This window comes from Salarias fasciatus, chromosome 23 (assembly GCF_902148845.1).
Source record: "Salarias fasciatus chromosome 23, fSalaFa1.1, whole genome shotgun sequence".
Lineage (NCBI taxonomy): Eukaryota > Metazoa > Chordata > Actinopteri > Blenniiformes > Blenniidae > Salarias > Salarias fasciatus.
This window is the reverse complement of record NC_043766.1, coordinates 20,758,041-21,039,553: the sequence shown is the minus strand read 5'-3', so window position 1 is coordinate 21,039,553 and position 281,513 is coordinate 20,758,041. Positions and strand designations below refer to the sequence as shown.

At 41.2% G+C, this 281,513-nt stretch overlaps 6 protein-coding genes across 9 annotated transcripts; 3 read left to right on the top strand and 3 right to left on the bottom strand.

The window, feature by feature from the left end:
- The first annotated feature begins 11,715 nt into the window (after positions 1 to 11,715).
- On the top strand, positions 11,716 to 35,404 carry colgalt2b (collagen beta(1-O)galactosyltransferase 2b). Its single transcript, XM_030083845.1, has 12 exons — positions 11,716 to 11,988; positions 24,527 to 24,637; positions 25,630 to 25,747; positions 26,315 to 26,449; positions 26,534 to 26,738; positions 28,845 to 28,964; positions 29,349 to 29,422; positions 29,630 to 29,736; positions 30,184 to 30,316; positions 31,075 to 31,202; positions 31,295 to 31,501; positions 34,185 to 35,404. The coding sequence occupies exons 1-12, from the start codon at positions 11,768 to 11,770 to the stop codon at positions 34,456 to 34,458; spliced, it is 1,833 nt and encodes a 610-aa protein (XP_029939705.1). The 5' UTR covers positions 11,716 to 11,767; the 3' UTR covers positions 34,459 to 35,404.
- An 11,422-nt stretch (positions 35,405 to 46,826) lies between these two features.
- rgl1 (ral guanine nucleotide dissociation stimulator-like 1) lies at positions 46,827 to 68,810 on the top strand. Of its 2 annotated transcripts, none has more exons than XM_030083148.1 (18): positions 46,827 to 47,243; positions 59,809 to 59,919; positions 61,497 to 61,705; positions 61,830 to 61,904; positions 62,052 to 62,242; positions 62,370 to 62,494; positions 62,619 to 62,834; positions 62,925 to 63,028; positions 63,196 to 63,280; positions 63,438 to 63,527; positions 63,848 to 63,934; positions 64,236 to 64,268; positions 64,411 to 64,532; positions 65,010 to 65,099; positions 65,281 to 65,467; positions 65,944 to 66,195; positions 66,298 to 66,412; positions 67,046 to 68,810. In XM_030083148.1, the coding sequence occupies exons 1-18, from the start codon at positions 47,073 to 47,075 to the stop codon at positions 67,231 to 67,233; spliced, it is 2,451 nt and encodes an 816-aa protein (XP_029939008.1). In that variant the 5' UTR covers positions 46,827 to 47,072; the 3' UTR covers positions 67,234 to 68,810. The 2 variants fall into 2 exon arrangements, with proteins under 2 accessions (XP_029939008.1, XP_029939009.1); XM_030083149.1 differs by lacking the exon at positions 46,827 to 47,243 and adding an exon at positions 57,204 to 57,458.
- A 3,421-nt stretch (positions 68,811 to 72,231) lies between these two features.
- Positions 72,232 to 84,367, bottom strand: abhd17ab (abhydrolase domain containing 17A, depalmitoylase b). The gene is made up of 5 exons (XM_030083518.1): positions 83,684 to 84,367; positions 82,646 to 83,010; positions 80,399 to 80,593; positions 78,601 to 78,780; positions 72,232 to 75,456 (listed from the first exon to the last, which is right to left on the bottom strand). The coding sequence occupies exons 2-5, from the start codon at positions 83,002 to 83,004 to the stop codon at positions 75,231 to 75,233; spliced, it is 960 nt and encodes a 319-aa protein (XP_029939378.1). The 5' UTR covers positions 83,005 to 83,010; positions 83,684 to 84,367; the 3' UTR covers positions 72,232 to 75,230.
- Positions 84,368 to 88,123: 3,756 nt separating this feature from the next.
- On the bottom strand, positions 88,124 to 98,941 carry LOC115381503 (AN1-type zinc finger protein 5). Of its 2 annotated transcripts, none has more exons than XM_030082950.1 (6): positions 98,797 to 98,941; positions 97,430 to 97,629; positions 96,718 to 96,829; positions 94,203 to 94,330; positions 92,101 to 92,208; positions 88,124 to 91,595 (listed from the first exon to the last, which is right to left on the bottom strand). In XM_030082950.1, exons 2-6 carry the CDS (start codon positions 97,587 to 97,589, stop codon positions 91,447 to 91,449), a joined length of 657 nt encoding a protein of 218 aa, XP_029938810.1. In that variant the 5' UTR covers positions 97,590 to 97,629; positions 98,797 to 98,941; the 3' UTR covers positions 88,124 to 91,446. The 2 variants fall into 2 exon arrangements, with proteins under 2 accessions (XP_029938810.1, XP_029938811.1); XM_030082951.1 differs by having other exon boundaries at positions 97,430 to 97,592; positions 98,797 to 98,918.
- A 3,563-nt stretch (positions 98,942 to 102,504) lies between these two features.
- On the bottom strand, positions 102,505 to 113,503 carry plin3 (perilipin 3). Of its 2 annotated transcripts, XR_003930425.1 has the most exons (9): positions 113,388 to 113,503; positions 109,592 to 109,681; positions 109,179 to 109,374; positions 108,758 to 108,840; positions 107,250 to 107,481; positions 105,228 to 105,562; positions 103,828 to 104,046; positions 103,214 to 103,452; positions 102,505 to 102,896 (listed from the first exon to the last, which is right to left on the bottom strand). XR_003930425.1 is itself a non-coding variant. In XM_030082949.1 (8 exons), the coding sequence occupies exons 2-8, from the start codon at positions 109,658 to 109,660 to the stop codon at positions 103,312 to 103,314; spliced, it is 1,275 nt and encodes a 424-aa protein (XP_029938809.1). In that variant the 5' UTR covers positions 109,661 to 109,681; positions 113,388 to 113,503; the 3' UTR covers positions 102,505 to 103,311. The 2 variants fall into 2 exon arrangements, 1 of the variants encoding a protein (XP_029938809.1); XM_030082949.1 differs by having other exon boundaries at positions 102,505 to 103,452.
- Positions 113,504 to 128,931: 15,428 nt separating this feature from the next.
- Positions 128,932 to 263,235, top strand: sema6bb (sema domain, transmembrane domain (TM), and cytoplasmic domain, (semaphorin) 6Bb). Its single transcript, XM_030083565.1, has 18 exons — positions 128,932 to 129,167; positions 129,322 to 129,386; positions 189,781 to 189,908; positions 191,198 to 191,312; positions 198,130 to 198,190; positions 198,385 to 198,447; positions 207,556 to 207,654; positions 209,902 to 209,992; positions 210,480 to 210,599; positions 211,171 to 211,259; positions 212,088 to 212,305; positions 220,122 to 220,253; positions 220,786 to 220,935; positions 223,450 to 223,629; positions 226,224 to 226,364; positions 231,871 to 231,948; positions 237,027 to 237,085; positions 260,513 to 263,235. Exons 3-18 carry the CDS (start codon positions 189,800 to 189,802, stop codon positions 261,418 to 261,420), a joined length of 2,613 nt encoding a protein of 870 aa, XP_029939425.1. The 5' UTR covers positions 128,932 to 129,167; positions 129,322 to 129,386; positions 189,781 to 189,799; the 3' UTR covers positions 261,421 to 263,235.
- The last annotated feature ends 18,278 nt before the right edge of the window (positions 263,236 to 281,513 follow it).

The window sequence follows — 281,513 nt, the reverse complement described above, 5'->3', positions numbered from 1 at the left end:
TCTACCACGGTCTTGTGAAAGTGACATATCAATCAGCATTAAATTACCAAATTAGGTTAGTAAATATATCCAAATCAGATTTCAAGATGCTACAGTTACAGATTTATTGACTTATCCACTTACTGCAATATTAGCACTTCTTTCATGTTTTGTTTTTAGCTACACTGGAAGATTTACAGAAGATTAAAAAAAAAAAAAGATCCCCGGCTGTTGTTTTAACATACAGCTGAAAAGAAACTTATGGTAATCAAAGCTACAAATGTCAAGATTTTCAACTGAGTCCATCCTATTTGTGAAATTACAAGCAATAATGGAGGTAAAGGGTTCATACAAAATTATTCATTTTCATTGTCCTCAGCTTCACAGAAGCTCATTGTTGTAAACTTCTCGCTAACTGCTCATCTGTTTTAAGGTTTCATGTGTTTCTGAAAACAATCAAAATCGACTTTATGCCACATAATCAGATTAAACATGTTTAAGGGTTACTTATACAATGTTAAATAGATTCCTTTGAGAGTTGAAGTCATGAAATGTACTACAATCTTATGCATTTTTTATTAGGTAATACTGAGGTGTACGAATTAGTTTTGGGAATGAACAGGAAGCTGCATAACAATAAATGGCATGACATCAAAGTGAAAATCCATTGTTTGCAGGTTTTAAATAACATTACAGACTTATTATACAGTCTGGTTTTAAAATGATTGATAAAGTAATAGCTTTATCCTCCACCTTTTATTTCATGAGTTCTTTTGAAAAAAAGGTTTGAAAGAAAATAAATCACTCTAGTGAATGCACTCATCTGTTCCCCCAATCTTTCCTGCTACTATCAGCTACCATCAAGCTCTCTAAATCAGACCCAACCCACACTTTGAAAACCAGAACACTATAGCGAACAGACACGAATGATTTATGATTGATAAGGCTGTGTTGTGCAAATGAAGAGAACACTGTGGTAACAAAAGTAGAAATATTCACAGAAGTGCAATAAATACTGCTGTAAATAGCTATAATCCATTGTATTAAATGAAGAGACCAGTCAGTATATGTGGATAATAATGGACAATCTGAGCCATGTCTTTTTCTCGTAAATAACCATATGATGTAATGCATGAAACACCAGAGTGCTGAATCAATATCTGCTCTGATGTTTGGCCTAATGTGCACTCTGTGGCTCTGAACACCATAATGCTTTGGGTGAGTAACAGTGGTGGAGCTGATCTCCGCATTATGAAGGCAACATTCAGGGGCCGGGCTGTGTCTTTCATACCCTAATGTCTTACTGTCTCTCTTTGACACACACACACACACACACACACACACACACACACACACACACACACACACACACACACACACACACACACACACACCAGCTCCTTTACCTTGCATGACTCTGGGGCGTATAGGGTTACAACCAGCAGCTCTGGAGCACAGCAGCGTGAATGGGTCCCTGTGGGCAAGAGCTGGCAGCGAGGTGGTCCTACATAGAGAAATAAAACTGTTGGAGGCAGACAGAGGGAGGGAGAGGAGGGGTTGGGCAAGGTAAGAGCGAGGAATTAGGAGGAGGGAGCAGTGAGCGAGAACGTGGGAGGGAGAGAGAGAGAGCGTGGAAGAGACAAATGTTGCCTGTTAACCTCAGACAGGAATATGGGCGAGAATATGTTCTTTCCACCCTGACGTCAGTACCAATAAAGAGCTCACTCCTCCCTGCTTTGTGTGTGTGTGTGTGTGTGTGTGTGTGTGTGTGTGTGTGTGTGTGTGTGTGTGTGTGTGTGTGGGAGAGAGGGAGTGCTTATTAAAGATTTAAATGATCTTTGCCACTTAAAGGTGCACACACACACATATATTGATCTATTGAATTGGTCTTGCATTGATTAATTATTGAAATGAATGACTAAATAAGTAAAATGATTGAAAACGACTTGAATTACATTAATATGGCTGCAATGTTTTCAAACATTTCTGATGCTCGCACCATTTCATAGTACCTAATATAGACTGCTGACTTCAGTGTTGTGATAGTTTGGTGGTTTGTTGATATCAAAACCTGCCACCTTAAAGTGGTGGGGGAGTTTGAGTGCCCATGTGATCCCAGGAGCTTTGTTGTCGGGGGCTTTATGCCCCTGGTAGGGTCTCCCATGGCAAACAGGTCCTGGGTGACGGGCCAGACTAAGGGCGGGTCAATAACCCCTATAAGATAGATTAAATGAAGGACCGTGACGTTGCCCAGTACGGTGCAGCCGGGGCCCCACCCTGGAGCCAGGCCTGGGGTTGGAGCTCCCAAGCGAGCACCTGGTGGCTGGGCCTTGGCTCATGGGGCCCAGCTGGGCTCAGCCCAAAGAGAAGATGTGGGCCCACCCTCTAGCAGACCCACCAACTGACGAGGGAACCGTAGGGGACGAGTGCATTGTGGATTGGGTGGCAGCCGACGGCAGGGTGCCCGGCGACCCGATCCCCAGACACAGAGACTAGCTCTAGGCACATGGAATGGGGCGTTGCGTGCGGTGAGAGGTGGCGGGCTGGTGTGGGTTTGCTTATAGCCAAACAACTCAGCCACTACGTGTTGGAGTTCACCCGAGTGAACGAGAGGGTTGCATCTCTGCGCCTTCGGGTCGGGGATAGGTGCCTCACTGTTGTCTCAGCTTATGGGCCGAACAGCAGTGCAGAGTACCCGGCCTTCTTGGAGTCCCTGAGAGGGGTGCTGAACAGTGCTCCAACTGGGGAATCTATTGTTCTACTTCAACGCCCATGTGGGTAGCAACAGTGAAACCTGGAGGGGGGGTGATTGAGATGCTCGGCCTCCCTGATCTGAACCCGAGTGGTGTTATGTTATTAGACTCTGTGCAAGCCACAGTTTGTCCATAATGAACACCATGTTTGAGCAAAGGGGTGTCCATAAGTGCACTTGGCACCAGGACACCCTGGGTCAAAGGTTGATGATTGACTTTGTTGTTGTGTCATCTGACCTCTGGCCTCATGTTATGGACACTTGGGTGAAGAGAGGAGCAGAGCTGTCGACCGATCACCACCTGGTGGTGAATTGGATTCGCTGGCGGAGGAGGAAACTGGACAGACTTGGCAGACCCAAATGTGTTGAGAGGGTCTGCTGGGAACGTTTGGTTGAACCCTCTGTCAGCAGGCTTTTCAACTCCCACCCTCTGGAGAGCTTCTCTTATGTCCCAAGGGAGACTGTGACATTGAGTCCGAGTGGACCATGCTCTCTACCTCCATTGTCGAAGCAGCTGCCTGGAGCTGTGGGCGTCAGGTCTCCGGTGCCTGTCATCGTGGCCACCCCTGACCCCAGTCGTGGACACTGTCAGTAAGGGCTGCCGTCAAGCTGAAGAAGCAGTCCTCTTGAGTCTTGTTGGTTCGTGGGACTCCAGAAGCAGCTGACAGGTACTGGCAGACCAAGCGAACTGCAGCCCAAGTGGTTGTGGAGACAAAAACGCGGGTCTGGGAGTAGTTCGGGGAGGCCATGGAGGAGGACTACCTGCCGGCCTCAAAGAAATTCTGGAAAACTGTCCGGCGCCTCAGGAAGGGAAAGCAGGTCTCCACTAACACTGTTTACAGTGGAGGTGGGGAGCTGCTGACCTCAAATGGGGATATTATAGGACGTTGGAAGGAATTCTTCGAGGACCTCATCACACGTCTTCTGTGAAGGAAGCAGAGACTGAGGTCTCAGAGGTGGACTCATCCATCACCCAAGCTGAAGTCACCGAGGTGGTTTGTAAGCTCCTCATGCTCCTCAGTGGCAAGGCACTGGGGGTGGATGAGATTTGCCCCGAGTACCTTATGTCTTTGGATGTGCAGGGACTGTCTTGGTTGACACGTCTCTGAAACATTGCGTGGCGGTCGGGGAGAGTGCCTCTGGATTGGCAGACCGGAGTGGTGGTTCCCCTTTTTTAAAAGGGGGACCAGAGGATGAGCTCCTACTCTATAGGGGGATCACACCCCTCAGCCTCCCCGGGTAAGTCGATTCGAGGGTACTGGAGAGGAAGATTCGACCGAAAGTCAAACCTCTGATCCAGGGGAAACAATGGGGTTTTCGTCCTGTCGCGGAACACTGGACCAACCTCCATAGGGTGCTCGAGGGTTCATGGGAGTTCGTCTGACCAATTCACATGTGTGGACCTGGAGAAAGCATTCAACCACGTCTCTCGTGGTGTCTTTTGGGTGCCGCTTCAGGAATAAGGAGTCCAGGGTGCCTTGTTAAGGGCTGTTCGGTCTCTGTATGACTGGAGTAGGAGTCTGGTCCACATTGCCAGCAGTAAGTCGGACCTGTTGCCGGTGCAGGGTTGCCCTTTGTCACTGATTCTGTTCATAATCTTTATGGACAGAATTTCTAGGTGCAGCCAGGGACCGGAGGGGATCCGGTTTGGGTACCACAGGATTTCATCTTTGCCTTTTGCAGATGATGTTGTTATGTTGGCCCAATCGAACCTGGATCTACAGCATGCACTGCAGTGGTTTGCAGCCGAGTGTGAAGCGACAGGGATGAGGATCAGCACCTCCAAATCCAAGGCCATGGTCCTCGACCGGAAGAAGGTGGCTTGCCTCTCCAGATCGGTGGAGAGACTCTGGCCCATGTGGAGGACTTTAAGTATCTTGGGGAATTGTTCACGAGTGGGGGGCGAATGGAGCGTGAGATTGACAGGTGGATCGGCTGCAGTGATGCGGTCATTGTATCGGTTCATCGTGGTGAAGAAGGAGCTGAGCCAAAAGGTGAAGCTCTCGATTTACCAGTCAATTTACATCACCACCCTCACTTTTGGTCATAAGCTTTGAGTCATTCAATTCATTTCAATTCAATTCAACTTTATTTATGAAGTGCCAATTACAACATGGTTGTTTCTAGACATTTTTACAGAGAAAACCCAACAGATCCACATGAGCGAGCATAAGCGACTGTGGAAAGGAAAAACTCCCTTTTAACAGGAAGAAACCTTTGCAGAACCAGGCTCAGAGGTGGCGACTTTCTGCTATTCCGGTTGGGGTGTCATGATTGAAAGAACATGATCCCGGATACAAGCGGCTGAAATGAGCTTCCTCCGCAGGGTGGTTGGATGTTTCCTTAGAGATAGGGTGAGGAGCTAAATCTACAGGGAGGAGTTCGGAGTAGAGCCGCTACTCCTCCACATCAAGAGTAGCCAGCTGAGGTGGCTCAGGCACCTCTTTAGGATGCATCCTGGATGCCTCCCTAGGGAGGTGTTCCGGGCATGTCCCACTGGGGCGAGACCCCGGAGAAGACCTAGGACATGCTGGAGAGACTATGTCTCTCCGCTGGCCTGGGAACGCCTTGGGATCCCCCTGGAAGAGCTGGAGGAAGTGTCTGGGGACAGGGAAGTCTGGGCATCTCGGCTTAGACTGCTGGCCCCGCTACCCGACCCCGGATAAGCATTAGAAAATGTATGGATGGGTGGTGTTTTAATATGAAACAGTTGAAAAGTGTGAAAATACAAGAAACCTTGCTCCTTTAATTTAAGTCACATCCAAGGTGCATAAAAATAGACAATCAGAAACAGGGTTAAAGTCTTGTGACACATGTTGATATGGCTTAATTAATCAGTAAACCAAACCCAACTCCAGATAAAGTTGGTTTATTAGAACACTTTCACTGTAGGAGAATTCAATACAATTCAGCTTTATTTATATAGTGCCAAATACACTATAGTCATTTCTAAGCCACTTTTTAGGATGAGACCACTGCACTGCTTTAAACACACTGCAACTCTCAGCGCTCAAACTCTAACACCACATGTTGTCTCACACTGCCAGACCTCTTAATATTTTTCCACATTATGTGACTATATTACTGTTGTTAACAGCTGCTGGGGTCCAATGTCTATAAGGAGCATGACTCTTCTGGCACTAGTTGGATGTGTTAACTTTGATAATTCACACCGAAGGTCATTCCATCATTTCAAATTGTCTCCATCACAGCTATGATAAAACCACATCTACCTATTTTCTTTATACAATTATGGGTTTTACCTTTCATTTATTTTTTTTAATGGGATTTCTTCTGAAGATGTCAAAAAAAAAATTAATGAAATGCAAAAAAAGAAATCATGCAAAATGTGTGTCCCGCCCCACCAAATGAAAGACTCCTGTCCAAAACATAGCTTTTCATTATAAAATGCATTAGTGAATAAACATTCATTCAAATCTGAATCTTTTCTGTCTTGAAAACCCACAAATCCACACCACAGCAGAAGTGGAGAAAGAGAGAGATTTTAATACAGAACACGTTGATTAGCTTAGGGATAAAAATTGCCTCCAAAATATGTTGTATGTGTTCAAATGTGAACCAAGACAGAACTGCACAAGAAAACGTAGCTGATGTGGAATCACAGTGTGTGTTTCTATAAGTGTGTACATGCAGACATTGCTCATGTTGACAGTATGAGTCAGCTGTGAGAGGCAAGGCGATGGCTTCCTGCCTGCATGCCCAGCAGGCCTTTGCTCAGTGTCTTAACTCTCTCCAGCAGTTCCTGGCAGCTTGATACCTACTTGGGAAAAAGAAAAAAAAAATCTTCTTTTGGTTTTGAGTACATTTATTTGCACAATGTGGCATTTCCAGCAGTGCTCCATGGTGGTCAGCACTCTCACCTCACAGCAAGGCAGTGCCTGGCTCAAGTCCAGCTGTGGGCCTTTCTGTGTTGAGTTTGCATGTTCTCCTGTTTTGTCTTTTTGGGTGTACTCCCATTTTCTCCCAGTTGTTCAGAAGCCTACATTTGAGGTTAAGTGGATAAAGATGGATGGATGGCACATCCAATCTTTAAACCTCTGATAAAGTATGAATTCTCCAACCATCTACCGTGTGTACTAACATTACTTCCACATCGTTATAGGTTTTGGCCATTTTCTCCCTTCCTCATTCATTTGTATGTAAAACCTCTCGATGCAGATCCATACCCTGGATTACCTTGGCGAAGAGACAGCTTGCGTACACAGCCTCCACAGTAAGGAGGAGGCCAAGGCTTTAGGGAAGGTGGAATTACATGCATTTGCATTCATGCTGCACACCCACAAGAAATGACCTACTTTAATTCTAGAAAGATAATTGTTTAGTGTAAACACACCCATGAACAGTATTGCAGCCATATTTTTTGCTTCTGTTTAGTGTCACCATCTCAAACTGAAAGCTCAGTAGCAATGAAAAAGGTACATTTTGGTGAATTTCAGTGTGCACCATTGTATTATGTGGCCAGCAGTCAGGAATCATTAGATACCGGATGTGATTGGCTTTTAGTTTGACTCCTGTATTTGCTGTCTGCCAAATTCATATTTGCTAAATCTCTCTCTCAGTCAGCATGACACCTGACTTAATCCAAATGGCACCGAGGAGCCTGTGTATCAGGAGAAACCAATTGGTTTTAAGCTCACAATTTTGGGAAAATGTTGAAAAATCTCAAATGTCTGATCAGGTTTAGTGGCTTGGTATCTCACCATGTGAACAGATTTCCCTCAAGACAAGAGGAAGTGTGTGCATGAATGTGAGTGAGTAACAGTTTGTGAGAGAAAGCTTCTAGAATTAAACAAGAGCACCATCTGCTGGTTTGAGCTTTCCCTGACGTGCCTACAGTCATCTGTGCACATATACTGCTATAAAGTTTGCTTGTATGATTGGGTTCTAACCAAGGACTGTACATCAACCTGACAGCCAGGCAAGGAGGCATGAAGTCGTAATACACACATAAATCAGCTCATTGGAATAACAACCAAGAGTGCAAGCCTCTCCTTCACTGATATTATTTGCCTCCACTGAGCTGTACTGAAGAAACATTGCCAGGCTGCTGTGTGAAACTATAATAACATCACTGTGTCAGTAGTATTCCACTCCAGAGTACTTCATAGAGTTTTCATTTTCTTTAATAGCAAAGTAGAACAAAAAGGATGATGTCTACTGTTTTACCCTGTAAATATAACTGCACGGCTATACAAAGTCCTCTCTTGAACTATATTATTATTTTTCCCTAAATTTTCCCTTATGACTTTTGTTGTTATCTTTTCCTATTGACTGGAAGGAGTTCTTAAGGATTCTCCCTGCAATTCAAAGGCTCGACAAAGAAAGGACTGTCATTTAAACTATGCCTTCTCTGCAATCACAGTTTAGAAAACCCATAGCTTGAGAGCCCTCGAAAACCACATTTATCCTAAACATGACAAAAAAAATGAGAGTGTTCTGTTCTTTGTGTCAGCCTTAGCGTCTTTACAGAAAGGAAAAATTACTGCTTTTCTGTGAAGGAACATGGACTACAAGCGACTGGCACAACGAAAAAGCTGCATGAGTGCCGGGGCCTGACTCGAGTCCAACAGGGTGAAGCTGCTTCCTGAGAACAGACTACGCTACATACAGTGACTAACACTAGCAGAGATATCTTATTTAGCTTATTTAATTTTTAAGGGTTGTTACTTAAAGAAGAAGGGTGTATATTTTTGAAAACAAATTGGATGATGTTTAGATATAAATGAAATATAATAAAATCTCACTTGTGTTAAATCAAACTGGAACATTCACAATATTGTCCAATATTTTTACAGTAGGCTATAACAGACTAATCTTTGTCCGACAAAAGTTTGTTTTTTTTCATCTGTGTGTCATGTCAGTTGTGTGTCATGTCAGTTGTGCCAGCATGTTTCTTTTTCCATGTATGGGAAGAGAGGCTGCGGGGTATTCAGATGTTTGCAACCTAAAGCCTGATCTCTAGATGCCACTTGACCCCACGCCCTGCACTTTTAGAGCTGTAGGTCTAAAAGGTCAGCAAACCCTCTCCTCTAAAGGGCTTTAAGTCAAGCTTCACTTTCAAGGTATATTTGGACACATGCACATAAAGAAAGGCTGCAATTTTGTGGCATGATTTTGTTCTTTATTACATATAATTGCAATATTGAAAGCACTAGAGGGAGCTATGGGACAATACAGGCTGCTGTCTTCTCTCTCTCTCTCTCTCTCTCTCTCTCTCTCTCTCTCTCTCTCTCCCTCTCTCTCTCTCTCTCTCTCTCTCTCTCTCTCTCGCTGTCCTTCCATTGTCTTTCTGGGAGCATCCAAACACATAGATCATGGCAGAATACTCTCATTACCTTAGAGGAGGTAAAATACTACCAGGTGGTGGAGATCCTACCTTAAATAAATACAACTGAGTGAAGACAGTGACAGAAGTAAGCTGGCTTTGCCTGTCTGTCTGTCTGTGTCTCCCTGTGGACTATAATTAAAAGAGGTTGGAGGGGTACTGTAATCACATAAAAGCATATGGTATAATGTTATAATAACATATAGTGCATGGATGCCAATCCAGGAGTATGAAATACATGCTTGTGGACTTTTTTATTTCTATTGTAACACCACAATAGAAATAGACATTGTACACCAGGATAAATGATGGTTTTCTTTGAAAAGCTTAGAGAGGGTTTGAATTTTGGTGCAGTTACATGTACAACTTGATATTTGCTGTAATAAACATTTGGTGCATTTAGGTATTATTTTATATCTTTGAGAACTTGAAGAAACTCATCAACTTGCTCATTTACTCTTACATTTTAACGATATCATTCAGTTCAAGGCGGCAGACTAATCTTATGTATCAAAAAATGAGCAACCAGATTTCAGAAAAACATTCTATGAGCTCGTGCCAAAAATGTTACATTCTGCAACATTTTTGTTTTAAACCCACCTGTCCAATTATTGCAACATACAATATCATTGTTTTAAATTATATGACAGGGCCTTGTCTCCTTAGAAGAGCTTATAATGAAGTAAAATTGTTGCCTTTCTGCAAAAGCAATCAACATTGTGGCAAATGAGTAATGTGTCCTGCAAATCCTGACTTTTCAGACACGGACAAAAACACATTTACAGCTTTGTGACAACAAATGTATACTTACTATTAATATAATAAGTATGCACAGTTTTTTGGACAATCAATAAAGACGCATCAGTCTTTTGGATATTTTCAAAAATAAATATGTGCGGCTTAACAAACAGTTGGAAAAATTATCTCTGTATGCTGCCTATGTCAAATTTGATACAATACATCTTTCCCACTTGAATCATAAAATATGATGTAGATTTCTTAATGCAAATTTTCTCGCAAGGATCACAATAGCAAGAAATAAAAATATTTATGTACAGTGCAGTGTCCTGGCTCACTAAAGTCTCATTTGATGAGTGTATGATCTCCAACTCTGCAACATCCAAGAGGCTGTCAATGGTTAAAACACAGAAAAGGAAAGAAAACATACAGGAAGTTGGGGGATGGATGTGGGGGAACTGAACATGCTGCAAACAGAGGTGTAAAGTCTCAGAACCGCACTGCTAATTTCCCACATTTGCTGTGAATCCAACAGCAGGCTTGGTGGAGACAGCATGGGTACTGGATGAGGACTCCCTCACGATGAAACCCCCACCTCCCTCAGCCCATATCTCCAGCTGAACATTTAGTAGACTGTTAATCGGTATTAACAGGAACCCAACTTGAGCAGCAGAAAGCTGCCACCTCTGAGTCTAGTTCTGCAGAGAAGAGTTCACTTCTGAGTCGACTTAAGTTAGTCGTGTTGGTTCTGTATTTCTGTCGTTATTTCATTATCGCCTGTTATTATTTAATCTTCCATCGTTGTTGCCCTGCTCAGTGTGGGTTGTGTAGTAACTGTGTGGCACTGTGAGTGGCAGAGATGTTGCAGCTGATCACACCCTCCTGTGTTACAAGATGCAAACATGTTCAAGTAAATAAATCTGAATTCTTTATTTTATACAAAGCTCAGTGGTTCATTCACAGCACATTCTTTCTGAATTAATGGCACTCCTGGAGGCCAAGGCACACTTAGCATCTACCAATATTCCAGAATCTCTATTTGATTCAATTTATAGCAACATATCTGCAGAAAAAGCATACATCCCAGACTGTCATGGATCCATAGCAAACCTAAAACAGGTTTGTGCAGTAAGTCAGAGTTAAAAGAGTTTTATTCAATAAAAATTCCAAAGTGAGGCAAAGGCATCCAGAGGCAAGTCCGAAAGAGTTTTCCAAAAGCATGAGCAGAAGGAAAAAGACAGGAGTAGATCATCCAAACACAAAGAAGACAGTGGAAGAGAATGAATGTTTCTTTTAAAATAAAGAGGATTAAGTACTCTGAGAAAGGGAAGACATAGGTGAAGCACAATATCAGAAGGATAGAGGATAGACAAATGTGCAACAAAGAAAGACAAGACAGGTAAGTATAAGAGTACAATAATTATTAAATGCATAAACAAACAGTTAAAATCATGTAAATGTGTAAACGCTTTGGCTCCAAATCTGTCGATCAAAAGGTTGAGTTTACTTAATTTTAGAGTACTGAGTAGCAACATGTTTTAAAGAATATATTATATGAGAAAATGTATATTTGAAACAAATACCTTTCCAAGTTACTGAAAATACTCTTTCACGGTATGTGAGTATGTTTCCTCTCCGGACATAAGAATTGTTTTTATATTAGTGGGACGTGTATTTGAAAGTTCAGGTGTTTTAATATTTAATTACAAGTATTGTCATCAGAGGGTGGGGATGGCATTGCTGCACACTCCCCTCAGCAGCAGCCGCAGGAAATCAGTGGGGATGTAGGAGGGGTAAAAGAGGTAAAAAGCCCTGTGCCCACCCACCCTCACCCCCTCTCTGGGCTCAGCCGCTCCTCTCTCTGCCCCTCACTCTCCCTCCCTCCCTCTCTGTCTCAGTCGCAGGACTCCGGGTCCAGGTCGGGAGACGCGCGGCGGAGTGTGGAAGCCAGGATGCGGGCTGTCGGTGTGCTGTGGGCGCTGCTGGCCGCCCTGCTGCCCCCCGGCCGCTCGGAGCTGGCGACGCTGGTGCAGGAGCAGCTCAAGCCCGAGTCGTCCATGCTGAAGCCAAAGGTGATGATCGCCATCGTGGCTCGGAACGCGGCGCACAGCCTGCCCTACTACCTGGGCTGCATCGAGAGGCTGGAGTACCCCAAGGAGCGCATCGCGATCTGGTGAGAGCTCTCGGAGGGATGCGAGGCGGAGCCGCACCTGAACTTCACTTTCAGCCTCATTGTCGCCGCAGTCTGTCGCTGGAAGTTTGTGTCGGTCCTGCTCCCAGAGCGCGTGCCCGGCACAGTAGGAACACAGAGCGTGCAGAGGAACGTGTTGCGGCCAAAAGCAGCGTGTGTCCGCCTAATTATTATTGCGGGTCGCCAAACGCTGACATGCAGACCTGTTGCTGCGTTTTACGACGTGCACCTACCACGCGTGTTCACCGGCGTCCAAATTGGCCATTTGGAAAGGAGATGAAAGAGCTGCTGTGCATGTTAAAGTTTGGCTCAACCCTTAATCGCGACTGCCTCCACCTGATTCAGCACAAACCTGCTGAAACGAGACTTTAAAACAGCAGGACAGGTAGCGCGCGCACCGGGTAGGGGCTTATAATGGTTTGGTGTAACAGGAGCAAACTGAGATAATAAAGGTATTTCAAAGAGGGACCCCGCAGGTGAAGGGATGAAAGGAGACATTGAGCTGGTCTGACAGCAGGACGAGAGGGCGTGTAAGTCCTGGCAAACCATGCGTAAAATGTGTGTGTGTGTGTGTGTGTGTGTGTGTGTGTGTGTGTGTGTGTGTGTGTGTGTGTGTGTGTGCGTGTGTGGTATCTGGACGGGTCTTTGCATCTGGGTCAGAGGAAAACAGATTCTCAGAGATTTCTGTCTACATGTGGGGAAAAAATATCAAACAGCTAATTAGATGTATGAAATCTTCAACACATGCAGACACTTTTTGCTCTGACTGCTGGTCTCTCAAAGCCTTGACAACAATCCCTTATTTTGCAACCCACCCTTCCTTTGTTGACTGTCTTGCTCTTCTTTGTTTATGTTTTTGATTCAGAGAGTATAGAATTTCCTTTGAATCCAGTAAAACATTAGACGATTAATGTAACTCAAGGCTATTGTTAACAAATTTTGTTCAGAAGTAACTTAACTGCTTATTTACAAAGGCGTGATTAGCATTTTCAAGTGTAGATTGTAGAGGACTAATTAATTATAATACAACAATTTGGGTTTAAAATCTTAATATCGGGGTGTCTGAAAAGAGATAATTGCATAACTGGAGCTGAGATGCTTCTTGGGTGGCTTTTCAATGATTGTTTGCTTCATTAAACAGCAATCCCAGCCATCCTCTGTGCAATGTTCAGTGAACAATTTTCTCTTAATCATGGACTTTGAGTTGATGCCAAACACTCCTGTTGTTCAACTGTTTTTATGACATTTTGTCTTTTGACAGTATGGAGTACCTTAAGGAAAAAGAGAGACTGGCTGACATGAGATTAAAGTTCTCTGACTGGAGGTGTGCCAGAGGCATTGTGGTTACATGATACATGTCTTTACCAGCAGGCGCTGGCACTTTTTTTAATCACTGCTCTCATCTTGTCTGTGTAGATGAGCGACTGTGAAGCCACAGTAGTTTTCAGGAACTTGTGGTTTGCGCACCACTAAAGACTTTTCCCTCTTATTCCTCCTCTTGTCCTCCGCCTACTTTAACCACTCCAATTGGGAAATTGTAGTAAGTGTCAACCTCAAGTGGAGGGGCTCTTGAATTCAAGCCCCACTTGCATCAATTTCATCCAAGTTGCAATATCTTGTTGTGGTGAGCCGTGTAGAAGTGAGCAGCTGAATTGACAATGCTCAGGGGCAATGGGGTGAATCGCTTGCTGATTTAAATATTGCTCATCCCGCCTGAGCAAGACTCTTGACTCCCACTCATTTAGGAGAAGCACCTATTGTAAAAGTTCAGCAAAATCAAAGTTGTGGATCACATAATATACTGTAGTGAGGATATAGTGCTTACAGCGGTGCCAAAAAAGATGTTCAACTAAGAGTAATACTTCGTTCTCCCATTTTGCAAGAACAGTATCATGATACATTAAAATGATGATAAAATGAAGAAGACAAAAAGAAACTGGATTCCCAATGACTCCTAGAAATAACAAGTTGGGAAGAATTTTTTTATTTGTCTTTAATTTGTTTTCACTAGTTTCCATCTTGCTTAATTGTTTTAAAAGAGGATTTTAATACAAAAGAATGATTCATGTTTTATATGTATTTAGATAGAGAGGCTGTAGCTGATCGTCAGATGACGGAAGCACCAGAGATCCCAGATTGCGCCCGTTCACATTCTAATCTGATCAGATCTTCTCCACCCTGTTTCTTCAGCTGACGGTTGGGATGGTCAGTGAACTCTGCTTCTCCTTAAAAGTTTTCCCTCCACATGTTGGCACGGTCTCCCCAAGAAGTGGCAGCGCAATGAGAAAAACTCTCACTCCGCTGTTAAAGGATGAAAGAATGCAGGGAATTAGAGGACGAGGGGGATGGTTGGGCAGAGACAGGGTGGTCAAAAATGTTGGGAAATCACCCAGAGGGCATAGCAGGTTGTTTAATCCACATTCCCACAGGAGCTTGACTAAATCCGTTCGCTTCTTCGCTCGTGTGCAGTTTTTTTTTTTTTCTTATCTATTCTTGTGCACCCATCAACAGACCCATTGTGAGAGGTAGCATGTGAGTGGACATTTCATAACAATAAAACACACCCAGATATGGAAACGCTGGATCTGAGACAAGTTACAGTGAAACTCCACATGATATCATGGACTCATTGTTTTGAGGAGTAGTGATATAATACATGTAAATGTTTTCTGATGAAGAAAAATACTCTTTTTTGTTAAAGGCAGCTCAAACTTAAATGAAGATATTAAATAGTTAAATGGACATTTGAGGACCAGTTTGCTTCTGTATAGAGAAAGATGATGCATTACAGTAGAGAGAGCAGCAGAGGTGATTGGGAAGGGGATAAAGACCGATTGCATACGATCACGTATTGATGTTACGGAAAAGTTAATTGATGCTTTTGTCAGTTTTTTTTTCTCCCCATCTGCTGGAGCTGCCGCTCTCCATGAGGAGCTTCAAAGAGAATCATAAAGTGTTTCATAAACAGTGAACTGTGTCTTTATGTTGACATTTGAGGCATATTACAGACTGCTAAGCTGGGACCACAGTCCTGTTATTTGCTTGTTGCGTTGCTTGTTTCTGGCTGCTGGCTGCTCAGTGCCTGCCGGCTGTGTGCATGTGGCAAAGTGCTTTCACAGGTGCAGAGTTTAGGGGTCAAGATGATTTGCGGACTTGTCAGAGACAAACTCACCGTGGATATGCGAGGGCTGACGTCACCGGTCTTGCGTTTTCACTGTCATAAACTTGCGCAACTTGTTTACTTCTTTTTATAAAATAACCACTCATTCCACTTTTATGACTCTCATTGTATTAAATTCTGAAGAAACAATCACATTTGGGGTTTTGTGGTTTGAGCGTTCAGTGTTTCTCATTATACTTGATTTACAATAATTATAGGTTACCACAAAGCAGCTGAAGAATTCAAACCATGGCTGGTATTTTATTTATTTCATTTATTTTCTTTCAGCAATAAAGGCATTTATTAATCTCAAGATGGACCCAAAGCCTTAAGCGTAGTATGACTGTGCAGTGAAGAATTTCTTTTACTGTGGCCTAAATGCATGCTGGAGAACTCACTGACAGATGAGCCAGCCACTGCAGCCGCAGTCAGGTAATGATGGGTTTTATTTACCTGCATCCTGCACCTACTATATCATGTTGTAAGGAGGGTTTTGACTTTTATGATTTGATGCAGCATAGCTCAAGCAAAATATGAATGATTTTGACAAATGCACTGTCTTATGTGGTAGTGAATGGTCCTTCATAAATTGGAGTCGAATGCTGAGTTTGAGTCTGTGAATTTCATTCTGACCTTGCAGTGGGGGCTTAAACCGCTATCCTTGAGATTGGAAAATCAACAGCAGCCATCCCAAGTTGTGAAAGACAACCGGATGGTTAAAATACATCTTCTATTCTAGTTAATTATATGCAGTCCATTTACATTTAACACAACATAGCATCAAAAGAAAAGTCGTCGTTTTTGCACTAACATGCTCAGTGCTGACTTTGTAAGAACAGCACTCACTTTATGAACAGCACTGTTTTTGGACGAGAAAATGGAAACTTTAAACAATGACACTTTGATTGCAGTTTCCATGAGTTGAAATAAATTAACACATAACTAAATGAATGAACACGTGAAAGTGAACTGACGTCATCTTTACCAAACCTCTAAAACAAAGCCAGTTATCTGACAGAATGTGATTTCGCCTGTTAGTGATGAGTCTTTTGTGCTGTTGGTTTGTTGTCCTTTGTGGTTCAGAACTGCGCCCATTTCAGTCGAAAGGCCCACCGATATTTTAGTGATGCACTAAAGTTGTTCATTACAAAAATGCATGCCCTTACTTTTTGCAGCAGATCTTTTGAACGTTTTGGTGATTCCCTCTAACAATATGGGAGATGATGGTTGAAAACAAACGGAGTAAGACAGCCATCAGTCGTGTGACGTTGCACAGTTCCCGTACCAGGTGTGTTACCTTAGGGATCATTCCTATACAGTGGGAAAGGAGCAATAGCTGTCGGTACTGTCACGCAAGGATTTTGTGTTTTCTCAACAGCACTTTAATCCAAGTGCACAAGACAAATCATCAACATATGATGTCCGCATGTGATGTTGTTTAAGGCAGACAGCACTGACTTTTTGTCAGTATTTTTGGCGTGTGTGTGTGTCACCATGTGTCAGTTCACAGTGTTGGTGCTCATTATGCCAGTTAGTCCATTTTATTATTTAGTGGTCAGATGCAAAGGTCATGCCTGTGCGTCTCTTTCTGTACGTGTGCTTTTGATAGATATGTGTTTTTTGTTACACACGTGTGTGTGTGTGTGTGTGTGTGTGTGTGTGCGCTCTGCTGTGCTCCTCTTGTTTATCCTGTTTCCATTCATTTTCCCATTATCCAATGAAGCACACAGAGGGCCAGAACTGTGCAGAGTAACAGACCCAAATCTGCTCCGACCTCCAAATCAGTGTCACCTGAGGAACCGCATTTGCAGTCATATCTAGTTTGTAAGAAATTTTAAAGGTCCTAGTTTTAGGATACATTTCAGATAGTCATCCTGGCATTTTCCAGACAAGCAGCTCATGAACTCACAACATCACAGATGCTGAAAAAGATGCTTCCATGCATTTCCACAGCTCGACACTTTGCTTTGAATGAGCTGATTCATCTGCAAGTTGCAACTGATATTGCAGACATGACCTATCTTCTCATAGCACGTTTTTTTTTTTTGAAGATCAGACAAAAGTCTGTGAGAGATTCAGTTGCATGTTACTAAGAAGGATCTAATTATGCTATGACACAATGCTGAAGGTCTAACAAGTCAGACAGTGTACAAATTATTATACTTTTTAAAAAGGCATGAAAATGCGTCAGAGCAGAAGCTACCTGAGCTTTCCAACACAAATGTAATAGTTGCTGGGCATCACAACTGGCATCACAATTTGTTTATTCATTTATTTTTTTAAATCAAATTTCACATATATTTGTAATTCTTGCTTTATTTTAATTAAGTTAAATTTATTTTATTTTATTTTATTTTATTTGATTTTATTAATAGCCACCTGTTGGAGCAGTGGCTATAGGACGCGCGCGTGTGTGTGTGTGTGTGTGTGTGTGTGTGTGTGTGTGTGTGTGTGTGTGTGTGTGTGTGTGTGTCTGTATGTGTCTGTGTGTGTCTGTGTGTTTATTAGGTTGTTCAAAAAAGGTGAAAGTGTGATGTAATGCCCTGTGTTCCACTTACAGTATGAGTTATCCCATGTCCCATTTGCATGTTATCCCTGAGCATGCATGGATTTTCTTCTGGTACTCTGGCTTCTTCCCACAGTTCAAAGCCATGTGTTTTCAGATAAACAATTCGGATAACTCTGAACCACACCTGTGAATGTGTTTGCATGTGGTGCACATATGATGGCCAGATAACATTACTCAACTCTCAGCAGGGAATTGCTGCTGCCATCAGGAATCCTAACCTGAAAAAAGTGAGTGCAGAAAATGAATAGAGGGATAGACAGAAGATGTCAGAGGAATAACTACCCACGAAAAACACAAATACCTGAAGTCTTTAGTTCAGTGAAGATATTTTGCAGCCCCAATACTTCCTCTCGATTTTACTTCTTCTGCTATTCTAACATGTGGAATATTGCTCATATGATTAATTGAACAGAAATTTACTCAAATATGATTGGTGTATGGTGCAGTTGGGAAAGCTGACTTGGGTAAGAAAAACCATTTAGTTATTAGGTGAATTTGGGGACGTCCATTGTTTTAGCAATGAAGGAAGGTTGTGCCATGCAGTGGAATATTTAATTGTTAAAATGTGCAAAAAATGGGGGAAACGTGGTGTGTCGGTGAGTCTTTTTTAATGGCTGACATTGTTCTATCACTAGTAATTACAATGCATCCCACTAGTTGCTTTCCTTTCCAAACACAGTGACCTCAGAGCTTAATGTTTTCCAGACTTGCTTTCAGCGTTTCGATCTATAGAGCTGCAGCAGAGATGCAGCTGGTTATGTTGCAGGAATCATGAAGGTATTCGTGGGAACTTTATCTCTGCAGACCAACACATACCTGTTTAATCAGGTCCAATAAACATCACGCTTTCACTCTGAAGTCTTTGTGCTTCTCAAGCTTTCTCTCTGTCTCTGTTTGAGCATTGAGGGTTGTTTCTCTGCTTGGCTTCAGATGGTGAATTTTTCCTGCGATGCCCCATCTGTTGTAGCACGCTTCCAGCAGTGTTGTCAGAGCCAGGCATCATGGCAGCGTGAGAGCTGGCAACCTTTGAAACCCAATGGCGTCCTAATGTGGGCTTTCTCATCTGGAGGGGAGGAACGTCTGGAGATGAAACAGGCTGAAGTGAAGCAGAGAAGAGAAAGACACCTCGGACGAAACTGGTCCACCGTTCATCATTCAGCTGAAGTGTTTGGAGGAACAGCTTCATTTCTAGAGGAGTATTAATCAGAACAAATATTGCTCATGTTCTCAAAGGAAGAAATTTAGCAACATCAATCAAACAACTTAATTTCACAGATTCAGCAGTTTTTTTTGTGTCTTTTAATTATTCTCACAACCTCCACTGTAGATTCTGTTAATGGTAATAAATGTTACTTATGCACGATACCTGTACTCACGTTTAAGAGTGTTTTGCACCTGATCTTGTACAGAACTAGAAACGTACACTAATTGAAAACTCAGATTCTTCCTTTGTCAGAGCTTCACTATTAGACCATGTGACTCTAGATATTAGAGATTTGAACATATATGAGCTTAACGGCAGGACAGTGATTTGTAAACATGAATAACTTTCTTTTCTGATATTTTATTTATTAATGAAAACATAATCCTTCTATAAAATAATTTCTCCAGGTTTGACAAAGCTAATGTAGTTACTAATGTATTTAACTTCACTTTAAAATGAAAATGCTATAAAAGATCACAAAATAAGGAACCTTTTTTTGCTAGTGAGAAAAAGCGAGTCTGTGTCTTTTTCTTGTAAAAGATAAGGACAGCCACAGGTGTATAAATACCAGTTCAGAATAGGCTTCTTTTTGAAATTTATGCACATCGAACAAATCAAGTACACATTATGTAGCAGCTGCTAATAAAAATACAGAGAAATCTAGCAAATACCACACAAAACACTCAACTTCACTGAGTTTAAACATAAACATTTAAAGTACACTTCTATCAGAAAATGACTTTCTTTGATGCGTTATAGTAACAATAAAAAAAAAACCACTTTCATTTAGTATTTACCTCCAATAAATATCTCTGAAACATCTTGAATATGAATGTCAAACATTGCACTTGAGCGCCAGCCTGCCAACCTGAGCTACTTCTGTTGACCCTGAGAGTCATGAGGAATTTCAGGCAAGAGGTCAAGTCTCACCGACCACACACTGTCCCCCCCTCCATCTCTCTATCTACCTATCCTCCTGTCTCTCTCTCGTTTGCCCTCCAGAGGTCTATACGGCCACGTCAGCCTGTAGACCATTCAGAACAGTCAGCACACACACATGCATGCAGGCACAGTTATTTTATTTTTAAAGGGATCCATGTTCAGGTCTGAAAGATGCTTTCATGCTTCTTACTTGCATGCGGCACCCTGTCATTATTGGCAGTGATACCGGATAGTTTATTGAACCAACAGTTAGGTGATATGCGCCTGCTGGTTCCATTCAGACTGGTGTTTACCTGAAAGAACCGCTCTCAGAGGCAAGCCTCTGTGTTTAAGGTCAGCTCAGGTTTCTGCAGTGGGCAACGGTTAAAGGTGTGAGCAAAAGAGCCAAAGAGAGGGATGTGAGTTGTGCTATTGTCTTACTTGAGCTTATGGAATCCCATGAAGCTATTGGTATTTACCACAATATGGCAATGAGCAGAAAGATGTGCGAACAATATTCAAGGATCTAAAAAAAACATTTAGTCAAATACAGTATGCAAGCAATCAAAAACAACATTGAGTGATAGAGAGAGGGAGTGGTGTTGTGTGTAGGTGAGGCTTCAGGAAGCATGTGTTGTCCAGATGCTGATCATAAAGATAGAGGGAGCGAGGAGGCCTGAGCCCAAAGCTGCAGGCAGCAGAATAATGAGGCTACAGCTGACTGTAAACTTCAAAAAAGTAACGAGGGGACACAGCATGAGGCAGAAGGGAGAGATATAGACTTTTGGAGGAATGAGAAGGGGAATGTGAGGCTCAGAGCTCATATTAATGCATCTTTGAGCTGTGCTGTATCCTATCGTAACCTCTGCTGTGCATGGATGTGTGCACACCCATCCTGATTCCACTTCCCATAACCAGATGGATAAAATACTCCAGTGATTCAACACAAAGCACGACCAAAAGTTTTTAAATGAGCTCCAAAGACTCTTGTGACTTTGGTCACAAGTATCTTATTTGTATTAAAGGTCATGGAAACTGGATAGCAGGTTTGTTGTCTCCTTCATCAGACTGAATGTGCTGAAAGTAAGGGAGACGCAGGAGAGCATAAGATAGGCGGCATTCACAGGCGGCCAGAATGTGTTTGCAGTGGCTGATGAAGCATATTAGAGAGACAAAGGCTCTTTGTTTCACTGTGCTTGCTTTACATGCCCACACTATGTATATGTGCTGCTTTGATGATCACATCACCGAGTTTCACATATCCAGAAGTCCTGAGGCACACAGAGATGCAATGTTGGTAATGGAAAATCACACAGTGTACTCAGAGTCCTGAGAGCTCCGCTGGGCTGGGCAGTACGAGAGGCGGGATTACAGGATGTGCTCGAAATGAAGAAAAAAAAAGAAAGAAGAGTCAAACATAACATTAAATCTAAAGAAGGGATGTCACTCATGCATTTTAGACTTTTATCAAGCATACAAGGAAGCATTTCTCATAGTACTGGAAACAAAAGAAATCTTTAGATGTCCTAGAGTTTCAGTAGTGACACTACTGTGACAAAAACCTACTATGATATAAATAAAAAAGAAAAAAAAAACAGATACAAAATGATCCTACAGTTATCATCACCTGCCCGGCTAAAGTTGAGCTCTGCAGTGCATGAATTTTCTGATAAACAGCCCAAAATTAAACGTCCACTCTGAGTGGTGGAGTTACCATCATGCTGAGGGACAAAGCAAAGCTTTGTACTAAGGATATCAAAAGAACATATCTATATATTTTCATGAAGTTTCAGGGGAAAAAAAAAACATGTCAGTGTTAGAAAAAAAGGACAACAAGCCAAATCACACATCCAGCAGCTCTTAGGGAAAAGGCAATAAAAGGAAAAGTTGGGCCTATTTTGGCTGGCCAGCAAAAGTCCTGGCCGAAGTCCAACTGAAAATGTCTGTTAAAGAGCTGAAATTTGCCTTTGCAGCGAGGACTCCTTGAAGAGGGTCAGAAACAAGCAGCAGAAAGACAAAAGAAACTTTCAGATGGATACAAGAGATATGGATCAGTTGTCCACGATGCCAAAAATATTATTGTCACAATGCATCGTAAATTGGATTTTCAAATTTTCCACACTGGAAATGTTTTTACTTGTTTTTTTTTAGTAACTTTTGGCATTTCAGTAGCTACTTTCATCTTCAAACTTGGTTCATTTGCATTTCTTTGTGTAAATACAAATAAAAATGTAACCAAAAGGTTTTGAGCGCCAGTAATACTGAGCAGCACTGCATGTATTATAGCCGGCTTCTCTTCTTTTCTTTTTTTCAGGTCTTTTTTTTAATGTTTTTGCTCCTAAAGCTTCTTAACAGATTTGAGGATTCAAAACAAATGTGTGTTGGTAAAATCAGCTTATTTCTTCAAGTGACTTGCCTTTTGAAAGCAAATTTGCTGTTTATTTGGAAATTTGAGTCTATAAGTAGCATGAATTCAGAAAAGTACTTACCCTGTAGAAAATCCAAAAAAAGATAAGTTTTGTTTTGTGTTGGGATTTTATTAGGTGAAGCAAAAGCATCATTAGCATTGTTGTGTGATGTTTCAAAGCAAAGCCTTATGTTTCAGACATGTGGGGGTGGCTTTAATGAGCTCTGAGGAATTGATTTTCTAATCAGAACCATCTCAGAACATTTTAATGTTTTTTTAATTTGTTTACCACAAAACTAAATAAAAGAAATCAGATTCTGTTTGCCTCTCTACCTCAAAGACTCTTCATGTGATATGTTGTCTCAGACATGCAGTATGTTCCCACTCTCTGCACAGTGGGCTGTGTTTCTTTTTCTTTTTTTTCCCCCTCACCTGCCAGTCATTACCTCATGGTAAATCTTGGCCTGCAGCAGCTTCTGTCATTGGCATGTTGGAACATATTTATTTCCTCCAGTGATTTGCAGTTTGGCTGCGGCACAAACATGTAAACGTATGTGCACATCTGCTCATTACCAGAGAGTCAGGTGTTTCACTGTGTTCCTCAGCTGCGATAAAATCAGCAACCTCCCATCACGGCCGGGCCTCTTCCTTAGCGGACACTCACAGGCAGTTATTTGTAAATGCACACATGTATGTGCCTGCATATGTGCAATGTCACTGTTTTGTCCCATACTCTGAACTGTTCACACCCACTCTGGCAGGTCGGTTCAAAAGCTAAACTAGCACTTGTGCAGTACATAAATGTCATGGCCGTACTGCTGTAAAACAAACATTTCCCAAGACGCAAAGATGAGCATCCTCCTGTTTGGCTGCACATCTGCCGGTACAGGCATGCTCATGCTCCTGTGCCATTAGACTCAGAGACTGTGTGGCCGGGGTCCCTCCCCACCTGTTATGCTTGATGAGGACTTTATCTGTCCGACTGAAGATGATTGAAATTCCAAACACGGGGAAGCTTTAAATCTGCCTCAGTCTGAAGCAAGACTGCACATGTACCAGCGTGATTTCTCCTCACGCGTGTGATCTGTCTCTGTGCATCGGAGCAAGGTGCTTTCTGACTATTTCTAAATGTGACCTTCTGTTCTGTATTGAGAGTATTTTGACTAAAAATGTGACAGGATGCACACAAGTTTGTGTTGTTATCTGAGTACATCCATCCTAAAACTGGGTGTGCTTTTGGAGAGAGTACAGCCAGGAATATTACAGCAGGCAGTGGAAAACTCCACCTCACTAAGTGTGCTTGTTTGTGTGCACACATTCATTTATAGGTTTCTGCTCCACACTCCAAAATGGCATTTTAAAATGAATAAGGATTGTGCAAAAGACGATGAGAGATTATGTTTGCTTTTGGATAAATTTACAAATGGGAAGTGATGTGAAGGGTCATGCATGATCTGTTTATGAAATCAATTTTTACTGCACAAATTCAGACACTGACTCTATTCTCCTCCTTTCACTCACACATTAGTCACTGTCTTTAGTGACTAATTTCTTGATGCAGAGGTGGAAATTTGTGCAGAGAAGCAGTCAAAACCAGCAGCTGCTGACTTTAACATGATGTACTTTCTGGATAGGTGCATTTGTACACTTAAACTTCTGTTCGTCACATTTTGATGTTAGGTTGTTTATGAGTTGTAGATCAGTCGTCACATTTAAATCAACCCCACTGTTGACTGGCTTTTGCATTTTGACCAATGTTTCCTCAGGAGGTGTCATTGTTGAGAAAAAGAAAAAAAAAGACAACAAGAAGGAGTGATCTTAACTTGTCAGATGATTTTATTTTAATCTAGATGGAATCATCCCTGTCTGCACTGTGGTTCGTCATATTTTGTGCAGGCGAGTTAAGCAGAGCGGAGTCTTGTCAGCTCTGGGCTTTCCTGCTTTAACATCAGACAGTAGCTAGACCTTCTTCCATGACATGTTTTCTGAATGTCATGACTCAGAATGTCACAGCCTCTCCTTTGTTGATTCAAGCTAACCACACTTTGCAGCTCTCTACAGGATGCTCGACTCTCCTTCACTTCCACTTCTTACAGATCCCACAAAACTCTCTTGAGCATGTTGTTTTTGTTTTTGTTGTTTTGGTTTTTTTTGTGTCCAAGTGTTTAGCAGATGTAAAAACTGTGTGGTCATTTCAGAGTCTTGAACTAAAGCTGTTCAGTTGAAAATGACTCAGTGTTGTTTGGTTTAATTTTGCAGGGCAGCAACAGACCATAATATGGACAACACCACCGCCATGTTGAGAGAGTGGCTGAAGGGAGCTCAGCGAGTCTATCACTATGTGGAGTGGAGGCCAATGGAGGAGCCAAGGTGAGTCCAACCATCTTTCAACTATCAACTATCTTTCTAGTCAGTCTATTATTATTTGTTATAGCAGAACAAGAGGCAAAAAGGGAAAAGAAAAATTGGGGGGAAAAATAGTGTGTTATTGGTTAACGTTATTTATTTATCCACAGTCACATTTCCATATTATCTTTCTTTTTTTTATTTACAAAACTCCATCATTATCTTGACACACTCACACCACAGGCACATTCATGTACACACACTCATTCAAACATCACGTACAAAATAAGTGAAACCAATAAAGACGTGACTACTTCCACAAAGACTTTGTGTTACTGCAGTTTTAGTATACAAAGCCTCAAAAACAAATTCCATTTTGTCCTCTGGCACTTTATTTTAAAGCAACACTAAGGAACTTTTCAACCTTAATAAAACATTTTAATATCTTTTGCGATGATACATCAACTTACAACTAGTTGAATGACCCCTCTGTCACGGCCTGAGGGCGTCAGCATTGCTTTCACTTGGACTAAGCAGCGGTGAGGAGGGTGGTAGGAACCCTGCACACTAAAAAACTCCAAATGTGCGGACTGCTTTACGGCATGCGTCACTTCATGATATAACATTGTTTAGCCACCATTAGATTCATTACCTCGTCGTTATCCGTCCTTCTCATAGCCCCTGGAAACAAATGAAGGTGAGTTCAGTCCGACAGCATGCCACCAGGAGCAGCATTTTACCACGCCACGCACTAGTCCTCATGAGAACTGTAGTATTCGTTCAGGCAAATCATCACCGCTTTTGTCCACTGGCGCCGCCAAAATCAACGAAAACTGAAAGTTCCTTAGTGTTGCTTTAATGTCAAATTAAAATAAAAGAACATTTTCATGACTTCAGCTTTTTAAAATTTGGTGTATCTTTCCTTTTGCAGTTTGGAAATGTTTTATCATTAAAAAAAACCAAAAAAAAAAACCCACACATTTTGTACACTGAGAACCACTTCGTTTTTTACTCAGGTCCTACACAGATGAGTGGGGTCCAAAGCACTGGCCTCCTTCCAGGTTCAATCATGTGATGAAGCTCAGGCAGGCAGCGCTGAAAGCCGCCCGGGAGCGGTGGGCCGACTACATCCTGGTAACCTCTCTCTTCAATATTAATGCCGAACAGCGTGTGTAGTTTAACACTTGGAGTTAATGAGTATGTGCACCAGTGATGAGTTGTGAAAGAAGTATCAGGAAAGCTGCGAGGCTTCCAGATAAAAACTCTTCTTTGGTTTCTGCAGGGAAACAACGCTTTCAAATTTAAGTCAATTGCAGCAGTATTGTTACTCATATTGATGTGTGAAAATAGACTGATGGGAAAAGTTAGATGCTGAGTAATATTGAGTGAGCTCACAGCTGCCGAAGAACAAAATGACTGTGAAACATTGAATGAAACAGCTGACTACAATCAGCTGATGCAAGAGTGACGTTCCGCTTCCCATTCGGCTGTACAGTTAGAGTACGAAATCTTTTATCATTTGTAGGCGATCGTCGATCATCAGACACCATTGTGATGCTTTCATTTAGATTTAATAATTTACTTAATGCATATTACATTATGCTAACCAAGCACAAGCTGTGCAGTTAAGAAAAGATTACAATGATAGTACTTTTTTGTTTTGAATCGAGATCTCCACATTCAGACTGTGTTCCCCTTTAGTTTGTAGACAGTGACAACCTGCTGACCAACCCTCGTGTCCTTAACCTGCTGATTGCTGAGAACTTGACCCTGGTGGCTCCGATGTTGGAGTCTCGAACTCTTTACTCCAACTTTTGGTGTGGTATCACTCCACAGGTAAACCTCAGACCCAAACACAGCGTCCATCCGCCACAGGGTCAACATATTAAACCACGCCGTCCTCTTCCCTCTCTCTGTCAGGGTTACTACAAGCGAACCCCGGACTATCAGCCAATCAGGGAGTGGAAGCGGCTCGGCTGCTTTCCTGTCCCCATGGTGCACAGCACATTCCTCTTAGACCTCCGTCGTGAATCCAGCAGGGACCTGGCCTTCTACCCCCCTCACTCGGACTACAGCTGGGCATTTGACGACATCATGGTGTTCGCCTTTTCTGCACGACAAGCAGGTCAGTTTCTCACCTCTTGCTGAGACACAAATGTGCCCGCACGACGTCACCTGAATCAGCCGAAGACTCATCTGTGCAGCTCAGCAATTTACTGCAAACAAGTATTTGATTATTGCTGCATTGTGGGGGTGCTTTTTGAGTGGCAGCAGATAAAAATATATCTGGTTACCTGAGCGAAGTAACTGTCGTGTCATTTAACACCGTCTTTCAGTTATCTTATTAATACCTTCTGCTCTACAAGCACAGTCTTATCAGTTATTAAAAAAAGGTTTCTGAACTACTGACCATGAAAAAAAACCAACAATTGAACTTCTTAAGTGTACATCTAATGTCAGCAGGACCAGTAACCAGGAGTTTAGTGATATAGTAACAGAGCTGATCTTCACTGGTTACAATAGCATAATGTTAAACAGTCAGCCTCAGAAATGTTAAAATGAGATGTAGCAGCACAGCTTCTCGATTTACAATTTCACAGTTTAATCTGTCATTTCAACTGCATTACAGATTCCATTATAATAATCAGGTACTAACTTATAAATGCTGAAAGTGAAGTCTTACACTGCTGTGTTATTTACATCAGTGGCTTAATTGTACTTTTGTAATGATTTTTATATCTATGCAGATGTGCAGAGCACAGGAAGGATTTATGGTTGGTTTTATGCACATGCATTTAATTAAGGCAGATGGGTTAGAGCTCGGATAAGTAGATCCATGTGTGTTCTTGACAGAGTCTGTGCCTTTTTACGAGTTTAAAAAAGTACAGGTTTTATAAGATTTGTGCGTTTAAAATCAGGAATCTTCAATAATAAGCAAAAAGGACTGTTTTCATTTTAGTGTATTGACAACAATACCGTCTTGAAATTTCATTAAAATGTAAACAAAGGGTTTTTCACACAGGTATACAGATAAGAACCATGCTACCAAAAAGACTTTTTAAAAATTAGCTCTATCTTCACAATGTTGCACAGCATATAGAGTAATCACATCTCTGTTGAAGTTAATCCTCATTTTATTGCTTTTATCTCACTTTGTTTGCTACTCATGCTGAACAGGGTTACCACACATTTCTTTGTAATTGAAGCCATTATCATGACTTTTTTGTCATTGTCATGTAGCATGCATGAATGGCTGATTCTGTTTTCGTATGTTGTAGCTTAAGTTATCAAGTACAAATGTTTAACAACTTGGGTTCACAAAAAATATGTGACATATTCAAGAAATTAATAAAAGGGATTTATTTCATGACAATGGAGATATTTCACACAAACTTGCCTATTTTAATATAATTTCTTCATTGCTTTATGACTTTGGCCCACACTTAAAAATACAGTTTCCTACACTGTGCCTGTGGATCACTTATAGAATCTGCATGCACAACAGCATAAAAGGTCATTTATTTTGAGGTTTGCTTTTCTTGTAGCATGTACTCTCCCCCGTTAGCATAAGCGATGTCTAAGTGTTGGTCTGAAAACTCAGGAACATTGGATATGTTCTGACAGTCAGTCACATTCCACCTGTTCTGTCATTTTCATGTTGGTTTTAGATGTCAGGGTTGAGGTGTGTGTGTGTGTGTGTGTGTGTGTGTGTGTGTGTGTGTGTGTGTGTGTGTGTGTGTGTGTGTGTGTGTGTGTGTGTGTGTGTGTGCTTGTCAATGTGTTTTTGTGAGGTTCAAAACCATGGGCCACACTACTGACATAATGTAATTCACTGTGTAGAAACAATAATGTTGGACCTCATGTACAAAAATGAGCCACAACATATCAGGCAGTGTGAAAACACTGGGAGCGTTAAAAGCAGAAGAACGGAAGACATTGAGGGATTTGAATGACTTTCACATGGACTAAAATCATCGTGGTCAGACAACATGGTTGGAGCATCTCTAAAACATCAGCTCTTTTGTTTTTGGATTGTTAAATTGTGTTTTAGGAGTAAAGCTACAATCAGACACAGGCAGAGTGCCGTCAAGGTTAGGGCTACAAATTTATTTCTGTTGTTTAAAATTGTGATAATGTGCCACAAAATGCATTTCATGAACAATCCAGCCCCACAGCTAATGCTATACAATAATTTTGGACATGTTTATTTATGTTGATGTGTGTGTCACAGGTGTGCAGATGTATGTGTGTAACAGAGAACACTACGGTTTCCTGCCTGTCCCTCTCAAGGCACAGCAAAATGTGGAAGATGAAAATGAGAGCTTCATACACACCATCACAGAAGCACTGAGTAAGCATGCGCGCCTGTACACACACACACACACACACACACACACACACACACACACACACACACACCTGTTGTCACTTTACAATCTGTTGCTCTGATTACGTCTCTTCTCTGGTTTGTTTCTTCTTCTCGAACTTCTTGACCCGAACTGATTGCATCTCTTCTTTCTCTTTTCTTCCATACTGTCTCTTTCCCCTCCTGAACTCCTCTCTCTCCACCTCTCGCCCGCCTCAGTCTTTGTTGCTCCCAGTTTGGTCTCTTTCACCACTGGAGCCTGGACTTTACAGAAACTAAATTAAAAGTAGAAACATAATCCAGAGGAGTTGTTTTCTAATCCTGCTTTTGTTGTGTTGCCCCTCCTCTCCTTCCTCCCTCTGTCCACAGTTGATCATGACATTGAGCCCTCTGAGCACGTGCACTTCCCGTTATCGCTGCAGAGCAAGATGGACTTTGATGAAGTGAGTTACGGGAGTGACAGCTCCGCATGCAGGAGCAATTCAACAACTTCCTGTATTGAAATTATTGCTCTGAAAGTGCTCTGTGTGCTCTTTTGAGCCTTCAAACCAACACTCAACCACAAAAACAAATTGAATCCTTTTTCAAGAACTGCAAATATATATTTTTTTTTTTTCCTACATCCAGTTTTGCATTGTCTCATTGTTTAGATTTTCCTGATTAATCTAAAGCGCCGCCTGGACAGGAGAACCAGGATGTTGAAAACAATGAGCTCGCTGGGCCTCCACGCCACGCTGACAGACGCAGTGGACGGCAAGTAGGTCAACAGCGCACGGAGCTGTCTGCACTTCATGAACCAGCCTACATTAATCCTGCCGACGCTTTGTGAAATCCAGTCCAGTTTGTGTAACAATTCAGACTAAAAACACAAGTGTTGGCATGATACTGACTTTTCTGTTTCTCAACTATTACCACATTTTCTGACATCTATACCCAAATATTTGGTGTGGGGAGGGATTTTGTATTTGTAGCAATATGCTAGACTTACATTTTATTCTCAGTGCTTACTTTAAGCCACTTTTGAGAAGGTCTCACTCCTTTTCCCAGCCTTTGTTTGTCTGGCAGTGTGAATTGCTTGTTGCAACCAGCTGGGTGGGACTCTGCTATGAAGTCATTATGAATGATCAACAGCCGGCAGCATGACTCGATGCATGACACAGCCTCCTTTCTTATTACCAAGCAGTCTCACTTTCCCGTCTTTCAGGGCTCTCAATACGTCACAGCTGCAGGCGCTGGGAATAGAGATGATGCCGGGCTATAAGGACCCGTACTCAGGTCGAGTCCTGACCAGAGGGGAGATCGGCTGCTTCCTCAGCCACCACTCTGTATGGACACAGGTGAGGGAGGATCAAGGGCTGGCTTATTTGTAATGTAATCTGCTGAAATGTCCCTCCGCAGGCTGTTGAACCTCAGTCATGCCAGGTTTAACCTTCCTAAGTTGTCCCTCATTTGAACACAGATATAGAAACAGGATTACTAGGATTGCTATAGCCACGAATAATACCAAAGACTATCAATGTGGAAAATAAATCAATAAAGATAAAGCTTAGGAAGCACTTCGACACAGGAAGATCTTCAAAATACAATTTGACCAAAACCAACACCAAAAAAATGAGCACCAAAGCTTTGCTGTGGTTCAAGCCATCTGGTATGGAAACAGTGTTTGGATTTATTGGAGAAGTAAAGTAAAACAACTGTGATACTTTAACTAACAGACATTGTGATATCGGGCTGCGGTGCTCCTGCAAAATGGGTGTTGTTGTGGAAAATGCAATATGCAAAAACAGATAAGATAACAGATCAATGCTTTTGAGATGTTTTGCTTTACTGCTGGTTTCCACATTATTAGTTCACAAAGCCTCATTAACATTATGACAAAACCTGAGAAATTTCAGTCCCTAATTTCTGTTACATCGCTTTATGTATCTGATACTGCTTCACCGAAACTTCAAGGCCAATTATTGTGAACTCTCTGCGGCCTTTAAGATTAATTTGAAGTCAAATAAATAACTGCAAAATGTAGTTAACAATGTAGATTAGACATGTTGCTAAACCACCGCTTCATTTTCGTGTGTTTGTGTTTTCTGAATATCAGGTGATAGAGCGCGGCCTTCAAAAAGTTCTTGTTTTGGAAGATGATGTGAGGTTTGAACCGAGGTTCAAACGAAGGCTTCAGGCCATAATGGACGACATAGATAAAGCCCAGCTGGATTGGGACCTCATGTGAGTTTAAATGTGTGCTCTAAAAGCTCCTTTAGTATGTGAGGCCTCATTATGTGCAGTAACACGGTCCGTCTGTCCCGTTCTGTCTTCAGCTATGTGGGGCGAAAGCGTATGCAGGTGCAGCAGCCGGAGCAGTCGGTGGATGGTGTCAACAACCTGGTTGAGGCCGACTATTCTTACTGGACACTCGGCTATGCACTTTCACAGAAAGGAGCCAGGAAGCTCCTGGCTGCACAGCCCTTCACGAAGATGCTGCCTGTCGACGAGTTTCTGCCCGTCATGTTCAACAAGCATCCAAAGTCAGTATTTCCTTCAGTTCCCTTTAATTTAAAATGACATTGCTCAAGTGAAATGCAATTACTCTGAATGTATTTTCAACAACATAACATACATAATACAAAATGAAGACAGTTTTGTGTGTAAAATTAACTGTACAAGATCGGACTGCTTATGAACAGACAGACAAATATTTACCGAGGACCACAAATGCAGGACTGCAGGTGCGCTGCTGGCTTACATGAGAATAAATCAGGTGATGCAAAACAAACACCAAGATACAAAAATAAAAGTTAAATTTGAAGTGCATGAAATGTTGGCACAGATGGATCCTGTGCATCCAATAAATAGACTCAAAGGCTAAAATAAATCAGTGCAGAAACTAAATGACCTACTGTACAGTAATTATCTATACATAGATACGAACATGCATGTTCCTGTCCGTTTTGTGACTTTTGTGACTGTGGCATGGAGTGGCATGGGAATTTGTGCTTTGGTGGTAAGCCACAGCCTCCGTCCCGCTGAGCTCTGTGCTGTGTTCCCTATATGTCTCTGGTTCTCTTCCAGTTCATCCTGTCCCTCTCGCTTTGCCTTTTCTTCCCAGCACCACCTCCTTTTTCTTCTGTGCGCCCCTCGCACACAGGGCGCTGATTGTTCCTGGGGTTCAGTGGGTACGGAGCCCGACGCGGGACACAATGCACACTTTTCTGTTTCATATTTACTTGGGGATTCCTGTCGTGCCTCTCCTTCACCCAGTTGGGTGCTCTCTCTTTCACATTTCCTACCTTTTCTCCCTCCCCTGAACACCTTTGAGCACTTTTAATGGCACTTACACCTTTCACCATGCTTGTACTTGCACTTAACTCTTTACATTGTCCTCTTTCTTACCTTCTGCACGTCTTCACACACCTACGCCGTCCTTGTGTCGTTGTCGTTCCCCCAAATTCCTCCTCCTCCTCCTCCTCCTCCTCCTCCTCCTCGCCCTCTTCCTCTCTCTTTGAGGAATGTAGACCAGCATGGCTCTTCCTGCTGGTCTGAGAAGGGGGACAGGATTCCCATTGATGGAGCTCTAAGTGTGGGGGTAGTTTCGAGATGAACACTGTGCGTGTGTGTGTGCGCACTACTATATAAATACATGGAGATGTGTGTCCAGTCTGCAGTGTATAGATTACTTGGCAAATATAGCGTGTGTATTCAACACTGAGAGAAGGTGAGTTTGTTCTTGGAATGAGAGAAATAGAAAAGTGAAAAGGTGGCAGAAAAATATGTGTAAGTGTTGTGTTTTGTGCTTCGGTCAAAAGCAGGGATTCCAGGCTGTTCGGATGGTGGATATCATGTCGGACGTGTTAATTTTGTCACTCTGTTGGCTTCATCATAGTTTTATGCACAATTTAGACTTTAGCACGCTAAGAAAAGATAAAATCTGGGCACGTGACTATAAACTCTGTGTGAAAGGCCTTTTTGTGAGGAAAAGGTGCGGGTACATTCATGCTGTGTATATTAGCTGAGGTCCTTTGAGCACTAATAAAGGTGTAGGGTTTCACCGTCCTGGCAGAGTGCTGACAGGCTTTAAACTGATGATTGGACGGCAGAGAGTGAGCCACTGTGGTGACCTCTGTCTGCGACGGGCCGACGTGTCCAACCCAAACAGCCCTCTGCTGTGGACCAATCACACACTGATAGGACGAGATCCAATGTGCCGCTTGTTCTGAACAACAAGTGAAGGTGTGAGTCCGACCTGATTAGATAAAATGTGCTTCATTGCTTCTCAGTGCTGCTGCTCCGTTATGGCGTGCTGCCGCAGGTGTCAGCGATGTGTCAGTGTGGAGTAACTGAATGTGTTTTTTGTCTTGTGCCTGATCGTAGCCTCTGTTCAAACAAACACACAAACAAATGAGAAAATAAACCACCATTTTGTAGCATTACAGATTTAACTTTAATTTCTGAGTCATTGTTGTGACCGCTTCTCAAATAACACATTATGCAATACGTAGACTAATAAAAATATGATGATTGTGACAGAAATGTCTCTGCTGTGGAGAAAAGCTTCCTGTTCCTCATTTGGACATCCTGTAAAATTGCTGTCTGTGGTGAAGTTAAGTTCCAGTAGAGAGGAGATGGACACTGCACTTCCAGCTTACAGGGCTTCCAGTCGATTAGTCAGAGGTTAAGAGGAAAAGTCAAGTGCAATAGCAACAGAGCGTGCTTTCGGGACCTCTGGCACACAGCTGTCACAAACAGGATGAGCTGGTAATCATCACCGTGCAGGTGGCAGAAAACTGTCATTACATGCAAAAGGTTCATGCTCAGGCTCTGTACTTACAGAGCCTGAGCACCTCTTGTTACTGCTTGGAGCCGCATTGACATTGCTTGCTCTTATTCCACTTGTATCCCTGTCATTTCGGATCACAAAAGGGGTGGTTTAAATAAATATTCACTTGTTGCATGTTCTTATTCCTGAGGATTATTTCTGTTTCTTATCGATGTAAACTAGATCTCTTCGGGTTTGCGGCATTGCAAACAAAAACAAATAATTGAGACTTTTGCAGGGAAGTAAACTAATCCTGTATTACAGCTCAGCTCAGACACAGTATCTCCACACTGTGTATTAGGAAAATTTGTAATTTAATCGATTGCCAACTAAACAAAATATTTCAGATTAGTATTTACTGATGTCTGACGGTTTGCCTTCTCTGTCCTCCGCAGCGTTCAGTACATGGCTCTTTTTGAGCCACGGGATCTGAAGGCTTTCTCTGTGGAGCCACTGCTCATCTATCCCACCCACTACACCGGAGAGCCCGGCTACATCAGCGACACCGAGACCTCCACCATCTGGGACGACGAAGCCGTGGCCACAGACTGGGACCGGCAGCACGCCCGCAAGACGGCGCAGCAGGGCCGCATCCGACCCGTGGCACAGAACAGCGTCACAGGAGACTCGCCCCCTCCTGCAGCTCGAGCGTCACGTGATGAACTCTGATACAGAGATGTGAAACTCAGAGACAGGGACTCGTGGTCATGGATACATGTGGTGAATCACACTTGAAAAAAAAAGAAAGAAACACTTGAACTGCAAGCGGACATTTATTTACAAACACATACATGGATAAAAGCAGAATTTGGCTGTCAGTCCTGCCTGCTCGCTGAAGAGGGGGGTAGAAGAAAAAGAAGAAGACACACAAGAAGAAGAAGAAGAAGCCTTCAACAAAGTCTTTATTTATTCCTTGTGTGCCTCCTCTGGGCATGTGGAGACTGTTAAAGCATTAAAAGGCTCAAGAAACACATGGAAGACAGAAGCAAGCGTAATATTACAGATGTGAAAGTTGGAAAAAAAAGTTTTCAGAATTTAATTTTATGTTGTTTTAAAAGGTTTTTGTTATTTAAAGGGAACATGTGTGCTCTTAGGGGACAGCTGAAGAATAAAGGAACTTGAAGCTGTCAGAAACCAAGCCTTCCATTTTGAGTGTCAAACTGCGTCAACACCTCACTCAGCATCCCAGGGTTCGTTCGTGCGTGTACGTGGAGATATGCATGCACTGAAAGAGCTGGACTTCCTCTGCCTTTGTGGAACATCACATTGACTCACAGTCATTTCTCTTGAGACTCTCTCTAACCTCAACTTGCCTAACCCTGCCAAACCTTTACCTCTTTCCCAAACCTTAAAAGATGCCTTTCCTCGCAGTGTGTTGGTTTGCTTTGCTGTCTTTACGGATAAGCAGGTACATTCCCATAATGTGAGCATGTAAATAGAATCAGGTCTCCACAACATGGCTAAAACAGACACACACAAACACACACACTGCAGTGAGGGAAATAATGTCTTTTACTGTAAAAAAAAATAAGCTCTTCTCTTGCACAGCAGGCTGGTCCTGCTGTCTAACCATTCAGACCCCCAGACACAAATTTTGGTTTTAACCATTCCAGGCTCATGCTTCAAGATTTTATCTGTAATGAATATTAAAAAAGAAAAAAAAAACTGCATTATTGATCTTCATTTTCATAAACTGACACAGATGTTGTCAAACTTGCTTCCATATTTTGTGTTGCTTTTTTTATACACCAGATTTGTGGCGTTATGAAGGCAGAAGCACATGAAAAGAAGCAATTTCTCGGCCAGATTGAACTCCATGACACACAGCACTGGAGGATTGTTTATTTGTTTATTTACTTCCAGTTTCTGAGGAGCAAAAATAGAGTTTGCATCAAAGGGTGTGTATTGTTGTTTAATAATTTGAACCACAAGCATAAACTTTCTGCAACTGTTCCCACGGCCTTCCTGTGCCTCCTCAAATCCAAGTCAGACCTTTCCTCCAGAAATTAAGTCTCGTGGTGTTACACAAATTGTGGTTAAACATGAAAGGAGCCGCAATGTCCCAGTAAATTTGGAGTTCTGAGCAGTGATCATGGTGACATGACGGCTTCTGCTTTTCACTGGCTGAGTGAAATCCTGTGCACAAATTTATAGTTCCTGTGTGCAGTGGGATCTGACGAAGGAGAGAGAACAGGCCCGCAGAGACCATGGGCTGCTTTAAATATGGGACCATTTATGTCTTGCATGAAAAAAAAAACATATAGATAGAAAGATAAGAAAGTATATACCCTGTTTTTGAATCATTAAACCTCAATTTGTCCTAAAGTTATTTTCTTATTAATCAGAAGTTCCTAATAGGAGTTATTCCTCATTTGCCCTTTAACATGCTGTCGTTATAAAGTGTTTTACTGCCCTCTGTTGGTTAAGTTTGTTCTCCTCCTCCTCCTCCTCCTCCTCCTCTCAAGAACAGTTATCGGTTCATGGAGGAATCTTTCACTGAGGTAAGAAAGATTTTGAAATATGAAACACAAAAGGAGCAGACATAGTTAAAACCTTGTTTGGCAACAGCAGTCATTTCACTAAACATCTCCCTGTGAAATACACATGCACAGAGCAGATTTAAAACATTACGTTTAACAATTTAATCTACCAGACGATTTTGTCCAAAGCGACATAACAATAACCATACGTGACAAAGCATCAAAAATCTGGAAAAACTTACTTTCCTATGAACACAACAGTACTGGAATATCAAGTCAATGGCTTCACACCATAATCACCAAAACTATCAACATCGTGCAAAACACGAGCCTCAAATGAGTTTGAAATAATATTGTTCAAAAATACTTTAAACATTGAAATGTAAAAACACACATTTAAATATCTGAAAACTTTTTGAAACTTTACATTTAACAAACCTCACATTGAGAAAAAAAAATCAAATTTGAGAACCTCTCACACTGAGAGGAAAGTGCATTTAGAGAACGTCACATCTGTAAAGGCCACATTTAGAGAAAAATCAACTTTTGAGAACATCAAATTTCAAGAACGTTGCATTCAGAGCATAAAAAACAAAACAAAAAAAAAAACAATGAGCCAAAATGTTGCAAGGGCAACTGTCATGTCATGTGCGTGCGCCCCTTTACATGTGAGTACTTCCTGGAGAATCTTTATCTTCAGTGTTTGGACCTTTGGGGGATGTTTGTTGCCATCCATGGTCATCCATCCTGTCTGGAAAAACATAAATGTGTACGAGCTCCTTTGGATAATTCAATTTCAGTGCGTAAATGAGCCAAAAAGCAAAACAGTATAGTGTATTGTTTCCCTGAAAATGAGACCCTGGATGTCATTGAGACTTACTTGTATAAATAAAGGTTGAAAAGTCAAAAGTTCTGTTATGGTTCATGTCCACATAGCAATATGTCAATGAAGTTTTGCAATCCTCCGTAAACATGATCAGTGTATATTAAATCAAAAGAAATCTATGCAGCACTAAGATTCCTATGGATATACATGTTATTTCGTATCAAACAGAATTGAGAAACAACTGATTGAAAATAAGCAGCAAATCAAACAAGAAAACACTGAATAAAGTGTTTCCTTTAACCTAATTTCTGTGTGACTGTAATGTGGGAATGCTTTCACACAATTTTCAATGGACCTAACGAAATGGAAGTAAACAGAGTAGGACACAAGCAGAGTAGATTGCCTGCCACCATCACCATCAACCATAGTACCCTCTGCTGGAAACAGGAAGTGGTGTTCAGGAAACAGGAAGTGGCTTGCACGTGCTCCAACATGGCCGAAATTTGACGTTCGATCGTGACTGCAGCTTGTTGGTGCTTCGTTTTGGGCGCTGCTCTACTGTCGGCGGCTGCAGGCAGGCACAAATCCAAATTTTTCCGAAATGTTCTAGTTCTGTTTACTACTGTGAGCACGATCTATAGCTATTGTTTACTGTGTGACTTTTCTAATTTATTATGTCTAACTCTTTATTCCCTATTTTATTCTTATTTATTTCAGCATCAACCAGACCTCAAGTATGTAATTTGGTACCGTTACATTTTGTGTATGACAGTAAGCATTTCTTGAATCGTAATGAACAGGGACAGATTAAGAGCATATGACTTAAAAAGTAGGAACACAAACAGACTCATATTAAATACAACATACAATAAATAATAATAATAATAATAATGAATTTTATTTGTCATGCACTTTACATTTGTAAAACAAATCTCAAAGTGCTACAATGGAATTTAAAACAACAGTGACGATTAAAAGTAACAAATACAGGCTAAATCATTAAAAACACTCATACTTACACTCATAAAATGCAACAGAAAACAGTAAAATCATTCAAAAGCTTTCAAAAACAAAAACGTTTTCAGGCAAGATTTAAATGAGTCCACCGACTGTGGTGCCCTCAGGTGGACAGGTAGGGCATTCCACAGTCGGGGTGCTGCAGCCTGAAAAGCCCTGTCCCCCATGGAACACAGTTTGGTTTTGGGGACCTTCAGCAAATTGATGTTGGCGGAGCGGAGGCGTCTGGTCGGGTCATGTGGAGAGAGAAGTTCTTTAAGGTACACTGGTGCACTACCATAGACACACTGATGGGTCAGGAGGCAGATTTTGTATTCCAGCCTGAACCTAACCGGGAGCCAGTGAAGGTTATGGAGAATGGGAGTGATATGGTGTCTTTTTGGCACCCTCATCAGGATCCTGGCAGCACAGTTCTGGATCGACTGAAGCCGTTGAAGGCTTCTTCCAGAGATCCCGATGAGGAGTGCATTGCAGTAGTCCAGCCTGGAGGAGACAAAAGCATGGACCAGCTTCTCAGCAACGGGGAGGGAGAGGAAGGGGCGTAGTTTGGAGATGTTCCGGAGGTGAAAAAATGAGGTCTTACAGATGTGTTGGATATGGAGGTCAAAGGAGAGGGTGGGGTCAAAACGGACACCCAGGTTGGTAACGGCAGTTGTTGGGTTGATTATGTGACCGGCAAATGATAGAACTGTGGAAGGGGAGGACTTGAGTTGATGTGGAGTTCCAATTAATAGAAATTCAGTTTTGGAGCTGTTGAGCTGGAGAAAATTGTCATTCATCCATGCTTTAGTCTCCTCCAGGCAGGCGGTGAGTGATTGAATAGAGAGGGAAGAGGTCCGGTCCAGCCTGACATAGAGCTGAGTATCATCAGCATAGCAATGGTAGGAGACTCCATGCCTGCTGATGATGTGGCCCAAAGGGAGCATGTAGATGGAGAACAGGCCGGGTCCCAGCACTGACCCCTGGGGAACCCCACAGGTGACAGCGTGGGACCTCGACCTGGCTTCCCCAAGGGCCACATACTCAGCCCTACCAGTCAGGTAGGACCGGAACCACTGGAGCACTGTATCTGAAAGACCAATGAAATGCTGGAGTCTGTGGAGGAGGATGGAGTGGTCAACAGTGTTGAAGGCGGCTGAGAGGTCCAGGAGTAACAGGAGTGAAGGAGAGCCCTGGTCAGAGGCCACCAGCAAGTCATTGGTGACCCTGACCAGAGCTGTCTCAGTGCTGTGAGCTGAACGGAAACCGGATTGGAATTTGTCATACAGATAAGAGGACTGGAGGTGTGTGTGAATTTGTGAGGAGACTACTTTTTCAATGATTTTTGACAGGAAGGGAAGATTGGAAATGGGCCGGTAATTTGATGTTTTTTCAGGGTCAAGGGAAGGTTTTTTGAGAAGTGGTTTAATTATTGCAGTTTTCAATGACTGTGGCAGGTGACCGTGTTGCAGGGAGTGATTGATGATAGTTGTGATTAGGGGGCTCAGTGTAGAAACATGGGATTTGATCAGGGATGTGGGAAGTGGATCCAGGTGACAGGTGGAGGGCCTCATCTTGCGAATGACGTTCTCTACCTGTCTGTCTGTAACAGGGGAAAACTGGGAAAATTTGGAAGCTGGAGTGGGAGGTGTGGAGTTAGGAGAACTGGAGGGCAGGAGAGCAGAACGAATGTTATCAATCTTGGATATGAATGTATCCAAGAATGCATCACATTGTTCGTTATTGTTTGTTTTTTGTGTAAGAGGTTGTGGTGCGAGGAGTTTGTTTACAGTTTTAAACAGTTGTTTAGAGTTTCCCGGGTTATTGTTAATGATGTTTGAGTAATATTCAGAGCGAGCAAGGCTGAGGGCTTTGGAATATGATTTTTGATGTTGTCTGTAAATTTGTTTATGGACTGTTAAACCTGAGGCCAAAAAGCGCCTCTCGAGGACCCTCCCAGCCGCCTTCTGTCTACGCAGTGCACCAGTGTACCACAGAGCAGATTTTGTGAAAGTCACGGTCCGAGTCTTCAGTGGGGCATGGGTGTCAAGGATCAGCTGTAGTCCAGTGTTGTAATGGTCCACTAGGGCATCTGGGGAGAAGTGGTGGGCAGTCTGGGTGAGGTTATGGAAGTCACGGGTCAGGTGGTCTTGGTCAATGTCTTTTATTTTGCGGAAATGGATTTGTCGTTTGTCCTTATGATTTGATGCTTGCAGGGGGAGGTCGAGTGAGATGGCACTGTGGTCCGAGATGCCGAGGTCACAAACATGGAGGTTTTTTATGGGGGTGTTTGTAATGATGAGGTCCAGGGTGTGTCCTTTGGCGTGGGTTGGAACATGTATATGCTGGGTGAGGTTAAGTGAATCAATGAGTTGGGTGAGTTCCATAGAGTACTGACTCTTGGGGACCTCAACATGAATATTGAAGTCCCCAAGAATCATGACATTGGAAGATTTTGCACAAACAGACAGAAGGAGATCAGTTATTTCTGTGATGAAATTTGAATGTGGTTTGGGTGGCCGGTAAATGAGGAGAACAGTCAATGGAGATGGATTTGAACAGGTAAAAGCCAAACATTCAAATGAGGACAGAGTGGGAAGTGAGAGTGGCGTCAAATGTAAGTCAGTCCGGTAAATAATCGCTAATAATTGCTAATAAATGGCAACAAAATAGCAAGAATCAACATACAGGAACACACACACACACACACACACACACACACACACACACACACACACACACACACACACACACACACACACACACAAATCTGGTAAAAACATAAAGATATGCTGAAACAGAAGTAATGTAAACTAAGAGAGTAAATTAAACAAGATAACAAAAATTTATAAAATGTTTTTTCAGCAGTGATCAAAAAGTTTTACTGACTCTTTGAGTCTGATCTTCTTATATGTCACCTCAAGGCTGCAAGATAATAATAGAAAAAAACTTTGCTTTCTTTTCTGAACAACCAGAGATTTCTGTAAAGGTCATATAGAGTCTCACAACAGGATTAGCATTTATGAAATGTATGGTTTGGCCAAAACTCAGTGAGCATTACAAGAGTAAAAATATAATGAATGCATCTTATTTTTATTTTTGGGGGAAAGCAGACCGGATTTACTCACTCATACACACAAAATGGTTAAAGTACGACTCATTTTTTTTTTTTTTTTAATGGTTTATGAAAAGCATAACAAAAGTCATTTGAGTCAATAACAACTACAAAGAGAAATTAAATTTGATATCAGGTAAATTAAATTAACATTACTTAATTAATTGTCTGATAGTGTCAGACAGCAAAACACTCCCATAGACACTGACTGTGGAGTCAGAGAAACAAAATATCAAATGCTTTTGTCTATTTGAGTGAGTGACTGAGTGAGTGAGTGAGTGACTGACAGCTATAGTCACTTTGTTCTTCCCAATAAGCTTCACTGCCTGTTGAATTCTGTGAAAAGACAAACAGCAAACACCCAAAGACAGCAGAACGTGCTGACTCACCACAGAATGGACTACGTTTTATTTAGACATGTCTAGCCATTTTTCTTAGTTATAGTACTTACAGAAGGTGCTAAGGAGTCAGGTCTTACCTGAGAGTTGAACTCCTGACCAACAGAGCCAAACAATCAGTAACTGCATATTAGGACCTCTTTGGGTTTTTCATACATATTTATTGGGTCTGAAGCCCTGCTATCCAGGCCTGGCCCTCCATTCCTGTTGTCACTTTAACCACTACTGTAAATGTAAACACAAAAGCCGTGTTTGTATCGTACTGTATCTTTTCTTCTTTTCCTGGTCAAAGTAAAGATACAGTCACACGAATGAAATGGAGCATGTGTTTTCACGATGCTTCGCTGGTATTTATGTTGGTCATACTTCAGAGCCAAATAAGAAAACAATCTTTATATAAAAAAAAAAGTGCACCAAAGAAACTCATTACATCTGAAGTAAAAACAAAATTTGTCAACATAAGATAATCATTCCAACAACAGCAGCAATGACAACATGAAATCCTAGAAGGATCTGAACAGTCAGGAATGGGACGACGACTACAGGCCTATGAACTCTTGGTAAGAAAAGTTTGGCTTTTATAAAAAAATAACTTTTTTTTTTTTTTTTAAACTGTGTCCGGTTTACTGAAATGAAACAGCCAGACTGAACTACACGCTGTGAAACACACCAAATTTTGTTTCTTGAGCTCATGACTCTTTATAGACTGGAATCATGGCACTTTATCTTTAATCCTTTTTCTTTATCTGCACATCTTTCTTTTTTTATGGGACATGTTTCTATGTTATTGCACGTCTGCAGGCGTCAAATCAGTCACTTTCCGAGGGAACAGTGAGTTGTCAGTGTTACTGGTATGGGTTGCAATACTTGGTGAATCTTTATTTATCATCTTTGTTGCGTAAGAGTGTGATTTGAGTCAGAGATGCTGTGCCAAGCAGTGACGAAGTGGCTCGCACTTACATATGTTTACATATGTGCATGATATCTGCACATGCTCATATACATGCACAAAAATAAATAAAAGAATAGACGCTCGCACACGCACCTGACCCAAGGAGTCCGTGCACATTCTTGTCAAAGTGGGAACAAAATGAAGGTTTTCAGCTTCACATTCACTTTGTGACGACAAGCTTTAATGTCGGGATGCAGAGACTGAATGACTTGTTCTCTGGCTTTGAACATGTAATGTGTGTGTGAGTGTGTGTGTGTGTGTGTGTGTGTGTGTGTGTGTGTGTGTGTGTGTGTGTGTGTGTGTGTGTGTGTGTGAGCGTGTGTGTGGTGTGCTCCACTGGTCACCAGCAGAGAGCAGTGTGGAAACAGATACTGACTGCATGTTTGAGTTGGTGGCTTTGAAGTAACAACACAAAAAAACAACAACACAAATAGAAAACTTGCTTCACCTGATGTGATTCTGCTTATTCTCAATATTTAGACACATTCTTCGTGTCTTCGTACTGAACTATTGCCGGATACTTAAAGTCAAAGTTATCAGGGGAGAAGTAGGCAGAAGCAATTTCTCATTATGCAAATCCAAAATCTAATCCTAACGAGGCTAAAACATGTAAGCATCTGTTCACATTATTTTAATCCCGTGTGGATTTGAGTCAAGGAGACAATGGTTTCATCTAACAAAGCAACACCCATTTGTGTATGTGGTATCAGCCAGTCTCCTGTCAACAGTGTTGGCAGGTCAGGGGACAACGGACGAAAGATCAAGCATTGTCCAGATGTTTGATCACATTGCTTTTGTTGTCTGCTATTTTTCTTCATGTTCTGCTCCAACACTGAAACCACGAGTGTAAGCATTTAGTCCCGTCTCATTTAAATAGACTTCTTTCTGTGCTGAACAAAACAACTTCCAAGCCACTCTCTGCAAGTGCATGACTCCTTTTTTTGAGGGGAGGAATGTAATGAATTACTTGGACAGGAGCATTGTCGTCTTCTCTAGTGGAGCGGTGGTTCACAGTACAGCCTGAAGGCAAGAAGAAGAAGGCTTTGCCTCAATCCAGGGGTCCAGGACTTTGCCTGTTCTCAGCTGGTGCTGATAAATTACCTATCTGTAATTGTACGTCCTTCCATGTTGGAACTGTGATAGACTGAAGACACTCACATACTGACCCCAGCAGTTCTTCTTGTATCGCTGGAACAGACTCGACTGTCCAGCGTTGACTTGGATACGGACGGATGGAAGTGTTTGTGCTTTATTGTTGTAGTTTATGCTTTCTTTCAAAAATCAGTCTCTTTAGGTGAAAGTGAGAGTTGGCAGAGAAACAAAACTAAAAATTCAAACTGTGATGGGTAAATTGAGGGGAAATATCTTCACATGTAATGTAGCTGGACTGGATTTGCCCAAAAAATACCACTGATAATGCACAACGCTGAGTGAAGTAAGAGAATGAAATTAGCACAACCTGATGTTTAATTTTGTTTCTTCAAATCTTTCTTTTAAAATAATCTGAATATTTTGCCACTCCTGACTTTGTTTTGTTTCTATTCCTGTTTATTTCCTTCTCAGTTACATAGCATTGACTACTGGATTCACCTGAAATGCTTTGTTTTTGTTTTGTTTTGTTTTTTTTTGTGCGTGTGTGAGTCAGTGTTTTGAAGTTTTGTCAGTGAGAAAATGTGAGAAAAGAAAATATTTTGTTTGTACTGACCCAAGCTGAGGAGAGATTGAGTGTATGAGAGAGTTTGTGTGGAAAAGCTTTGGCCGCCCAGCTGTGTAAACTGCTGCTCGCCACTTTGCGACTGTGTCAGCACACCCAGATGATTCCAGAGAAGAGACAGACAGGAAAAACCTTCTGGAACAACATGAACACATTTCACATAGATACTCACGGATACAATATGCTTGGGTGTGTGTTAATGAATTACACCAGAACAGAAAATGTCCGTGTTTGAGTGTTTTACTACTTTTTATTTGCCACAGTTAAACTTGCTTTTGCTGACATGTTGGGCTTCGGCCCAAACAGAGGAAAGAGAAGTGACGGTGAAGGAGTGCAAAGCTCAACAAAGAAGAGAGGAAACTGGGGGAGAAGGGTGAGAGGTGGGGAGAGAATGTGGACTACTTCACTGGAAGTCCATTCAGGCATTCGCATGAAGACAGGGCAGCTTGTTTTTTCTCTCTTTTCCTTCCCATCATACAATCAGTCACCCTGTAGTCACAGAGAGTCGTGGTCAAGTGAGCCTTCCCTCTTCAGACACTTGATTTATCTGGAATGATTAGAGAGGTATTTTAATGCTATTTTTTAGCCCTGAGCTCCAACCATGATTCAGTGCTAAATATAAACATAGTGTAGGTGGGGCCTCATTACATTTTTGTGAGTTTACAATCCAAAGGAATTTTGTCACGCTGAGTCAGAGCAAAGGTCTGAGTCATGACTGCAATAAGCTCAAATTTCTTAACATTAACATGTCCAGGATCCAGTACAGTCAGAAAAGGACTCTGCTGCTGTGGTTCCCAATTCAGGGTTTTACAAAACTGACTCAAAGATAGAAATGCAAATGATGTGCAGTCAATGTAAATCATCATTTTATTTATGAACATCTTGCATTTATAATCATAGAAGTTGCTCTGGCTGAATATGTTCAAATATTAAAAGTAAGCTTGACAACTCGGAGTTTTATCTGGTTTGAAACCGAAACAGAGTTTTGTTTTGTTTTGTTTCTTTTCTTTCTGTTCAGTTTCATTTGATTCAGTTCAGTTTAGTTGGTATAATTAAGTTTAGATGTTGGAATTGTTAGATTAAATGCAGAGAAGTAAGATGATCAGTAAAGTATGGATAGTTTATTTCCAAACAAAAACTGTTTAGCTTAGTTTAGTCTAGTTCAGTTGTTTAGTTTAGTTTCGTTTAGTTTCGTTTAGATGTATTCATGTGTGTTTAGGACACTGACGGTATGTTGAATGTATCTTCTAACAGCTCAGACACAATTCAATAAATAGTCACATTAAGAACAACAACAACAGCAACAAAACTATCATCTATACTGATCATTTTCATTGTATTTAAGTTTTCAAATTACAAAATGAATTGGATTCTGTAAAAATATTCTGTGGTAAAAAGTACAGCAGTTTCTCCTCAAGTTGCAGAGAAGATTGAACAGATCCAAACTCAGAGATAGAGAATTTCTGCTTGCACCGACTGGGGTTACTAAGAAGTAAAGGACAAACGTGTGCGTGTGTCGCAAGATGCATGTACAACTGGACAATTTTGTCATTCAGCAACTCACCGGATGCTCCGGTGGCATCAGTGTTGTTCTAGTGGCTGTATATTTACCAGAGAAAACAGGATGCAAAGTTTATCATACCAACTTTCATAGCAACTTTCATCATACCTTGTTTGATATTAACTGCTGTGTGTGTGTGTGTGTGTGTGTGTGTGTGTGTGTGTGTGTGTGTGTGTGTGTGTGTGGTGCAGCACCGCCTGGTCCCGGATAATCCTCTTTTCCGTGCTTTACACATGACTGCTTTTTGATTGTACCTCAAACCTGATCACACGCGCGCCTACGCACACACACACACACACACACACACACACACGCACACACTTCATATCCATGATTGTTACACATTTATTAAGGTTTCACCTTTGCCCCGCTGTTCGAATATCACCAAGCTTATATTGCTTGCCAGAGGGTTGAAATAGTAACTTTATGAAGCCATACACTCCTGTTCTGTTTCTGTGAAAGCATCTCTGTATTGCAGAATCACATCCTATCATCAGGAGACTGAAGACTTCCAGCAACAAACGGCAGAACAACTTGATGAAGACAAATTCAGTCACTTGTAAATTTAATTACAAATATTTTAAAAAATAAATCAATGGCAACAAGAACTTGAAAAGCCATGTTTCAAAAGCACCAAAAGGAAAAGGTCTAAGATCCTGGGACAAAAATAAACACACACACACACACACACAAAAAAAACTGCTGCTGGTCCTATTAAACACCGTCTTTTATATGTCAGCCTTCCTGTCTTTCAATACTTTTTCTTTACAATTATGTTGACCATGGATGTATTCTAGTTTTTAAGAGGATGCAGTGGGGGATGGGTGGGCAGGATCACTAACTTTTAACTCCTCCCCCTTTGAGTGTGATGAATGTAAGAATGAGGAGGGAATGAGAGAGAGAGAGAGAGAGAGAGAGAGAGAGAATAGACTTAAATCACTAATACGGCTGGGAGCTGTTCAAGCTGAGTGAAACGCGTGCTCAGAGGAGAAGGAAAACACAGAAAAGCCAGGCAGTAAATGTTTGTGATGGGAAGAGAATAAGGAAGAACAGGGAGGCCGAATACTGAGGTGGACAACTTGAGAAGACAGTTATCATTAGTTACACCTGAGAAGGACACACAACCCTCTGACCATCAAGGCTTCAGACCCACGTCTCTACATTTTCTGCTGAGGACGTCTCCATCTACTCTGCCATCCAGACTGGAGTATGTGCTGCCCTCCCTGTCACCCCTGCCGCTGATGCAGGCTGTCAGCATGATCTCTCAGTACCCTCTGGCCACCCTGCTGCCCTGGCCCGGGGGCCCCCAGCACTGCTCCGACCTGGACTGCTCGCTACTGCTGGAAGGAGAGGGAGGCGTCGCCCTGCAGAGGTACCAGCCTCGATCCCCAGAGAGCAGCCCGCACCACTGGGTCAGTACAACACTCTCCGTACAATCCACTGTAGTTGTGTCTATCAGCCCTGAGATTATTGTGTTGTGTTTTAATTCCTGGGAAGCGCAGGTACCTCCAGCCTCCTTAAACACTTTGGCAGATGTTGGCCTTGACATGACTGGCCTTCCTGTGTCTTATGTTGTTAGAGTGTGGGAAGTTTATTTTGGTGGTAAAGGTTAGACTGCTTCTTCAAGGATGGAAGACTGGATACAAAAACAAAACTAGACCTCAGATTTCAGAGAGAAATGTTGGGATGATAGACGCTGAAAGACACGCCACAGCGAGGCGAGATGATGGAGGTGTTTTTCAAGCCTTCAAGGTCTGTTTTCGTGGGATGCACTCTGGGGTGGATGGGGAAGGAGAAGGAATAATGTGAAAATAAAAACAATAGATGTGCTTATGACTGCAGTTGAAGAGTAAATAAAAGCTAATCTGTGTCCAGCTGGGACTTGGCAGCTGTGCCCTGGATGCACGGTTCACAGATGGGCTACACATCCTGTATCTCAGCAGCGCTCCGTAAACATAAACCACTGTTGTAATGTGAAGTTAGAGACGGGCTGTTCAATACACAAATCAAACCACCTCTGGCTTTTTCATGTCATTTCTTAAATGAATATCCGCTTTTTCACTTCCTGCGTTTGACTGATTGAATTGATGCAATATGCCAACTATACAAAAAAATGACTAACCTTTGATGACTCTGTCCAGAAAACAGCTGACCTCTTATGAAAGACTGTAATTCACAATCACTGTAACTACCGCTTAATGGTCAGTACGTGTGTGCGTGCGCGTGCGTGTGTCTTGCTGACTGGTCAGAGTTCACTGTAAAGCCATTACTCATTTTACTTCAGAAAGGGCATCGACTTTTTATACATGACAGAAAAAGGCAGAGCATAAGAGCACGCCGATTGCATTTCAGAGCGCATGCGTCGTTGTTTATCAGGATTTCATTCGCTCGTGAGGTCACGGATTTCTGGTAACAACGTGATTACCAGAAAACAACCTGCATCAACAGCTTATTGAAGCTTAGCTGTGGCTAATTGTTTGCATGTGCACACTTGTGGTATTGAGGCCAAAGAGAAAAGTCTGCTGGTGTTTTGAAACTGCACACAGATATTGAATGAAAGCAAAGGCTGGTTTGCTGAACTGTCCTTGAGCAGGGCAGGGTAGTCATGCTACAGTGCTGAAATTGCATGATATCTAGACAGACTAAAAACATACAAAACGTATTGTGATGTACTCTGGGCACTTCGAAGGAAGCAGATATGTCAAAGATAAATCTTTTATCTCTGTGCTTTTTGTACTTGACTATTAAAGATACCATTTTATTCATAGACTTTAGATTTATTCTTTCCTCTTTATATCTTGTATTCATTTATGTCAGCCTAATAAAATGTTTCAGTCAGTGCTCCAGAGAGCCACTTAAATTCAATCTCGTGTTGATCCACTTTGCATACCTGCTTTGAAAAGGGCTGGAGCCGATTCAAGACCCTCAGCAACATTGTAAATCCACCATGAGGCAGGGCTCAATTATCAGTTCCTTAATAATATCTACATTCCTTCATTACACTTGGTATCTCTATAGAGGAGCTACATTAGCTGTTAATAGCGTATTAAACTCAACTCCAAACTACAACTGGACTGGTAAATTGTATTTACTTGAAGTAAATATGTTTTGTTTACGTTTACTTTTGGGGAAGACTTGTCATTGTATTAAGTCCAAGTAGGTAATAGCATACATATTTTTTTTTACCTGGATTTTGTATGACCAGGTGCAGTCAGAGGCATTTTCATGGGTTCGATGGGCATGGCATTTGGCGAGGAGTAAATTAAGTCTGCCAAGTTATTCGTGGAGGTCACAACAAATACAATCGCTTGAAAAGTAATAACACAATTGCTTTTTCTTTTTTAAGGACACACTTTTAAATTATCAATCAAGTTATACGTTAACAAGTGGGTAGTTCATACGTTGGTGTCTTTAAGGCTTCACCTTAAAAAAAGATAAACCACAACACAACAGAAAAACAGGTGTATTAAGTGTAACTTTGGATGTGAAATTGACAGCGAACAGCAACAATTCCTTCACAAAATGGTCTTTGTATACATGTTTTTAGTCTAAGTGTTGGTAAAAGTCATCCTTCTTATCAGCTTATCTGACATCCTGGCCGATGTGTCGCCCCCATCTCACTGCACTGTTTCCGTCAATTGTTTCGTGTGTGCGTGTGTGTGTGTGTGTGTGTGTGTGTGTGTGTGTGTGTGTGTGTGTGTGTGTGTGTGTGTGTGTGTGTGTGTGTGTGTGTGTGTGTGTGTGTGTGTTTGTGAGGGGGGAGAGGGGGAAGGGGTACGGGGCAGGAGGTCAACTTACAGACACACTTGCACCCTGACTGAATGCTCATGTTGCATTAAATCAGCCTCTCAGACGCTCATCCTTAGGACTGTTTCTTAACACGGTTAAACTGTGATTGCCTTCACAGTTACAGTATAGCATTATAAAAGGGCTTTTACCGGCAGATAAACATGTTTTTATAAAGTTGTGGAATTAACAAAGAAACTTTTTATTAATTTGTTTTTTTAATGCAATGGATTTTATCAGCACACAAAATACTGATATCAGGGCTAATGTTAAAATGTGTCGCACATCCAAAGCTTCTCAGCAGGACCATCATCTCACTTTTTGCCTACTTACACAAAGTTATGAAACCACGTCCGTCATAAAACCAGAGAAGCGACTGACTCCGTCCCGGTAATCACCGCGCAGTGCATTTACACACAGCTGTCGGGTCCACAGTTCAGGCTTCGGATGAGGAATTACTGCTGAGGTGTAAGACTTTATCAGGAGTCCACAGACGATAATGAAACTCACACATGAAGTGGAGGTGCATTGAGCAACAACAAAAATTCCGAATTATAAATCTAAACCGCTCTTTGTAAACAAAATAATTCAGATGATGGAGGATCTGTGAGAGAAGGAGTTGAAAAGAATGACTGAGATTTTGAATCCTGTTGCTCAAAGCTGAGTATCAGTAATTGCACAAAGCTAAATTGACTGTCACGGTACATTTTACGGCTTTAAAGTCCGTAGCGTGGATTTACATTCTCCTCTTATGTCAGTGAGGGACAGGACACCGGACACAGGACAGTATAGTCCAGCTTTAGGCTCAATAAAAACCCCAGCAGAGGGACTGTCAGGGAGGGACTCACACCCATTGGGTCACAATAACAAGCTGGCAGTTCAATAACCTCAACTCGCCATTCACTGAAAAGGCAGAAGTGACTTTATACGGGGAAAACAAGGACAAAGAAGGAGGACAGGGGGGAGCAGAGATTCTTGATGAATGCGTGTTTTCCATTGAAAGAAAGTGAGAAAGCTGAGTTAGCACTCCTTCTTCCTCTTTCTTGTCTTTTTGAATAGAGAAGTTCACGTTTCAAGCTGGAGCTCTGTGACGTCTCAGTGTTTCCATGTTCAGAGATTTGACTTTGCTTGTCATGTGTTTTGATGACTTGACAACGATTTCAACAGTTAAGTGTCCCTTTCATCCGGATGAGACTAGTTTTCAAGGCCTTTCACCGGATTCTTTCTGAGTTTAAACAAAACTCTGTATCTGTTGTTAAACCACTAAACATTGATATTTTTCTAGTTCAAATATATAACAGCTGCCATGACATTAGGCAAATATTTTCTGTTTTTTTTATTGACATTGTTAGAAATAAAATAAAAAGTCAGAATTTATGCTTCAGCAGTGAACTTCAATCCACTCAGATCTGTTTTTTGTCTCCATTCACTCAATTCAAAAGGTACCAGACATTACTGTTCTCTGCATAAACAGGTCTGTGTCTTCCTTTTATTTGACCGACCACTTAACATGTTGCCGTGCGCTCGTGTGACCAGCTGTGTGTCAAGTTGTCTGTTCGCCTGCAGCTTTGTGAAGGTTCATATTGTGATCTTGGGTCTAATTAGGTCACATAATGGGACTGGTGCGAAAAGTCAATACTGCAGGCATTGTCCCTGTCACCCAAATGTCCATCCCAGGGCAACAACACAACAGGAGCAGCTCGCTCAACTGGGGCAGAAACTCATCATACCATATGGCAGTGGACGATGGCAGCCAGTGTGAGTTTTGATGCGGGTTGGTGGTCTTTATGCTTTGGCAGCTTAGTGGTGTGTCTGCTGATGTGCCTGTATGTGTTCTAAGACCATCTTGTGTGTGTGTGTGTGTGTGTGTGTGTGTGTGTGTGTGTGTGTGTGTGTGCGTTCTCGTATTTCTATCCTTGTTGGGGCCAAATGTCCCCACATGGATAGCAAAACGTGGAACGACGTGCCTTGTGGGGACCTTTCTCCGGTCCTAAGTAGGAGAAACAGTGTTTTCTTGACCATGTTGTTGTTACTGAAAAAAGTAAAAGTGCAAAAACATTTCTTTAGGGTTAGGCTTTGTTGTGGTGTGGGTTAGGGTTAGGGTAAGGGTCAGGGTTAGGGGCTAGACCTGAATGGGAGTCAATGGACGGTCCCCACGAGGATAGAAATACGAGACTGCGCGTGTACGTGTGTGTGTGTGTGTGTGTGTGTGTGTGTGTGTGTGTACCTAAATATATTTGTTAGGGGCAAAGAGCTAATTTTCTAGGTTCTAGGGTTAGAAACAACTTGAATTTGGGTTAATAGGTATCAGGTGCTCCAGGCATGGGCACAATATGAAACATTTAACATGTCCTTTATTGTGTCATGATAAAAGGAGCCTGGGTTGAAGTTAATTTTAGGTTAACATTGAGCATGTGTTGTAGAGTAATGATTGCGGTCGAGGTTAGAGTTAGTCTGCAGGAAATGAATGGAGCGCACATGTGTGGGGTTCACCATACCTCATGAAGAACAAAACCATGGACCCTTCAACCTTTTACAGATATCTAAAGGCTAAGTGGCACACATGAGTGTGTGTGTGGGTGGCGGGTGCATGCATGTCTCTTTGTGTGTGTCCATGTGCATGTGTGCCCTCCCACTCAGCACATGCATGCACCAAAATCCCTTCTGTGTTTCCCGCTCAGGCAGGGCACAAAGTGTGAGCCATGACACATGACTAGGATCAAGCTGGTGTGTGTGTGTGTGTGTGTGTGTGTGTGTGTGTGTGTGTGTGTGTGTGTGTGTGTCAGTAAAAGTTTGGGCTCAGTCATGAAAACAAGTGGTCAGCATTCAAACAATCTTTGTGTCAGCATTTTGCTGACAGTAAAAACTCTGCTGAGTCATAAACAAACAATTCAAGTAACATATACCGGTATGTCTTGCTCATATTGCTAAATATGTTTGTAGTTTTTTTTATCAGTGCTGTCGTACCAGTGGTGTTAGCACTGCATGTTTTTGTGCTACTGTTTTTTTCTTTTTTTTGTTACACATCTGTGACACACACATACTTCACACTTTGAATTAACATATTTAACACAAATATCAGCATATTGTAAAAATGCACATGCTGATAACGTGATACAGGCTGTTGTGGAGTTTTGATGGCTTCTAAGTGGTTTCGGGGAGGCAGTTGTCACCTCTGTTCCTGGTTTGATGGATACCTCATGTTGTTTTTCTTGCGTTTGTGACAACATCAGTAGTATATATTTGCTGGGCAACAGATGGTCTTGCTCTCATTACTGCGGGGTGGGGTACGAGTTAGCGGGCGGGCGGACGGGTCGGGGGGGGCAGACAGACAACCAAACCAGTCCAGACCGATTCATTCGAGGCTTAGCAGGGCTTAGATCTCTGGGGGGCATCAGGGTTGAGACCCTTTTGGGGGAGGGTGTGCTGGGACTTCTCTTATTTGTTTCAAGTTAAATACAGAGACACCTGAAATCATCTTAACAACTCACATCTGAGTCACCATAGCTCAAGAATGGATTATCCCCGCTTTAGTGCAACGGTCCGACTGACCCCATATGGAGGGTGACAAAAACATGGCCGTCCAGTAAATTTACTGCGTCTCTGCATGGTTTGGTTTGGTTGGTGATAATGAAACACCTGGAGCAAACTAAAGCTTTTCCTTGAAGCCAGCATTAGTCTGGCCTGGATGTGGAGTATGCTGGGGGAAGGGGGTTTCTGGACTTTACTGGAAACTAATGATGTCACCCTTCCAGAGAGAGAGAGAGAAAAGCGAGCGAGCGAGCGAGAGCCCCACAAGAGCCGGGACAATAGATCCAAGGGGAGCAGAGACATGACATAAGAAAAGAGGGAGAGTGGGAAGGCGCGAGGCAGCAGACAGAGCTTTAATGTGGCTGTTTGAACAAAGGCCTCAGTTGACCAAACAGAGAGAAAGGCAGTGAGAAAATGCAACTGTTTTTTTTAAACATATCTCTCAGTATTTTAACTTATCGCAAACAGATCTGCATACTCTCATCTGCTATCTGTCGCCTCGTTAAGTCAAAACAATGTGCTTTCACTGACAGCGTTGCCTCTGAATGACCTATTTAAGCTGCACTGATTGTCTCACTTGTGGATTATATTCAGCCGTAGCTGATGCCGCTGGTCTCTGTACTATTAATCAAACCATCATATCTATATGTTTTTCTTGCTCTGGACTGGTCCTCACTCAAACCTCTGCTGACTCTGGATAAACACAGTGGTTTATGAACTCTGCCCTCTACTGGGAAGCATGCTTTAGAAACACAAACCCACTAACCACAAATCATCAAAGAGTGAAATGCAAGTGTGACAAATACATGAAACTGACTGCACGTAGATAAGTGTGCATGAGACTAGAGGAATGCACAAACAAAAAGGGAATGAAGATCTTGAGACTTTTGACCCAGATCGGAAGTCCTCTCGTGTGTTGATTCTATAAAGTAGCTTTCCAGTGGTCGATGTGGCTTTACTCACAGTGAATGCTCCTCCGACTTTGAAGAAATTGTAACTCTTTTATCTGTTTACTTGAGAGGAAGAGCAAGATGTCGCTTTCCGATCTAAAATGATGAAATTGCTTTTATTTCTGTGGATGCAAGACGGCGGGGTTGCATCACGCTCGCCCGCCCACCTGTGTGAATCTCTCAGTTTGTGACTGTGCTGTGAACTTTCTCCTCCCCGTCTCAGTGTCTCCATGTCACTGCAGAGATAACGGGCTTTTAAGTAAGCCTCAGCAATGCGCTGCTCTCTCTTTGATACATGACCTTCTTATCTTGTCTGTAAACACAGAGAAATTACACATGCAACTCGGGAGCTCAATTGTTATTTTTCCCCAGTGAATCTGTGGTTTGCTCCTGGTTTCTCTGCGTTGTGCTCCTTTCATCTACGTTTTCTTGGTGTCACAGTTTCTCCTCTCCTCTCCTCTCCTCTCCTCTCCTCTCCTCTCCTCTCCTCCTCATTGGTCTGCTTTTATGTCTGTGCTCCAGGCCAGAGAGGCTCCCAAACCAGTCAGGTATGAGGACAGCAGCCTCACTGGAGTCAGGAGGCTGGAGGCAGGAAGTGGGAGATTTCCTGGAATGTGCGTTTTTCCCCACTGTGGTGCAATAACAGTATGAGCAGCGCTCCTCCTGTTTTTGTCCCCTTTTTGTCGGTAGCGTAGATCTGACCGTGGAACAGAGAAGAGAGCACTTGGAAAGCCTAATAATGGAAACAACGCTTTTTTTTTTAAATGTTGGGAAGGGCGTTTCTAAGTGTGTTACGTCAGTAAAACTTAAAAAAAAAAAAAAAAATCAGCAACAATTATTCATATCAACTGCCAGAATATACAATTATCAATAATATACATTATCATAGATCAGCATATTATTTATAACAACTTTAATTTATGGATGAATTTTATACAAATCTTTCAAATAACCCAGTTTGGGTTTGTAGTTTGTTATAAAACATCTGCCAATTTTAGCCTTGAATATTGTGCTCTATACAAAACTGGTACCGAACTCCTCACTCTCACCCTGTACCTTAAAGCAGATAAGCATATGTCCTGAAAATTTCTGTCAACTTGGATTTTCCCAGAAAGATTTAGACTGACTTATGTTCTGTTTCAAAACAGTTCCGATTTACTGAAATTCTACTTGAAATACTGACTCAGCTTTGATGATAGTAAAATTTGAATACAATTTGAAAAAAACAAAAAAAACAAAAAACATTCAGTTTAAGAGAAAGAAAATCAATATCTAATTTTGACCCACCCCCCCATTTTGGAAGATGTGCGTATTCAGCTCGTCATCTGTCAGACAGAGCAGAAGCTGTCACATTTGTCTGACGTCTTGTTCGTATGGAGAGGTGACACCAGTCCCACGATCAGACTGATGCTCCTGTTCCCCCGGGGCTGAGTTGGAGGTCGTCTGGGGTCACAACCTTCCCACTGCCCCTCTGGGCTTCCCAGAGATTTGAAGACCCAAGTGTACGCCAGGCCGGCTCAGTCTGGGAACTGGACCTGGGCCAGATGTGCTGCATGACTGAAGTGTCAGAAGGATGAAAAATTATACTCTTCGATTACGACATATTAAGGAACACTGACTGAGGTTCACTCTAGGCTTCCCTGGCCTTTCAGTGCACTCCAAGTAAAGTGGAGACCTTGTTGTGTGGGTACTCTTGTGTGTTTTGTGGCATGTTAAAGCCACTGACGCTGAGTGTGACGTTTGAGTTACATGTCAGTGTTATGAGAACCATGACTACACGTATAGACAAACGCACTATTGAAAAGGGGACCACAGCAAGTCTATATCGCCCAATGAACTAGATGACAATGAGCGTCATAAGGTTCCACTGTCTCCTCCTGACTGACCATATGACTCTGGATCAGTAGTTTGGTATTTCATTAGTGGAAGTAATGGACTTTTAAATCTATGAACCACAGCTTGCTCACATTTGCAAAGTGTTTCTACACAAAAAGACCCCTCACAAAGTCTCCACTTGATTCACATCTTCCCGTTTATTCACACGAGTGGGCGCATTGAGTACGTGTACAGACACATTCACAGTGGAACAGTGTTCGCCATTCTCACACACTCGGCCCATTCTCCTCTCCTCTCACTGACAATGCACAGTACTGCTGACGGCATCCGCAGCTTTCCTTGTATTGTCCCATACAGGGACCACAAGGCTGCAGCTGCGACACAACTCAGATACGGCGACAGGGTCTCTGTGCATAATATCTGCATTTTAACTTTACTACTACTACTACTACTACTACTACTACTACGGCTAATAATAATAATAATAATAATAATAATAAACATACTGACATTGTTTTCCATTGTGTGTATATTATATACAATCTATATAAACAATTTATATCTAAATATTAATTTGAAATGTTCAAGGAATTCAGAGAAATACTTTGTAAACTCCTAAAAATCACCAATTAAAGACATCATGATAAAACTGTCAAAGTGTGATCACCATTTTAAATTGTGAGTGTTGAAAGTGAAAAATCATCTTTTGGGTCGTGTCACAATTTGAAGGTTTCGAGATCGATTCCCTATCTTTCCCCGTCCTCTTGTTAGAGTGTCCTTTGAGCAAGACGCTGAACCCCAAATTGCTGCCAATGGATGAATTGAGCTGCCTTGCATGGTGGCAGCCTGCTTTGGGTGTGAGTGGATGTGTGAATGTGTGTGTGAACGGGTGAATGTGATTAACAGTGTGAAGAGCTTTGGAGGGCTGATCAAGCAGTGGAAAAATGCTATATAAAGTTAAATCCATTTACCATCTGTTGATATAAGATACAAATCAAACCTGAACAACCGCCCCCCATCACATTATAGAAGTCTGTATTTTGCAGCAGTTTCACTGGAAGCCGAACATCCTTTCCTGTGTATCTCTGTTGCGCAAACAGAAATCACAATCCTGCGTATGCGAGTGCGCACATTGTTGTCAGACTGTGAAAGTCGGACACAAAAAAGCGGAGATGGAGGAGGAGTTTAAATTGAACTGTTGTGAGTGAGAGGAGGAGGAGGAGGAGTTCGCTCATTCAGTAGAAGAGGGCAGAGCCTGCTGACAGACATTGGAGCTGGAATTGGAGTTCACAGAGGAGAGGGGTCTGCCGTTGTGTTGTGTTTGTAGAAAAAAGGAGACGAAGAACTTCAACAGGGAATTGGACTCTTTAATTTTTTTCTTTTTTTTTTAAAAAAAACGATCCGTTTTAAGGGTCCTTTTCTCTTCTTTCTTCCGTTGCTTGTTGGATTACTTTCGAGCTCTCATGCCGTCCTCGGATCATGAGAGAAACGCTCACCATGAAGTTCGCCTGGAAAACTAAAATGGTAATAAATATGTAATTGTTTTTGTCTGCGCGTCGCGCGACGCTCCATTGGCTCCACGCGCTCTGTTGTTTGTGGTATTGAAGAGGGGGGCTACATTAAAGAGGGAAAAGGGGGGAGAGACGAGTGGTGGGGGTGTTTGTAGGCTTGGGAAAGTAGCGGATAACGGGAGAAAGAAGAGGAGGAGGAGGAGGAGGAGGAGGAGGGGGTGGAGGGGCTTGAACACCCAGTTTCAGTTGTTTTAGTTTCCAAATCCAGCTGGTATCTGAAGATGCCGTGCAAAGTTTGGGATACATCAGGAGGAAGGATGCCATTTAAAAAAAAGAAATAACAATGATTTGGAGAAAGTAGCTTTTCGTCTCAGCTGAGGTGGATATTAAAACTTTAGTCTGGAGAGAGAATGGTTGAGGGCCCGGGGCCATCACGGCCCCCTGCTGCGGCTGGAAACACTACTGTTCTTCTTCCTATCTGATAATATTTCACACACAGCTGATACACATGTGGAGACATTAGCATTACTTTCAGCCACACGCAGCTTGTTGTCTTCCATTTGCTCTTGTTGAGCGTCTTCTTAGTTACTTCAAGGTGAATATCTCTCTAGCTGTCATTTAGAATGTTTTGGTTCTGGTAATGTCATCATTCTCTGCAGTGTATGCTATTTGATAGACCTGCATTTTACTGACTATGGTTTATACTGAATAGAAATGTATTGGATTCATATTGGTTCAATTAATTAATTAATTAAATTTCCTTGCAAACTCACATAGTATCCCTCAAATGTAATGCAGTCATAGTGTATGGTTTCAGAATCATCCAGCTCACAGAATTATATCTAGCCTTGCTGCTGACAAAAAACAGGCAGTGTGTACAGACTGTGAACTCAGCAGCCCAGCCGGCCTGCACAGAGACCTCCCGCTATTGTTTTGGGAGTGTGTGGACTGCATGACTCATGCACTGATGTATTTATCTGTCTCCACGCCAGGCAGCCGGACAGCCGGCCAACTTGCCAGCAGCAGCTTAGCTGTGCGAGAGATGTTGCTGAACTTAAATTGAGACGTAAAACAGCAGGACGGGGTGGGCATGTATACAGAATTTTGACAAATCCCCAATCTGACTGGCGGGCACACAAACATACTTGTTGGCTTCATCTGTCAGGGTCAGTTACACCCCTTCTCACTTTTCCTTTCTCTTTTATCTTCCTTGTTTTTTGTTTTCTATTTTCTTGAAGAGCTCGATTTTCATTTCTGCGCCACGGGCTTCTGTTCCATCCAAAGCACAGCCGAGGCATGGCTGAGTGCCACAGGCCTCACGGACCCGCGGTTGAGCCCGTTAACATCAGCTTTGACCCTTGACCTGTTTCTTGGCAGCCTGTCTATGTGGGGAATAGGGTGGACTTTGCAGTTGAGCTGTGTAAATGAAAGTGGGGACAAGTGAGAGTAATCTTGGCAGCCACTATCTTTGTGTGTGTGTCTGCAGACTTGGCCATAATACTGCATGCGTGGTGCTTGTATTTGGCCAGTCCTCTCCTTCCCTGTCTCAGTCTCTCTGTTTTAGTGTCTCTCTCCATATGTTGACGTCTCGGTAGACGTCAGCCTGTTTGCACACACTCTCTATGAGCAGTTTTGTATTTTGATTTCAGTCTGTTCTTTATTTATGTACTCTGCTGTTTGATAGCAATTTTACAACCAGCGATAGACACACAGCACACCTGAGTACATAGTTACTAACTGTGCACAAGTCTTGCGAGTTCATTTTAAACGTTGCTGGCTGCACATACTTTTGGAGTCAGCGTTCTTTGTTTTGTATAGTGTGATGTACAGATATCAACAGAAAGAGAAAGTGATGGAAATTTTGCAAAGTAGGTGTTTGTTTAAGAGACTTTATCCATTCGGCCTCTTATCTAAAGCTGGTCTGAGTTTCATGAAAACAGTCCAGCTCTGACTTCAGCTGCAGAGAGACAGGGACATGGTGAAAGAGATGGATAGGGAATAAAAGAGGGAGTAAAGACTGAAAGAGAAGGAGGGAGTGAGGCCTGGCAGCCTGCACTGGTGGGGGTTGGGAATTTGGTCATTCTTGATGTTTTACTGCACTTAAGTGTTTTTCTTTTTCTTTCTTTCTCTTTTTTTTTCTTTTGTGGGATGCTTGTATTCGTGTTTGTGTCCCTTTTTTTTCTTTTCTTAAATTCAATCAGCTTTTCTCAGATAGGCCTCCAAAAGTTAATTCTTATTTTGTGAAACTGCGCACATGACACTTGTGGAAGATAACTCCTGTTTACAGTGGACTGTTAGGTCTTCTGATTATCCTCGATCCTGTTGAGATTTCTATTCTGTAACTTGATGTCTTCTTTTTTCAGAGCTCGGTGCAGGACTGGGGGGAGGAAGTCGAGGAAGGAGCCATCTATAATGTGACACTGAAGAGGGTTCAGATTCAGCAGGCAGCCAACAAGGGAGCGAGATGGCTGGGGGTGAGTGAGCCGGTCTAGTGTTTCATATTGAGTGAAAACATTAAAAATGATAAAAGCAGTCCAGTTAGCTTCACACAGGTGTCTAAGCTTGAAGGCAGAGAGTTTCATCTTGAGTTTCGGATGAAGCCTGTCTTTGAATATGTTTCTGGGCATTGTGCTCTGCTGGATCTGTTATCGTTTTACCTTTCTTCCCCCTAAATTCTACAGATTAGAAAATACCTTTTACTTCACTGCTGAAAGCCAACAGTTCCACCAGAACTGGACTGTTTGGCCAAAGCATGTGATTTCCTGACTTTCCCAGCTGCCAGCAAAACTGCTCTCTCCCCATTATAGAGTACAGTTTTACAAAATGCTGCCCTGACAAAAAAAGTCGAGCTCAGGGCTTTTCTTTGACTTGTGCATTTTTTTGTTGAATAAAAGGCATTGCTGTTTCCTCTACTGGGATCTTTATAACATAATAAGATGTTGCAGAGTGTATTATTATCCTGTACAGAAGAGCCAAGTGGGGGCTTTATCCCTATTGTCTTTTCTGAGTTTTCCCAGTAAAAACAACATTAAAAAAATGTTTCCCTTTCTTGGCTGGAAAACCAGGCTCTTGTGTTGTAGACTTGTTTGTGTCTGTGTCGTTGACTTTGTGGATAAGGATTGGCACATAAAGAGGAAATGGATAAATACTCCGAGGCTTCAAGACAGTGCTGATGTATTGACACGGCGATAAACTGCTCATTGTATCACAGCTAATTAAAACAATGTGGCAGTTCTTTGCAGCACTGCCAGTTGAGTGGAGGAGAGTGGTGACAACTCCCCATTAAGACATGAGCGTAATTACTGTAAACATTCAATTGACAGTGAACAAAGCCATTATAACCAATGCCCACACTCGTGCTTTGTTTATAAGAGGAGCACTCAGTGGATTTTGTTGCAAAGCTCGTGCATTTTTGTTCACTGAGACATTCAAGCCTGTGTATGTGGCTGTACAGTGGATCACCTAACACAGATAAACAATTATGGTTATTGTGTGTACTGAGTTGTTATCAGATGGGAGTGGTGGGAGTACTTGGCCCTGCTGCTGTCCTCCTCTCTTGTCTGGAAGGACAGTGGAGGAGGGGCCTCGCTGTGATTAAAAACAGATTGGAGCTTTTCCTGTTATAGCGTGCTAACTACACTAAAGTCTCTCTCTCTTTCTCTCTCTCTCTCTTTGTATCTCTGCCATCTCTTCTTCTCTCTCCTTGCCTGTGTTAACCGCTCACTTTATGCCCATGTATTCACAATAGTCGGACACATCTGGAGAAATCATAACTAAATATAGGTCATGTTTGTCGTCCACATTTCCTTCACTTCCCAGCCTCTTATAGCTTCATTGTTGAGCTCTTGTTATTACAGAGCTTCTATCTTTACTGTGCTTTGTTTAAAGTGATTTCATATCTTTCAAGCTGTATATGGAAAAAGATAAATTAGATGGTCGGGTGTATTTTGGGTTTACTAAATATTACTGTATTTGAAGCTGAAGGAAAACAATTTCAAACTTCGGTTCATGCTGATTCAACAAAGTTAAACACATATTTGTGTGTGTTTAGGCGGAGGGCGACCGCTTACCTCCAGGACACACTGTGAGCCAGCTGGAGACGTGCAAAATCCGAAGTATCCGAGCTGGAACTCTGGAGCGTCTGGTGGAGACCTTATTGACAGCATTCGGAGACAACGACCTCACCTACACCTCCATCTTCCTCTCCACCTACAGAGCCTTCGCCAGCACACAGACTGTACTTCAACTGCTTCTAGACAAGTATGCTGTGACGGGCTGTCCTTCGTCTGACTGATAAAGCAGAAAAAATGTCAGTGTTATGTGGTCATTCTAAGGAAGATATATTTTCAATGTTTTGTTTTTTGGTTTTTTTTGCCTGTGGCAGATATGGAAGCATAGAAGAAAACCAGCAAGAGACGGTCAGATGCCAGGGCTCTGAATCCAATGGAGCCATCAGAAAGTGAGTTATGTGTGCACAGTTGTGTCAGTTAGATGAGGAGAACTTTTAAAGTTAAAACTTCAGGGTTACTTTCAGCAGTATTGCGGACTTACCATGCCTATAAGACATTCTTAACTCTCTCAAAAATATCCTGTCTGTCTTCTGTAGCGCCTTAGCTTCTATCCTGCGTGCCTGGCTTGACCAGTGTCCTGAAGACTTCCAGGAGCCTCCAGACTACCCCTGTCTTCACATGCTGATGGAGTATCTGCGCAAGGCTCTGCCAGGGTCAGAGGCCCTGAGACGGGCAGAGGGGCTGCTGGAGCAGCTGCAGGGTCAGGCCGGCATGGACGACACTGATGGTACTGTTTGTATTTATATCTTCATTATAGTAGCGGTTCTGGATGTTGTTTATTGAAAAAGGATAAAAAAAAAAAAAACTTGGATGCTAAAATTAGTTTAGTGACACGCTGTGTTGTTTTTTCGCAGCTGGTTTCCATGGCAACAGCTCTTTTTGCCTAGGAGAGGAAGAGGAAGTGGAAATTGAGGTCCAGGAAGACTTCATGTCGTTCCAGACTGATCTGGTGGCCGAACAACTGACCTACATGGATGCGGTGAGTGGAGGGAAGAGCGGCGGAAAACAGGAGGGGAAAGGTCACATAGTTTTCATTCTTTTCATGTGTCGTCAGTGTTGTCGTACTAACGTCAGTTATTTCCTTTCCCTGTGGGGTGCTTCAGGTGCTGTTCAAAAAGGTAGTACCCCACCATTGTCTGGGCTCGATTTGGTCTCAGAGAGATAAGAAGCACAACAAGCACAGTGCCCCCACCATCCGGGCCACCATAACTCAGTTCAATGCTGTTGCGGCCTGCGTGGTCAACACAGTGCTGAAACACCGACAGATCAGACCACACGTCAGAGCACGGATCATCCAGCGCTGGATAGACATCGCTCAGGTTGGCAAAAGTCACAGATTCACTCTAATATAAAACTGTTTAAGTTGTGGGTCATGTTGTGACTGCCATTGTGAACATATCTTCCAACAGGAGTGTCGAATACGGAAAAACTTCTCCTCTCTGCGGGCCATTGTCTCAGCTCTACAGTCAAATCCCCTGTACAGGCTGAAAAGAGTATGGGCCTGCGTGCACAAGTAAGCCTCCAAGCTCTTTGCTATGCAGATAATCTCAGTTGGTTTTTTTGATAGAAGAATCAGCTATTTGGAGGAATGCAATAAGATCTCATTACTGTTTATTTTTCACGTGCGTTTGAGCCGTCGTGCTCAATCCAATTAGCTGACTTAAGTCTGTTTTGATACAGAGACAGCATGCAGACGTTTGAGGAGCTCTCCGACATTTTCTCGGACCACAATAACTACCTGACCAGCAGAGAGCTACTCATGAGGGTGAGTTCTCACTGTGTTGTGTCTCTGAAACTAATATGTGGACATGAATCATTTATTCGCCATTCCGTTACAACTGTAACCCTAAACCCTAAAAGGCAGTCTTTCATTCACTGGCTCTGTTTTTTGAGGAAACAAACCTATTTTGTTTGCCCGACAGGAAGGTACTTCAAAGTTTGCTAGTCTGGAGAGTTGTGCCAAGGAGCACCAGAAACGCACCCACAAGAGGCTACAGCTGCAGAAGGAAATGGTGAGACAAACACGGGCCAACCGAGAGCTTTAGAAGCAAATGCCAACAAATGGATCTCTCCTAATGGAGCTAAAATTGAGCTTTATATTTCAAAACAACACATTCCTCCTAAGCAATGTACTGTAAAATGAATTCTAGCCTCTCCAGAATGATGGAGCCACACGCTTAGCTGTGTTTACTTAATAGGTTATGTGCTGTCTTTGTATTAAGCTGCCTGGCCATCTGTGAGGACCACAGTGTAAACAACTACATGATTGTACTGTTGCTTCACAGGGAATTTACTTCAGATTCTTTAAATACTATATGGTTCTCCTTCACAGGGAGCAATGCAGGGAACGATACCCTACTTGGGAACATTTCTGACTGATCTGACCATGATGGACACAGCCCTGCCAGATCTAGTAGAGGTAAAAGAAAAAACAAGCAAAAAGACAGAACACCTGCTGAGTGTGTGTGTGTGTGTGTGTATATGTGTGTATCTTTGTGTGCTTTCAATATTTGGGAGCAAGTGTCTGTGAGGTTACACAACGCTGCAGATCTGAGAGCCTATGTGTTAGCAGTGTCAGAAACTGGGGTGTAAGTTTCCATGAGTGTGTGAGGAATTTTGTCAGCCCATTTTCGCAGTGGTTCACCTAATGCTGTTTGTTTAAGCAGCCACTGGTATGTGACGTGCCGGGTCTGACAGCGTGCTCTTTGTGTCTTCCGCAGGGTGGTCTGATCAACTTTGAGAAGAGACGCAGGGTGAGTGTGGCCTCAGTCGGCCTCCATGACATGATTACACCCCGGCCAGCTATTCACTCGAGGAGCCCGGATGAACTGTGGCTGCCTACTTGTTTGAAGTGAAACTTAAATAACACTGGATACTTCTCTTTTCTCTCCGCAGGAGTTTGAGGTGATAGCGCAGATCAAGCTGCTCCAGTCGGCCTGTAACAGCTACTGCCTGACTGCACATCCTGCTTTCCTGCACTGGTTCAAGAGCCAGCCGCAGCTCAGCGAGGAGGAAAGGTACTGCTTCGCTCACAAGACCTTCTTTCTGGAAATCACCATTATCTTTTACATAAGAAGCAAATTATTGCATGAGTCATGGTCTGTTGGATCTATTGTTCACACACAAATACACAGAAGAAGCTTCTCTTTCTCTTTTGTCTTCGTCTCTAATTGCTGATCTTGTGCCGTTCCTTTAGTCCCCACTGCTCCTTTGTGCCGGTGACCTGGCCTGCTCTCTTTCTTGTCTCCCTTTCTGTCATATATGTATGTGTGTGTATATACAGTATATATATATATATATATATATATATATATATATATATATATATATATATATATATATATATATATATATATATATATATATATATATATATATATATATACATATATATATATACACACACACACACACACACACATATGCATTGTATACATACATACATATATAATTATTATCAGTCATGTTGACAATTAATTTGCTTTTTCCTGCAGTTATGCCTTGTCCTGTGAGATTGAGGGTCTCGGCGACAGCAGTCCGACTACACCCAAAGCTCGAAAAAGCATGGTGAAGAGACTCAGCCTGTGAGTACAACCTCAGAAGAGACACCAATAAGATGTAAAATAGGAGGGTCTGATATCAAATTCAGTATGCATCTCTTCGGGGTCGGAATGCCATATTGAAGATGTCATATTTAGGTCGTACACTCCACTGCTGGAACCTCTTTATTTTATTATCTAATAACTCGCTTCCTCTGTTATCCAGGCTGTTTCTTGGAACTGACAGCACTTCGTCCAGTTCCCCAGTCAGAGAGACGCCACGCTCGCCTCCTACTGGCAGCTCAGGGGAGAGTATGGACTCTGTCAGCGTGTCCTCCAGTGACTCCAGCACTCCATCGGATAGTGAAGGACTCGCCACTCCTACCCATGCATCTGACTCCCAGCAAAACAAGGTGTGTTGTGTTTCAAAGGATGTGTTGTCTGAACATAGACTTTCAAATTTGCCTTTCTCTGTATTCTAGAGTATCAACTTGTGATGATGGGATGTGTGCATTTTAGATAATTATGTAAACCCAGAATAAAATATGGATAAACAATGCTACAGTAATGCTATAAATTGACCACATTTCATAATATTAAAATTTAAAGGGCATTAACTTCTAGTTTTATGATCTTAAGCTGTAAAAATGGAGCCTCATCTCACAAAACTATTATTTTTCCAATCTTACAATAAATTTTAATTTGAACTATATAGTAGTTTCAATTATCATTCTTTGCCTTTTCTTTTTTAACCATGTAGGTATCAGTGTATTTGAGCAATTTTGAGTCCCATAACCCATGGAAAAACAAAATGATTAGATTACAGAACAATGTTTCAGTTGTGGCTATGTGCGTGATTTTGTGACGTTTATCTCCTGTCTCTCTCCAGCTATCAGAATCATCCTCTTGTACTTCACTCCACTCAATGGACACCAGCTCATCGACGACCAGTGTCACTATGACTTCCACATCCCCGGCCTTTCCCGGGCCCGCCTGCACCCACCGACGCTCCGTCTCCCTCACCCCTCTGTCTCCAAGCTCCTCCATTCAAACCCCGGCGTACAACACCCAGGCCGAGGACGCATGCATCATCCGGGTCAGCCTGGAGCACGGCAACGGAAATCTGTACAAAAGCATACTGGTGAGGAAATAAAGAGATTTCCCTTTTCCTAAGTCAGGGGCTGAATTTTTACATAGTTTAGTTCAAATGTGTTTGATTATAATTTTTGTTTTTCCTGAACAGTTGACCAATCAAGATAAGACGCCGGCTGTAATTTCCAGAGCGATGGCCAAGCACAACCTTGACGTCGAACCAGAGGAGGGATACGAGCTAGTGCAAGTCATTTCTGATGAAAGAGGTGAAGTTTGGTTTTACTGTACTTTAGTGTACTTTATTATTTTCTATTATCGGTGAATGTTTTTAATATGTGCATACCTTCATAGTTATTGAGCTCTGCATCTATTTCCTGCTCAGTGTAAGCTTACATTAAAGGTGCAATTTGAGATAAATGCCAAAGGATGTACTGTATGTTTTCAGATAAAGGGGTAAAATTGAAAGGTTATGTGACAAATACAGTCAAAACAATTTGATGTTTGTGTAAAAATCCAGAGGCAGTGTGCTGAGAGTGTGATTTTGGAGTTAATCATGTGAGATTCCGTATCTCTGTGGGAAGCGAGCGCTCTACGTCACTTATATTTAAAATTATTTGATGGTTTGGTCTCCTGGTGATGTAACTTCTTTCACGATCAGAGGTAGATGACGTCCCACCTGCAGTAATAGATAGTTAAATAGAAGTGGGGGTATATAGACTGTATGAGGCGCGGCCCTCCTGCCCCTACCACCAAATCCTATGTCCTAAAATCTATTTTTATTCATGTTTTATTCCACGGGCTACTTTTTGAGACTATATGAGTGACACCAACTCAGATTTGTAAAGCATGACAGACGGCATGTGTCAAAATGTCTGAAGTCTCTCCTTCTTTACTTTCAGAACTGGTGATTCCAGACAACGCGAACGTCTTTTACGCGATGAACACCTCAGCCAACTTTGACTTCCTGCTGCGCGTTCGGGGCTCGGCGGGTCGACCGGTGCAGCTGCGTAGCCGCTGCAGCTCCACACTCCCTCGCAGTCAGCACCGCTCAAGCCTCTCTCTGAGACTCAGCAAAGTCACACTGTGACCCCGGACTGCAGCGCCCTGGCAGTCTGCCCCTACACCACTAATTCAGGGCAATACTGAGAGTGATGCTGGACGGGGAGATAAATTCTAAAGAGACTGTACATCATAAGTGATGGAACAGCTGGACACCTGACACTTTGGCTCTTCTGTTAGCGATGGAGACTTGATCGTGGACTGTGCGATCTCCTGCCCCACCATGTGGATGTGTAGTGTGACTGCTGTGCCAGTAGGACTCATGATGCCTGTGACAGAGTCGAAACAGCGACCCCAAGTGGCCTCTACTCTTTATAACAACAGTTTTTTTTTTCATATTTTTATTTGCACATGTGGGAGCAGCCTTACTCCTGTCCTCCAACAGTATTGTGATGTTGAATGAACTCCTTGTTTTGTTTGATGCCTGTGTAGCTGAAGCTTTACATTTCTCGTAACAGAAGAATGATGACTGCAGAAAAACAAAGTCGGAACAAAGAAAGACTTGAGTATCTGCTCCTCTTGCCTTCGTTGATAAGTGAATGGACCTCTAACAGTATTCTGAATGACATTGATTAATTGACAGGAGCTGTGATGTTGTTGTTTTTTCCCCCTAGTCAGACGCCTTTATTAGCCTATGTCTGGCTTGTGCACAGTGTGCACAGAATTTGTGCGCTTAATCCCCCCCTCTCATATTGTGAGCTGTGTGACGAATGTCATGTTGTGTGCATTCTGATTGGTTCAAGCACTTGGTTTTATCAAGTCCTCAGCGATGATTAAACATGGCCTTACCTGCCCTGTCTTTAGGGCGTAGAGATGCAATTTTTTTGGTGCCTTTCAATGCAGAAAAGTTGTTCCCTCACAAAAAAAATGGAGGTGTGTGAGGTGTCTTCCTGAAGCGGAAAGAATTATGTCAAGTGTCTCAGATCGATGCATATTTGTACCTCTTTACCCTTCATTATATGAACTATGGAGTTGCACTTGTCATTCGTAGGAGATGCCAATGGGATGTGAATAATAGAAGATTGAGTGTATCGCTCTATCAGTGGTTCATTCCTTCTTTTAATGAGTTATTTTTTGTTTGTAATTGTTGCTTCTTCTTTTTTTTTTTTATATTTTTATAATTCAGGCCAAAAGCATATGCCAGATTGGAGAGTATGTGAGGGATTTAAACATACGTAATTGTTAATGAATTCACATTCCACAAAATAAAACCCAGTGCCAGATTTTACTGCAATGCACTTGCACGGACACTTCATTTCATTAAGCACATGAACATGAAACACCGCTTCACACCGGAAACTCCCGTGACACTCCTCCTTTCTAAAACAATCACAGTTTGACATTAACCATCAATGCTTTTAATGCAACATTCAGAGACTGGAGGTTTATTTTATTCTGTCTGTCCAGTGTCATGATTGTGCCATTGCTTCATATGAAGTTAGTTAATTCAGCATTCCCCACAGAAGGTTCATTGGATTTATCTTGAAGTCCCAGTTTGCTCAGATTAATTCCACTATGCAGCGCTTCTTTAAAAAAAAAAAAAAAAAATGCTCTCATCCTCCGTTTCTGTTCTCCACTGCCAAAGATTCCTGAACAAATAAATTATTACCATTATTAAGATCTGCGTTCGTGTGTCTTGATTCCCTTGAAACGAACCTAATTTCTAAACTGTCTTGAACCTCCAGCTCTCTCTCTCTCTCTCTCTCTCTCTCTCTCTCTCTCTCTCTCTCTCTCTCTCTCTCTCTCTCTCTCTCTCTCTCTCTCTCTCTCTCTCTCTCTCTCTCTCTATCGCGCGCTCCTTTTGATGATGGAAAACATGTCCAATCCTGTTAGGACTGATGTGGTCAATAAAATAGTCAGAGGCTGTTTTGGACGGAGCTCAAGCTATTTTGCTGAGTGGAGGACAGTTCTGCTGACTTGCAGCAGTCATGACCTTCCTTTACTGAAAATGGCTTTTGCTGTATCCGTCAAACACTTTTTTCTTCAGAAATTCAAAGGCAAACGGGCAGACGTAACAATCACAGGATTCACTGTAAATCTGAAAGCCACGACAATTGTCCCACAATTTAAAATGCTGAACAAGATGATATAAAGCACTTCACTACAACGTTAAACCAGTTGAATCATATGAAATATTAAGACAACTTGAACTGCAGCGATTTTAATAAAAGTGCTTCAGGCATTTTTAATACCATGAGACATTTTCAAGGTAAAAATCATTGTAGAGTCAGTCACGATAAATCATTCTGTGATTTTGGCCACACAAGCCTAAAAAAAATTAAAAAAAAAATCTAAGCTCAGATGATAAGCATCTTTCTCTATTGAGATAATCAATAATGAGGAGTTTAGCTCAAAACATTAAATGAAGATATATCAATGATTTAAACAATGAATACTTGGAAAGCCAGTTTAACTTTGAATAAAGTGGATATATTAAAGCCTCGAACATGAAGGTAATTCTTAATATAACCTTTTAAAGGCAGTGTACGTTTTATATCAAAATTGTAACCTGCACTAAATATATTTTGTATTTAATGAATAACAAGAAGAACTGTCGACTTCATTTTTGAGTGTTTTTGTGTAATATTTCATAATTGAACTTTTTAAGTTGTTTAGTACCTAATATCCCACACTCCTCATAATAAATTAGTCATATCTGGTGATTTTAATGTACAAATAGAAAACTTTCAGAGAATTTATCAACTGTGTTTCTTCACAAACTCATTAAAATAGCTTTAATTCAACATGTCATGCAGCCGACTCACAACAGGGGACACTATCTGTCCATCAGTGTTCATCAGTGTCCATCAATCCAAATTTAGTGAACACAGAAGTTATTTTAGGGAGTTTTTACATGTGGAATTTGTAGAACACTTTAGGAACAAAATCCAAAATATCTTGTTATCAAACATTTTGTGGATCAGAAATCTCTCTTAAAAAATAATAAAAGATTCACCTGAAAAAAATAGTGGAAAGTTGTAATGTGGTTGACTAAGAAATTCTGGATATAATTTTCATTTTAGATGAAGTCATGACAACACTTTTTTTTTTTTTTTTTTTTGCATTTTATGAAAAATAAACTTTTATGTATTGGAAATTGTTCTCTTCAGAGGGCAACTTTCATGCGGCTTCTAAAACAGCACCAACCGATTCTGAAGAACAACTTCGACTCTGACAATGTTGACAACTACAGACCAATTTCCAATCTGCCATTTCCAAACAAAATTTCCTATCAATTTCTTTTTAAATTCTTTTTTATTTAGTTGAAAGACTTCTTGAAGATGGTATTTCTGAGTAATATCAGTCTGGTTTTTAGGGAGAACCACAGTACAGTCTGGTGCAGAGTAGATCAAGAGGCTGAGAGACCTGGTGGGTCTCTCTGGCACTGGCCTCAGTTGGTTCATCTCAGATAGAATTTTTTTTTATAAATGAGTTCTTTGGAGTCCATGAAATGATATATGGCATCCTCAAAGCTTCAATCTTGAGTCCTGTGCTTTTTAACATAAATAAGCTGCCACTTGGCAATGTCACTGGGAGATATAGCATGAAGTTTCACCACTAAAAAGACGATACACAGCTTTACATCGCCATGTCTCATTAGGACGCAGGGCCGACTAGGACAAGGCTGAGGTTTTAGACACCAGTCCAGAGGCTTGAAGAGAAGAAAAACGTGTTAAAATCAACACATCTGAACAAGTCTGAAACCTGAGAGTTACTTTTGACTATGAGCTTCAACATGTATAACACATTGTAAAAACACTTTAATCATCCAACACTATAGACAGCCAGCCCATTTCTCCCTCCAGCTAACACACAGATGCTGATACATGCTCTTATTTCCAGTCATACAGATTCACCGCAATGCCTGCTTTCTGGTATCTCTAAAAATAGGATCTCACACATATATTTAATCCAGAATTAAGCTGCACGGGGGCTGACAAGGACCAGAAAGAAGGTTCAAAATGGTTTTGGAATAGCTACACTGGCTTCCTGTATTCCAGGCTTTAGCCTTCACTTCATATGATAGTTATTTCTCTGGTTCTCGATGCTCAGCCGTATCTTCTCATTTTTCCTTGTTTTATTCACATTGAGGGAGGTGGGGGTTAGTGAGGGGTGGTGGGACTGGACTGTGTGTGTTTGCGTGTGTGTCTGCATTACCAAGTATAAAAAAATGCTCCGTTAATGAACATCGACTGTTAGATGTTTGTGCTGATCTCTAAGGTCCGAGCAATCGGCGCATGCATCTTATCACAGTTGTCATGCTGACGGCGCCCGGCAGCAGCTGCCTGGTGCTCACGTCTGCATTCACTTCTTGTCCATCCACTGTCCTTTGATACATGTCTTCGTAAAAGGCCTTTTGTGCTCGGCCTGTGTGAGCGTGAGGAGAGCTGTTGCTTGTGTTTGATGCAGTAGGTCAGGCTGCACTAACTTTGCATTACACAGTGGGACGTACCGCTGCAGCTGCTTTTAATCCATAAGAGCATTTGAGTGAGACACCAGACTGTTTATGCAGTCTATTGGGAAAAAAAATGCTGGCACAGAAGAGTGTGTGTGTGTGTGTGTGTGTGTGTGTGTGTGTGTGTGTGTGTGTGTGTGTGTGAGAAGTGGGGGAGGAGGGTGCCTGCAGCTTACTGTCCATCTGTCTGTTCCACATGGTCTCAGTAATGGGAGGGTAGGATGGACCTGGGCCCTTGCACTGGTTTTATGAAACTTTTTGTGGGAAGAAATTCAAATCCCATCAAACGCCTACGGTGGAAAGAAAAACATAAAAAAAAAAAAAAACACCAGGCAATTAAAGACTCATTTAATCATCAGGCCAATCATTCATCAGGGCCAGTCTGAGGTTTTCCTCGTGAGGCTTTTCACCACAGACAGGTCTGTATTGAATGGCTGCCAGAGCCGCCACGAGTGGAAAAAACAAGCCTGAAAAGATACAGATTTACTCGTTTGCTGCACATTTCATTAAAGACACTCATGAGTTCAGAAACAGCTACTTAAAAAGAAAAAAAGACAACCCAAGTTATTATGAACTTCTGGTTATGTTTTATTGACTCTCTTTGAGATTTGGTAAAGAGACAAAAACTTCCAAAACTAAAATTTGTCAAGATAAATGAATAAGAATGTGCAACACTGAAAATGTTATCCACAGCTCGTTACAATAAACCCGTCTTGAAATCCACACATTCAGATAGTAAAGTTTTCTTTCTTTCTTAAATAAACCTCTGTGTTTCTTTCATCCTCACACAACTCATCTAAACATATTTAACACATCTTTGATGTACTGCTTCATTAAGCTCCGACACAACTGTTAAATATGTTAACAGCACTGAAAAAATACAGCTGAACTCTGGTATTCATTCTGTGTTTCTGCATATCTCAAAGCTGGCATTTCCTGGTCAAACACACATATTTCACCAGACTAGAAATTCATGGTGAATGTGAATTTTATGGTGCTGTGGAAAAACATCTGGGACCAATCAGAGCAGAGGTTGAAGATTGGAAGATTTCTGAATAATGCACATACAAAAAATAAACTGCGTCTACACTTTAAGTGTTAAAAAATACTTCACCATTGGTTGATGAATCAACAATGAAGCTCTAAAATGCTCACCTCTCTTCAAACACAACCAAACACTTGTAAATTAGCTTTAAACTAAGAAGTCTAACAGTGAAAGGCTCAGCGCCAAACATTAAAAAAACAACATCTCATCTCAGTAAAAGCATTTGATCCCTTCTCCTTTCACCCTAAATGTCCTAATTTTGGTTTGAAGGTTTGGTGATGTACTGCGACTGCATCCTGAACACAAACACCTTACATTGCACTGCATATTTATCTTTTTTACTTTCATAGGTTGTGTTTAGTCAGGCCAAGATTTTCTTTAATGATGAGGAACTGCAACAATGATCTATCTATCCTATTAACTCAAAATGACTGGACTGCTGCAGCCTGTCGATAAAAACTCATAAAGTTCATCTTTAATTGACTGAAACAGAAAAAAAAAGTCTGTAAAGATGATTAGGAGACTTGGTATGTAGCAATTAGTAAAATTTCCTCATATAATTTAGTGCAATAAGACCAAATAATAGTTCAAAACCACAAGTTTGAGCTTTAATAGTTAGACAATCTCAACATCAGCTAGAAAAACACTGTGCTGTAAAATCAAGTGTTACAAAGAGGTTATGCTTTACACAAGTAACTATCCCCAAATATTTAATGGTATTTGTGCGCAGAGGTACAAACATTATGCACAATCATTTTTAAAATGCCTCACCCGAGGAAGGAAGTACAAAACACCTATTGATGTCAAGTTTTTCACGAGACTCTTACACAGGGTGGCAGTAAAGTGTAATTTTAATGTCTTACGGAAAAACTTATGTCAACACTCTTCACATATCCAACTTTTAAATTTAAATGTTCTAGTTTCAGAGTTGCTCCTAAACAGACTCTTTATAAAAGCTGGTGAAGCTGTGAAACACCTCGAGCTCATGCGACTGTAATTTGTTAGAAACATCTGTGCTAATCTGATTTTGGTGAATCTAGTATATGTTACTGAGGTGCATCCATTATTAAAAATAAAATAAACCTAACAATATTTAGGCTGCTTTATTTCATTTTGCTGGTGATCATGAAACACATAACTGTGTTTTCATTCAAACAAACATGTCCCATCGAAAAGGAACACGTACGACGAAGAGGGGAGTCAAAACATAATTTGATACAATGAAGACATGAGCGGATAAAACACGCTGAAGATGCACCACCACGGTCTGTTTTAGTGTTGCTTCTCTGTTCCAGACTCTGAGGGAAACAGGAACTTCACTGGCAGCTGTGACCTACTGGTGTGAGACACAAACATAATTAAAACAAAACACATGGGCCGAGCAGACTCTCAGACATTCCACTGAATGAAGGAACAGGAGGTGGTTTCCTTCTGAGGCTCTGGAACTTTTAGCTTTTCCTCCACAGCGAAGCCACTATCAGGGTAGAGTGTTATCGAACTGGTGAGGCTTTCGGTTACGGTCTGTACCTCCGTTTCAGAAACACAATCAAAGAATCCAATAGCTCCAACACTCTGAATCAGAATGACGTTAGACATCGTTGTTTGAAGGATATGCCGAGCTCATCTGACTCCACCTAAAACAAGTGGAGACTACACCACCGCAAAGGCTAAAACAGGGTTTACCTGAGCAAAAGGTTTATTACAGTAACAACAAAAGACTCAAAATAAAGACTAACACCCACTGATGCCACCACAATATTAAAAACACTTTCCAAAATAATGCAGTCCAATGCAGCATCGATCGACCAATAACTACAACTAATCGGGTCAGATAATACCCCTGATACGCCAATCATTTTTATAATCTTACACTGGATTGCACTGATTGCACAAGTGTCGCTAATATGGAAGTGGTAACTCAAATTTGCTATTCCAAAAGGTGATTACAAAAAAAACCCAAAACATTTCCCAGCGGAACTGTGAAGCTGGAGAGCCCTCTAATGAAAAGTGCTTCCCAGGCTTCTCCTCAAACTTTGGTTAATAGCAGGAAATTAAAGTTATGCACAAATTGTATGAGGCTGCGAAAACGACAGGATCTTCCACCGTCGACCACGACGTAGATGACCTACATGGACATGCTGTACTTTGTTGTTCGCCCGACTCATTACCATCGAATATCAACAGAAGCCGTTCACCTGTGGACACTGTCCATGTTATTGCACCGAATATTAACACAACTTTCTGCCATGTGACACACAACAGCTGTGCTGGTAACGTTCCTGCTACAAGACAACAGTCTAAATGCTGTTTACCACTCACACATCCAAATACGAACACAAGCTTCCTCCTCGTCTTGATCCACCGTCGGCCAGCTGAGCGCTGAGACTGAGCTCTCCGGGAGGCTGGCTTCTGCTGAGTGACAGTCTCCATAACGCGGCATCATCTTCATCGCGGAGAGACAAGGCCGGAGGTGGACCAGGAGAAACGGTAGCTATGACGATGGCGGTGGCGGCGGTGGTGACTGTCAGGCGTGTTGCACCGCCAGCTCCTGTCCTATGAAACGGCGCAGGCGCTCCAGATACTGGCTATACAGTTCAATGTCGTTGTGTCCCGCTCCCTCCACCCACAGAGGCTCCACGGCCTTCGGGCAGCGCTCGAACAGGGCCAGGCCATGGGAGAAGTCGATCACCTCGTCCTCTGTCCCGTGGATGATGAGTACCGGAGAAGTGATCTTGGATACTTTCTCAATGCTGAAATGGAAAATGATGGTAAAGAAAAGTTAAAAATGCCTCTGAAAACATTATACAACACAGGCTGCCTCCAGATTCTGATTTGTCAGTAATAAATACTCTGATGTAAAAGTAAAAAAATGACAGAATCCATTGTGTTATTGAAGTGAAAGAAAGTAAAAGCAAAATAGTTTAAATATGTGTGAGAGTTTGAGAATGTTTATATGAATTCTGAAATGTTATCAAAGAAAGTAGAAAAGTAAAAAAAAAAAAAAAAAAAAAAAAAAAAAAAACCCTCCCTTTAGAACAATGATTTTCATGGAACTCGATGTGGGTGATGGAAGCATCACTCTTCTATTGAAATGAAACTGTGTTTCATAAAAACGGTCTTTAACGCTGGATTCACCACCTTCACGACTAACAGCTTGACTGAACACAGCATCATAGTTTTGAGTGATAAAATATTCATTTTTAATAAAACACAGTTTAGCACTGGGTAATAAAGTGAACATAATAAAAAGAAATATATTGAGGACAAACTAAATAACGATAATGTAAAATCATAAAAGTAAGAAAGCTTCAAACAACTTTTTTTTTATACCTCTTTCATAAAATTGCCTTGATGAAGATGAGATTTTCACGGCCCCCTTAAATCAGGTATTTCATTGGGAAACAGAATAAGTCTCACAGTAAGTTCACTCTGTACTCTGTTACATTAAGTTGTAGAGTTCAAAACAAGTAGCCAGTTTTGAGAATTTGAGTAGAAATTACACATTTTTAAATAGGTTTCTGTATTAGAACAGGAAAAGAACACTTTGTTACTTGAAACATCTGCAAGAGGCAAAACTAGAGTAACAGGTTTATCTGAGTAAAAATATCTTTACTTTGAATATCTTTACTTTTTTTTAGCAAATTTGTTCCATGTGTAGCAGTAAGTTACCCATAAATATATATTTTTATGGGTGCAAATTGGTGATGGGTCGTGCATTTTCAGGTTACATTCAAACATAAACTTGAAGTGTGTCTTAGGATTTGTTCATGAGTTAACACAATTATAATTCAACACATTTATTGCCAACAGAAACACCTAAATCAGACGGTTACTTATTCAAGAGAATGCTGGCACAGAAATATAGCAAACCAACATAAAATGTTGAAGTTAGGAACAAGCTATCTCATCAAACAGAGATATTTTACACAGAGGGGGGAAAAAAAAACCCAGGCAAGGAAGATACAGACAAGATAGACATGGAAGGAGGCCAGCTGCCCACTCTGACGCTGAGCAACGTGTGAAAGCTGGAGGCTTTCTCAGCCATCTATTGACGGTAAGGCTTTCCCTGCTTTCCTGCCACCTCTGCTCCTCACCCACTCATAACATCTGAGGCTGCACTCTGCACGGCGGCTTGTGTTGGCCGATATTGACCTTGATTGGACAGGGACACCAAAACTAAACTGGCAGGAATAGAAAACAGTGCGTCAGTGACGGTAGCAGCACCGCGCGTCCCTGTCGTCTGGTCGAGGGAAGCGTTGTGCAGTCAAGAGATAAAAACAACAACAAGAAAGCAAAAACAACGCTGTATCACACGCAAGTGAACACCCACAGTACAAACTTCCCACACTTTACGTGGGAGGTTAGAAATGAAGAAGAAACACGAAAAGAAACTTTGGCAAGTTTAAAAAAAGACAACTTTACAATAAATCATCAATTTACTGTAATAACTTCACCGCTTTCTTCTGGAAAAAGCTCACAAACTGTTTCAACTTGGGATTTAAAACAAAAACTTTGTCTCCACAAACAACATCACTACATTTATGAATTACTGGTAGCAACCAAAACTAAAAATGAATTTAAAATGTAGAGAAAACATATTCAGTACTTGTGAATGAAGTTGGCCACATTAGGTCCTGTACCATAGTTTAAGAAACACTGCATTGTAGTACAGCGAGAAGGTTTAGGCAGGCTACAGTAGGGATATATTGACACCATTAAATCCGTTTCACATTTTTGAAAACAGACTTCTACAGCTAATGCTAAACTCTGAGCAGTGTAGGAAAGCATTTCATAGTACAGAAAGCAATTTTAACATCTTAAATTGGCTTTACCTGGAATGACGGATTCTTACATGCTAGTTTCCTTGTACTAAACACTAGAATATTCTCATTGTCACGATGTTATTATTAATTTACTTTCATTATTTTCACCGCAAGTGACCGAAATTGACATGTAACGCATTCCAAAACAAAACTACTGTGCATCTACGTCAAAGCTTGTGCAACGTTAAGTTAAGAATGACTTTCTTCAAAGGCTTTTGACAAGGACCAAAAGAATTTGGATCTAACATCAATATTTAGTTTCCTGAGATAAGAAGCTTGCAAACATTCAGTTCTGATTTACCTCTTCTGGGCAATCGCAGAGGGACACGTAAGAGAAGGTCTGGGGAACACTGATAAAATGTGTTGACGAGTATTTAATCCGACATTACAATGTCTCTCTGAATGGAGAACTGCAGCAGAGCAGCAGAAAACTCATTTAAAAAAGGTGCCAGATGAGAATGATTGCTGCACTCCGCACAGTGAGATCAATCCATCAGCATAGCAGAGACCTTTGGCTGTCAGTTTTTCTTCTTTATAAATGAAAGCTCCTTTTACAACTCTATCTTCTTTGATATATTACAGCCTGTTGATGTTCTACTCGTATCAACAAGAAAATACACCCACATGCAAACCAACGAAAGACGCTGAAACAATAATCACACACACCCGTCCCACCCAAAAAAACAAGCAATTCTACCAAACGAGGTATTTTTAACGGACAGAGAAAAAAAAAAAAAAAAACACACACACACAAAAAAACTATGAAAAGGTAAGTGGTTATTTTGCTTTTCTGTTGGTAGATTTGTAATTATGCGAAATTGGGAACAGGCGATCATAGAGTCTGAACGCACACTGAGCGATCTGTGTGCAAAGTGACTAATGCAGCCAATTACGAGTTCACTGCAATATATCAAATGCATCAATTAGACAATGCACTGAAACACAAATCCAATTAGCTTCCTTTTAATCCGTATTTTAACAATTCATTTTGGCAAACCGTCAAGCATCATAATGCGAAGCTGCTCAAAAGAGCTGAAGACAAAAATAAAACAATACGATGCAAAGACTTACTTCGGAAAAGCGTCAAAGCAGTAGGTTTTCTTTGTTTCGGGAAAGGCCACTCTCATGCCAGAGGTTAAAGGTGAGTGAAGAACCACGGCTGCACACTCATAACGTGACGCCAGGTCGACAGTGGGAACGGTACCGATGCTCTGGCCATACAGGATGATGTTCTCTGGGCTGATGCCATAGCTGGAAAAACCAAACAGGAATCCTTCAGGACAAGACACCAAGAACAGCTGCTTTATCTGCTGTTACTTCTCCTTTTGTTTGCCTATTTCTCCCAAACTACTTGTTGGAACACCAACAAATAATATTGTAGCGTTACGACACTGAAGCAAATACTGGGAACTACTTTTTCTTTTGAAATCACTACGCCCAGACACCATGTTCAGTACGTAGTTCCGTCTTAGCAATCTTCACATAAACAACTCAATCTCATAATTTTGCATTAATCTTTCACAGCGTAGTGAATGTACGGATTATAACGTGTCCACCAAAGTGTTTTGGGGTTGTTGGATTGTGTATTTGATGAGTTTGACGAGGGGAAACAAAAATACCATTCACTTCTATTGTGTCCGTCCCGAAAATCCTTCCCCGTCCTTCCCCGACTCACCTCTGAATAAACCACAGCTCGCCCTCACAAAAAAAAGTAAGTATGCTGTTCAAAATGACTAAGGAATTGCGCTAAATGGGCCAATTTGCCAAAATGTTGAAGTACCCCTTTAATGCGGTCCTTTTTTCTGTCATTTTTAATAATCCCCCTCAGGGCACTTTTTTAATGTCCTGCATTAAGTTTTCACCACGTCCATTGTGTTATTGCTGTTACCAAGCTGAACAAAAACAAATTACAGGGGAAAAAAGTCAAATTATAAACATATACTTACAGTGTGATAGATAACAAGTAAAATCAAAACAAACAAACAAACAAAATCATTCAGATTAAACCTGACTGAACTTTCTGGATACTAGAGCTGAACGATATGGGCAAAATTTCATATCTCGATATCCATGCCAGATATCTCGATATCGATACGATATATTACAATGGATTCAGTGAAAGTTAAGCATTTTTCAGAAAAATAAAAACATCATGATACAAAAGGATGTTAAAAAAAATGCAGTTTTATTTATGAGAACTCACTGCCACTACCACCAAACTGGTTTGTGCAGATTCTGCAGCCGCCCTCTGCCATCAGCTGTCAACCAGTAAACGAGGTTTGTGGTTGGCTGACCTTACCTGTGCATGGGCAAGCTTACAAGCAGGGCAAGCAGGGGAAATCTTGATATCGTTGATCTTGAGAAACTAATGTCCTGAATGTTCATATCGCGATATCGATATGATAACGATATATCGTTCAGCCCTATTGGATACTCAAGTTTAGTTTAATGCAGTTTCTCTGCAGCAGGATTCAGCCGAGGAGAATTATCTTGCCACAGCTGTCATGCCCGAGCAGATCTTCGTGCATAGATTGAAACTAAGGAGCTGGGACTGACAGTTACACCCAAATGTAAATTTATCTTGGCCAGTCCAGTCAATAACTGTGTATGTAACTACGACTGCAACAGGACGGTGCTGCTTCCACTAATGAATCAACCCCACACACTGCCCTTCCCTCATCCACTGCACTCTTATTTTTTTTTTAACTCCCGCAGGATGTGACCACGCTCTGTTCTCATCCCTTCAGTTCACACTTAATTGAATCTTACTGTTTATTAAACTGTAGAATCCTCTGTCACATTGGCCTGTGATACTCTATAATAAATCATCTCTTTTGGACACGTATGGGAAGATTAGATCATAACATACCGTGTACGCAGGGCGTGCCAGGCAGCATCGATATCTGCATAGAGATTCTTCTCAGAGGGTTTACCAGTGCTGATGCCATAGCCTGAGTAGTCGTAAGAGAAGATGTTGCAATTGATCCGGGTTCCAAGACCAATGTAGAAACTGCTCATCTGGCCGAGGTCAACTGCATTGCCATGTGAGAAAAGTACTGTAAATCTAAAGGGAAGACAAAGTTAAACTGCAAGTTAGTAGATGGATCAAGAGATATTCCAGCAAAGTCATTGGCTCTCAACCCTGTTGAGAGCTTTACTTGTAGAAAGAAAAACAAAAGTGTGTAGAACTCTATTGACTTGTAATTCTTGTCAGCTCTTTTCATCCTTTCACACAAAACTTTGTCTCCACTATACTGCGTAGTACGTGGCACGGTGTAGTAGTTAGCAGTCTTGCCTCGCAGCAAACCCGTTAGGCGCCTGGTTTAAGTTGGGGGGGCCTTTATGTGTGGACTCTGCATGTTTCCGTGTATGCCTGGGTTTTCTACAGATATTCCAGTTCTCTCCTTCAAAACTTACAGAGTTTTCCAAACTTGTATTTGAGACTCATTGAATAAGCGTTCTGGGATGGAGAGATAATCGGTCCGAACTACCACCTGCTTTCTTCAATAGTCAGCTCATATTGGCACAGAAAGCTGATGACTGGGACTCAAACAACCTGGTGTTCCTTCATAAAGAGTGATCCGTTAAAAATGATACACAATGTCTTAGCTACATTTAGTGTGAATCTCCTCCTGTTAACATGGAACTAAGAGCTGGTTATGGTGTTGGAGGAGAATCCATCTGGAAAGGACTTCTGTTACTTTAGAAATGTATATGCTTAACTGGACACACTGCACTCCCCTTGTTTTTATGTTGAAGTTTTGTTTTACTGATGTCTTTGATCTATTCTGCTTTTATATTTTGTCAACAGCTATACTTTGTTTTTTTTTCCTTTATCAGAATCCAAGTTTTCATACATGCAACGAGCAGAATGAACAAATAGAAAGAGCAAAAACTACAGCTACTTAATGTATTCAATCTAAACTAATTTGAACTGCATCTTTGTTTGATGTTAAAACAAATGAGCTTCGTGTCAAGTATGGTCATAACACTGAAAACAGACACAAACACAATGCAGTTAAACACGTTTTACTGTCCAAGAAACAGAACTTATACTGAGTTAGCAAAACCATGAGGACCCTGTTTAGAAAACGTCACTTGGACTGTGTGCAAATTCTTCTGTCCAAAATTGCTGCACAACATAGAAGTGGTGCTGCATGACGAGCTCTTAACAAATGACCCTCGCTTCTTAACATTTTGTACAACCTGAGAAGCACCATGTCCTCTTTAAACGCAGGGTACTCTAAGCCCATGCCTGGTATTCATGAATGCAAGCAGTACTCCCCAGAGGAACCTGATACTTTTTCGACACAATGACTTTTTAGAAATTCTGTCTCGTTGGTTTTTTGTATGAGCTCTTTCAGCCTGTAATTTCCCTGTTGGCCTTTCCATTTGGAAACTGACAAAACAATGACTCCACCATATCACGTTGAGATTAAATTAATTCATTGTAATACTAGAAAGACATTAATACAAGATACATGTACTGTAACACAAGCCTGCCCATTTCTTTTTAATTGATATTGTAAATTAATCAGCAGAGGACTGTGCTGCAAGAGGAGCATCAAACGCAACTGTATCTTATCAACTGTTGAGTAATTCTTCATATCTATTTAACACAGCCAACATCAAATCACTGCAGATGCAGTCAAACACAGAGAACACTACACAACTGAAAAAGTTGAGTGTCTGAATGTATTTCAAACCCACTAGACTGTAACAGTGTTTACTAGCGTTTTCATCTTTACTATGAATATCATTCTGAACTGTCGACCACAGAAGAAATTCGCCCTTGGAGGGAGAAAAACAAAACAGAACAAAAAGAAACCTTCAAAGAACCAAGAGTTTTCTGGGTGACAGTGATCCATGAAAACAACAGGAAGAGAACATGTTTAAATCAGCTGAGTCGACGAGGAAGAAAGCAAAGGAAGTGTGCAAAAGAGGACTGCCAAGAATGACTTGTGTGTAATGACTTTAGAGGAATTGTGGCACACTTTCATAGAATTAATAAAAAAGATCAAGCAAGATGAAATCCACCACACACAACAATGGCTCATTTAAATCTCTCAAAACCCACTGACTGAAAAAGTGGAAAACCCCTTCAAAAACGACTCACCTGGCATTGGGTGAACAACGAATGTACATGCAGCCGACTCTGTTGCCTCGACTGGATCGAGCAAGAAACACCTCTGTCATGTCCAGCTCGCGTTGGGAGTACTGAAACTCCGCTCGCTCTGTCAGGTGAAGCTTCCATCTTCCCTCCACAGCCCCTCCGCTTCCGGACACTGATGCACCGCTCCGTGACCGCAGGCTTGACGATCCTGATGCTCCTTGTCCGACTGAGCCTGCCTCCGGGTCTGGCAGAAAAGTGTAGGTGGGCTCCGGGGGCAGGAAGGCGAGCTTGGCTGCAATACGGCTCGGGCACGGCGGGCAGCAGAACAGGCAGCAGAGCTCACTGAGAGAGAGGCCATTCATCCTTTGCTGTGAAGGAGGACAAGAGAATCACTGTGCTGATGAATTCACACCATCTCCATGTTTACACAATGAGACACTTATAGCAATGTAGTGTTGGCCTAAACCAGCGAAGCATGGTGATGACAACTCTGGAGCATATAGAGCATAAAGTGATCAGAGTAGTTATGAACACTGATCACATTAATTCTTCATCTAAGGAAGAGATAAACTTAAAGAAAAGCACATTTTTATAAAAAAAAAAAAAAAAGTTAAAACAAGTTATAAAAAAAGAAAAATACATATTTGAGTAAGAGAAAAGTTTTCAATCTTCTCGCTGAAATGTGAGCACTGTGTGCTGTACTACTTTTTCTACACCGCTTATATCTGACTTTTGGACAGATGTGAGATTAAAACAAATTCACTAATCAACAGATCAGTCCGTAAACCATTATTTAAATACTTCAAAAATATATCCAAAAGTCATTCATCATAACGACTATACACATAATGTGCGGTAACACTGTTTTCATACTCAAGCTGGGTTTTAAGTTTTTTTTTGTTTTTTTTTATAATTAAAGCGTCTTGACTGTTTCTTAAACGGAGTGAAGATCACGAATCGTAGTCATACGGAAATGAAGGAACAAACAGGCCAATCTTGGCATCTCTCCAAAGTGCAACACAACAACAGCAGCAGACCCACCTGTTGAACTTAGGCTCTTAAAGTACAACTATAGCTGAAAAAAACAACACAAAAACAAGAAATCCTCCAGTCTTCCTCAGCCAAATCCAGACACGGGATGCTACTTGCCGCGGGTTAAGTGTCCTGTCAGCAGAATAAAGACTGACAGTGAAATCTTATTTACAAAGGATCTGCTGAGTTTTCTTCGAGGCCAGTGAAGTCCAGATGACACCCATTTCGTCCTCTTATTGATAAGAGAGAAATCCAATAACTTTAAAAAGAAACGTGTCGAGGACGGTTTAAAGTAGTTTTTAGGTTTAAGGCTTCCAGTCAAACATGGAGGAAAAACGGAACAAAACTAAAACAGTGGGAGCAACAGAAATCCGCAGATATGTCAGACGGGTCAGACGATCGGCTCACTGAGAGGAGATATCTGTCTGCGTGGAGCGGCTAACGCTGTGCGGGCTTAAGCTAGCAGGATGACACAAACACGGAGGCTCCGTCAAAAACGAGGAGGCTCGACCCCAGAAACGGCTCCGACACACGGCCTCTGTCGTCTGTTCTCCTCTCCGCAACTCCACTGCGGCCGGTGCAGGCGTCTCCCGGGACGTTAAAGAGCGCGTGTTGTCATCTTAATTAATCCATATCGTGCAGTGTTTTCCTATTCCAGCATCCGGAAGAGACAGCTGACAGGAAGTGACGTCACAAGTTTCCACTGGAAACTGCCAGTTGTGTGAATAAAGGCTCTTCATGACAATTATTTTTTAAAAAATATATTTATGTACAGCTCTTGATAAAAGAGGTCAGCTTCACATTGTTCACTGTTGAAAAGTGCAGATGAATCACCACACTAACGCTGCTTCTGAATGACTTAAAGCAGTCTGATTACACTGATAAAAGGCATTGTATCACAAAACTCCTCCAGACATGTCACTCCAAATCCTTTAAATTAAACCTGAATGAACTTTTTTGGGTCCACAAGTTCAGCTTAATGCAATATCTCTAGTGTGAGATTTACATCAAGAAAAGTATCTTGCACACGGAAAACAATGAAGTGAGAATGTCTTTGTAGTAGGTTGATACAGACACCATGGAGAAGAAAAAAAATGGATGCAGACATGCTCATGGAATATTTTGACTTCAAGTTCGATGGGACACTGTGGGAAGGACACACTGCTTTGACTGGAGTTCACTGGAGTCATAAACTTTCATCCAAGAAACAACAGACGCTGTTCTCATCAGGATTGTCTGTATGACTTAAAGTTGACTGAAACTGAGGCAGAGTTGGGTTAGGTTCTGTTCAGAGTGGCAGTCTTGCTCTCACTCAGGTGATTTGTGTCTGTTTCATTTGAGATCTTCAATAAATCCTCCTTGTGCAGCGACAAAAACATTGACTCCTCATCTTTTGCTCTGTCTCACCAAAAACAACATATACATGCAAAAAAACAACAACAACAAACATTTCCTCTAACATTATGACAACAGACAGGTGAAGAGAATAACTCAAATCAACTCTTCACACGGCAGATTTTTGATAAAAACCCAGGCTTGAATAATTGGATGAGAACATTTTCAAAACAGCAGCTTTTAGAGGGTGTGCCCAGAGCTTAATTGCAACAAATGTGGCAATTAATTGCGTTTCTTCATATTTATAAGTTCACTTTGTATTTATTTAGGGACCAACATAGGGAATGTATAATTTAAATCAACATTTTGGTTCAGTCCAGTCAGTGTTTTCCTAAGGGTTACATAGTGAGTGATGGTACTGTAAGAACAATAAATGTACAATATATCGGAAAGCCTTCATAAAAAAAAGTCATCTATTTAAAAGAAAAGAGGTGAAGGATCATTAGCAGCCAAGACAAATCGGTACATATGAAACAAAGGTCTTCAAAGAGGCTTCTCACTCAATGCAGTACTCCACTGCTTTGATGAAGTGGAAGACACTGTCATTGTTGCAGAACTGTAAATTCTTCAATGATATTTGGTATGGTGTGCATGTAGTAAGCCAAAGCCTTGATGACCATGTCACAGGGTTGACATGTACTTGCAAACATTAGTGGAAAGTCTGACGGCATTAAGTTCCAGTGAAAGAATGCCTTCATCAAGTAGTATCTGATTCCTGAACAATAACGCAAAGATGACCATTTGATGTAGAACTTTCATGTGATGAAGTACTGTGAATCTAACTGAGCACATTTCACAAACCTCAGGCATTGTCACATGACCACAAGGTGGTTTTTCAGGTCTCAATCCAAATGAGCAAAAACGCCCAATCCACGGAGTTGTCATGCCATTTCAGCCTGATTTCACTGTAAATTAAAACAAAAAATATATTTAAAAAGCAATTGTTAGCTATGTTATACCCTGACTATCAAACATTTAATTTACTGACTGCATCATAGTGTAGTTATTCATGAAATCACACAAAACATATTCAACTAATTAACATGTTTCATATGTTTCACAATACTTCAAAGATCATGTGGTTGTACTAATAACCCCTCTGGAGAAGCTCTGACCAAACTATATCCATTCAGTTAAAAAAAAAAGTACTTTCTTTTTTTTATTTCCTACTAGTACTAGAACTCCTCCCACACTCTCCATTCTGCAAATACAAACTCCCTCCAAAGCCCGAGAACAAACCTCCAAACCATGGGTGATCGAGCCTTCTCCTCCGCTGCCCCAGGACTGTGGAATGCCCTCCCCAGTCCCCTGAGGGTCCCACAGACCTCTGACTCTTTAGAGGGAACCTAAATCCTCCCTTTAACCAAAAAAAGAAAAAGCATTTAAAATGGTTTTAAAATTTTGTCATCCACCCCCCACCCCTAATCAGCACATTTACATATTTTTAAATGTAACGTGCTCTACAAATAATGTATTCAGACTATCGTACCTTAGTCTGGATGAAGTGATAATAAGAGATCAATGTTTTAAGTTTTTGCTTCAACAACTGTTCTCCAGCCTTTCGAGGTTCGATCAAAACCACTCACATGTTAGGAGTTCAACTCCACCAGATAGCAAGTTGTCCTCTGAATTACCTTTACCATTTCATATTTGTAAACATTCAGAGCTGCAGTTATTTTTCTTTCATCTTCCATTATTCATAATTTCTCAACCACTCAGACTCCTCGTGCACCTCATTCAAAAGAATCAAATAGTTCAAACAAGTCTTTCCATTACAAGTGACTAAAATATCTTGTTAGTGCATTTCTTTTGGAGGACTTGCTTTGCATCTCCGAAAATGCAAGTGAAAGAGTGTCTTAACTGATGTTCTCGCTATAGAGGCGATACAAAGCACCCGCATTGCTAGCAATCTGCTGGTCCAATAGCCATGTTTGTTATTTATCTGTGAAATTCAAATACCATTTTTACCACGAGTTCTTCATGCAGACCATCCATGGCTACAAGGGAAAAGAATTTTGTTAGATATCCACAGTGTATACGTAATGAATCTCCCACAATGTATTTCAGGTCTGGTTATTAACTGTAATATAGAGTAGTTTAAAAGATTCCTATGAAACTTTGTACACATTCTTTGATGAACTCTTCATTTCTAAAATTCCAATAGCTTAATTAAGAAAATAAGTCGAAAGACCTTTGAAACATCAGTTTACATTGTTTGGTGTGAAACTGGTTGCGTTGCTTTAGATGCCAGCCCATTCTTTTTAAGAAATGAATGAAGAGAGACAATGGAAACGCTATTGACTTCATCGCTGCTTTTTGTCCATCACTGTTTGTACAAACCCACCAGGTCCTGAGAAGAAAGTGCTTATGTGGGTCTTTCTGGTGTTTACTGATGGATCTTGTGTAATGATTAATCACATTTAAAAGTTGACAATGGGTAAGTAAACTGACAGAAGGTTAAACAAATCACAAACATTTGGATTTAAAAAAAAACCCAAACTCAACTGCATAACATCTCCAAATTTACAAACATCCACAAACTCAGGTTTGTTTTCATCACATTCTGAGAGGATATCGTTACTTGGTACTTTGACAAATATTCATCATTAGTAGGGAAATTTATGATCCTCACTTTGTTGTATGGGCACACACAATTGAGCTTCTAAACTGTGGTTAAGAGACAAAATCTGCTCTTCCAAAAATAACACTAGCAACTGGTAATACTGCACAAAAACCATTTAAGTAAGTCAAAGTGATTTACTATTAGTATAACACCAAATACCCAAACAGAAACGAGTGAAGTGAAACGCCATACACTGAAGCATATTGTTCTTTTGTGTTGTACCATTTGTGCCTACACTGTTTTGCTGAGTTTGAGAACACTATCAAAGCACAAAAGCAGTGGGGCCACAGTACATTCTGCTCCAAAGCAACAAGAAACGTGCATTATTAACTCCACATGACTCTAGATGTGAATTATAATTGAACACTGACATACACCGTATTTATCTACTTCAAAACTGTATTGCAGAACAAATAAATACAAAAGACAAGTTTAATTTAAAATAAACTTTGTGATTTTATTGTTTTAAACTTATTCTTACACATCATACAATCCTAACTCTTGAAAGAAAAAAAAAAAAAAGATATCTGGTGGTGTTTCTGGGGGACTGGAGTGCCAAGGGACAGGAACTGCATCTCTGGACATTTTTAGCTTTTATTAAATGTCCCTGAAGCTTGTTTTATAAGACAGAAGTAAAACCATTAGTCTCTCAGCAGTGAAACTCAACTCAAACCAGATTTATTACAAGTTGCAGATTTAATATTACTAATAGAAACTGTTGCATGACACATTGATTATGAATGACTGTGCTAAAGACAGGATTAAAGACATTCAACAAAATGAAGAATAATGCATGTTTGCTGATGAAACTTTGATTATTATTGTACAGTAGCCCTAACTGCTGGTGCAAAGTCAAAACAAATTGAGTGATCAAACTGTCCTGAACTACATGTATAACAGGGCCTCACTCCACTGTCCAGTGACAGTCAGTCTGATAAACATCTCCTTGTATGAACTGTGGTTTACATTCAAACTGCTCAGTCATTGTGAAAAAAAAAAGAAGAAAAGAACAAGTCGAAAAGATTTGAGCATTGATATGAGCAGTCAAAAAAACGAGTGCAAACCAATGAAATCCCCATCATTCACCTGACTGAACAATCATCCTAAATTAAAGATTCCTGCGACAAAACGACCAAAACTCTGAGGAAAACTCGAGCGTTTTGTAAGCAATGATACTTTTTTAACGGCCATCGATTTAGGCGCTGTTTGTATAACGTAGGCCAATCTGCAGATCAGCACTGACCACAAGTCCCCCTAAATGTGAGAGTTGTTCTCAAGTCACCACTCAAGACAAACTCCTTTTTTCACAAAACACAAGAATCGAGGAAGGAATTATATCACAGTCGCTATGGAGGACAAACTTGGTATTGGCATGACCAGTCACCATCATTATAGGCTTATCTATCGCCAACAATTTTGACTGACTATTTGAAGAAGGCCAATTTTGCAACAGGAGCAAAAGCTAATCCAGCCCAAGTCCAATAAACTCCTCAGCAGATTTGAGGAAATGAGCCACGCACATCCAACATATTCTGCAGTGACTTATTTTGAAAAGGCATACTTTCAAATTACTTTGAAACTTTTCTACAGCTCGTTCATATATATATTTCAAGCAACATTTACAGGGAAAGCATTTAATAGTGAAGAGATAAAACCCCAATTGCCTATACTTTGCTTTTTAATTTTTAATAATATCGCTATGCCATAAATAGACTTTAGCAACAGGGTTGGGATACTGTAATTCAGCAGCATTAAAGCACAGAGGGGCCTGTTAATCAGACTAGTAGTGTGAAATAATTGCCATGGCCCTTGGAGATAGTCATGGTAGAGCCGGTTGTTTGAAATACTTTTAACAGTACATGTAAGAACTTGTAAATAAAAAAGGGAGGGTAGAGATGGGGAAAATATTGGTGCCAGCTATAGCACTTTTTTGGGATAATTATGAAAAGCAGTTTAATACACAGTACTATTCGTCTTAATCCCCGACCTTTAATACCTGGCAGAAATCTACATTAGGATTATACTACATGAATTGGAGCTGTATGGTATTTACATTTGGGGGGGGGGGAAATCCTGTAGAGTCCTGTTAACTTGAACCTTGAGGGTCCAGCCATGCATTGTGCTACTGCTGTTTATTTTTTCACATTCCAGCTTCATTTCAAACTGTGCAGTCACTTACAAAACAGTAACTTATATGTCTGCCTGCACACATGCACACAAGTTTGATCTTCCTAGAAGAAGCTAGCTAGAAGCGGACTTCACATTGACGACTCATCTGATTCTGAGCACAATGTTAAAGCACAGCGCGCGACAATCTTCACTTTAGCTGGGAGGAACATGTATCGTCACGTGAAGAGCAACTGCGCCCCGGGTCAGTTTTTCTTCAGCATGTGTCAGTGGTCTGCTGGTGGTTAGAGAAATACAGAGTTTCACTCTTGACTCCAAAAAACATACAAATGGCATTCAAGGAGACTAGGTTGTGTTGTAAGAACAGATTTTCTCATCAACGAAACAAGGCAATTTCCTCTGTGAGCCGACAGTACAGCTCAAATATAAAATGCAAATGACCCAGATGCTGAACAAAACTGAGTAGGTGTGGCACATTTGTTTGTGCTCTGCAGTTGACACACCGAGTTGTGCTTAGTTTTCAAAAACCCCTCGGAAAAAAAAACCTTGCCGTTAACAGCACAATCCTGACTTAACTGGACCATATTTCAGTATGACACCTTGTTCATTTTTTTCAATTTATTCAATGTCAAAGAGTCAAGATGAATTAAATTAATAGCTGAAGAGGTCGAGTGCAGGCCTCGATTTGCTGAGACAGGCTGCCAATCCTCCAGCACAGACCAACCATACAGAAGAAAATGGAATAAAAATAAATTAAATGTAATCACACAATTTGCGCTAACTACAATATATTAATATAGATCTTTTGATGTCATACGCGCAATAAAACTGAAAAAACAAAATAAAAACAAAACAAATAACAATCACTCAATCAATCCATAAGTCAAGGTTCTCAGACCCCCTACCCTGTCCCTCCCCTGCCATTCCCATCAAGTAACTTCATGCACCCAGTATCTGTATAATATGTGAAAGAAAGACATCTGGAAAATGCTGAGACTTGTGGTGGTCAATAAGTGGCAACCCACTAAGTAAAGGAGCTGGGAAGAAAAAGAAAAATGCCAATTTGACAACAGGTTGACATCATTTTTCAGTCCGGGAAGATTTTTTTTAATATTCCAGAGCCCTTAAAGGTGATGTTGATAGATGAAATCAGTTGTTTTTGTAACTCACGAGGCAAATCATATATCCTTCTGTGTCATTTTTCAGACTGTGACACATTTCTCAGGAGAATTTCCCTCTGTTTTCACCTATCTACAGGGACAGTATAACAATAAACCCACACGACACCCTCCAAGTTAAGAAACGAAAAGGGGTCAAAATGAAAAGCCTTCAATCCCCTCAGCAACACAAATGTCCACCAAGCCCCCACACCCTCTCCCCAACTCTCAAGCAAATGGGTACACACAAGCACACACACGCACACACACAGATTCAGCTGCAGTCACTCACGGAGAGAGGGGGAGATGCTAGTAAGGGAAGTGTCTGGACTGTGGCTGCGACTGCGCCACCCCACCCCACCCGCTTTCAGACTACCATGAACAAATGAAGCCATGATATCAGGTGTTTTCCTCCACGTCGCCACTGTTTAAATCCACAATGTAAGAAAGACTGTTTTTGCACTCAGCCCTCATAACTTCTGAATTTTCTCAGCCACCACAATGGGATTCTCCTTGCGTATGCGGGCGGCAGCTGCACTCCGGTAATCAAAGGGACAGTCGTGTTTGTCAGAGTAACGATGAATGGCACAGAACAGGTTGCCGCAGCGACAATCAAAACCTTCAGTGGAGAGAAGCAAATAGGTAAACAAACACAAAGGTTTTGTTGTGAACATAATTGTGTATTGACACACCAATCATTGATCTATATGGGACACTGACCTGAAAACTAAAGTCTGTTTCGTTCATGAAAAAAATGCAATCACATCTTTAATTATCTGAACTTGCGAAATCAAATTTGCTATCTGTCACAAAAGGCACAGATGAGACCATGCATACATGGAGTCAAAGCTTAGATCCAAGCGAAAGCCAGTACATAGTCAGAATAAAATTGACAACAGGTGGTGAAACCTTTTTAAGATGGAGCCACATCACTTGGCATCACCAACAGAGAACAGAAATGACCTAAGAATACTACATTCTTTGAGTCTTGGATATAACATTTTCAGATTATGCTCGTCAAGTGAGACAAGAAAAACACAAGCCAACCCAACTTATGGACAACAACTCTTGCATGTACCTGCAAGGAGGTCAGTGATTAACATCTATAATGTTTCCTCACTTACCAGTAAGGCCCACTTTCTTGCGACAGGAGAAGCAGCGATTTTTTTTCTTGTTTTTATCTGGAGTTTGGTCACCATCAGAAGAAGCCTGTGCTGCTTCCCCGACTGGCTCTGATGAGAGAAAAATTAACAAACAAAGACACAGCTTATGCTCGATTTGTTAAAATATATTTCCAGAAGGATGAAGAAGCCAATTTGGAAGAGTTTGTTACTTCAACAAGCAAGACAAAAATATCCTGGATTATACTATTAACGCAAAGCCACTTAAAACGATGTCCGCATAGCAGAGTAAACTTAATTATGCAGCATAAATTAATGTAGTGACAGCAATCCTGTAATCAAAGTGATATGGAGGAGGGTAATAAAGTTATTCAACAGTACAAACATGCTTGCCAAGTCTAACCAGAAAACCCAAAGTCAGACTGTCAAAGACTTCACATTGAATACAATCAAAATAAAAACAAATGTACTGTTATTTTTTTGGCTAAATACAGAAGAATTAAAAAACAACAGCATGTTGAAGTTTGACTTTTTTAATTATTCTAATAAGTCAACTTGAGGGAACAGTTGCATCCCACGATTTCCTGTTTGTTCACACTATATTTCATGGGGAAAAAAAACAAAAAAAAAAAAAAAACAAAAAACAAAAAAACACCAAGCTGTCCGACATACACACCATGACACATTTCATGTTAGAGCCATATGAAATCCGTCTTAACGGAATCGCGGAAATTACCAATAAAAACGGAATTGGAATGAAACGCGGAATATTGCGGAATTGGCCCTAATCTGGCCTGAAATTCAGTTTTCGGGAGAAAATGGAACCTTATAGTGCAAAGCAAACATGCCGGGGGGACCGCCCGAGCTGTTGCAACGTGTACGTCACTTAAAGGGATACTTCAACATTTTGGCAAATTGGCCCATTTAGCGCAATTCCTTAGTCATTTCGAACAGCATACTTACTTTTTTTGTGAGGGCGAGCTGTTGTTTATTCAGAGGTGAGTCGGGGAAGGTTTTCAGGACGGACACAGTATCCTCGTCAAACTCATCAAATACACAATACAACAACGCCAAAACACTTTGGTGGACACGTTATAATCCGCACATTCACTACGCTGTGAAATATTAAATTAAGAGATTGAGTTGTTTATGCGAAGATTGCTAAGACGGAACTACTTACTAAACATGGCGTCAGGGCGTAGTGATTTCAAAAGAAAAAGTAGTTCCCAGTATTTGCTTCAGTGCCGTTAACGCTACAATATTATTTGTTGGTGTTCCACAGCGTAGTGAATGTGCGGATTATAACGTGTCCACCAAAGTGTTTTGGCGTTGTTGGATTGTGTATATGAGGAGTTTGACGAGGGGAACCAAAAATACCATTCACTTCCTTTGTGTCCGTCCCGAAAACCTTCCCCAACTCACCTCTGAATAAACAACAGCTCGACCTCACAAAAAAGTAAGTATGCTGTTCCAAATGACTAAGGAATTGCGCTAAATGGGCCAATTTGCCAAAATGTTGAAATATCCCTTTAAACAATGCCCCTAACATGCTAATACTAATGCTATTGCTAACACAACAACAACACAATGTCCAAGCGAGCCACTCCCTCCCCTCTCACACATTCAAAAAAGTTGCGAAACTCCACGTTAAGCGCTAAATACAGAGCAGAACAGTACACGGACTTTTATGCCACAGGGGATACGCTTTTTTGTAAATGCTGTCAACGTACCGTGGACTGGACTCGCAAAGACACATGCGACGGTGGAGTGTTGATTATTATTTACATTATTATTTATTATTTCTCTTTAAATTTAATTGAAAAGGATTTCTTTGTGGCAGCACTTTAAACATTAAATGGACTGTTATATCCTATTAAATTGTGAACATTTATTCATTTCCACTTACCAGACACTTTTTTATGGTAAAAATGAGCATAAAAAGCAAAATAATAAATTCAGAAATATTAAAACGGAAAAAAACGGAATTTGGGAAAAAATAAAACGGAATTGGGGAAAAAAAAAACGGATTTCATATACCTCTACTTCATGTATACAGTGGGTAGAGACTGATTTGGGAACATATCACTGCTGTCTAAGATATTTACCTGTGCCATTAGAGGTACCCTCCTCTTCACCCTCCTCAGTCACTGCTCGGTCTGAATCTACAGCCACTGACTCCTGTGAGATGCTCATAGCTGTCATCTGTTGAGTCACTGGGCTGGGAGAGCTGGGACTAATGTCACAACAAACAAAAATCAATACAGTGTAGCTCATACACAGAGTCTTTAAAAAAGGACAAACCAAACAAAGAGGAGAGCTATCAATAGTTTCTTATCAAACGGATGACAAGAGTCAGAATCCATATTTGTTACACAGAAAACTTGGAGTTTCCAATATGAATAATACGTAATTTTGTCCAACCATAGAAACAGCATCTTTCTTGGTCAGTGATCAACATCATCGCCAAAGTGGGTCCTGGAGGCCCTGCAGGTCTTCCGCATCTCCCTGCTTCAACAAAGCTGAATCTCATGAAGACACCATTACCAAGTCCAGCAGAGAGTCTGATAACGAGTCACTCATTACAATCAGCTGTGTTGAGGCAGGGAGACATGGAAAACATGCTGGGCTATGGCCCTCCAGGATCTGAGTTTGAGAAGTGTTTTAGGCGCTAATTGCCAAACCAAGAAGTAAACAAAACAACTAGCAGTAACTAGCTGGGTTTGTCGAGTCCATTTTTTGGTCAATCTGACTGAATTCTGACAGATCAGATTGTATGGTGATCAATAAATGAATAAATTACACAATAAATGAGAATGCACTCAATACATTTTCCAGGCATGCTAAACTGCCATGTTAGCGCATGGGAAATGAAAAAGCACAATGTGTGCTTTCTTCGTCTCAATCAATCAAACTTTCTAAAGCACTTTTCATAATAAAACACCAACCCAAAGTGCTTTACAACATTTAAACATAGAGCATTAATTAAAAAAACAAAATGCCGCCTCCAATCAGGCTGCATGGCAGGATTATTTGTTATCATCACAGGCCTAATTGTACTGTTTACACGAAGACTAAAGTGATCAAATTGACATGCTCCCCATTCAGACATTGGACCAGTTCCACAAGGCACTGCACTGTGAAGTTGACAGTTTGTCAATGAACACATGAGCCTGCTTCCAGCCTTACATGGAAGCTTGAGAGGACTGAAGATGGATTTGTTAGCTCAAATAAGGAGGCATGCTTCTTTTTGAAACTGCAAAGTGAAAGAGACATTCTCCTTGTTCAGAGTGGCAGTTTTGTCTACCGCATCAACCAGTCATGCTTTGCCATTGTCACTGGAAAGTGCTAAACACAAAACAAAAAAACCAACAAAAAACATGAAGTGTTGCGTGGTGACCTTATGCAACAGACATGGACACAAAGCTCCAGCATTGAAAATCAACACTGTTTACATGGACTCTGACCAAATCATAGAAACAGTCAAACACCTTCTCTGATCTGGTTGTAATTTGAACCAGCTGGGGTCAATATAATCACCCAATATGAAATAAGTGTTCTCATAGCATTGCCTCAAGGTTACTGTTCTTGAAGGACGACTAACAAGTGTATTCTCGCAAAGTACACGGGTACACGCTCGCATACTAAGAATTGAGAAACGGCCACTGTTTTAGGTCACTTCCAGTGGCAACACACCTGATCACAATGAGAAGCTCGTTAATAGACTTTTTGACATGCTTGATGAAGACATCTTTAAATCCAGGAGTGCTGGGGCAGAGAGATATCTAAAACGTGCAGGACGGTGGCCCTCCAGGACCTGGACTGGACACTCTAATCCAGAGTATGTTAATGACAATTTTAAGAACAATTATTCCATATTTGCATTTTGACATTACAGGCAACTGGGCTAGCTTGAAACGCTAAATGAGCTCCACCTCTTCTACAAGACGCATTGTCAGCCCTCAATTTTTTTTCCCTATACAAATAATTAATTTGATTGGTTTCACTTTGACAGAAACATTTCATAGTTTTGGAATTTTGACAAAAGCACAATGGAGTACACTACAACCCAAATAGTTTGTCAAGCAAATATTAAAGGTGCTGTTGGCAGGATTCGACATCTCCGCCATCTAAGATGGTGATTTGAAACCCAGCACAGCCAATCCTGTCCTGTTTTCTCTGACATCACGCTCTTACGCAAGTTAAGCCCCTCCCACAACAACGTGCGACGAACGCCCCTCGACGAATCACGGTTAGAACCTCAGGGGCTCTTCTGATTGGTCAAAGATACCTGCAGCTGTCGAGACTCCTTTTCAGCTCAGAACAGAGACAGATGGAAACGCTGCGCCCTTGTGGTAGTGCAATTATGCTACACTCCTAAAGGATTATCAATGGATACTCTAACATTTAATCCAAAGAAAACAGAAAAATTAGCATTGACTAGCAAAATCCTGCCTACGGCACCTTTAAGACTGATACTCAACATTTCATCTGTGGAAACTGTGATTTTCTGTTGTTGCCACATTCACAACTGATTCAAAGACAACTTCAATGACCTTATCCTGTCAAAAACATTCAGATAGGCCAACAACAGTGAATGTCTTGTGCAGTTGGGACACATACCTTGTTGGTTGTTCTTCAGGTGGGGTTGTTGTCTCCTCTGCACTGGGCTCTGAGGTTGTGCTCTCCACAGTCACACCAGCTGAACCTGACGATCCCACAGGTGATGTAGCAGCTGTGTGGGTAAAGCAGTCTGATATGACTAACGACAGACTGTCCATAGTCGGGATTCTACCTGGCATTGAAAATGCATCTCAGGTGATCTGAGCACAAGTGATAAGTAGTAAAAACAAGTGGGAACAGGCACCAAGACATCTATGGCCCTGCGCGCCAGAGCAGTGAGCAAAGTGATGTTAAGGAATTACTGGGTTCCGATCTGAAGCGGATAGCTCAGTGCGCATGACAAATGGAAACACTATTGCGTCTGGCCTCACCTCATGTGCTGGGATCACCTGAGATGCATTTAAACGCCAGGTGGAGACAGGGCCAATTGGTTTCAAGATACATCAAATGTTACTCATTGCATTTCATGATGATATGCTTTGCGTCCAAGTGAAACAACAGATGGCAATGTCACTCTCTAGTTGTCTGATGCCATAATGTATTTGGCAACTGATTCCACGAGTCTCCAACACCTTTAGGTAAATTCAAATGCCCCAAGACCCATTTTGAGCCCATGTATAATGAGCTTTCCTTAAAAAGAGACAGTGGAGAATGGACGTCCATATCTGGCACATCCTTGTGTTCAATCAGTCATAGACCTCTATCCGCCTACCTTTCTCCCCTGGGGGGCTGGATCGCCCCCCTCCCTGTTGTCTCTGCAGGTGTTCCTTGTAGCAGACTGAGCACATGCCGTTGGTGCGGGGGTTACCATAGAAACCACATCCCATAGTGCAAAGCATTGGCACCTGCGTCTGATTGGTCTCCTGAGCCATGCTCTGACAGAGGGGGTAAGGGGGATGGGAGAGGATATTCCTGAAAATGAGGTTGCAGAAGTTAACCAAAATTATTAGCAGGCCTTCTATAAATATGTAATCATACATTGTTCAGTGAAAAGAGCTTGGGAAGTGACATTATAGAATAAGAGGAGACCTGAAATAATAAAAAAAATGTAAGTTCCTTCACAAAACAAGGATCAACACCCTTAATTAAACCCTATCTGAAGCTGTAATTAAAGATGCGTTGCACAGCTTCACGACTTCAAACAAAATTGAGTCTAAGACCAAGAACTACCTAATGACCAGGTACAGCAAGGCAGGATGTTGGCCCATTAAACCGAAATTACTCACACAAAATATGTTGACACTCGATGAAAAAGACAATAATACAAAAATTAGTGAAAATTAATACAACGTAAACCCAGACATTCAACAACGTATTGTACTTCCTGCTGCAGTCCGCAAAGTGTCTGAAGACCGAACAGAAATAAGCTGTGGATTTGAGCAAAACACTAGGCGGAGAGGTGTGCAACAGCATCTAAAACAAAAGACACAAAGAGTGCTACAGCGGCTCGTTGAAAGAGACAAGTTACGATATGTGAAAACATACGCAAGCTCAGCTTGTTTGTCCCTTCTTTAGCTGCATAACAAGATGTTTTAGTCGGGGCAAAGTTGACGAAAAATGGGACAAAAGCTTCACACATTCTTGAGCAAATCCATGCCGAAAGACGAAGCCTTAAACACCGACTGTTTGGCAAACGTTGACGCTGCTATGCTTTCTATGGGGCTGAACAACTTCCAGCTGACTGTCCTCAGTCTGAGTTTGTCCGCAGAAGAAAACAATTGGCGTCCTATGCTTGCACAGCTCAAAGCAAACACTGTAACACCAGCAAACAGCTTCGCTGAGCGTTCTGTCTGACTGACACCGCAGACACAGGCAAAACAGCACAAAACTCGCATGCTGGTCTGTGGTCATGATGAAAACGACAAATAAATTTAAAAACACGTCTTTTGAGACAATCTATAAACCAATCTTTGGGTTTTCAGTCGAACAAACGCTAGCGTTAGCAGGCTAACCGTAGCTGGGCTGCTAACATAATCAGCCAACCCAAAACTAGTGCAGCTCGCGACAGCGTCCTGGCAAGTTCAAAACAGGTAACACACAGCAAGAGTCACTCAAGACGGTCCACGGCGACTACGATACCTGAATGTCACGGTACCGGGGGCTGTCGACCTCCTTAAGCTTCAGATTTGAACAAGTTATGTCTCCGGCAGAGCGCGCGGCCTCCGACCGACCCACCGCAAGCTCGCTACATTCGAAACAACGAACATGACGTCACCACCAGTCCGAGTCAGCCGAAAGTGCGGCGGACGGGCCAGCGGAGCAGAGCAGAGCCCACCGAAACACGGTACAACAGACATCTGTGGACTCTTCAACTGCTCTTATCGTCAGTATATTTTGATTCAATCAGTCCGCCAACTACCTGAAGACCCTGAGCGTCATCAAAAATAGGACTGCATCGAGGCCAGGAGTGGAAGGACCGCTGAAATGTTTATAGGAGTATTCTGATACCAAAAGAAGAAAACATTTACCCAACAGGAAAACGTATTCCTCTAAAAACTAAGAAAAAAAAGACCATCGCAGCATTGCTAGCTTATGAAGCCACATTTTTTTTTTATGGCAGACATTAAATTCAATTTATCTGTGCTTAAAAAATATGGCAAATGCCCACTACCAATGGAAAGTATGCAGTAAAAATCACAGTTGGGTTGTGAACAAATGCAAATCTAAAACAAGATTTTCTCTGTTGAAATAATCAACTTGTGGCTGATAATATGGTGTTGCTTTGAGAGCAATACATGATTTTATGACTTTGAAGGTGATCACACAGTAGAAATTCCTTGTCCTGCATGAGCAAGCACTACCGTTGGCCAGGGGTGTCATTTGAGAAAATTAAACACTCACACCCACACCTCTAAACTGCTTCACAATATTGACTGTGGATCAGTGGAATTGTGAGAGAAAGAAAACAGGGATGAAACAAAGCTTTGGTGAGTTAAGCACTTTGTCAAACTACTTTGTTAAAGTTCATTTATATGTAGCGATGTGTCCTGAAAACACATAATCTGTGGCGAACGGGTACCATTTTAATAACTTTAATATCCTGTGTAATGACAGTTATACAAACAGCACTGCAACAAAAAGTAGCTTCACTCAAAGGAATTTTGTACCATTTTCAGTGTAGTTTAGATTATTGCGATTTACAAAGGTCAAAGGTCAAAGGTATTTATTTGCCATTTCTTAGTACTAGGTTAAAGAAATTAAATAGTGTACTCCTAGGTAAAAAAAAAAAAGTGTTAAACAAATCAATTACACTGTGGTCAGAAAATAGAATATTCAATTTTTATACCATTTTAAAAAATAAAGTTGACAGAAATATTTGTTTATTCTGCATGCATTATATGATTAGTTTCCAAGTATTTTTTATAGCTATAATTTAAATAATTACCATGGTTTGATTTTGCTTATAATTCTTTTAAATAATGGATATTTCATTTTTGTCACTGGTGGGTTTCATTGGTAAAATGTCTTTTGTTTTTCATGTATACTGACAACAAAACTTGTAAAGTGGCTTCTTTTGCATAATAAAATCAATTTACTTATCCATTAGCTTTAGCAGTGAAAGCTATTGCCTCTGTCCCTACAACACTGTGAAAAACAGCATTTTGTGTGTTTATTGAACATTTAGGTAAGGAAATATGGCAGAAAAATAGATATAACACCCAATCATCAAAATTCCTCTCATGTAATATGAAATGTAATCTAATTATCTAATTAATTCTGTTGAAAAGAAATCTTATAAGAATGGTTCATGACTGAGTCATTAAGGAAGCACAGGGAGGAAAGTCTGTCACAGGGAGTCAGACAAGTTCATAGAGTCTCATGTAGATTTCACAAACGTGCGTTTACTAATATTGGGGGGGGGGGGATCCCATTTGATTTACTGTTAGAATAAATTAGAGACCACAGTGTTGCTGTGTGTAGTCAGGGTAGGAAGTTATGAGCATAGGGACATTTATATAGAGGATTGATTGCTATGCTGAAAATATAATTTCTTCAGCATAATTATTATGTTAAACTGCATTGATAAATACATTTCCCCATTTCCACTTCATTTGCGTATGTTATTGTGTCCAAACCAAAAATCGCTCTTGAGAAATATTTGGTTATGGTTCCCTAAAACAATTGGTTTATATTTCCATTCCTCTGTAGGACTAAAATACTTTGAAATGAGAAGATAGCAAACATCTTTTCTGATAACTGACAGATTTATTGCTAAAATTTCCCTTAAACAGTGAAGCATTCAGATATTAAGATACAGTTTTGGTTGAGGTCATAAAACATGCAGTTGCTGAAATTATTGCAATATTTCATAAATCAAAACTTGTAAAGAATGATCAAAATCCATGCATCCAATACTTTGTTGTCGTCTTTTAGTAGGGATTCTTGTATCAGTGTTAACGTGGCATTCAAGCAGTTATCATGTGGTACTGCTAAAGTTTTATGAAAGGCCAGTTGTTTTGTTCGTAATCCCCAACTTACCTGTCTTATCAGTCCAGCTTGTCTCATCGTCTGTATGACAACAACCAACTGATCCTCAACTGACCGGCTGGAAAATTGTGCTTAACATAACGCAGTCAGCAAAGTGGTTGTGAGGGAATATTGGCTCTGTGGCCAGGTGAAAAGTGATGCTGGAAAAAGAAATGGGTGTTTTCATAGCATTGTGTTAGCAGCTGGTGCTCCAAAATATGACCCGACTGGATGAACCACAGTACACCAGCAGAAGATTACAGGGTATCTGAAACGATCACTGACAGTGGATCCTTAATAATGGCATCACTTCACTGTGTTGTCACTCTGAAAGTTTGTTTTCTAAATGAAATTCAAAATTTACTTAAAAAAAAAAAAAAAAAAAAAAAAAAAAAGCTTTTGGCCTTTTGAGACTCAGACCAAGAAAGACACTTTTGAGGTTGCCCCTGGTTCATAAAAGGCTGGTTATCCGGAAAACAACACTTGTAGCCTATTTCCTGGAACCATTTGTATGTGTCATACCGTCTTGTGATGCCCGATCCCATCAGATCCAAAAAGCTAAGTGAAGTAGGGCTTGGCCCGTTCCTGGATGGGAGACCACAAGGCAACACCAGGAAGCCTGGGTGAACGCCAAGTGAGAGTGTGCGAGAGTGAGTGGTCGGAGAGGTCGATGGCACAGTTTGCCAGCCTCACCTCCGTCAGTCTACTCCAGGGCAGCTGAGGCTACATATGTAGCGTACCATCATCAGTATGGCATGAATGAATAATGCAATTCTAAAGTGACTAAGAGTGTCCTGAAAAGTGCTATATAAAACAAAGGCATTATCATTATGTGGGAGCTTTTGTTTGCACCGACAGCCCACTCCTTTTGAAGCTGTCGTTAAAATGAATCGTTTCCCCAAAATAAGTGTAGGTCCTCAGTCTGTGATAATCCACATTGATTAATCCTTCAGTTAAACAGACAGGCCACAAAAGCAAAGTCCACCAATGAACCAAAAACTGAGTATGTAGGTAACTCAGTGTATCACATCAACACTGTGTCATCTAAAAAATATGACATATTTTTTAATTGATAGCTAACCTGCTTTTTCCTGAAACCAATTATGGCTCAGAAATAGTAAGTGTAAGTGAAACTGTATCTCCTATAAAAACAAATGTGAATAATTATGAACTCTCTTTAGTTTTAGTTGTAAAGTTCTAGTTCCTTGTTGAAAAAGTAAAATGTTTGTCTGGTGACAGATTCATTTTAATCTTCACAAATAACAAAATATGTTTCTGGACTCAGGATAAACAATAACTTCAGAAGATCACAGGTTTTCAGTTATAACTGAATTTAATTGAATCCATTAGTAAATGCAATGCCAGTAATATACATTTATATTTAGAAGATATAAGATTATATTCATGTATTGAAGTATTAATGAATATAAAAAAATAATAATAATGCAAGGAAGTGTGTTTGTTTTCTTTTTTAAAAAAACCAAGCAGAGTCAGAGGAACAGTGAGTCTTAAGATCTAGTTGTTTGGTCTACAGTTATTAAAACTTCTTCAGTGAGATGGACGGACCACACCAGTAACACCACAACAAATACTATGGTGATCCCTCACCACATAATGGCTCTGTCCAGTCTGATAACGTTACTGGCTCGATCCATACACCCATTATGTTTCAGAGAAAAAGATACAAAAAATTGACAACACAGAAACTAAAGCAAATGCATCATATGCACCAGAAACTCGCTACATCTCACCAAAGATCTCTGTTGGGGATGACATCTTTTATAGATCACATACAGTACACTTGTCTTAGTTCTTGGAATGACTCAAAGTTCTTGCATACAAAAGTCAAACTAGCATGGTTGCTGAAATAATTAATTCCCTCATAATACTGTTCCAAACTATTTTAGCATTGCAATTAAGGACAAAGTGTTTATAATATCTCAGGGCACAGGTTTCCAGATATAAACTTCAAAATAAACTGATATTAGAAAGTTTAATTTTAGAGCTTCATGAAAAGATGTATGCTCAGGCACTTTTCAAGAGAGAAAATAGTATTATTTTAATTTGGTTCCAGCTACAGTATACACCACAGTAAATTCTTTCAAAAGCAACAGCAAGTCCTCTGATTTATTTTTTTGTGTCAGCCTGCTCCATCTCCACACCATCCTCTGCTCTCTCTATCAGCTGGGGGGCAAAAGGTCCCACCAGCCAGTTGAGTGGTGTGTTGTGCAGAAGATAGTCCATCACACCATCCAGAGACTGCTGAACCTGGAAAAGGCACACAATAGTTTTTCTTTAAACACATTTATGTAACTATTGCAAAGATAAGTTACTTTATTTCAAAAGCATGATAACACTTCGCATGAGTGAGGAAATACTGCATGTGTGCACTTCTGGAGCGAAAGTCACACTTTCATTAAAGTGTGTGAAAGAGCAGATCCCTGCAGGGGATTTTCGTGAAATGCATCCTCAGCATGACTATATGTGTATTATGTAAACTCCGATAATAGGGTAAAGGAAGGACTAATTGTCTTATGTGATGGCACTAGAAAAAATATAATACAAATCCAAGCACTGAACTATTTTTAGCCAAGCTGATGCAGCACAAACATTGCAGTAAAAACAGTGTGATGCAATTAGTACTTGGTTCAGGCGGTGGCGGCTGTGCTCCAGAAGGAGGGGTGTGATGCTGCTCGTGTTCCCTAAAGAGGAGTGCAGTTCTTCAGCAGATTGTCGTGCATTGGTCAGCTGGTCCTGGACTGCGCTTGGCAGACCTTGAGCACTTGAAACCACACTGGAACATGCTGACCGCAGCTGGTCGCTCAAGCCACGCACCATGGAGAGGACACGCCACTCCAGTTGCTGTCAATATAAAGTGTGAGGTTAAAATGACAGAAAATTGCTGAAAGGTTACATAAGAACGACAGAGATGGTGACTGTTCCCTCAAAACAGGAAGACCTCAGTTCAAATTCTATGTGTAGAGCTCGTGTTTCTAAGTGTGTCTACATGGCTTCTTTATCGGCACCATGTCTTGTTGCCAGTTCAATTCAGCTAAATTATTATGGCATTATTTAAAAAGAAACTATTCACCCTATTGCACTTATTATTCCAATAAATCCCCCGTCTCATGAGTGATAACAAGGAACTGGGGAAAAAAAAAAAAAAAAAAAACTATTTTAATGGAAATAAGCTCCAAAAGAACTAAAGATGGATTGTTACTAGCTGACTGTGAATTGAGTGGATGTGAGTGTTTTTCTGCCAGTGTCTTTGTGTGAGCTCTACGATGGACTGGTGACCAAACAAGGATGTACTCTACCTTTCAATCACTTCGAGCTACTCTAGATGAAGTGGGTAGAGAGGATAGATAAATAGCTGAATAACAGACATTAATGTTAATCCATTCAGACTAAAAACGATTATAGAAAGACTGTGCCTATTTGAATTACACAAAGATGATAGACAGATGAAATCTCCTTTCAACATGTTCCTATTAGAGGATGCTACAGTGGATCATCTTCTTGAAATACTTTCTTTCTCCTGTATCCCACTTCATCTTATCAATCGCCTGCATGTACTACCTGACTGCATCCATGAAATCCTCACTGGCTTTCCTCTTATCCATCTTGCCCTGCAGCTCCATCCTTAACATCTTTTTCTGTTCACATTTACCATCTCTCCTACATTAGTGATCAATTAATGTCAGCTTTGTCTCCCTCACTTTCGCATTAGCAATTGTAATTCCAGCGGTCTAATTCATAATCCTGACCATTCTTACTCCAATTAAATCTTTATGATACTCAGCTCAATCAGCTCCACTTCTTCTGTCTTTGGTCAATGACACTGCCTCTAAATAATATACTTAAAATAGTATTGTAAAATAGCATAATTTAAGCCCAAACAAAATATTTTAGCTAAACAAAAACTATCATTTACATTTGACGCTGAAGGTCAAATTTGTATGTGTCCTGATCCAGAATCCGTAAAATCACCCCCCACAGTTCTAGCTGTATTTTTTTCTGGAGAGTAAATAAACAGTCCTGACCTCAGGTTCATTTTTGGCCACATCTGGCTCAGTCTGCTCCGCTCCTTCCTGATTCTGTTTCCACTGGGTCCAGTGCTGCAGCAGCTGCTCTGTGGCTCCTCCCACCTCCTTACTTGTTGAGCTCTGACTCGTGTGGGTTTTCTCCAGCAGGTCAAGAGTGCTGGAAATCTGAGCCACTGTTGCAGAGGTGGCATCCCTGGCATGCCGTGCACGGATCAGGGACAACTCCAGAGCTCGCTCCTGTACCTTGGCAGAGAGTTTCCCCAAACGGACAAAGTAGCTGGGGTTGGCAGATGTAGTTGTCATCTCAGAGTTGGCAGATTCAGCCACAGCAGCTGAAAGGCAGAAGTGTTGTTATAAAATCTATGGTCACTCTAGATGTTTTATGTAATGTTTTAGCATGAATGTCCAATATAATTAAATGTGGAGAATGCAAATCTAAGATTACAGACTGTATCCTTTGCATCTTTACAATGGCCCAGTTTACATGGGTGATTTTTTTTCAATCAGTTTGAAAACAATTGTATTAAAAGGATCTGCATATGTGAGCACTAAATAAACCAATTCACATTAAATCATTGTATAGATGGGCAGATTATAAAACAGAGACATGAGCAAAAGGTCTTTCTCCCACTTTTTGGGTTCTGATCTTTAGCATCTTTAACGCCTACCTATGTGTTTTTATCTGATATCTGCTCAAACGCCTTCTTGATATGACGGTAGCTGCGGGTCTCCGCCATGGATAGCGGCAGCTCCCCGTCTCAGGTCCCATCCGTGGGTTGTGGCCAGGGTCCCTGCTCCACATTGCCATGGATTACGGCTGGGAGTCGCCACGGGTCCCAGTTGTGGATCACCGCAGGCCCCCACTATGGGTCGCAGCCCTGCGAGTAGTCTATCACGAAGCTGTTTGAACAATTTGCTGTTGCGTGATTTCGGGCCATCTTGCTTCTCAGCCAGGTTTTGCTTTCTCAGAGTATTTTTGGTTTTCACTTTGCTTCCTGTTTACTGTCTACATCATTGTGTAACTCTGTGTATGAGGGAACGCAGACGGGATAACTCGCTTGTATAACACGATCCACTGTCTTCAGCTGCTCATATGAGGCATGAAGTGGATTATAAATCGGTGCAGACTGCCTGTTACAGTTACAATCCGATCTGAAATTTAATTCACTCCAAGTGAATAGGATCCACTTAAGTGTTTATATGGGACATTTACAATCTGATTGACCACTCAAACCCATTGTAAGGAGGATTTTTGGACCCATGTAAACGAAGCTAATGCATAGCAGAGTATGGAGGTATGCAATGGTCCATCTGTTTGAGTTTTGGAGAATTGACACCATTAGCATAAAGCCAATTTGCTTTCGAGACACTTGAAGACAGTTTCATCCTCTCTCGTGAACACTAGCATTCTAAAAGTCTCACACACTTTAAAGCTATCAAACATTCTAAAACTAGGGACATACATTTCTGTTTCTCTTAAAAACTGCCCTGGTGGTTAACACTAAACACTGAAGAAATCCAAATTTCACAAAGCACTGCTTTAAAGAATTACTTTCTACTTGCTGTCAGAGTTACAACTTCATTTTTCTCAAATCCATAATCAGATAAAAGCCTCTGTAGCAGTGCTGCTACGCTTGTTCTGGAGTACGACAGGTTGTCACAATAACATGACATCATGGTAGCAGGTGTCAAAGCTGTGAGTGCTGGAAATCGTCGGCACTTTGCAGGCCAAGTTAACAGAAGGGAAGGTGACTGGAGAGACCTGCCTCCCTCTCTATGAATAGCATCACTCATTCATATGGTTACCTTAAATTAAGCCAGTGTGTTTGAGTTCAACATCTAGAATACCCCATTCACCTAGATCACTTGGTTCTGGTATAATAGTCTGCAATTTTAGACCGTTTCACTGTCTTTCCACTCATTTCTGTCACTATGCTCTCTATGCAGTTGACATGGGCTTATAAACTCTCCCCTTGTATTTATAACTAAATCTTTAACTCAGTTAGTGAAGCTACTGACCCAGCTCTCTCTCTGTGAGTGGTAGGTTATGGTCAACCCAGTTCTCGGATCGGCTGAGGGCCAGGTTCATCCCACTGCTGACCATCTGGCCCATCCTGGTGCCCATGACTGTGCTGATGCCTCCACTGACCGCTGCCCGGGTCAGCTCAACACCGCCCATCACAGCTCCCACCACTGCATCTTTGGCCCCGGCCACCGACTGGTACACCATACCCACTGTATCTGACACCACCTTGGAGAGCAAAGACACGATTATGTGCAATGTCTATTAATGAGCAATAATGCTCCTCTTTAATTTCTTTTCAACCTTGTTTCTTTGTTAAATTCATAAGCAGAGAGTAACCTTAAATTCTTCATTATCTAAAACTGTTTGGAGTCAGTTCAACCCACTTTTTGAGTTATTTTTATACAAAGAGTATCAGTAATGGCTCACATATTGTCAAGCATTAACAGAGTTGCTATGGTTACCTGCAGAGCGGTAAAACTTGCAGACAGATTTAGAAAGCTATTCTATTAGTCAAGATTTTGTTTGAGAGTTTTGGATGCACAAAGGTCATCACACAGTGTAGATAGGAGGAAACATGATGAAACAATGTCGAAAATCAGCTTGAATTAAAGCTGCAAGCGGCCTTGAATAGGTCCTCGCTGACAGGACTCCGCATGAGACTGTCAGTCATCGTATGATCAGGACCGGAGTTTGATCAAATGTGTGACATTTGCAGATGATCTGAGCATGCAGACCCCATCTCCTGTGTCCAGCGGGTGGCGCTATGGACGATGGTTTTCATCACGCAGCTGTGATGAAGGCTGGACTGTTGTGCAACATGTCAAGTATTAGGCAGATTGGACCAGCTCAGGTGATTTAAGCTCCACTTTCTGTTTCCAGCAGGTGGTGCTGTGGCCGATGGTCATTATCATTATATGGCTGCGATGAGGGCCAGACTCTGATGCCACATGTAAAGTTTGGGTCTGATCGGACCATGATTGGACCATATTTACTCTGGCCAGTTCATATATAGATAAGGGATTTGCATAAGTTATTAAAATCTTACAAATTTGAGGCAATTTGGAATTATCCCCAAGGACTGGTGTTTGATGTGATTTGATTTAATCTGTTAAACTGTTGACATCTAAATAATCATTTTTGGTTATAGCAGCCAGAGCATTTAAGTGTCCAATGTGTTGTGAAGTGTTTTGAGTGTTATGTGTTGGTGCGCGGGTTGTTTTTCACTGAAACGGTTATGTGTGCGGACATGTTTTTCTCTGGCCAGCATATTTTAATAAATGTGCATAGTTTTTTTGTAACATATTCCCCTTCCCTTATCATTTCGCATCCATTCAAAGAGGCACTAAGCTGTTTCCTCGCACTGCATGTTGCTTAAAATTTCTTGGTTAATTAGCCAGTCACACGTTAGTAGAGAGTGTAAGCACTGAAATTATGCACTGTTTAGTGGAGTTTTCTAGACAACAGTTACACTGTAATGTAGCTGCAAGGTTTTTAATCTGACCTTGTCTGCAGGTTGATGAAGAATAGGTAGATTTTGTTCCATTTTATCCAGCCCTTTCATGGCATACTCATTCACTGTGGTAACTGGAAAAAAAAAATACACTTTAGAAATTCATTTACAATCCATACTGTATGTTTAAAAGCTTAATAAATGAAAACAGTCATCTGTCAACTCTATGAAAGAACAGCACTGGACAAAACAGCTTTTGTTCGTCTACAGTATAGCCACAGGTTTTTGAAGACTCAAAACGATAAATCATAAATAAATTAAATATTGTGTTTTAACTGTAGCAAAGACTGATTTCACACATTAAAGGTGCAATACACTTGCAATTTTCTTTTATAGTAAATGTGACTGTTGGGCTTTTCTGTGCTGTGATTGCACATGTGTTACATCATGTTTTGCAGAAGAAAGAACATACGCTGTGGTTCTATAATGTCCAGAAGAGGTTTGGACCCTGTGGATGCAGCTGCTCCCAGAGTCCGAGCCCCACTCTCGGCCGCATCCATCACTCCCTTCAGCAAGGGCATGCTGTCTTTGGTGCTGCTGTAGGCATGGGAAACCGCCCCACAAGCTGAACTGACAAGAGGCAAGTTGCTCACTCTGGAAACAACAGTCTGGAATGAAAATGAAAAGAACAAGAAAAATATATTGTTATTAAAAGGCCTGTTACAACAAACGCAACCATATAATTCGACCTAAAAGCTTTAAAGTAATTATTATAGTACTTGTTTTTAAGTCAGCATATAATGGGGCAGATTCCAAGTGTTGAATGACTTCATAATATGCCCCAGTTGTGAATGAGGTGTCTCTGTAGGTCACAGTGCTCCTCACCTGCTGGTCTCCATTGGCCGGTCCTGCTGCTGCAGCTCTGGTCTCATTCGTCGTCTCACTGTCTGCCATCGTGACGTCCAAGCTCAATCTCTGAGGGGGAATACAGAGTGCCAGAAACAGACTTCACTTTGCCTGGCACGTATGATGAAATACAGCTTCCTCTCTGATACTCTTCCTTTAAGTGGCTGATATACTTTATCTTGCAAAAATCCCTGTTCTCCTGTCAGCTGGCTTAATGCATGCAGAGCGGCAGCTCAAGCATGTTAAATTCATTTGTCAAGACTCTGATGCAACAAGGATGAAATTGCACTCAAAAAATAAAATGGTACAACCAAACAAACAACTCAAACCCTGACACCGTGTCAGAGTTAAAAGCCCCCCAAAACTAATGTTGATGTATTTGGAATTATTTTTTTTTCTTGCCGACGTCCCAAAGGTACACCGCTCCATTCTCAAAACCATACTACAGTGTTCATGAAAGAGGAAGCCGTATCACCGTAACTCAAAGTGCCACAAGACCACAAACAAATTGGACAAAATTAAAACCTTACCAAGATTTGTGTTTTGTTTTTATTTTTGTAAGACAGACCAGTGTATAGGGCAGGTTTGAACAGCAGCTTTAGACATGCTGTCACAAGGAAATTCTGCTTTTAAGTTAATTTACTCAAAACACTCACATCAGATGTTTTCTTCTTTTCAGACACACTGAAACAGTGCATCAGTTGAAGGCAATTTCTTCAATTTTAGCCTCACACTTCAACTTTAAAATAACAACAGAGAACCCTTAGACAAGACTGGAGCATCACAATAATGCATGTTCCCCCAGCTTTCTCAATAAAAACTCAGCAAATATGAGTACACTATAGAATGAAAACAGAGATGATAAATATTGTGAAAGGACATTGTGGCTACAAAAGTGGCCCTAATTTCAAATTATGGATTGGAGTTCAAGGACAGCCATGAATAATGGTAGAACTCATGGACCCACAGGCCACTCATATTGAAGACTGATTGTTCATAAGCTCTTATAAAGGCACGCGGCAAAATGGCTCTCTGATATGATTTATCTTAATAGAAACATTGAGCAATTCTTTACTTCTAATAATGTGAAATGTTGCTTTAAATGAAAATAGTCCAAGTTGATTATTCAAGTTATATGCAAAAAAAAAAAGGAAAACAGCAGCACTACATGAAATATAATGACATAATGAACAATAGCAAGCCAAAGAAACGTCTCACATACTTGTAAAATATTGATTCCTTTCCCAATCATACCAATACATTTATTCTCAATATGAAAACTTATTTTGAAATTGGTGGGTTTTTTTTTTTAAATATATATTTAAGAGAAATGAAACACGACTGCAATGGCTGCCCCATTCCTGTCTGTCATGTCTCTTCTGTCTGTGGGTGATATGAAAATATGGAAGCACTATAAGACTGCAATAGTCTCTAGCATTGAAGATATCCACTGGAAGGGCATGAGATACAAAAGGCCTTCAGTGTTGTTCAAAGCACAGATGCCTCAGTAGAATCATACTGTAATATATTTCTGACAGTAACTGTAATTTACTTAAAAAATAACCTGATTCATTTGAGGCAGGCAGATCTGTTAAAGGCTAAAGCTAACCAGCAGCAGGTGAAATCCCTGTCGCTTCGAGGATAAATGTACCCCTCACAGCTCATCTTTCTTGTAATCTTTATGCTAAATGAAGATCCCCTGTCTGGCAGCTAGGGGTCCTCCTTTCTCTGATATTTTATCTTTCTTGCACAACTTTCTTTGCAGATAAAGAGGCCAGACACCATGAAAAAAGAAGGAAAGAGGAGCGTCAGCTCCTCTGCAATAAGATCGTTTCTGTTCTCCCTCTGGTGCGCACCACATGTGGATGGCATCTGTTTGTGCTCCACCAGATGGCACAGACCCACATAAATGGAATCCACCTGTTTTAACAAGTGTTTTTCATGCTTGACCTGATGTATTTGGCAGATGAGTGTAAGTAGGATGTGGCCTCCTGTTGTCCTACCCTGTTAGAAACATGTGGCAACAGCAATGAGGAGTGCATGCAGTCAGCTGTAACCTGTTGCCAGCCTGAACAGAAATGCTAGGGAACAATAAGATACTGTTGACAGGTTTCATGAACCAATACACATTGCATATGAGGCTTCTGTTTAATCATTTCACTCTTTTTAGATGTCAGATTGAATAAAATACTCTATGTGCGGGTGTCATGAGCTCTGATTTCCCAGACAATGTCTTCGGGCTCTCTCTGTGATAGTAAATTGCATTTCGTTGCAGCAGCCTGGCTGGGAAACGTGGGTTTTTATGGGTTTTTTTCTTGAGTGGCAGTTGATGAGATTTTCACTGACAAAACAAAAGTCGAACACTTTGCATCCTGACATCAAGCGTGAGAGATGAACTTTAGAGAATTGTCAAAGACACGGTATACATTGCAATGAAGAGAAGCAGTAATGCAGTCTAAATAGAGCTTTTGGGAGACAATAACCTTTCTTGCAATCAATTAGAAAAAAAAAGTGGAAATAAAAATGCCATGTAGACATTTCCTCTTTCGACAAAACTAAACTGTCACATATGACAACTGTTGAGACGCACCATGCTGTGTCAGTAAATGGGACGGGGTGGAGATGCTACCTTTGAAGCTAATATGCCATGTGACCTTTGATATTCCAGCTGATAATCAGTAAGTCATATTGGCATTTTTTTCAGTGTTGCTGCTGAAATGACTGAAAAATGATTTACTACTGGACAGTTGTCTCAATATGAATAAACAGAAAAGACATAAAACAAAGACATAGTGACCCAAAAAGAAACAAAAGAGGGTTCAACTTTTGGTTAAATCCTAATGTTATTTTTATCTGAACAGGCTGATGCAAGTTTTTTCAGTGTTCCCAAGATAAACCTGAGAGGGTGATAAGGAAAGGAAGAACAGCACATTAAGATCTACATGAGAGAAATGCAAATGTTTCATTGTGAGGGCCACAGAAAAATCATCTTCACAACCAAGAGGCTGCACTGTCACTCCATGCCTCCATCACAAGGGTGACGGTGATGTATAGCAGCTAATTACATGAATATATTTTATACTTTAATACTGTAACTAAAACAATTTGAAACAACATCAGGTCAAAATGTGTTCAGAATAAATTCCTCCTCCTAACCTTCAAATCCAATAATGTCTACTATTTTTGAAAACTGGGTCATGGATTCATGTGGACCATGCCTGGTGGTATGGAAAGTTTTTTTTTTTTTTTCTTTTTTTAAACCACACACTGTTATCCTTAGACTGGAAAAAAAAAAAAGTCCCAGGAGGGCAAAATGTGAGCGACCTTCTCAGAGCTCATACCCTCACCCTGCCTGAGATTAAAGGTCACAAGATCAGACCATTTCTGGAAAAGTCACACGCTAAAAAGCCGGTCTTAAAACGCTGCTGTGTTTCCACGGATTTCCAGCGATGTCCCAGCCAGCAGATAGACAAGCCATTTCCCTGCTCATTTCACGGCTGTTGAACTTTGCCCCAGATGAGCAGCTTGACTTGTTAACATGAGCAAACAGCAGAACTCCTGCAATCACGCCTTCTTCATTCTCTACAGCCTCGTCGGCGTTGAAAGGAAAAGCGAATACAGATGTTTCCTCGGCTTTTCACAGGAAGTAAAGCTCAACCCAGGTGTGGTTTAAAGTTGTTGTTTTTTTTAAGTTACTTAAACGGCGAGCAACACGTCTGTGGAAAGGGACCGAGAGCTGTATAATCTAAACAGAGCTGAGAACCCAGCCACTGACCTCCCAGGCTTCCTGCCGCTGCTGTGTCCTGCCGTGACCCGCAGAGTTTACGTCGGAAATGAACCGACTCGTCCCCACGACACACTCCTACCAGCGGGCTGCGCCCACGGGGCGGCGTGCGGGGCTGGTCCATGGAGGCTCAGCCAATGAAAACACAGCGTGGAAACCTCTGCTTCCACACCAGAACAGCTGGAGCAGAGGTGCCACTGAAATTCACAGTATAATGCACACCTGACCTCTTGAGCCACTTCTGCTGTAATCTATCTCTCAGAAGGAGTTTGCATAAACTGGCATTGATAATCAGCTCTTATTTAATATGATTCAAACACCCTGATAACAAACTCTTTCATTATGTAGTGAATTCTTCAGTGGATACAAAGATGGTTTCGTTTAATTTGTGTGGATCCAACAGTGCTTTTTCACTCCGTATTCTTGCAAGATAAGATTTTTAATTGTGTTGACAACAGAAAAAGGAGAATGCTAGTTGGAAATCGAACTGAATTTATTTCTGTTTTCCCTTGATATAAATTACTCCACAAATAACTGAAGAACTGAAAACTATGGCTGTACATCAAGGGACATGCTTGAATTTATCAACTTAGTAACTTGAGCAGATGCAGTCTTTCTGGCCTATATGAGACGAATTAATACAGCGGATAAAAAAGGCCTAGACTATCAGTTCCATACACAGTTTGTTCACAGATTGTTTTTTTATTTAAACTGTTGACCCCAGAAAGACAAACTGTGTTCTGAATCAGTATCAAAGTCTGTCTGAAATTCTGTTTATGTGTGTGTAAATGTGTGTGTCATTTTGTTCAATAAAAATGTCATTTTTGAGTAACCTTTTCCTCTAATAAATGACCCCATTTGTAATGTGATACATTCATCAAGAAAAGGACACCAAATGTTCCTTAACAAGGGGAAATGAGGAACATTTAGAAGTTGATTTGTCTGTATTGATAGGTTAGTATGATAACATTTGTTGAGTTTTTGAATAAGTTTGGGCTTTTTCTTCCTTAATCTTGCTGTGTTGACTTAGTGAATTCTTTCTTTATATAAATAATGTGCATTTGACGTGGGAGTAACAGGTGAGGGGACTACATGCCATCATGCAAGCTTTCTCCCTGCTCAAACTAATGTTATTATGTTGTCCCTTTTTTTTATTTTGTGATTTCTTGGTCCCACATAACCTGTTTACTTTCTCAGGTATTGCTAGAATATTTGCTCCTGAAATATATGTGTACATTGTGAAGTAATATTGTGTTCTTTTTGAGATTATTCATGGTAAATTTCAAGATTGACTTGTGTCTTTCTTTTATAGCAGATACTCTTAAAAAATCTATTATCTTGACTTGAATTGTATTACATTTGCATTGTGAATCTGTTGGTTTGAAGAGATTTAGTCAATATATTTTTTTTAATTGCTTTCCTCTGTTCAGTTTTATTTTTTTTATGAGAGTTTTTCTCCATTTGGCTCATTTCTAGAAATTACATTTTCAAAATTCTAAGATCATTTGGAAAAAACAGTCTTACAGTTCAGCACAACGCCATAGCTCACTTGCAAAACTGTTCACTCATGTTTCAGTGCTAAATCTCTTTCCCATATAAACAGTCAGTGCCACCAAAATGCAAAGATCCTTCTCAATCCTTCTCATTTCTTGAAGCAGATCGGACGTTCTCAATAGTCTTGGTTCTCTTGTCAAAAATAACCTGGATGGTTCAGCTTAACGCCACGGTTCACCTGTCAAAGCTCAGATCTCTTCCAAAACTGTTCACTCAGGTGAAAAAACTACATTTCTTTCTCAAACAAATGGTCAATGTCCTCAAAATGCTTCGGCACTTTGGCATTTTGTGTGAGCGCTGCAAGTCAAAATGTTTAGATATTTCGGCAGAGGCGCATTGGAATATTCCTCATCTGGCTTTCCGTCTGAGCCCAGTCCTTCATTCAAAAAGGTTACTCTGCTAGTTTTTTCTTCCTTTTTTGGATTGCTTAGCTAACAGAATATATAGTATAATGAAATGAAAAAAGCATTTTACAGTAAGAAGAACCATCAAGTTTTGACTTCACGCATTGCTCTCATGCTTCCAAGGAAATTATTGTAATTTTTATTCACTAAAAAGTGACTTGCATCCATCAGAGTTCAACATACTGTAACACAAAGAACATAAAGAAACAAACAAACAACAAAAAAGGAAAATTGTATCTAGCCTTCAGTACTGCGTATAAAGCTGGAGTTTCACAGTTGCTTCTTCACTCTTCCTCCTCCTCCTCACCCTTCTGACTGTTGTCCTCAGCCCCTGGTCACCCTCCTCACCCTCTTGTAAACAGATCCATGTCTGACGTTCATGGTATTGACGTGTGTTCTTGACTAATTTTGATAGATGAACAGATGATTTTGCAGGTGATGACTGATACAATGAAATGATGCTGATTGTTTAGTTCGGAGGTTTTTCCATGTTGTTTTGAGAATGTGATTTCTGTTTGAAGAAATGAGCCAAACCAATACAGAAAAACTGCGAGCAGACTTTTGATGATTTTGGCCGATTTAACTTTCAGTAATGTCTTCATGGCTCTCGTTCACACCGACGCTCTGGCTTATGAAGACTTTTCTGATGAATTCTCAGGTAATGGCCAGGTAATGTACCGACATCCTCGTGTCTGCTGACCTCTCCTGAAACATCTTCCACAGACATGTGGGATTTTGGTTCCCCTTGTTGCTCAGCAGACATTTAGCATTCTCTTGCTCTTCTACATTCTGTTCTGACCTCTGGAGAAGAACTTTATTGCCATTTACTCCACTGACATTTCGAAGTGGAAGAACATTTATAGAAGCCTCGTGGTTTTACTGTTTTCAAGCTGATTAATTTCTACTTTTCAGCATCAGTTATCTTCTTTTTTATTGCCTTGTGTGTGAAAGCTGAATTATGAACCCAGTGATTAAATGAACTTGCCGGTCAGTGTGATAAGGTTGTTATAAGGTTGTTCTGGTTGGGGGGGGGGGGTTCTCTTTGAGTTGCCTTCGCTTGTGTCGAAATTCATCATGAAAAAGTGAAAAATTCAATAAAACTCTAAAGAAATATATCATCATGATTTTAAAATCAACACAAATTATCGTGTCCACTTTCAATTGAAATGAATTAAAATTACTTAACATTTGTTGACTGAATTTTTATTTATATATAAATACTTTTCTATCTTTCAACATCGTTGAATCCCGACCACTGAGGAATATACAAATACATACATGCACCCAGCATTTGTTCAGCTTGATGAGAAAGAACAAGAGAAGGTCCAGGGCCTGGAAGTGAAGGTGTGCCCCCCATGGATCCTTGATCTCAGCTCTCGCCTGGTCTGTCTGAGCCTCAGTGCCAAACCACATCTGTCCTCCTGATGTCTCCAATATGTTTTAAATGACCTGCGTCAAAGTTCTGAAGAACTGATACAGCTTTGAAGGATAAGCCAATCACAACATCTAGTGGTTTATCTTTTGTTAATTCATTTTTCAAATTGCAATGAGTAACAAATAAAATAAAATAAAAATAAATAAATAAATAAATACATCCATTGTTTATGTTTGAAAACACTCTTGCTTTACAGTTTTTCTACTTCACCAGTCAACAATATTTTTACCATGTTGCAGCTGAAACATAACCCTGTCTAAAGGTGTTTAATACTGTCATGATTTTCCTGGTAATTATTATACACAAAAACAAATATGCTTCACAGGAAAAAATGCTCCCACAGATAAACACATTTATGATAAATTACATATCTTCTCATGTTTACCTACAACTACTCTGTAATCTATTATTACAACACTGTTGATATGTGAGTAACATGAAGGCTTCCAGTCAGTTGACTGATGTGGGCTGATAGTCGGGCCAGCATGTTAACTGTAGTTGATGCACTAAACCCTGAGAGGGCAGTCTTTACCCATCAAGTCAACTACTTTGTGTGGCCTCACCCTCACATAGAGAGAGACTCATTCACATTTATATCCTTCGTTTCTGCAGATGCACTACAACTCCAGAGCAGGGAGCTGATTTTGCATTAAATATTGAAGAATAAATAATTCAAATAACTGCCAAGGAAACAGGGTGAGGGATGGTGAAGGAGGACAGACTGTGGCAAAGCTTCCATTCATGCCATGATCTTACTGAATAAGGTGTTATTTTCCTGCAACCTTTTCCCCTAAAGTGTAACTTAGTCAGCCCTGTGCAGTTTATCAATGTAACACTTGGACTTCTTCTGTTATGCGCCGTGTCTCGTTGCTACAAAAATGCTATTAACTTGCCTTTCTCATTTTGAGAGGATTTTCATTATTCAAGCTATTACAGTTTTCATTATGTGTCCTTTTGTATTTTGCCAAATGCCTCAACCAGGCTCCACAGAGAAGCAGCTGATTGCCTCTAATGTTCCTCCTGACACACATCCATTGAATAACATTTGCTGTAACATTGTTTGAGTCTGGTTCATCTTCCAGATGGTGAATCAGGTTATATCGCCAGACCACAAGAGTGGACAGGTCACAATAAAAACAAACAGCATGAGGTACAAAACTGGATTGCAGTTTTGTTGTTTTAAGTGATGTTTTTGTGAATGTTTTCATTTTCAAGTCTACATGGTGTACCTTTAAAAAAAACAATGCATACCAGTATTGCCACATAACCCTGCAAGACAGTCAGCTTTGTGCCCAGAAAACATTCAGCTCTCACTTGACTCTTAAGTCTGCTTCAATAGATCACTTGATTGAGAACGGAATTGTTCTGGATATTCAGTAATTGAAGATAAGTAGATAGCAAGAAAATCACTCATCCATCAGAATAAAATGATCATTTTACCTCATTGCCCACAACTCACCTTATTCTCTTTTTCACAAAGATACACCTTTCAGAATTAAAGTAATGAGCTCGAGTGAATAAATTGACATTTTGGCTAGAATTTCATTGATGTGAAAGCAGTCCTGGAAAATGTCTTTTATAAAGATTTATCTTCAAGAATTCCCCTCTTTTGGTGTGAGCTATAGAAGGAGCTTCTTGGTTGTTATTTTTGCGAATAATGACATTATAGGAGCAGCAAATACAAGTGAAATATGGAGCAAAATGGTTGCAAATAGCAACGGAATCTGAATTGCATCAAGTGAGCAGTTCATCTGAAAAAAAATATAGTCTCAAACCAAACATATACGGCCATATAAATTTGAGCAATACTTTTTTAGACAATAACCATAAATGCTTTAGGATGTTGTGGTGTACGAAAAAGCTCTCAGACGTGTTTATGTTGAATGAACAATTGTGACAATAACATGAAACCATCTCCGGATGGTGGTACAGTATGAATGGAGTCTCAGAATGACACTGTAATGAAATTAATTTGCTCTGGTTTATGTTTAAAATGAACCGACCAGCCTGAGGTGTGCTGGGAACAAGCCATAAGCCAAACATTTCTGTTACACAATTTTAATATTTCCTTCATTTTCACCTCGTGTTCTTCATTGTCAGCAGGATAGAAAGAATTGAAATTAGCCTCCATCCATTTAGTAGTTGACCAGTTGTGCTCGACTTCATCTGCTCCACAACATTGATGGGAGTCTTATTTCCGACATCCTGCAACATATTTCCGGAAGCTTGCAACAGAAGTATCAGTAACATACAACACAGCGACAAATCATCCGCAGGTTGAAATTTGATACAGGCCTTTGTCCTTACTAGTTTCTGCCCAAGATCATATCAATAAGCCAGAACCGAGGCCACAGTAATTCTCTGACAGTGCATGTGAACTTCTCCATTTAAAAATGATAAAGAGACATGAGGCTGACCTTGCATCACATCCAGGTGAGAAACAATACTTATGATGACTGTTTTTATATTGGAGAAGGATTATGACCTGAACTTACATGGAGGCTCCTTTTAAAGTTTAATTTTTTTTAAGTGATTGATGGAGATAGGTAAGAAAATTGCTGATATTTCACATTGAGTGTGTTCCGGCAGATTTTACAGTAGAGTGGTATGACTTAAAAATAAAAGAGAGCGAACTGAGATATTGGTTCTCGACTCTTCCAATCACTACATCTGAAACTCATAAACAAACATCATGTTTAGTATATTGAGTTCATAGAAACAAAGCAACATTTTCCACCCTGCAATACAGACACAGCAAGAATCTGCATCTGAACATCCAGAGCAGACTTCAGAAAAAAGAATAGTCATAAACATGAATCCCATCAAAAGTAGACGCGGAGACTCAGCTGGTGGAGCCGATCGTCTTACAATCTCACAAGTGCTGTTTCACACTCTGTGTTTCTTGATCATGTGCTGAAGTATTCTTGGGGACGGCAATGAGGCCAGAGTTTCTCCCAGTAGTTGAGCACTTTGCATGGTTGCCTTTAGTGGGGGAGTGAACAGCTGATTGTGTGTTTGTCTGAATGATCGGGCAAACTCGATTGAGGGTGATGAAACAGCAATAGTCACAACAACAGACTAAGGAAAATCCATGTATCATTTTAGTCCTGATGCTATAGATTAAGCTAACTTACTGTTGTTTACAGTTTGGCAGCATTATGATGGTTCCAAACTTCTTAAAAGTCATTTCAGAATAAATGTAAAAAATGTTATTAGTCAATCTCAAACCAAAGTTCACACAGACGCATCATAAAGTAACACACTGGAAATGAAAATCAACATCACTGTTTTTCTGATAATTTCGAACTTTTACACATCTCCTGACGCCCTGATACCAACTGCATATTAGCTCTACATTAATACAACTTTGAGTTCTTGGTTTACATGCTTAAACACAAAGTAAACTCAGGTAATTTGCAAATTTATGTGCATCACAGTATAACGAGAGCTGACCATTACAAGAAAGTATGTCTATTATAAAAAGTGGAAACTCAAAATGAAAACTCATAAAAGTCATTAAGTTCATGCATTAAACTTTTTGCAAGAGTAACGGTCTTTAATCTTTTAGGTAAAATTGCTCTGTAAGGACAACTTAACTGCCTACAGACGTTTTATGACTGTTGTGCCTTCAGCTTAAAGGATATTGGAAAAGTGATTTGTTGGGGGCCTCGAGCAGACCTTAAAACACACAATCAAAAAGATTTGCTGCCGTGGTTTGAGATAGCAGGTCACTGCAGACAATGTACAAAATGAAAAGCAGCAAAAGAAGATAGCTATGTCTTATCACAACCAACAGGTTCTTTGAACTTTACTTCAACAGAGACTATACACCTTTTTTTTTTCCTCAGTATTTTTTGAGAGGTGCTCTTTGAATACCCAGTGCTGTCGTCCCATTTTTTGGAGTCTCTCCTGTTTATTTTGGAGGGGCTTAGTTCACCCAAGAGTCCTGACAATAGGTCAACTGCCACGGCAGAGGTGGAGAGGCAAACATGGAAAGAGCCATCTGGACCTGAAATATTTATGGTTCTTTAGTGTTATGATTGGATGAGTTTTGACAGTGATGGCACATTACCACGGCCCTCCTCCAAACAGGAGGCCTGATGTGTAGCTATCGCTTGTGTCTTGGAGAGGTGAGGCAAAGTGCAAGGCGTCGCCGACCATAGATTCTTCAGACTTTACTTTTCGCCTCTCGGAGTTAAAAAAGCTATCACAGTATATTTTCCTGCTGAATCCTTTTCTTTGAAAACATTTCTTCTGCAGTTTTTATCTTTCCAACTATTTTCTCCAATATTACTTCCCTCGCCACAAAATGTGCCTGCCCTCACTCCTCGTCTTGCCTTCATATCCCATCTCATTTCCTCCACCTTGTCATCTCTGCACTTCATTCATGACAGATTGATGGCTGCCTCTGCTGTGCCTCACTGTAATAACAAAGTCATAGATCAGTCCAAACTAATTTACAACAAAATGATCAAGTCTGTTCACACATTACATGGTAAGCTATTAAACGTGTATGTGTGACCAGACTGTGAATTTACTGCTGTCACAACTGTACTATAATTATTATGGGTGTCATCTCAGTGAAAATGAACTAAGATGGAAAATAAAAAAAAAAAACAAATATAAACTTGTCCTGGCTTGTGCTGTAATTTGAGAAAACATCCATCATTTTTAAAAGAAGGCTTTTTCTTTTTTTGCTCTCGTTCACAGCCAGAAATTATTTGTTTTTCAAACCCTTTTGCTTTACTGTTTACATGTCACACTGAGAAGAACAATTCAACACTGACCCCACTGCCTTGATGTTTTGTATGAATATAGATGAAGCACATTTTCACTCAGCAAGTGTCACTATCAAGGTCATTTTCTGAATTTTTATTCAGTGCAGAGACAAACCATAAATGCACTGATAGGAAAAAAAAAAAAAACATTAGGAAAGAAAACACAGCGCCTCAACTAGATAACTTGAGTATTGTCACGGTTCTTCTTTACAACTCTCATTAACTGCCTTTGCTCATTTGACTTGAATTGAACCGAGACTCCACATCTTTCCTTGGGTTGGAGTACCACCGCGCACGAAAATGAACCCCAAATTTGTTCCCAGCGGTCAAACTCCTGCACAGCACGGCAGCCGACACCACTGGTGTGTGTTGAGAGGGCTGCACTATTTGAGTGAAAGACATCCATAATTTCAAGCAGTTATTTGAAAATATAGGACTCATTTGCACCAATTTACATCTTAAACTTAAGGAGTCCAACATTCAAGTTCTAAGAATTTTCAAACGGATTTGTTTAGCACTTTAAATGTATTCAGGGTTTTCTTAATATTAATGAATTTGTCACAATCTTCACATCGGGAAATGTGAAACCACTATAATGAAATGGCTGGGTAAGCTGAGTAGTCAGAGAGGCGACTCAGCCAGTGAAGTTATTGGGTCTGATCACATGAGCCCTGCATACAGTCCGCATGTCTTTGTTCCCAGCTTGATGAACCATGTGATTACTTTGTTGAGACAGAAAGTGCTCACACTGGGGACCGAGGCATCCTAATTTTTTCCCTTAATATCTATGCTGAAATAGAAGTTAGAAGAAAAAAAAGCTCTTGCTGTGAAGAGTTTATCTGACTCTGGCATCAGCATTTCCCACTTTACTGCTATGAACATACAAACACACACAAGCCCAAGGGGGGGGAGACTGTGCTGCCCTTCCCCTTTTCCCCATGTTGTTGAAAGATTAAAAAGTGCATTCTCCATCAAAGGTTGTAGTTTTTTTTTCCCTAAGCTTTCTCGTGGCAGCTCCTTTTCTTTTCTTTTTTTATCATGCTCAGGTCTACTGCCTGCCTACTCTGACACACTGAGTGGGATGAAAGGAAAAGGATGAACAAAACGAATATTTCTTTATTTATTTATTGTCGGCACACAAACTTTGACAGGAGATGAAACGGTATAAATTCTTTTGTTGAACATGGCTCAAAGTTTCTGTGTCCTGAATAATTTCTATGCAAAGTAGCTGGAAACAGAATAATAAACCTAATCTGAGGATTAAAAAAAAACTTTGGGGGAGCTTTTTAATATTACAATAGGAGAACAGTTCTGTCAGCAGTAGCTACAATATATACACTGAGAGCCATTGCTGAAGGTATTCTGCAAATTCTCCATTTATTAGTAACACTGCAGGGTTTCACATTATAATGCCATTTTGCATAGTACATCAAGAGCTTACTCATAAAAAGCTTTGAATTAGGCCACCTGGCACATGTAAGTCAAAATTTGAGACTATTTCAGCTCTGTCTTTACCAACTCCTGAAGAACATCTGGTTTAATTAAAAAAAAAAAAAAGCGTTCAGCTGTGAATAAAATGATGATATTGAATCGCGTCATGGAGGCAAATGAACAGAAAATGTCAGGATACTGAGACAGATGATTTCAGTACAAGTTTTATTGCAAAGTAATGGAGAAGAGTCTGTGGAGTCTGTGTTGCAGAATGCTGCCGAGGATTCCAAAGGCTGGAGAGGAGGGGGTGACTTCTTCTAACCAGCCTGGAAAAGCATCAAACACACACAGAGTTGTGTGTGTGTGTGTGTGTGTGTGTGTAAGGAGTAACGTGGCCGTCCTTTGCCCTGTGCATCCCTTGCCTATCAGCCACTGTGTGGACCGTTTTAAGTGTGTACATGCATATGTGTCATCTCTGCATAAATGAAATTTAAATTACAAGGCATAAAATAAGAGATCTTGTCTAATAAAAGAATAAAGTAAATTCCATTACAGTCATTAACAGTAATTCTTAAAACAAAGATGATAAAAAGTTCAGTGTGTGCTCATGGGTTCCTCGCTCTAATGAGCGTCACTCTGATAAGTTGGCTTCCCTCTCTGTGTTCCAGTTTATATGTTTCACCTGTGTGTGTGGCTTATAATCAATCTTTACCACTGTGTCCACAAGATCCCACTTCATTCTGTGTTTTTCTTCCTTACTGGTTCCATTGGTTTTTTTGGACTCTGCTCATTGTTTCAACTACACATTTGAATTATGCTTTGGGATTCCTCTGCCCTGGATTTTTCACCACAGCAGAGCAGGCCCATGACTCTCCCACCTGTGACAAACCCCATTCATTCACAGAGACTTTATTCCTGGCCGACTTCCGGCTGGGGTGCTGATGCATCTCATTCTACGCCGTTTAGTTTCAGACCCTCACTTTACAGATCCATTGTGACCAGAAGGTTCTTAAAGCCACCTTTCTCAACAGCCTCGCTGAGGATGTCATGGATCACCTTACTCAACTGGATTGCTGGGACTTGACGACCTCCTCGCCATTGCCACCAGGGTCACCATAAGAAGTCATTTGAGCAAGAGAGTGAGAGGACTCGCAAACAGCGAGGAACTTCTGGGTAGGCCATGCAGAATTCAACCTCTGGCCTCCTCGTTCTCCCATAGATCCACTTCAGTCTTTCCCCTATCAGTCCTTCATCGACTGTCATTTCAGTCTGTCCCCCTTTCAGCCTATCAGAAGCTCCTTGGCTCCTCACTCTCAATCCCAGTGTCCAGGTCCCCAGTCTGCAGCTCTTGTGTTCCCAGTCCTGATAACCTCTGCCCCAGAAGTCTCAATCCTGAAAGCCACCATCCTGGTAGTCTGTGTCCTGATTGTCCATCTCTCATCATCTCCGATGAGGACGATAAAAGACGCGAGGACATCAATGACAACAGCTAGGAGGACATTGAGGACAATAGTGACGATTACCTCGACCATCCTTGTCCCTTCCTCTCAAGGCCCAGTGGCCCTGGGGCATTGGGGGTGCCCCGATGCCCGACGTTTGAGGGCATCTTGCCTTTAAGGTCTGTCTCCCTCCTGAACAGATCTTGGGCTGTGAGGAGCTGGACCTTGTCAAGCCACTTCGTTTCTGTATCATAGTCAATATACATCTTTTACTGTTTTGCAATTTCCTGTTTTAATTTGACTCCTGTCTTTCCTGTATCTCTGTCACTTGCCCTTTCCGTTGACTTTTCTCTGTGTTCCAATTTGTGTCAGTGTGTTTCACCCCGTGTCTCCCCTCCCCTGTCTGTTTGAACTCCTTTCCCTTCTCTGCTCGATCACCATTGTAGCGCCATGTTTATTAGATCCCACGTCATTCTGTGTTTTCCTTCGTGTAACAAGTTCCCTTGGTTTTCTTTTTTTCTTTTAAACTCTGCTCTCTCTTTCAATTAAGGGTTTGGGGTTGTGCTTTCTTCTCACTTCTGCATTTTCTGATGCTAGTGATGTTCTGAAAGTGAGCATGGGAGAGAAAACAACGGAATATGTCTGAGATGACATGGGGAATTCTAGAAATAAGAAGCATCCATCGATTTGATTTCATTCAGAACTAGCAAGATAATGAATTATATAAATAAATAAATAAATAAATAAATACATACATACACACACACACACACAAAAAAAATATATATACATACATATATATATATATATATATATATATTTTTTTTTTTTTTTTTTTTTGTTCATTATTGTATGCCATCTTATATATCCAGTAATTTATTGCTGGTGATGCCAGCAAACAATAGATCATTATTTCTGACTTAACTGATGCTACCATGTATTTTCCCTGCTTGTGCTTCTGTTTACTAAATGCACCATTATTGCATAACCGTTACTTGTGGTCAGAGTGGTTGCTGGCCTGCAACAATACACAACAATTCAGCTAGAATATTTGAGCACAGAATGCTTTCCAATGTTGGTTTTGGGTGGAGTGATCAGTCCAGTGCAGTAGCAAGAAAAAAACAACTATATATGTGTGATTTCCCACCCTTGAAACATACATACAATCACATGAGCACAACGTGCGGTTTAGCAATGAATACAGACACTCAGTTTATCCAAATCCTTCTGAAAGGGTGAGTTTTGCACTCTGTTTTACAGTGTGTGTGCGGATTGTGTCAGTTGCTGTGTTGACTGAAGGTTGTGGAAAAATTGACTTGATTTAAGTTATTTAGACCACATGAGCTGTGCTGCTTGCTGAAAGGGATCCATGAAAGAACAGAAGTTTGACTGAGGAAAACCTTAAAAATTACAGTGTTAGCAAAACGATGTGTGCCTGAACTTCAGAATACTGCTGTCAGAAAGGTGTCCTTTGTTATCCCCACAATGACGCTGCACAAAGACTTTCAGCGGGTGTCTTCTGGTAAAATACAACTTTCTTTGGAGTTTTATTTGTGGAAGCTACAAATTCACATGTGGCATAAAATGATAAGGTAAGCAGGATGAATAAGGTTAAAAGGTATTACAGAGCTGCTGCAGGAAAATGTTGGCTGTACAAATTAAGATAAACAAAACAAAACAAAATAGCAAACAACACGCAAGGTGTCCTACAGTAATGTGAATGTCAGCCATACTCTCCTGCTCCACACAATATTTTCTGTATTTCAAAAGAATTACAAACTACAAAAAAAAAAACATAATATGGAAAGACAAAGCTTCTATATCAGGAGAGTCAAAGATGTAGTTCACAGACCAAAACGTATCAGAAAACGTTCAGTCTATGCAAAATGTAGACATATACTGACTGCAAATTTTAAATAAAAGGAAATTGTTATCCTTCTGGGGTTGTTATTGTTTCAGTGCAAATAGCAGAACATAAACACTGAGATCCAAAATGGACCAGATAGTACAAATATGTGTCAAGTTAGCCAATTTACTGCTGGGGAAATAACGTTAACATTAATCATATTATAGGAATTACAGAGTTGTTCCCAAAAAAAGATTGACGGTAAACAAAAGCAGATTGAATTTCAGACTTTTCTTAGCTATGTTGGAAAAAAAAAGTGCATTAATGTGAATACTTTCAGAGTTGTTATTATTATTATTATTATTATTATTATTATTATTATTATTATTATTATTATTATGCATAAAAACAAAAGGAGAAGTTAGACTTGTTAAAATTAGGGAGTTTTGTGTGGTCTAAATGAGATATATCTGAGCCGTTTGTGGCCTCTGACTAAGTAGAGTTGGGCGTCACTGGTGTAACATGGTTTCTGGCAACTTGTTCAAATGATCTCCGAACATCATATTGACAGTCATTGAATGCGGAACTTTCTAATCAAACTTGAGCACTAATGTTAAACAGTTAAGTTTATTTAAGCTTTACTTAGGATAAAAAATATATATTCAGAAATATTTGTGTTTGTTTATTTTGTATATTTCTCCCATGAACCATCGGATACACTACAGTTGATTAGCTGCACTACTGAAAAACTGAAAGCTGTCAAGGTGGCTGCAGTGGATATATTGAGATGGTAAAGAGAGTGAGCTACACACATGAGCCTTCAAGCCTGGAGAAGTCATTATTTCAGCAATTAATTATTCATGAATCTAAGCTTAACAGTGGCTTTGGCTCCCAGCAAATTCACGGCAAGGTCCAGTAGGTTTTGCATCCGTTAACAGAGCAAAGACAGCACCAGCATCGTCCACTCACACAGATGTTTATGCCCCTGTTTATATTCACCTGAGATCACTATAAAGATGATTTATGTTTATAGCAGCATCACTAAAAGCCCATCCATTAATGTCAAATTCAAAACTCAAATTATATAGTGCAACCATTAGTTTCGGCTGCAGGCTTATTTTAGATGCAATAAAACTGAATTATTCCCCTGTGTTAATTTAAGTTTAATGAAAGAATGCAAATACAGAAATACTCTAAATGAATGCATGAAAAGAGTGTCTTCAACTTGTTGAATTAGTTGTAGGGGTTGTGTGAGGTTGTTTGTACTGAAGACAGTGGCGAGGTTGCAGCACTCGTTCGAGTTCAGGTTCAAGTTCCTTCTTTCTGCGCTGGATTTGTTTTGATCTCCCTATGTAGATATATGTGTGTGTTACTCGGCGCTTGCCCTGTGATGGTGATGTGAGGGTGAATCTTGACTTTCAGGCATTGCCAGATGAGATTAACACCTTAAAGAAGCACAGAGGAGGGATGGGATGGTGGTGAATGTATGACTTGATAAAACTGAATGTACTTGAAAGGCTCTTTTTTTTTAAAAAAAAAAAAATCTGCTGATTAAGTTGCTGTGGGATTTTGAATGAATGGTACCATTGCCTGATAGAAAGCTGTAAATTGCCAATGTAATATTTCAGTAGACTTTTTTTTTTTTTTTTAATTTAGATAACAATGCATTGATTGCCACTGCAGCATTAAATCTATTACTGATGACCTCCTGGTCACAGAGAGTCTTTTTGGTACTTTCCACATTAGATAATCACCTGATTCTCCAGAGATGGGTGCAATAAATGGCCAGTGTTATTAGGGAAACCACTCTGAATAAGGCTCGTTGTTTATTACAAGCGTCATCACCCCATGTAACCCTTTCCCTCCTTTTTGTCGTTTGTTTTTCAAGCTTAAAATTTTCTTGCAGGAAAACTTTGTCCTTAATGAGGTCCCTCCAGGAACTTGCTGTTCAACAAGATTACAAATTTCAGTCCTTATTTTGCCACCATAAAAGATAGTCAGCTCCGAGCCCACAACAGCCAAGTTTCTGCCACAATAAAGTACATTGCCTTTTATATTTATGAAGATCAGACTGGTTTTTCGCAATCGCAATTAATCCCAATTAGTCATTAATCAATTCCATTCCAGTCGCCGCGTAATTCTGCTTCAGGTTTTGGCACTAACAGGCTCCAGGAGTCTCTCGTGGATGACAGCAGTGCCGGAGATGCTGTAGCTCACACTGCCGCTAGAAGACAAACGCCGCGGTCCTTCCCACTTCACCAAAGCTCCCGAGTGCTGCTCAAGGAACGGCAACTATCTTCAATATCCGGATGAATGGGACTTTGCCGTGCGCTGGATCCCGAGCCTCACTCTATTCGTGGAAGTGGGGCAAGACAGACGAACAGCAATTTCTTTCAGTGAGACCCGGGGTGGAAAAGACGCAGCAATGACAGAGCAGCAGTCGTGCGCAGCGGCGAAATAGACCAACTATTGTGGGGACGGAAGATTGATAACACAACTGGCCGAACAAGGAGAGAGGCATATGTGATTTTCCAAGCGTTGCAGCTGGTTGTGGTGCCCGTGGTGTGTGCTGGATGGGATATTAATGCATTCTCCTTTTCCATCATTCACTGCTTCCAGCGTTTCCCAGACTACTTGGAGACCCCGGACGGCTGTCTTTGAGGGGGAACTGCTGCAGAGACTAACGGGGAATGCCATGTGTCGCTGCGCGACATAGGAGCTCTTTGTGGGGCTGTTTTGCACCGGGGACAGGTGGTGCCGCGTGTGTCATGTGCATGTGTGAGTGAGTGTAGGGACTAGCAGGGGGTACGGACACACAACCCCCGAGACAGTTGTTTTAGGGATGTCAGGCCGGCGTACGGGATCAGTTTTTTCCCAGAGACAGGTGCGACAGGGAGGAGTAGTTTACAAAGCTCCGCAGAGGATCTGGTAACGCACTAACGAGCTCGCTCACTCCTCTGATCACTCACGGATTTTTTTTTTTTTTTTTTTTTTTTTTTTAATTGTTTTATTTTTCATTTCTTCTTCAACAAATCCAGCGGGACACACAGACTTGACTCTTACAGTTGCTGTCTCAGCGGCACCTTTCCCTCGGTAATCAGAGGTAAGTGACACGCGCTGTCCGGTGTGGTGGTCTGTGCTGGGTGGTGGTGGAGGTGGAGGTGGTGTGTCTTTGGATGTATTGCGCTCGGGATAAATTGATTACAGAATGAAATGGATTTGATTAAGCTTTTTTTTTTTTTTTTTTTTTTTTTTTAGAACAAATTAAGCAGATCGCTGTTATCTCAGTGAGCTGCAATCTCTGACATCTTGATTATACAAAAGGTTTCACAGAACAATTTTCAATTTCATACTGCGTAGCTTGCAGCCACGCACAAAACAATTTAAGCTGCCCGGAGTGTGGTTTTATTTCACCGTGCAGTTATTAAGGATGGAAACAGTTGCGTGTTGTCTGAGATCATTAGTGACATTATGATGTGGTGTCAGTCACTCAGTTTCATTAAATATGAATTACTAAAGGAGTCTTTAAATGATAGTTAAAGAAAAAAAAACTTTCTTCTTTCTACTTTGTAGTTGTCAAGCATGACAAAAGCATTTTTGAAATTAATTAAATTCATTGGATTCCGATATGAGAATGCTTTTGTCCTTTTCCCCATGTGTGTTTGTCTTGTTGTTGTGTCATGTGAGTTTTGTGATTGTCTGTTATCAGCTACTGCTTGTGTATGTTGTACAGTCCTACCCGCTGGGCCCCTAATGTCCCCTATTCCTACCTCCAGGCTCCTCATCTCTCACCCTCTCTGCCTTCTACAGTAGCTGCTATCTGTGCAAGGCACTAAGCTGGTTTTCTGGATAGTTTCAGAATCACATTTTTTGCTTTTTTTTGTGTGATCTTCAGTTGCTGGCTCCAAGTTTTTTTCTTTTTCTTTTTTAAGTTTCCCGTTTGAGGGCTTTATGTTTTTGTTGTGGCCCTGTTTCAAATTCAAATTGCCTTTCAGTCGGCTTTTGTCCACTGCTGAGGTTTGTGGACTGGAAAGAGACACAGACAAGTAAGTAAAGTCCCCAAGGGTCACGGCATTTCTATAATGAACCCGGGTGTGAGAGAGGAGAGGAGAGAAGCGAAGGAGGATGGACATCTAAAGAAAAGTGAGACAGTGCTTCTTGACCACTGCGAGCGGAGACACAGCCAAGGGAATACCAGCAACTCCACTAACCTTTCTGTCGCTCTCACTGTGTCAATCAGCCTTGGAGGACAAGAGCCTCTTTAATTTCTCTTCCTCTGGGCTGTCACCTGCTCTGACAGCCGGGGCTCAGAGGTGCTGTTGCAGGTTACACAGATCCTTCCTTCCCGCTGCTTGGGTCCTACATTCAGTGGATGATGTACTGCACCAGACGATGTTTAGTCTTTTTTTTTAACCAGTTATTTCTGCAGAAAGAAATTGGAGATTTACTTGATTTTGTGAAAAACATCAGGTGATTTCTAGTCTTAGTAGCTGTGTGCAAAACACTTTATGTGTTTACAACAGTCATTGATGGTGTTTGCTTGAGCTTCATAATATTCTCAGAAAAGTGGAAATGGTAAATATTGTGAGAAAATGTAATGTCTACTGCCATCAAATACTGCAATGTGCTACCAACATCATCAGCAAGCTCAAAGTATCAAGGGATGAAAATCAGAGACATTAATATTGTTAATTCAAGTGAACCAGCTTTTAGAATATTTGCTTTTGTGGTTTCTACAGAGATTTCCTTCTGCATGCAGTAAAGAGGGGACAAATGTTTTCCCATTCAGTGTAGAAATATCTAAATTGCTGGAGTCTTTACTCTCACCAAAAGAAATTGCTCTGTAGGGGGCAAAATTGCACATAGCATTACGTAAAGCAAACATAAAGGAAGGCATTGAAGATGCCTTTTACCTGTTGTTAGAGCTGATGTCCCCGACACTAAACGCGCCTAGCGGAGGAACCTGAGAAGACGCAAGAGCAGTAGTTCCTAACATAGGATGAAGATTTTGTGTCAGTGGACAACTCAGTTAACAGGACTATAGTCTAAATGTGTGCCCAGCAAGGCAGGCAGGGGGGCGACGCCGTTCCAAGGTCCCAATACTGATGTCACTTCTTGGCTGTGTTTTCTCCATCCCCTGTGCTTCTCCTCACAGCTTAACAAACTGCTCGCTGGAGCTTGGCTAATCCTTGGCTAGCAGTGCCCAGTGATTTATTATAAAGTTAGCTAATTTGGGGATCTGCAACATCCCACCATACACACATGCCCCTGACAGATCCCTGCTGTCTTTACTGCGGAGTCTGAACCGCCAATTAGTTTGAAGAATTACGTGTGTGTGTGTGTGTGTGTGTGTGTGTGTGTGTGTGTGTGTGTGTGTGTGTGTGTGTGTGTGTGTGTGTGTGTGTGTGTGTGTGTGTGTGTGTGTGTGTGTGTGTGTGTGTGTGTGTGTGTGTGTGTGTGTGTGTGAAACAAACACGAGAAAGAGTGAGTGTTTGTCTGAGTCTATCAGAGAGAAACATAAGGAACAGTGTTCATTTCATTGTGTCTGTTTGCCTTCCTGTCTTGATTGGACTTTGTGTTTGTGCATGTGTGTGAGTCAGTTGCTCTGTGTCCTGATACAAGTGTGATTCAGCACAGTCCAGCCTTGTTTCAATGAGCGCCCTGTCTGTGCTGCTTTCTGGACCCCAACAGCCACCCTACACCCCTTGTGTTGCAGCAAGTGTTACACCCGATGTGCTAAAATAACAGGTGCCTTTAACCGGTGACTTAATCCCTCCTCTCCAAAGCTCCTGTGCCCCGCTGCCAGGGTTTACATCACTTGTGGGCTTGGGGTACTTCCAGGAGAGAAATAAAAATCAAAACTGAGTCTGACAAGTCTCGTTTGTGAGATACATTCAGGATTTTTTTTTTTTAACATGGCGCCTTATCTTGCTTGTGTAATTTTGATTTTCACCACAGAATCTGCTACATGGGTTGAAATCTATATGTAGAAACCTGAACTCGATGGCTGCCAACTGCACTTCGATCCGCAAAAGCAAACTTCTTCATTCCTATTATGGTTTAGGCCTTGGATTAGACATAAGCATTTATAAGTTTGGGGATAAATCCTTGATTATGATATCAGGATTGTCCTGTCAGTCTATTTTGTTAGGTTTCGGTAAACTGTTTTAGAAGTGTTTTTCATGGGAGCAGAGTTATTGCCCCTTACGCTAGTATAGCCTGATTAGTAATAGTATATACATTATTTTTCAGCAGAACAGTCTTGGGCTCATAGAATGACTCTCCTCAGCTTCCAGGTCTTTTTTTGTCATTCTTTTTCCCGGCTTATGCCTTGCTTGTTTTTCTTTTTTGGGTTCAGACCCTGTACCACTGCTCTCCTCATTACCTCTCCTCCTCCTGTTTCTCTCCTGCTTCTCCTTCCTTTCCTCCGCTTTCTCCCTATCCTCCCCCCTGTGGACCTTGATGTCAAGGCCTCTCAGGCAGTGTGGTCTCTGTCTGTAGGCTGTCAGGGCAGGGACACTGCCCACTGGGACCCTGAATGGGACAAATTGACCGTAACAATGTTCCCACTTAGCATGTGGAGCTGGGGAGAAAGAGAAGGTGAAAAGGAGGGACTGATGATTGAGGGGTAGGCCAGGAGAGAGCAAGAGAGAGAGCGGAAGAGAGAGAGAGAGCGAGCTCATACACAGTGCATCTCTTTGAAATGTATGAATTGAAGACATATTAAATCACACGACTCAGATTTAAAATCCCTTCCACATATCCTCTCCCCTTTGTGTATACACACACACACACACACACACACACACACACACACACTGCTTTGCTTGCTGTTATTTGCCCAAGGCTACTGCTGCGGTTGCCATAGCAGCAGGATAAACACATTTGCCCATGACCCCGCGAGCCCTCACATACACACATAACACACCTCATTCTCAATGCTCAGATACCTTCAAGGGGGGCTTGTCAAGGCTGGCAGTTTGATCAGCGCTAAGGTGCTACCACCAACTCATAAAGGGTCAAGGATCACCCAGCCCTCCCATTAAAATGCAATCAGCGCTGTGGCCCAGTGAGACCACCTCCGCCATTTAATCACACCGCTGTTCCCTTCCTAAATTTTGCACCTCCTTTTATCTTTTAATCACTTGCTTTTCCTTCTCGGCCATTCTTAAAGTCTGGTCTCTCTGTCTTCGTGGCATTTGTACATGCAGTGCAATGGGAGTTCAAGGAAAGAAGTTCGATGTAGTCAATAATAAGAGCAATTTCATTTTTTCCCTGAAAAGTTTCGCCATGTGGCCGCTCTCACCAGCAGCCACAGGCGAGTCTTTCCTCAGAGATTGTAAAGCCTATGATTTCAATATTTTTTGTCTATGGCCTTTAACTGTGACTGAACGTCTTGGAGAAGTTGGAGCGGTGTCATGTTGTGTAAGCCTGAGGAAGCACAGTATGACAGGAACAAAGCATGCAGCTGCTATCACCAAAGGCCAAGTGGCTGTTGAATAAAGATGCTTCCCCTTGGTGGAACTGGCATTCCATGTAGGCTTATTGTACCTCCACAGGGGGACTGCGTTTTTCTGTGAGCGCATATACAAGTGTTTCCGAAAAAGGTACTGACAGAGGATTCTTCCATTTTCTGTAGCATTAAGAAAGAGACATTTCCATGAGTATAAACCGTTGGCAGCAGACCACGACTGATACAAGGCGGAATGAGAAGACATTGCTGACATGATGGAGAACGACACCAGCATTTACTTCCTGGACACAAATAAACAATTTGTGTCTGTGTAGGCTGAGGGTTTGTCACAGCCTGTTTGCTTGTCATTAAGCCACGTTCTCATAGCCTTTCACCCATTCCCGCGCGCACACACGCACACGCTGACAGGCACACACACACTTTGTTGGTATTACTCTCACTCTCATATGAACTCTCAGTGTCAGCTGAGCCTCAGTTTGTTAACAAGAGAAGGGATTAATGAGGAGCTTCGGTCTTGAAGGCAGAGCACATACTGGTCCCATATACCACCACCGATACATGAATTAACTCTGGCATATTGAGGCTTGCACACGTACACCTACAACTAGCTACCTCAAGCCGAGAGCCTAGAGCTGCAATTTGAGTTCCAGCAGCCATATGGTAATTTTATAATTTTTTTATTCCCTGACACGGGAAGAATAGCCACATTTATTTGTATAGCAGTATTCACAGACACACACACTCCACCCCTTCAGTTTTATTTTGGCCAGGTTGGGATGATCACCCTGCACATAACGAATAAAGCACCATTTAACTACTGTATGGTGGGAAACATAGTGGAGAGGATGCTGGTCACACATTCTGAATCATTTCCCGCATCAGCACAGCGTGAATCTGAAGAATCCATGCCCTGTGGGCCAGACTGGTATTATCGTACTGCTGCTGTTTTATAGCTGATTCATTTCTTAAGGGAACTTCCACCCCAAATGGCTCCATCCTGTAGTTTTATGGTTGCAGAGAAGCGGCAAAAATAAAATTAGAATCTCCTTATTGGCTTTTCCTATGTTGACAGAATTATTTACTCCTGTTCTCACAGCATTCGCTGTTGTCTGTGCTTGTATGACCAGTGGTGCTGTTTGAGTTTGTGACTCTACTCTTTCTTTTTTTTGGGTAAAGTCCTGGTAATTTTACTGCCAAGCTGCCACTTGTTTTGTGCTTTGAGGTAATTAACAGCTTAATGCGTCCAGTGACCTGAGGGAATCAGTCATGCTGAAAAAACAAAAAGAAAACTCTGGGCTTGCTGGCACTGGGTGCAGGGCAGTTGGCGAAGTGGAGGGATGGAGCAGAGACTGTGACCTACTGTCTCTCTTCCCTCAGTGACGGTGAAACAAAAAGGAAATGGAGAGTGGGTGAGGCAAGACAGGCCAGTGATGTGTTGATGGTTTATGGATGAGACTGAACTGTCAGGTAATTGGGAAAAGTAGAGAGTGATTGAGCAGAAGGATGACTACGAGCAGAAAGAAGAGAGAGGTGGGAAATAGTGGGAGAGTCTTGAGAGGATACTTTTTCAGCTGTGTTGCTGTTGGAAAGTGGAGGGAAAGTGGGTCCTTGTACGTGCTTGCCTAAATTAATGGCTCAGAAGCACCAATTAATGTACAGCCTCACTGTAGGTCTCTGCTGTGCTGAATCAAAGAGGTCTCGCTGTGCGGCACGTCTGCTCACACACCAAGCATCATGCATGTGCGCTCACATATGTGCACGCACATGCACACACACTCACACACACACACACACACACACAGTGGGGATTTTAGCCAAGAAATGGGAGCCAATAAGTGAGAGATGAGATGAAAGTGTCACATGGAGCTAAAAGATGAATGTCAAGGTTAAAGAACAAAAGGTTGACGGTTTGAGTTTTGTGATTAGGCACTGAAAAGATGAAGGGAAGGTCAAGTTTGACGTACTCATCACTGGAGGAGAGGAGTTGAAAAAACGGACTGAGAGCGGAGGGTGAGGACGACAGAGTGTGTTCTCTGAGGACGGCAATCATAGACTCAGACCCAGGGACCCATCTGGAGGCAACAGGTCTGATGACAGCAGGCGGGTTCTTGAACCAACTATCCCATCCATGTGTGAAAGCTAGGAAGAGAGCCAGGGTCTCCCCTTGTCCAAGACCCCCAGAGAATGAGCCAGTCTACCAGCAATCTGTCCCCTGATAGTAACCACTTCAGCATGAAGCATGTTTGATATGTTGAGTTATGGATTATAATTGTTCAAATAGAAAAATGGACAGTTGATATTATGGTATCAGGCGCTGCTGTCAGAGATGAGTGGGTTCTGTAACAATGGCAGACAATCTGTATGCCAAGGACTTATATGGAAATGATAGAAAGTGTTTAAGCTTCTTCAGAGTAAATCTGTTAACGCAGTAGACTGTGCCCATCAGAATTAATTAATTTCACTTGATACGAGAAGCTGGGACAATAGCAGTCACAAACCAGTAAGCCACAAAAGCAAAAATAATTTATATCCTACACACATAACACCGTGTTCTAAAGCTTCTATGTCACAATGGAGTTGCTGATTGGCAAGTGCTCTGTGTAGGGTATTCTGTGGTTGCTGTGCATTCAGAAGACCATCGCTAGCTTGCTCAAAGTAGCTAGTGGGTCATTTGTATTTGCATGTAAATGTTTTTCACCCTTTGGCTTGACTGGTGGGGCAATCAGAAAAGATCTCTGTCTGCATCACTTAGAGGGAGGCTGCAATGACTGACTGTGACATTCAGAGCTCAGGCCAGGCTTCACCCTTTACATTTCATTTGCATGTTCACTTACACATTCATTTCCGTGGGAGGGAAAAGGCAACAGACAGAAGGGGGTCTCGTTAGTCATGCCTAAATTTTCTCTAAACCGTCAAATTGGAGTAAGCCATCCCACATCCACCCATCTCATCATCCGGCTCCGGAGCATGAGCTTGGCCTCCTCCATTGTCCTGTGGCGCCACTAAGATAGACACTTGCAAGGCTTTTCTCGTTCAGACCAGCTTCCCGCATGCAGACAAACAGAGGCACACAAACACACTCCACCCACACAGTGATGATGGATACATGTGCAAACGCATATCAGCACAACGGAGGAGTGTGTGTGCTTGACTCATGTAGCACGTCCCGGGGTTTGGCCGTCTGTCAGGCATCGATCAGCCTCGGTCATCCGATGATACATGGTTGTTTAGGTCCCTGAGTGAGACTCATTTCATTTCTTTGGTCCCTGTTAGAGGCGCACACAAGGTACATTACAGGACCAGGGAACTTAGAAAGAGATAAATGTTTGATAGAAAGGTTTTGGCAAGACATTGTTGTAGGATGCAGACACACTTAAAGCATTTGCTTCCCCTGTCGGTCAGTCAATAAAATTTGTATTGATACCATGAATATCACCATTAAACCATCGATGTTTAAAACATGTCTGTAACAGTAACCACAACATTCTGCAGTACAATATTTCTGTTGCACTCTGTGTTCATATTTACTGCAGCCTCGCAGCACTGTGGTGTATCGATCTTGCGTCTTTGTCTGAGAATGTGAGTCTGTCTCTGCCAGTGTGGGAAGTTTTGTGTGTATACATTCTAAATAAACACAAAAACTATTTAAATCGTTTCCCAGTTTATGCTTGTCTGTGTTTGATGTAATGCTTCAAACATTTCTCTAATCCCTTTGCCTGATATTTGAGCATACATTTGTTTTATTACAATTATGGGATGTTGCTGTGTGGTTTGTCTGCTGCCTGGTGAGAGCAAACATTGGTTTTGTGTTCCTGTTATATGCTTTTTTTCCTGGATTTTTCTTGATGCTCTTCTAAATATACTTTGAAGATTTCTGTTGTGCTTTGATAAGTCTGTCTTTGACAAGGCTAAAATGGTGAGGGATGATTTCTAATTCGGTTATGAGATAGCTATCTACTTGCTTTTAGGTCATAGTGTATTGATTTTGACACAGCTCCTAATCAGCAAGTCTCCTCAAACAACTGCTCTTTTTGACCTCATCTTTACCTGCCGACATCGTCACTGTGCTGCCTTGACGTCCTGTTGTGTGCTCACTTGTTACCTGCTGTGGCTGCTCTGACCTTTTCAACAATTATCTACTTGGCTCTTATAAATAGCCTTGCCTGTTCTGCCTGCTTTATTTCAAAATCCGCCACACTGTCCCATGGCTCTGTGAAGCCGCACAGAGAAACTTGATATCGGAGACTAAACTGATGCAATAAACAAGACAGAAAATGACTCGGCTCCAGTTCTTGCACGTCCTACGCGTGTCATGTACCATGAAATATTAGGGTGGCCATAGTATACATTCTGTTGTATTGAGTATTGACGGATTTTCCATGTGCATGCGTTTAGAGAGGGAAAGCAATAAAAGCCATGTTGTTGCTGCAAAAGAGAAACAAAAGAGAAGTCAAAATCATTCATATTATTGTGAAACAAGCAATGAAATGCCGTTCACATCTGCCTCCTGTCTTCACAGCATTCCCCTGAGTTGTAGTTTCATTCAATTTTTATGTTATTGATGACTCTCTGTGAGCTTTCATCCAATTGTGCTATCCAAAGAGGGCAAACCCAGTGCTGATCTACGAAAACACTGATACTCACCACCCTCAGTGCCAAATGCTGAGGATTGCAGTCACATCTTAGTTTGTAATACTGATCTGTTGATCAGCTCTGCACCGTTTTTTGTGCGCTGACCGTTTTCCTTTAAAATGTTTTCACTATTCTTCTGTCTTTTTTTTTTGTTTGTTTGAGTCGTACTGCTTTACCTGGCATAGGGATTCTCTGTGCTGTCGTCAGCATCATTAACGGCCACAACAAAGTAGCTTTGAAGCTCTGCAGGGCTTAGGCCGTAATAGGGGGACAGCTCCAGGCTCATGCTATAATGGAGGAAAAGCTCAGGGGCTGCAGTGTTTGCTCCTTAGTTCAGATTCCTGTCCCTTTTTATGAGGATAAGGATCTAAAAACATCTGGAGCAATTATTGTCTGTTTTTTTTTTGTCCCCTTCTGTTCTTCTTTTTAATCTTCGACCAGGTTCAAAGAGTATAGGTGAAGTCAACAATTCCAGCAATGGAATTCATAACAACATAAAAAAAAAAAAAAAAAATGTTGGTACAGTGTCAGTGCATGACATTGTTGCTGGAATTGTTGCTCTTGGGAGCTATTTTCGAGGTGAAAGTAGCAACCGCTTGAAGCTCAGTATTTACCGCTGTCTCTTTTCGTAATTGGATGCATTATGTTCATTTCCTTTACTGCTTTTCAAATCTTAATCAGATGGTTAATTTACTGCCTTGCAGGCTTTAACCAGCTGGCTACACACACACACACACACACACACACACACACACACACACAGTCACACACACACACACACACACACAGTCACACTTCGTCTCCCTTCATCTCCACTGCCTCATCTTAAGCATGTATAAATGTTTTCCTGGCCTTGGGAAGCAGGCGGTGTTTTGTGGTTGTGTGTGACGGTATGGAGACAGGTTCGTATGACAACCTCTTCTGCTTTGTCTGGTGAGGTAGGCAAAAAGTGTGATGGGAATAATTTGTTTGGCAGATCTAACTGAGTGCACATAAAATCGACCAATGCTCCGTAAGGAGCCTTCATTAATGTGAGAACACGGCTGCGCTATAGCCACGAGCAGGCTTTCCACCGCTTCTTTGACAAGTGCTTATACACATAGACACCTATTAGGAGCCATGTAAAATATGCCATGCCACCTTGTTTTTTATTTTCATATTTGTCACTGCACAACATTCACAGAAAAGAAAAGAAAAGAAAGGAAGCTGATTATGCTCGCTGCAGTCACTGGTGCCAGTGTTTTACGAGCCATCAGCTCGGCGTTTTCATGCTATTGTCAAGTTGGTTCCCCACTGCTGATAAGGAGTAATTGCAAGTGTGGCAGTTGACTTGCTACTGCCTTGAGAGGTACCATGCAGACTGAAGCAGGCTTTGAGATACTTTTTGTTTCCATGAAAAGTCTACATCAGTATCTTTGTCTGGAGGTGAGGAGATTTCGTTTGCATCTGATAATCCCTTTTCACTCCTGAAATTAGTTTCTCTCTCTTGAGGCTAGCATGGAGAAGCAAAATGACAAATGAGTCAGGATTACAAATGTAAAAGTGTGAAACAGAACAGATAGGGAAATGAGTTGAGTTGAGTGTGTGTGTGTGTGTGTGTGTGTGTGTGTGTGTGTGCGCGTGCGCGATTGCGTGTCTTGTGGAGGAGACCTCTCTGCCAACATTCAAGGACTCTGGCTGGGATACTCACCTGATTAAAATGAATAGATTCCTGGATAGAAGAATCAGAAGGAGAGGAGAGTATCGTGTCGAGTGGCAGCCAGAGGACTCATTGGTCATTGCAGAAAACACACATACACAGACTCGAGCACAAATACAGGCTGGCTGAAAGATTCATTAATGCATTTTAGCACCAATGACTCCTCGAGGCAGCAGGCCAACCGAAAAACAGAGGCTAAGATCTGATTTTCACTGTGTGCCACCCCAGGCTGGGTGGAGGGATAAACGTAGTCCTCTGGCAAATTTTAAACATCACACTTTAGTGGTTAGCCAGAGAGAAATGAAGAGACGAGAGAGAGAGACTTACACAAACTCAGTCAAAGAAAATGCCCACTGATGTTTTCACTGAGGAGTTGATATTTAGAGAGACTTAAGACTGAAGATTGTCTGAGTAAGTAGATGTGATGATAAATCTTGAAGCAGAACACTATCACTAAGCCGCTGCTGTATTTTGGTGAACGAGTTCTCTTCATCTGAGTGCCATGGGATTCAGGGACACAAGGCAGGCTACTTACAGAATTTTTATCTTGAAAAATGGCAACAAAGTGTGTGTGTGTGTGTGTGTGTGTGTGTGTGTGTGTGTGTGTGTGTGTGTGTGTGTGTGTGTGTGTGTGTGTGTGTGTGTGTGTGTGTGTGTGTGTGTGTGTGTGTGTGTGTGTGTGTGTGTGTGTGTGTGTGTGTGTGTGTGTGTGTGTGTGTGTGTGTGTGTGTGTGTGCGTGCAGCTGCAGGCGTGAGTGTACTTGTAGGCGTGTCCCTCAGCTCTGTTCACCTCCCACCACAGCTTGCATCAGCATGATTAACAGGAGAACTGTATTGATTTTGTCAAAGCACTTTGAGCAGTCAAATATTAGTATTTTGTCTGCGGATACGTCAGAACAGTTTGTTGTTGTTGTCAGGCCTCTTGGTAGCTTTGTGCTGGAAAGCTCAGAGCATCAGAACGAGGTTGCTTTATTTTTTTTTTAAGCTCAGTATGTCTATGGCCAAGGAAACTAGTTTCTCTTCCAAAACCTTGTGAGACTCAACCCTGAGGACCTGGACTAATTCTTGTGCATCACATTACCATTCTCATTAATGTGACTGATTATGCACTTGGAGAGAGTGGGCCACAGTCGTGAGCCAACCAGCCAAAGTGTTTGCTGGCACACAAGTGTGAAAAAATCAGAATGCCCACTCGTGTTGAGTCATTTGTGTCTTAGATCATTCTGACGGCTGCAAGGAGCCCTTTGACATCTCATTCTCGGTTAGAAATGGATTTCCATCTTATTTTGATGCTGATCTTGTATGTGAGACTGTTTTTATGTGTGTGCGTGCTGCCCTGTGCTGCTGATATTTCTGTGCTTTGCTGCAATATTCCTGTGCTTATGAAAGTGAAATTTGCTGGCATAAACTTCATACCGCTCAAGGCTTTGATCACATTCTTAATTAACCTTTCTTAGCATAGTCTCGAAAAGTGAAGGAGAGCGATGTTATATAACTGATTGTGTTGCAGAGGCCATTCAAAGCACTTCAGTATAGCTTTTTCATATATTTTGCTGTTCAACAACTACATATAGTTTTGCAACAGTGTTTTTTTTTTTTGTGTGTGTGTGGGGGGGAAAAATGGTGGTGTTCCATACAGTAGCTTGTTGTTTTTGGAGCAGATGGTTCCTTCTGTTTTTGTCATGCATGAAGAATAAAAAAAAAGAAAGACTCCAACAAGTCTACTCTAGAATAAAAGCTGGAGTATATACCATGAACTAGAAAGTAACTTTTATGGTCTTTTCAGGCGACCGAATCAAAACCCAGAAAATGTAAAAACACTTAACATTTAAGATGTTTTTCTGATAATTAGATGTTGTGCCGAAACTCTTTAATTTCAGACAGACTTCAGAGAAAACACAAACACAAACCACCAGAGCCATCACATTGTTCCGACTGTGGTCATTATGTGCTTTCACTACAGCTGGAGCGCAGTATAAATAGCTTGTTATTTTAGAAAAGTGTGCTTCTTTTAGCTAACCTCAGAAGAGCAGAATTAAAATGGTTCAGGGCCCGACTACTGCATTGTGGTTTTATTTTTTCCCTCCCTGATATAAACCACTAAAACCTCTCATTATTAGATCTGTTCTGTCGTCTCAATATAGAACAGATTCTATCCACTTTATTCCATCCAAGCCATTCGTTTTGGGGTTTTTTTTTTTCCCCCAGCGCAGGGACAAGCGTCAAGTTCATAATTTAAATAACAGACACCCCTACTGCCTACCCTTTTGAAATATTTGTGTGATTAAAAAAACAGAGAGTTTTGCCATTCAGAGCACATTAAACATAGAACATTACAGTCAATGGAATAATACTTTCAATACTTCACTCTTTCCTTAAGGAGTCTCTGTGAAACTATTCACAGTGTTAGATTTTTAAAAAAATCTGTTATTTCAGGAGTACTAAGCTAATGGGCCAGGATCCCACTCCTATGTAATGGTGTGTGTCCGCGTGTGAAATTCAAGCTAGCACTTTTAACTGGACCATAATAGAGTTTCTGCTTTAAATGGCCTATGCCTTTTTTGAGGGAAAGACACAGATCATATCAGGCTTGACCACCATGAGGCCCCTGCTCTCTCGTGGGCTATCCATTAAAATCTGGAATTTGAGTGAATTACATGGCCTGTGCAGCTAATCTCCTCTGAGATCATAAGGCTCTAAGACACTTGCTTTGGGATAAGTGGACTAGTATTAGCTGTATAAATGCTATGTGCCACATTGTTTAGACTCATCGTATAACAAACTGGCAGCAACATTACCACTGACTAAGATAACTGGAATAATCCAGAAACTCAAACACAGCTTTTTTTTGGTTAACTTCTCAAGAAAATGCTTTCAAAAAGAAGCCAAAAACAAATAACAAAACTACCGGCAGCTATGGGAAAGAAAAATACCTCATCTGACAACACTATTCTTAAACTCAACCATAGCCAAAGCAAAGACTGTCTGCGTGCATGTCTCAGTCTGTCCTGTGCCATAATGAGGAGTCAGCTTCCCCTGGGAACTCAAAGTCCTTGTACTGTGGAGCAAGGAGCTACCTCAAAGTCCAGCAGCAAACCACAAACAAAAACAGTTCCTTGTGACACGCCAAGCAGTCCTCCGTAGACCCATATAAATCCTCTTTGTTGATCAGGGAACGTACTGTACATCTGCCAGCAGGATGGATGATACAGCCAGCGTTGAAGGCCAGCGGTAAGCTCTTAGTCCAGCGTGGATACCTGCACACGAGCTGCTACTCATTCCTCTTATGTGGACAGAGATTTGACCCCAGGTGTGGTTTGAGCGGCAGCCAAAGTTTTAGTAACATCCACTGTCATGCTTGTGACAGTTTCTCAATATACAGGTACAGAGAAACCATGAAGCATGTACATATTTGGTCTAAATATCTTCAGATAGACAGACGAGGGGAGGCAATGCCATGGTCGCCATGTTGATGTATGGACTAATACATTCATTTTCCTGTTAGTTATTCAGTTCATGATTAGGTTCCAACTTCCAGGCTCTCAAGGCTGCAAAATCTACTGTGACGTACTGAAGTCTGTGTTTTTGTAGATCAAGTCGCTAAACGGATATTTGACTGCAGACAATGACAGAACATTTTGTAACATTCAGGTGGGTGATTGAGCCTTAAAGCTAGGGTAGACGATGTTGTCCAAAAGCACTTTTAGTCATACTGAGTGAAATGCTCCTTGCCCCCTGGGAGAAGTCAATACATTATGTGTACGGAAAAAGGTGCAGAAAAAATCTGACAACTGTAGCGGCCAAAGGACAGTAAAAACTAAGGCGTAAGGCGCGGACCGCTCTTAAGGAACCAATCAAGTCCCTTTGCCGTTCTACCAGCCCCCTGCGTGTACATTTCAATGGCGAGCACTGGCCCTGGTTCAGTGCGCGCGTGCGTTGCCAAGGCGCTCTCGGCGCTCGCGGCTCGCGTGAAAAATAGAACGAAGCGGAGCGGGCGCGCTGCGCTCCTATACGCGTTGTGTGCGGGCAGTCAGACAGGTTAATAACATTGGAGGCGATCACAGGCACTTCCGCGTCCAGTGCGTTCGCTCCCAACGGGAGCTCCTCCAATGGGGTGGGAGCTGGGCGGAGCCTTGGGAGATGCTACAGTCGTGCTACACGGTAGTTTTTCAAGATTGCCGACCCTAGCTTTAATGTAGTTATGTCTCAAGTATCTTCTGATTTCTCATCTACACGACTTGTAGAATCACAGGATTATCTCTTGACTTTTGGCCCGACTGAAGTCCATAGATATTCAGATGGCATCGGTGGAGTGGATGCTAGCATTACTAGCCTACTGTAAGTCTCAGGTCAGTGGGACTCAGACAAGATATGGCTTTCACTCACTTATTGTGTGTGTGTGTGTGTGTGTGTGTGTGTGTGTGTGTGTGTGTGTGTGTGTCTTCAGTCAGAAGAGGACCAGTTCAACCACTGAAATGATGTGCCTCTCCACAGGGACCTTTGTAGCAAGCTGTGCAGAGTGGTGCTCAGAAGAAACAAAGCATTGTGTTTGTTTCTCTGTGGGTTCGCTGTGTGTGTGTGTGTGTGTGTGTGTGTGTGTGTGTGTGTGTGTGTGTGTGTGTGTGTGTGTGTGTGTGTGTGTGTGTGTGTGTGTGTGTGTGTGTGTTTGAGAGAGAGAGAGAGAGAGAGAGAGAGAGCACGCCACAGCCTAGATGACCTGGAGTTTGTCCAAATGTCATCTAGTTCCTCTCCACTTCTTTTCTCCTTTCCGTTCCTTTTCTTACAAAAGGCAGAGGCGCACGGGTCACTCCAAAAATTATTTCCATCGCTGCATAAGTGCCTTTGAAAGAATGCAGTGTGGTATATTCCAGGAAAGGAGAATAAATAAATGGTCTGAAAGCCTGTAGTGGGCTGATCGAAGTTTGGGTTGGAAGAAGACTGTTCCAGCCACTTGTGAAGTCCCAGCATGGTAAATTGAAGAATTTGAAGCAGTGGGTAGAACAGCATGATGCAGAGGAGGAGAAAAGGCTTGAGTAAATGTTGAAACCTTGCTCAAGTTTTTGTAGGAAGGCTCTTGCTGCTCTCCATGGTCATGCAAAGGATGAAGTGGAGTCAGAATAGCAAGCCAGGCGATTACAGGGGATGGGAGGAGAAAGAAGATAAAGGTAGAAAAGCATGAAAATCTGTTAAATTGGTATATTAAGCTGGAAAAATTAAAGCAATCACAATGAGTAGGCGTGAGGAATAGAGAAAACAAGAGCTAAGGGGAAATAAATGTTCCCCTTTGTATGTTTGTAATTGTTCCGGCGTGTGCATGTTTTTTCCCCCTGTTGCTTTTGCAATTATCATCCTGATACCAGGGGTGGTTTCCCTGAAGTTAGAGTGCTGGAGACACTTGGGTGGTTTGATGGGGTTTGGAAACCGCGCGGCACATAGATGGGGTCTGGAGACGCAGCTAAAGAAGACTAAAAAACTGATTTTGCAGGCTGATAAACAGGGATGAAGTGAACATGCTCTCTCTCTCTCTCTCTCTCTCTCTCTCTCTCTCTCTCTCTCTCTCTCTCTCTCTCTCTCCGGTCTCTCCCCCTCTCTTCACTGATTTCTCACTCTCTCACTCTCTCCTCATGGGAGAAACTCCAGAGAGGGAAATTTTGTATGTAGTTTCAGGCTGTTTGCTTTTCTTCAGCTGCAAAGACTAGAAATCTTACTGGGGAGGTGGAATAACAGAGGGGACATATCAATTCAATAATATTTGAAGTTTCTTTAGTTGTGGACAGATGGGAAAACTGCTGTGGAGGGCTTTTCTTCTGTGCAAGTTTTCTTTTACACAGATGAATGTGAGGGTTTGATGAGCACTAGTAAATAAACGGTATGGGAGCATTGGCAGACAGAGCACACTGGATTTTTGTAAACTTGTGGTGGAAAATGATTAACATCCACACAGGCCCAGAACGAACCCCAACCGCTTCCCCCACCAGCTCATTTGTTCGCACCGTCGATCTGAGGCCTCATTTTCACCGGGGGGAAAAAAGACAGAGTATAATTGTTCTAAAAGAAATGCTTTGTGTCTCAATCGTTTTTGCTATTTTATATCTTAATTATTATCTCAATTTTTCAAGAAATTTCTTTTAGGTTCCTCTCTTTTCTGCTGTCTTGTGCTGGCAAATTAGAAGTATTATATGCCTAAAGATATCTACCTGCTGCGATATGTCTGTCTCCCGGTCTGATTGTCTTCTTCTCTATTTCCCAGCAGTATTCTGCTGAGTGTTTTCTAAACGGCGTCATGTGGTTTTTGGGAGACAGATAATGCCCTGACCGTTGTGTGTGTGTGTGTGTGTGTGTGTGTGTGTGTGTGTGTGTGTGTGGAGAGGTAACTGCTCTGTCATTGCTGACTCCAGCACACAACCTGCAGACTTTGCAGACACACTATGACCCTTTATCCTTTCATGGCTATAGAGAATTTCCCTTCCTGGCCCTGTATATCACCTAATCCTCATACCTTTATATTTTAGCTTTGCCCTCCCATTTGCCCTGTCCCTTCTTATTATGAGAGCTGTCACAATGGCTCAGTCAGTGTAGTTTGTGCCTTATCGCCCGGATTCATCTGCACTTTTGCCTGATTTCACTCATTACTTGCGCCTTAATAAGAGCTCCATCTTTACTCCTCTTCCTCTCAGGCACCTGTTCTCCTTTTCATTCTGTTAATTTTTACAACGATTATACGGACCCTCCCCTGTGTTGCAGTTCGCCATCTTTTAGTCTCTTGAGTGCGTGCTGTTATTTGAAGCTCCTGCCTGTGGGACTGTGTTATGTGTATTCCGATCTAAACATTTCCCTTCATTAGACTGTGCTTTGTTGTGGTGGCTTTGCAAATTGGCTTTAAAGAAAAGAAGCCTGTGTTGTTCATTTAGCTGCCATGTCAGTAATAGTTGCCTGGCACTAGCCCTTGTTCCCTTCAGAGGTAATTGCGAGCAAGAAGATTAAGTAATGATATGACAAGAGTGAGGGCTTGGGCGTGCCATCCGTCATCCCTCTCTGAGTTTATCAACGCAGTAAAAAGGCCTCCTGTGAAGCGTGAAGTGACATTTTTGCAGTGACAACTGTGAGACTTTGAAGTTAATGACAAGCAAAGTAAAACGTGAATAATATTTCCAGTCTGATCACACACTATAGATCTCTGAAGATTGTCTTTTAAATGATTTTTCTGTTATTCTTAAATTTCTCACTTGTAGGGTTTCAAGTTACTTTTAAAGTCCTTTTTCTTTACCATTTTAATAGAGCAAAGTCACGTACTGCATGCAGCCAGCCTTTATGCCATGCTAAGCTAATTTCTTACCATTTCAAATGTAGAAGTGACTAGAGAGTGGGATAAGTCTTCACGTGTTTAAATATAGCCAATTTTCCAAATTTGTTGTTCAATTGTTCAACTTCATAGTTACTAAAACAAGCTCACATCAATGAAATAAATAATTGGAATAGGTAAAAGCACTCTCTCAAACATTTCTATCAACTAAAGTGTTTGTAACTATCAAATCGTGCAATAAGGGTGATTGTTGTTTATGTTGATTGCAGAAAATCAACAAAATAACTGCTCATCAATGCAGTACAATGCGAAAACAAATTCTGTTTCCTAAACTTCCTGAATTTTCTGAACATTTCCCTCCTTCTCTTCATTAGGCAGTCGGGGGGATTGTTATGCTCATATAAATGTTGTAAATTGGGAAAATGGGGCCATCCCAATTGGTAACTATCCCATTTCCCGGCTGCATGGATGCATCATTTAATTTCATTTTATTTTTTTGGTTTGTTGTGATAATTTCATTTCATCGTCACAGTGTTATGTCAGATATTTTTTAGACACTCATGAACTCACACTGGAGAAAACAACAACAGCAGAAATTGATGCTATTTTGGCAAATCTGAACCTGCAACTAGAAAAACAAAAAGTAAATAATACTAAATTAAATCAAGCCTTGGATGATTTCAGCACTCAATTGTGACTATCACTCCCTGTTGCCTTTTTTTTCTTGCATCTGCTTTGTTTTTGTTGTTTCGCGTCTCTCTGATTCTAAATGTCAGCCAGTTGGACAGGAAAGTGTTTATGCCGGGTTTCAGCAAGGTTAGGAAAAATATGACAACATTATTCTTGCTTTCTTGATGAGGACAATATTAGGTAGAATAAAAAAAAAAAAATTAGATTGCATCAGAAATACAATTATGCATGCAGCCACCCTGCTGGAGACAGCACTCTTCTCACACAGTTTTCCTCTTTCCTGTCTCTCTTTTTGCTTCCTCTCTCAGAGTTGTACATTAAACTAACATAAAACAGAGGACAAAGCAGCTCCTCAGTGACTCGGCACTTGAATAGCTTGACTTTCATTCAGGTAAAGAGACATAGTGTCTTGGCCTGCCAAGTGGTGTGTAGACAGATCGTGGCCTGGCCCACCTCTATAAAGCACGGTACTGTACGCTGTGTCCGGCGATAATGAGATATACTCAACGCCCAACAGAGCCGAGTTGTTTCACTTCTCCTCTGTCAAAGTGAACTGACTGACACTGGAGACCAGCTGTTTAAAGACATACTTTAAAGGTGCCAATGGGCACAAACAGCCACAATGGGACATATATCTGTGTTCTACAGCAAGCCTTCGGTTGAATTATCACCTCACTTTAAAGGGAAAAAGGCAAACCAGGCTCTGAAAGATGTGGTTAGGCTATTTTGTCTCTGCACTGATCTCATTTAGCTGCATGTCCCTTTACAAACACAGCAGAGCATCTGGTGATGGCATCTTGCCCTCTCGCTGGGAGATGAGTGAGGCTGGTGGAGGGTGCTTCACTATATAAGCCTTCTTTCTTTTCGCCAGCCACACATAAACACATCCCGTCGCAAAGTCCCAGTGCAATTTACACTGGAAATGAAAACACTCCAGCAGCACACAGTTTGACAGGGTGTGAGTACATTTTTAAGTATGGCCTATTTTAGTTAATAAACACCACTCAGGTATGACTAAAACATAAGCACGCCTTTACAGCTGTGAAATAAGTTGTACTGAGGATGTTTATATTTTCTGACTTTTGTCTTAGTCGTGGTTAAACAACTCATACTTATATAGACGCTGGCTCCATTAACCACCCAGATACCAGCCTAACGTGTGCTATTGTAAAGGGATAACAGATGATTTCTTGCTCTGCGTGTTTACAGTTCAACTCTTTGAATTGACTTTTGTGTGGGCACTAATTTAGGCTCTCTCTGATTGAATTATGGCCAGTCAATTGACATAACAGCAGGTGTTTAAGCAGATTTATGTATTAGGCATTCTCACAACAGAAAAAAAAAACTGGCTGAGTGCAGCCAGAATATGGTTTAAATTTAAAAGCAGAAACACATTATTATATTATGCTAAATAAAGGCTTTTCCTGCAACCTTTAGTCATTCCAGTCGACCTGCTAAGTGGCTCTTTGGGTTTAAATCCACTCACATAACTTGCTGACTGCGCTCCGTGTTAGCTCCTTGCAGCCTGTCACATTTCCGTTGTTTACAAGTTTTCACTCTTATTCTGTGACTTGACTGTCGGAGAGAAGTTAGTGAAGATAACAGAGGTGGGAAAACGAAACACAATGTTTGCTTGGGGAGAAGTGCAGATGCATCAGTGGATTTCTCACATCAGAGCGAAAAGAATTACAGTCTGAATTGCTCTTAAAGTATAAAAGCAAAATGAGACCGTTCTTGAATCAGCACACGCTTCTGCTTTTCTTTCACATCATTTTTGCCTTTTTATGAAATACAGCACACGGATAAATCTTTCCCTCCATTGACTATCACGTATTCCATGTATATTAAAGTTAATTTAGATACTGATGTAATAAAATTCCAAGTTACAGGAATCAGGTGACACATTTCTGTTAAACGGCTGAGGTAAAAAGAAATACTGAAGTATTTCACGGTGTGCAGCGGGTGAAAGGATAAGTACACCATGAACAGGCCACAAGTACATTACAAGGCAATTCAGACGCCCCGATTCACTAGATGCACACTTTTGTAGGAAACTAGAAGTCCTTGGAAAAAAAAAAAAAAAACTCACATGGAAACTTCACATAGAAAGGCTTGAAATCAAAGCGGGTACAGTCATCACTGTGAGGTGAAAGTGTTAAACGCTATATCACCGTGTTGTCCCCGAGTAAATGAGGATAACTAAAATGGTACCGGAGTTGAGGAACAGACCACATAGCTCAGTGAGTTTTATTACAACATATAGCAGTGTTTATTACATACTGAGGAATCCTACAACTGCATGTGGTTATAAAGCTCTGAGATTCCAACGTAGAGGGATCACTGAGCTGCTGCTGCTGCTGCTGCTGCTGCTGAGGTCGACTCTGTAGGCTTTCGGATGGGGATTGTGTTGTTTGGCCGCTGTACAAGGACTGGAGGTGTGGGGACTGATGCCAAAGAAATTCCAGAGAATTCTTCGGGAACCACCGAAGTATGGGGAACTGTTTAACAAAGTTGCCTCACATGTGTTTTGTTTGGCCACACAGCCCAACAGTACATATGACTACCATTTGTTCTCTTAACCTAATCTCCCTTTGTTTCTCTTCTTCTCTCTCCATTCCTGTCCGTCTCTGTGTTTCTCCTCCCCTCTCCCCTGCACAAATTTAGCGTGACACCCAAAGGGCAGAGTAGTTTTTGATTAAGGAAACCGAATCAACCTCAATCTGCCAGAGGTACAATAGAGAGTCGGCGATATTACCAAGCTTACAGGATGGCCCACCTTTTCCTGGCCTTCCTCTATAGCACCGAGTTTCTCCAGTAAGGTCACAGCTAAAACTTCTCAGGCTTAGGCAAACTTTTTTCTCTTTCTGTCCTTGCTTGGAACAACAAAACCTGAACATTTTTACGCTTGTGAGTATCCAGCCAGCAGACATGGTTTCTCTTTCCTCCGCCATCAGAAGAATTTTATTTAGCTGTTTGTCACACTGTAAGACATAGAGGACCTCAATCTCTCCCCTCCTGGTCTGCTGTGACCCTCCACAGCTCTCGAAAGAGCATGCTCTAATAGAAACTCTCGATTCGCTGCAGGTTTTTAGGAGGAGGGGCAGCACAACTGTCATTCTAATGGAATATTGGCTAAACAGAAGTCAAAGGTCATGTTTACACAGCAAATCCGTCATTTCCCTCGTCATGTCAAACAGGAGAAATATGGCAGGCAGTGGAGGAGAAAGGAAAGCTCGATTTGACAAAGCATCACATCAGCTTTCACAGTTTTTTTATTTATTCATTTTTCGTTTGCTGTCATTTTGCCACCACTTGCCTCTCTCCTTCTCTGTTTGCATCTCACTTATGCTTCACAAACATGCCGGGACAGGTCAGCCTTGCAGCACGAAGCCAACCTCATTGTGGCAAATGACCTAACCTGTCATGAAACTGCTAATATATCTAAATTAACCTTAATAGTGGCATTTAAATTGAGAAAGTTGTTGATAGGGATGAGGAATTATGAAAATTAACAGCAGACACATTTTCACTTTGGCAGTCGTAGAGGCTGCTTTTAGTTATTGGAGAAGTGAAATAATGTTTTTTCTCTGATATGATAAAGAGCCATCATGATTGATTTCCATGCCGCCATGAATGTGAATCCTGAATTAATTTGGATCAATCTTCCTCGTCTGATTCAGTCACTTCTCTCTCTCTCTCTCTCTCTCACTTTTTTTCTCCCTCTCAAACTTCCTTCTGCTCCTGAGCTCATTCAGAATACCTCAATCCTCTTTGCCATTGTATGTGGTCTACTGATGATGTTCTGGCATGAGCACATGTTTTGATTTCAACTGACTCTGAGATGAAGGCTAAAAATGTGCAGGCGGTTTCAGGCAGACGCTTAAGCAGTGGTTTTGAGGAGTCAAAGTCAAGGCAGGAACTTTTTGTAGAGACATACTTTTCACTAAAGCTGCAGTCTTCAACTCAACTCCGCTCAGCACAGAAGATTACAGAAAATATCTATGAATTTTTTTATCCTCTAATCCCGCTTTCAGGTTAAGACGGGGAAGAGTTTTATCTTTTGGTGTGTGCATGTGAGCAGGAGCGGGAGGGATGAAATGAAGTTAAAAATAATAGTGGAGGCGATGGGGGAGATGATTGGCCAAAGTGGTCTGCAGGACTTGCACAGATCAAGGTCACATCGCCGAGTCCCCCGGGGCTGTTCTGGTGAGAATGAGTGACCTCTGCTTCATTAACTCTATAATTTGCTTGTGGCCGTGCCGCTGTGTTGATGTGCGTGTGTGTTGGTCTGCTTCTGCTTTGCTCATATTCATGTTCAGAGTCTGATGGACGGTTGTTGGTAATGAAGGAGACAGCTTCAGGATGGATGTGAAAGAAGAGCAAAGTGAGCAAGAAAAAGTTTTTTTTTTTTCTCCCCCTTCAGTTTCTTGATGCAGACCCCCTCCTCCCTCTTACCATTTCGCTTCCTTCTTCCAAGCTGAAGAGGAGGACTGCAGGCAGAACAAGCAGACAGGCCTTTGATCTCCAAGATGATGGTTACCAATCCCTCTCTTCTCCTCTTTCTCCCCCTCTCTCTCGCTGCTTCACTCGCTTTCTCTTTCTTTGCAGCCGTACCACGTCCTCTACAGATATGTGCCTAATCATAGTCTAGCCAAGCAATAATACACACAGCACTTTTCTTCTCTTTCTGCCAGTCTCTACTTCTTTCGTCTCGTCTGTCTTGTCACCATTTATGCTGCCCTGCTCCATCTCCTCGTGTCAACTCCACCCTCCGTCTCATCTCGTTCATGCAGTGAATGTGAGCGCAGTATACATAAGTTGTCACTTTATCCCCAGCTTGTCTAAGCACCGCTGAAGAAATGATGCATCCCATCAACTTGCTCAGAAGCAAGCGTCGAGTGCTCCAGACTGCTGGCAGGCAGGTGGAATCTTGGGTAATAAACAAAAGGGGATTTTGCTTCTCAGGAAACAAAAGAGTTTTCAACCTGCTTGAACTCAAATCGCTTTAGGTCGTAAATTGCTGAGTAATGTCCCTTTATTTGTTTAGTCATTATGCATAATGTGTGATTGTCTCCCTGCATAAATCTTGCATTGTTCTGTTTCTAATTTGTAAAAATCTACTTGGAATTACACATCCGCGCGCTTTTCTCTAAGTGGATTAGACAAAATTTGTTTTAGGTATGTGGTGAATAATTGCATTAAAGAATGGAACCTTGCTAACTGGCACCAGCTTACACACGAACTCTTAATTTGTTGATTGATGCAAATTCAATTTATCTCCCCCACAAATGCAGGCCAATCCTCGGAGGCCTCTCAGTGGATAATATGTTTACTGTAGCAATAAACAGTAAGTGAGCATGAATTGAAATGGCTTTGTTCCCAATGAGCCCAATTGTGTGTGTGTGTGTGTGTGTGTGTGTGTGTGTGTGTGTGTGTGTGTGTGTGTGTGTGTGTGTGTGTGTGTGTGTGTGTGTGTGTGTGTGTGTGTGTGTGTGTGTGTGTGTGTGTGTGTGTGTGTGTGTAAGGGCATGTTTGTTTATTTCTGTTGTGAGAATCTAAATCTGTTCACAAACTCATATTGCAGGGACCTTCTATCTTTGCAGAAACAAAACAAAACAAAAAACAAATCCCCAAAGAGGATTTTATTTTTTTTTTTAGGTGAAGCTATGTTCTAGGGTTAGACTAAAGAATAGTAGAGGTGTTTGTTTTCTCACAGTGAAAAGAACAAAGTTTGTTCTGGCTGGAACTTTTCATACTCCTGTGAGGAGACAGAACAGAAGAGCAACTCTCGATGATATGTTTGCTTTTCCAGCATTAATGGTGTCCACTTTGAATTTCTGACACTGTGGCTGTCAGACACCTCACAAAGAAAATGTTTTGCCCAAACGATGTGTTAAGAATAAACTGAATGAACTCCCAAGTCAGGGCCGAAGGGAAAGAATGACGCGATTCTTTTTCCTCTATTATTGTGAAGTATGTATAGACCTCTTTGGTTTGGTGAGTAGAAGTTCTGGCTGAAGGAAGACAAGTCAGTTGAAAGGCTTGTTAATATAATCTGAAAATGTGTCCGTGATTATTCTGGACACTCAACAGTCCTGTCTGTTTTCAACGGGCCCCTGCTTCATCACACCTGTTTTACAAAGATTGGAGCTTAAAGATGATACTGTATTCAAGGACAACTGCTTCTGAACTCCACTAAAAGTAGAGTTATTACTTTTTACATGTTTTTTTTTGTGTGTGTGAAAATCTGCAGAAAATTTATATAAGTCAATACAATGTACCTTAAAGGGGTGAAAATGTATTGTATGTGTGTATGAGACAGACAGAGAGCTTAAAAGCCTTAAACAACTGAACAGAAATGGCCTCTTGTCAAGATTACAAAGGGCTGGCGGCTATCACAGAAATAATGACTCTATAGCCGTAATAGGTTAGATGGTGACGTTATTGCTTTCACCGTTCATCTGAACTCAATAAAGACGCCTCGCGCTTTCTGTACTTACATAAAGTGACTTTCATAGTAAAAGAAAAGAGCACTTTCATTTCTAATGCAGTGCTCCAATATTTTGCCATGTGCCAATTTCCACTGAGCGCTTCAGCTTTTAAAGTCACACTTCAGATTTTTCACCCCTGTTGTTGAGGTGTTTTTCCACTCAGTTTGACAGGAGCTTTGTGTTTGAAAACAGGTAATAACTAGCTGGGTTTGCGCTGACAACATAAATATATTATTGATCGTAACACCGATTACCAAGCAGAGTAATTTAATTACATTAGTCTAACCATACAATGAGCCGTTGAGAGCATAGAGCGCTGGCAGTGCCGTTAAGTGCTCCACACATAGGTGCATCTCCATTGGTATTCCTCCCATTCACAGCAATAAAAACAGGTTAGCGCTGTCAGGATTCAAGTGGCATAGCGGGGGGATTATAAGGCAGGATGATGTCGTTACCTCTTTGGTCTCTCTCGTTCGCCTTGTACATACCTCTCTCTACCTTTTTCTTCCCTCCCCTCTGTTATTCTGTATGCTGTAGCAGTATCGCTTAGACCTTGCAAAGCCCCTGATTAGGGGACTGTACTGTAGAACAGCAGATAGCCCTGTTTTTCCTTATTTTATCCTGGATGAAGATGGGTGGACGGACTGAACTCTGAAGCAGAGATAAAACACGGTGTTTTGATGAGTGGAGCAGCAGGAGGAGATGGGGACGAACCACAGAGACGGGCTGAAATGTTTTTGGCTCATCTGCCAAGAGAAGCTCAACTAAAATAAGTACCAGTAAAGTCGAGCAGTTAAAATGGTGCACTTATTTTGCATGACTTCGCATAATTTCACAGGTAGCCTCATGTTTTATGAAAAACCCTGACATTATACTGTTAATATGGTGCCAATTTAAGGTCCCCACTTTAAAGGAGTTGATTTGAGAAATGTTGCAGAAGATTAAATAATCAGTCCATTTCAGGTTTTATTTCTCTTCCAAAATGGAAAAACGTTTTAATTTTTATCTGCAGCTTTCTTATTTCTCCTTCTGAAGATCATCTAATTGTGTTTTTTGCTGCTAATATTAGATAGACTTTGATTATATTTTTCCCTAAAACGTTACACAGTTTCTTGAAGCATACTTTCAAAACCAGTGAAAAGAGAAATTTATTTTTCTACTGAAAGGAAAATGTTCTAAAAAAATCTTCACCCACCCATCTTTTTTTTTTTCTTTTTTAAGTTATATTTGTGGGATTTTGAAGCTGATCCCATCTCACGCTGTTGAAGGCCATGTCGACAATGCACAGGCCAGTCTGTCACAGGGCAAACACAGAGAGGCAGTCACACACACTCATGTCTCATATTTACACCTATAGGCGATTTTAGAGTTGCAAATTAAGCTCAACACACTTTTTTTTTTAACTGTAGGAGAAAAGCAAAGTACCTGGAGACAACCCACACACAGTGAGAAGATGAGACCTTCATAAACCCATTTCAAAAGATAAATGGACTAAAGTAAGTCTGTACATTTACTGAGAAAAAATTTGATAATTAATGACAAGTAATGATTCAATCGTGAGACCTCCAACACATTTCATCTCACTTTGCAATTCCTGAATTCACAATGACAGTCACAAGTAGACTCCAGAGCCTACACAAACACTTAAAAGCTGTTAAATGATTCATATTTTAATATCAATTTACCAAAGAGTGTGGGTTTGTTAAAGGGGAATATGTCTGACTTTAATTTATTACATTCTTCATTATGAGGAAAATGAAAAAGGAAGCTTTGCATCGGTCTCTCTAGAGTCTAGAGTCTGTGATACAAGGACACTGACTTGCTAAGATTTAATTTCTGCAAAATCAATAGAAAATACACAAGGATAAAGCTTGAAAAACATGGAAAAATAGCATAATTCATTATTGTTGCTACAGTCTGACCTTTTGGATTCACTGCATCTGCCTGAGCACGCCAAAGCATTGTGACTGGCTGTTGGGACTGCAACCAAAATATGTTGCAACTATTACACGTTTTGTGTCTGCTGGACCGATGACCTGGTCTTGCCTGGCACATTACAAGTTTGTCTAAAGGTAATGGAGGTATTCTCTGAGCATAGATACTTACATGATTTGATTAAAGTAGATGTACAGCTTCACCTCTGTCACTACAATTAACAGGTCCTGAAATGTATTTTAGTAGGAATTAATAGTTTATGTTGACCAAAACAAAAGAGAATCGTCACATTCACATATTCTCTTTGCTGTTGACTTTCATTTGTAGACGTTGAAACAAGTAATGAGCCCGATGGGAGGATGTTACGAGCGGACATTTTTCTTCAAATGTCAACAGTTTAAAGCAAAAAGTCTTCATGTAATAAAAATTAAGTACCAAAACATGAAAAACATATTTGAGTACATTAACCGAGTGCTTTGTTAGTTTCACCCTCTGCCTAATGGTCAACGACTTTAAAGAGTTGGCTGCAGTTGAATGTTCAACAGTTCATTGACTTTGATTCAGCTGGAGAAAAACAGAAATCGTGCTTGGGAAGAACTCAGTATAGTGAATTCCAAAAAGCATGAACAGGGACCATCACTTGTTTTTAGTGTCCCATTGCACACCCACCAGAGGGTTTGTGTGGGTATTTTATAGATGTAGCCAGAAAAGATGGCCTCCTTTGAAGGATAAAGGCGAACATTAGTAGGTGCAGTGACAGGTTGGATAGTTAATTCAGCAGAGTGCAGAGTAAAGGTTCACAGCAGGAAGTGTCGGGGTAAACCACATGTCAAAGGTGCAGCAATGTGGAGCACAGAGAAGCTCGCCGAGGTGAAGGGAATGCTTCAGACCAAGTGACACATTGATTGGGAACTGAGAAACAGATAGATATTCATTACTGAAGGAGCACAGTGGTGGAGCTGCTTCCTCAAACTTTCTACCCCCAGACTCTCACAGCTCAGACACACTGCAACACCATGAAGTAAGAATAAAAGGAATGGAAAGAAGATAAAGAACAACACCTGCAGAAACGAGGTAGAAGAGTGCTGAAAGTGCTGCTCTGCGTCTGACATCTGACACATTAGACCTGGTCGACCGTTTCTCTCTTTGTTCCTACGACTCTCCTCTTAATGCAGCCAGTTCACATTTTACTCCCTCCTCCTCTGTCTCTCTGTCTCTCGCTCCCTTTTTGTCCTTCACTTTAACTCGTGTTTTAATGCTCGCTCTAAGAAATTTCCATACTTTGTCAAACTTTGGCAGACGGCTTTTCCATTCTCTCACAAACAGAACATCAGGCCTTGTCTCAGCTTCGCTGGCAGCACATCAACACAGCGTTGTCCAAGCAGCTGCGATTGTATTTGAGGGGGGAAAACTTGGTTATGGGACCTTTCTGAATTTGCAGCTGTGTTCCTTAAATGATCTTTTATAGTGGCTGATAGAAGACACACAAATCAGTTCATTAGCTTCAGAGAAACACACAGCTTAATACTTTTACAGAACTGACAGTATTGATTTTGATTGAGCCCAAACACATCCATTCATCCTTTTACATTTTCTACATTGTTTAATCCATAATTATTTTGCTTTCTCTTTCTAACGCTTGGTGACCAGATAATTCAGTTTTTTTTCTCTGATTTACCCATGAAGGGTGTCTGTTCGCGTTCAACAGTTTTGTCCAGGTGACGGGATATTCAGGTGCAGCACAGCTGACTTTTTCACATTTTGACAAGCAAGCAATGGCCATTCATCTCAGGCAGTGATGAGTCCTTGGCTCTCTCCACATTTCTTTGAGTTAGACAAGTCGTGTTTCTGACTGCTGTGCACCTGAAAAAAACCTGCATGCTGGAAAAATGTGTTGCGTTACTATGACAACCAGCAACTCTGTCACGAGTCTTCACTGCAGCAAAAGTGCATCTCTATCAAGATATACTTATTTCATTGAAGCAATTCAAATCCTTTTTCTCATTTTCAAGAATAAAAAAGTATATAATGTGCACTGTCAACATTCAAATTCTTTCTTCAGTACATTTTGACTAAGAAACATGGAGCGACTTTTAATATACCTTTGAAATTACAACAAGTCACCACAGGATGTGCTTTGGAAGCAACTGCGTCACATAAACGAGAGCCTTAATCAATTGATGATATTTCAAAAGCAAAACAAAGCATGCTGTTTAAATGAAAAAAAAAGACATGCTGAAATTATATCTTCATTTCATTTATTAAAATTTGTTTTGTTTCCATTTTCATTTTATTCTAACATTGGCATTACATAGTTTTTTTTTAACCTTGATGAAGAGTAAATTAAAAAAAAAAAAACATGCAGAAAATGTCAAGAACTATAGAGGGACCCCTCTGTGCTGGTCAGCTTGTATAGATCCAAAAATCAGAGTGTGTAGTGAGCAATGACCAAGTACTTTAAAATAATCAGGATACAAAGTAGTCATCACATTTTCCAGCATAGCATTGATTTTGTTTGACGTCCTCTCCTTCATCTTTCTCTTTCTGGCGGCAGTGTTTGTGATCTCGCTCACAAAAGACGAACTGGAATCAAATTTCTATGAAAAATTATGTCTTGACCAGCCGCATTCCTTTTTAAGAGGTTTGAAAATCCAGACGGTGGGTGTGTTTAAAGCCTGAGGACTGACTCACTTTTATTTCCATTGTGCAGCTCGCTGTTGATCACACAAAAGCAGTGTAATGGATTTGGTAATGTAACTTGACCCCTGTCAGATATTATAGCCTTGAGCTGCGGCGCTTTACTCGCCAGCATAGTTTATCTCAGAACAAAGTAAGCCGGGCCTAAGCCAGCCCGTAACATGATACACCCTGCAATGATTCCCAGGCATCCAGGGGTCACACACACACAAACAAGAGACCATGTCACATCGATGAAGGACCATTCCCTCACCTCTGGCAAAAGAGAAGAAATCTGATATCACTCACACACGAACCCACGTCTCACACTACGTCTGACAGGCATGAGAGTGTGAACGGGACAAGGCTGAGTAAAGTGTAAGGTCCCTGTGTGTGTGTGTGTGTGTGTGTGTGTGTGTGTGTGTGTGTGTGTGTGTGTGTGTGTGTGTGTGTGTGTGTGTGTGTGTGTGTGTGTGTGTGTGTGTGTGTGTGTGTGTGTGCGCGCGCGTTTGTTGAGTATTGATTAGTATTTGATCCCTGCCATTCACTCATCTCGTGTGTCTCCCCACAGACTCTATACCGACCTTCTCTGACTGTCTGTCTCCAGCACGTGCGCACACACACACACACAACCACACACACACACACACACACACACACACACACTGAGCACGAGCATCACCTCTCGCCACTAGCATGATAACTTACCCTTGATGGAGATGGTGTGCGACAGTGTGGGGGTGTTTGGGGCACCAAAAAAAAAAAAACAACACACACACGCATAAAGATAGAAAAGAGAAAGACAGAATAAAGAATTTAGCTTTGGGCATGTGATGGAAGACAAATGGAGTGACTCAGTGGATCCATTATGAGCTTGAAAGGAGTAGTGGTGGTTGAGAGATGGATGGCGAAGACGAGGTTTTGACAGGATGTGAATAGAAGTAGGGAAGCATAGCTAGATTAGGCAATCTGCTTAACCAGCTTACTGCTCCTGGCGCTGTTCCCCTCTCTTCATCTTCTCACACTTTCTTTGTATAATCAGACATACACTGATAGCAGTTATTATCATAACTGTGCCAAGTGTGCATTGACACTCTCCTTTGTATTGTTATTAAGCTAATTTTTCAGCCGCATTACATTTCTATGTTCCTCCATCTGCGAACCGGGGTCAGAGGATTGGGAAAAAGCTTCGCTATACCTCAACTAGTCTCCATATTTTTGCACGATCCTTCTACTTCTGAACTCCCGTTTTATCTCCACCCACCCTGCTGTGCCCTTCGTCTTTTAATCTGTGTTCATCTCTTGCTCTTGTTTCCCCTCTGTGTCCCTGTTTCCTTTCATTCTCTCCTACACTTTTTCTCAGCGCTCTTCATCTTCGCTTCCTCTCGGTCTCTATAACTGTTAAGTCATGTTTTATAGTTATATCTTGTGGCTTGCCCAGTGTTTATAATAGAATTGCTCCTTCCTACACGGACAACAGTTTCCAGGGTAACAGAGACAGGGGAGAGGAGGCCATGGAGTGCACTGTGGTGTAGTCGGTTTTATCACCAGCATGTTTTGGCCCATTTCTGATATGCACTGCCTGCACCGCTGGTAATCTGACGTTTGGCGATGAAGATGTAGGGCAGTAATGTTTCTAGAAGCTGAATCGTTGTTGGAGTTTTCCATTTATGTGATTGCATTGACTTTTTTTTTTCATTGCCGTTAGAATGAAATGTGCTTGTGTTAGATGCCACCGCTTTCTGTCGAGGTTCAGCAGGTGATGCATTCTCCATTGTCACAAGTAACCCCGACTGGCATTTGTAAGAAGAAGAAGCAAGCTTGAATGCCTTGCAGCAATTCACTGGCATTTCCCTAATCACTCCATCTTATCTTTTATTACCTCACAAAGTCATGCTGCTACGGGGTGCTGGCACTGCAGATGTTTCTACTGCCTGCAGTATTGGACATTTTGTCAGCGGTGAAATAGAAGAGAGGAGACAGACCATAATACGACTGTCAGTAATATTCCCACTTTACTCCTGGGAATTAATATTTGCCCACAGAATCTGAACAAACTCTCACTGGTCTGTAAAACAGCATTAGAAAAACATACCCCTGTTGAATCTTCTGAGATTGTGGATAGTTTCATGCGGGGAAAAGTATCTGTTTTTCGGCTAATCGCATTTTTTGAGATCTCAGAACAACGTTACGGAACCTGAGGAATGCAAACATCCCTCACTGCAGGAAAACCTTGAGATTGTAATGCTTTCAACTGGCTTAAGCACAGCAATGGTGGTAACCATAATCAGATTTTCAGGTGGTACAAGGACAAGTCGAGAAAGGTTTTCATTTTTTAAAGTCTGTTTCAAATTAATGCTCTCATGGCTTTGGTTTCATTGACTCATTCCTGCTGTTCACACCAGCTGCAGGAAAATGTATTTCCTTTGGTGTACAGTAAGATATCAATTGCAGACCAAGGTGGAAAGAGTACTTCAGAATTGTTGTCAATAGCTAGTGTTACTTCAATTGTAAACTCTAGTAAAAATTAAAGTTCTGTTGTTGAACAATGCACAAGCTAAAACACAAACTTGATTAAATTCATGAAGTGCCGTACTGCTGATCAGTTGGATAACTTTTATAAGTTCGAACAACTTTGGAAAAGCAGCTGTTCATATTGCTTCCTGTCACTATTTAGGGTGCATTGTATTTGTGCGAGAGAGCTAAAATTTGTCAATTTAGCATAAGCTGCACATTTTTTTTGTCCTCAATAGCTATTCACGTACTATCTTTGGGTTTCTATCTGTGTGCCTGAAAAAAGTATCTCAGACCTTTAAAATTTAACCCAAGCATTTAAATAGATACTAAATATTTATCAAAGGACACAAATATCTGGTGAAAACACTAATGAAAATATTATTATGTGAACAAGGTCTCTTGTGCCGTGTACATTTAAGAATTATGTTCCCATTGCAACAGAAAAAAAAAACAATGTGTGCAGCTGTATCAACAGGGACAATGTAAAACATAATTAGTCTGCAGCATGCGGATGCACATCTTGTTTATATTCACATGTCCAGTGTTATGACAAATTAAAATAACCTTTTTTTTTTCCAAATGTTTTGCAGCTCTATGCAAAATATTGAAATGAAATTTAATCATCAGCTTCCATTTGCAGGAGGCTATTTTGAAGCTTTAAAACGATGCGTACGTCTCCACTACAGTTGTAGAGGATAGTATTTGATGGCCACCTCTCTGGTGCCAATAAATCCCCTGTTTGTCATTCCTGCCCACTGTAATGTCAATGTGTCTATAAAAGGGGATGAGAGAGAGAGAGAGAGAGAGAGAGAGGGGGGGGGGGGGGGGACTGTAGGCAGGGTTAGTCTGTATACCTAATTTGCTAGAGGTTTAAGAGGGTGCTGTGTATAGCAGTGCAGTGTGGAGAGAGAGAGAGAGAGAGAGAGAGAGAGAGAGAGAGAGAGAGAGAGAGAGAGAGAGAGAGAGAGAGAGAGAGAGAGAGAGAGAGAGAGAGAGAGAGAGAGAGAGAGAGAGAGAGAGAGAGAGAGAGAGAGAGAGAGAGAGAGAGAGAGAGAGAGAGAGAGAGAGAGAGAGAGAGAGAGAGAGAGAGAGAGAGAGAGAGAGAGAGAGAGAGAGAGAGAGAGAGAATGGCTATATTTAGTCTGACCTGGGTGCCCGTGTGTAAGGAAAGGCCGGGCAGAGAGACAGGTGCAGCGGCTGGTCATTATGGAAAACACAAGAGCCTCCCAGTCAGAGGCTGATAATGGGGCCTCATCTGACAACTACCTATGGCCCTACCTCACTGCCTATATTTAACTTAAATTTGAGACCAGTGGATGGAGCTCAGAGCTGTGTATGTCTTTGTGTGAGTGTGCAAATGTCTGCTGGCATTCCAAGAAAAACAGTGAGTGAGTGGGTGGGGATTGGACATTGGCAAAGCTGTCTCTAGGGAGACTGGCATCTGTTTGAAGATGACATACTGTGTTAGCAGTGTTTGCTCAGGCAATCCAGCCAATCATAGCGGTGTTTTTGACCTGCAGGGTACCATGTCTCAGCATTACACAAATATGAGCCGCCTTGCAGTTTGTCATATCTCCGTAACATCTGCTCGTCTGTGCAAGCATGAGCTACATGTGTCGTCTTTGTATGTGCAGCATGCCTCTCTGCTGATGGTACAGTTGAGTGGTTTTGCTTTACATTCAGTTTTATAAAAGTTTACTTTGCTGACAAAAAACAAAAAAACAAAAAACAATTTAGCTGATGCGTTTCAGATTGGTGTACTGCAGAAAACACACACACACACACACACACACACACACACACACACACACACACACACACACACACACACACACCAAAAAAAGGTAAAAAAAAAAAAACACCATACAAACAAAGGAAAAATCAGAAACTAACAGGGGATGGGGGAGGAAAGGTTCCTCTATTTACGCCTATTTCATTCCTGTCGGTCTGTTGTTGTTTCTAACCCTACAACTTGTCTGAAAACAAATATTAGCTGTCGTGTATCAAGAGAAGCCCATCATATTTCTGTATCCTCTGTCTGTCTGGATGAGAAGACCCCATCCCCTGAGGGAGGAACTGAAAAACAAAGACTTGCCAGAGTTTTAGGACTGTTCAACCTTGGACTGCTGTCTGGCTCAGAAAATGCAGCGTCACCACACTGGATCCAATAAAAGTGACATTGCCTTCACTTTAAAAGTAGAAGCAATGCTTCTGCAAACTTTGACTGGACTTGTAGCTTTCAAACCAGACTGAAGATGGCAAAAATTGGCTTTGGCTGTTTGGCAGAGGTGTATGAGGAATCTGATGCCACTCTTAGGCCTGCAGGGGTAACATGAAGCTAGCCCCAGCACCCACTCTGTTTCAGCTTGTGCAAAGAATGGAAACAGCCTGTCTGATGCTTTCTGGTGGTAATGAAATCAGCCTCCCTGTGCCTGAAGAGCTCACTGAATAACAAGTTGCATTTTGCTTGTTAAAACAAGCTTGTTTTGGGGTGCAGGACTGAGCCAGGTCAAGGGACAACATAAACAATCTTACTCTGTTTTTACATCCGTATGCAAACTCGGCTAACCTACTGCAGCAACTCTCAGGAAGAACACATTTCTCTGATTTTACAGTGCATAATGTCATTTTTCCAGCCAAATACATGGACATACTTCACAATACTAATTAGTTTAATGATATAATGTAACATTGTGTGTAGTAAGTATGAATTACACAGTAGTGGAGTAATCATTTGCACTTCACCACGCTTACATTTCAAGGAATCATATCGTTGAATGAAGATGAAAGGTATATCAACTGTCAGTCTGAGGGTCAATAGGGAAAATATGTGTGTGTATTACTATTGCAACAACACATCATCAGTAGGGTAAAACTAACCTGTCTCACGACGGTCTAAACCCAGCTCACGTTCCCCATTAGAGAGGTCAAGTTACAGATTAGTGTTAAAAAAGGCAACCCATGGCCTTAAGCCGGGGGAGTAGATACCTCTGAAAAGTAAAACGTATTAGTGGCTCTCCATTGATGAAATAGTATGACCTGCTTTGATTATAAATATGATCTATTACAAAAAAGGAGTGCTGTCAGTTTAATCACGTTCATTGTGATTAATTAATGGAGGCCTGTCAACGATTAATTTTTTTAAATTGCGATTAATCACAGAATTAGGGTTAGGGTTAGAACTTTGTTCGGAGAAAAGAAATGGAGAAAACTCATTTTACCATCACTGGGACATGTTTTTTTTATTTTTTGTTTCATCCCTGCAGTTCGGGTGAATTATGAGGGTTACATTCTTCAATTGAACTGCTCCACTTAAGTTAAAAGATTAAGAAAAAGCCATTTCCGTGCATTAAATGTGTGATTTTGTGTGTTGATTTCAAGTTCACAAATAATGTGATTAATCGCGATTAATTGTGGTCAGAGCTGCTATTAATTAGTTGAAAAATTTTTGTTGATTGACAGCACTACAAAAAAGATAATGAACTCTCTCTCTTTTTAATTGTACAAAGAAAAATTCCAATTTTTGTTTCTACAGCAGAACTCAGAACATGTATTTTTTCATGCATTTGGTGGATTTGTGGATTTTTTAATGTTTCGTTGAGAAGCAACGTGCAAGGCTTTTGGGAATATAGCGAAACACAGGAGATACCATTTTATCAGGCTCTCCCTGCTGTCTACATGTAGTAAAAGAAGAATCATTCTCATTTTTGAGGTATGTGTCTGTACTCTAAAAATGTCTCCATGTACTTGCTGGGAGGAGGACTTTGGATTTAGAAGATTTCACGCAACTGCTGCACAAGTTGTGCTGTGTTTACTGTTGCTAAGCGAAGCTTCATAATTGAGGTGCAGGGTTTACCGATGACCTTTACTTGACTCATAAATTGTCAGCTGGACCCTTCACCCTGGCCCCAGTCCGCCCTTGATCTCAAGGGGGTCACAATTTAAAACATTAGGGTGTAATTTGAGCGGAAGGGGCAGCCTGCATGGGTGGGTGGTTACTTGTTGGGAGGCAGTCGAGTTTTTTTTTTTTTTTTTTTTTGTGTTTCTTATGTCCTCTGTTTCTGCTGAGACAGTCCAGGACAGTATTTGTTTAAGTTTTCAGTGAAGACGTGCTTAATTCCTGTTGAAGAGAAGCACAGTCAAAATAAAGGAGGGGGATGGGAGTGGGGTTTACTTGATCTGGCCTTGAAAATATACAGAAATGAGTGCAAGGAAGGAGATGTGGGGGAGTTTGGGGATGCAGAGGAACATAACCTGCTTGAGGCAAGGAAGGAGATGGAACCGAGCCAAGATAATAGAGGGAAGAGGAGGTGCGTCTCCAAGAGTTGGTAATTTAATCTCTGGTCACTGAATTGAAAGTGGGAGTGTTTGGCAGTCAGGCCTGAGTGAGCAAAGGAAAAAATTCATGAAGGCAATTAAAACTGCTGTAAAAAAAAAAAAAAAAAAAAAAAAAAAAAAAAAATATATATATATATATATATATATATATATATATATATGTATTGTATATGTGTGTGTGTGTGTGTGTATATATACACACAAGTATAAAAGTGAATCTAGTTACAAGTCAGCTCACGTGTGCAACTTCGCAACAGATTTTTGTGTGTTTTTAATAACAGGGCTTTTGTGTGACTCTGGTTTCAGATTTGTGAATATGTATGAGGTATTTTTGGGAGTGCTTGTTTCTCATCACATTAGCTCCTTTCTCTCCCAACATTTTTTTGAGGGAGAGGATGAAAAAAGATGAGATGCATTAAAGGCTGTAGGCAACAGTGAGTACTAAAAGGGAAATGACAAAAGGCTGGTGTAAATGTTAAAAGGAATAAAAGTTGGCGTGAACGCTGCCTGCAAATTCCCAAACCATATCACAATCCCATTCAATAATATTGCATTTTTTCTTGTTAAAATAATTCTAAAGTTTAGTGTTGCTCCATAAAAGGGTTTTTATAGGCAGAAGGAAAACCAGTAAATCCTGTAATTTGTTTGTGGGTTGCCTAAGAGCATTATTAAGAGTGCCTTAAATTAAATAAATAGATACATCTGTTTGTTTAACAGACATACGAGACCAATTAATGGAGTGGAGCACTAGAGTTTATTTAGCCTGTGCTTGTAAGTCTATTTTTTGTTTACACTATTGATTTAAAGGACCTAAAGTCCACAGACTTATAGACTGAGAGCTTGCCATAGATTTTTTCATAATATAGGGTAAATCCTTCCACTCTCGGAAGCCAGATTTCTCTATACAGACTTGCCCCCAGCAGCGACGAGCAGCAGCGACTGCTGCTCTGTCTGAAATATGATGTGCCGTCCCAGTTTCCGAGCCCGCAGCCCCTCTTCAGCCGCAGCCAACACCTTGCCGCCCATTTATCAGTCAGCATTAGGCTGTGGTAGGTAGGCAGACGGGTCAATCCACCTCCAGATGGACCCTTATTAGAGACGGTCTCTCCGTCTATCGGGGACCAAATTGCCTGGAGTTTGCTCTCAGTTTGGGATTTCAACCTTTTGCCAGGCATAAAACAACCTCAGAGCATTTCTGAATTTAACAGTCGAGAGAGAAAAAAAAAAGTTTTGCATAAAGATCTGTGTTAATATAAATGAATATATAACTCACTGATATATATTATTCCTTCTCAAATCAGTCACTCATTCTCTCACTGTCAACTGACTTTTTTTTTTTTCAGACACCTCCCTGTCTCTTTGGCGCTCTGTTTTCCCTGAGCCCATAAAAGTTGAAGCACTTTAATAAGAAGATGAAAAAGGGAAGAGGAAATGTGTGATGGGATGGAGATGAGAGAGATGATGAAAGTGGAAATAGATTGGATGTGCATAGGTGCCACAGGTGACGGGTCATATGTTGTTCGCCCTCTTGACCAAAATGTTTGGGGGTTTTTTTCTCCTCTTTTGTAAATCCCGGTCAGCCTCATTCTAGCCATTTTTTCCGATCTTCCCAGCTGCTTTTTTCTCGTTCTCTCCTCGCTGCTGTCATCTCTTTTCTCCCTTCATATATAGGACGTGCATGGTGTGGAGCAGCAGTAGGATAATTAGCAGTAGTTTATTAATTATGAATGAGAGCTGGTTCTGTGGGAGCCAGTGAGTGGGCCTCTCACAGAGACTCATCAATTAAACAACAGAGTTTCCCAGCCTTTTGATTAAAGATAAAGAGGAAATAGGATGATCAATAGAGACCTGTTAGAGACTGGCAGAACAGATGAACAAAATGCAAGGAACGAAAGACAGAAAAGGGAGGACAGAAAAACAGACGAGAAGGGGAAGGATGGACGGCCCCACCAACGTGCAGCAGCTCCCTCGGCTCCGAGGCTCATCTGATGCCAATAAAGGGTGACTAGATGGGTCAGAAAACGTGTGACGTGTGCGTACATCACATTGGTTCATGGGAACATTTCACGTGACACTGGCATCATGGTGGGAAAGCCTGGCGATCACTGTGCATCAATCGTTATTTTGCCCACACAGACCAACCGCTTGGGCAGACGCCAATGTGCCAGAGCTCTGGAGTGCCAACCCTGCTGTCTGCTCTCGCCCTCTGTTTTCCTCTGCCTCCCTCAACGCCTTTGCCTAATTCTTCTCTGCCTCCTCTCTTTCCTCCTTGCTCCTTCCTCCCCACGCTTTTCTCCTCTTTTCACGTCTGTTGCTTCTCATCTTTTCTCACCTCCCGCCTCCTGCTCCTCTGGCGCGGCCTCTCGCCGCGGTCAGTTGTTCACATGTGTTCCCCGTCAGCAGGGCCTTCAGTCTCATCTCTGTCTCCCTCAGGAATTTGGAGTCTAGCCTACTTTCAAGTATTCCTTCAAAAAAAATAAAAAAAATAAATAAAGAAATTATACTAAAGTGGAGCTGGAAGTGACAGAGGTCAGATTTGACAACACAGCGGGAATCGCTTTTGAGCTGGAATCCTGTTGATTGAGACGATGTCACGCATTCAGCAGCAGGCATGGCCACCAGGATGATCCCATCCAGCCACCAGATTATACACACATGCCCTTACACACACACGCACGCACGCACACATGCACACACGCACACATGCACACACGCACACACGCACACACACACCTACCTACTGTCTGTGGCTCTGAACATATGGGCCTCTCACCCGGTCTGCCACATGTTCCTCTCCGCAGCAGCCTTGAAGTTCAGGCCAAGTGTGCAGTGAGAGATGGACTGCCTGCGCTTATACTGTTAATTGACACCATGTCTGATTACACTTTTACATCGTGCACAGGAGGCGTTGTTGCTAGGCTCCGGTCCAATAAGTGGCTGTAAAAGTGGGTGGACAGTGCTGTCCTGCTCATCACAAACAGATACAGACATCCGTACACTTGCTGATTTAAGACCTCACACTTCTCCAGGTGACGCATGAAAAGAAATTGACTTTTGCTCGTATTTCCACTTCAATTGCTTTTACTTGCTTTTGAATGGACTTTCAAGTAAACGGTAACTGGTGGTAAAAAAAAAAGCCCCAGATTGAATTAGAGGATAAAACCATTAGTTTTGCTTTTAGACTAGTTTAATGTGAAATAAACAGGATTTAGAGATCACTGAATCCAGTAAGTTGTTCATATAATCCCTGCAATGTGAAAGTCATGTTCTGCAATAAATATGAAGAGCAGCTGCTGACAACAAACACATTTTATTTTTGTTGTTGTTGAGCAATTACAATGAAACAAGTGCAGCAAAGCTCTTAAATTTGTCTGGAAATGTCTTTCTGTGCAACTAATAGATTCACAACTGTATTTTCTCTCTAAAGTGTCCTGTTTTAGTTTTTAATACTTAGAACTCTGATGTGGAGTACAGCTACAAAGACATTGTCAAACTGAAAGTGACAATAAATACAGAAAATTATAAATAAAAACACTTGCATTAGTTCTTATTAACATTGCATGTATTGTATATTTGAATACATGTATGCACGCACCAAGCTTTGCCTCAGTTTGTTCACTGCTGTTTCTTTTCTTTGTTCAATTTATCATGACTTGCTAAGTCAGCAGGGGGATGCCTATAGAGTCATTAAACCAAATTTGCTTGAGTAGCGAGCTATTTGTTTTTCTTCTCCCTGTCCACCCATCACTGCCACTTGCCACTATTTCAGAGCTTTGATATTGATTAAAATCATTGAAAGTTATCGCTAAGGAGGAAGATCTGTGCCTCCCTCTACGCCCAACCTGTCTGCTCATCTAGCCCCCCCCACCACATCTTTGATCACTATAAACAGCATCTGGTGCTTTGGGACCGACTGGATCCCCGCCCACTTACAGGAGGACCAGCTAATAGATAATACAACCTAACATCTGGTCCTCTACGCTTTTGCCAGAAACTGTATGTTAACACTGCTGGAAGCTAAAACTGGAGATATTTCAGCATCGCGTGAAGAAATATTTTGTACATTTGAGATTTCGAGTCCTCTGCCCTCGCTGTCTCCCCTCAAGGCAGCAGCTCATTTCTCTTGGCATCATCTTGTGTAGCAACTTGCCAGGTTACGCAGCATCGCCCTCATTACTCAAACCCCCTTCAGAGTAGTTCAGTCATCGTGGCTTAAGGATAAAGGAAGCAGCCTCACTGGCCTCGCTGGGGAGCTGGAGCTTAGCTCGTCAAGTCAGACCAGCTGCTGCAGCAAAGAGCAACTTCAGTCACAGCCTAACTTCCCGGTTTACTTGTGATTGGTTATGGATTTCGGCCCTTGGTGTTTTGCTGTCTTCACAGACACACAGTCTTTACTCACTTCACCGAACCTGACTTCTTTTTCAGGCAGAAACCAGAAATCTGAAAATCAAAGCACTCTGACTCCTGACTTTTTTACGCCCTAGGAGTAGGGTTGTGTTTGTTTTCACATATTCAAGTTTTAATGAATCATGAGAGTGCTCAAGTTTTCATATGTGCTAAGTTTGCTGTGATTATGAGTTATAGCGCTTCTCGATAGGATGTTTTCTCAGGGAAATCTGGCCTGAGGCAGACATCAGCACTGGACAGGCAATGCTTAGCAGTGAAAAAAAAAGAGTTCAATACAAAAAGAGTTAAACTTATTCTGTTTTGTCTTCTTTACTGCTTCACGGATTGAGCAGATATATTTAAATCAAGCTTTGCATTTTCATTCTTTCAAAATCATATCACTTTTTTTTTTAGTCTCGTAACCAGTCCCATTAAGATTCAGATTTCTCTTGTAAATGATTCTACAACCACGGTGAAAAAGGTAGTCACGGCCACAGAAACCTAATCCTGACTACCATGGGGATAATTTTGTGACCAGTCACCTCTACCACTGGGATTTGTCTCAGTGGTAGGAGATTAAATTAGATAGTTTACCTTGTGACAAAACACAGTTGTATGACACACTGAATTCAGTGTCCATGAGAATGAGGAGGCTGCATGCATATGCATCTTTGTAATGAAAGCAAAAATTGATCTCTCATTGCATCAGTTGTTTGAACTTTGAATTTGTTTATTTCAAGCAAAAAACAAACAGCAAGTAAAAGAATATGTTGAACAAAACAACAAGAAACTATGTTCAAAAAGGAGAAAGAGGTACGCATTTCTAAATTCCTTTCCATTTACATAATATACATATGAACTGACACGTAAAATCTGATATATTTTTTTTCCAAAAATACATTTATCAAGAATCAAAAATGTTCAATCCTCTCTGAAGGATCCTCTTGTGAAATCTATAAAATGACTTAGCAAAAAAAAGGAAACATAACATTACCAGGATTTATTTTCACACAGGAAAAAAAAAAATCCTTGTTTGTTTCGGTAATTAATTAGAAGCTGGTTAGTGAAGTGAGAGGTGGATATTGTTTTGACATGACATTCAGACTCTACTCTTGGCAATTGAAGTGTGTGTTGTCATCATTTGAAGAGCTGAAGGGCTCTCCGAGGCCTACATAAGAAAGATCACGCATGCCTATTAGTCAAAGAAGCCAGTTAAAAGATTCATACATTATTTGAAATAACTTAGTGGCCAGAATAATTTGCAGTGCAGTAATGTAGTGTTTGTTTCAAACAATTCTCCTGCAACATAACTCACAAACATCCACTGACATGTTATCTTGTCTTTGTATAATTAGATAATGCTCAACATTGTGTTGAATTGTTGACACATTTATGGTTTAATAACATTAAATATCTGAACCTCCTAGTGACTGTGTTGGGTTAAGTCAAACCCTCGACTGTGGGGCCCAGGTTTAAACATTCAGGATGAAAACCACCCAAGTTTAGTTCACAGTGCAAGTTGCAATGACCCACAGAGATAAACCCAGTAAAAGAGGGCAATCAAATTCCTTCAAATTAAAGTAAAAATAAATAAATTATACTGACCACAATGCAATTGTATAAAAAGTATTGTTGCAGCCTCTCAAATAAAAGTAAACAGTATCATGAACAGTTTTTTTTATTCGATCAAGTGCAGTGATTCACTCCAACCTCAAAAAAGAACGGAGAAAATTGTCACCTCAACAAAAAGTGAAGAAACGTTTCATTTGTCGAAGCCAAACAGCAGAGGTGTTGTACTGTAAATTATATTGTACAAGTACACTTAATGTCATAGCTGCTGAGTCTGTTCACTGTGTGCTCATTAGTAAACTGCAGTTTGGCTCTGATGCTTCTCTGCATTGAGGCACTTTATCTACTTAAGTGCAAATATTCCTGTGAAAGGTTACAGCCATAACAGAAACAGCAAGACATTAATCCTTACTGAATACTTATAATCAATAAACACTAGAAGTTATTTGTAAGTGAACGTTTAATTTTATTATTCTGTGAAATGATGTATTCCAAGAGTACCATGTTTCTGGAATTGAGGCTAATTAGCGGTTAGCTTCACAGTTATCTTACAAAAAAGCCTTACACATAAATAACACTGCACTAAACTTCCTGCAGAGCCTCCCTGAATAGAAAGGTGTAAAGCCATACATATGCATATCGTCAAATTGGCACGCACGTGTTGATTCCCATATTCACTGAGACTCGGCAGGAGTCAATGTGTTGTTGCTATAGCACTCGCTGGCATTGAGGGACACAGCAAGGCTTTAATGTAGGAGCAGGAAGCAAGGCAGAGAGTCATAAAGAGGAGGAAACATGCAGGAAAGAAATGATTGGGATAACAGCAAGAGGTGGATGTTGAGGTTAATGAATAACCATACAGCTGAGTGTTGGCTTATTCAAACCTTAGTGAAGGCTTCCTTCATGCCTGTGTCTGTGTCTGCCTTCTCTGACAGATTTCCCACAGCATGACTCATTCTGATTAGCACCGAGAAGCCATTTCAAAAGCTCGCAGAGGCTACAACGTGTAGTGATAAACAACTCCCTTCTGTCCTTCATGGGCAAAAATCTGTGATATAAAATAAGAGGGAAAGAAAGTGGAATGGACCAGCCATTAAAGCCACCAATTATTGAAGCCAGAGGTTTCATTCAGGACCACATGAATTGATGAACTGTGTCCTCTTCCAATGGTCCTTAAATTCTATTAATGCCAGTCTTGCAGCTAATTGCTGAAGTCTTCCCCTCTGCTGGTGTGAGATTTTGCACAATAGCATGCAGACCCACGTGTCTTGATAAAGAGATGAACGGGAAGAAGGATCTGTTTTGGCAGTGTTATTCAGCCACCTCTTGAGATGAGTAAAAATGGAGACTCAGGTTGCGATGGCTGTCCTTATCTCGTCACAAGCCAAACTGTTTCAGTAAGAGAACGCCGCGTTACAACACTGTTGGAGAGGCTGCCTCTCCACTATCTACCATTTGTCTCCAGCCAATTTAATCCAACCCTCTATTTTCATTTTTATCTCCCTATGTCATCTTACTCTGACTCTAAAATCCATTTATGCACTCCTTCTCTCTCTTAGCGTACTTCTCTGTCCTCCCTGTCGTCTGTTTGCTGTACATTACTTCTTTCTGCTTTTGTCCTCCACACCCAACTCTGGGATATCAATTCTCCTCCTTTTTTCCCTTTTTTTGCTTTTCAATAAGACGTTCCAGGTTTGACAGCTGTTCTTCTGCTGTATGCTGTGTTTCCATGACCATGTTGTTTGTAGATGGAGAATGTTTGGTTGAAATGGACTCAAAGCCTGTGCAAAGGAAACGACTGCATGACTCGGCTTCATCGGCAGTGCTGAAAGTTCTTGTTTGATATCACAACTTTTCTGCTTTACTGTACAGAGCAAGTTGATTGCAGGATGTAGCAGTATCACATTATTGGAAAAAGTCGTACAAAGCCAAAATGTCACAGGTTTTACGCAAATAACAAATTTGTTCGGAAGAGATAAGACAACAAATGTGAAAATCAGGTAATAACAGCCTGTAGTCATGCAAGCAAGCCAGTGGAGCTGTAGTGTGTGTGTGTGTGTGTGTGTGTGTGTGTGTGTGTGTGTGTGTGTGTGTGTGTGTGTGTGTGTGTGTGTGTGTGTGTGTGTGTGTGTGTGTGTGTGCGCGCGCGCGCATGTGAACGTGCACACCCATGCATTTGCATGCTTTTGAGAGAAAACGCATTACATTAATTTTATATGTAGTGTCTAAATATTGACACTGACCTTTCACGTTTATTGTAGACAACGTCAATATTTTTGCATCGATCCACTAAACAGAAGTCACAATAAAAACTGGAACAAGTCCATCTGCAAGATATTGATTCGTTATACAGGCTTACTTTTTTTACAATCTCAAGTTGGTGCCACAGTAGAACCTGGAATCCAGGGAGGTTGGTAGGATTTTGGCCACTGCTGGAAATATCCTAAGTGTCATTCAGCTTAATGATGCTACCATTCTTACATTCTCCTATCCTCCTACCATTGCTAAAAATAGTCATTTAAAAAACTGAGCGAATTCAAATGATGATTACAACATTAATTGTCATGATAAATTAACATGATGGCCAAAAAAAACCCAGAAATTGTTATAAAAACAGTTATTTTCAGATGTTGCATTGTATTAATGTCAAGCATTTGGCGTCAAATCCACAGTTCCAGAGGCAAGATGCATTGTTATCCAACTGTTTTGACAGCAGTAAAATTAAATAATAACAGTGTCCATGCTCTGAGGCTGGATTTCTTTGTTGATAGCTAAACCCAGCCTGATATTGGTGTGATAATATTGAATAGTGTTGAACTGAGAGAGAGAGAGAGAGAGAGAGAGAGAGAGAGAAAGAGAGAGAGAGAGAGAACTGGGGCCCAACGAAGTGGCCTCTGGGCATCTGTGCTGCAGTGAAACCCCAGAGGTCTGTCAATAACAGTCAGGTTGTTGTTGTCGGATCAATCTAGGCCGGGAGCATTGCTTCACTCTTAATTGCCATGTGCACTGACAGAAGAGCACATGCTCTGTACTCTCACATGTGCTTTGTTGTGCTTCTCACTTTGGTTCCGTACACAGTGCTTTCGATACCGCCTCGCTACGTCAAATATCGTGTTGAAACAGTTGTATGACTGGCAGATCTTTATGTTGTACTAAAAATGCTGGAACTGGATGGTTTGGACTGTGTGTATGTTGAAAGGCATTGTTTTAAATGAAATTAAATCAGCACCATTAGAGACTTGATTTCGTGTGCAACAAGAAGAAAACAAATGTGTGCAGATATCACTTTCAACATGAGTAATCAACCAAATTAGCATGTTGAATACTGGCAAAAATCCAACACAGTGTCAGATAGTGTTCAAAGGAATATAACACAGTCATGAGGGCATTTTGTTCTGTTTTACAGAAATCCATCCCAATCTGACTGTACTGATTTACTTTGATAATGTTTCATGGTCACAGACAAATTGAGACTTTTCAAATAATTAAAGCAATATAAAACAGTTCATGTGCAAATAAATTGTAAGAATTTCACTGTATGGAGTGTATATGGTGCTATGTTTAGGCAGAATCATGTGGCACAGATAAACTGATCATACACGGCTGTTACTTGCTGTTCCCTGAGCAACTGAAAATGATATATATTATTCATTTTTATGCATAATACACATACATTATCATGTAGTGTGCTGCTTTGTGTGCAGCTGACGCTGAAAGCTGAACAATGTTGAGCAGAGGCTCCATTCACTCCATTCCAACCGGGAGGTTTTGTCTTTGCCTGGTATGCGATGGCTGTGTGAGTGGGCTGAAAAGCTGCTTAAATAGAACTTTTTTTTTTTTTTTTTAAAACGTGTATGTAATGTAACTGTATTTTTGCTCTGGGACCGCTATGACGGGAATACCTCTTCAAATTCAAGTCTGTCAGAAATGAAAAAAATATATAAAATTTTTACCTCTTTTAGCAATATAGACTTTGTGAAAAGGAGCATTTCTGTGCCGACAGTGCTGCGATAGACCAGAAAGCAGTGCAGCCTGAGGCCAGGCTGTATTTTCATGGAGTCTGCCACTACGCTACAGCTCTGTGTGTCCACCTACACACATCACATTTACATTTTCTCAAGGCCATATAGAGCATAGGGAGTATATTATGTTGAAAACTTTAATACAAGTAACTTAAGTTGGTTTGGTAGAAAATACACGCATACAGATTTCTTCATGAAAGACCTGGAAGTTATCCAATGCTGGGGATGAATACAAGCACACCTAAAACATTTTTTTGTTTGTTTTTTTTAATATTTTGGTTTCAACATTCATAGAGATTACAATATTTCTTCTAGTATGGTTAAAATTATTGTTGTGATGGTTATGATAAACAGTAAAGTAGAAAAACAATCTGATCACATGAAATCTTGTCATATTTCAGCTAATGTATTTTCGATTTCCCTGACTGATAAGGAGGTCATTTGTGGAGGCTATCAATGCTACCTCTCTGTGTCCATGTTTTTCTTTCTTTTTTTCCAGGAAGCACTGTTTGTTCCCACTATGCAAAGACATATGAATGTGAGTGTTTGCGGTTGCCTATCTCTGAGTTTGTCTTGTGATGGGTTGATGACGGGTTTATGCTGTATCCTGAATTCAGCCATTGTTAACTGGTGGTACTGGCATTTAGCACCTGTCCTCTAAGACTCTAACTTAGACAAAGTGGCGTCGTAGATATTTGCATGAATAGACTACTTGTAAGCTCAAACTAAACAGAATGAAACAATAGGCTTGACATTGTTCAGTTCAAGTGTTAATGAAACTGGGTGAATAGAAGTTTCACTGTTGAATTGAGAAAAAAAAAAACAGCAACAAAAGAAAACCTAATGAAGTGTTGCAGAAAATTACCAGACAATCCATCTGTTAATCTTTGCTACTGCTTTGTCCTGCACGGGGTTGCAGGAGCCAAGTGCAGCTAATTATGGTCAAAAGCAGCGTACACCTGCAGGCCGCCAGTACGTCACAGAGAAACAGACAGCGCCGCACCACACACTCACACATTCACACATTGGGGTAATTTGGGGTGTACGCCATTTAACATCCTGTTTGTCCTCATCTCCGTGTATTTTAATTTCAGTCTTTGTCTACAGCTACAATGGGGGGGGGGGGGGGGTCTTGTGTCTGTCAAACTCTGCTGTTTTGTTGTCTGTTGCTTGGAAAAAGACCCATCATGGAACAAGTGACTTACCTCCATCATTCAGTGAAGAAAATTCTGTTTGTAGATCTGCCTGAGTGGAAGGAGCTGTATACCAGTTCACTGCTCTAATGGGGAGACGATAAAGAGGGTGATGGAGCTGTGTGTGTTGGATTCTTGTTTTTCTTACATGGTATTCAAAAAGCCCAGATGAGCTGCGCCATTCCTCTCCACTGACTTCATGACAGGTAACACAGAGAGAAAAGCTGTACTGCACAGCCTATCAGCCTCATGTACCGGTGAGCACGCTCTCCAACCTTTACAATCAATGCCACCGCTGGCTTGTGTCACTCACCCGAGTTGTTCTGATGTTAATGGTACACGCTCCCCTCATGTTTTGTCCCATGTCATGTTAGCGTGAGATCACCAGTGCTTTTTCATCTGTGGTTTCATTGAATTAACCTGACAACAAAATGCGAGTCACCGGCGTCCATAGGAAATGGGATTTATTGATTTAATGTGCCCCATAGATAGTAGGTAGTAAGTTAATTTTGTCAAACATCGCTGTGATTGTCCTCTGAGAAGGAGGTGCAGAAGCTTGAGGAAGTCTTATGTAAATAGGAATGGATGTGACTGGATTGATGGAGCTAAAAGAAGTACATTGAGTTGTTATCTGTGAAGTATGTCATGTGAAAGCATTTGTTTTTCAGTGCCACACCACAAATTAAGGCCAAGGCTGAAGGCCGTATGGGGTAAATAAAGAAAAGAGGCTTTCAAGCACAACATATTTTCTTTGACCGCCTGCCTGGGTCATTTAGGTCAAAGAAGAAACGTCTCTTTTAATTTGTCGCTCCGCACCATTGTTTAATAAAGCTAATGGTGCTCTTTTGTGCTTGCACTCTTCACATGAGGAATTGAATAGACACGCTCCTCTGTCTAAACTGGCTGCACTTAAGAGCTCTTCTTCATGTTCTCCTCCTATATAATTTCCCCCTTTTCTGTCACCGCTTCGCTCAGTGCCTTATCATCTGTCTCACTATTGTTGTCAGAGTCTGTGCCCAGTTGACCACCTCCCTCCAGCCCTTCAGCCTCATGACTTTCAATCGAGGGTTGAAATCTCCTTAGGAACTGTCCACAAAAACCCATAACCGTTATATCTCTCTCGGCAGAACACGCTCCCTCCTTGCCATCTTTCACTCACTTTTTTCTGTGTTGCTCTTCAGCCCTCAAAGCTCACTCTTTGAAAACTCATCTGTGAAACTCATCCAGCATCCTACAGCCACCCATCCTGGTCCAGCCACCACAACCAAATCCACTTTACCACCGCCACAAACAGATACCAAACTCCTCTGAGCAGATGAGTCAGAGAGGAGTGCAGGTTGACAGGAGGAAGAAAGAAGAAGAGGGCAATAAAATGTCAGGCGGGTAGGTGAAAAGTGAGCTATCTTCACCAAGCCCTTCTAAATAAACCATCTACTCTTTAGTGGCTTAAATCCCATCAGTCTGAGCCAGTGTGGAGATGCATTAAAATATAGACGCAAAAAGACAGACAAGATTTGTTGTGATGGGATGAGAGCTCAAGCAAGAACAGGAGAAAGGGAGAAATGTGATATAAATACAATGAGGTGGAGGTTTGACATGAGTGAAGACAGATTAGAAAGAATAGATGCAGATAGAAGCAGAGAGACAGAGATGCAGGGAGCGAGAGCAAGAAAGATAGAGACATATATGGCTGAGCTGGCAGCCTCCTTTGCTGATTAATATGCTTCTCAGACGTGGTGGGAAGGATCAAACTTCAACACGGCCAGGTCTGGGAGTTATACCTGCATTGCAATAAGAGTGTGTACCTGTGTTTATTTTTGTTTGTTTAAAATTTGGATCTATCACTCAGTGTACATGCAGGAATCTGTCTGTTCTCACATCTGCCTTCTGTGTACGGTTGTCAAATGGAAATGTCGATTGACACCAGTGTGAGTGTGTGTGTCTGTACACTGCATGAAATGTGACATTCAAAGCAACAGGGAAGACGGAGGCAAAAACAAAAAAAAAACAAAAACAAAAAAAAAAAAAAAGGGAAAACCAGAGCTGCTTTATTGCATAAACTCATACTGAAAGTGATGCAGGTTGAATTTATTTGACTGACTGCCCTGAGCAGGGGGCTGATTTGTTGTGAGTGAAAGCAATATAAGGAAGGGAGGAGAGGGAGTTGTGTCCAGTCCTGTAAGAAGATAATATGCAGACTTTGCATGGATGTGGCTACAGTAAAGGCATGTGTGTTTGTGAGTGCCAGAGTTAAATCAAAGGCTTGGGGAATTGCAGGTAGGCCTTTCAGTCTTCACCAGCGCCAGCTTTGCTCTGTCAGCCTTCTGCAGGGAGCAGATACTATGCTGCATCTCCCTGTCTCTTTCTGGAAAGAGGAAATTGGTTTTAGATATTATGACGGGGCATTCACAGTTTAGCTCATAATAAGATGATTTTCTTGCAAAATTTGTTATTATAAATACAAAATCTGGACTCAGCTGAAGGATTATTGTCATTTTTTTTTTCCTGAATATGATACAAAGTGGTTTCTGTAGCAATTGCAAACACATTTGTCATTAACCCTGAACAGAATGTTTTGAGATTCATGTGCAGTGCAGGGGAACTGAGCAAGAAGAGCCCGAGGTAAACAGCAGCAGCATACAGAGATGTGGCTGTTCTCCAAAAGCATCCACAGACTTCCATGCTCCTGCTCCCTGTATTTCCTCCTTTACCCCATTATTTTATACTCTGGAACAGCTACACTGCAGTAAGAAAAAAAAAAAAAATCAGTTAAACAATGTCACGCTGTCCTTCCTCAGATGTTAATGTGGTGACTTTCTGTGTTGGTGTGTCTGATTTGATAATTTGCTTGTCTGTATAGCAAATTGCTGATGTGCAAACAGTCTTCAATTTAATTTCAAGGAATAATTTCACAGGAAATTTTCAAGGAGGGTTTCAAAGGAGTTGGATAGAAAGATCAATCCAAGTGTTGCGGCTGTTGAATGCAGTAGAAACCGACGGCCAGCAGCTTCATAGTTTATTGGATGGAGATTGGTTGTGCATTATGCAACTGGACACACTGACTTTCTGAAGTTTGCATTGGCTCCAATTGATTAAATAAATAAATAATCCACTTTAGGTTTTTCAGTTCCCAAAAGGGCAGTCCCTTTTCTTACTTAAATAAAAAAAAATGCACCAAAAAGGCCAACAATAATAATTTGTATCTTCCAACTGATGTATGCATGCTTTGAGCAGTTTGCATTGTTCTTTATTACGAAAATATACATTTATCTCACAATGAGTTTTACAGTCTGCAAAGCCTGTTTTCATTTCACTTTCCTCTCTCTCCTCCAAAAGTCCTGTTTTTGTCCGCCTCTCGACCTCACACCACTTCTGACAGTCACTTGTTGCCATTACAATAAATCTACCTCTCCTCTTGATTTGCAAGCAGAAAGGTCTCTGGATGGGAACATATTGCCCTATTGAGTTACCTCTCGGTGTTTACGCAGGATAATACATGTCCTTCGGGAAATTTTAGCAGAATAATCACATCAAGAGGAGTTCTGTCATGCTGCAGAACCTCTTATTGCCATTAGCAAGGTTTCTGTATTATTTATAACCATGTTGGAGATTATCGCCTTGTGTGTTTTCTTTTACTGAGTTTATGGAGCCTCGAGCGAGTGATGGATAGAGTTGCTTTTAGCCTCCCGTCATTCTCAGAGTATGTTTTCTTTTCATTTTTACGGCAGTGTAGCCGAGTTCCTCCTACACGAATGGTTTGGGTGTGATTTATGGCCTCGGCCCCTGATCCCTGCCCTACTAATGATGGTTGTAAACTGGTGGGAAGCCAAAGGTCAAGTCTATCTCTGTTGTTGTGATATGACATGATGTTTGTCCTCATTTCACGCATCGCTATTTTTTGATGACCAGCACATTCGGAAATGCAGAAATAGAATGATGTGCTGAAACTTGAGAGACAAAAGAAGCAAGAAGCTGCACTGTGAAAGGTAAAAAAACATAAGAAATAAATATCTAAAGGGGAGAATAAAAGATTTATCTCAGTGCTTCTTGTTGAAGAATCTTCCTGAAACCCAGACTCATAATTAACCTGCACACTAGCACAGATGTTGCCAGACAGCGCTGCACGGCAAAATCTTTGTTCTGCTTCTTCTAGATTGCAAATAAAACTACTCTCCCTCCTGATGGCTCTGCAGCTGTAATTTTGAGGATTGTGAAGGTTAATGACAGTGACACAACTCCAGGGAGAAAGCTCCAGTAATACTCAAAGATATCAGTTCATCAACAATAAGCTATTGCAAGTAATACATTACTGCGACGCCATTCAGTTCCTTTCCATCAGGCTACTTCTCTCGTTTTAATACGAACGCATCCACATCCGAGCGAAGGAGTCAAAGATTATCTTATTCCGCCACCAACCTTTAAATCCTCTGAAATTATACAGCCATTAGACGGGTGGTAAGATACTGCAAGAACTAAAAAAAAGAAAAAAAAGAAAAGGAAAGCACTGAGGTAGCTGCGACGTAATACACATTCTCATGATAGGACAAAAGAGGAGTGTTTAGTCCCACTGTACGTCTTGCACATGTTTCTCACTACATAAATCTGTGCTATTGCTGAGCGCATGGGAAAATCAGTGTTCTGTACAAAAGGTCACTTTTCATTTTTCACTTTAGTGTGGGCCCCTCCTCTACTCTCCACTGTTTCCTCTTTATCTCCCTCTCTCTTCCTTTAAATGTGTGTGTTGCTATTGAGGCTCCAGGATTTTATGGTATTGCAAATTTCTGGTAAACAGACCTCAGGTCACTTAAGTCACAAGCGAAGGGGCGAAATCATGTGTACATTCTGCTGGAGAGGAGGGAACTCCTACATGGTTTTTGCATTAGGTCAGCACAAGAGGAAAGACTGTGGTTTGGCTCTAACTGAAGACACAGTGCTCAGAGGAGATTAGTGTGTATGTACGGTGTGTGTTTTCTATTTTGTTGTATACACACATACACACACTTATGCAAAGTACAATGTTCAAGAACGTCTGCATTTTTGCCTCTGCTGTATGTCACAGAGTTAGGAAGGAGGCTAAATGTCTGGGGTTAGGAAGCGCAGGTATATTTTGGTTTTTGAAAAAGCAACAACTACTCAGCAATATGCTCATTTAAAATAAAATGTTCCGTCATCAAAAAAATAAAATGCACAAATATGCACTCAAGTTCAAGCTACAATGATTGGTAACCATCAGTCAGTTTACTTGTAATGAAAGTTAACAATCTTAAATATGTTTCCACCAGGCTCCAACCTCCACTGGTGATAAATTAATCTAATGCGGATGTGCAGAAAAGCTGTAATTCCAGGGGAATTCCAGCTGAGAGGAATGACGTTGGTTTCAAAAAGAACCTGAGTCCCATTGGAACCCATTCAAAAATGCTGAATTTCAGACATAAACATATTAAAAGACTGATTTCAGAACATATTTTGCGTAAATCACCCTGCTCTAAACGGTGAGCTCTGTCTATCTTTAATTTTCCGTCATTGGTTTCTAAAGTCCCCTTTGACTGAACAGAGGGGGGAGTTTTGCCAGTTTAGTTTTTGGTTTGTATCTCACTCGTATTGGATGATTCCATAAAATGTAGGAAGAATACAGAGCTGATATGCTGTTTCAGTATACGTGTCTTTGTTGTGTAGCTCAGCTGGGTTTGAGCTGTGATGGGAGTTCTCATCCTGCCATAAGAAAACTGCATGGTGAGGTTGTTTAGTTTGTTTTCTCTGCCTTAAATGCCAAAACATACAGTATATGTGTTTGTAGGGAAAACGTATTGGAAGCGTTACTCTTGTAGGCAAGTCCATTGTAGAGTTTTTTTTTAAAATATTTTTATGAGTTACTTGCTGTGACAACCTTGTGGGTTCAATGCTCGGGGACATGTGACTGACATCAAACATCAAGGGGAGGAAACAGTCACTCAGTAATTGTACCAAGGAGATGACAAGTCGGCTACAGGTGTGCTATGTTGTTTTCTACAAGGAGTTGAAATGTGCTGCATGTTTTGTATGGTTATGGAATAAGTAGGCAGATCCAGAGCATGGGCAGGATGATAGCTGGAGCGAAAAACCACCAAAACACCAGATCTACACAATTAACCGGCTTTGCACATTGGAGACTTTAACATCTGCTGTTTTATTCAATATGTCTTGTTATATTTTTTTTACTCAAAGTAACGTTAGTATTTCATAGTAATACAATAACCTTTCTCCAAATATTAGTTTTGTAAAAGTAGAGTTGTCCTAATTACAGTAATGTTATTTTATTAACCAATACAGTAGGTTTGATGTATTACAGCCTGAGTTTTAGGGGGATGTGGTTGTTGAGTATATAAGGTTATAATGCTCCTGAGCTGTCAGATTCTTGACCCATTTGGTTTTGGAGCAGTTTCTTTTTCTGCTGTTATTGAGTTACAGAAAGTTGTGACTCATCCATTTCATTAAATCTGCGTTTCATTTAGCCGCTCGCTTCGTGAGGTGGAGGTCTCAGCACATTTCTGCATGGTGTGACTGAGGGGCAGCATGTCCAATATGAACAGCAGTGGTTTAACCACTGACCTTCTTCCCACTTTCCCTCACATAAAGATATACAGAAGGAAAAAAAAATCATCACTTTTGATAAGTTGCAAACCAGGCGAGAGCAGAGCCAGAAGGTTCTTCCCACTAGTCTACTCTTGGCTCGCAGAGAAGATAAATCTGGCAATGCGAGTGTTGGCTCACTGCTTTTCCTTTCCTCTGAATCTTTGTCTTTTAGTCTCTCTCATGCCGGGCATTCTTTCGCTTCACTGTCTGTATTTCCGGATTGACTCCCCCTTTTCTGTTTGAATGCCTCACTTGTCAATCTTTTACCTCCGTTTCTCTTCATTGTTCCCAATGGTGCCTTCTATTTTGTCACTTTTAACAATTCTTCCTCAATCTCTCTCTGTTCTACCACCACAGATTTTTATTATTGTCTAAAACTCTCACCCCCAGATTTCATTGCTAGATCCTCCGTTCACTTCTGTCCCTGCATCCACGCTACACACAGCATCTTAAGCTGTTGCTGACTGAAGGAGATCCGAACAGCAGCCGCCTAACACCTGTCATTGATTCTTCACACTCAATAAAGCAGCCTCTCCTCTCTCACTAATATAACAATTAGGCCAGTCTTGGGGAAATCAATGATGTGAGAAAGTAGAACCATCATAAAATCCTCCACTGCTTGCCTAATATCTTTTACCATGTTCCTTAGCGGGCTCATGTACCGAACCTTGAAGGTCGACTTGGTGGAGCTTACCCTCGCGCCTGCGGCAAAGTAGTATTTCTTTGAACATTAATTCCTCTTTAAAAATTATTAGGTGTTGTAAGGATCAGTCTTTTAGTTACTGAGTGAGTCTCCCTCACAATAACAAAGGTTACTTAACTGTGGAGGCCTTCAGGTTAATGTTGTCTCCTCAAGACTAATACCTACAGATCTTTTATCACGGTCCTTCATTAGAAACCATAAATTGAATCAAAACGAAGACTGCAGTTGAACTCTATTGCGCACTACTGCCAATAAAGTTTCCGCTATCAATATTATTACGACGACTACGTTTACTACTGTATCGAACAACCATATTTCCAGTGAAGCACAGATCGGTTTTGTAACACCTCTGCTTGCGCCTCAGTCTCACGATATATTGGTCAGAGAAAACTAAGAATGACAGCACTTCTGCAAACTTTTAGCCTCCATTAATTGATTAAATTGGCCACATGAGAGACTCAAGAAGCTGTAAGCCTAACACTGTCATACTGAATTATCTTCTCATCAAACAGAGAAGGCAATTATTTTTTCAAAACACTGTTGCTCACGCTCATACAGGAGATACAGAATAATGTTAATATAATTCAGATCCTTTCCAGTTGCCAGTGTAATGCTCCACGTGACACAAGTGTTTGGGTTCTGTTGACTCTTTGCTTTTTATTAAACACTGGACTTTATCATGTGAGACGTCCCACTGGTTCACTGGTAACAGGTACTGGGAAATCCATCCATCAGAGGTTCTTACATGGAAAACACGCTGAATGCTGAAAGGAGGATGACCATGACAGTAATTTTACTGGATGCCAAAAAAAAAAAAAAAAAAAAGAAGAAGTATATTCACGTAGCCAGAATTCCAAAACTACACATGACTAGTGACAGATGCAAAAAAGCTTGAAAATATGCAATATTTTCATTTGGAATCATATTGGAAAATTGGAAACTGGAAAAAAAAAAAAAACATTTTGAAATATTTTGAAGTTCTTTTCTTTTTGTTTCATGATTTTTTTCCATGGTCACGTGAGACAGGGGCTCAAAGAAAGATGCAGACATGGGTTGTATAAGGGTTCATAATATTGATAAGATAAGATTTAACTGCATGTAGTTGTTCATCAAAGTAGTTGTTTATACTGATAAGTGGAGATTTTACATGTGAAACACAACGATTTAGCAAACATTCAATTTCTGGTGAACAGAAAATGCATTTCGCCTTGTGAAATGGTGATAAAGGGATTTGAGTAGCAGTAGATTATGTTTATATTCATTCTCTCCTGGCACAGGCCTTTTGAAGCTGGGCGACCGGTGTGAAAAGAGATTATATTATACACTATTGCTTGAGTGCTGTGTTCTGATACCTCTGCATAACGCTCAACAACCACCCTGTTAAATATTTTAATCATAAATACCCCAACCACCAGCTCTGTGTCCCCATTAAAACTGCTCTATTTCATTACCATTTGTTCTATATCTAGGACATGCATAATCTTGGTTTTCTCTCAACCCTGAGTCTAATTCTTACCATTTTTTAGTACAAGCACCTCACGGCTGTGTAACAGAAACCCAGACAATATACACAACATTCAGGCTGGGGCAAGGGTAGAGCTAAAAAATAAAAACAAATATGACAAAAAACATTTTACAGAATCTTAGTGGCTTTATTTAATGAGGTGTTCTGTGTGCATGCAGAACACCAACACCGTGACAGTCTACAGCTGCCATCAAATGAACATGGCAGAATCTCCTACATCCTCCTTTTTGTCATCTAACAGGTTCTTCCTCTCTTCTGTAACCACTGTAATTTTAACTCGAGTCTTTATCAGATTAGTATCAGTCTTCATTAAGGCGTTGCTTAAGACTCTAGACATCATTGATTGTTTGATAACTTGTCGGCACTCGGGATCGTTCTGAGGTGACGGAGATGAGGTTCAGGGAGATATTGCATTCTTCACACCAAAATCGCTGCACAACCTTTTTTGGCAGCTAAGTGATCATTTACTGACCTAATTTAGAAGATGATCTCCCCAAATCCCCTGAATCAATTTGCTCTGGAATGGTTTACTTGGACAAATTATCCAGGTTTGTAAGCAGAGCATGGTGATGGATTTAATGATCAGTAAATAAACAATAGATTGTTTAGGTGAAAGAGATGTTATTCTGCTAAATTAAGTGTGGCCCAGCTCGCTGTAGTTTTCAGTTTTGACTCACTTAAGAACTTTACAGTTACCTCAGACAGGTATTCTGTATTAGACTTATGCCTTGAATATGTCTGGCACAACATTGCGAAAAAAAAGGTTTCGCTTGGGGGAAAAAACAATAGCGATTTGCTTTTTTCACTTTTTTTCCTTCTGCGACCTATACTGTGTGAAACATTCAGTATGAGTCCTCTGACATCGATTGCCATTTCTGCTTCAAACACCAGAGTGTTATAGCACCCTCAGGTTGAATATTTTTGGATAAGTGTCTGCAAATGGCTAAACGTATATGTGAGTTGCTGTTGGGGTTGTGCAGCGATCATGGCACACCACAGCACAACGTGCACCATGTGGCGACGCCTCTGACTGGACGCCGCTAAAGCCATTTGTCATAATTACTGAGACGCTGTGGCTCAGGAGTAGTTTTTCACACACACACACACACACACACACACACACACACACACACACACACACACACACTTAGTTTAATACTTGTGTATCCACTTATTCTGCTATCCCATGAAACTGTATAGCCCAGGGTGTCTAATTATATTAATCGAATGCGTACTGCCTGACTTTTATTCATACATTATTAATAGCAGAAACAATACAATCTGTGATCGTATATACAGACTACTCCTTTTCTCTCTCTCTCTGTGTTGGTATTTCTCTCTCTCTCTCTCTCTCTCTCTCTCTCTCTCTCTCTCTCTCCCTCTCTCTCTCTCTCTCTCTCTCTCTCCACCCTGTGACCTCCTTTCTCTCCCTCTGACTCTTTCCCCTTCACCTCTTCAATTTTGCTTGTGGGTGTTGAGTAATTAGCATGCCTCCCACTTTTATTCTTATGTCAGTGCAGGGAATTTGAAAAATGTCCCATAAAGATTATGTATCCTGATAAGGTTATGTCTGAGACTCCATTAAAGAGATGGGCTGCACAATGGCTGTTTGTATCCTTTGGGAGAACAGAGGAAGCATGTGTGTGGGAAAGGCAGAAAATGTCTGAAGAAAGATGGCCTTTTCATTTTTAACAATTAAGACTGTACTTTAGGCTGTCATTTTTCTTTGTAGTTTCATTCTGTTTTCTTTTTGAAACAGTCATGGGGACAATGAAGTCAACTACCTATTGAATATTTCCATCATCAAATTTAATTGTATTACTTTCTTGTTTTTTTTTTTTTTACAGTGGCGTCATTAAGATGCTCACCTGGGTGTAATGTTATGAGATGCAAATTTTGGTTACTGTATTTAACATTGCAAGGTACGACCCTAATTGACAACTTGTACACTACGCAAACATATTCTGCAGATCTCATAAGTCCATGTTTCAATACAATAGGAAGTAAACATATCAGATGCTGAAACTAAGACGCTTTAGCTTTTTTTTTTTTTTTTTTTTTTTTTTTTTTGGAAAATATTACCTCAATTTGGATGTGATGGCAGCCACATCTCAAAAAAAGTGCTACAGTAACTGGCTTTCTCTCTTTCCAAACAATTTCAGAGAGTTATTAAACTAGATAATACAACAAAATGAGGTTTGCAGATCATCACATTCAGTTTTATTTGCATTTCTCACTTTATTGTATTCACAGCTGCATGTTAGCTTTTGGCAGATTTTGTAGGTCTTACCTGCTTTTGTTTCATTGTAATGTGCATTATACTTAAAGAAACTACATAAAGAAAAGAAAACCACGATATTGACTGCAGTTGAAGAGAAACAAGTCCTGATATCAGAGTTTGAAGAGGAGATAGTAGCACAGACTGACAAATGATAAACAAATCAGCGTTTGCTTTTGCATTACGTTGCAGATGTAGCAGCTACGGCCACACTCAAATGCAAAGATGACTTTGCATAAAGAAATTCAACCTTGACCATTCAAATTTATAGTGTTGCACTTGTGCATGACTAAATGCTTTGTGTTTGTAGTGGTGAGGAAGGAAGCCCTCTCCACTGCATTTCCAAAGCAAACGACTGGATGAGATAAGTGTGGAGGTGGAAGTGTGTGTGTGTGTGTGTGTGTGTGTGTGTGTGTGTGTGTGTGTGTGTGTGTGTGTGTGTGTGTGTGTGTGTGTGTGTGTGTGTGTGTGTGTGTGTGTGTGTGTGTGTGTGTGTGTGTGTGTGTGTGTGTGTGTGTGTGTGTGTGTGTGTCTGTTTTCATATCGGGCAAGTATAAATTAGTTCAGATGAGTCTGAGCACAAGACAAAAACAACTTTAATCAAGTGTCTATGGGAAACATATTGAACAGATAGAATCGCGTGTGCTCCGGCTGCAGGTGGAGAGGCGGTGGAGAGGTGGTGTCCAGCCAGTCACACCAGCTGAGGTTTGTGGCTGAAGTCAGTAACAGCAGTGGGAACTGTTCTCCTGCGAGCTCAGCTGAACTCTGGAGTCACTTTCCAGATAGATTGTGCGGGATAACTTCATTTGGGTAACATTTGTATTTCTGCATGAATAATATCCTGAACCTGCAGGTTCCTCAAAACCTCCTGAAGGAAAATACCATCAGTTTAGCTCAGCTGGCTGAGAGGCACTTCATGTCACTGGGAAGCATTTCATTTGGGTAAACCGGCCTTTCTCTCATTTTCTCAGTCTCTTTCATATCCTGGACAAGGCTTGATGTCAAGAGTATCAATGAGCCTCAGAAAGACTGTGTGTCTACAGAGGATTTGCTTAATTCAAGCTGCCTATAGGACATACCTCTGTGTCCGCCGTGTTGCCCGGGATGTCATCATCTCTTCTGCTCTGATGTCTCTTTGTCATTGGTTTTAGAAGTGTTGTAGTGGTGCGGTGTTTGATGTGGTCATGCCACAGTGATCTGGCCGCATTCAGAGCTGACTGGACACTTCTCCCGCAGCGGATGACTTAATCCCTCACTCCAAGCAGCTATTTATCTCCCCTCACATCAGGGCAGAGAGACAGCAATGCTGTGGGAATACAAAGAAAGACTTTTTGTGGGGGGAAACTCGCCTGCTCCTTACTCAGTTACCTACTCTATGAATGGCTCAGTGAGTGTGTCTGTTTATCAACCGCAGTGACTTAGTCCTTTTCTTTCTTTTTGATGTCTTTCTACAGACTACACTGTCGTGTTGCTATGGCAGTTGTGGCCCGTCCCTCCTTCCTCCTGCTGTGCTTGGTGCTCCGAACGGCAAGCCCGGCATTCCCAGAGGAACCAGGGCCCCTCAACTTCATCCCCACCGAAGGTAACGACGTCTTGACTTTCTCACTCTGTAGGCTCCTCGCTCCCCGGCATGCCTCTTATCTGGATCGTGATGTGTGAAGTGCTGGGTTGCAGCCAAACATGCATAGTGGTGAAAAGGGAGGGTGGGGCGGGGCGGGGGTCCGGGGTCACGGTGTGGGCTGTGAGAGGTCAGACAGGCTCTCACACGAAGAGTGTTGACTGGTGTTCAGGTCAAGAGGTGTGGGGTCACGCACAGGCATCCGACCAGAGTGAAGAAAAGGGGGTCTTATATTCATGACTTTCACACAGGCGTGCTCAGATCCTCATGAGACGCACTCAGACTTTGCGTCTCCATATCAGCATTGCAGTCTCCCGCTCAGCCCAGACCTTGATTGATTGCAGTTCAATAATATTGATAGATGGTTTCCCAGCAAGTCCAAAGCCCTCTACATGCATCCACATCAAAAGTAGCGTGTGGTGCTTGTCAGACTGCTGAAAGCTGCACCGGCTCGTCTGCATCCAGCCTTGGCAGCTGTGGTTTTGAGCAGGTACAAGTTCTGAAAAATGGTTCACTGGACGCATGGAATAAAATGGAGGATCAATATGGAGAAGAGTGGATCCAGCCAGTAAGACAATATAACAAAGAAGTTAGAACAAAATATTAATGAGGGTGAAACAAAGAGCGAGAAAGACCTCATAAAATGAAAATATGTTCATCACGTCATGTCGAGGTCAGAGAAAAATAGCTCCACACTGCAATTCATCGTATTTATATGTGGGTGTTATTTCTGCCTCTCTTTTCATTTTTATGTTTCGGCACATTTTTTACATCATGATCAAAAGTCACTGAAGAGTTTTCATCCCTTTTATGTCGGATTTTTCTCCCTAAAGGTTTCTCTTCCTTGGCGCTCAGAATACCTCGTCCTCTGAAACACCCATCGTTTTGTTTTACCTTTTTGATGCCTGCGCCTCTCCTTCTGATTTATCTGAATCAGTTGGCAGAACATGCATCACAAAACTTGTCAACAAAAAGCGGCATGCAAATTTCAATTCATCTGAACTGTCTCGATCAGTCCTCAAACACAAAACTTACCAACAGAATGGCATGCAAGGGGTGGTTGGGATGTCTTTCAGTTTGAGACTACGTTCTCCCTGCAATGCTGCAATATGCTTTGTGCGGTAGAAACCTTGAAAGACCACTGCTGCTACTGGACTGTCAAGACAAAGTGAACACAAAAAGCACTGTCGTTGCCAAAGGCTTTAGTCACAGACGAATGACATATTGTGTTTCTGTCTCTTGTTCGCTGCCAGTGGTGAGACGATATCCAGTTTTTCTGGGCCGACCGCACAGAACATGGCTGAGACAAGAGCCTCTGCACATACAGAGGATCCTCCAAGTCAACCGGACACTCTACATCGGCGCCAGGTAAAATGCACTTGTTTGTAATGTAAATCTCGGATTTCAGACTATTTTCACAAACATGAAATTGTAACAGGTGTAACAAATACTTTCCGAGCAGTTTTCCATGTGTAGTGTTTCTTTTGAGTTATTTCATCATTTGTTTCTAAGAACAGTTTTGTCGGTTTTACAAAGCATTGCTTTTGGAATTGCAACATTTGAGTCTCCCTCTCAGTAGCAATGAGATCCCTCTTTTCAGGTAAACTACTCCGAGCACAGAAAGTAAAGCAAACTGTTGTAAATGTGGCATAAAAGCAAAAACAAAGCCAGTAATCTTTCTCTTAAAAAAAAAAGAAAAGAAAAAAAAAAGAAAAACCTCTTCAAAGCTAACTTTCCGGAGCCTATAATCCCTGCTTGGACCATTTGCTTTCCTCAAGGTAATGCTGCACCTCTTAAGCTTAGGGAGACTTTTGAAGGGAGGCTGAGAGATGAGAGATGCAAGGTGACTATAAACTAACCAATGACTGAGACAGCTGAATATGTCAGGAGGTTAATTGTGGGCAAACCCTCCCTGTATAAAGCAGCTCTAAATATTATATCATAGTTTCCCCCATGAAAGAGAATTGTGTAATTCAATACACAACCAGTTTATGTTTCATTTTCCTTTAATATTTTCATGTAAAAAACAAACCTTTCTTAAAATGCATCAGTTGCATCATTTAATCAGCTCTTTTCCTTTTCCGATGGTTGTTTTTGGGTTGGTCTCATGACAAAATAGAAAAATCAAATATTTCACTGGAATTAAGTAAAAAAACTGATCTGTTTTAGAGATTTTAACATCCAAATAGACTAGTAAACTTATGTAAAGCAACGAAGTAGCACGTCAATATCTTTAGTTGGCGTAGCAAATTGGAGATCAGTGAATGCTCCATATTGCTTTAACATGAAGTGACTGAGACCAGGACATTGGCACCCTCAAAACATGGCTTCTAAAAAAATCTCAACCACTGGCTACAAAATGTATTCCCTGTAACTAAAATACTGCTATAATAATCGTCTCATTTGTAACATTTGAATGTCCAAATTAACAACATAACACATTATAGTAATGCACCATATGATCAGGCATCTCAGCAAAGTGCAAAATTCCATCACTGATTCGAACTTGTTTGGATATTCATAACCAAATGTTTTTCAGTCAAGTCATTATTGACATTTGCATTAGAAACTGGTATCTTTCTAATCTATCAAATACATATATTGTATGCATAGAGTTGAAATTTCAGGTAGACAGAAAGCCATTTATAAAATTTTACTATAATTTGGCAGTCAGAAAAACAACAACTGAGTGTTAAAAATAGTAACGGCTAAGAAATAAAAACATTAGTTTTTGCTGTTCATTGTATGACCACTTAGTTAAATTACTGTCCATTAGCAAGTTGTTGATGTGTCTTTTCTTGTTGTTCAGCTCCCTCATTTTTATTGTTGTACTGTAAACAGTTACGTTTATGAATAGATAAATTTAAAGTAATAAACTAAGTCCAACACTTTATACAGTCCTGCAGACAGGTGCAGCTGTTTTACGTTATTCTCACAGTCATGTGGAAAAAATAAGTGACGACCTGCAAGGGTGCACGCAACCTTTAAATGTTACAACTTCAGAGGTTTAGACCGTGCTGTAAATGTATTACAAGCTTGTCAAATATTTCATAAACCGTCAAAACGAGATAGCTGTTAAAACAAGCTTCGAAAAAGCTCTTATGTTTAACTCGTAACTGCATAAGTTTAATATGTCTTTTGTTGAACGTTTTGAAGCAACTGCATCTGAGCTGATATTTGTCCTGACAAATGTCAAGTCAAGCTGAGTCGAGCATTTTCTAGTTTGGTCTGCATGTGATGATGGCCTCCATATGTCTGTCAGGCTGGTGAATGTGCTGATCCAGGACAGACAGTAGCCTTGGTGGTCAGGAGCCAGACTAGGAGTTTCACCCTCTGCTCCCTGGAGCCATTCAGGAGCCGTTTTCATACCGACTGAGCTAACAAAAAACATGCTTGTCAGGATTTACTGCGCATGTTGTCCAAAAATTAATTTAGCTTGAAACATACAAAGAAAAAAAAAGAAAGAAAGAAAAAAGGAGGCACAGTTAGTTCCCACATATGGTGTTAGTTATTTGTCTTAGTCTGAAAGAAGACTCAAGTGGTTTTCAATAAGAGACGCCACTATGGTCCAGGAAATGACCCAGCCCCTGGCCTCCAGCTGCTCTAACCTTACTACTGAGACTCGGTAGTAAATATATCAAACCGTGCGCCGTAGTTCCAGCCGTACTGTCTGCTCTGAGCGGCTCCATAAGTACACACATGCACACAACTTGACCATAAAACTGCCCACAGACAAGTAGAGCTACTGTAGTTTGAATGTCTGCCTTAAAATATGATCAGATTCATGAAACACACACACTCACACTCACACACACACACACACACACACACACACACATTCATTTGAATTTACAGCTGCAAGAATTTTCCTTGAGCCGGAGAAGTAATCTGATACAAATGTCTCAGCCAACCGGATGATAATCAAATATGAGTCCTACAGTCAGAACAACCAAAGAGTTGAGGGAGGCGGATGGCTGCATGGGACACACTGTGAAAGAAAGTTTCAAGACTATATTTATTTTAAGTGGCTAATAGTGTTTGTGGCTTCTTGTCAGCAGGGTATGTGATAGGTCTTAAGAGAAAATGATCCATGTGGAAATGTATGTGTGAGCCACAGGGAGACTGGATTTTAAAATATACAAGATATAAATATGTACCTGTGGTGGCAGGTATGACTGCCAAAAGCTCCCAGAGAGAGCATGGCCTGATAAGATGCCACACTCATCCCAAATCCTGTCACCATTAGCATAGCTGCTCCTCAGACTGCAAGCACTGCTAAATCCCTGCCCCGAGCACCCGCTGAGAGCAGCAACCCGTCTCCGTCCGCTTTCCATCCGTCCTGAATGGAAGTAAACTACACGTTTGTCTGGTGACAGGTGCAGTAAGCCCATTGCCGTGCAAAGCTCCATTTCAATGCCGTTTAGGTGAGCAGCTGTGAATCCTGTGGTCCTCAGCCCTCCGTCACATCTAAAACGGCTAATCCACACAAATACGGACCGACTGCAGTGTGTTGACCGACACCAGAGAGTGAAAGATGCCAAGTTTGGAAAAAAAACGTGTCCTTTTGTACTGCCTTACAAATTCACAGGATTTTTTTTTTTTTTTTTTTTTTTTGGGAGGGGGGGTCAAAATTCTGATTGGCCGTTTAACAAATTAATATATTTTGATGTTTTTCTTTTCAGATACATTTTTAATTTGACCACAGAGTTCAGTAGAGGTTGTGAAGTGGTCACGCTCAGGTTAAACGCCTCATGGCAGACAGACAGGATGGAAATCAGAAGTGGCAAGAGCAGGGAGCACTTGAGAGCTACAGCTGCCTGTCCTGCTGAGGTGGGCAGAGAAAGATCAGTGTGCTGTCCAAGTGTAAAGAGACACGAGTGTAGACGCCCACATGAACATGCATTTATACACACTCAAGATACTGATTTAACACTGCATCTTGAAAAAAATAGAAATTTCTTTTTCATTCCGGGAATGAAATATAAATAATAAAAATGAAAGAATGAAAAACTGTTTTTAATGTGGTTCAAGAACAATCTTTCACACTTTGAATATTATTTTTTGTGTGGTTTACACAGTTTTTGCAAATGTGCTGGTGTGTGTATGCTGAGCCACGCTGCCGTGATTACAGTCTTTAATCCACCTCAGTAATATACAGCAGACAAGTGAGCATATCGGAATTTAATTTCTCAAAATACAATTGTCAGTTTTAACACCACCCGGAACGACAATCTCAAAAATGAACATCAATTTTAAAGAAAACATTCTGAAATGGTTCAACACAAAGACATGAACTGTTGATTTTATTTTTTGTAACAATTCAACTGTTAGGAAAAAAAATTCTAAAGTCTATTTCAAAGACGTCAATCTCTTTATTTTTTTTATATATAGCATCCGATTTTTTTTCCGTTTGTGGATTTTCCCATCAGACTCCAGTGTGAAGAGATTCTGAACCTATCATAACCGAGTGACCCACATGTGAGACAGAAGACGCGAGGCAACACACATTGTGTCGTGTTCCCTGAAGTAAAGGTGGATGCGAGCGACAGTGTGTTGGTGTGCATGTCTCCATTTGAAAATTGCGCAATTAGAGCTGACAAAATTCTGACCAAATGATGACATGAAGACCACCAACAAATAAAGAGGGAACAGACGTTAATGCTGGATGTGTGCAGCTGCTACAGCTATTCAGTACCACTATATGTGTGTAGAATTCTGTCTATTAGTTTGTGCGATCTTCATGCATTGTGAATTGTATTGCCTGTTTTAATTAAAGGATGTAAAAGTCTGATGAAACTGAGGCTGCTTTAGAAACATCACATATGTATCAGATTTAGAACCAAATTTTAAAAAGTACTTAAAATAATATATTTTAATAAAATAAGAGAGAGGAGAACAAGCTTTATTTTAAAAGCATAATTTAAAATTTCCTTTTGTTGGCTTTGACTTTTATTTTGAAAAACACTTCACCTCCGTCAGTTCATCTTTCCTTTGCTGAACTCTGTCAGTTTTTTTTCTATTCTTTTCATGCATCATTAAGCCCTTGTTAAGGAGGTTTTATACGCTGTCCTGTCGGTCCGCGGAAAAATAATGTTTAGAAACAGACCGGAGTGTAAAAAATGTTGGGGACCACTGGTATAAATCATTCTTTGTGTTTATTGTTCAGTTATTGCCAGAAGACAGTTTCTGACTCGCAATAAGAGCCAATGTGAGACAATAATAATTTTCACAATCATCATATTTTTCAACGTCTCCTCACACTTTCTGTGAAAGGTCAGAGAGGCTTAGTGATGTTCTCCTAAAACCACAGGCAAGCAGCAAGTTGAGGAGCTGGCCAAAAGAAAAGTAATATGAGTAAACTTTGCGTGTTAAGAGGTCTTGATCTTTAGATTGTTGTTATTTTCTAAGCCAGAAGGAGAAGGTTCATCAGCTGGTCAAGTGAGAAAACTCGGAAATGTTGACAGTTTCTCCAGAGCCAGTGTTGACTTTGGATTAATAGGCCCCAGGACGCAAGCACGTGCACATTATTTCCAAGGACAAGGTCGGACAAAGCAAACATAAGATTTATGTGTAGTTTTGGAAAGAATTACGGACTAGCCAGTTGAAGCAATTCATGGCTCGACACATATCCTGAAGCATGAAGAATCTAATCTTCACACAGTTTACATTTGAGTCCAATTTTAATGCACCCTTAATCCTAACCTTCTACCACATGCACTGTGCATTAAATTCACTTACACACATCCAAACAAACAAAAACACGCGGGCCACAGAGAGGCAGTAGCATAAATAATTCCCCCTCCTCTGCGCTATCAGAGGCAACAGTATTTGCTGCCAGCCACTCTGACTAGAGGGCCTGTTGCTATATTCATTATGTTAATGCAGAGACAACGCTGAAGCATGCAGAATGAGATTACGCCTCACACTCTGGCCCACTCCACTGTTTTAAGAATGCTTAAACTTTGACCTCTTAAGCAGGAGTGTACCAAGCCTGTGTTTGGTGATTTTGCACTTCTCCACCACTTAGCCATTTTCCTGGTCTGTGAGGCTGAGTGAGGGCAGGAATCTTCTAATGCAGCAAGAGGAAGTAAAGATAAATTATTCATTCTGCAGAGGAGTAACCTGATGGCACTTGGCCTACCTGTGTTCTCATCAAGAACACATTCTTGCAGCTTTCTCTCCCGCTCGGTAAAATCTGTCAAAAATGCAGTGGTAAATACACCCACTCGAGTGGTGTGAGAACTCAACCTTGCTCATACTTGTACACAGGGGTTCACACAGTATACCTCCTTCATCTTCCAAAGAAAACTGTGAAACAACAACTGAGCATGCAGCAAAGATGGGAGACAGAGATGGGATCAATAATGCAGCACTTCCATGGCAATGGCAGATTTACAGATCCGTCTGTTCAGAGCGCGGCCCGTAGCTTAGATGAAGCCCACACTTCAGATCCATCCCAGCAGATACCGAGGCCTTGATCAATATGCAGGCGTCAGCATGGCCGCATCCAAGGTTACTGTGGAATTATCAGCAGATTAGGAGTGCAAGAAGGCGCTGTTTGGAATATCATGAATACATGCATGCTTCTAGGTTTTTGGACCTCATGTAGGAGGGGGCGTCCAAGCATCAATGTACAAGCTTGATTGAGTAATCCATTAATTTAATTTCATGCTTTTGAGTAAAAAATGCGAAGCCAAAATCGTGGTTGTAGCAGAAAATCCAGCGCAGCAACTCCAGTTTAAGGGGTGATAGCAAAAATGCACCAGGAGGAAACGTGAGACATACATTATATGGTCACGTACAATTTCTCATGTATTCTGGAGAAAACTGAAGACACTGTGAAGCTAATCTCTGCTCCTGTGATCAGTCTTAACTGTTTCAATATGTTGATTGTTCATTATACAGCTGTAAGTACTGCAGGATTATAGTGAAGAGTTATTTAGACATGGAGCCACACAGATTCTCTGCACGGGAGATATTTCATTCTCTAAGTATGTATTGAATGTGAGGGCTGGGTTTTATCCAAAAAACTTTGAATCAACAGCCACTGTCTTGAGTCAGCAATAATTTTTACTCTGGAATGTGAAGTGGTATTCATGGCTTGCTTGGTGCACGATCTGCACACAACAAAAGCTTTGAATAGCGCTGCGTTGGTTAACAGCGGCTCTCCCCTCTCTTGCTCCAGAGATGACCTTTTCCGTGTGGAACTGGACATCGTTGCAGGGGACGAGATGTTTTACAGCAAGGTAAGCGGCTTCTTTACGGTCACCCACAGCATTTACAACCTGCAAGTGAATGTTTTATTATTACTGTTATTATCACTTGTTGGCCTGAAAACATTGTTTTGTGCAAAGGATAAATGGAATGATGATTGTAGCGAACCTCAGGGTTTTTTTTTTTTTTATTATTTATTTGAATTACAGTCATTTCTGTCCTACAGAAAAGAACATGGGAGTCAAACAAAAATGACATCCGGATCTGTAGAATGAAGGGCAAACATGAGGTAAGACTTGGTGTCTGTCTGCTGGAACAACTTTTTTAGCATCTTTTGGCACATTCAGAAGATCCATCCATCCAGAACCGCTTTATTGACTTCAAAGTCACGGGGGGCTGGATTCAATCCCAGCTGGCTTTGGGAGACAGTCACACACACTTCCATCCACAGCTATGGGCAGTTTATAACCATCCATAAGCCAGAATGCATGTTTTCCAACTATATGAAGAAGTTTGAGCGTTAAGAAAAAGGTAAAACATGCACACTCCACACAGAAATGCCTTCAAGGGAGGACTGGAAGGGGGAAAGTGTTTTTTAAATAGATGAGTGTCCTAACGACTGTGAAATTCATTTGGCGCCCATTCAGCAGAGGCTGCTTGCATCCATTTGATCAATCAAACATCAACATTAACTCAAATTTTATCCATGATTTAGTGTCACCCGACTGTTTTAAGTTGAGCCTGTCACCTTTGAGATGATATTTGCTGCTCACCAGGTGCAGTCTCACTCAGTCTGTAAGCCTTTTGTTTCTGAGGAGAAGAAGATTTCAGAGCTTTTGTCTGGAAACAGGTGCTTGCTGCGTTTTAAAACAACCCTGATGAGACCCGTTACACTCCACCAAAACAGTGAAGAAAATCTAAGCTTGTTATTTAGCCCAGTTGAATCATTAACCCAGGTGTGTGTATGAGTCGTTATGTTTGTCGTTTCAATATTGTCTTTCTTAATGAAGACCCAGCTGATCAGTTGTTAATTCACAATAAAGCTCAAGATCATCATCATAAATATGGAAAAACTTATTTTCTCTTTACTGTTAAAACAGCCATTTGAACTTTGGAGAAGTTTTATCAAACAAAACTGGATTTTACGCTGCAGTGTGAACATTAATTAAACTTTAAAACTGCAAATACTATAAAACTATGAGGGAAGAACAGACTCAAGACAAATCATTTTAAATCTTGTTCCGCCATCGTTTGCCAGGAGTCCGTCCTGTACCCGCAGAAAATGCAGGTGGGCGTCAAGAAACTGAGTTGGTGAGGGGGAGATTGGGAGAAATGTCCCACCAACACACACCTGACTATCATTTAAATCTTCAACAAACACAGACACATACAGATATATATCTGAGCTTCTGTCTGCAGCACATAAAGCTGGTGTTCAGTGTCTCCATGTGTGTTGAGGTGTATAGCTCTGGTGATTGTGGTTGACAGGGAAAACATGTGCTCTGTCCCCTAAAGGCACAGAAAAAAATTACTTATTTAACACAGTGAGAGAACACCTGACAATAAATCTGTGTGAGACGGTGCCAGACAGGAACACAATAGAGAATAGAAGGACATAGACAAAAAGCGAGGCGAAGAAAAGGGAGGGGAGGTGGCTGGAACGGGGTGGTGTGTGGATCCCTGTTGGCCGGCCCTGAGGAGAGCTGTGGGGCTGACTGAGATATGAAAGGTCTTCTTGCCCCCTAATGATTGTTCTGCCTGGTAATACTGTGAGTCACACGGTAATGTGAGGAAGATAAGGACACAGCCAGGTCCTTTCAGTCAGCTCTCTAGACTCAGATGCATTTGAATGGATGAATTGCGCGTCTGTGGTTGTAGATGTGGTTGATACTGATTTGACTACTAATTCTTGGTCACATTTGCTGATACTTGTTGAATATGATGGAAAATGCAGTTTGTTGCGACGTCAGTTTGGCCAAATGAATACAGAATTGAAAAATACTCATGTACTTGTCAAAATAATTACCTGTAACAGCACTGAAATAACTAGTTTAACATTTTTCTGATACCAATGTCACCATAAATACATGCTTGTATATTTGGAAGTTTTAAATATTTATAAATACTAAAGCATGCCACCATCTGTGGAACACTGACTTCATATGTAGGATATTTCATCAATCATTCCCTTCAGTGAGTGCAAATATGCCTGTATTAGAGATGCGCGGATTGCGGTTGCGCCCGCGGAGCCTGCGGATAACCGCGGATCGGGCGGATGACGTGTCGAAAAATTAAGATTTTAATTACGTTCGGGCGGGTTGTGGTTGAAGCACTCAAATAAAAAATAGCAACATTTTAATAGCCAAAACACTATTCTGCGAATGGCGGGCGGGTTCGGTTTTGAAAATTGATAAAAAATCTTTCGAGCAGCCGGATAGCGGGCGGATGGAGATTTTAAGAAGCGGTTGCGGATGGAAAAATGAGCCATCCACGTATCTCTAGCATGTATGCACGATACAATAATTCTTAAAATGTTGAATCAAATAATTGCTTACCAATTATCATTTGAGAATTCTTAGATTATCACTTTTTTTTTTTTTTTTTTTTTATGATTAACTAAAACCTGGGTTTACTAAAGCCTGGGACAATGTTCATAGTTGATTCTGCACTTTCTATTAGATTTTCAATTGAACTGACTCTCATTGTAGTTTGAGAAACTTACACCAACTTACATGTGGTGTAAGGTGAATTACTCAGTTTTTGCTGCACTAGAGCAGCTCAGGAATTATGTTTAGGAGATACGATTCTCAATGTGACCCTGCAAAGCACAGGTGTCCAACTTGATGTTGTTCTTTTTTTTTTTTTTTTTGTCTTTCTTATGATTCAATTCATTTACCTCCATGTAATCTTCTCTTTAGAGAAGTGGTCTGAAAATGTTGTGTAACCTTCAAGATTAAACAATGAATTGGTTCTAATTTATTCCCATGTGAAGCTATGCAGACAGTTTGAATTCAACATCACTGCATTGATATTATCTTAATGCCAGAATGGATTCTGAAGGGCCTTTGCACAGGATTGCATCATGCTGCCTGTTGCCATTTTGAGAATCATGCTTAAGGTCAACCGAAGTTACTGAATCTCAAACACACTAACAGTCTTTTTAGGCACACATGCAAGTATGATGCAGCACCGAGGTTCTGCCATATGTGTAAGTCAGACCATCAACCCTCAAAGACATGATGTGCGTTGACTCAATATGTGTCCATTTATCCATAATTTAATGTCTTTTATTCCTGACTCTACACTTCTAAGCACAGTCTATAGAAAATTGTAGTTTCTGTGTGTCTCCTTCAGCCTTTCCCCCTTTGCACCCCTCTTTTTCTCCTTCTCTTCATCTCCTGAAAATGCCCTGTTCTGCTTGGGGGATGGTTGTGTCAGATGTGATACATTCGCCACCTCATAATTGGTTTTGTAATTAAATGTTTCTGCTTGGTTGATCACAAAGGACATGGCATTCTCCCTAATTAGGCTGAAAATTCAATATCCTAATTCTTTAGCCTTTTTTTTTCTCTTCTCCCACATTGACCAGATGATTGTTGATGAATGCACTTGTCGGTTGTGTTGTCACTCACTCCGCATGTTCCCCGTGATTTCTCTTTGTCCTCCGCTTTCCGCTGTCTCTTTATCTCTCCTGTACTTGCCCTTTTAATTGTCTCGGGCTGTCATATCTCCCCCTCGTTTCACTTTCCCTTCTCCTGTTATGAAAGCAGAAGAGAGTAAGAGATAGTGGGTGACACTTTTTCCCGGAGGTGGCTCTGTGCCAACGCATCAGGCTATGACAGCATGGCGTGTCCCTGCAAACAAAAGCAATTCCATATAGACTGCTTTTAAAGAGCATTTGGGCATCGTTATAAGCAGCACTTAGCGAGATTGTTTGATCAATATTGTGCTGATTGTGCTCTCTGAGGACCTCTGGGTTTTCAATTGTCCGACTGAAATGCCTTTTTCTGGGATGCACCATGAGAAAATGAATTTTCAATGCTTTTTTTTTTTTTTTTGGGGGGGGGGGGTGCCTGTAGAATTCATCTATTTAAAATTCCACATTTGGGGTCTCTTCTTCCTCACTGTTGGTGCCCTTTTTTCATCCAAGTAACACTTTGTGTGTGAAGGATCTAGTTTCTCTCCCTTCTGAATCTGTAAGCTGGGCATAATGTCACAGCCGGCACATGGTTCCTTTAAACTCACACTTCTTCCTATCTCTCATACTCTACTAGCCCATTTTTATAGTCACCCTGGAGTCGTACTTTTTAGATATTTATCAAGCTCACAACTCAGCACTGAAGTCAGAAGATCAAAAACATCAGATACAGAGTAAAGAAAGCAAGTTTCACTAACACAAAGCAAAAAATGAGCTGAATTTTCAGCTCATCACTTGGCAGTGGATGCTTCGATTCTAAAATAAACTTTTGACAGCTTTTGAGGTATTTGTATAGTATTCCTTTACTTTATGTATAATGCTTTCAATATTGTCCTTATGCTGGTCTCACTTGTGATACGCTACAATTTGAAGGCGAGTTTTCTTTACCCAAGGAATACATTTTAGATTTCATTTCCCATGGCGGCCATTCTAAGCATACTCGACGTCTGTATTTTTGCATGATACAGAAAACGCAGATTTTGATGCCATGTAATTTTCTCTGTATGTTCTCAAATAGCAAATCGTCTTACACTCAAGCACATGACTTTTATCAATCACTGCCTGGCTTATGTGACGGTTTGGCGTTATGCACTCAGTCGGTTCAAGTGGAAGATTATAAATAGATTACTTAGGTAAGTGTTATGTTTTAGGGCTTGTGTGTGTGTGTGTGTGTGTGTGTGTGTGTGTGTGTGTGTGTGTGTGTGTGTGTGTGTGTGTGTGTGTGTGTGTGTGTGTGTGTGTGTGTCCATCTGGGACTAAGGCTCAGTTGACCCCACGATCTGGCAGTCTTGCTGCAGGCCGGCTCCAGCGGTGAGGCTGACACATGGCTGACTGGCTTTGAAAACTCTCTGGTCTCCAACGCTGCTGTCAGTCTTTCATTTTTCCGTCTCTGTCTTTCTCAACGTACTTGACGTGTCTGATTTCTCACCCATTCTCCTCCTCGCCCTTCTTGCTGTGTCTGTTGTTTGTTTGCGGCCTGTGGCGCGCCCAGTCAGATTAGCTTTAGCGAGACCGCAGTGCTCGGAACAACACCGTGCTGCTAATTTGATACCGCTGTTAATTTATCTTGTACCCACATTCACAAACGTACACTCATACTTTCCTCATGCCACCGAGAGTCACTCTGTTTTCAGTCAGAATTGTACATCAGGGATTTTTCTGGAAATGACAGACCTGCTGTTAATGAGTGGAGAAGAGGGCTTGCCAAGGCTTTGTGTCTGTGCGTTTCGTGTACACACTGTATGTGTGTGTATGAGCTTGTGTGGGAGATTGCTGGCTCAATGGCGACTCTTGGCAGGCCAGCGCTCGCTTCTCCCTGGTTGCTAACATCAGGGGACCAGCCAGGCATGTAATGGAAACTTTGGAGATTTAGAATAGCAGCTTGCTAAATACGACCCCCTGATGTACTGCCATAGATGGCTCCTATTGTATGAACATTACAAAAGCAGGTCATCAGGATAACTCATAGTTTATGAGTCTATAAAAAAAATCGGCTGCTGCATTTGAAGCAAGAAAATGAGCAAAAGCCTTAACAATCTCAACCTGTGTTGTAATTAAATTAGACCAAACACAAGAATGCTGATTGTAGCCGGAGGGAAAACACCACGCTCGTTAAGTTTTGGATAAAACCCTGTCGTTAGAACAAACATTAAATCCAGGTTTAAGCTAAATGAAGAGGTTGTTTATCATATATGACTAAAAGTTCAGATCTGGACCATAGATGGAAAGCAGATGCTGAAGGTGGAGCCTCCTCAGTTTTAATGGTGTCTGACTGCTGCAGGTTGTTTGGAGCAGATGTGTTGTAGCAACAGAGAAGTTGTTGTTAGTCCTCAGACGCTGTGTGTGTGAACCTTCACATTTTTTTTGCCGGGGAATGCTTTTCGATTTGCGTGTCTTTGTGGTTGAGTGACTGTGCGTGTGCTCACAATAACAAGGGTGAGGAATGCACTACTTCAGTCAACATCTGAAAAGTAGCACTAATCTTCCCAACATCTTACCCCAAAAACAACGGACTTAATAAAACCCACCGCATGCTTTGCATCTAATTTATGCAAACACAGACACACATGTGGAAACATTTTCACGCTTGTGCACCATCTCTCCTGTTCTTTCCAGCCTATTCGGCTCATTTTTCTGTAAATCTCCCCTTTCATCAGCAGCTACACCGAGGTGCATGCTCCTGTGTAACTCATCCTTGCTACAGATTATTTTATAGAACCAAGGCGACTCTGCCGCTTGTCAGTATGAGGAGCAAGCGTATGAGGAGGAGTAGGAGGAGGAGTAAGAGGAGGAGGAGGGTTGTCGTCTGGGTCTTGGAAAGACTTGCCAGCCAGCACAGGTGGCGTTTTGTCTGGATTCTACCCAGGGAGTGCGGGTGCCGCGAGATGGGAGGAAGCTGAGTATGGAAGGAGGCATCAGGACATACAGCATTTGGATTTATATATAATTGTTCAGTCCAGTGATTCATTGCTTGATCCTTTATAATTGGTTTCTGTTCTTAATGTAGAAACCATGAAAAAAGCTTAATTCTGCTGACTGAACAGGGCTTTGAATAAAATAAAAACGCCTACCTGGCTGTGCTTTATTACTCCCCTAGAATAGTTGATTATAGCTTAATCAAATGCATGTATACAGAATGAAATGAGTTTTGACGATGTAAAGTGCAAGCGGCAATCAGAACTTAATAGTAGAAATGTCACAAACGCTCTAAACCCTGTTTGTATTCTGTCATCGCAAAATGTCTCATTCTGCATGTAGAAGCATTGCATAATTGCGTTTGTGTAGTGGTTTGGCTCTTCTAAGTATTTATTCGCGTCTCTCAGATGCTGGAAATGGGGCTGGTTTGTTATTAAGAGTGCTTCATCTGGCTTTGTGATTACAGCACTGACCAAGCTGTCAGACTGCAACCTCACTGACAAACAGCATGCAAATGATGCTCGCACTCAAGCAATGCTGTCTGCGAAGATATACACACCAATATATGTGCATGCACAAACTGTGGCTATATGCACTTAGGGATGTGTGCTGCTATATCAGCATGTGCTGCATATAAGAAAGTGTGACACACAAATATACTGGCACAGTCATGCATTCATTTGTGAGAATGTAATGCGCCATTTGAAATTTGCCTCTCGCACTTGACACACCCCAACACACACGCCGCACACTTGCACATGAAAACACTTCCTTCTTTCCTGTTTTTTTTTTTTTTTTTTTTTTCCTTGAAAAACGAGAACCCTGCTGGGAGTGAAGTGGGGAAAGGTGGGGGAGAGAGGGGCATGGGGTGGGGCATCTGGAATAACACTCACTCGGCTCTCATATCACTACTTTCCCTCTGATCTCTTGCTCACACACACACACACACACACACACACACACACACACACACACACACACACACACACACACACACTTACACCAGGCATACTGTCACTTGACATGCCAGCTATCACCACCACTGCCGCTTCTCCTTCAGCCGTGCTGGGCTTTCCAATGACATCAGTGCTGGTGGTAGTCTTGAAGTGAACTCTGTGTGTGTGTGTGTGTGTGTGTGTGTGTGTGTGTGTGTGTGTGTGTCAGAGCTGGTGCCATCCTGGCTGGAACAGTTGTAATTAGGGAGGGGGCTGCTGGCTGCCGTTAGTGATCTACTGTACATCCCTGCTCACTCACGAGTGGCTGAATTGGCTGCACATATGCAAACTGCTGTCGATACCTTTTGACTTTCAAAGTCAAAGGTCATGATGGGAATTCATATAATTCTTTACTGTGATTTACCAGTGTGTAGTAGGTTTGTTGTTAGTTTACTGTTGAGGCCTAGTTATATTAAAACTAAAAAGATTTAAAGATATATATTTAAAGCTGAAATCTATTACCTCTTCAGGCTACAAATTCTGTAAATTCTTAAAGTATGATTTGGTCTGAGAAAGAGAAATATCTCTTTGAACTGCACAGGGCTAAAATCTGCAGTAAGGAGAAGAAGATCCCACTTCTGCTTTAAAAGTGCTGTACTACATTTTAAAGTGCTTCAAGCTAGAATTGTTGGGGAAGCATCAATAACTACTGGTCATTTAATCTTTATCATTAGCTGCATTTTTGTAACACTGTAAATAGATGCATGAACTGGTTAAAGTAATTCACTAGCAAAATTAAAATATTTAGAAACACAAATATTATGTTGCAATGGAGAGTTTGCTTGTACTCGATAAAATAATTAATTAGTATCATGTTATTTTTTGTGAGTTCATGCAGTACATGTATGCATTTTTATGCTCACACAATCCACATTTTCTCAGAGTAATTGATAAAATCCTAACATGAATAATTGGTTATAGCTCTAACTAATGCAGATGTTTTCACCTGGTTAACTACCTAAACATAATGACGAAGAAAATGTTGAGTGTAAGGTTTGTTGATCAAATATTAATCTAAAAAATAGAAACTGTACTTTTTTCTAATAACTGGTCAGAATTTAAACTCTAAGCTATCTAATAAAGCATAGCAAACTAGAATTATTTAATGCAGCAGAGTAGAGCTGAGAACATCGACTTTCTGGCTAATTTTATGGTTGGCACGTGCACATAAAGGCTTACATGTGTGAACAGTCTGCCCGTGTACTTCAGTCGAGACAGGATATTAACTTGAAAGTAGTTTTTTCCTATAGTTTCACTCCACCAAGATTCATTACCATTGGGGTCTGTTGAGCAAACGTAGCTATTATGGGGCACTTACTGGAGTCAGGACTTCTTTCAAAGAACGTACATGAAAGATTGGAAGTGGGAAACTGACTCATTCGATCATTAAGCTCCTCATAGTTTGACGCCTTGTGCCAGGGAAATTAGCCATCAATCTTTTGCTTGTTTTAAAATCCTGTGGTTGGCTCAGATTACAGCCTGTCAATCAGCAGTGACTCCATACTATGTGTGTGTGTGTGTGTGTGTGCGTGTGAAGTGGGTAGACAGTTAAAGTCTCTGCCGGCTACGTTCCGACTGTATCAATATGATTGACAGCGTTAATGGTGTGATAATTCCACACATCAGACATCTGAAAAGCTTCATTTCACAGAGCGGTTTGGATAATCACTTTCTGAAAAACAAACCCAGTGTTTCTTCTATTTGCTCCATCATTTTGACTTTCATCTCTTCAGCTTTACCCACACTGCATATTAAACTCTCTCTCTATCTATCTACCTGTCTCTCTCAGGATGAGTGCCGTAACTTCATGAAGGTGCTACTCAGTCGACAAGGAGGATTGTTTTTGTGTGGGACCAATGCCTTCAATCCGTTATGTGCCAACTATACGGTAAGTTTACGCTCCACATTTCAGCTTCACAGTCAGAATTGCCCAGCCTGAGCGGTCCACACACGCACTTATTCTTGACTAGCTTTGATTTCTGCTCCTATCCAGTTGATTAGACCTCAAGAATGGTTTCTGGTGTTGTGGATCCAAAGCAATGAGAAATATTTTCAGGTTGATAAGTTGATGAGTAAACTTTGAGCATCTTCAATGACTCTGAATTTAGTTATCAGTATGGCTGTGAGCAACATGTCAAATGTTAGCAGGTGCATTTTAAACACATAAAGCACAACTACCAACATGTTTGAAGGTGAAACTTACACAAAACTCTCATACTAGTTTACAATTTTTGGATGAATTTATAACGAAGATGTGCTATTTCAAAGATTTTATTTTGAAAGGTGAGGTGGTATATCCTCACAAATGAGCCTTTCATACAGTCTTTATTGCATCTACATCACAAGTTCCTTAACTAATGTTTTGCTGCAGTTTTTTTCTGTGGAGAACTAGAAAATTATGATATTCTTCTGAAATCATAAATGTTTTATTTATACTCTGAATGAGCCGGCACTGTGCTGTGTTCTGGCATATGATGTTGTGATAAACTGAGATTCTCCAATCCAGTTTTTACATCCAAGTGAAGTCATTCTTGGTTATTTAGCAATTCTGAGCTCTGTGGCAGCCAAAATATGAAAAGCTCAGCTGTATTTGCAGAGGATGTACCTCACCTCCATTGTGCAATTAGTGTATCTGTTCAGGTGAAAATTTACAGCTTGATTAGAGTTGTTTGTGTAGCACTTGAAACGGTGTCGACTTCCTCTCAAAGAGTTATTTATCCCTGTTGTCTGGCAGTTCCAGTGCCTTGTTTTCCTGAGGTACAACAGTTGTTATTTCTCGGTGGTTAAACATTGTGGTCCGCCGAGCTTGTTATCACTGAGAGTCAGAGACGGAAAATCAAGAGGAACGCAAAGAGGGGAGAAGAGGAAGAGGGGAGCATTCAGAGAGCGGGCCTGGAGACGTGACTTGTTTGCTCGGTTTGACTCTCTTTGTTTGTGGTAAAGAAAGAAAAGCAATTCCACAGATGGAGGCAGAAATCAAAAGGCACCACAACATTTGAGCTACAAGTGTAATCGTTGGATAGCCCGATACAAACAATTAGCCACATTGCTCTCTGAACATTTCTTCAGCTCAGTTCCGGAATTGAAAAAGTAAAAAAAAATTCAGACTCTGGAGGTTTGTACCCATAAAGCAGCAACTCACCTGAATCCACCACCATGCTGCTGAAAGTGCTCCATTTCCGAACCAATCCCTGTCTCGCTCAATTACAGTAATAGTTTCAAACTCGTGGTGGCAAAAAAAACTTCACATAAATATTAATCACTTCCTCGGCTGATTTCACATTATTCTGCGCTGGTATTAGATGAGGAATGGAGGCAGTTGAGTTGGAGGGAGAAATAAAACGAGGGGAAAAAAATCCTCTCACTATCAAAGGCTTTTTCAGATAAGTGTTATTTTCAGTCTCACATTTCAAACATAGAGCGACAGTGGAGCAGTGAGAAATACCTGTCCCATTATCTGTCAGCCACTAATGACATTCTACAACCGTGTATAACGCACCTGTCGCTGCCTGATAGTCTGTTTCTCTGGGGACTAGTTAGTGATGCTAGCTCCTGTTTTATTTATAGCTAGCATTTTTTCTTTTTTAATGAAATGACACCTATGAATTATTTCGTTTTCATCCATGGATGAGAGCTAGAGATCTAGAACTCTGTTTTTCTCTTGAAATAGCTATTTGTGGCTACCTTTTTGGTGTGTGCACTTTCACAAGTGGCTGGGAATAAAAATCAATCTCTCTCTCTCTCTCTACCTCTCTCTACCTCTCTCTACCTCTCTCTCTCTCTCTCTCTCTAGATAGATAGATAGATAGATAGATTAATAGATATGAAAAAAGGGAAGTGTATTTGTGTAAATTAACTGTGTGGGTGCCTGCCACCTTATGTGTATCTATGTGTGTGTTTTATTTATGCATGAGAACGAGCCTCTCTTGTTGTTACCACTGTGCCTAATTTCCACTCGTGAATCATTAGTTTGCACTTATGGTAACACTCCCTAATTGCCATTCTCTTGAGGCTAGTTTTCACAATGCTGCTGTAAATGTGTTTATATTGTTTGGACCTTGCTGATTGATATATGCATTTGTGTGTGTGTGTGTGCGCGTGTGTTTGTATGTGTGTGTTTCACATGCTTTCACAGGGAGACACCCTGGAGATGGTTGGGGACCCGGTCAGTGGGATGGCGAGATGCCCTTATGACCCCAAACATGCTAATGTAGCTCTGTTTGCAGGTAAAGGCGCCAGTGATGTCTTACTGTTGATTCCTGGAGTCACCGAGGAAACTTGTTTCTCCGAGAAAATATATTTCTGCACATTGATTACAGTGTGGAAACTTAGCCCAGCTGAGCTATTTCGATTCATCGGCTCCGTTCAGCTTTGTTCAACTCCATTGTTTACTTCATCAAGTTTAAACACTTGACTAATAATCAAATCATCAGTGTTCTGCAGCTGAAACTGTGGGGAGCCATTACAGCTTAGCCATCAACTCTTATCTCATATTAGTGAGCAGTAAAAACTGCGGGGGTATTTTTTGCATGGGAGAGTCTCGATGTTGCAATTATGTTACAGCAATTACATTGTTGACTGGTCAGTCATATCGTGTTTACGAATCGGGACTTTTGGAAAGTGATTACACTTGCTTGAGCATCACTGTTCGAGTGTACGTTGTTGCTTTGGCAGGCTGTGCAGCTCACCACTGTTTCTGTTTGTGTGTGTCAGAGGGGAATCTGTTTACAGCCACAGTGACAGACTTCCTGGCCATTGATGCGGTGATCTATCGTAGCCTTGGGGACAGTCCCGCTCTGCGCACCGTCAAGCACGACTCCAAATGGTTCAGAGGTGTGTGTATGTGTGTGCGTGTGTGTGTGTGTGTGTGTGGCCTTGATCAAGTGTAGTGCCTGTGCTGAAACTTCACCTTCCTATTCTGCATGGTGCCGACCGCTATCGTCCGGGTCTTCTGAGTTGAACTGCGTGTCTGGATTACTTTCCATCATGCGGGATCAATACATGTGTCAGTGGCAGGGGTGTGAGCCAGCCGGCTGACAGCTTCATGTTCAGGCCGGTCACATGCCGGTCAGACCTGCTGCTGGCGGGGGGCGGAGAAGGTCTGGGGTGTATTAGGACCCAAAATACTTTGCATGAAATTAATTTCTCAGAAATGTTGGGGAGTCATAATGCACTTATTGTTTGCTGTGAAATCCCCTTTCACTGCGTAATGAAATTAAACACGGCTTGTGCCTCTTTCTCACTGCCCTTATGTTGCTGTTGTGGGAATTAATGCTGTGGTCACAAAAGGACAGCCTATTTGCTGTATATGCCTTCTCATGGTCCCAGATCCTTTCTGCCTACACATCTCTGCCGTTCACCTCCTTCTTCTGCCCCTTGTAACGTTTTCATTCTCATACCGCAGAGCCGTTCTTTGTCAGTGCTGTGGAGTGGGGACCTCACATCTACTTCTTCTTCAGAGAGATAGCCATGGAGTTCAATTACCTGGAGAAGGTATAGAAGTGTTTCTGATGGAAATATGTCCTCTTTTCCCTCTGAATTCTTGGTATTCACACAGAAAAGCTGCGGGCTTTTTCAGAGCATCTCTGAGGTGGTCTGTAAAGTAACGAGTGTGAAAGGAGATTTGTGTTCAATTTCTGTCTTTTGCTGTTATTTGGATGTCAATATCAAGTTTTTTTCCCCCCTCAGTCACTCTGCTCTGTCAGTCCTGACTTTTCTTTGAAGAACAAACTCTGAATGAAGGCTCATGACTGTTCTGATTGAGTAAAAATGTTGTCTCCCCACACACAGGCTATATCTTTGAATATCTCTCTCTCTCTCTCTCTCTATTCTTAAATATATTTCTTCTCGAGAAGACAGTACATCTTCATTTAAGAATAACAGCTACAAGAAATTTGCTTCTCAAATAAATTAGCTATTCATTTTTGGGTAGAAGTGCTTACAAAAGGTCTCCAGCTTTGACATGTTTGCAGAGAGCAGAGAAAATGGATACTTAAACAGAATTACTATTGTGCATTCAAAAAAGCAGTTCTGAGATGCACTGACATTTTTATGAATAATTGATATTAAATTTGCCATTATAAAACAATGATCTGTCAAAACAGGGTTCCACGTTGCAAATGGCATGCAAATGACTCTTTAGAGATCACTCCGGAGCCGAAAAGAGCTTTTAAAAAGATGAAAGTCAAACCTCAGGAAACGTTATCTACCTCTCCGGCTTATCGTTGCAGTTATATGTGAGCTGTACTCATACAGAAAGTATATTATAGCACGGCTCATTTTCTATGCACACATCAGATTTTTGGTCTGACTTTTCTGAAGGTGGTGGTGTCACGTGTGGCCCGAGTGTGTAAACGTGACCAAGGGGGTTCGCAGCGCGTGCTGGAGAAGCAGTGGACGTCCTTCCTGAAGGCCCGGCTGAACTGCTCTGTACCGGGTGATTCACATTTCTACTTCAACCTGCTCCACTCCACCAGCCCCATCATCAGGATGCACGGCAGAGACATCATCCTGGGAGTCTTCTCCACACCAGCTAACAGGTACACCACAAACATACAAATAACACTGTTTTTACAAACAGGCTTTAGGTCTCTGTTACTCATCTTTTTGTCTGACCTAGTCCACCATTTCTGGTTTTGCTTTAACCATGTTTTGCCTTTAGTTCTTCATTATATCACAATTTTACAGTCAGCAATCTAGGAATGACAACAGTTCCCATTATTGAAAGGTGTCCACTTTTTTTTTATTAGTGTATTCTCCCGCCCACTTTGGGAAGTAATGAAAATTAAGAATAAAACATCTGAATGGAGAGTCAGCCTGTATTTATAAAGCACTTTAAAAGCACGACAGCAGAAAAAACGTCCTGTGCAAAAAGAGTGAATAAGATGTAAAAGTGCCAGTGTACACGTCTACATGACATAGATTAACAATACAGAGAATACATTTAAAACAAACAGTTAAAACAAATTGTAAAAGTTGAAAATATGGGTTAAAATAAAAGTCTTAAATATAAAAAGAGATAAAAGATATTTTCAAATAAAGCACAGCAGCTTACATGGTGTCAAAGGCCAAAAAGAAAAGTTGGGTTTTCAGGCAAGTTTTAAAAACAGACGGAGAAGGGGCCAGTCTGATAGACGGAGGCAAGTCATTTCACACTGGCTTATTCTAAAACACAGAACTCAGTGTAGATTCCAGATAGACATGATCAAAGACTTCTACTTTTCTGTCCCAATTACAGGGGACCTGTTTTTTTTTTGTTTTTTTTTTAATCTTTTGAAATTGGTCAGGATGTGTTTAACTGAGGCTACCTGCAGATCCTCCGTGAGGCTGGTGGCTGGTGGATAGACCCAGTTTACTGTAGGTCTGCAGTGGCTTCACCATGTTTGAGATGAGGACCAGTAAATGATATACCGTAATAATCCGTCTCAATTATTTAATTACTGGGAACATGCTATATCTGGCTGAATCATGCTGATGCTGCTTGGCAGAATGAACTGAGGTGCATTGTGTTCATTCAGCTTCTGCCCATCATATTTTATTGCAGTGTTAGAAGCTGTGCAGTGATTTGGTAATGGGGGAAAGGGGGTCGGCTCACAAACAGAGAGAGTGAAACAGCTTCGTTTTATCACCGAGCGGCTTCAAGGACACTGAAAAGGTGTTTCATTAAAAAAAAAAAAAAAAAACTTATTCATTCATACAGTTTTCATTTGGTCATTAATTTCTTTAAAAAATAATAACCAAAAAAAGCAAGAATTAAAAAGTGAAAAAAAATAAAATACAAAAGCCAATAACAAATGGTGGCAACTTTCTCTGGATTAAAGATCAGTTTATTGCCAAGATCAAAGTACATGTCTATCAGTTTGTGTTTCCATCATAAGCCTCCATTTAAATCTTCATTTTTTTTCCACACATTGAGAGCCAGTGCAGACCATATTCTGTTTCCCTATCGCTCACTTTGTCTTCAAATGATGACCTCCATTCATATTTTTGTGACTTTGATGAAAGAAAGTAACTGCTCTTTACTCTTTTTGAGGAAACAGACTTAGACATCCGTACATCCTTTCTATAGAGCCACAGATAGACACGCAGCATGCAGCCAAACTCAAACGACTCACCTTGAAATTTTAGTGGCCCATCGCTTTTTTTCTTCACCTGTGGAGTCGAAAAGAACAAGGGTTTCTTCAGGCTGAGCAGAGCTCCAAGAAAAATGAAAGTGGCTGTGTGGAGGAGCAAAGGTCAGGATTGTGGGGTACAAAGTAATTTAAGACACATGGGATGCTTTTATTGAGGACAAAAGGGTGATTTGTTGAAAGACAAGATTAAATTGAAAATAGAAGTTGGGGAGGAAGGAAGAGAAGACATGTGACCTGGTAAATGGGGGATTGTTGGAAGCTGTGGGTATTTTCAAAGCCAAAGACAACACACAGTGAACCAGAGACATCCAACAATGAGAACAAGGACTGTGACTGAAGCATTCACATACACGGCACATACAGCACGCGTCAAATCTTTTAGATGTCCTAAATATAGAATTGTGTCTACATCAGAGAGCCAATGTACACAAGTGATTCAATCCAGCAATGCTTCTTTTAAAACTTGGTGCAAATCGTCAGGTTTATTTTTATTCCCACATGTCCTTCTTAAGCCAGAAAGAGTAATCTGTTTATAGTGTTTTGTTTGAAGATTCTTGCAGAGAACATTTTAGACGCTGTTTTCTCAGCACTGCATGAAGTAGATTTAAATGAGACAGGACTAAATTGTGTACGCTTTTTTCCACATCTCTATTAGATATACTTGGTATATTTTCAAAAACAGTGTGCTCAACCATGCATGCAGACACATTCCAACCGCTAAAGTGTCTATTAGCAATGCTTGATCCTCTTTCCAAAATAGCTAGAATCTGACACTTATTTAATTTTCCTGTGTTTTTGACTGAGAAGCTCATTTTACAATGACTAGATGGCCAAACCCAACATAATGGCAGTAGCCTTGATTCGCTGCTTACAGGTGCCTTTTTAAATTTTCTTGATAGGATAAATAGCTAAAACATGTGAATTGTCGACTCAAACTGGCTCACCAGTGAATCCAGTGAGGTCCTTTCTGCAAAACGTAAAACAATATTTTTCTAAAAGAAATTATTACTGGAGAAACTTCAACAAAAGTAAATGTTCCTAATTGCCCACTGTAGATTGCACTGTTTTCATAAGAACAGCAGATGTAATGCGAACGAAACCTTCCTGCTCACCGAGCATGGTACAGCTATAATGCTGAGAAAATGCTCGAGGAACTAAGAAACAGTGTCACAGAGAGGGCTTCAGGTCTTTTGGGAGATTAGGACAGTGAACTTAAGAGCAAAGTCAAGAAATTTGCAGTTGCAAAAGAATCCGATCAGAACAAAGCTCTGCTTGTGCTGAGTGTATTTTACATGCAGAACCATTCATGCTCATTTTTTTATTTAAGAATTTTACAAACATGTTGTTTAATACATTTCTTCAATAAAATGATGCAGTCATTTTGCCAATCACCACACAACGCTGCTAAAACTTCATTGAAGCCTCTTTTCTTACAACACTGAAACAACAAAAAAGTCACCAATCCCATACTACGCTGTCGTATCTGAGTCACAGATTTCAACTATTTACTATCTCTGCTCGTACTTGAAGCAAGTGCTTAAAAATAGTTGCAACAATCCTCTGTGTGAGTCTGGTATCAACACAGCCTCCCGGCATCTGGCAGCACAACTCTAATAAGTTACACTGCCTCCAAGTTTCAGAATATAAAAATAATGCTTGATACCAGTTTCAAGACAGTATCTCTCTCTCAATTGGACACTGAGGTTTCAGCAAGTAGGGGGTGAAGAGAGCAGGTGAGTGTAAAAGGAGAAAGGGGGAAGAGGGCAGCAATGACAGGAAAAGACATTTGAGAGACTCCAGGACGAGGAAGTCAATAATGGACAACATGTGCATCTCCACCCTGCTCTCCGAGATCTAAAATTGTTTCATCAGCTGCATCTTATCTGTGTGTTTGCAAGAGGGGCTACTGCCTGCAGAGACAGATGGATGTTACACACACACACACACACACACACACACACACACACACACACACACACACACACACACACACACACACACACACACACACGACACACATTCACAAACACTTACAATGGTTCCCAGATAACGGCATTTACAGCTCACCACAGTGGAGAGCCAGCTGAACACACATATGCACCCCTGCCTGGGTAACCTTCTACTGGGCCTTATTGTGAATAACTGCAAGCCAAACCAGAGAGAAAGGCAGGTTCAGATGAACAGATAAGAAGATCTGTGATGGAGGAAAAATGAACGTAAAGAGATGGACAGAATCTGTCAGGTGAGCTGCGAAACTCCGACCAGCCCAGAGTGGCCCACAGCGCCACGCTGGCTGAGTGCTTGCCAGACAAATTGCTTTGGCTGGCAGCGTGCAGTGAAAACAGCGTGAAGCAGGACCTGGGAGTGGAGGAATAGCTATTCTCTTCTGCCATTTGGCCCTGCACAGCATATATTGGGTTGTAGTATGGGAATCACGGCACGATGCTGAGGCTTTACCGTCTCCCCGGGGCTCTGAGGAGTTACCCACCTCATCCTGTGTCCACACACTCCGGGGGTAATTTTTTTTTGCTGCCACATACCAGCTTCTCAACTATTCTAGTGCTGCGTTTGCGGGATCCTTGGGTCTCTCTTTCCGGAGTATAACAACGCCTCCGGTTGCAACTTCCTTTGTGCATCCACCGCTGAAGCTCAAGGTCATTCCTCTCAAAGACGAAACGAAAGACAAGCTCAGATTTCCAACTGAGAAGCTCCCATACTCATACACTCCCAGTGCTGCGGAGGTCAGGGAGAGACTCCCGACTCAAAAGGGAGAAAATGTGAACATGAGGCCGTTGAGGTGAAGATCGTTTTGAATAGCAGCGGTAAATGCTGCACCACAGTTGGAAAGAACTGCCGCATTATGTCAAAAGATTGCCTTCAATCGTTCTGCTCTGTATCACTGTTTTGATTGTCATGGCCAATCCTCATTCTTTCGTCTGTTTTGTTTTGACAGGTGAAAATGTCTGTTGTTTTGTGTTGCAGATTGATATTAGCTCATTAGGTTTAATGAAGCTGCACAGGAATGCAGGAATGCTAAGTCAAGTAAATCCCGTGCATCCTCCGAGTGAGGAGGCCATGCTTGAATTTCCTTGCAAGGAATCATATGTGAGTGTGTCAGACAGCAGGATGCCCCTCGGGGAAAACACAGCAGACTGGGGGAAATGAGGAGGACAAGAAGCAGGAGGAGAACAGGTTTATGATGCCAGGAGAACTGTGTCACGGGGAGGAATGCACAGATGTGCAAGCTAGACCCCCTGAGCCTGCACACGGAGAAGGCAGAGGAATACATAATAAGGCAGCGCGCTGGAGAGAAGGGTCTTTTTAAAGGTGCACCGTATAGAATGCAATGTTACAGATAAAATACGAAGTTGGTTTGGTGATAATAGCTAGACCGCACAAACCACAATAGTCATGTATGGCAGAGAAGAAAACGCCACAGGGACATGATGGAAAGGTCACAGAGGAGCATGAAAAATCCGGCTCTTTGAATGGATGATACAAGAGGCTTGTAAAGCATGAATGAAATCTCCCCCGCCTCCGATCACCTCCAGTGTCCCGAGACCTTTAATTGGAAAAAGAAGTATAAAGTGTGGATGGGTGGTATCGGCAATGGATGGATTTGCATTTTAAAATATGTTTATGTGATGTGTGTTTTCTGGTCTGCCGATAAAATAGTTTTAATCACTGCAGGAAGGAAACATTTTGCGGTTATTTTTTCACAACCAACACAAACAGCAAGAGAAAAATGTCTGAGCAAAGAGAAGAAGCCTCCACTGGAAGCAGTCCTCCCCATTCTACCTGATTACAAATTTGTTTTACCATCAACAACATGGCAATAACTCCCTGTTACTCGTTAGAGTAAGTTTAAACATTGCAACTTATTAGTAAAAGTTTCAGGTGAATTCTTGTGAACAACTGATGACAGCGGTTGTTTGTCTTCTGGTCACTGCGTTGTGTGTGTCTTAATGCTATGCCTAAATAATCCAGAATCTTATTGATCACACGAGAGACAAAACTTTGACGGTCTGAAAATGTATGAGTCAAACAGCTAATGAAAGGATTGACACTGAAAGTTGCCCACCATCTCCGATTCCTCATTTACTCCCACGAGGCGTCGTGTGTGCGTGACGGCCGTGTTATTTCAAGCTGTCGGTGAGTTTGTTAAACAGTGAGGAAGCACTTCAGACTCCGCAGTAGCCCTCTCAAACAAACACCGCATGCATCACGCCGGGACAGCCAATCACTCAACCCCATTCGAGGAGAAAGAATAGGAACATTCTGACAGTGACACTCCAAATGTGAATAAAGAAAACAGCCCTCAACTGTGAAGGCTGAATAATAAAAGAAATAGAAAAATTAATTCTGTCTATTAGAAAACACACATGAACTGAGAAATGCCGGTGTGGGAGACGACTGCAGAGTGAAAATAATTAAGTGAATTCTGAGAGAAAAACAGCCTTAGGCCTTTTGGCTTACTTCTGTTAGACACAGCCCTGCACGGGGGCAAACCCAGTGACCTGCAGTGAAAGTGAACAAGTGAGTGAGGGGCTGGAACGTTCGGAAAAGGTAGAAAGAGGAAGCCAAGCTGGCAGGGGTGCGGAGCTGGCAGACGTGTCACACACAACATCTGGTGCCTGCAGTCCTGAGAGAGACTCCGTATCGTCCACAGATACGCCTGCAGCTCCGCCACGCTGGCCAGGGTTGAGTCACATCCCTGCCTATGAATGATAAGTACAGAGGGAGACGATGTGACCTGATCAAATGGCACATCAGCAGAGCACAACTCCCCGCTGCAACTGAAATCCTGCCTTCAGGCATTGCCTTCCCAAGCAAAACCCTTCTGTGACTTTCAAAGGGGCACTCAGCAGAAAGCCCTCTCAGCTTGATGCAAAATTGTTGTTTTGAGCTGCAGACGCCACCAAACGAGCAGCTGGACATTCATCCTTTGAAAAAAAAGAAAAGAAGAAAAGTTAATCAAAAATGGAAAAGACATAATACGTGACGTGTGTGGGATTCATGTAGCAGCAGGTTGCAGGTGACTCAGTCCCCCAGTGTTTTTTTTCGTCAGACATGTGCGTCTCAAAGGTGTTAGCACTTAGTCACAAGCCGTCGCACCACACAAACCATTAGTCATTGATGAGGACACATTCAGAGCAGAGAGCGGGGTCCTAAAACAGGAAGCAGGGTATTTTTTTTTTTTTTTTTTTAAAGCAATCTCTTATCTCGCCCTGACAAGGCTCTCTTTAATTCTGTGTCTCACAGCGCCTCGTTTCCAATACACGAGTGTGTGGCGTCAGGCTCACAAGAGACCGTCCAACTGTGTGTGTGTGAAAGCATTTGTTGATTTGGACTGTGTGTGTTTATTTGTGTGAGTGGGAAAAGGGGTGAGCTCTCCTACGAGCAGATGCTCAGCTCCCTGTTGCTGGGTTCATGAGTAGTTAAACAGCCTCCGAGGTGCACCAAGCTTTTTACTGGAATGTGTTGTTTGGGTTCATTTCCTTTACGAGAATCACCCCCTCGCTTTGTGAAAGACAGAATATTCAGTGACTCATTTCCTATTCGGTTTTATATTCCAGAAATTCCAGCCAAGATCCTTTCATGGGTCTAATCTTGCTATTGCATCCTCTGCATATCTATTCATTGGCCACAGAGTTGACGGCATCTATCTTTTCTAGCATTTCTTTTCGTCTCAGTGACAATTTCCTTTGTGTTCCAGCATGGATGTTAAAATATAAACAGTTCATATCAGTTTGTCATCTTTGCTGCGTGTCCATCCAGTTGATCACCTCTGTTTTGACTTGTGTGTGTGTGTATTCTACATTCCTGGTTTACTGTCACTGATCTTTTCTGTATCTGTCACCTTTTTTTTTTTTTTTATCCGCACCTTTGTTGGAAAATGGAATTGAATTGAACTTTATTGTCATTCAGATATACACAGTATGGCACAGAGAATAAAATGTTATTTCACTTTCTCCAGTAATATTTTCAAGATAAGCTAATCTATCAAAACATAAAGTATAAAAAAAGATAAAAATATAAAGTATGTATCAAATATAAAGTACCAAAGAAAGTATACTTAAGTGTTTACAACAAAATTAAAACTTTGTCCAGGTAAATCAAATATAAAGTCCAACTGACAAGATATTGACTAACTGTTTTCAATGAATTTAAAGACTTTGTCTGAGTCCGCCTCAGGCTGACCTCTCTGTCTTTGTGTGTGAAGTATTCCAGGTTCGGCAGTGTGTGCCTTCGACATGGAGCAACTCGCCTCTGTGTTTGAAGGAAGATTTAAAGAGCAGAAATCCCCAGAGTCGATTTGGACGCCTGTTCCAGATGAAAACATCCCCAAGCCAAGGTATAGATTTCAATGATCACCTTAAATACCTTTGCTACTAAAAAAACACATAACCAAATTGTAACCCTTCATTCTTTTTAGCCATAATACCTGATGGAGACATGTGGCGTGTTGGATTTTGATTTGAGGAAAAAAGTAAACAAAAAAAGCTAGATATGATATTGTTTATCTATATCTCAGAAATTATGTAGATGAACATACTCACAAATGATAAAATCTGGATTTCAAATAAAATTTTAGCTGATGCACTTTTTTGAGTTAGCTGGGGTGTTCAATTCATCTTCATAAGGATTCATTTTGCTCCCCTGAGTTAAAGACATGAACTCGCCTTCTGTCACTCTTTATCACATTTCAATTCTTCAGATGTGATCATCTTTCCCCTCAGTCAAAGCAGATCATTTTATCTAGTCATAAAAGTCCTTATGAATGTGAGATACAACTGATTAATCATGTGTATGCCTTTAATATGCCCTGAACTGTTCAGAAACATTCAGTTTTGGGAGCTTAACATACTGAATATTGTTCTCTACAGACCAGGCGGATGTGCTGTTCAAGGATCCAGATTTAATTCCTCGAACTCTTTCCCTGATGAGATGCTGAACTTTGTGAAGACCCACCCGCTGATGGATGAAGCGGTGCCGTCACTTGGGCAGAGACCCTGGATAGTCAGAACGATGGTCAGGTAGGAATGAACGCAGATCAGAACAGAAACACTACCTTTTAAAGCTATCAGGTGTCCAAGCACATCTGGAAGTTAGACAAATGTTCGCTTGGAGCGTTTTTTTGCCACGCAGCTGTATCAGGTAGCGCTCACACCTGTGGTTCAGTTCACTGGTCAGGACCACTTCAAACAAGACAGCTGCTGTGATTTTACAGATAACTTTCTCAACTTTGTAGAGTGCTTGGTTTATTATGATCTGCTACAATATGGCACATTTCAAAATGACTTGTTACATTAGGATCGCTACTATCTGACGCTGTAGGATGCTCTCTTTGTCCCAGCTGGAGATTTTAGTTTACATGGCCTCTATATTATTGGACTGTAAGGTGAAGTGGATTGTAAATGCGTCATATAAACACCTGAGTGGATTCACTCGGAGCGGATTGTATTTCGGATCCGATTGTATGAGGTAGGCTACGATGATCGATAAACTGCTCCGTGTCTCATATATACAGTGCTTGACAGCGGAGTGGATTAAACGGGAGATTATTTGTTCTGTGTGTGCGTTTCCCTCGTACGTAGTGACGTGATGACGGGCGCAGTAAAGGGGAGGCAGGAAAGTCAAAAACAAGCAGAAGAACATAACGGTGGTTGAAAAACACTTTTTAATAAAAATCCTGAGAGAACAAACACTGGAGAGGCGAGATGGCCGCAAATCGCTCAACAGCGAGTTGTTCAAATAGTTCCGTGGTGGACAACCAGCAGACCACCCAGCCGGTGTTTTGGATTAACTGGTTCTCATGTTAATGAGTGACGGATTTCAGTAAACACATACTGTTAACAGCAGATGTTAAAACAAGACTCACAAAAGGCTCTAAACTTATAAATTTACTGTAACTGTAGATAACCGACGTTTGCTAGGACGACTACAAGTTTCCGTTGGGTTTCCAACATCTGTTGGTCACAAGTTAACTCGGAAACCAGTTAATTCGAAACATCAGCAGATGGAGCTGAACCCCGGCGCACACACCGGGATGTGCCGCACATTATTGGAGCAGATATCCAGCAGATAAAAACACATTGCTTGGCGCTGAGGACTGCTGGCTGCAAAGCTAAACACCTGGAAATTCCGTACGAGACTTTGTGCGCATGTCAGAGGACGCTGTATAATCCGCTTCACCCAGGGCCCTGCCTGGTAAACGAGGATTCATCGTGGATGGATTTGTATGCCGTCCATGTATACAAATGCGTTCAACTCAATTGTTTTCAATCAGATTGAAAAAACACCCATGTAAACTGGGCCATTGACTACTAGAAAAAAGACGCACACACACACACACACACACACACACACACACACACACACACACACACACACACACACACACACACACAAACAGCAATTCCGAAGTCCGTCACCTCCTGTGTTTGGTCTGTTTGGAGCTCTTTGATTCAAGCTGTGTTCACACTTACATACAATTTTAAAGAAACTGCACTCGCTGTTTGGAATATATTTGGCTGGTTTGTTTTTTGGGCACCGTGATGTTGATGGAGTTCTCACTCCCACAAATAAACAGAGCAATCACACCAACCTTAATTTCAACCAATGCAAAATGGTGTTTGAACACATCTTTGATTTTGTCTTTCCTACAATGTGATAGTTACTCAAAAAACACTTTTTAAGTTGATATTTGCAGGCTATCAAATTGCAAGAACAGTTTATTGTGTACTTGAAGTGCCTTTGCTCTATTCCACATCTCTGGGATGTCAATGTGTGTGAAGTGTGTGAATGGGTGAATGTGTCTGACATTATAAAGCACTGAAATCCGTTTTATTTCTATATATATATACTGCAACTGTTGAGTAACTTGTTGAGTTAACTCCTGTATGATGGTTCGAGGATCAGGTTCAACATGCAGGTATTAAATGCAGTTACTTGTTCTGCCGTTTGACATTGTGAAAGTGGGTTTGGTGTGGAAGTTTGTGATAGCAGGCATGCATGTGTGGCACATCATCTGCGACATGAATAAGTGGAAGCCTCTAACTCTCTCTCCCTTCTATCTATCCAGTGGAGTCCCATTGACAAGCAGCCACCATGGGATTATGTTGACTGGATGTATGAAGAATACTAAACACTTGACACAACAAGGCTGCTATTCTCGTCTATTGACTCACATACACAGGACTTTATATAGCTCAGCAGCACTCTGCTATTGTTCCAGGACAAGCCCATTTACTAGACTGATATTATTAATGACCGAAACGTCTGGCGTAATTAGTTTATTATGCAAGTTCGATGAGCGGTTTCTTCTCTGTGGAATTAATTTCATTTTGCAGTGACTCAAGAGAAAATGGTATATTATGATTTAAATTCACAAGAGTCAGTCTTTCTCACTTAAACCAATCAGTTGTAATGCACTTAAATCATAAACTCGCCCCCAGGAGGTGCTTGACAATGCTTTTAGCTCTCATGGAGAAAAAGTCCCAAATGGGTTGCGCAGCTAATGTTCTTCCTCCTTCTCTCCTGTGCTGCAGGTACCAGCTGAATAAGATGGTGGTGGACACAGAAGCTGGGCCCTATCGAAATCGCACCGTGCTTTTCCTCGGGTCAAGCAGAGGGACCATCCTCAAATTTCTCATTATGCCCAACCAGGACAATACAGTCACCAACAGCAACATCTTCCTGGAGGAGCTGGAGGGATTCAACCCCGATAAGTACGACAACAAGAAAACTCAGTGAAGGGAGTGAATTTTGAATAAGTACTTTCACCATTTTAGGAAAATCATGTGTAATCTTTCTTGTTGGGATTTAATGAAGATCGTCTTGTCTGTTCAATATGAAGCAGCATAAGGCAGATAATCTCTGTTGAAAAGACAGGGGAAAAAAAAAACACCTACTTTTTACTCCCACTTCCCTGAAGCCGATTAATAAATTATACTGTACTTTTTTTTTTGGTACATTGACAAATTGCTGTTTTCTGATGGGATTGTGTCAGGCTTTTTTTCTCCCAAATCAATCCAGAACTGTCACTGATTATGAGTTTGATATGTGACATTTTAATTGATAAGCTTCAGCTGTATTTTTTCCTGCCGTGAAGCAAGCAGCAAACCTAACAAACTGCAGGAGGTTATTTCATATTTAATGTATACACACACGAGAGTGGGTTTTAATCTTCTCTTCTAACTGTTGGCACAAAGTGAATAAGGCATTCTTTTTTATTTGTTTGAGACATAAACGTGTATGGTAGGAAGTCTGTTGATGTGAAATCGCTCACAGATGGCAAATATTCTATCGAAGAAGGCCATGAGGGGGTTAAGTGACATCTGGGTTTGATGTAGACATCGTGAGGGGAGCTGTTGGTGTGATGAGCTGAGTCAAAAAAGAGGCACGATATATCCTGGAAACATGATGTGTTCTGAATTATGCAGAAAGCCCTACCTAGTATATGTGCAACGCACATAATTGTGCCTGATCTGAGGCAGTTCAGCTGCATGCTGAGAGCATAAATCAGGTCAAAGCTGAATCACAGAGGCAAATGTTTATGATCAAAAAATCCGAAGAGCATTTAGTTAGCCTGAGACATATTTCAGAAGAGCTTTAAAAAAAAAAAAAAAAAAAAAAAAAACAGAATATAATGAAATGTTGATAAAATCGCAATATCCTTAATCTTGATCGAAGTTGCTCATTGTCAGTGTCATTGGCAACTTATCTGTACTGAGGCACATACAATACCTGGATCTTAATGTAAGATGTGAAAAGACTGGTCCTTTGTCCTTTCCTAATGGTTATTTTACATGAGGCAAGCAGCTTTGAGGTTTTACCGATGCCCATTATTTCATAATGAACGCTGGGTACAGCAGCGCTTTTACAGACTTCATTGTTGCTTTGTGCTCTTTGAGATTCAATGTTCAACATGATGGGAGGCTGCAGGGCGAGCAGCGGGAGGAACAGTCCTGCACCGATGCAGGCATATTTGGCTGGTGACTATCTTTCACTGAAGCTAATTGGATGCCAAAAAAACCTCAAACGTGCTCATTTTTAATGCTCTCGTGGTCTTTTCTGTCTTTGTTTTATTTCATGTGTTTGAGTGACATTTTCAAATATTATTTCTTGAGCTCACTGAAAGATCCTTCCTCCCTAAAATCTCATGGACTTGCACTGTTTCACTAAATTTATTTTCGTATGTTTGTAACGTGCCCGTCACAGATATGACGAAATGAGGGATAGTGATGTCACGTGAAATGAGGAATGTGATAAATCAGCTGCTGTGGACTGGAGCCAGTATGCAAGGGATAATTTGGGGTGCTCAGTGAACTCCCAAGGCAGTCAATGACAGCCAGCTTTCACAGTGAATATCCAGCTGATCAGGAGAAAAAGCACAACCACATTTTTTTAAACTACAGGCCCATAACTTTTGTCCTCACATCAAGACATAGAAGTATAGTACCTCATGCCCTGCAACAAGCCCCAGATGACACGAGAACAGGGCTTCTAAAACAGTTATCTCTTCAGAAGTCAGTGCAGATAGAAGTCAGTGGTGTGTGATGGGCTTATTGCCTGAACAAACTGGGAAATTACCTGAAAAATTGTAAATGACCTTGTATTTTCTCCCTTACCTAATCTTAGTTCTGTGGCATCAGTATTCTCATCACCTGCCCCCATTTGGCTTCTTTGCCCCTCCTTTGAATATTTGTCACTTGATTCTTCAATTATTTTACTGTCTCCACATCTCTCACTTTTACCTTACCTCCTTTTTGTGATTCTGGCTGTAAAGAATGATTCGCAGCTTGGCCTTAGCAGAATGATGAATTCTTCTTAATGATTGTGGGCCCAGTGCGATGTTATTACCATAAGCGATCCAGATACAACTGATGCATGAGTGCACATGTGCATAAAAAGCTGTAAATCTGTTTCATGGAGGCTGGTTGGTGCCAGCTATCGTAGCTCTAAGTGCCAATTAGATGCGATTCACCCCTGGTTGATGTTTTTGGCCATGCAAACCCTACAAACCCTCTGCAATCAGCACTCTGCATATTTGGGTTGCCACTCTAACATCTAGCAACACGGACGGCCTCTTGTTGTTTATGCTTTCATTATGGCCTTTATTTATGGGACTGTTTACGTTTGCTGGTGTTTTGTGTTGCAACATAAGGAATGCTTTCTCTCCTGCTGTAATGCTGAGAGAGAGGTCAGAGGTTTAATGCGCACTTTCATCCTGATAATTGAAAATGTGTAATGATTTGTTTTTTCTGTTTGCCTTTGTGTGTGTTCGTGCGTGCATATGTGTGTGTGTGTGTGTGTGGTGCAGGTGTGCTGAGGATTCTCCGCAGGCCAGGCAGCTGCTGTCTCTGACTCTGGACCGAGTTAGCCACACTCTGCTCCTCGCCTTCCCCTCCTGTGTGGTCAGGATACCTGTGGCACGATGCCAGCTCTACTCCCGATGCATGAAGTAAGTCCACACCAAATCCAAAACACAGAGGACCATAAATGGGCAGCAGAGCAGCATGAGAAGTTAGGTGGCCATTTAGGAACCATCTGGCTTTCAGAGCACATATGAGCAAAACATGGTGAAGCTCTGCCAGCTGCAGCTGCAGCAGACCTGTGATAATAACACAGTACTACAACTTAATAACACCTGTCTCTGTCCTTGAGTAGAATGATAATCTGTTAACTGCCACTGCATGATGGTAAAATGAGTCATATTTCAATAAAATTGACCAGTAGATTGCCAGGAAATCTAATAAAAGCTATTAGTGTAATACACTGTCAGTAACCATAATGTTGTATTATTTTCTCTGAATTTCAACGTAGGTGCCATCTGTGATGAATTGAAAAGATACACATAATAGTGGCTCGCATTGCTCCACATAATGTTATACATACAAACGATGATTTTGTGGAACAAAGGAAGGATTCAAAAAATAATAATTAAATCTGATGCCAGTTAACTAATTTGATTGCACTCCCTTTAATGAGTCGTACTCAATAATTGATGTGCTTTTCCGTAATTCCATCTGAAACTTCCTCAATATAATTATACCTAAGCATGCATTTTTTTTAATGGTGATGGTATTTCACCTGTTCGCACCCACACAAGTCAGACTCTTTCTGACTGCCGCGCTCACTGAGCCTTGATGCCTGTGGCTGTGGCCCGTTAGGATGCACTGACACAATAGCACAAACTGGTGTGCACACCAGCACATTGAGGCATGCAGCGTGTTCACTGAACCAGGTGAGTCATACAAGCGTGTAATCCGAAGCATATTAGAGGAGCGCTCACATGCCCTCTGATGTGTGTGTAGTGTGTGCCTTTATGTGTTTAGATGTGAGAATGAGAGTTAATTTTCTGTGCGCCAGCAGGTTCAAGATTTAGTCATGCTTCAGCAGCCTCAGGTCGGCTCTTTTGAATGCTTGTTTATGAGTCCTTTGAATTTTTGTTTCACAAGGTTACAGGTGAAGTGGTTTTTTAAATATTTTTTTTATTTCAAACTTTAATACGTTTTTATTTGTTTGAATTTTTACCACATTTTAGAATAAAAACTATGCTTTCTAGCATGCAGAACATACAGTTTGACCTATTCTTCTCAATAAATTCAGACATTATAAGCACCCTATGTATAGCATAAGGCAAGCATTCACAATATTATTGAAGAACAAGCCCAGTTTTTGTGTAATTGTGTCAGTGTATTTTGCTTTTCATTTTTTCAAGTATGGCACAGATTTTTCTCTCAGTGTAAAAAAGACATCCTACTTGTCAGAGAATAAATTGTCTTGCAAAGCAAAAAAGGTCAGTATCATCGTGGTTTTGAATTATGTTATCATTTTTCCTGCAGAGCAGGTGTGTGTAGTCAATATGACTGACCAAAATTACAATTTGACATTTTGTGTTGAACATTTGATTAAAAAAAGTCTTTTTAAAGGAAGAATGATAAAATACTTAGGATTATTTAAAAAAAAAAAAACATTCTCAACTCAAAGAGAAAATTAATTAACAAAGTATTACTTGTTTCAAGATTTTATTTTTTGAAGAGGAAATCAAGGTAAACAAGTTAAAAGAAAGTAGAGCATTTTTGTCTTGAAACATCCTATTTTATGATTTATGTAAAATATTACATAAAAGTGCAAATTAAAAAGCTACATAACAGGTTATGCATGAAAGGTGGTTTGATAGGTAAGACAGTTTTAGGCAGTGAATCAAGAATGACAGTCATTTTCTAAAGTGACTGTTTTGCTTGGGATTTGCACAATCAAAACATTGTGTTTTATTTGTAAAACACGAGAAGTTCTAGATTGAGCTTCAAAATTGGTGCCTCATTTTTGGCATCTGAAACAAGGTGCAACAAACAGACAAGGGCATTTGCCGTCGGATCACAGAGAAAGCATAACCAGACCTAGCAGATCTAGGACAAAATAAACATTCAAACAGACTGGAGATAAGGACACTAAAAAGACAGACGAACAAAGAGACATGGACTAAGACCTTCATATACACATCAGGCGGTACACATTGGCAAGATGAAAGTGGAAACAACAATGGCTAATACTGAATTGAATCACTTGAAAGGCAGAGCAAAAGCAAGTTAAAAGATTAATAATAGGAAAAAAACAAGAAACAGTGACAATGCCATAAGTACACCAGTATCCCCCTCAGCATGTGTCACACAAAAAGTCCTAATCAAGTTGGGCATAAGGAGTGGGGACTGGTGGATGACCAAATTTTGTTTCAAAACCTTTATCAAACAAAGTTTAAACAATCTCAAAGGGCAGAACAGACAGGGATCCTCCAAAGAGTGGCCCAGTGGCCGGGCGAGCAGTTGGGGCCACTGGACAGGGTGAGCAAAAGTTGCCGGTACGAAGGCGGAGTCCGTCTGGGGCTGAGTGAGAGGGCGATGGCATTGAAGGCAAAGCCCCTCCGGGAGCTGAGCAGAAAGCCAATTGTTGCGAAGGCCGAGTCCCTCCGGGGATCAAACAACTGACCAACAGTGTCTACGGCAGGGCCCCTCCGGGGGTTGGAGAGGGGGCGGATGGTCTGAAAGGCAATGCCCCTCCGATAGCAAAGTAGGAGGCTGATGGTGTCAAATGCAGCACCCCTCCGGGGGCAAACCTGGAGACATGGCCAAAGGAGTGAGCACTGGAGCATTTTGAGGCAGGTCTTCCGGGACCCCTCGGAGACTGGCAGAAAAAAAAGACAGCGGTGGGCCTTCCAGACTCCTTCAGTGATGGGCGGACAAGGTGATTGAAGTGGACATTCAAGGACACCCTCAGAGAAGGGCAAAAAAGTTGATTGAGGTGGGCTGTCCTAGAACCCTCAGAGACTGGCACGGGAACAGATAGAGGTGGATCCTTCAGATCCCCTCAGAGATGGAAATGGAAACAGACAGAGGCAGGTCCCCCTGGACCTCCTCAGAGATGGGCAGAGATGCTGGTTAAGGTGGGCCTTCCAGAGTCCTCTCAGAGAAGGGCAGAAAAGCCAACTGAGGTGAGCCCTCCAAGACCTCCTCAGGGATGGGCAGAAAAACTGGGCAGGAAATGGAGAGCAGTGATAGAGGGAGAAGCATGCTCTCCATGACCTCACAGAAAAAAGCAGAGGCAATGATGGAGGTGAACTGTCTTGGACCCCTCAGAGAAGCGCATGGAAAGAGGCGGGTTCTTCAGAACCCCCTCATAGATGGCAATGGAACAGATGGAGGTAGGTCCTCAAGTAAGTGGGTACTCAAGGACTCCCATAGGAATGGCGGGAGATGCTCATTGGGCCTTGTGGTACACGCTGAAAGATGGCCAGAAATGTAAACCGAGGTCAGGTCTTCAGGACACCCTCTGAGATAGGCAAGGAATGCATAGGTCCACCAGTGCCCCCTCAGAGATGGAAACGGAAACAGATGCACGCAGGTGCTGTTGGACCCCTAATAGACTGGCAGAAAGCTGACAGACGCAAGACTATCTTAGATGCCTTCTAAGATTGTCAGAGAAGCTGGCTGAGGTGGGCCCTCCAGTACCCCAAAAAGGGGCAGAAATACAAACAGAGAGAGGTCCTTCAGGACCTGTCAGAAACAGGCAGAGAAAACAATGGAAGTGAGCCATCCTGAACAACTCAAACATAGGCCGAAAAATCTGAATGTCGCAGACCCCCCAAAAAGGAAGAAAAGAAGGTGGACCCAGAACTTCGTGCAGACATAGCTGCATAGTCGAATGGAAACGGGTCCTCCCAAAACCTCTCAAAGATGGAAAGTGTAACTGACTGACGTGGGCACTCCAGGACTGTCATGGAGATGAGCACAGGTGTAAATGGAGGCTGAGCTCTCTGGACCTCTCAAGGTCAACATGAGGAGTGGTGTCAATGGTGTGCTTGATTTCAGTTGCAGTTCCTTCTCTCCCTGGGGTCATGGCGTGGGGCAGAATGAAATTGCTACAACATTATGTATGGGCTGGCCTAGATGAGTCTGACTGTTCTGTGTCATCTACCCACATAGAAAATATGTATGGTAACATTGATGACTCTGTTGGATCTCAAGGCTGGTTTGGTGGCATTGACATGCTTGGTGATCCATTGTGGTCCATTGCTGATTACCCAGAGCTTTGCACATACTGAGGTGACAGCTGAACTCCCTTCCCACACGATCGCCTCTTCAGAGTCGAGTTGGAGCTTACAAACTGGTGGATTACAGTCATGGAGCTAACAGGCATCAAGCTGTCAATCTTGGGTCTAGCGGCCTTGGATAGGTTTGGGTTTGGATAACTGACTTGGTGTTAACAGACTTGAGGTATGTAGGATTGCTGGTTTCCTGGCAAGTTGTCTCCAGAGAAATAAAGATGTGCCTGCAGGCTACCCAAAATCACCGAAGAACCTGTTCGTAGTTGCTACATGATTGCTCACAGTTGAGCATTATTGCTTTGTCAGTGGAGGAATCCCTCTGAGCATTGCTGAAAATGTGATCAGAAAATCCAAAAACCAATCATTCTCTGCTGAATACATGTTATGGTTGGTCTATACCTGTGTTGGAAAGTGATATAATGCTTGCACCGGCCAATGTTATACAACCATCGCCTGTAATACATTGCGTGCAAGTAATACATTACTTTGCATTTCACTGGCCACTGCTAATAACATATTACTTACCCAACAAGACTGACCCAAGTCTCTGTACACAACCAAAACTGGTACTGATCAGAGAGCTGAACAGATAATGAGACAAGGATGCCAAACCAAGCCAAACCGACAGACCAATACAGACAAATGGACTGGCAGTGTTACACATACAAAGAGGCAGGGCTCGACATGACCCATTTGACAATGATCCAAGCTAAAATTCAGATGAAACGCATGAAGTGCAAAGCATGACCATGTGGTTGAGAGGAGAGAAGAGACTCGTGAACAATAATATCTAAGACCATATGAATTTGAATAAATGCCACGAAAACTTTAAATATACTTAAATTAGATATGAAGCCCAACAAACAACACAACTGAACAGATGATGGCAACAGCAGTCAGATCAATGATACCTAGTTGGCTACCTTACAGCTTTCAAAATGAAGTTACGTTCATAATTGTACCATCAATGTTGGTATGAAAGCTGTAAAACTTGCAGTATTTTTTTGATGTCCTCATATTATTTTGCACTTGAAGTATAGAAAAAATCTTGTTATTGTTAGTTTTTAAAAGTTAACATTCAATCATTTGACTGTCCCAGCCCAACTGATATCAGATTATACTGTCTGTGGAGCCTCAGTTTGACACAACAGAACAATAATAATCAAAGCACTGATGATTGAACAGAATATTTAGGAGGAAAAGCAAAAAAATTGTTGTTACTGTTATATGTCAGATATGTGGTGTAGCTCTTCACAATGCTGTCACAATCAATCAAAATTTGAATCCTGAAAAGGGGAACATAAGACGAAGTGAGGAGACTTTGTTGTCAATCAATCAAATGACCTTTCTGCTTTCATTGTAGGAACTGCATCGCTTCCAGGGATCCTTACTGCGGCTGGACCAGAGGAAGCACCTGCTCATTCCTCAGACCAGGGACTAGGTACAACACCTTTCCATTCAGATCTACATCTCAAGATCAAACGCTGCCCTGCTTCATGTAGTATTTAGTTCCTGATCTGTCACAGCGCTGTCACATCATCTTCCTCTTTGTCTGTTTTCATCAGTTTTTATGTCCATCTGAAGTATCAGGTGGTGTTTTATCGCTTTTCTCTGTTCTCCTGCTTTGATTCAGCAATATTTTTATGCTACTTTGCTTTGATTTGATTTATTCTTTCCTCTTTCATTCTTCTCAAGGTTATATTTTGACAGCCGACGTTTCCAGACCACCCGTAGAGACAGCCCATATATTATTTATCTGGTCTGGAAGTCCTTGGTTCTGTCTGCAACTATTTGAGCCTCTTAGTAACATCTGTGCCCTCTAAGTAGCTGTCACACAGCCTGCTCTTATCGATTCAAGATGTCTGAACCTCAACAACACTGTGTTCTTCCACTTTACTTGTTACCAAATGGTGGCCATAAAACATTGTGTAGGTGTATGGGTATGTGACTGAGTGAGGTTTTCTGTTGTGTCTTATGGCGCTATCTGTGCTGAAAATATACCAGACTGTTAAATGTCTGGCTGTGCACATGAGTGTGTGTGTGTGTGTGTGTGTGTGTGTGTGTGTGTGTGTGTGTGTGTGTGTGTGTGTGTGTGTGTGTGTGTGTGTGTGTGTGTGTGTGTGTGTGTGTGTGTGTGTGTGTGTGTGTGTGTGTGTGTGTGTGTGCGTGCGTGCGTGCGTGAGAGAGAGGGAGAAAGAGAGCTACTGACACACTGTGGTTTGCCTCTACAGTTCACCTCCAGTCGTGGCTGTCTCCCTCCAGTTAAATCAAATATCTCCTTAGTCAAGCTGCTGATTCAATTAGACCTTCAAACACAGGTGTAATGCCAGCCGAAAAGACAACACAGACTTTAAGGACCACCTCAGGCTCCCTGCTTATACTATTAAAGGCCTCTGTGTTGGTCTTGATTTGATTTTCCAAGGGCGGTCAACTCAGCAATCGATGATGCATTCAGTTACAGTGAATTTCCTCTTTGCAGAATCATGCGACCTCTCTTTGCAAACTGTTGCCTTGCCCAAAAAGCATGCAGGATTTGGTGTTATATAATGTGAGACTATAGTTCTGACAATATCTTGGCAAAAGGACATTTGTAGTTTTAATGAAAGCAGTTAATATAGTTTTTCTACTGCAGGGAAAAACAGTTTTATGTCTGGCTTTATAGTTGTGCGCAGCACATATTGTGTGGCTGTGATTGTCTGATTAGATTTTGCCAGTGAAAATGAAGCTATTTTATCTTGTTATGCTATAAACAACTCTTCAGATCTCCTAAACTAGTTCCTTTATTTCATTTGCTTTAGAAGTACCTACCAGCACAGAAAGAGGAACACCAGTATGATAATTCCCACTATCATTTTCAAAGTTTGCTACAAAATAATTTAGATTTGAGGTCCTTTATGTGTTCATATGTACCATTTGGAGTGACATGAGGAACACATTTAAGTCATTTTTCCATATTTGTTATTAAAACAGTCTCCATCACTTTTAACCCACTTTTTTAATAGTTGTCCTCACCCTCTAACTATCCATGCATAATTGGTCAATTCTATGGTGAAATATACATTAATAAACACTTCTTGAGTTTACAGTCTTGCCACCTGTACTCCCCTTAATCTCAATAACACAATGAGCCACTGTTCCTGACAGTCTGCGCAAAAAAATAAGGGGATCTTTGTGAAAAATATATATCCAACAAGCACCTGGACCCAGAGGCAAATCTAATGTATACCAAGTAAATGACCCACAGTGTGTGAGATGCAGCCAATGCAACACAAAACATTATTCTTTATTAAGATGACAGCCACTGTATGTTCACAGCGTGCTTGGACTCATTTGTCTCAGTGTTTTTCAGGCATTAGAAGAACAAATGTTAGCTCTGCTGCTGCTGGAGCCTTTAACTAATTGTAAAATATTTGAGTGTACTGATTTCTTGATGTGACTTCAGCTTTTCTGGAATGTGTGTGTGTGCATAGTGTTTCAGTGTTAAGCAGCGCAGAGTATCTATCTTAACATCAAAAAAGTAGTCTCTTTCCTGTACTGTTAAGATATGTTGACCAGATTTTTTGAAAAGCCTTTTTTTTTTTACTTTTTTAATCATAACCAGTGTTTTGAATAACTTGCTATAAAATGATAAACATTTTACTGTAATGCTATTACTGTAACGTAACAATTACTGATGTTTCATTGACACTGATGCAGAAAATGAAGTTTCTGTGAGCTTGTTACTCACTGCTTTTGTTGCATGGGAAAACGGTTGGACATCTGTTTGACATCATTTTCACCTTGAATAAAAATTAACTTCCATTGATAACATTCTGCCAGCTTTTGGAAATAAACAAATTAATGACTAAATGACAAGTAGAACAACAACAGCTGAGTTATATATGACTGCTGAATAGTGGGTCACCTTGGCAAGAGTGGATGTTTTTGAAAATATCAGATGCTAAAAACGACCGATAAACTCAAACCAGTCAAAGCAGTGCGTTTGACAGCAGTAGTGTTGCATTTATGACTCTTCAGAAACTCAGATTGCCTTTGTAAGACATGTCTGCTGCTGTCTACATGCTGATCGTGTATCTCAGCTCTAATTTGTTTACAGATACGTTTCTTTTTCATGAGCAAGTGTTATGCCAAGTTCTGCATCGCTTTCGAACATTGCATCCAGTTTTGTGGCAGTGCACACAATGGAATGTTTTCAGTTGAAGCAAACATATTTTAACAATCACTGCGTAACTCAAACATGTGTTTGCATAACCGTTTGACTTGGTACAAACTTGGTACAACTTCAGCTGAGCTTGATTAGTGAGTCCATTGCTAAACTGACCCACGCAGTGCTGACAGCTCGCAGCATTACAACTACTGGCACATTTTCAAGAGACATTGTGAGCAAGAGAGACAAGCAACACACAAACCATATTTAAAAAAGGAAAGGAACTAGTTTGTTTCTTTTTTTTTTGGAACCAGTCAAGTAACTCTAATGAACAATTTTTTAGTCACTGGTAGACACTGATTGTAATTCAATTATGTAAAAAGCATTCATCAAACCACATCAAGTTCTCTGATGGGAAATGCTTTAAAAAATCTTCAGTGTATTTTTATGAATGTAGGCACATAAGTGGTTCCGTGATTAATGTTGTCAATTTGTTTTCAACAAATAAAATCAACTCACAAATTACTGTCACAATACGGTTTTGCTGTATTTCCTAGATATGCCATTTTAAACTGATAGTTTGATATTTACAGATTTTCATTCACTTCTTCTTGACATCGTAAAGCACAGGATAAGTGGTACAGCTATAAAGTGAGCTTGAAAGGTAACTTTGGACGGAAACAGGCAAAGTCACCCCCATCCGTTTCTAGTTTTCATGGTTGTTGCTTCATATTTAGCAGAGTAAGGAGTGTGTTGTTAATCTTCTCGCCCAGCCCTGACCAAGAAAGTGAATGTGAATCCCATATGTTCGGTCTGATTCTCAGCATTAGAGTAGAAAGCGCTTTTGCCAGTGTGGAAAGCTTTCAAGGCACATAATGGCCACTATTATTGTGAGTCATGGCTGGAATTCTTATTGCTCTGTCCACTGCTTTCTGATATCGAAGTCACTGATATCACAACGATGCTGTTGAGTTCATTATTTATTCATCCTCATATTGTGCTCTGGTCTATGCAGTCGCCGCATCAGGTGTTTTACTTTCATGATGTGGATTTATCTTGTAATTAACAAGTGAAAAAAAAGCCAAAGAAAAAATCTGACACTTTTTGAAAACACTGTCAGAATCGTAGTCCATACCAAATAAAACTTGCAGGCAAATACATTTGTGCGCTCGCACACGCCTACACAGACGTAGTCAATCTGTCGATTTTAACTTGTTGCCGTTTTTCCCTGACACAAGCCATAACTAAAAGCAGTTGTGTTTTTCTTGGTGAGCACCTGGCCTGTGAGCTGTTCTCATTTCCTCTCCGCTTTCTCACTTCATCATATGTTATTGTCTGCGGGGTGTTTCATGCCTCCCTGTTGTCCATATGGGAAATGAGTTGTAGAAATCCGATATGTCGTGATTTCCAAAATGCTGGAAATTAAGTAGAGGTTGGGGTCTTATTCCGGGGTTTTTTGTTGTTGTTTTTGTAAGGGTAGTAACGTTTTTCATTGACTTAACAGCAACATATTAATTATAAAACAAAGGTTTAGCAATTGTAAAATATTTTGTAAGTGACTCTTTTCTTCAAGCAACATTAACAAGAGATGCACATAATTCCAGTCAAATTCACAGTTTAGCTTTCGGTTGTCTCTGCTCATAGCTTTGCTTTAAAAATTCTTCAGGTGTCTTGTGAGTTTTGTAGGAGCAACTTTATAAGTAATCCAGAACAAACGTTTGAAGGGCACATGATGATATTTTTAGTGCTCCCGGATGTAGGTTATCGCACCTTAAAAGACGGGAGGCCTTCTTGTGATCACACAGCCATGAATATAGTTTATGTGTCTACATATTCATAATCGATATGCACTCATAACGAGACACCATTAAAGTTGCAATTTATGCATTGGCATGCTGAATTTTGACTCTTATTCAATAAGCTTAACCAAAAAATTCTGACAACCTGATATCATAGCTGTGCAACTTTTAAGTTGCATTTTAGTGTGTGAAAGTTAATTCCTCTCACGACTCCACATAACTAATCCACACGAGTACACATAAGACTAATTTGATATGAGAACACATGCACAGTAAATTATCACAGGAACACAGATGTGAATGCTATGTTTAAATTACAATTAGCTATATTTAATTATAACATATATTTTGTCCTCACTTAATAAAAAAAAAAAATACAGCAGAAAAAATATTACTCCTTCATTCTAAGAGGTGAAAGAGTTTGCAGAGATATATGTTCCACTGAGATTTGTCTTCAGTTTTACCACTGAGATAGTTTTCCTCTATCAGAGTGAATCTGTGCTGGGTGTCAGTGGCCGAGTTGCGGCGCCTCTGTGTCTCCTGATTAATGACTGTGTCTCCTCTCCTCTGCAGACTGCCGTTTGAGCAAGATGTTGAACAAGGAAACGTGGCCCACTTGGGTGACTGTGATGGTAAGAAACATCATTCTGTGCGCGCGCGCGCGCGCGTGTGTGTGTGTGTGTGCGCACTTGCGTGATTCCGCATTCATGTTTGCATTTGCACGTGCGTGTGTGTATATTTGAAAATAAGTGTGAAAGCAAATACTTATCTTGTCTTTGCCCAGACCCTTACATAACTGTTGTGTCTTCAGGGTAAACAATACTACAGTAAAACAGACGAAGAGCCTGGTAGTTTCAGTTTATACAGAGGAAATCCACAAATAAACACAGAGACAAGTCCCAATCCTTCTCACTTTCCCCATGACTAACCCACCAAAATCCAACCTTAAGACAGTCTGCAAGTCTCACTTTGTCTCAGAGCAAGCCAGAAGATCTCTGTGTATGTTTAGGCTACCTTTGTTCTTTTTTCTGTTTACTCTGTCCTTACTGGAATGCTATCTTTGCTTTGGTCTGGTAGGTTTCATCCCATATACAAGTGGTTAATTACATTCAGCTCCAGCTTGAATCTCCCTTGATGTCTCCTTTTTTCCTCTCTCCATATCATTATGAAAATAGATATGGTAACCAGCAAAGCAAAATCTTTATTCTAGATACACAGTGGTTTTTGGATACTCCCATGACACCCCCTCGCTTTGATCTGAGCGCTAATTCCAGTGCGTGCAAATTAATCCTTTGCTTCTGAAAGTTCCCCAAGTTCATGTGCCGTGCTCCCTGAGAAAGAACAGATAAATATTGCATAATCAGAACCCCCGTACAACTCTAATCCTGTTTCAGATGGGCGCTCTGTTTGATGCTGCTCTTTCACTTCATGTCCTCTGACCGCCAAACCACGGGGGACGGGCTCGGTAATTGATGGATGATGCTCACTCTATGCACGGCAAAGTTAATCTAGTTATTTGTCTTCGCTGAGGCCATGTGTAGCATCTTTCCATATGAGGGGGGCCTTAATCAAACTGTTTAGTTCTACTCCCACAAAGATAACCGCAGTCCAACTCAGACTGCGTTATATTAAAACGGATCACATATGAATCCATCCTGAGTTGTTATTTGAGTTTTTTTGGAGAGTGTGTGTGTGTGTTTCTACAAAATCATCATCATAAACTACACGAAAATGTGGGATGAATTTAATTCTGTCTGTTTATACGAAGCAACAACTATTCTTCAGCAAATACAGACGTGTTTAATTAAGAAGCCTCATGATCATTATTTTGCTACTGCTGCAGCCTGAGAAATGAGCGTAATTGCAAATGCTCAATTAGCTAATGGAGTGGGTTTTTTTTTTTTTTTACAAGCTGCAGTCTTGGATTGTCATATATATTATATGTGCTGGTCTGGTGAAACGTCCCAGGGTCACAGTGATTGTAAAGTTGTAATCACAAAGGTTATCCAGCTGTGATACAATCCAAAACACCACATATTGTTATATCTAAGAGGACTACGATCAATAGCCTAAATGAAGAACTTTACTAATTAATTACTGTCTATAATCAATAAAGCCACATTAGTATTTGTGGCCACTCTTTATATTCATAATTATTCATGATTTTTGTATTTTAATGTATTCTTGTAATTTGAAACTTGGACTGTCATCAAGTTGATTTAAAACCAACAAACAGTTGCCTACTCTCAAGTTTGGGTAAAATATTGTTGACTTTCTAAATTCAATTGTAATTTGACCGTTATATTTGGTGTTACTTCAGACAAAATCAAATGCTTTTAAAAAGATGAAGGAATGAGCTGAACCGTGAGTCATGTATGCACTGAAGCATCATTTCACCTTGTGGCACCAAAAAGCATTTAGATTGAGAAAGAGAAATAATTAACGAAGCCACAAAAACACAGACACACACACACACACACACACACACACACATCTTTTGTATCGTTAGGTAATATATATAGTGAAAAAACCCAGAATACAATAAATTAAGGATTAAATTAATGATGAGCAATACGCTTGGAATACTGTGAGATTCGTTTTATTCAATTTTGCTCAATAGAATAAAAAAGATGCAAATACACAGATAATTGTGGTTTTTAAAAGATACTCTTTCTTCTATACAAAAGTCGAGTTCATTTATTTTTTTAGTGTATTCTAACTGACAGCAAGTTTCCAACACAATGAACTCTTACAATCATGACTTTTGAACCTTAAAAAGTTAGATTTGTCTTTTAGACTCCACAGACGCAGCTAAAGTCTGGTATGTGTTTCACAGGTCTCTAGCGATCCCGGTCTCATTGTAAAACTTGAGGCTGAGTTGCTGGCTTTGAGCTCACGCTTGCACAACAACACTGATCTGGACTGAATGCAATCATGGCATTACTGAGGTGTTGTTGTTGTTTTAGTATCTGAGAGCAAAATATCTGCTTATTTAATGGATAAAAACAAGGAAAAGCATTCCTGTGTTTCATACACCGACTCCAACGGAGATCAGATCCATGTGTTTGTTTTGCTTGGATGTTTTTGGTCCGTGCTGGGTTCGACTTCAATCAAACCTCATCAGAGTTTAGACGGATCCACATTTCAGTCAGCATCGTTGGTACACACCAGGGCCCTGACAGCAGCATGCACACTCCTGTAAATGGGCTCAAGCAAAAGAGCGAATGCATCAGGATTCATTTAAATCAGACCATACCTGCTTGCTGTAAACGCATCTTTGAAGTTCTCCTTGTTAAATTTTACTGGTTATTGTGAATAATACACATCTTTTCTGTAGAGTCTTATGTTGAAGTCATGGTAGGTTCGAAGCAAGTCCAGCTGACTATAATTTGCAGTACAACAAGCTGCCAGTCCATCACACGGTTAACATGCAGTATGTACAGACAGACAGTCAAACCAGATTTTACTCCTATTCAGATATTCCAATTTAGTGCCTAAACAAAACCTATGCATTTGTGGGGAGAACATCCAAATTCCTCACAGGAATGGTTAGGATTCTCTCTCTGCTGCCCCCATTTAAATCAAACTGTGACTTTGATTTCACTGGATAACAATTCCCTTCCTTAAAGCTGCTGTAGGCAGGATTTTGCTAATCAATGCTAATTTTTCTGTGTTTTCTTTGGATTAAATGTTAGAGTATCCATTGATAATCCTTTAGGAGTGCAGCATAATTGCACTACCGCAAGGGCGCAGCGTTTCCATCTGTCTCTGTTCTGAGCTGAAAAGAAATCTCGACCGCTCCAGGTATCTTTGACCAATCAGAAGAGCCCCTGAGGCTCTAACCGTGATTGGTCGAGGGGCGTTCGTCGCACGTTCTTGTGGGAGGGGCTTAACTTGCTTAAGGGTGTGATGTCGGAGAAAACAGGACAGGATTGGCTGTGCTGGGTTTCAAATCGCCATCTTAGATGGGTCAAATCACCATCCTGCTTAGGTAACCCTAAGCAAGATGGCGGAGATACGGAATCCTGCCTACAGCACCTTTAACAGAATGAAGTAACTTGATAAACGAGTTTCGTAAGGTGTGTTGTAATGTCCAAATTACAAAATTCATTTTGAGTATTTGAATTGATGGGAATGTTTCAGTAGGCTGCATTGAAATCTAAATGACAGTGTCAATTTTGAGATTTTTTTCCGAACTAAATAGCTCTGATAAACAGAGATGCGAGCACACAACACTCTGGGATCTGTTGGTATTGGAGCAGTGTCAAATAAAGATGTGCTGTTCCTGCTCCCTGGCTTTGGCTTTGAGGAATTTCTGCGCTATGAGGCATGTTTGGTCTTGATCCCGTGGTGAAATATGCCCCAGCTGAGCTCTGTTGACAGAGGTGAGCTCTGTTGTCGCTGGATGAGCACAAGCTGCTGGGCTGGCATGCCGGGAACGTGAGCCAGCATCCATCTGATGCCTGCCACCAACACTTAGACAGCACTTTGTCTCAGATATTGTGATGAACTTGGTGTCACAGCCTATCATTTCATCATATCTCTTTTTTTTATCTGACACTTTCATTGTCTCTAATATTGATGTTATCCTCCAAGTTACTTGTCCCCACTTTATGCTGAATCCATCCCTCTTTGTCGTTCTGTGAGACGAAAATTCTCTCAGCCTTCTGCAAACACAATATTCAGTCAAAGGAAGACAGAAAGAGCAGCTTCAATGGACTTGTTATGACAAACTGTCACTAACACTGTTAAGACTTTGAAACTGCCTGCACTATTGCTCTATGTGGGTCTATCGGCATTTCCCTATGAATCTTTCTTCATCTGCCTTCAATTCGTTATGTATAGCGGAGACTGTACATCTGTGTGCTTACAAACACACACAGATGCTTGCTTGAACACAAACTCTTCTGGGATTTTGGATTGGGGGAGCAGACGGAAGGCTTTTTGTTGCTGAATATTTCATATCTCTATATTGGACTCATTCCACCTGTCTGTATCGCGACCCGGCAGATGAGAGGTGAGATATGGTCTGGCCTATCTATCTCTCTTTGGGGAAATTCAGAAAACTCATTTTCACTCTCCCTTCACGCCCTCCTTGCCTTGAAGAGGAGTCACTTTCTGTGGCTGCATGTCAGGTTTCTTTTCCTCTCCTACCTGCAGCCACAGTAAAATTCAACCATCCTAGGAAATACTATGTTAATAACTTTCAAAATTTTAAACAAAACTACTGCTGGATCGTTTACGTCGATGGTCAGACGAATTCTCATTAATTATGTTTGTTGTGCAAGTTATTGAAAATCAGTGCCTGATTACAATTATTTCATTGAAAAGTATGGATGTTGCTTTACTTGTTGCTGAAAAGAAAAGTAACTGGTTAATTTAAAGAGTAACTGTGCAGTACTTTCAGCTGCCTCTGCCTCATGTGCATGTCCTGCTAATGAGCACATTATTGTAGTGTTGTGCTGTGTCACATGAGCTGAACTGTCGGCACAGCGCGGGTCAGTCTGATGACGGATTTACTCATAAACCTCAACTGATGCTGCATCAAGTTCATTATTTTGTTCTGATTGAGTCAGACAGTAATTATTAAAATATGTTAGTTTCTTCTGTAAGCACTCGTATGCACGACTGCACAAGGGGATGGCAGTGATGCTAAATTTGTAACAACTGTTCTCACACGAAATGAATCCACGAACAAATGAGAGCAGACATAAACCATCGACATGCAGACAGCAGCAGATATGTTTAAGAAAGTTAAGCTGTTATGAGTTTATTAAGAGTCATAAATGCATGACAGCTACTGTGAAGCTAAGATATTCAGCAAGTAATTGGCTCACAGAAACTTTGTTTTAAGTTTAATGGAGTTTAATAGAATTAAAGTTAAACATTAAAACAATGTCAAGGAGATACAACGATTAATGGGATGAAAAAAAGGAAAAAGCAATACTCTCTGTATATTGACATTTATATTTTTCATATCTTGTCTTGAAAGCCTGGTGCTGTTTTATTGAATCCAGTAAGAAAAACAGGTGACCAAATAACACAACAGTGGAACCTTGCAAGCAAATTAGCTGTTTGTCCTCTTTCAGTCACTGACATTTCTCACCGACAGTCTCATAACATGTTGCTACATTGAGTTCCAGGGATTGTAGTCTTTCATAGTCATTAGTTGACAACGAGATGTAGTATTATAAAACAAAAAACAATGCATTATTACAAAGTAGCTTCAGACAACAAACCACATTTCACTTCTTTTTATTTGGATGTGAACCTATTTTTAAGATGTTTGTCTGTACAAATATAAGACTCAGAAGTGAGACTGAATTTTAAATCAAACCAAAAATGTCTGCATGGTTAGATTCTGCCAGAGGTTGAGTAAGTGAGAAACTATGTTTATATTTGTTTTTTTGTAAATTGGCTGAGCCAGTCCCCTTGGGGTTTCGTTGGTTATATGCTGCTCTTTGAGGGAAATTACACTAATTTTGTATTTTGCACATCATTTGCTGTGCTGGAGTCATTCCTTCACTGCTACTTTGTTGTCGGGCCTCTACCTCGTCTCTCGTCAGTCTCAGTCGGTGCCACAGTGAGTCCGGAGCAGCGGTGTCATCAGACCTGAAAGGGAGATGGATGGATGATCTTACTTAGAGCTCAGCTAACTGCCTCCCTTTTCTCCTTAACCAGAGAGAAGCAGTTGCTGGAAGGAGAATCGATTTTCATCACTTCTGGGGCTGATGGCAGTCGCATAGATTTCAAGGGTGATTCTGCGAGGGGAAGGGAATTGTGCTGTGAAGATGGTTGGTGGGGAGAGGAGAGGCTGGGTAAATCAGATCAAGGAGCGGAGTCGAGCAAAAAGAATGGGCAAGGCATTGAGAGATCATAAGGAGGCAAACTTTGAGAATGGAAAGTGTGAAACAGTTTAGGGGATCAAGGTTTGGAGTCATGAGGGCGAATAGAGAGAAGAAGAACAGTGGCGGGAATAGAGGACGGCAAGAGGACACACTTCACAGGAGGAGAGAGAAGGGCAAAGGGTGCTGATGATGGAATCACAAAGGAAACTGAGAAAAGATGTGGATGAGGGTGAATGAAAGCTTTGAGAACAGGGAAAGGTGCTGGAAATGGAGAGGAGCTTCTGTTTTCATGGCAGGGCTGGTGTGACAAATGGGCTGAGAGTGCCACCGGGCCTCTGCTGTGTCACACAGTGTCACTGCCCCCATAGCAGGCTCGTGGCCAAGCTGTAGCTCTGCCCAGATGATGTAAACCGGCTGCCTCTCAAGTCTCTGATCTTTTTCTTTTCATGTATCAGGATCATATCTTTAGCTCATATAATTATCCACATTAATAGATTGCATCATTTTGTTTTTCCCCCCTCATTTGTCAAAACAGGCATTGATATGGGGATAATGTTCTGCATGCTGTCACTAAAGAAATGCCTCCCTGCAGTGATAGAGGACGACAGTGTGGGATCAGTTTCATAATGGGGAAGTGTGAGGAAACGGGTATTGGCTTGCGGTTAAGCATGGCTCTTGGTGCATTTATTACAGGCAAAAATCACTCCACACACACTCCTAATGTTGGTATGTGGAGGCATGCTGTTTCTTAAAACCTGTTTTGATCAAAGCAGAGCTTTCTAAGCACAGCATCTAATTCAGATGATGTGCGGTGGAGCAGACTCACCAATGAGAGAGAACATGCCTCTCAAACAGGCACTCCATCGTCAGTATTACAAACCAGGCTACATCCAGCATCAAGGGTTAAATGAAGTGATGTAGATGCGCCTGCAAGTGTAGTCATTTATTTATGAGATTAACAGAAAGTCATTGTTCAGGATGGACCACAGTTCGGACCAGATCCTCCTCTCTGAGACCACCTGTACAGAGTCCCTCTCCACCCGCACCGTTCTGATGGCCTTTCTGAGGAGGTTGTTGAGCCTGTTGGTGTCGACCGCCCTCAGCCTGCTGTCCCAGCATTCAGCAGCATAGAGGAGAGCTCTCCACACCACAGACTACAGAACACCTTCAGCGTGTTCACGTGTTGAAGAACATCAGTGGCCCCAACTAAAAAGACAGCTTTCACCCATCTTGTCCAAGGCTTCAGAGTTCCTCACCCAGTCCAGTTTACAGTCAGTATGAATCCCCAAATATCTATAGTCCTCCACAATGTCTACACTGGACCTCTGGACAGAGACAGGAGACACAGACACTCTGTTTCTCCTTGGCCTTTGTGACACTGAGCTGCAGATGGTTCTGATCGCACCAAATGACAAAGTTCTCCACCATCACCCCGTACTCAGTCTCATCAGCCCCTCTGATCCATCAAACTACTGCTGACTGCTGGAGATGACAGGTCTCAGCACAATAGCTGAAGTGTAGAGGAAAAAGAGATTTTTTTTTTTTTTTTTTTCAGAATTACAGCGCTCATTAGTGCAATATTTCTTGTTTAGAATGGACCTAAAAGATAGATTTGGCCATGCATAATGTTTCTCTTCCTCCCTCCCTCCCTCCCTCACTCTCTCTCTCTCTTGTTCTCTCTCACTGATGTTCTTTTATTCAGCCTTACAATAGCTTGCTTCACTGATAGTGACAGATTTTTGGACTTCCTATTGAGAGAATTGACCTTTTATCTGCTCCCTCTGAATTGAATTATAATGAAATAACACACACCTGACCATATATCAGCTTGTGCAGCTTGTCTGTTACTCCCTTAGAAAGGTGTTGGATACAGATGAGTCTGCTGTGGACTGTACATCATTTAATTGATCTGGAAATGTGAATATGTCCAAACTAAAGCAAAAATCTGCATTTGAAACGCATGTTTTATTTCAAATAAATTACTTTGATCTACAGAGTAGAAAAACTGAAAATTGTGTTGCTGGGACTGGCTGTATAATGATAGCAATGTGAAAGATCCAACAGCACTATAATTAATTAAATAAAATAATTAATGAATGGTAGTTACATTGTCTTTAGAACCTTTTGTTTTTTTGTCAATAAGGTTTGAGCACATTTGACTTATTCTTGAATAATAAGAACACATCTGAGAGAACGTTGGGTGACTCCAACTGCTGATCTTGTATTTATGCTCCTGATGCGGTTTAAATTTATTCTCGAGCTTTTTCTTTTTTTCTTCTGTGTGGGTCATCGCTGTGCCAGAACTATGTTTGCATCTTGCAAATTGGACAAATTAGTTGGTCACACCCATTTGTGCTGAGCACCTAGAGCACTGCTTGCAGGAAAATAGAGCCATTAATTTCCGTGGGTGAGCAGTTGTGTGCTCTCTAAATTAGTACGCTCTCCACAGTGGACATCTCAGCCAGCGTGACAAACTGCAGCTGGATTTGTGCTGGATTTAGTTTTAATGATGTTTGAGCAGCGTATACTCTGCTGACAGAAAACACCAAACTAACCCTGAACTGCTGAAGTGTGTGTGTGTGTGTGTGTGTGTGTGTGTGTGTGTGTGTGTGTGTGTGTGTGTGTGTGTGTGTGTGTGTGTGTGTGTGTGTGTGTGTGTGTGTGTGTGTGTGTGTGTGTGTGTGTGTGTGTGTGGGTGGGTGGTTGTGAATGTGAGAGAGCGTGTGAGAGAGAGAGAGAGAGAGAGTGATTGCAGTACGTGTGAACATGCATGTGACAAGTAACACAAGCCTTTTGGGTAAACAGTGTAATGAGTCAGATTGGGTTTGAGCGCCAACAGACAGTGTAGGATGTCAGCTTCACTTGTGGCGAGTTATCACAATGCGTCGATGGGCTGGCTCTGCTTTTTCCAGGTTGTGACCTGTGCTGACAGGCCAATCAGGTGCAGTATAAACACCGGCTAAACAGTCTGTCAAACCACCAATGTCACTCTTTTTTTTTTTTAATTTGCAACGAGTGTCTGTTAATTCATGAGGAAAGATTCCTGTTGTTGGGACCCCGAAGCGGTTTGAGAAATGCCAAGTGCGAAGATCTTTCAGCACAAGGAAGTTAAATTCCTTCGCTATATTTTGCTGTTTGCAAGCCTTTTGGGGGATCAACTCAAAATGTGTTCGCACAGACAGCTCATCAGTGGAAGTCAACACTGCTAAACTAAACATCAAATGGGAATCGCAGGCGATATGTCGGGGTGTGCGTTGCTTATTTGCAGGGAGGTCCAGCTTTATCACATTCTCTCCTCCTTCCAGCTCTTTTCTCATCTCAAATATCTGTTTCCTCTCTGCTGATAAAAAAAAAAAACGAAGAAGGCACACTTACATTCGACGTGACATACCAGCTCTTGCAGGCTCATATATACACGTTCGCCACCCGTTTTTGCTGTGAACTCACTCAGCTGTAATGACATAGCTAGTGTTGCCACAGTCTAGCTACAGATGGAAGCAATTATGGTGCTGAGAAAATATTTCCTGAAGAAAGGCAGTGTTTTGACTGGTGGAACAGCGGGATGCAGTCACTCGGTAATTGAGGTCAACTAAAACATCAATGAAATGAAGGCGGATTGGAGATTCCTTGTTGTGGCGTCACACGAGAGTCAATGACGATCAGCACAGAGCCAAGACCGGCTCTGGCTATGTGTGTCGTGGTTGGAAATGCTGTGAGGAGCTTTGTGCACGAAGAAAAATTTGTTGCCAAATTTACGGCCGCGGTCTCATCTAATTCCTCTCTAATTGCTGTGGTTTGGAGAGGAGCCTGAGTTGAGGCTTAGGAGGGGGAAACCATAAAGCCTATGCAGCTCTTTGTATTTACACGGCTGCTAGTTAAAACAGGGTCTTAAGTCTGCTGATGATAAATGTGCTGACCTGTTGCCTGAACTCCTATGGTGAGACTGAGACAGGCAGGAAATGAGGACAAAAGAGAGAAAGAGGGGCAGTTACCTCAGCGGGTCCTTTTCTGTTTGATGCGTTCTCCTCTTTCAGCTCCCAAGAAGGCTATGTAACCTTGATGCCGCCTTCCTCCACTCCAAACTCTCTTTGCCGCTGCTCCCGTAAGTCAGACATGCAGGAGAGCAAAAGGAAAGGAGTTACAGAGAATCGACAGGCAGAGATAGAGGAGCTGCATCATGTGTGGAGGGTTTCAGCATCCTCAGACACATCCGTCCCACTCTGAAGAGCTTCTGAGAGGCTTGAAGAACACAGCTGATGAAACACAAGGACCTCCTGATTCTTAACAATTGACATGTGTATGCAAATGCATCGCAGGGGGGAAAAAAACACTCTGACATACCATGTGCTGGTGCAATTTCCAGCGTAGAGCAGGGATTTTTTTTTTTTTAGCTTTAAGAAGATAGAAATAGAAGCTTCAGCCTTTGGAAAGCTTGATGAGGTGCAAGGACTCCTGAAGGGCTTCAGCTCTTTCATCTGACGTCCTCCTTGGAATCCTCCCTCTGCTTCTCACATCTCCCCGACAGCGAGAGCCTCAGAGAGGGCCTTAAAAAACACAGCGGGGCCCACTGACCGTTCAGCCAGCTAGAAGTATTTCCTGATAGATGTGTGTCTTCGTGAAGGTTTTTTTTTTTTTTCTTTTAGAACTAGTTTAGAGTTGTTTGTGCATGTTTTGGTTTGTAATATAAGTTATGTTTAATTGCAGGTCCACCGGGATGTAAATCATGTGCATCCTAGTAGGAAGAGGTGGGTGAGGTGGTCTGGATTTGGTTACAGTTAAACTGAGCAGTGACAGTTGTCGGTCATTATCAGGAGGAATTCTGATAATGTGAAGTTCATCATTGCATCTCTATCCACACATAACGCCTCATCTGGCTGTGCGATTGATTAAAAATCTTTACAAGTGGCCATTTAATTATGTCATTGTTGTCACTAATCAATCAATGTGACACTCAGCAGTCGTGATTTACAAAATGAAAATATTTTTAGGCAATATTTGTATCATTTAAATCCTGTTATGGTTGCTTGTACTTTAAGAGTGATTTGGAATTAAATTGCACCTACATATTACATATTTTATATTACGGCATAATTTAAAGTGGACTTAATCACAGTCACATGTTCTGCTCATATTTCATAAACTTTAAACAAGAAACAAACAATAATGAAAGAAGTAATGATAAACAAATTCTTCTTTGATTTATTTAAATAGTTCACAGAGTAATCTATTGTAGTCATAGAGTAGTTCAGGGTGTCAGGTTTTTCTCCATCACAATGTCACACAATCATTCTGTATGCATATGAGCTGAATCAGATTTTAGGTGACTTTAAAAAGGCTTTTTCTCCTTCAACCACTGAAAATAAAAATAAAAAGTTTCCGATGTCAAAGTTGGCACATACATTATTCTGAACAGTAAAGCTCAAACACCGACGCCAGAGAACAAAAAAAAAGAGCACATTAGTGAGTTTAGAAAGGCTGAGAAGAAATGTTTTTTGAGGTTTGAGAGAAGTGCTCAGAGGCTGTCATGGCATTAGTGCTGTGGCATTTTTGATGTAATCAGCTCTGACAAACGATTACTGTTGGGCACAGAACATGAAGCAGAGGTGAAAGGACTGCTGAAAATCTGTACTCAACTATACCTATTGTCACTTTATCTAAATTGTTATCATTCACAAATGAAAGTGCCATTGTCAGAATATATTCAACTGAAATACAAAGTGTTTGTTTCTCTTTAATAATATTGCACTTTGCATGCAAAAAATACGTGCACCTGTGGAGTCACCATTTATGACAACACGCTTGTCTTTGGATTGAAGGAGGCTTGAGAAAACCCTCCCAAGCTCATAGAAGCTTAATTTAAAGAGCTTGAAATTCTCACTGTGAGGAAGCAGTGTGAATCATTTCACACTATGCCAGTAAGCAAAGCAAAGATCAGAGGAAGACGAGAAAAAACAAATTTAAAAAAAATCACTGTCATTTTACCCTAAATTAAGTTTAGTGATTGACTCAACTGAAAATGTACAATATGGAGATAAAACTCATGACTCTTCAATTCAGCAGTGTAATGCTCATAAATGTAAATCTGACTTAATAACATGAAGAGCTATTTCATTTTTACTTTGACACTCTTTTACACAATAGATTTTTTTTTAAATGGCATGTACTCGAAAACAAAACCTTTCTGTATTGCCCACATAAGAGAAGATTTGTATGCTCATGTTGTTGCCCAACAGTATTTAAAAGATTATGATACTTTATGTTACAAGAATAGAAAGCGATGAACGCTGGCCATGACTCAGCCATTTTGAACAATATTGCATGCAAAGTGCCTCTTCATAGCCTCACCGCCGACAGGACTGAACCCCAGACGCTGCGTGTTATTTTCGGATTGGGTTGAACTTGTTTCAGGCGCTGAGGCGTCAGCACTGACTCATAGTTGTCCAGTTAAATGTGGGCTGGACGGAAAGGCGCTTTGTAATTCCTCAGGAGAGAGTCCTGCAGGATGACATCCAAACTACTGTAACTATTCTCCACTCACACCACTGGGAATTGTTTTTGTGTCTGTCGTTGAGACAAAAATCGACCATGGTGAGTTCCCCTAATTCACTGCATCAAACAACACTTTTTCTTCTTCCTGCAGCACATCAATAACACCACTGAGCTTTTCTCACACCGACTCTCTCTTTCTGTTTCACTCAGCTTCGCTGTATCTATCGCTCTCTCATTCCCTTTCTTTCCATTTATGTTTCACTTCCCTACAGCACTTCCTCTGCTGTTTTCCTCTCGGGTCATTTTTCCTCAGCTTCCCCTGCACTTGGTCTTCCCTCTGTGTGTCGTCCATCAGCCTCCTGCTATGTCTTTAACCCCTGTGTTTGCTGCAGCCCCTCCATATTGATCACTCAGGAGTCCAGGTCCTAACAGGCATTGTGAGGCTGAGTGATCACGCAGCTCGGCGTGCGTCCTGATCCACCGGTGAGGCCTCGGCCCATGTCACACTGGAGACATTTCATTAAAGGTGACCTGTAAATTAACAGAGGAGGCCGGTGGCCGAAGGAATCGAGTGAAAACAGTTTCCATCAGCAGCCCAGATGGCGTGCTGCCGTGACACGAGGCCTGATGGTCTAATCATTCTGCTAAACCTTTGGAAATTTGTATCGGGAATGAGTCCAACACTTGTGCTCCAGGGGTGTTAACATAAAAACTAATTGGCATGTGTTTTCAGCTGGTGGGCGGATAGTATAGCACAAAACATGGCTCTGACGTGAATTATGGATGTAGCATGTGAGAAAGATTAGCTGAAACTGCCTAGGTCATGATTTGGGAATGATAGATACGAACCCTATGGGCAGACTGTTAAGACCCATTCTTTGTGAACCCGCTCTCCAATTTAATGCCTTTGACATGTTTATGAATATTTATTATTACTCTCCACAGTGTACATTTGGCTTTGCACCTAAAATGAGAATATCAATTACCTAAAGAAAGTACTGCCAGCACTACCACTCATAACTCACACAATATAGAGGAAAAGAATTAGGACTGTTTCCTACTGAGAAACCAACGCATGTGTTTTTACCCATGAACTCTCATGTGCACAAAAAAAACTTGCAAAACAATTTATTTTACCACAGTGTCTGCCACAGCCCAGTTGCTTTGTTTGAATTGGATGCAGCTGAGACTCTGCGAAGACTCACTCTTGTTACACCGCCTTTCACTAAAGTTGACCAGATTTGGGAAAACAGCGTCTCCCAATATAATTAAATCCACAAATTCAATGAGGAACATTCCCGATATCAACATGTGTGCATAGTCTGTGAAGAAGCATTTATGAGCAACCCAAAATTGAGTCCTTCGATTACAGGGCAACAAGGGGGTTTAAGATACACACACACGCACACACACACAGACCCCCACAGCTCTACTAATGAATTTAACACACAGCGCTTTCCAAAGCAACTAAAGACTTTTGCTCGTTTGCCCCAAGCAGAGATTTTTTTTCCTTCCTATGTGGGCACATAAAGGGCGAAAGAAACCAAAATGAGGGTGACAGTTAAAAATAAAGATGCACTGGTTAGCTGGGAAGACAGTGGGAGATGGAATAAAGGAATATATAGGCAGCAGGAGACTTGTGCGGGTTTGTAATTATGCAGTCGTCATTGCAAACCTTGACTCTAAGCCAGCCAAATGTCTGATCTGCCCTCACAAATAACGGCAGCTGAAGACCTGAATCTATTACCAGTGTATTTTAGTGGAGGTTTTATGTAATTTTAATTATAAACACATGCTGGTGTGCATAAATGTTTTAACATATTGATCAACCCAGTGCGAAATGGACACGTCTGTCTGCTCCTCAGGAGCCGTGGTGGGGAGGATTTTTTTTTTTCTTCTCTCTCTTAGCCTGGGAGTCATGCAGAACTCTAGAGCAGTTTCCTTTAAGCCGTGCTCTGAAAATGCTGTCAGGGAGGGACTGTAAATGGTTTTATAGTCATCCTGAGAGTAAACAGGGTTTACGAGCTAGCAAGGTTTAGTCCAAGTAAGGAGCTGTGCTTCATTTTTAAGCACTTTAATTCTCTTTCAGTCTGCTGCTATCCTTACACACACACACACACACACACACACACACACACACACACACACACACACACACACACACACACACACACACACACACACACACACACACACACACACACAGGGGTGCTAGTTTCACAGCTCTCAACTTGAGGTACGCTGTATGTTTGTGTGTGAAAGAGGGATGTACACAGTAGTGAAAATGGAGGGTGAGATCTATAGTGTACCTGCTAAAAGTAATGCAAATGGCGCAAAAAGAAAGACAGCGGGAAGGAGGAGGGCATGATAAAAACAAGACACGAAATAGTGCCTGCAGTCTTTCAGCGGAGGAAAAGGAGAGGAGGAGGATAATGAGCAAAATCACTGAGCCATGGGTGCAGGCAGTGAACACACTTATTGCCACATGCACATTTTCATACATCTATACACACTTATTCACGTTGCGGTGCACATGCTTTGCCACGTGCATCCCTGTCGTCACTGCCTACAAAAACACATTAACATTATGCAAAGAAATGGTTGGATTCCAAAGATGAAAGTGCCTCAGATCACTGGCTGTTTGCTGACACGGTTGTAACCTATCAAGCTCAGAAATTTGTGAGCTCCTGACATCGACAGGTCCACCGGGATACAGTGAAGCCTCTTTCTTCTGTTCTGATCTGCTGTATTTCTAATACATGTATTCCAGCTCTCAAAATGAACCGTTTCCCTGCCTGGCTTTTTACGAGGGAAGCTCTCCAGCTGTATGCGTCCACTAATAGTTTTTAAATTAATTAGGTAACATCTGTAATGGATTCTGCCTCCGAGACAGCAAACATAATAAACCCTGGTTTGGCCTGGATCCGATTAAGTCTTTTTTCATTGAATAACCAGAGATTGTTACAACCTCAGTACAGAGTGGCTATAGTATAAATACTGGATTACGGAGACACTGTTTATACTTGTGTGTAAATATTTTATACTGCCGAAAAATTGCATCCTTTTTGTGAAGCCGTCCATCTGTCCATGTGTATCTTATTTATCTGCTAGAACCAAGTTTGGAATACTCAGAGAAGCCAGTCACACTTAGCAATGGTGGGTGACATGTCGGCAAACAACACTCACTCTTTCTCGCTCTCTCTCTTTCACAGAGACACAAACACACCTGTACGCACACACGCCAACAGGAAGTTTAGCATCCTCTACACACCTAATATGCATATCATTGATTTTCTTAAGAAAAAAAAACTGGAAAATCTTCACAAGCACAGGCAGAACCTGGAAACTTCACACCAAAAGGCTCTGCATATGTATTTTTACAGCAGCAGTCCTCTGTCATAATGACACTAGAGGGGAAAAGATTCCACAAATGAACAATGCACAATAATAAGATAAACAAGATTTGAATAACATTAATGTAAAGAGAAGCTTAACATCTAAATAAATACATATTCTTTCCAGTCGGTGCATAGTAACGTGCAAAGTTTCTCTGCAGCTTGTGCAGTTCAGTAATAGCTGCTGGAAAAAAAGCTGTTTCTGTGGAGTCTTGTTTAACTTTTAGAGACATAAAATGTCTGTCCTCAGGGAAGAACTGGAACTCAGTATTTAAGGATGGCGGTCACCATTTAAAGTAGAAATGACTTGCTGTAACTCTGGCAGACAGGGATGCTGGAAAACATTGTAGCTCTCTGATCAAACAGAAAATCATTGAAGTTTAAGGCGGTCCTGAAAATACCAGCAGCTGAGCCATGTCACTAACACTAAAACATAATCTGCACCCAGTGCAGTGAAAACATACTGAAACTTGGTGATTTGGTTATTATTTTTCAATACATACCTTTGATGTGTATGTTGTCATATGTGCTCTTCCATTAGTCTGTCTGGGTAATAAATGTTGAATTTGTCAGCACAGAATTGTACTGAAGTACTGAATAAACACTTTAGGTCCAAATGGAAATAATTTAGTGATCCAACCTCTGAGATTGCAGAAAGAGTATCAAAGGAGCCTTTAGACACAATAAGGAATGTTATATGATATTAATGAATGAGGAAAAGTCAAATTTTAAGTCTAGCATGTCTCCCAATTAACTCCAAACTGTTTGCAAACAAGTTTTGTTGATGACATTTTTTCTAAACCTTTAGGCATAAGCTTAAACACCCTGCAGTTTTTTAAAAGATCATTTCAGAGGTTTCCTTCTGAAAGCAGACGTATCCTTAATCATTTTGCATATACTTTGTTGTTGGATATTTAGTTTTTGCTTTATGTTGCATCACCATGGATTTCACCTGAGGGACGAGATTGTAACATGAACAAAATGATCGCTTTTTGTGTCTGGCTGTGTATTTCATACAAGACGTATTTTAAAATGGTGAAAAAGGCAACAAAAATATTTAGCATGATGAAACTTCAGAGGGGAGGAAATTTAAGGAGAAACAAAAAGTTCCTATTGAATATGAACTCGGTGAACTACCAGCGTGGCAAAAGGTTAAACAGATAACACTGACAGTGTCTGAGATTAAACATCCATGACCTTATTTAAAAGGAATGTTTGAAGCTTTACTTCACCGGGCTACTGTATGCTTTAACGCTTTTCTTTTAATCACATCTCAGAGCCCAGACCCTATTCCACTATATCTTACAAAAAAAAAAATCTGAATGTTTGGATTCACCGAGAAAATTAAACTGTGGTGTTTCAGTTTTACATTATTTATTTGAAGGTGTATGGAGAAGTAAGGCACACAAAATAACACAGTTTACTGGTATCTGACAAAATGCAGATGCATTAATGGAGTCGATTTATGAGTCTCCTGTTTCACGACTTGTTAATATCTCTCTAAGTCCTCAGGCTTATCCTGCAACCATTTGGAAAATTCCTCTCTTAATCTGTGTGATTGTCTGGACACTTTTTTTCTGGAGGTCATTGTAGTAGCGCTGCAGCGTTCCCAGATGTCAGCAATGACTTTGATCATTACAGCACTACCACATCCAACAGTGCTTTTGGCCAAAGCTCTGAATGTAAGGCCCAAGTTGTAATAAACAGGATCATCCTTTGGATGCATGTCTGTAATCAAGATCATCATCACTGACGGGGGGTTGAAAATTATCTTCCTTCCTTTTATCTTACTTGTTGTCCTTATCACATTCACACATGCTCGCTCGGCCTCCGCAGACAGTGCCGCCAAACTCAGAGCGTGGACTGAGCAGATACTGAGCACGCTGCCCGGACTGTAATCAAGGGAAATGTTTCACAGCTATCACGGAGCTGTGGCAGGGCTTTGCTGTGGTTTTCCCCACACCGAGTGGAAAATGGAGGGATTAGAAAATGAAAGCAGAAGACAAGTGGAAACATTTATAGGTAGATTACAAACACCGCCTGATCTGTCACAATCAATAAGTAATTGCAATGTCACATTGTCACGCTAATACTAAATTTGATTAACTTTCAGGAGCAACCTCGATTTGAAAGTGCAGGAGTAAAAGTTTCCCTACTTCTCTTTAGAATTTTTAAGCTATTACTCCCATCATACCGCCACCCCTGGTGATCAAAGGAGTGGTGGGTAAGAGAGAGATATGGAGAGAGGATTAGCGGCTAACAAGAGGATTGGAGGGAGGAAGGACGATAGGGAGTAAGAAGGAGCAGATGACTGTGGGTTGGAGACAAAGGCAATTGAATACCAAAGGCAAATTGAAACTATGTGCAACCTTTGTACTTTAAATTTGACAGTTAACTGGTGCAAAAGTGTTCACACGCAAATACCCTATCAGTGTTACTTTCAGCAACGGAGCTGTTACATGTCTGCTGCTGCTCTGTCTCCCTCTTTTCCTTTTCCCTCTTTTCTTTTCCTCTTTAATCCTCCCTTATACCCTTTCCTCTTCTTTTCCTTCAGCCATCCTCTTCTCGTGTATTCTCACCTCTTTTATCCCTCCAAGTTTTTTCATCTGGAGTCTTCTCCTCCCATTTACCTTCAACTTGCATACTATAGGTTTCTTTCCTCTTCTCTTTTCCCTTCCTTGCTCTCCTGTTTTCTCCTCTCCATTGTTACACAGTAATTGGAGCTGGAAGCCTCAAGACAAGAGTCTCAGTGTTCGTCAGCCTGACAGGCAGGCCTGTTGGCTTCTATTAAGCTTTAATAAGTGAGCAGGATTGGAGCAAGAGAGAAAGAGTTGAAGGGAGGAGAGGAGTGTTCGAGCTGCTGCTTTCACTGTCACCCTTCGGTAGGATGCAGTCAAACCTGTCTGATGTCACAAACACACACACTCACACAACCAAATCGCGATCAATCCGTCCTTTCATTTTTGTTGTAATCCTTTTTCAGCTTATTCCCACTGGCAAGGGACTTTGTCTTGATGTTGTGTCTCCAAGAAAGACATAAGTGGGGGATAAAAGAAACTAGCAAGTCAATTAACATATCTGAGAGTCCATGTCAACAAGAAAGAGTTTGAGGAGATGAATTTTGGGTGAGAAAACTAGTCTGTCCCTACCGCTCAGCGAAGGCGTCTGCTCACATAAAGCCATACAGTAATAATACACTCACTTGTCAGGATCTGTCATCCTGCGTGAATGTGACGGCAGTATTATTGCACCATTGCAGAATTTAATCTAAAGTGCCACGCAGTAACCCTGGGCCCTAATAGAGGTAAATGCTAGAGAACCGTCCACAATCTCTGCAGCAGCGTCCCGCAAAAACAATTCCAGATGTCGTGTGATGCGGGTGAGAGATGAGATTTGCGGTCATTGCCTTTGCTCTGAGCTTTTGTGTTTGCAGCAATCTCATTTTGTTTACAAAGGCATCAAGGTTTTGTCTATTTAAAAAAAAAATCCACCCATGAATCAATAATTTCTTGACTTTTCAAGCTTCTCCTGTGTGCATGCATGTGCAAATGCAGCGTTCACCTTTAAATGCCTTTCTCCCCGAAGCATCTGAAGCCTCAGGAATGACTATTTAACTAAAGAGGGGAACAGTAACATAAGCGAAGCTGGCAGTCTTTCCAAGCTGGATATTGGCCACAAGCATCAAAATAAATACAAGAACAATCAAGCCTATGTTTAAGTTGTGGCAGCAAAGATGCCAACAATATGTTGAAGGAGAGAAGAACTCACAGTGAACAAATGCCCTTCTCAGTATAAACAGAGAGCAACACGGATGCTTTTAAGGATACACAAAGACTGAAATGGACGTCGGTGCCGGTTAGACTGTGTAACCGTGATCTGGCTGTGGGACAGAACGAAGGAATGAAGTGCAGAAAGGGATGTTGAGGGATCTAAATTATGAGTTGCCATCTGCGTTCAGAGTAATTTTAAAATATTGAGCAATCAAGATTTTACATCCCTTGTGGGCAAAACTAACCTCCCAAATAAACCTTAATGCTTGGTTACATAAACACTTTAAAATGTGTAACTCAACCCACATGTGAGGCTCTGCCCGGGGAGGAACAATTTTGATTCATTAATCAAAATTGTGTATTTATATTTGAAGGCAGTGACTAGCAGATGGAAAAAGGAAAGACTGGGGCATCTAGAAAATGATCAAATCAAAGCTTTCAGTGTGAAACAATCCTGCAGACCAAATGTTAGTCTGATGCTGAATTGAACTGACCTGTGTGTCTCACATAGTTAACAAGGTGTAAATAAGAGCTGTGTCTGCGTGTGTCACTGAGCACATTGGATTGGTAATTAAGGACTAATTAGTGCTGAAAAGGACATTGATTGACCACCACAGCACTTGATCAATGGTGAGTTTCAGTCAATAAAAACTGCGAACTTGTTGGGAGTGCTCGCTCGTATTGGAAATGTCAAGTCTGTAGTGCAGCATGTGCAATTTAATCATAGGTGACAAGGAAGACAGGAGATGTTTAAGTAAGTGTGCTTTAGTGAGTGTTTGTAAGTTAGTGAGAGGTGTGAAGGAGCCCACTTCCCACTGGGAAAGACATATTTGAATGCAGTCAGACAGGGAGTTCCACACTGCAAGTAGGATGTTTCAGAAAACTCTCAAAAGAATGTCTTTTATCACTCAGAATGTCTTCAGTTTTAATGAAAAAATGGCTTAATTTCATGCTAAAGTAGTTTATTTTCACGTTATTTTTGCACATTTTAATAATAAACCATCTTACACTTCATCTTTCCACTTCAGTTAAATCGACCTGCAGTTTCTTATTTACACAGCTTCACAGCAACAGGTACACTACTTCTTAAATATTTCAACAGCAGAAAACAAAGTAACGCCTGACAACAGAAGTGCATAAATGTAACCTAAAAATAAATTGTACCTCTTCAGCTTCTTTTCATTCCTGTCCTTGACAATGTAGAATTGTAGATGATTATGCTTGTTCGTCACTTTTTCTGAGAGCAGCTACACGCAGCGCTGCATGGCGCTTGTTTTTTCACTGTTACAATGTGAACTATTGATATAATAGTGTGACTGTGGCGTTGACCACTTAACTCTGTTAAAGAGATATTTCTAGATAAACTAGAACTGAAGTTGAACAATATTTCTGTTTTTTGAGTCTTTCCTATTTCACCATTAGAAATATATTATGGATTCTTTGAAGACGTTTATAAGAATAAATTGGATATAGTGTTTAAATCTGCAATTGCATTGGTGTAAAATCTCAAAATCAGTTACTGCCCTCATACAATCTTCTTTGTTTTAAAAAAATATTGCTTAGGGCAGCTTTGGCACACTTGTGTCAGTGTCTTTGGGTGAAACACTGAACTCCTGTTTTCTATTATTATAAACTACGAAGGCTACATTTTTGTTTCTGCATTGATGCTATTAGAGCATTTCAAGTAAGCTGTTTCCTTTGGCAGTGGTTCATACTTTAGTTTGTTTCTTCACCTGCAGTGTGTTTCTGTGATCACAGACATTGGTCCTTTGTAGCCAGCTAGCTTTTGTTCAGAAAGAAAAACATTATCATAGTTAAGTCGTAGTTTCCTGCCCCCCCGCCCCCTCCCCAAAGGAGAAAGAAAAGCCCACTTATGATTGTTTAGAAACGGTTTACAGCTTCTTTTATCCTAGAAAGTGATCTCAGATGTTTAACATATGGAGCTGAAAAGGTAATTCTGAACATTTTTTAAACAAACAGTGCACACAGTGAGAAACAGCCTCTCAAAGAAACATGAAGCCATTAACATCACATTAGGTGGTAGGGAGGTTTTTCTTTTCATTTAACTTAAAATAAAAAAAAAAACCATCAGTGGTACATAGCACTATTGTGAATAGACAGATGTATTTTGTTAGATTTGAAATGCAACAGAAGTGGTAGATTTTACTCGTTTAACCCTCATTTGAGCGCTTTAGAGTCACGCAGTGATACAGCGGTCTCTTGCAGTGTCTCTCACAGGCTTTTAGCTGCAATCCCTCAGTTTAATTCCAACGCGTGGAGCAACATTTCACCGTACGAAGCCACAGGCCACATTAATTAACCACCAGACCAATTCAAACTGGAGTATTTGCAGCACATTTGTTCCCATTAAAAATGAATTTGTCAGATACTAAAAGTATGTTTGTTTAAAAAAATTCTATTTTCTCTCCGTTCATTCCCCTCATTCTTCTCTGTTTCTTCTCTGTGTAGTTTTCAAGTGAGTAAGTGGCTTGCTATGTCTATTAATGATATCCATTTGTTGTCTGTGGGATAGGATTTATTTTGCTGTCCTTGTGGAGACAGTCCTCTCTCTGCCACTATCAATGTTGTAATTTAACAACTATTACTACTATTTGTCTAAGGCCCCAAATGTTCGAGTCTGCTTTAGGCAACACTCTCTCTTCTTTTCTCTCTTCCTTCCTCTCTCTCCCCCTTCATAACACCCTCCTCCTTCTTTCATCCTCTGCTCTCCAATCTGCTTCCCTTGGCACAATCTCATTGTATTCGTTTGTGTTGCTCCCAAGAGCTCACGCAACAGTAAAACAACTTTTCTTCTGGCATGTTTCTAATTGATCTGTGGCAGCTCGTGCTGTGGTCTTGCTGTATTCACATTTTAATAATTCAGTAACAACTCTCTCTGAGGGAGTTCACTCCATGTCCTGATGCAGAAGAAGTGCAGAATTTTGTGTTCTTGGGGCGCTTTATGTTCATGTTTTATAAAGTTTGGCATATAGATGCTGCCAAAATGTGTTTAATTCAGCTAAAGTGAGTTTATGTGTTTGTTTTTTCACAACAAAAAAGGCAAGTTAAGGTGCTGGTACATACATATCCTCATATTTCTGAGCCGAGCCATACACGAGATACATTTCTGATGCCTGCAGTGTTTTGTTAGTTGAAAGAGTTTTATAACAGTGTGGTCCGCAGTCCAAACACTCACATAGTCTATTAAGACATTTTATGGAACTAAAATTTGAAGTTATTTCTTCCTGTTAGGGCCAAAGCCAGTGCTGTGAAACATGTTAGGGTAGCGGGCTTTTCTTGATCAGGAAGACAGACATTACAGACATTAAAATCACCATCTACTTTAAATAATGAAGGCAATTAGCTCGGGGCACCTTGGCTAGAAAGCACAGGACCCTTCCCACCCACAACGGCGATGAAGAAAATAAGTAATTTTGTCTAGCTTCCAATTTCCAGATTTATTGAGGAAAATATTGGCTTTTTGTTTCTGTTTTTTCTGGTTTCACCAGCTGACTGACGGCCTTTTTCTCTGCATGATTGTGTCTTCCTCGCTGTAGGAATGCTGCTCCAGGAGAGTTTCATCGAGGAGCCTGACGGCTTGGTGTCTGTGAATCTGCTGGTGGTGTCTGCTGTGTCTGCCTTCGCCACAGGGGCCATCCTCTCTGGCCTCACTGTCTGCTGGATCATGAGCCACCGCCACCGCCATTCCCGTGGCTCTGGAGCCAACGGTGCTCGTCGCAAGATTGACAAAGAGCAAAGCATGCTGGGGCAGGGTCGGAGTGGGTCAGTAATGAGCGTAACAAGAACCAGTGGTGGTGAGAGGCGACGTTCACAGGCAGACAACCCATTCGTCACACCCAACGGTTGGCCCAAAGGAGAGATGGACCCGGGCTTGCTGCCCACACCGGAGCAGACCCCGCTGCAGCAGAAACGGGCCATGCGTCTCCCCGACACCGACTGGGATCAGAGCCAGACCTTCCTCACCGCCGTGGGGACAACATGCCCCAACAACTCAGTCATTTACCTGAGCTCCAAGTTCCTGCACGGTGGCGGAGGGGGCGGGGGCATGGTCCGAATAGAGGATCCGGGAGAGGTGGTGCTGCCCCCACACACAGAGCGCCAGCGCTACCTGATCCTGGCCACCCAGAGAGGGGAGCACGGTGGCAGTCGTCCCACCGGCACCCTGAGGAACTCGGCAGGAGAGTACATCTACCCCGCCACGCCACAGGATTCCCCCGACCGGCGGAGGGTGGTGTCCGCTCCTACTCCTCACATGGACTATGGGGAGCCTCGCTGGAGTCACGAGGCGCTCAACTACAACAGCAACAATGGAGCGCCCTATCACACTCAGCGCCAGGGGCTTATCAGGCCAGACATGCACGGGCCTCGAGGGCTGGGCGAGCTGGCTGACTTCAGCCATCTTCTGGGGAAGAACATGGGAGAGCGCACCCCCAGTGGCCAGTGAGGTGAATTAGATGAGCCGTGACACCAAGCTCTCTCTGAAAACCCCTCTCCCTTCTACAGTAAACTGGAATAAATCAACCCCCCAGACTCACTGTCCCGGTCCAATCTTACCCTGTCTGTCCTCTCTCACTGTCATTCAATGTTCTGACGTCATTCAGCCGACTTAAGAGAGAGACGGAAAGAAAAGAAGCAGAGTTCGAATAAAGAGGAGAAAACTCTCTTTGCATCTCTGTTCCTCTGGTAGTCAGTGGTACAATCCACACAGAGGTGACTTTGACACCACAGGACAAACAGCAAGGCAAAGAGAGGGGTGCAAAAGAAGGGGAATTCTCATTAAGAGACAAATATGAAAAACTAAAAAAAAAAAAAAAAAGAAACATTTTCGCTTGCAGCGCCAAATGTGAAAGGTCTCCCTCCACCATTTTGTTCACTAAAATCTACTTTCAGTGTGGAATTTTGTTTCTGCTTTGTTTATTCTTTGTGCCAGTGGCATCCAGCAGACAACAATGTGCTTTACTTTGGATTTCAAATGGACTAAAATTGTTGTAGCTATGCCAGAGGGCAGTGACTGTCAATGAATCATGCAGTGTGTGCGTGTGTGCGTGCGCGCGTGCGTGCGTGCGTGGCCACAACAACCCCAACCAGCATCCTGTCCTAACTGTGAAGTATAACTATATGAAGAAGTTGGTGAATACATTGTTTATTTTTTCATTGTATAAACAATCACAGAGATGCAAAAAGTTACTTGAAGCTCTGTGTGTTAACCAAGGTCTGAATGGTTGACCAGCGGCAAGTGAGGTGTTTAGATTTGCCGGGTGTGATTCGGGTTTTTTTTTTTTTTTTTTTTGCTTGTTTTTTTTTAATCACTTCCAGTACTTTAAAAGCAGTACTGGATGGAGCCATGATGTTGTGAAAGAGAGCAATAAATAGCAAGAAACATACGCGGTAGGGACGAAGATAAAGCCAATTTAAAATGATATTTTTATAATATCACTGTCTTCTCATGGCAAACTGAAGCCTAGACATGTCAGAAAAACGGAGGCTCTGGGAAAAGGTATAGTATCTCCCCTCCATTCTTCCCTCCCCTGGCTGCCTCTCAGTATGCCGGGGTCTGTCTGACCTGACCCGAGGCCTCCCTTGGCTCCGCAGTCCATTTGAAGGAGGGAATGTGAGCTCTGGCTGTCTGACTATCTGACGGAGACTGTGAGGCCCAGCCGCTTGGGAGCTCCATTCAGCCTCTTCTGCCCGACACTGAGCCTCTTTGTGCCCCACAAGCACGAGGAGACTGCGGCAACAAATAGCCGTTAAGAGTCAGGGACGTAGCCCACCAGAGCAGCCTCGCAGAATGTCAATGAGGAGGACAGCAGCTCCATCCGTCATTCCAGATATGCCAACCAGGCCCGGGCATCTCTTGTGGGTCACCCACGTTGGCATTTCACTGGTTTGCCGGAGCAAGGAGGGCTGAAGCTGAGGCTGAGGCCGAGGCCGAGGCGGAGGCTGAGGCCAGGGATGGGGCGCTGCTAACTGTCACAATGGTCATCCCTTGTGGCTTTTTTCTCTTTCGGTCTCTCAGTGTGTTTCCCAACAAAAGCGGGATAAAGAAAACAGATGGCATGGGCACACTAGGGTGTGGAGTTACTCTTTCACTCTGTTGTCTGATCTTTTGATGTTTTCTGTTTTTGTCTCCTGTCATCCGCTACTGATTCAAATGTAGATCCACAGATAACTTCAGTTCATTTGGGTCATGCTTTAAGGTGGTGTCTGTTGGTCAGCTTGTGTGTGTGTGTGTGTGTGTGTGTGTGTGTGTGTGTGTGTGTGTGTGTGTGTGTGTGGTGTGTGTGTGTGTGTGTGTGTGTGTGTGTGTGTGTGTGTGTGTGTGTGTGTGTGTGTGTGTGTGTGTGTGTGTGTGTGTGTGTGTGTGTGTGCGCGCGCGCGCGCGCGCGCGTCTCTTAGGGCTTATAAACATGAATGTGTTATTCACTGTGAGTGCAAAAAAACAGCTTTGATCACTTTAACTCTCATTCTCACCCTTCATCTTTTCAACCCCATTCTTTTCTCTTTTCAACCATTAAATGGCTGCCTAATGATCACAAACGCTTGCTCTCAGTGTCAGGGCCTTGCGTGGGAGCAGTGTATGTTGTACAATATATTTGAAACACTATAGTTTTCACAAAGATGGTGAAAGGCTGGGTCCCACTTCACACGATAGATAACATCGATCCAAACAAGACCAGAGTCTTTCAGCTCTGATACAAGACAAGAGATTAAGGCCTGCATCATGTGTAACGAACCTGCAGTTTCTTACACAGTAATCAGTTAATTCTACAGCTGCAATGAAACTAGAGGAACTACATACAGTTTCAATGTTTGTTTTTCTTTTTACAGTGTTGAATACAAGTCATACGTCACTTCTTTTGGAGCTAACACTTTGACACTGGAAATGAGTGAACTTGCACATGATTTATGCAAAAACATATATTACAGGATGTTACCCATTGGTGACTGTTAATCTTAACTCCAGAATCCATTATTAATGTATTTGTCTTTCACAGTTAGATAACACTGTCAGACATTCAGGCTAAGAGTCTGAATGAGGTCCAAGAGTCTTTTTAGAGGTCTTAAGATTTAGAACTGACTTTGGGAAATGGTGAAAATATTTCCACTCTCAAACAAAATTGAAGCAGAACATTAAACTAGTCATGCATATCTTGCTTCCATTTAGCCATAATCACATTTATGGACAACTGTAGTTTTCGCCATGGCCAAGCAGTAAAAATTATTTTGCTGTAATTCCACATGTGGAAAAAAAGTTTTCCTCATTTTAAGTATTTTCCAGGATTTACATCAATATAGACATCATATAAAATTACATATTTTGCCGTCAGCCTTTCACTGACAATATATTACTAGTGCAGTCAATTACAGGTCATCCCGAAACAAACAAACAAAAAAACCTCTTATGAATTACAAAATATTATCCTTTTTTTCAGAGCAGCTTTTGCAAACTGTTTTTGCTGCATCGCCCAGCCATTTTGTCTGTGTGAAATGTATTAAAGAAACCTTAATCTCACAATTTTTTAAACCGTTTCTGCAGGAGTTATTTATCATATTTTTGTTATTTATCACACATTTTCTACCAGTCAGGTTTAGACTATCTGAAGACACATCATCAAATGAGAACTTTCACAAAGCTACAATTGTGAATATTTGAAAAAGTTCAATGTAAATCAGCCATCTTATCAGGAGGATGTAAACAAGATTATAAATCTGAGCGGATATTCAATACCGGCAGACAGTTTTCGATGCAGCGCTACAAACACATTTCTGTTGAGGTTTTAATGCCCAGCCCGAACAAATGTACAGCCAGAGCTGGAGGTAATATATGAGACAAGCCAGTGAAAGAGATTTATAAAAGCAAGGACGGAGGAGGAGGTCAGGCAGAGAAACGTGATGTTACTGCATTACTGAGTCGCCACATTAGTACAGTGTATTCTTTACACATTCCACCCTGAAACAGGTCATTAGTATTAAAGATATGAAGCCCTCCACCAGCCCAGCTCTTCATCTCTCCCCTGTCTCCGTCTCTGCCATGGCCTGAGTGCTGTGTGCGAGTGTGTGTGTGTGTGTGTGTGTGTGTGTGCTGTGTGCGTGCGTGTGTGAATGAGGCCTCTCCGTCTCTCTGGGCCGGCGTGCCCAGCCAGCCGTGTCCTCGCTCTGCATCTCCTCCAGTGTTTTACTAAACATGCTTGATTAGGCAAAGTACATTCCCGGTCCTCTAATGGCGTGATGAGCCCCTGAGAAGATTACTGCAGACACATCAGCCCTGAGAGGGAGGTGCATGTTCAACCAGCTCCTTTTACCCCCTTCACTAACCACCAGCCACACACTTTCACATGCATGCATGCCTTTTCACAAACACACACACACACACACACACACACACACACACACACACACACACACACACACACACACACACACACACACACACACACACAGTCTCGTATTTCTATCCTTGTGGGGACCGTCCATTGACTCCCATTCATGTCTAGCCCCTAACCCTGACCCTTACCCTAACCCTAACCCACACCACAACAAAGCCTAACCCTAAAGAAATGTTTTTGCACTTTTACTTTTTTCAGTAACAACAACATGGTCAAGAAAACACTGTTTCTCCTACTTAGGACCGGAAAAAGGTCCCCACAAGGCACGTCGTTCCACGTTTTGCTATCCTTGTGGGGACATTTGGCCCCAACAAGGATAGAAATACGAGAACACACACACACACACACACACACACACACACCCACACGCACCCACACGCTTTAACCAATTTTGGAATGCAATTGAATTAAGATGAGAAATAGAGCTCCGACCCATGCAGGCTAACCCTGACTGCTTCTAGGAAAGGTACTGCACATGATGTTATCTCACTGACTGCATGATTTGATATCCTTAGTTCAACATTACAGGGCAGCTAAAGAATCCAGATGTAACCTCATGGAAGTCAGACTGTTTATTATTAAAGTCAGCATCCTCCCCCTGTTTTTTACATATTTCATGTCATTCCCATTTCATGTCTTTCAACTCTTTCACTTGTCTTTCTGTTTTTGTTGTTTTCAGCCTCCTGCCATCTCAGCCAAATGTCACCAAGAATTGTGCTTTCATTTATTTGTCTCTATTAAAGGTTAGTTTGTTAATTTAATGACTTGGAAAAAGGAATCAAAATGACCAGCATTTCATTTCACCACCACTTCCTAATGCGTAACCATTTTTTAGGCAGTTTCAAAGCCTCTCGTTGCAAATTGCTTCTGTTTGCCTGAAAGTGATTTGTTTTAAGTTTATTTTCATGAAGCAGGGTTGGAATGATGCAAATACGCAGACACAGTTTGTTCTTCTTTATCTAATACCCACACGCATGCACCAAGTCCCATCTATCCTTTGTGACCCAGTCTGGCTGTCTGTGTTTTTATTTATCATGTTGTGTCTGTGCACTTGCTGAGGAGACCATGCCTTTGTGTGTTGGGGTTGTTTGTGCTGTGTGGTCTAGTGATGCGAAGCCCGCCCCCAGCCAATAACTGCCATTTTGCCCTACAGTGCTTCATTGTGCTGTACGTGTTCAATGCCCTAGAAAGATCAGAAAGGGAGACTCGTGTGTTAAATCCAACGCCGCACTGAGACGTAGTGTCATCAAAATGTTCCGATCCAAGCCAACATGAGAGGAAAAAGCACAAAAAATAAGGTGAAAACAAAGTCAATTGCATTTTTGTAAAGTTGTAGTTGTATTTAGTCCGCACTGATCATTTTTGTCATGTTTGTTTTTTCTATCGTTTGTTTCTGTGGTAGATATTTGGTTCAAAATTTCTATGGAATATTGCTGTATATGATTTAAACTTCAATTCTCTGGTGTGCCGGATTTGACGATGACAATGAAGACGAACCTGATGACTATCATGATTACTGCTACGATGAAGCAGTTGTGTGAGCAGCACTGAAGTGTTGTGTCCTGTTTGGATGTTCAATCTAAATGGCGAGTGAATTAACCCTTAAAGACTGAGGCTGAAAAGAACACTTTTCACCTGCAGAGTGGAGTTTCCTGCTACTGTGAAGGACCCCGCCGTCCTGTGGCTCTCACCAGAGGCTGGCCCCCAGTCACCCCGGGGGCTCTCGGGGGGGCAGGCCGTCATCCGATGGCAACACATGCCCCTTCTACATGTACATAATCTTGATGCTTACATGTAATTTAAGTGCAGTAGCTGCATGACGACACAGCCTCTGTGTGTGTACAGAAGTAGCGACATGTGAATTTGTACAGTACATGCAAGTGTGTGTGTGCTTATGTCCGCAAAGAAATCTGTCTGTCGTCATGCAAAAAGCAACACATGCATGCACCCTTCGACAACTGCACAGTGCACATATACAAGAAACACATGCACACACATACACGCTCACGCACAAAGACACATGTAAAACCTAAATACCTAAACACACTCCAGCAGTTGTTCACCATTCTCCACATTGTCCTCAGCTCTGCCTGTCACTCCGCATGGAGATTTTGCTCTTTGTCAAATTTCTTATTCTAATAAACCACTCAGACATACATCTCTCCGTTGTGGTTTTTCACTACAGTGTGATTATTGTTACTATTCTTTAATAAAGTCTCAAATTAGCATTAAAAACATAGCTCTATAATGCGTTTGTTTTAGTTCTTCTGTTGGCTGCTCCCTTCAAGGAGCCCACAGTGAATTAGATCTATTTCATTCCAGCCGCCTAAACTGCTGTGTGAAAGCGTCTCCGTGTCCTCCTTCACTGTGTCCATGAATCCTCTTTTAGATCTTACGCCCATCCTCCTGACTGGCAACTCAATCCTTTATTAAACATGGGAACATGTTTAATGGCATGCCAGTCAGCTACTTGTTACAAAACACAGAAGCCTTTGAAGCTCCCAGGCACACATCATCAGTAAAATTAGATAAAGCATCCATTTATCTTCTGCACTTTTTACTGAGAAGTCAGGAGGCGCTGCAGCCAAGCCCAGCTGGTTCTGGTGGCTGAAGCTGCACTGCAGCCTGGACGGGACACCAGTCCACTTAAGACAGACCCTATATGCACACACATCACAGTCACGTTTACACCCAGTGGCAATTTAGAGACACCAAGTTCCCTCAAAAACACACTTTTTGAATTGTGAAAGAAAAACCTACGGCCAGAGAAAACATGCATGCACAAAAACAAAAAACTCCACACAGACCAACCTCTAAGTCAGGATTCAAACCGCGGATATTCAATCTGTCTCTCTGCAGTGGCAGTGCTGACCAATTTTGCAAGTTTGATAGATTTGATATGACAGTACAGCAAACAAGACAATCTTCCAACATATCAGTTTACTAAGCTTATGTGTGGAATTTAATGTGTTCTTTTTTTTATCATTATTTAGTTTTTCTTTAATTTAATTTACCATCTACACTACCCACCAAAGCCTTTTCAGTAGCACAAAAAAAAAACCAAGGTAACTATTAATGCACATTAAATATTGTTACCTGCAATGAAATGCAAATTAAAGTAATATTTTCATATCAAGGTTCCTTCTTTTGAAAAAAGTTTCATCGTGTTCTTTTCTAAAAGCATGATTGCTTTTATAAGGAAGTGATTAGAGCTAGTCTGGGTACAACGGACAATTATTCAGAGATGAACCACCAGCTCCATCATTAAATTAAGTAAATGGGTTTTCAAATCTCATCAGCTAAAACATTGCCAAGGTCAGTTTGTTGTTGGGAAAAATTGCAATTACAGTTTAAATCTTTCACTTTATTCTGTTCAGTTTCATGTGCTGCAGATTTGTGAAATTTATTAGGTTTTTATATAAATGGCTTTCTAGCTTGAATGTGGAACCTAACAATGTTGCAAAATTCAGGTTATTAAAAAAAAAATAGAAGGAATGAAACACTAAACAGACAATAGATGTAAATAAATCATTTATGCTGCGCGTAATGTCAGCTGAAGTGAAACCAAGATGCAGCAAAAAATACAAATAGCTTGGATTGGATGGATCGACCTTTCTCTTTGTGATAGGAAAAATGAAGCAAACCTGAACATTTTATTGATTTAATTTAAGCGAAGCTAAAATATTCAGGATTTGATCAAAAGGTAAGAATGAGATTCAGTCTTCCTGTATTACATGCTGAGCTGCTGAGCAGTGACTGGCTGCTGTAGTGTCGTCAGGCTTCGTGAGATGGAGCCACTGCTCCACTACACTCGTGTTATTGTTACATTAAGTGCCAAAACCCAGAGGCAAGACTTCAGTAAAACAACCACAAAACAATCAAAAATGTGTGAATCACTGGGAGAAAATGTCATTTACCTGTCACTGCATTTTACCTGGTGTTGACAGACAATTTATATCATCTTTTCCTTTTTTTCTGACCCCCTCGTCTTTCCTTCTTTTTTCTCGTGGTACTTTGCGTCCCCTCTCCCCTGTTCATCCACACACAGCTCTTCCTCTCTCTGGGGAGCCTATCAGGCTGTTTCACATCTGTTGAGTGGTGCAGGACTGTGAGGACCTGTCAGAGGATCTCATTCGCTGATGGTTTATGAGAGTGAAGCCCTATAGTGCTGCAGTACTCAAATGAAACTGGCTGGTTGAGGGGGGAGTCGGATGGAGGGGCTGCAGTTCCACACTGGTGGCATCCTGGTCCCAATCTCCTCTGCAGATTAAAACTAAGTGCATATGCCAGCTTTGCAATAATTTACAGCTTGTTTACACCTGGTCCATGTCTTACAATGCCTGTAAAGCAGTAAAAGGGGGTTTGGAGGTCTTCATCCCTGAATTCCTGAATCCTTCAGATGACTTCTTTTCCATGGACACACAGATTGTGATGAATCTGATTAATGAAGAGCTTGAATCCCTGCCAGTAGCCAGTGTCACTCATCTTGATTTGACTTCCTTCTCCACAGCTGAGCTCTACATTGTGCCGCCTCTTGTACATTATAACATTTAGATTCTGAATACTTAGATGTCATTAAAAATGTCCATATAGCTACGCAATGACAGCTGTAGGCACAAAAATTCTCGCAGTTAGACGCTGGTTATTCTCGTGTCACAAACCATCAGGATGATGCATCATTGACTATTCAAATCATGCACAATAACACGCCATGAAAACAACTGACAGTTCAATGAGGCAACGCAAGGGATTTTCTGATGGCTGGTGCACAGACATTACCAGTGAACAAATGAAAACATTTACACCTGCTTGGCTAAACCACACGAAAGATCCTCAGTAATGAAGTACAATGGGAGTGTTTCAATGATTAGCAGATTTATATGGGCGAAGCTCACAGTAAGAATGTTTCATTTGTTTAGCTTGACCATATTCGTGGCATAAAGTCATGCAAAAACCCTTGAAAACCCCTTGAGTCATAATTATGGTACCACCGCAAAGCTGCTTTACATGTTTCCAGAGGATGTTTTACATCAACATCAGAATTTTTATAGACACTGAACAAAGAATTGTTGATTTTAATAAGGCGACATTAGTAACACATGTAGCATGAAAAATAGTCTGCAGCAGTTTCCCTGCCCAGCCCTTCTTCCCACACACAGACTGAAGACAAAACCCCATTCTCGATAACAACCATGGCCACCAGAGGTCGCTATAAGCCGCTGAAAAAAAAAGCTGGTGCCCTGAACAAATGGAAAACAGTGAATCAATCTAGATATTAACTCTTTGTTTTGTCTTCTCCAGCTTTACTTTTCAGCTCAGATATTTGTTTTTTGGTTTTTCAAATGCTGAGATGATTTAAACATTTCACTTCAGATGCAGTGTTTGAAGTTAAATAACACATTGAGAATTTATTAGATGAAGCAAGGAGCAAAAACTCTGAAATAAAAGGAAGATAATGTAATTAAAACCAAAAGAGAATAAAGTGTACCATAAAGAGGTAACGAGGGAGCAGAAAATTCAGTGGTTATATGAGTTGATAGCCAGTTTCATAAAAACTCATTTTGATGGAAACATAGAGCCCCCAGGTGGACATATGAAGAAATGCACAAACAGAGCTAATGACTAGGTTTTGCTTCATTTTCAAAGTGGTTTCATCATTTTTTTTTTTTTTTTTTTTTTTTTTTTTTATGAGAACTAGTAAACGTATATAAACATTTTCACAATAAAGATTAAAATCCAAAAAGATATTTCTGACATGTCATTCAGTACGTCTGCACGTCCATGGCGTATGGGTCATGGATATGTTCAAGGACTTAGATAACCTATGGATTCTCAATTATGTGCAGGCCTGTGCACATGCAGTTCAGTGTAAGGACAGCTGTCAGACAGCTGGCACAGAGCTGAGCGTTCAGGACTTTGCAGTGTGTTTCTGATAAGGAAAAGTCACATGACGTCAAATAAACTTCACAACATATAGTTTTTTAAGTGAAATCCTTAACAGCTTTTGACGCGCGTTGTTTCTTCAGCTTTATTATTTGAAAGCTCATTTTCTTTTTCATTAAATGGAAACTCAATTTTTGATATCATCAGGAAACAACCGAAGACCTTAAACAAGGTTGAGCGAACATGCCATGTCATCTCAGGTTCAGGGGCTAGAGTGTCCCCGTGTCCCCGTGTCCCCTCGCTTGTTGTAGTGATATCAGTCTTTGTGTCAAGTTGCCACCTGTCATTTAAGGTTATACAACTCAAACTTGAAGGTAGTTTGAACATGAAGTGTTTTATGGTGGTGATACCATGTTGATGGATATTCAAGTAGATTTTTCAGGATGAAGAAACAAATAACTGAACAATTATCTAGCAGTGAAATACCAAAGAGAAGTCAGTGACAGTTTTCATGTTTATCACTTTTGGGTGGTCCCGCAAGTGTACAGTAACTCCTGGTCTGTTCACCACAGTACTGTAACGTAAAGTCTGTAAAAATAAAAACTGGAACTGCTCAGCCACACATGTCGGTTGATAAGGAAGACAGGAAGAAAACACCTCTATATCCTTCAGGGTTTTTTTTTTTTGTGTTTATCTCTCTACCTTGATTTTGTCTGGTGCTGTACGACCATAGTGATATTTCCAGCAAAGGTGCATAAAATGCACATCTGTGAGTTGTGGAGAGAGCGTAGGCCTAATTACAGTCAACAGTGTGTGTGTGTGTGTGTGTGTGTGTGTGTGTGTGTGTGTGTGTGTGTGTGTGTGTGTGTGTGTGTCTGTGTGTGTGTGTCTGTGTGTGTGTGAGACTGTGTAGGTGTAATTGGAAAATCAGCGGGATGCGTAACTAAATGTGTAGGCTTAATTGGCAAGTCAGCAGGGTTCACAGCTGCACCCCGAACAAACAGTGTAGGCAGGACATAACCAGTGTTTTGAACACAAACACCAGAGATGGCTTGATGTTTGTTTGTTTTTTTTTCACTCTCTGAAGTTCACCACATCACAGCACAGACGCTCAAAAAAGTAAAGTGTTTTAACACTGCAGGGGTGGATACAGTACACAATGATTAAAATGAAACAGTTTATTCTTTCAGTGCATCATGGTGAATGATGGTACAGCTATTTCATGCTCTCTGTGCACTGTGACCGCCACTACAAGATGTTGGAAGAAAAAGTAGAAAGAGGATTAAAAACTCAAGTAAAAAAAAATAATAATAACAAATAAATAAATAAATAAACTAAAATGTATTATGAAGTTGAAGCTGAAAGTCATATACCAAGACTGAGAAACAGTGGAAACAGCATCAAAAAAAGCAACAATTTTATTTTTCTTTTCTTTTTAAGGTCTGACATGTTCACCAGCCCAACTTGTTGACCTGAAGAGATTCCACTTGTGGTTGCACTCACTAGCCTATCTGTTCCTTCATGCAGGAGGAGCATGAATCATTTCAGATGTTTTGGCAGTAATCAGACCGTCTTCAGTGGCCTTAACTAATCGCCAGATTACTCCAGAAGACAGCCAAATTATCCCACCCTGCTGTTCACTTTCTTCCTCTTCACATACATTTGGCCTGTGTAGGCTCTCACTGGTTCCCTTTAAAGCATTGACAATGCTGCTCACGCATGTTTCAGTGATCAGACACATAAGAAATGCAGTGGCGGCCATCCTTTAGCAGTCACTAAAGATCGGAATATGGCAGCTTTTGCAGTCATAGAGAATTACTTCTGAATGATGATGCTATACAGGCAATGATATAATCCACTTTTATAATGGAAATCATTCCCTCCATCCATCCCTCCTTCCCTCCATCAGAAGGTGTTGTTCGACTCAGGGCTGAGTGGCGATACATCTGATCCCAGCTGATTGTGTGTGAACTCAGGGTACACCCTGGATGGGTTGTCAGTCCACGGTGGAGCAAACATAGAGAGAGGCAGTCACACACCCTCAAATTCACACCTATAACAAGCATTTAGTGATCAATTAGGCTCAAATCCATGTTAGGGCAGTGGGAAGAAAACCGGAGGTCCATGACAAAACCCTGGCACACATAGGGAAAACACAGAAATTCCACCCAGAAAGGCCCCCAAAGCTACAATTTGTTCCTCGTACCGTTTACGCTTTGTATTCAGTGAGACTAGTACTGTGAACAGCAAGAAATAGCAGATGTTAACAAGGTCCCAAGTTTATAAAACTGACCTCAACAGTCCAAAAATATGCCTTATGACAGCATGAATATGAGGATTGCTGCAATAATGAGTCCAAAAACTCACAAATGATTACATTTTAGTACATCAAGGTTTTTCTTTCTTTGTGAGTTTGTGTGTCATTTCTCTAATGAGGTCTCCCTGGACTTCTAGGATCAGCTACGAGACTGTCAGGGAAATAACATCGAACAAGCACCTGTCTTCTTATACTTCAAAATGTCCATCAGCTTAAGAACTATTCTCAATCATCTAACTTGTAAACTTTCAGTTTTTTATGAAGGTAGAAGTCTTAGGGTGGAGGGGAACATGCTAAAGTTGAATGTTGAAAGCATAATAGTGAGCGAGCTAAAGTAATGTGAACGTAGTTTAGTTTGTTTTCAGCCTGAGATTGGTATTTTCATTCTGGAACTTACCCACATAGCAGAGACACTTGGGCCACATCTGGCTGGAAGCTGGCACAGGTGGCATTCGGTCGGCACTGGCATGCAGCATGTGAACCAAACATGGCCCAGATGTGGCGGAGGTGGTGCCGTATTTAAGGTGGCAAACCGAATGTGGGCCAGATGTTGAGTTTAATATGTGGCCCACGTGTCAAAAAAGAGCGGTGGGCCACAGGTGGCATTCAGTTGGTATCACTTTAAGGTGGAAAAAAAGATGTGGGCCAGATGTTAAGGTTAGTATGTGGCCCACATATCAAATTTGAACTGTGGGCCACATGCGGCCCGGGTCTGTTCTTCATGTAAAGATAAGCTCACAATGACTGATATTGTTTGTACCAAATGCAATAAAACTTAAATTTCAGGTGTGAAATACCATTAACTTTGATTGGCCTCTCTTAATGCACAATATTTTTGGCCTACTTCTAGAGGCTGATCAATTTATTTGTGCTCTCATTCATGTCGTTCATTCTGTGAAATCTGACAAAGATTTTAATTGTTTTTAATGTATGTTGACATTTCAATAACATCATAGACAAATAAAAATCACACTTTTTCCTGGAGAAGATTTTGGGCCCATTTACTATCATTAAAACCACTTATTTTCATTCTAGCATATAGCATACATAATATATATAACTTCAAAATTACAGATTTGTTACTGCTGTAGCCTACTATTTGATTATAATATATTTTTTGCTATTCAAACTTAAATCCGAAAAAAGTACAACATTCATGACTATTTTATAAAGTGAAGCATTAGCCACAGCATCATTGAAAATCAAGAATACTTAAATCAAAAGCAGAGGGAGTCTCTAGACTCACCTACACAGCCCTTTTTTATATGTTGATCATAAAACCATCTAGTGCATGGATAAGATGCTTTTTAAATATTTTTGGAAAAAACCTGTTGTCGTGAATACATATGAGAATGAAGGACTCAACTTCATAGACTTCGATACTCTAAACAAAAAATTTAAGATTAAATGTGTCAAAGTGTTGTGAAAAAATGTGGATTTTTATTTCTAGCCATGCTATCTGGTTGGAGGCCTAACATTTCCTCTAGAGTGTAACTATAACATTGAAAAAAATCCTGTTCATCTTTCAAACTTCCATAAACAAGTTTTACTTGCTTGGTCCTTATATAAATTTCTTCTTTTAAAATTGTACACCGTTAAAAATAATTCTACCAATTAGTCATGATAAATTAAGAATTTTAGTCAGCAGGACTTCAAATTATTGAAACAGTTGTGATAACTCAAGATGTTATGTTTATGTTGTGTTCACTAAAGAAAACTTTCCAAACTTATTAAAACGATTCCAGTGGAATTAGGAATTTGAACCGATGATACTTTTCCTCATTGGACATTTCTGATGACGTCAGCACGTTGAACGTGCATTCAAACAGCCCGGCGGTTCTGCTGTCTGCCAGTTTCTGCAGCTGCACGCGACGTATTCCTTCAGTCTGGCTTCAGTCACGCTCACATATTCAGAAAAGGTAAGTCACCGGATGATATGAATACTACCCAGATGTTTTTTCTTGCCTTTAAATTGTTAAGTTATTAGAAGGCTAAACGTGAGACTTTTAGCTAACTTTTAGCTATGCTAACTGGAGCTTCTCAAGACAACGAGCGGGACACTCTTTGCGTTTTTAAACATGTCAATTCACAACTTGTCCCAGTGAATGACATGAATCCAGCCTGCTCTGTGCAGACTGCACCATGAAAACGCCAGTTGAATTAAAGCAGACAACGTTTGACGACGTTTGTGGGTGCGGGGGGAGATGGCGTGGCAGACGGTCGGTTTGTGTGCTTGGGGTGTGCACGGAGAGGAGTGCGCGGATGGGGGAGTCACGTGGGGCACGCGGGTGGGGGTGCAGGAGCAGAGTGTGCAGGCGGGAGGATTAAATCTGTCAATCTTGTAAATCTGTCAGAACAGATTCCATGCATGTTTCTGACATTAAAAGGCTAATTCAGAAACAAGCATTTTTCAGTTTTAAGTGAAAATGGTGTTCACTATTTTATTAAATTAAAGGTCCAAGTCTTCAATTTAGTTGAGGAATATACAGTACAATGCTGCTGCCCTCAGCCCACCTAAAATATTTTTCAGCTTTTAAATCCTGCAAATTGTTGAATTTGACACAAAAACTATATTATCAGTGCATTAGTAGGCAAGTGTATGTGCATGCCTCTAGAAAATCAAAACAGTTATGATTGTTGAGTGTACTGTAACCATTGTCACTGTACTAATATGAGATTTTCTGTTGTAGGTCATCGTATTTGCTCCACCTGGCTGCGTCTTGGATGAGATGGACAGGTAAGTTTTGCACTTCTGTCACGGGAAACCCAGAAGAACACTTGAACACTAGAGAACCAGCAATGGTCATGATGGAAGCAGTTTAGCTCTCCTTTGCATTTACAGTGATTGTGTGTTTTTTCAAGTCTCAAAAGTCTCTCCAAACCCAACATGGATTTAGCAGGAGCAAACCAGTGGACTTTAGAGTTAAATGTCTTTTTTGGAACTTGCAGACAAGTAAAAACTCTAACAGTGCTTTTTTTGTTTTTCTTTTTATCTTTGAGGAGCCCACAGATATGGAGGACGACATGACGAGGGGACTGAACGTGGGAATCCTCAGAATACCAGAAGGGGAGGATCTGACGGACCTGGCTGTGGTGCAGGAGGATCAGATCATCTTGCATGGCATCAAGGACTACTCACTACTATGCTGTTTGGACTTCTGTATGTGCTCAACATCCACTTTACTCTATACTACCACTATACACTATACTACATCGAATTGTTCTGTTGTATTCATTTCAGTAAGAGTAACTTCCGCTTTGTCCAGTCCTTCACAAGTTTTCCACTTACCCCAAACTTTATTTCTGCTGCTTCATTACTGTTTTCAACTACATATCTCACTTTTGGGGGGCATTTGTATTCAGTGTGGGATGTATGTTGTATAAAACTTTTGCTTTGCTTTTAAAAATGTATAGTATTAAACTTGTTAATTTTATATACTGTTTTAAGATGATATTGTAATTGTATCAATAAATAAATATTTGAAACTGTCATTGTTGGAGCATTTTGTTTTCTGGGCCAAATACAGCAAGTGAGTGTATTAAAGAAGTGGCCCGGTTACGGTTTAGTTGAGGCTGACATCTGGAACCAGTTCTGAAACTTGTCTGGTCCTCCTTCGGGCCAGCTGTGGTCATACAGGTGGTTGACGTCTGGGAGAAAAACTAAAACTTACCTCGCCCAACACTGGGCCAGGACAGGGCCACATATGGCTAAATAGGTGGCTGAGACATGGCACAATCATGGGCAATGTGTGGCAACCAGAGGTGGCCCTCCCAAGTGCCGTAATTCATTGCGGTATGTGGGCCAAGTGTAAGTGAGAAGTGTGGGCCACTACTGGGCCATACTAATTTTGCTATGTGGGTAAATATCACTTGTGGGGATTCTTTTGTTAAATAAAACATACGTGACACAAAGTTATTGACACAGGTATTTAAAATAAAAACAACACAATACTAACAGTTAAAAAAAAGACTACTTCCTCCAATGAATGTGAGCTGATATTTAACTGACACTCTGAAGAAAAGGTGCTGACTAGAACAATGTAAGGTTCTTCAACTTGTCCGCACACAAAAACTCTTTTTGGTTCCTGTTGGAAACCATTATAAAGGTTCTGCTTGGAACTGTTCCAGAGGGTTCTACCTAGAACCAAAATAAAGGATTATACCCAGAACCATCTATAAAAGGTACTACCCAGAATCCCCATCAAAGGTTCTACAAAGAACCCTATGAAGGTGCTTTCCTGATAAACCTTGTTGGAGGTTCAGTCTGGGACTCATTCACCCTCGGGTGTCATCTAGATCCCACACAGATAATTCCACTGAGAACCTTTTTATATGTCGAAGGTTTAGAACCCACAAAGGGACCTTTTTATAAGGGTTTCAATAGTAACCCTTATGTCTTCTTATGTATTCTGTAGATCAGGCAAAATGATTGAAAACCATATATTGTGCATTGTGTTAATCATTCAAACAATTTTTAAAGAGGATTCTTTTTTCTTTTTTCTTTTTTTTTAATTCTTGGAACACTGACGGACACGGAGGGTAGACTCTGTAAGGATAAGCCATCAGAAGAGGAGAGTTTCTGTAGGTTCTCGGGGGAACAGAAGTGAGCATTAAACCAGTGGAATCAGCAACATGACAGACAGGCAGACAGAATCCAAACACACCAGGCTGTCCTCAGCAGGTGGATTCATGTAATGTCCAGCAATGGTGACACAGAAAGGGAAGACAAAAATAAATTAAAAAAAAAAGACAATTAGTAGCATCGATACAAGGCGCACTGACTGCACCAGATGAAGCACTATAAGCCTTCTACAAACATTAAAATAATGCATGGTCCAATCAGAACTGTCAGAGAACAGGACTATGAGAGTGGAACAGTCTGATTAGTCCTGTCCTCTGAATCAGAGGAAATTAATATTAACATTAAAATAGTCTACTTTTGCTTCATAAAGGTCCCTCACTAGAGTCACACTTGTTGAAATAAGGTGGTAGATTTAACTTACCTTGTTTCTCTGAGGTTTCTGATCTTCTGTCACTTCAGTCCAGCTTCTAATACAAATTCATACACAGGTAATGGCATCACATATGAATAGTAATCTCCACTGAAATGTCGCACCTGTTCTTTAGAGAAGGGCAGACAATGTGGTGTCATCCATAGTGAAACCAGCACTCATTGCCACGGGGCGACCAGCACGTCAGCCAGCTCCCCGGCCCCACACATTAAGCTCCACCCTTTCTCCTGGGTGACTCGGGTTCCATTTCTAGATCCAACGTGATGTTGGATCCAAACTAGATGGTCAACAGTAAAATATCAAGTAACATTTTTAAACACTATACTGTTTAGCTGATGTGGAGGTGGATGTGGTTTAAGCCTCTTTATTCACAATTACAAAACCAAACAGTTGATGTGATATGAGTGAAAGGGTACACAGCTCATAAAACCCTTTAATGAAATGCATCACACAGATCTCAGTTTTTCAATACCATTCAAGTATTAACAAACTAATGGCTCTCATGATTCATCAGAGCAAATATGCTTGAATTTTACATTAGTTTGTCTTTGTGTGGGTAGGTGAAAAAAGCCTACAATAAAACACCTGCAGTGTTGTGCTGTTTGAAGTATGATACTAGAGCATTTGACACTGAACCGTGAGTATAATGACTTTTTAATTATGAAAGGAAAGTTTTCAAATTTACTTGATGGCTTTAATTTGAAGGGAGAGTTTTTAACTTTTGAATTGATTCAGGAAGTTGTGGTAATCCAAGGATCAATGGTGTGCTTTCAGTGATTAATGGGAATCGGAAAAACACATCATTATTGCACCAGCGTACATTAACAGTATTGTTTTCTGGCTCTGCAGGTCTCACCTTGCCTTCTTTTCAATCAGTTGTAAGCACTCTATTAAAAGAGCTTTTCTTTAACTCTATTCCAACAGTTTGACGTACAAACGCTCTTTAATCATTTCAACTGACATGATGAAAGCAAATATCTCTGCTGTGAAGTATTTTGTAACCAAGCTTTGAAATGTTCTTTATGAAAAACTTATTTGTTCGCAAATCTTCCAAATGCATCTTCAAATGCTGCTCATCAGGTGGGACAGCTCGTTTGGCCTCGCTTGCAACGCAGTGTGGTTACTGTCTGTCGATTTTAATTGCAAAACACACAAACCTCATCACTACTCATGAGAGGGGGAGGGAAGGGCAATGGGATCTTTCTACACCCCTCTTTTCTGGTCCCAAATGGTGTGGAGGGTCGGGGGTCGGGGGTCAGGGGCGGTTGTTTCCACACAGGCCTGGGGTCCGGGCCAGCTGCGGGAGGGGCTGCAAGGGGAGGGGAGTTGTGATACCCTGGATTTCGAGGTACGCAGCTGGAGTGTCACCCCAGTCCGGGTAGTGTAATGTTCATCTTTAATCAGTTTGCACGCTTCATATTCTGCTTGCGCTTGTTGTCATGTGGAGTGTTAGCCTGATGACTGTCTGTGCTCGGTCTCTTCTGATGCTCTGGTTTGTAATTTGAAAGCTGGATCCTCAGCTTGGACGTTCCAGATAACTAAGAACTTTATTTCCTAACAAAGGTCTGCAGGATGTTCTCTGTTTTATCTCTGTGCAGGTGTAGTAGCCGGTCATCCAGTGAGTCGGTTCCAACCAAAGGATCGTTGTTGTATCTTTGCACTCTCTTCCTTCTCTCATTTCTTTTTTTTTTTTCTGTTTGTCTTTTTTCATTTGTTTGTTTGTTTCCCTCGCACTCTCTCTCTTCCTGTCTTTCTATCCCCCTGTTTGGTCCAGCAATGTCATGTACCAGTATTCAAAACAAATAAAATAAAGTAAGAAATTACATTATTCGCAGGAACCTCATACTTAGAAGCTATAATGTGTAGCATGTTTTAATAAATATATTTGCATCACAAATTTGTTAGTTTGCATTGCAAATAAAATTAAAATCAGTAGCGTGTGAAACTGAAGTCTTTGCTTTTTCGAGTTACTCAAGTGCAAAGTTACCCAGCTGTCCAACAGCACGTTATTCTCTCATTAGAGCACAGAAGTGCCAAGCCTAAATAAGAATAAGTATCACAAATTTTTCCCCCAGTGAACAACACCATCCTTGATGCTTTGATGGATATATGAGATTTACCTTGCCACTGTTTTAACACATTTAAATGTGCTGTCATGTCTTTTTTGTTGTGGCTGTTTTTCTTTAATTCAATGATATTAATAATAATTAAAAGAAAACCTGTAAAGGGTTCACTCATCATCAGTATTCATCAAACTATGTACATATATAGGGCAGTACTATAGGTAATGTGATGACCTTTATGTTTTCAGAGTTTTCTCTGTTATGTGATGGCGAACTCTCGATGCGAAGGCTGCAGAGACACTGGAAAACTTTTAAATGTCAAAGTTTATTGGGGCAGTAGAGCAGTGCACCATTCAATCAGTGAGTTTCTGGGTTCTTTTGTCCCATTTCAGTTCCCATTGTACCTTCTTCAATGCAGCCCCCATTTTTACCACAATTGTCTTTCCTATTTTCCAGCAAACTGTCCTCATCTTGTCTTTGTTCTCTCACACAAAGGTGTTTACCAGCTTTGTGTGATGCTAAGATTACCTCTGCCTTTATCCAGCTGAGCGGGTTGGTGAGGCAACCAGGCGTTTCCCTGGAAACCAAGTTCAGAGGTCAGTTTATTACAGATGCACTTTGCCAAGATGTGAAAATTGCAACGAGAATTCAAGTGAATCCTGGGTGTCCATGCTGTGTCGCTTCCTGTTCAGGTTAAAGCATAAATACTGAAATGTGTTTTTACATGTCTAGGTTCCGGAAACCTACTTTTCAGTGAAAAGAATAAAAAGAGCATTACAATACTGTGTTCCTAAAGCCCGTTTGTAAACTGAAAATGATTATTTATGCAGTCATGTGTTGGCTATGAATTTACATCAGTGTGTACAGTCCTGTCC

Excerpts from the sequence above, each read along its gene's own strand:
- colgalt2b (XM_030083845.1), top strand. The coding sequence starts at position 11,768 with ATGCGGGCTGTCGGTGTGCTGTGGGCGCTGCTGGCCGCCCTGCTGCCC. Across the intron at positions 26,450-26,533 it reads GGTGTGGTATCACTCCACAG|GGTTACTACAAGCGAACCCC; the intron begins GTAAACCTCAGA and ends TCTCTCTGTCAG. Across the intron at positions 26,739-28,844 it reads CTTTTCTGCACGACAAGCAG|GTGTGCAGATGTATGTGTGT; the intron begins GTCAGTTTCTCA and ends TGTGTGTCACAG.
- rgl1 (XM_030083148.1), top strand. The coding sequence starts at position 47,073 with ATGCAGGCTGTCAGCATGATCTCTCAGTACCCTCTGGCCACCCTGCTG. Across the intron at positions 63,528-63,847 it reads TACAGCTGCAGAAGGAAATG|GGAGCAATGCAGGGAACGAT; the intron begins GTGAGACAAACA and ends TCTCCTTCACAG. Across the intron at positions 66,196-66,297 it reads ATCTGTACAAAAGCATACTG|TTGACCAATCAAGATAAGAC; the intron begins GTGAGGAAATAA and ends TTTCCTGAACAG.
- LOC115381503 (XM_030082950.1), bottom strand. The coding sequence starts at position 97,589 with ATGGCTCAGGAGACCAATCAGACGCAGGTGCCAATGCTTTGCACTATG. Across the intron at positions 92,209-94,202 it reads GGGTACCTCTAATGGCACAG|AGCCAGTCGGGGAAGCAGCA; the intron begins GTAAATATCTTA and ends TTCTCTCATCAG. Across the intron at positions 91,596-92,100 it reads CAAGAAAGTGGGCCTTACTG|GTTTTGATTGTCGCTGCGGC; the intron begins GTAAGTGAGGAA and ends TCTCCACTGAAG.
- abhd17ab (XM_030083518.1), bottom strand. The coding sequence starts at position 83,004 with ATGAATGGCCTCTCTCTCAGTGAGCTCTGCTGCCTGTTCTGCTGCCCG. Across the intron at positions 80,594-82,645 it reads CGTTGTTCACCCAATGCCAG|ATTTACAGTACTTTTCTCAC; the intron begins GTGAGTCGTTTT and ends TCTTCCCTTTAG. Across the intron at positions 78,781-80,398 it reads TGGCACGCCCTGCGTACACG|CTATGGCATCAGCCCAGAGA; the intron begins GTATGTTATGAT and ends TGGTTTTTCCAG.
- plin3 (XM_030082949.1), bottom strand. The coding sequence starts at position 109,660 with ATGGCAGACAGTGAGACGACGAATGAGACCAGAGCTGCAGCAGCAGGA. Across the intron at positions 109,375-109,591 it reads CGGCCAATGGAGACCAGCAG|ACTGTTGTTTCCAGAGTGAG; the intron begins GTGAGGAGCACT and ends TTTTCATTCCAG. Across the intron at positions 108,841-109,178 it reads GGACATTATAGAACCACAGC|TTACCACAGTGAATGAGTAT; the intron begins GTATGTTCTTTC and ends TTTTTTTTCCAG.
- sema6bb (XM_030083565.1), top strand. The coding sequence starts at position 189,800 with ATGGCAGTTGTGGCCCGTCCCTCCTTCCTCCTGCTGTGCTTGGTGCTC. Across the intron at positions 189,909-191,197 it reads CAACTTCATCCCCACCGAAG|TGGTGAGACGATATCCAGTT; the intron begins GTAACGACGTCT and ends GTTCGCTGCCAG. Across the intron at positions 207,655-209,901 it reads CGTTATGTGCCAACTATACG|GGAGACACCCTGGAGATGGT; the intron begins GTAAGTTTACGC and ends ATGCTTTCACAG.